The sequence below is a fragment of the Homalodisca vitripennis genome, chromosome 6, assembly GCF_021130785.1.
Source record: "Homalodisca vitripennis isolate AUS2020 chromosome 6, UT_GWSS_2.1, whole genome shotgun sequence".
Classification (NCBI taxonomy): Eukaryota; Metazoa; Arthropoda; class Insecta; order Hemiptera; family Cicadellidae; genus Homalodisca; species Homalodisca vitripennis.
Window position 1 is genome coordinate 39,184,742 of NC_060212.1, and position 288,358 is coordinate 39,473,099.

At 32.6% G+C, this 288,358-nt stretch overlaps 1 protein-coding gene across 1 annotated transcript; it reads left to right on the forward strand.

The window, feature by feature from the left end:
- The first annotated feature begins 54,667 nt into the window (after window positions 1-54,667).
- LOC124365353 lies at window positions 54,668-223,969 on the forward strand. Its single transcript, XM_046821329.1, has 13 exons — window positions 54,668-54,924; window positions 109,945-109,978; window positions 150,174-150,203; window positions 194,557-194,639; window positions 199,876-199,942; window positions 204,252-205,196; window positions 207,101-207,290; window positions 207,347-207,422; window positions 207,861-208,025; window positions 208,476-208,661; window positions 212,517-212,627; window positions 213,601-213,801; window positions 218,778-223,969. The coding sequence occupies exons 4-13, from the start codon at window positions 194,613-194,615 to the stop codon at window positions 218,994-218,996; spliced, it is 2,187 nt and encodes a 728-aa protein (XP_046677285.1). The 5' UTR covers window positions 54,668-54,924; window positions 109,945-109,978; window positions 150,174-150,203; window positions 194,557-194,612; the 3' UTR covers window positions 218,997-223,969.
- The last annotated feature ends 64,389 nt before the right edge of the window (window positions 223,970-288,358 follow it).

The window sequence follows — 288,358 nt, forward strand, 5'->3', positions numbered from 1 at the left end:
CGCTGGACTGGAAAAATTTGAGCAAGACGGCTCGATTACCCCACTCTTAAGTAAATCATCAATCATATTTCTCAGAATTTCCATCTTGGGCGGAGCAAGCTTATATGGATGGGAACGTACAGGACGGGTGTCTGTAAGACGAATCTCGTATTCCAAGAGATTGGTCGTGCCCAGTTTGTCAGTTCAGGAAAACTGGAACAAATCTGCCTTATGTCCTCAGCCTCTTTCGGCGTAAGATGTCCTAGTTGGTCAGGAGGAGTCAAGCTCTTATCTTCCATCTCTAAGGCAGCAGTCCCACGAGACTCGACATCTGAAAAGGGAACGAGCACCCGCCTGGCGAAAGCAAAGAAAACATGACTGGAGGCCAAATCCAAAATCATGCCAGTTTTTCCGATAAAATCTGCTCCCAAGATGAAAGGAAAAGTCAGGTCCTTAGCCACCAAAAAGCTCCAATCCCAAGAGAAATAATTAATTTTGATGTGAATCTGGGCACTACAGATAATAGGTAAAGGTGTGCGTGAAGCAGTCCAGCAGATAAGTGAACTAGGCTCAACCTGCCGGACAACTCAGGAGGAGTCAAGCTCTTATCTTCCATCTCTAAGGCAGCAGTCCCACGAGACTCGACATCTGAAAAGGGAACGAGCACCCGCCTGGCGAAAGCAAAGAAAACATGACTGGAGGCCAAATCCAAAATCATGCCAGTTTTTTCCGATAAAATCTGCTCCCAAGATGAAAGGAAAAGTCAGGTCCTTAGCCACCAAAAAGCTCCAATCCCAAGAGAAATAATTAATTTTGATGTGAATCTGGGCACTACAGATAATAGGTAAAGGTGTGCGTGAAGCAGTCCAGCAGATAAGTGAACTAGGCTCAACCTGCCGTATTAGCCCAGAGGATTTTAGATCTTCAAAAAACGACAAAGAAATCAGGCTGCGTGCTGACCCAGAATCAACCAGGGCCTTCTGCACCACATTCCCCACAAGTACATCCAGTTGTGGGCAGATTGAGCGGGCAGCCCTTACTCCCTGCGCAGCCAGAGCAGCAACCTCCCCTCTCGGCCAACGATGATAACTGTCCCCAAGTCTATTTCTTTCTGTTTTGTTTCTGTTCTGCATTAAACCAGCTACCCTTTTACCATCAAAATCAGGTTCATATTTGCCCTCAAAATTACCTTTACGGCACGAGTCGGGCTTACTCGTCCGCAAGCTTACTAGTTTTTTTTATTAAGTGGACAAAACGGTCTAATATGTCCCACTTGCTTGCAGCCATAACAGGTAGGAGGCTGCCTACGGGAAGGAGCAGCTGCTGGCTCAGACTGCACCGGAGCATGGACCGGCCCCGGAGGCAAGTGAGGAAGATGCCTCGACATGGCCTCCCTTTCATCATCCGCATCCTGAACCCCTCTAGAGATGATGGAGAGGCGGTCCAAATCCGCAAAAGATGCGGGACGGCTACAAAAAATCAAACGGGAGCGTTCTTCAGGTTTAATGCCCTCCAAAATAAGGCTCACCAACTCCGTTTCGCTCAAGCTCAAGCGCAACACCCGGGCTACATCCCGTATCTCACCGACAAAATGGCTCAACGTCTCGTCTGGTGCCTGAGGACGATAAACGCGTTCCACCCGCAAGCGCTCCCTAACCCGAGCAGGTACAAAGAACTCCAAGATCTCGGCGTGGAACTGGTCAAAGGTGGCACCTCTCTTAAGGCAGTCTAGAAGGCGATCAAAAAGCGGCCTTAAGGAAAACTGCGCTAAAATCTGCATAAGCATGGCATCTGTCATACCAGGAAATTCTCTTAGCTTAAAAACTTCCAGAAGGAAATGGATAAGTAAATTAGTGTCAAGCCCATCAACTCTGGGGAAGTGTTTGTAAAACACTCCCCAAAGGATGGGGCAGTTTGCCAAAGCTAGAAAAGGAAGGCACAACTATAGATGATGCCTCACCAGCCGCTTCAGGAGGGCCACTACCCATCGGAGACATAGTAACTCTGGGAGGCTCGAAAGAAAGAGCCGGAGGATGGTTAGCAAAAGTAATGGTAGTGGGAACCTCCGTTGGAGTGACAGCGGTAAATAGTACCCCCTTCTCTTTCACCGAGCGCACCTCACTCAAACCATCTAAGGCTTGTTTTAATTTGTTACTGGCCGAAAAAGCCCAACTTTTAATATCAGAGTCTAAACTAGGAGCTGACATAAGTAAAACTATTCTGTCACGCCAATGTAAAAGCTGAGATGCCAATCTAGCCTTTGCTGACCCGGACATGGGAAGTGACTCAAAATTAATATCGTCTTCTAATTCCTCCATTCGGGTTTTACAAAACTCAAATTCTGTGTTAATTTGGAACTCTGCATTCCAGCTGCGGTCCAACGCTATACAAGCCCGTAATTGAGCCCTTAATGCCCTCACATCTCCCTCGGGCTTCTGTCCTCTCGCCAGGACCTCAAAAACCAACTCGGGCTTGCGTAGATGTTCAGGCACCAGGGAAAACGCCATACCAAACAATTAAGACAAATAAATACAACAATAAACAACAAAGCGTACGCAACAATTACTTAGTAACCTAAGTGGACTCAACTCACAAAAGGCTTACACTGACGAGGTCCAAGTGAAGAACTTAATACCTGCTACCTAATAGAAGGATACCGTGCAAATATACACTAACCACAACCTACAAACACAGAAGCAATAAATATAACAAAACAACACATTGATAGGGGAGAAGTAGAGTACAGTTAGATAAATTTAGCGGTTAAGCAATTTAGAGTCCCTTGCTCCCTGCAAAGGGTAAGTCTGCAGGAAGCAAGACACTAAACCAATTCCACCCGGTATCCTGTGCTAGGGCGAGCTCCTAATGAAAAAAAAAATTGTGTACTCTAACCTCCCCCTACCTAACACTAACCTACACCAACAAACAAAACCAGAACTGAGAGACAGCTGAGAGAGCAGCTAACCACGCTCTGCTACCATTGAAACCGTACATCGCCGCTCGCACACCCACAGCAAACCATCAGGGAAGCGCGCGCCCATGGTGGCGAACGGGATGCCGGATCAAAACTAAACTAGGTAAAAAAAAAGAACACCGTGGTCAGCATACTCAGGTTCATTTACTAAGACACAATATAGGCCTATCTAGTCAATATAAAATATATAAGTATATATACTATAAATAAAAAAAAATAAAAAAAATAAAAAGTGCCTGCAGTAGTATATACCTCAAACAATCCTTATCAGGTGCACCTGCATACAAAAATTAGAAACGCCATAATTTGAAACAAGAAATGCCAATTCCACCCGGTATCCTTCGGCTAAGGGCGGGCTCCTAATGAAATCCAAGAAATAACTAAATAATATCTAAAACTAACTTAAAATTAAATAACAAAATATAAACTATATAAATGGCAACAATAACAATAACAAATAAATAAAGAATATGAGCAGGGTATCACAGATGTTGACTAGTAGCAATGTCCATCATGGTGGCCGTCTTTCAGCAGAGCGCAAAAGCGAAGGTTCTCTGCGACCACGTATGATGGAGAGATGACAGCAGAAAATCAACTCATCTCCTGGACCTCATCAGTGAGGGGCCGTAAACTTAGCCGCACATGTTAGAAGGAGAACAGCTCAGCAAAACTAAATAAAACACTTAGTTAAACAAAAATATAAAACTGGAGCTACTCCTAACTTGTACACCACGGCTCGGAGTCTCTACCACTCTACCGGAAAGGCCAAACGCCTTCAAAAGGTCAGTGGGCTCTGCAGCCAATAAACCACACACACATACACTATATAAAACACACATGAGCCGGGGAGATATAGGTATTAAACCGGCTCAATAGGCTAACTATCTGCACATTATCTCAAGAAAAATCTCAAGAAAAATGTCATTCGTAGACGACATTTTTTTTAATCCTTTATGTCTCCATAGAAAAGAATGAGCTATATGATGACTCGTTTACATATATGTTGTTTTATGAATTGAACTAGAGAGTGAAATTGTTTTGCAAAAATTTAACTTTTGAAAGGGAAAATCGAGTTAAATAGTTGTCCATCTTCTTGGATAATAAATTAATTATAAATTTGTGTAGAATAACAAAGTTTGAAACGAGGTTATGTAAGTATCCTAAAACGACAGAACTCAAACGACTAACTTAATCTGAAGGAAAAGCCAAATCAAACAAAATTGAAAACAACGTTCCAATGTTAATAGTTCAAGAACATCTAGATCACAAGAAAATTAATTACAACTCTAGAATAAGATTATTTAATGTTACAAAAAATCTATTTAAATAAATTATATTTTCAAAATAACAGAAAGAGTTATGTTCAAAAACCGTAGTTTTAAAATTTGTATTGGTCAAACCCAAATATTACTAATTACAAAAATTGAAGACAACTATTACTAAAAAATTACCACATACATGTAACGAACATACGGTTTGGGAAATGTTACCCAGTTAATATGAATACATATGTGCCGAAAAAAGACGTTTTCTGTCACTGTCACTCTGTATACTTCTACAAAGTGTACTTATATACAAATATTAATTATTATAAATTTTAAAATTCGTTTATGTTGTGCTTGTGCGGAAGAGTTGTGCCATTTCAACGGCTCATACACAACTTTTGATTATTATTTTGTTCCTATAATAACTTTTTAATAACTATTTATTTGTTATTGGTTATGTAATTTTTATTCTAAAAAGGCATACCCCGGTGGGATATAAAGGCGCAGGCTGTCGGCCAATATCGAATGTACTGTGACAGGATCTCTGCGATCCTTGAAACACAAAAATCCCACTTTATCCTCCAATTTAAAGTCAGCTGTAAGTCTTGTCTTTACTACCCGTATCGAATCACAGCGGAGATGATGATATATTTCACTATTTTGTCTAAGATTTAAAAACAAAGATTTTACAAACAAAAGCTGGAACAAGAAAATTATTTTATTCGACTTGAATATTCAAAATTTACCAAAAGAAATTACTAATTATAACTAAGTAGAAGTAATATTTTATAAAATAGAAGTAAAATGTATTTAAAAAAATTGAATTTCTTTCAGTAAGATATACTACCGGGGTAGAACAATAGAATATATGTACAGTCAGTATTCAAATTTTAATCGGTTGGTTATTTACAGAAAATTACCTTAATTTCCAATTTTGTTGGATGTTCCCTGATCGTTATATACTTTCCGAAACTTTTGGAAACAATAAAAAGGTCCCAAAAGATTGAGACTTGATACTAAAGTTCATGTTATGAATACCATGGTTAAATTTGATGGTTATTTTAGTACGCCATCTTGTTGAATTTCGGCGGCAGTTACAATTAAAATTATACTCTCAACTCAGTTATCAATGGTTGTAGACAAAATAAAGAAATTAATTTTGGAATTTTGACAATTTACTAAACTGTTTTGTTATGAACGGTTTCCTGTATTTGAGTACATTTTAATCCATTAAGAAATTAGCTAAATCATTTCAGTTGTCACATATTCACCTATTTCTTATGAGCCGGACGGAGTATTAACTTTTATAATTTACCAACGTGATCTCAGACGACATTTTTAACATCTGTTTCAACATAAACTCTGTAGAAGCACGTAACATTATCCATAATTGCTCACGTCCATCTCATAAATTCGAAAGAGCTGATCTTAACTTTTTTAATTTAATAAAGTGACCAAAACCTCGATTCTTACGTTATTATTCCTTTTTAAATTAATAAGGTCAAATTTTTTTTCTTTAAAGTCGCATTTGATTTAATGCATTATACAGCTTTAATGTAGACTAGAAAAGCTGTGTTAGAAATACACAGTAATTAACATATACATATAATTAAGTATTATTAAATTCAAATATATTAGTTACGGTCTCCACACTAAATATACGCTACATAAATGCACATATAAGGACTATCACTAAAATATCAATGTCGTTATTCACCATATACAGCATAAAAGACAAGCTTAAAGAATGCTGCAGTCGTGACTCACATGGCATTGTGGACTGGGGAAGCAGCCTAGATAACGCAATGTTATATTTGCCGGTGAGTGTGTGCTGACCTTCCAAAGTCAGCAGATAATAGTCTGCCTGAAAAATCTCGCGGTCGTGAATCGCCAGTAGATCTTTTTCATTTATAATTACTGTCGTAAATTTTCCGTCAGAGGCTATAAATGATGTTAAATTTCTAGTTAGAGGTTAAAGATCTTTTCCAATTAAGTATGGAAACAAGTGCCTTTCCTTGGCTGCAAAAAAGAGGGCAAGATAAACATCCTATGCAAGTGGATTCCTGAGGACACCAAGCAGTGAATAACATGGAGCCTTATTTTAATACGAGCTGAACTGTGTAACGGGAGAAGGTGAAAATACGAAAATAAAGAGAATAGAAGCTGTTGATACGAAAATTAACTTACTGCCTTGATTCTTGAGTAAACGTGTTACATTACACCACGTGTCGCGCAACACGCCTCACTGAGGTTGTGGGCAAAAATTCATGTATTTTATTATTTCATTCTCGATGTGTAATGCTGAAAGGAAATTATTGAAAATACAGAAAATATATTTTTGCATCCGCTGGCAGACAAAAGGAAATCGTACCAGACTGCATAGTGATAGGATTAAATTAAGTTTAGCTAAATTAAACGGTTTAGTATGGACATCATAAAACCCACTCTTGCCCGTATTGAAATGAATGAATATTTATACAAAGTTTAACGCCAACAGTTGAAATCTTTCTGGGATATCTTGCCACGTAATTTTTTCATTAAATAAGGTTCTCCATTCAGTTTTTAATTAATAAACGTCAGCGCTCATATCTAACTACTCTATGTTCCACACACCAAGTAACCAAACCCTTATGTTGTATGTGTTCGGGGTAGTTTGGCATTATGTGTATATACCTCATATGTTAAAATCTTATATGCTTGTATTTAGTTTGCTTTAAAAATGATTTATCCTGCAATTTTCTCGCTGTCATCATGGTTATATCTAAGACAAATGTTAAAATATTCTTTAACACTCAGCTAAATCTCATGGAGTGATACGTACCATTAACGAACTCAGGTTTTCTCATATGTAAATGAAGCTTCATTAAATATGTAATTGTATGGAAAGGGAAGCAAACCGACACACTCAAATTTTTCTTACCCCTCCAGTGGAAGGCTTTGCTAGCCCATTCTTGTTATTCGTCAGTCATAACCCAAGTAACCTGTCAATCAAATGACTTGTTGTGATTCGTTAATACCGAATTGAGACTGTTCCTTGTAAGACATAGAGTCTATATTTCACACGCAGATCTTCTATAACCAAGAAAATACGCACAGTCGTGATTTCCTAGTTAGATTATTGACTCTAGCCAAATAAACCTAACAACTCACCATCTATAACTCATCTTCTTGATTGACCGTTTAATTCCTAATTACCAGTCAAATTAAGCCAATTGCCAAGATGTACCAAATAGGTGTTAGGTGACTGTCTCCTAAACAATTTTGGTTTTTTAAAATTAAAGTATGACGGTCCAATAAAATTCACTGACGTGATTCATCAGAGTCTACAGTTATCCAATAAAAGCTGTCATCGTTTCATTGAAGACAGGATTATTTACTTATTGGGTTAGCAATGCATGCACCATGTTTATAGAAGGGAATTGATTTTTTGATATTTTAAGTTTTTACACTAGACACGGATTTTTTAAATGCTTATCAAAATACTGAGTCTTCTCTGAAGTAACGCTATTGCACTTAAACTGTTGCTCTCTGGCTCTGCGTATTGTTACATTAATTTTAATCTCCTAATTTTTCAAAATCACATAAATATGTATCTTTTGCTTATTAATCAATAAGGAATAGGGAAGTAATATTTTTTTAAGTAAAACAATTTGATTAGTTTTATTAACTACCTTTACACCAAATTGGTTATTTTATTAATCTTTCAGCAGTTCTAAAATAACCTCTATACAACATTGCTTTATAAGCTATTAATTTGCTTCAGTTATTTGTAATAATACATTATCATAAACCAGAATGATTTTAGTATTATTTAAATAAGCTACTATATAAGATGCGACAGGTTTCAGTGGTAAGAGTTTAGTGTTCTTAGCGTTAGACTCGGGTCCATCAATTCAAAATAATAGAGTTGTTTTAGTTGGCGATAACACGGTCCTGCGGCAGCGGCACTGGACAAAAAGCAGCATTAGCTACTGTTGTTATACATGTATTATCGGATTTACTGAAGCACATTAGCGAACAGTGGCTGAATACATTATTCACCGTCAGCTTATATCAACACGTATCGTTCAGACCAGAGATAACTAGAACTGGCTGGTCTTGTGGCAACAACGATCCCTTATTGTTGAGCTCACATCGTATTGTTTGCTATAACAGAACAGAATATTCAATACAATTAGTTATAACTACTAAATAATTTGATTTTTTCAGGTAACTATTTATTTCATTAATAATTACCACAGCAAATCCCAAAATAGCTGTTGTGAAAACCTAATTTAATTACATAAAGTAATAAATCGATACGTCGGAGTATCGAAGTTCCCGACAGAACGTGAGGAGAAAGAATAGCGTCCGCACGGGCGGTTTGCCCTTTCATTTTTTTACCCCAAAGTAATTCTATCTTGGACCCTATATGCCTTAAAAGTTTTAAGTCTCCGGGAACTTTCTGTCTAGCATTACCGCTCAGAGTACTGACAGATAGACAGACATTCAGACTGCTCTCTGGCATATTAATCGAAAAATCAATAGGGTTCTTCCTTGGATAAACAGGAAACTATGTACCAAGTTCAAGGCTCTAGGAGCATTTATCAAGATTTATCACACATATGGGCTGACGGACAGACGAGGATATGATTTCAAGAAGGCACTGTGAGGCCCTTAATGAGATAACAGGAAAATAACTTACTAAAAAATTAGCTTAGTATTTATTGCATATATTTTAAAAATATTTAATTTATGGTAAATGTATTCATTATTTTGCAATTGTTTTTTGTCAGATATTAGAAAGAATTAAAGAACACAACAATAATACTACTGAATTTTATCTTATATAAAAAAACGTAAAATGAAGTATCAAATGATGCTGTAAGTATTCAAAAGTTATTATAATTTCTACCAGGATATTTTGGTTTTAATTAATGATCACAACAACTCTTGAGCACTCAAATCAAAGCATTCAGGACTCTTTCCAAGTTAAATGGGGTCCTTTTATATTTAAACTGTTGAACATACTTTTACCTATTACAAAGAATCTTTGATTGGGTATAAATTTGATGTCAAGCTGAATAAAATAGACGCTATTACTGTGCAAGTATCCACTATAAAATAACTTCACGCAGCAGAGTTTTATATCAGCGGAGTTGTGGGACAAATAAGCGTAGTACTCTCCTGGGGGAAGGGGTGAGCACCGCAGCATATGGTAATGGGCTATATCTGCATAGCTCCGTATATTTTAGTTACATAATTTTGTGCAATAATTTAAATAAGTTAAGTTTTTAGTATGAAGTATCATATAGATCAATAATTGTATATACATAGATATATTACCCCATATGTACATATTTTTATGTACAATAGAGCGTTACAAACAATATCACTTGTATTAATTGTTAGGTAGATAGTATGTTTATAGGATCCCAATCTACATAAAAATGTAATTTTGTAGTACAATTAGTTATCATAACTGTATATGTCATATACGAATACGATATTAGGTATAATACATGAAAAATACTTTTCTGGGAACATATTGTATATCTAGCTTTATATATTGTCTGTACACTCGAAAACTAGTTGAATTAAATTAATACTACTATACATGATAAAATAATATTGATGATTGAATGTCCCACCAGTTTTTAGGGATACCCAATTTCTATCAGTATGTTTTATATCAAATAAAACATTGTAAAAAAAGATTATCAGATAACTTTTTACAGTGCAGTACGTTTAGTATCTCATGTTTTATGGAAGATAAATAAATTAGAAAATGTTCTTAAAATACTCAGTGTATGTTTATAAATAGTCAATAACCTAATGAAATTTGTCATATTGTCATATACACTATACTAGAAGAGAGAGCAATTCGATACAAGTGCTCAATTAATTAGTCAACATATAATAACGCAAATAACAAATAATTGTTTCAGTTATTACAAGAAACATGTTTTGTTCTACGAGATGATTATTTTAGTCTGGCTTGGGCGAGAAGAGATAAATTATTTATTGCCTGCCGCAAATTGCAGCCCCTTGAGTTATGTATTGAGAAATACTTGAATATGAAACTTCTCTTTTTACTGCTTTGAGGCTTATTGCAATGCCTTTAAAATTCATGCCAGTTTCTTAAACACATTAAAATAGTATAAACAAATACCAAACATATCAGAATTCATATCTACTAAAGGGAAAATGTTGAATGCATGGAAATGTATGAATCTAAACTTCAGGACATTGAATGAAACGAATAATACACAGGCTTTATATTGTATTACACAGAATGTTACATAACTCTCTAACTACTTTGGAGACGATATAACTGGACCAAGGGCAAATAAAAATTGTCTATAACCACCCAAGTAGCTGCCATGTGTCTTTTAAATTTTTGTTTTGAGAATGAAATTAAGAATTGAAATTTGGTACACAGTATTTTCACTCTAAAGACCTCTATTAATTTCCTTGTCGCTTAAATTAAACTATATTTTTATATATTGCAGTGAAGCTGTCTCTGATGTCAAAACGAAGTAAAGAAATCGTTTTTAGTTCTTTGACGCCGATTTTACAAAATGTTATAGTCTAATTGTCTCTAATATTAAATAATAGATGTAAAAGACTTATTTTTGAGTTTTATCGTTCCCGACTTTCTTATCTCTTGTAACAAACGTGACTCCAAATTCAAGGAGTCAAGTCCGAAGCAGCGTCAGATTCCAGTGCTGCACTAAGGGGTAGGTGAACTGGAGTTAAACTCAACCTACACAATTATACCTGTGTTAAATCTATTATAAGTCGTGCATTTCTATTTAATGTGTCTAAATCAAATATTATAACTGTAGTATTTAATTATATGCATTTTAAGATACTTACATTTGAAGTTTTTAAATAGTCAACATTTTGAAAGTAAAACAGTTTAAAATTATTTTTTTTATTACGTATATTCAAATTTGCAACTATTTATAACAAGCCGATCTCGTATTAAAACGATTAAGAAAAAAAATTAAAAAGATAAGGCATTTGATTGGACTAAAACAGTTGCCATGGCATGGTTCGATTTGTTACATACATAGTTTATATATGATAAAGTTTTGATCAGTTGCAGCTTTACAGTTAGCAGTAATGTTAAAAATCAATATATTAAACAAAGATGAACAAGCGTGAACCTAAACACACATAATAAACAACCCCTGGCTAGACGACACTATGAAGTGTGAACATCACCAGGAAATACCACACGTTTCAGCGTTAACTGTCAAATATGTCTCTAATTGGATATCTGGTTTTATAATTTTGGCATTCAGATATATGCACAAATCCCATTTTTGTGCTAATGGGTGTTGACTCCCGTTGTATACAGGGAATGATAAGAAAGTGTGAAGCAACTTCACAATTATTGCTTACTAATTTTGGTAAATTTTACACTCTAATAGATACTTTTAACAGTAATGTATCTAATATAGTTTTCACTCTAACATTGGTATGTGTGCTCATGTTAAAATTTAGTTTTTATTCAACTGAAATTAGTTACACTAAGTAAACAATTGGGACAGTGAAAAGTCCCAGAAATAGCGGCTACATGAATATTGGTTCAATGGAAGAAGTAAAAAAATTGAGTTTGATAGAACTAGAATGTTATGTATTAAAAAGCACTCCAAAAAAGTATTTCAAATGCTATGGCTGGAAAAGGGGAAATAATTCATAGTTAAACGTGAAATTAAAAAAAAAATCTACCAGGAACAAAAATTCGTATTTAAACATGAAATTTTAAGAACACTTTACCACAGTTATAATTTTTAGTTATAACTTATTGTTTGTGTCATTTTTATACTATATTTTGGACTTTACGACTGTTTAGTATTCAGTGCTTGTAAAGCGAGATTCCATCTCTGTGCAGAGAACGTCATCTCGGAAGGGTTTACAAATGTAACTAAAACACAGATTAATCAACTGGGAGCATTGAATATAAAAATTACTTTTTGTATAAATGTATTAAAATAACTTTAATTAACATTAAATTAGCAAGCTAAAGTTAATACAAAAACAGCATTTATACTTAAATCGACTTTTTTTATAAAGTATTTTAAACGTATGGTCATTTTAAAATACTTTCGTCTCGTACGCTGGTATCCTATTATTTTTTAATTCACCGCAAATGCAATTTAAATAAACTTTTATAATTTTCATGAAAGAGTTTAAATGAAAAAGAGTATACACACTTGAGAATATGAGAAATACCAAGGTATCCACTTGTCTATGAGAATGTAATATGGCATGTTTAATCACGCTGGCGTTGTTTATGTTGCTCTTACCGTCAGACTGCCAATGTCGGTTGCTTTGTTGTTCGCAATACAGCATCTGGCGTTGTAAACCATAAATTAGTTTTCTAAGAGAGAAATGCTTTTCAGAAAAGGTTGATATATAAACCTTAACTTAATTATATTGCTGCGTATTTAGGCAAGTAATATCACAAGTGTAAAAACTCCTTCGATTTTTAAATAAACTTTTTGAAAAGTCTAATTTATCACTTATAAATCACGTAAAGTATATATTTAAGTTATAAAATCGTAATTTGCTAACAACAACAACAACATATTTATTTAGTAATTTGAAAGGTTTTATCAATACCACTTCCTACGATTGAAGGAAACTATCTGCTGAAAAAAGTTATGTAGAGGGGTTTCACGGTTATTTTATTCGTATCCCTCCAAGTGATCCCATGTATGTCCCATCAGAATTTGCCCTATATCTAACTCAAATAAAAAGACCGAAATTCTTAGACCGGTCGGCCATTGGCACTCCCATGATGTCTCTCGATGAATATTACGGAGGCAATGGCTCTGGACATGGAAACAACAGAGTCTTGTCTCTTTCGCCGTGTAAGTTTATGTTGAAGTCCACCTTGCCGCAAACGGCCTTGAGATGCTCCGATTTATCTTCAACAAAAGTTTCAGCTGCAAAAGAGTTGCTAAACGGTTTGTTGGAGATAGGAACATTCCTTCTTTAATAGTGATCTTAAAACATTGTAGGCCAATTTTTTCCTATCAATACCATGCTGGGAGTTGAAAAAAATAAGAGTGTCATTATGTTTTGATACTGATACCCTCATTATAATGTTGTATATAATCTATAGTTATTGCTGATACAGAAGAAGTATTAAACCTCGTCAAAAATTAATTTAACTTGGTTTAAAGATTCTAACAATACCGGAGAGGTTGATTATTCAATTCTGATGCGTTGTTTGGTGAATGAAGCCTACTGTTTTCCTAAGGCGGGGATATTGTGATGGGTTTTTAATCCAGATTCCCGCATTAACGCCAGTAGTTAGTAACTCAGAGGCTTAGAGTTATACAATGTTGTTTCAGCTTTTAATGAAGCCTCTTTGCAGTACAGACACGACAAAAATTTATCGCGTTTGTTGAGCAGTCTCAACATGAAGTAATACAGTGTGAAATACATGATATCTGATATTGCCATCAGAAGAGGAGACGAAGAAAATTACAAATTACGCTCTGTTACACAATTTTAACGCTAAAAAATAAATCTAAATACAAAATTGAATGAAATGTGAATGATATGTCAGAATAAAGAGACGCTTATTACTGACTTTAAGAATTTAAGTTACTTTATTAATTACTGGGAGATTACTGGATTTTTATTTGAATACCGAACCAAGAATATTATGGTCTTGCTCTCAAGGTAACTTGCTAAAATTCAGTTCCCAATACCATATTTCCTTGCTTCATAAGAAAAAAGACCGAACTGGATATCTTTAAATGGCTATAAGTCATTCAAAGTTTTCAAGTATACGCTGATACAGGAGTTCCTTCTTCGTTGTCTTATGGAAAAAGCTAATACATTGCACCTAGTCATATAAGGAAATTTGCGCTACTTACGGAGTGACCTTATTCTGGATGGTTAAGGTTGCGACCAGCTCTGAACCAGCCTTTCCAATCAAAGCAGGCGTGAGTTAGCACACCCTTATGTTGAGACTAGCAAGAACGGAGTTAGGGAATGAACCCTAACAACTCCAACAGCCATCTCCCGAATCAAATCATCTGACGTTGCACCTTAGAATCTCGACATTTGCAGATAGTGATGTGCCGCTCCTTGACATAAATGAGGTTTTTCATATTTAATTAACACAAAGTAACACAAAACCACTTTGATTTTGCTATGCTCAGTGGTAGGTTAAACTGGAAGGTATAAACCAGCCTTTGTTCGATGATTACAAGACATTGCTTCCACTTCTGGGCAAAATGTAAACCCTATTTTACACTGGTACATTCAATGTCTAAATGTAATTCTCATTAACATTATTTAATATTCATTATTATTACTTTAATATTCAGTTTAATACATTGCAATTAATTGCAAATCATCGAAATTCGTGCTTTATAAATTAAAATGTAATAACTGGAAACCCGTAAACTAGTCCATCCGTTTATTATACGCTTCGAATTTACAACTTGCAGTAATACGCAAATTATACATTCCGTACACAATTAAATTCCATCATAATTTGATAATATCCTGTAAGCGGTGCTGAGTAATTGCATGATGTACCGGGTCAAATTAATTACAACGATTCTACTTTCCCTCATTTAATGTACTGTCACGTTACAAGCATGAATATTATTCATGTGAATAAACCTTTATAATATGTAGATATCTTTATAATGACGTTAGTATATTGTGAAATGAGAAAAAGTAGTTATTATTCGTTTTCCATAAGAATGTAAATTCAGCTCAGGTTCCGGTTGTTTATATCAGCAAAGTTTCAGCCGCTTAAGTAGTTGGAACATTCCCTTACGCCGGCAAGTTCAATATGGTAGGTTTAAGTTACTACAAATATGTTTTCGTTCTAGCATAATGTCCACCTGTGTGTGCGTCATTAAGCCGCATGCACAGTGAAACAATGTAATTAATTAATTACAGTTTACCTCTAACTGTATCCGTGCCACATAGAATATTACACATAACAATCATTACACAATTATGCAGCGGTATATTTTTGTTTTAGTTCAATGAACTTTCCACTCGCACATATAAGTGGAACATGAATCGCACAGTAGAATGGCAAGGCTGTATCTCCCTCAGCGAGAGGTCGCGGGTTCGAATCCTGTTTGGTGTGAACAAATTTGTATTTTAGGTGGAAACATTTTCCCCATTTACATTTGCATATTACTAATAATAACATGCCTTAATAATGTATCGATAATAATGCGATTCAAATAGGAAAATATAATATAGCTATTTCAGGAAGGGTTGATACAAGGTGAATGTTTAGTGTAGCTCCGCTTTCACAGACTTGGGTCCTGGAATCATGTTTGTCTGAAGATATCCAACAAATCGGAGAATAAGAAGTTTAAAATTAACTCTTTAAATCGTTTCGACATCAGATACTCATGACTACAACATATGGTGTAATCTAGGTGAAGAGGTATTGCCATTGTCTCAAGAGGTGAACATTTTAGTGCATTATGATATTTTAGACACGATATATAAGCACGGTGGAGCAACGGAGGTTTCTATACATATCTCAGCTATGGTGGGAGTGTAAGGAGTCAAGTCTGTGACAGAGTCAGATACCAAACGCTGGACTAAGAGGTGAACTAGATAGTCATGGTTATACATTTTTTCCTTTGTTATGTAATTCAAAACCTAACGTTTATATAACCGAGATCTGGTACCTTCTTCAGTTAATCGCTTCGTCGTAGGAAATGGCGTAGTGTAGCGGGTACAACGTTAACCGATCTTTCGATAACCGAATCAAACAACGTCCTTGAGCGATCCTGTCCTTGCAAGCAGTCCGCCTGCCCGGCCGTTGGTGGTGGTACGGAAGCCGTCGATCCCCAGGTTAAGCGTTAGAGAGGGCTTCTTATTGGTAAAATAATATATTTTTACTTAATTTTTCCATTTGGATAAATTGACTCGTTCATTAGAGTTATAAACTTATAAATTTTATTAGTTGCTTTTTACTGTTATCTGTAGTATAATTTTCCTTTAAACTTTTATGTTTGTTATCAGTTACCAAATTATTAATCCATTTTAACAAACTTTGTACCAATCCAATTTTACATGTTGAGGATGATTTGAATTATAATTAAGATACTGTCCACTGAAATTCTTCTTGAAGAATAATGTTGTTTTAATAGAGTTTTCTTTTTTTTGCTATCAAAATATCAAGAAATGGAATTTCATTTTTAACTTAATTTTCAATGGTAAATTTTATCGATGGTCTAATTGTATTGATGTGTTTTAAAAATTCATTTTGAATGTTCATTTTATTTTCCCATACGCAAAAGACATCATCAACATACCGTAACCAAATTTTGGGTTTAATACTCCAATTTCCAAAAGGAATGTCTAACAAAGTGGTCCATAAATATGTTGCTAATTATTGGGCTGAGAACAAAACTCATAGGTAAACAGGATACTTGATTATAAAATCTATCTTTTAACTGAAAATAGTGTTTTGCCTGACACATACAGTAAGAAGTTTCATTTCACAGTTAATAGACAATGTTGTTCTCCTACCGAAGTTGTTATCATTATTAAGTCGTTGTCTAATCAAACACAAAGCTTCAGGAACAGGCAAATTTGTAAACAGACTATTTACGGCCTAGCTGACCATAGTATAATAAATCTGAGCAGTCCTTTTTGCTTTCAAGATAACGTACGGAGATATCTTCATGAACAACGTAGAATAATTAATTTTAGATCATAAAGTAAATGCAATTAGAAGGGTCATATGGCAACAGAGAACCGGAATGTTAAACCACTTGTGTATATGGTTCAGAAATAAAAGTTCATACATAATCTAGATTAAAACAGAAACGGACGAGTACAGCAAATCAACGTTTGCAACGTTTTGCTGTAATTTGGTCCGTAAATAATAGGGACTGTTTGTTGTTACAAAAGCGTTACAATCAGGATTGACAACCATTTACTTATTGATGTTCAACAATCAGGAGGAACTGGCTCAACAAGCAATCAAAAATCAGGTCACGCTGCTCTACCATGGTGAGCCCTGCTCGATATTCACTCGTGTGTTTATTCTCTTTTGTCTGTCGCTATACAAAAGTGACATTATTGGTGACTTTCACCAGGATATAAAAACAACTGAACATGATATTTGTGAAAACCTATATTATGGTACACCGTTTACAATGATAGATAAGAAGCAATGTTCAGACAGATAGTAGTTATTTGGTACTCTGGGGGAAGTCCCCCTCACCCACCCCCAGTGGCGTCCAGATTTGTAGCCAACAAATAATATTTTTAAGTGTTGAAGTTTTTCTTCATACGAGACCAGAGATAATATCACCCAAAACATAATTAAAAATACATTAAATAGCACACTAACTTATCTTACATTACGGTTTTAACATTTCCATGCATAAGATATCAGAATTAATTACTGACAACTGGACAATTGATGGAAACTGCTCCAGGTCCAAAGTGTATCGTAATTTGTACAAAGGGTAGAATAAAACTAGAATTTTTAGTTTTAAGAATTCAAGTTGGTTTGTATATATTTTAAATATAGTGACGGAGTAAGATGAAGCCATAGAACAAAGCGGACATTATTGGTGAAGCTTTTTAATGAAATAACGCCACGACAATAAAGCATTATTCAAATCAGCCATTGTTCACCAAGTTATACAATGAATAAAAGTAGTATGCAGTCAGTTGAAAGGACGTCATGACACGTACTCCTTGTGATCTGAAGTTAAGTTGTTAAGTGGTAGGTGACTGCCTGAGCGTTAGCGAAGCCTATCACTCGAATGGATGAAAAATGTTTAGTGTAGCTCCGCTTTTACAGACTTGACTCCTGGAATCTGGGATCATGTTTGTCTGAAGAGATCCAACCAATCGGTGAATAAGAAGTTTAAAATTAACTGTTTGCATCGTTTCGACATCAGATCCTCTAGACTACAACATATGGTGTAATCTAGGTGAAGAGGTATTGTAATTGTCTCAAGAGGTGCACAATCTAGTGCATTATGATATTTTAGACACGATATATAAGCACGCTGGAGCAACGGAGGTTTTATCTAAGACTATGGTGGGAGTTTAAGGAGTTAAGTCTGTGACAGAGTCCAGATTCCAGACGCTGGACTAAGAGGTAGCCCAGGTGAACTGGAGCTAAACTAAATAGTCATGGTTATAATTATTTCCCTTTGTTATTTAGTGAAAAACCTAACGTTTTGAGAACCGAGATCTGGTACCTTCTTGAGTTAATCGCTTTGTCGTAGGATTAATGGTTATAAAGATAAAAATCATTATGTTAGTACAGATTTTATTGGATTAAGTTTATTTAATTTGTATAAATTTTATCATAATTTTCTTAAATATTTGTAAATATAGATAACTATTAAAATGAAAAATTAGATTTTGAAAATAATGGAGTTATAAATAATCAAGTCTTATTGAACACCTTAACACCATTTGGAAATGGCGTAATGTAGCGAGTTCAACGGTTATCGAAAGATAACTGAATCGATCAACGTCCTTGAGCGATCGATCCTGTCCTAGCAAGCTGTCCGCCTGCCCGGCCGTTGGTGGTGGTTCGGAAGTCGTTGATACCCAGGTGAAGCGTTAGAGAGGGCTTCTTAGCCCTAACTTCGCCTGGTAAAATAATACATCTTTACTTCACTATTCCATTTGGATGAACTGACTCGTTCATTAGAGTTATAAACTTATAAATTTTTTAGTTGCCCTTTACCATATCACCAGTTTCTAAAGCACTTAAAGCTACAGAATTGCAATTAAAAATATGAAATACTAAAACTCCATTACCGGCCGTAATGTAGTTATTATTAGTATCACTTAATTTAAACATTTTGAACTAGAGGGAGAGAAATGATACAGTAAATTAGGGCTATCACATTTTCCTTCTTACGTCCACTAACGCATAATTCGTAAGTCAGGAATCATAACGAGCACGTTGAGTGTCAATAGATTGGTACTCACGTTGGATATCCTGAAACGTAGTTTAGAAATGTTTGTACTAAAAAAAATACTATAGGAAAACCCTTTGCAATCATCCCATTGCCATAAACAAACTTTATACAGGGTGTATATTATGTCTGGAAACACCCAAATATATCCTTTAATAATTTAAATATATATTTGAAACCTCTTACAATCGTGATAGAGATTGGGCATCTACTTTTTGGAACAATGTTTTGTTATGTCACACCAACGGGGGACGTCCTGCCGAGGGTATCGTGAATATTCTTAATGGAAGCCTATACCTTGTGATACATAATTTTAAAGGTAATAGCTTACTGAATTGAATGCCACAAACCGCATCTCAAGGGAATTATTCTATCAGAAAATAGAGCATTTTTAGTATTGAAAATTTACTGATGTTCAACAATGTAATTTTAACATGGTTCTTGCCACAAAATGTGTTACACTAATTTTTTAGCATTCTTAACTTATTAATTAACTTAATTATTTTCTATTCTTAACCATAGCGTAATGGAAGATATATAATTTGAAATGTATTATTAATACACATCCAAACCCTTTTTTTGTAAAGATTATAATTTTAAATATTTAAACGATGTACTAATTTAGATTCAGATTTTTTTATGGAAAATATTTAAAGTCGTTTTAATGATATCTTTTAAATGAAACAACTTACATAACTAAGACGAAGAATAAGTTCGCTAAAGTGCACGAGGTTTAACATTGTTCTTAGGAGTTAAAATCAAGATGAACTCCATTACAGCCAGTAATTAAATAAAAAATCTCCAACTGTCAACACATTAACACTAGCTTACAACCTAACTGTAACCTCAACATGCACTCTTTCTAATAATACCTCCTTTTATATCTGCAATAGGTTTTGAGAAATTATAATAATGTTTCATGGTTTATATACTCCCCTACCAAACAGTCTTACTTTGAGGAAGAATCATGCCAATATCTCATGGGGCCAAAGATCATCAAATAATATAAGTCTGGGTCGAGGACGGAGATAACGAAAGTCTGGAGGGTCTCCTCACCGCGATCGGATCGCGCCCAGTCGACAATAATTTGCCTGATGCAGCACAGCTTCATTATAAAGGCTACACTAGACTACTTCAGATAACTAAATTACACTCTAACCTTTATATATGAACTTTTTAAAAGTTCAAACCCCTACGTTATAAGTTATAAAATTATATTACATTGCATAGCGTTAGGTGTTACATAAGTTGTTTTACATTCAGGTTCTTTGTTGCCATACAATCCTTCTCATTGCATTTACTTTACAATCTGGAATTGTACTACATTGTTCGCGAAGTGTCTCTGTATGTTACCTTAAAAGCAAAAAGCATTTCCCTAAATAGAAACCAGATTTTTGATCTGGATTTATTGAAAAATGTTTGAAATAATTCAAGAATAGAGGCTTCTTTACATAAAGGATCACTCTTAGTTATAATAAAACACAAATAGTGAGGGCCCTTGAATAGGATCTTAACATATAAAGTATATTGATGTATTGAAATATAAACATTGCATTTTGTAAAACTTCTTAATCTATATGAATACCTTATTTTTATAATATGCGAGGATAAATGTGCTGTAAAATGTGTGTACAATAACTTCAGTCGGCAGAGTTTTGTTTCAGCGGAGTTGTGGGACAAATAAGCGTAGTACTCTCCTGGGGGAAGGGGTGAACACTGCAACATATGGTAATGGGCGGTATCTCCATAGCTCCGTATATCTTAGTTTAAATAATTTTGTGTAATAATTTAAATAAAGTTAAGTTATTGAAAATATTATCTACTGTTTGTAATGTTAGCCAACAACAGTACGAAAACCGGTATGTAGTATGCAAAGTCCGACCCAATATCCCTTCCTCATTTCGTTTCAAACTTTTGTAACGGAAATGTAAAAATTTGTCAAATTGTTATTTCCAGTAACAATGCTAATTCCTAAAGTACTGATAATTCGCTAATCTTGATAATTGATAATTTTATAACTAATAGCTGATATATTAAACGAATATATCAGAATTGTCATTTAAAAAGATCATTCGTATTTGAAGTAATGACGTTCTTTCTTCAGGGCACTTTAAAAAACAATCAAATAACATGCTGGTAAGATTCATATTTCGCATCATCGTTAGTACGTGCCCTAATGACAGATATTCCTTTTACGAAACAAGTGATGTATTATAATTTATTTTATATAATAATGTAAGAATTTTACTAAATACAGTACAAAAAATATTGGTAAGTTTAATAAAATTTCAGATTTACATTTAAATAATATTTATTTAATTTTTTTTCAAAATCTTTTGCATATAAAAATTGCTCATGTAATAATGAAGAGTCTTTTAATAAAATAGAATAAGATAAAAACAATATAAAAGAGATCCGTCTTATTATACCAATAGTTACGCTTGAGAAAAGAAAGCAAATCGGACACTAAGAGAAATCAGCAGTATACAAAATCTACTAAAGATAAAATGGTTACATTTAGCTGCAAATGGCACTTAAGCCAAGTCTTACCCCTTAGTGTCCTATTTCGCCCCTCTTGATTTTCTCTAATTTAAGTAGTTTTGTTAAACAGTTCAGTTTATTGTGACATAATCTAGATAAGGGTTCTGGAGATTGCACACAATTTGTGACAAATCTACGTCCACTACACATACGAGAAAGGGATATTTCGGGATATTAGGTAATTTTTTTAAAACTCAAATACTCTTTAATTTTGCATCTTGTGCATCCATGTTGTTACTGAAGTTAATAATTGAAATATAAACTGATTAAAAAAAATATATATAAATATATTTTCGCACGTTAAAACAATTAGACACTCATGTTCAGTGTTTACAAAATAATTGAATACTTGTATCAAATAGCATTCTCTTATAATATAGTGTATGTGAAAATGCGATTATATTAGGTTCATGACTATATATAGTATATATTATATACTATATATCTTAAGAATATTTTCTAATTTATTTATCTTCAAAAACACATGAGATACCAAACTGCTGTGTAAAAGATATTTGATAATCGTCCTTTATAATTTTTTATTTGATATAAAACATACGGATAGAAATTAGATATCTATTTAACTGGTGGAAGATTTAATCATCAATATTTATCATTCAGAGTAGTAATAATTTAATTAGTTTTAGAATGTACACACACTTAAATAAACCTACATATAAAATATGTTCCCAGGTTTTTTGGATGGATTATGCCCAATATTATATTCGTATATAACATATACAGTATAATAACTAATTCTACTACAAAATTATATTTTTATGTAGATTGGGATCCTATAAACATAGTATCTACCTAAAAATTAATACAAGTGATTTAAACCGCTCTGTTGTACATAAAGATATGTACATATAGGGTAATATATCTATGTATATACAATTATTGTTCTATATGATACTTCATGTTAAATACAACGCAAATAACAAATAATTGTTTCAGTTATTACAAGAAACATGTTTTGTTCTACGAGATGATTATTTTAGTCTCACTTGGGCGAGAAGAGATAAATTATTCATTGCCTGCCGCCAATTGCAGCCCCTTGAGTTATGTATTGAGAAATACTCTAATATGAAACTACTCATTTGAATGCTCTGAGGCTTATTGCAATGCCTTTAAAATACATGCTGGTTAAAACACACTGAAATAGTATAAAAAATACCAAACCTATAAGAATTCATATTTATATAATGGCAAATGTTGTATGCATGGAAGTGTATAAATCTAAACTCCAGGCCATCGAATGAAAACAAATAATACTCAGGCTTTATATTGAATTATACAGAATGTTACATAACTCTCTCTCTACTTTGGAGACGTTATAACTGGACAAATAAAAATAGACAATAACCAGCGAAGCAGCTGCCATTTGTATTTTAAATTTTAATATTTTTTTTATGAAATTAAGAATAATTGCAATTTGGTACGCAGTCTTAAAACATAGAAATGATAAGTAAATTTAAAACTACTTAAAAATTATTTATTACTAATTTTGATCAATTGTACACTCTAATATAAACATACAGTACTGACTTTTAACAGTAACAGTACTCACGCTAACATTAGTATGTGTATTCATGTAAACATGTAGTTTTTATTTACCTGCAATTAGTTTACACTAACTGAACAATTGGAACTGTGAAAAACTCCCATAAATAGCGGCTACATCAATATTGGTTCAAAGGAAGAACTAAAAAATGGCTTTAATAGAACCCATGAATTAATCTTTTTATGTTTCTAGAATTTATTAAAAACGACTTCAAAAAAAAGTATTTGAAAACCTATGGCTGAAAAAATAGAAATAATTCAGAGTTAAACATGAAATTTTAAGAAAAACCTATCAGGAACAATAATTTGGATTTAAACATGAAATTTTAAGAAAACTTCAACAAAGATATCATTTTAGTTATAAATTTTTCTTTGTGTCATTTTTGATACTTTATTTTGGAGTTTGAAACTGTTAATTATTCAGTGCTTGTAAAGCAAGATTCCATCTCTGTGTAGAGAACGTCGTCTCGGAAGGGTTTATATCTGTAACTAAAACACAGTTTAATCAACTGGGAGCTTCGAATACAAACATTACTATTTGTATAAATGTATTAAAATAACTTTAGTTAGCAATAACTTAGCAAGCCAAATTTAATAAAAAAATGCATTTATTTTTAAATCGACTTTTTTAAGTATTTTAAACGTATAGTCACTGTAAAATACTTACGTCACGTACGCTGGTATCTTATCATTTTATAATTTACTCCAAATTCAATTTAAATAAACTTTTATAATTTTCATAACAGAGTTTAAATGAAAGAGAGTATACACACTTTACAATATGAGAAATACCAAGGTATCCACTTGTCTATGAGAATGTAATATGGCATGTTTCATCATGCCGGCGTTGTTTATGTTGCTCTTACCGTCAGACTGCCAATGTCGGTTGCTTTGTTGTTCGCAATACAGCATCTGGCGTAGTAAACCATAAATTAGTTTTCTAAGAGAGAAATGCTTTTCAGAAAAGGTTGATATATAAACGTTAACTTTAATTATATTGCTGCGTATTTAGGCAAGTAATATGACAAATGTAAAAATTTATCACTTATACGTCACGTAAAGTAGATATTTCAGATATCAAATTGTAATTTACTAACAATAACTACATGTTGATTTAGTAATTTGAAAGGTTTTATCAATACCACTTCGTATTATTGAAGGAAACTATCTCCTAAAAAATTGATGTGGAGGGGGTTCCACGGTTATTTTCTTTGTATCTCTCCAAGTCATCCCATTTATGTCCCATCAGAATTTGCCTTATATCTAACTCAAGTTCAAAGTCCAAAGATCTGAGACCGGTCGGCCATCGGCACTCCCATGATGTCTCTCGATGAATATTACGGAGGCAATGGCTCAGGACATGGAAACAACAGAGTCTTGTCGCTTTCTCCGTGTAAGTTTATGTTGGAGTCCACCTTGCCGCAAACGGCCTTGAGATGCTTCGATTTATCTTCAACAACGGAGGACTTGATGCAAGATTCCTAATTCTGCTAACGGTTGTTTGATACTGGTACTTTAAGCTTGTGAGGCTTGGAGACTGGATTTAGCGGATTCTTTCACCGCACTGTTTTTATTGGCGTAGGGTTTTACTAATCCTTTAAATAAGATGATTGTAATATAAGTACCAGAAGTAATTTACCCTAAACCATTCACAATGGTTTATATTTTCAACTGAAAAAAAGTTGCTAGATGGTGTGTTGGAGATAGGAACATTCCTTATTTAATAGTGATCTTAAAACATTGTAGGCCAATTGCCCCACCCCGTTTGCAGCTGTGTCTGTTGATTCCTTGTAGTGTTTACATTTCTCTTTCCCATTCATCTGTAACTCTAGGTAGCACAAATTCAGTGATGTTTGGAGAGGGTAAGTATAGGTCAATAGTTTACCCATTGTCGTCAATTGTCTCCTGCATTCTTGTAAATGGTTGTGATGACTTTGCGCCGTGATGTAGACTTTGAGATATCAAATCGGTGGGTTAGTTCTTTAACTTCTGCTGACAAAAATGATTTCGTGAAATCGAAGTCGAGCAACTCTAAAGTTAGTTCAGGCAATTGATGGAAGCATGGAAGCTTATATTTAATTCGGCAAAGTACAGTGTTTTATTATACCCTTTCTCACTTGGATAATTTCAGGTCAATTGTAATTTAAATTATGTTCACTCATATCTCGACCGGTTTAGAATGGTTCCTTTGAACCTTCACCAGAGATTGGAAATATTGTCCTCAGTTATAATTTGTCAATTTACTATATGTAAGAAGGGTTCATAGGATATCTACTCTGTACTTTGGATTTGAGATGTTGCTTCTGTACAAAGATGTAGCAAAAGTCGTAGCTTTCACCGGTTTGGATTAAACCTTAGCATGTTGCATACCTTTTATTCGTAATGATTCTGTACTACAGAAAAACTAATGGGATCGTAATGCCGTCACACTGAACGGTGGAGAGCAACAGTTGAAGAAGTGTTGGAACAATACACTCTAATCTGATGGGGTGTTTTAAACTTAGGAAGTGCTAAAGTATTATCGTCTCGATGGTTTGGAAGCTTGGATGGATTCTTATTTAGAACCTTTGGTATTGTTATGTCCAAATAGGCCACGTTAGATCCGCTTTCTCCACGAAGCGGATAGTTGGGTTCTTATGTTTCAACTGTCATTAGAATTTTAGTTGTGGTAATTTTTGGTAAAATTAGACAAGGTTTTTAAATCGGGAACCTTTTCTATTAAGACCATGATGGGAGTTGAAAAAATAAAAGTGTCATTATGTTTTGATACTGATACCCCCTTTATAATGTTGTTTATCGTCTCTAATTATTGCTGGTACTTAATATAAAGAAGTATGAAACCTCGTCAAAACTTTAATTAACTTCGTTTAAAAATTTCAACAATACCGGAGTGGTTGATTATTCAATTCCGATGCGTTGTTTGGTAAAAGAAGCCAACTGTTTTCCTTAGGCGGGGATTTTGTGATGGCCTTTTAATCCAGATTCCCGCATCAACGCCAGTAGTTAGTAACTCAGAGTTATACAATGTTGTTTCAGCTTTTAATGAAGCCTCTTTGCAGTACAGTCACGACAAAAAGTTATCGCTTTTGTTAAGCAGTCTCAACATAAAGTGGTATAGTGTGAAATACATGCTATCTGATTTTGCCATCAGAAGAGTAAACGATGAAAATTACCAATGACGTACTGTCACACAATTTTAACGCTGAGAAAATAAATCTCAATACAAAATTGGATGAAGTATGAATGTTGTGTCAGAATAAAGATATGCTTTTTACTGATTATAAGAATTTTCGTCATGATAACGGCCATTAATTATTAGCCCAATATTACTGAGAGGTAACTGGATTTTTATGTGAATACCGAACCAAGAATAATAATATTATGGTCTTGCTCTTAAGGTAACCTGCTGAAATTCAGTTCCCAATACCACAGTTCCTAGCCTCATAAAAAAACGACCGAACCGGGTATCTTTAAATAGCAGTAAGTCATTTAAATTATTCGAGGATACGCTGATAAAGGTGTTCCTTCTTTGTTGTCTTATGGAAAAAGCTAATACATTGCACCTAGTCATATAAGGAACTTTTCGGTGCTTACGAAGTGACATATTCTGGATGGTTAAGGTTGGGACCAGCTCTGAACCAGCCTCTCCTGTCAAAGCAGGCGTGGGTTAGCACACCCTTATGTTGAGACTAGGAAAAACAGGGTTAGGGAATGAATCCTAACAACTCCAACAGCCATCTCCCGCAGTAGACTGAACCAAATCATCTGACATTGCACCTTAGAATCTCGAAATTTGCGGATAGTGATGTGCCGCTCCTTGACATAAATGAGGTTTTTCATATTTAAGTAACACAACCGTTTTTGCTATGCTCAGTGGTAGGTTAAACTGGAAGGTATAAACCAGCCTTTGTTTGATGATTACAAGACATTGCTTCCACTTCTGGGCAAAATGTAAACCCTATTTTACACTGGTACATTAAATGTCTAAATGTATTACATTACACCCATTACATCAACAATAAAGGGAGAGCATAGTTCAGTTATCAGCGAGTGAGTAAGACCGCATCACGGAGGCAGGGATGCGCACAAATAAGTAACGAGACGTTATGTGTCAGAGACATAGCTACTGTCTCACTCCCGGCTGTTGTTATTAACCTCAACTGTCTCAGACTCCGATAGTGATGGAAGTGTAGCCTCAGGTGACGTGATCAGTGAACAATAATTACCAATTTAGCGATATCTCTGGAGTCTAAAGCAAACTGGAGATTTATTTTAGTTATACGAAACATTGTTGTGTGATATATTTACCTTGAAGGTACATTTCACTTTCTGAGAAGTGATAAAGCGTTAACAAACATATTTACATCCGCCTTGTGTGAGAGCAACAATAAAATAACAAGTAAATACATTTGTAAACAAAGTTATTACAATCACGTGATATATTAGCATATAAAATAATAATACATAGGCTAACTATCTGAACATTATCTCAAAAAAAATCTCATTTGTATTTATCTGAAGAAAAATGTCATTCGTAGACGAAATTTTTCTTAATCCTTTATGTCTCCATAGAAAAGAATGAGCTATATGATGACTCATGTACATATATGGTGTTTTCTGAATTGAACTAGAGAGTGAAATTTTTTTGCACAAAATTTAATTTTTGAAAAGGAAAAATCGAGTTAAATAGTTGTCCGTCTTCTTGGATAATAAATTAATTATAAATTTGTGTAAAATAACAAAGTGTAAAACGAGGTTATGTAATTATCCGAAAACGACAGAACTCAAACGACTAACTTAATCTGAAGAAAAAGCCAAATCTTCCAAAATTGAAAACAACGTTCCAAAGTTAATAGTTAATAACATCTAGGTCACAAGAAAATTAATTACAACTCTAGAATAAGATTATTTAATGTTACAAAAATCTATTTAAATTAATTATATTTTCAAAACATCACAAAGAGTTATGTTCAAAAACCGTAGTTTTAAAATTTGTATTGGTCAAACCCAAATATTACTAATTAAAAATTGGAAGACAACTATTACTAAAAATTACCACATAAATGTAACGAACATACGGTTCGGGAAATGTTACCCAGTTAATATGAATACCTATGTGCCCCAAAAAGACATTTTCTATCACTGTCACTCTGTATTCTTCTACAATGTGTACTTATATACAAATATTAATGATTGTAAATTTCAAAATTCGTTTATGTTGTGCTTGTGCGGAATAGTTGTGCCTTTTCAACGTCTCATACACAACTGATGTTTATTATTTTGTTCCTCTAATAAGTTTTTATAACTATTTATTTAATATTGGTTATGCAATTTTTATTCTAAAAAGGCATACCCCGGTGGGATATAAAAGCGTAGGCTGTCGACCAATAACGAATGCACTGTGACAGGATCTCTGCAATCCTTGAAACACAAAAATCCCACTTTATCCTCCAATTTAAAGTCAGCTGTAAGTCTTGTCTTTTGGGCTACTACCCGTATCGAATCACAGCGGAGATGATGCTATCTTTCACTATTTTGTCTAAGATATAAAAACAAAGATTTTACAAACAAAAGCTGGAAAGAAAATTAGTTTATTCGACTCGAATATTCAAAATTTACCAAAATAAATTACTAATTATAACTAAGTAGAAGTAATATTTTATAAAATAGAAGTAAAATGTATTAAAAAAATCGAATTTCTTTCAGTAAGATATACTACCGGGTAGAAAAATAGAATAAATGTACAGTCAGTATTTTAATTTTAATCGGTTAGTTATTTCCAGAAAATTACCTTAATTTCAAAGTTTGTTGGATGTTCCCCGATCATTATATACTTTCCAAAACTTTTGGAAACAATAAAAAGGTCCCAAAAGATTGAGACTTGATACTAAAGTTCATGTTATGAATAGCATGGTTAAATTTGATGGCCAGTTTAGTACGCCATCTTGTTGGATTTCTGCGGCTGGTACAATTAAAATTGTACTCTCAACTCAGTTATTAATGGTTGTAGACAAAATAAAGAAATTAATTTTGGAATTTTGACAAATTACTAAACTGTTTTGTTATGAAGGGTTTCCTGTATTTGAGTACATTTTAATCCATTAAAAATTAGCTAAATCATTTCAGTTGTCACATATTCACCTATTTCTTATGAGCCGGACGTAGTATTAACTTTTATAATTTACCAACGTGATCTCAGACTCGACATTATTAACATCTGTTTCAACATAAACTCTGTAGTAGCACGTAACATTATCCATAATTGCTCACGTCCATCTCATAAATTCGAAAGAGCTGATGTTAACTTTTCTAATTTAACAAAGTGACCTTAACCTCAATTCTGACGTCATTATTAAATTTAAATGAACAAGAAAAACTCTGCTTTCTTTAAAGGCAGATTTTTTAAAATAATTTAAAGCTTTAAAGTATACTATTTAATTAAGCAGAAGCAGCATTTGAAATATGAATAAATGGAGGCCGTAAAATGTATTAAATACTTTTGGCATACATTGTAAATCCATAAAAGTGAATTAATAACATAAAATTGAAACTACTATTAACACTCGTGTCTTAATACTTAAAAGTAAGTAACATATGTATAAAGTATTCTTAGATATAAATATTATATTAGTTACGGTCTCCACTGAACGTACACTATAGAAATCCTAGTTTTAGGACTATCATCAAAATATAATTGTCGTTATTCACCATATATAGCATAAAATACAAGCTTAAAGAATGCTGCAGTAGTGACTTGCAAGGAATTGTTGACTGGGAAGTAGCCTAAGTAACGCAATGTTATATTTGCCAGAGATTGTCGAGTGACCTTTCAAAGTCAAGAGGTAATTGTATTCTCGAAAAACCTCACTGTCGTAAACAGCTCCACTTACTGTCATAATTGCCAGTCAGAGTTAGAGATATGTTCCAATTAAATAAAGTAAAAAGTGCCTTTCATTGGATGAAAAAAGAGTGTAAGAGAAAACCCGCAAATAAGTGGATTCCTGAGGACACTAACCAATGAGTATCATGGCACCTCATTATAATACAAGTTGAACTGTGAAACGGGAGTAGGCGAGAATAAAAAAAAAGAGAAGATGAGAATCTATTGATAAAAAATTAGACTTATTGCCTTTTTATTCATTATAAAACGTTTTTCTGCTTCTCAAATATCAAATATCCCTTTATCGTCACTTAAAATCAGAAGTTATGAGGTATAACCTGTACAAGGTAGAAGTACGTCACTCCACGTGTCGCGTAACACGCCTCGCTGAGGTTGCATGAAAAATGTCAAGTCTATTCTTATATTATTCTCGATGTGTAATGAGACACAATACGACTGTAATGAGCCAGTCAGGATCTGGCCCTACTAAATAAAGCTTACAACAGTGTTTTTCCAAATAAACCTAGATCATCTGCCCAATGAAATTTGTTCTTGTTATCCATCAGTCATGTAGTGAACTTACTAAAAGGAATCTGTAAAACACATGAGATTACATACTGAAACCAAATTTAGTAGCTAATTATCTTAAGACATATTTAGTAATATACACTCATTTTAATTCTAACGTTCCACAATCACTTACTTACGTATCTTTTTCATATTAAGCAATGATTTATAATGATGCAGTATTTTCTTCTGGTTAGTATTGATCTACTTCTAAAAGTTGACATCCAAATTGTTTATTTTATTAACTTTCAAACGTTTTTATTTAAACACTACCCACTATTTTTTATAATCTATACTTTTGTTAAGCTTTTCGACACCATACATCGTCGTAATCAGAATTACTTATAATTTAGTAAGTTATTAAATCATAGAAGACATGGTTCAGTGATACGAGTTCAGTGTTATCAGTGTTGGACTGGGGTCCATCAATCCACGATAATAAGTTTAGTGCACGCTTCAAGTTTCAAACCCATCTGTGCAGTAAAATACGAGCAGTTTTAGTTGTCGATAACACGGTCCTGCGACAGCGGCACTGGACAAAAAGCAGCATTAGCTACTGTTGTTATACATGTATTATCGGATTTACTGAAGCACATTAGCGAACAGTGGCTGAATACATTATTCACCGTAGCTAATATTAACACGTATCTTTCAGACCGGAGATAACTAAAACTGGCTGGCCTTGTGGCAGCAAAGATCCTTTCTTGTTGAGCTCAGATCGTATTGTTTGCAATAACATAATATAATGTTCAATATTATTAGTTATAAATAGTAATTAATTTGATTTATTTAGGTAACTATTTATTTAAAGAATAATTACCAGAGGAAATCCCCCAAATAGCTGTTGTGAAAAACCCATTTGATTACATAAAGTAATAAACCGATACGACAGAGTATCGAAGCTCCTGGCAGAAGTTGAATAAAAAGAATAGCGTCCGGACGGACGGTTTGCACTTTCACTTTTTTACCCCAAAGTAGATCTATTTTAGACCCCCATATGCCTTATAAATTTTAAGTCTCCGGGAACTTTCTGTCTAGCATTACCGCTCAGAGTACCGAGGGATGGAAATACAGACATTCAGACTGATCTTTGACATTATAGGTAAAAAATCAATAGGTTTCTTCCTTGGATAAACAGGAACCTATGTACCAAGTTCAAGGCTCTAGGAGCATTTATTAAGATTTATCACACATATGGGCTAACGGACAGACGAGGATATGATTTCTAGAAGGCACTTTGAGGTTAATGAGATTACAGGAAAACAACTCACTAAATTATGAGCTTAGTATTTATTGTAAAACTATTTAATATATTGTACATACGTTAATTATGTTGAAATTTTTTTGTCAGATATTGGAAAGAACCAATAGGACATAGAAATATTAATACTGAATTTTATCCTAAGTAACAAAAACTTAAATGAAGTATCAAATGATCCTGTAAGTAATCAGGAGTGATTATAATTTTTACCAGGATATTTTGGTTGTAAGTAGTGAATGCGGATTACAACTCTTGAGCAATTAATTCAAAGGATACATGACTCTTTCCAAGTTACATGAGCTCCTTTTAAACGTATATTGTTTTAAATACTTTTACCTATTACATTAGGTATAAATTTAATATCAAGCTGAATAAAATAAACGGTATTACTGTACAAGTATCCACTGTCCAATAACTTTAATCGGTAGAGTTTTATTTCAGCGTAGTTGCGGGACAAATAAGCGTAGTACTCTCCCGGGGGAAGGGTTAGTTAACACTGCCGCATATGGTAATGGGCTGTATCTGCATAGCTCCGTATATTTTAGTTACATCAATTCAGTGAAATAATTTACATAAAGTTAAGTTATTGGAAATATTATCTACTGTTTGTAATGTGAACCAACAACAGTACGAAAACAGGTATGTAGTATACAATGTCCGACCCAATCTTCCTTGTCCATTTCGTTTCAAACGTTTTTAACGGAAATGTAAAAATTTGTCAAATTGTTATTTCCAGTAACAATAGTAATTCCTAAAATACTGATAGTTCACTAATCTTGATAATTCATAAATTTTTAACTAATAACTGATATATTAAACGAATATATCAGAATTGTCATTTAAAAAGATCATTCGTATTTGAAGTAATGACGTTCTTTCTTCAGGGCACTTTAAAAAACAATCAAATAACATACTGGTATGATTCATATTTCACATCATTGATAGTAAGTACCTAATGACAGATATTCCTTTTACGACACGAGTGATGTATTATAATTTGTTTTATATAATAACAAAAGAATTTCACGAAATACAGGAAAAAAAATATTGGTATGTTTAATAAAATTTCAGATTTATATTTAAATAATATTTATTTAATTGTATTCAAAATCTTTTGCACATAACAATTGCTCATGTAATAATGAAGAGTCTTTTAATAAAATAGAATAAGAGATCCGTCTTATTATACCAATAGTTACGCTTGAGAATAGAAAGCAAATCGGACACTAAGAGAAATCAGCAGTATAAAAAATCTACTCAAGATAAAATGGTTACATTAGCTGCAAATGGCACTTAAGTCAAGTCTTACCCCTTAGTGTCCTATTTCGCCCCTCTTGATTTTCTCATATTTAAGTAGTTTTGTTATCAGGTCAGTTCATTCTGACATGATATAGCTGAAGTTTCTGGAGATTGCACACAATTTCCACTACACATACGAGAAAGGGATATTTCGGGATAGTAGGTAATTTACCCAAACTCAAATACTCTTTAATTTTGCATCTTGTGCATTCCTGTTGTTACTGAAGTTAATAATTGAAATATAATCTGAATACAAAATATATATGTTCGCACGTTGAGACAATTAAAAACTCGTGTTCAGTGTTGAAAAAATAATTGAGTTCTTGTATAGAATTGCACTCTCTTATAATATAGTTTATATGACAATATCATTTCATTAGGCTTATCACTATGTATAAATATACACTCTATATCTTAACAACATTTTTTTTATTAAGTTTAATAGTTAACAACACATGAGATACCAAACGTATTGCAGTGTAAAAATTATCTGATAATCGTTCTTTATAATTTTTTCTTTAATATAAAAACGTACTGATAGAAGTTAGATATCACTTCAACAAGTAGGAGATTTAATCATACATATTTATCATTCAGAGTAGCAATAGTTTAATTCAACTAGTTTTGGAGTGTGCAGACTCTATATAAAGCTAGATATAAAATATGTTTCCAGGAAAGTATTTTGCATGTATTATGCCCAATATCATATTCATATATATAACATATACAGTATAATAACTAATTCTACTACAAATTATAATTGTATGTAGATTGGAATCCTAGGAACATACTGTCCAACTAACAATTAACACAAGTGATATAAACCGTTCTATTGTACATAGAAATATGTACATATGGGGTAATATATGTATGTATATACAATTATTTTCTATATGATACTTCATGTTAAATATAACGTAAATAACAAATAAATGTTTCAGTTATTACAAGAAACATGTTTTGTTCTACGAGATGATTGTTTTAGTCTGGCTTGGGCGAGAAGAGATAAATTATTCATTGCCTGCCGCCAATTGCAGCCCCTTGAGTTATGTATTGAGAAATACTTGAATATGAAACTACTCTTTTTACTGCTTTGAGGCATATTGCAATGCCTTTAAAATGCATGCCAGTTTCTTAAACACATTCAAATAGTATAAACAAATACCAAACTTATTAGAATTCATATTCATTAAAGGGTAAATGGTAAATGCATATAAATTTATAAATCTAAACTTCAGACCATCGAATAAAAACAATTAATAATCAGGCTTTATATTGTATTATAAAGAATGTTACATAACTCTCTATCTACTTTGGAGACGTTATAACTATACCAAGGACAAATAAAAAAGTCAATAACCACCTCAGCAGCTGCCATTTGTCTGTTAAATTTTAATATTTTTGTTTTGAGAAATTAGGAATTGAAATTTGGTACGCAGTCTTATAACTCAGATACTTCTATTAATTGCCTTTTCATTTAATTTTAACTGTATTTTTATATATTGCAGTCAAGCTGTCTTTTATGTCAAAACGATGTAAAGAACTCGTTTTGAGTTATTTGATGCCGATTTTTTGTTTATTTTAGAGTTTATTCGTTCCTGAATTTCTTATCTCTTGAAACACACATGACTCCAAATTCAAGGAGTCAAGTCTGAAGCATCGTCAGATTCCATTGCTGCACTTAGGGGTAGGTGAACTGGAGCTAAACTCAACATACACATTAATACCTGTGTTATATTTATTAGAAATTATATATAAGTATACTATCTTGTATGCTGTATGGAGAGTAGTTTTGGAGCGATTGGATTGGATAAAATAAAATTAAAAAAATTCAAACACGAATAATTAAAGGCATGTTTCAGCCAGGCCCTAGACAGTATTGTAGGTACATTTTATTCAATCAGAATTCTAACCCTCCCAGGTTATTTATATTTTTGCAATTATTTGTTACTATAAGGCTAATATAGATAAATCAAATTTAAACCAAGTAGAATATCGGTACATGATGAGACATGAAATCTCCCGACTTAGTCTTTACGTTAGATGAGCTCGTTATGCAGGTATAAGACTTTATAATAGGTTACATAATAAATTAAACGCTAATTGAAAGTTAAAACGATTCCGATTATTCCTAAGAATCACCTCGTAGACTAGGCATACTATTTTGTTGAGGAATATTTAAATCGTGAGAATATTAGAACTTATTCAGTTAACTGGTTTCGATTTATATTGTATTTTATGTAGTCATTAATATCATTGTTTTTAATTTTTTCACACATTTAGAATTGAGCTAATATTAGCCATTTTAGAATCTAACTTTAAGAACTTTCTTTTAATTTATTTGACAAGCCATATATTTGCTAAGCTAAGCATTAAATGTCAATATTGAAACGAATAAATAAATAAGTAAATAAAATTAGTAAATTTTTGTGTGTATAGTTTTTATTTCAATATGTTTTATCCAAAAACATATTGATAACGATTTTCTGATCATATCAAATGTAACGTTATAATAAACTTATTAGAGTAGCTAAAATTAAAATGTCTATATTTTCTTTATTTATTAACAGAATTTCTTAAACTAAATATGTCGTTGGATTTCTATTTAAAGGGATTAAATCAAATATTTAACTGCAGTATTTAATCATATGCATTTCATGATACTTACATTTGAAGTTTTAAAATAGTCACCATTTTGAAAATTAAACTGTTTAAAATTATTATTTTTTTTTGTATAAGGTATATTCCAATTTCAACTAATTATTACATGCCGATCTCGTACTAAAAACAATTAAGTGAACAAAACTAAAAAGATGGCAGTGCCTGGGGTGGGTCAAGGCATTTGATTGGACCAAAACAATCGTTGCAATGGCATGGTTCGATTTGTTACATACATAGTTTATATGTGATAAAGTTTTGATCAGTTGCAGCTGTACAGTATGCAGTAATGTTAGAAATCATTATAATAAACAAACATGAATAGCGTGAACCTAAACCACACATAATAAACAACCCCTGGCTAGACGACACTATGACGTGTGAACATCAACACCCTGAAATGCCACACGTTTCAGCGTCAACTGTAAAATATGTCTCTAATAATTGGATATCTGGATTTACAATTATGCATTCAGATTTTATTATTATTGTGGTAACGGAACGACTCTTGTTGTTTACAGAGAATGACAAGAAAGTGTGAAACAACTTCAAAATTATTGCTTACTAATTTTGATGAATTTTACTTTCTAATAGATACAGTACTTTTTAACAGTACTTTATCTAATATAGTTTGCACTATACATTGGTATATACTCATGTTAACATGTGGTTTTTATTCAACTGCAATTAGTTACACTAACTGAACAATTGGTACTGTGAGAACTCCCAGAAATAGCGGCTACATCAATATTGGTTCAAAGGAAGAAATAAAAACATTGCGTTTAATAGAACTAGAATGTTACATATTAAAAGGATTCCAAAAAGTATTTGAAAAGCTTTGGCTGAAAAAGGGGAAATAATTCGGATTTAAAAATGAAATTTTAAGAAAACTTCACCAAAGATATAATTTTTTAGTTATAACTTTTTCTTTGTGTAATTTTTGATACTTTATTGTGGTCTTTACGACTGTTTAGCATTCGACTGTCCATAGGCAATGGGTCAGGACATGGAAACAACAGAGTCTTGTCTCTTTCGCCGTGTAAGTTTATGTTGGAGCCCACCTTGCCGCAACCGGCCTTGTGACTCGGCCTAGTGATCTTAAACCATTGTAGGCCAATTGCCACACCCCGTTGCTGCTGTCTCTGTTGAGTCCTTGTAAGAGTGTTTACATTTCTCTTTCCAGTTCATCTGTACCTCTAGGTAGCAGAAATTTAGTGATGTTTGGAGAGACAGAGTATAGTTCAATAGTTTACCCCTTGTCGTCAATTGTCTCCTGCATTCTTGTAAATGGTTATGATACTTTGCGCCATGATGTAGCCTTTGAGATAAAAAATCGGCGAGTCAGTTCTTTAACTTCTGCCGGCAAAAATGTTTTCGTGAAATCGAAGTGAAACAACTCTAAAGTCAGGTCGGGCAATTGATGGCAGCATGGACGCTTATATTTTATTTGGCAAAGTACAGTGTTTTATTATACCCTTTTACACTTGGATAATTTCAGGTCAATTGTAATTTAAATTAGGTTCACTCATATCTCGAATGTATTAGAATGTTTCCTTTGAAGCTTCAGCAGAGATTGTAAATATTTTTCTCAGTTATACTTTGTCAAGTCACTATATGTAAGAAGAGTTCATAGGATATCTCCTACTGTACTTTGGATTTGAGATGATCGCGTCTGTTTAAAGATGTAGCAAAAGTCGTAGCTTTCACCGTCCTTGGATTAAACCTTGGCATGTTGCAAACCATTTATTCGTAATGATATTGTTCAGCTAATTGGATAAGATCGGAATGCCGTCGCACTGAACGGTGGAGAGCAACAGTTGAAGAAGTGGTGGGACAATACACTATAATTTGATGGGCTGTTTTAAACTTAGGAAGTGCTAAAGTATTATCGCCTCTATGGTTTGGAAGCTTTCTTATTTAGAACCTTTGGTGCTTTCATGTCCAAATAGGCCACGTTAGAATCCGCTTTCTCCACAAAGTGTATCGTTGGGTTCGTACGCTTCAACTGTCATTAGAATTTTAGTTGTGGTAATTTTTGGTAAAATTAGACAAAGATTTCCACATCGGGATTTTTTTCTATCAAGATCATGATGGGATTTGAGAAAATAAAAGTGTCATTATGTTTTGATACTGATACCTCCTTTATAATGTTGTTTATAATCTCTAATTATTGCTGATACAGTAATATAAAGAAGTACAAAACCTCGTCAAAAATTAAATTAACTTGGTTTAAAGATTTCAGCAATCCCGGAGTGGTTGATTATTCAACTCTGATGCGTTTTTTGGTAAATGAAGCCTACTGTTTTTCTTAGGCGGGGATTTTGTGATGGGTTTTTAATCCAGATTCCCGCATCAACGCCAGTAGTTAGTAACTCAGAGGCTTAGAGTTATACAATGTTGTTTCAGCTTTTAATGAAGCCTCTTTGCAGTACAGTCACGACAAACATTTATCGCGTTTGTAGAGCAGTCTCAACATTAAGTGATATAGTGTGAAATACATGATGCTATCTGAATTTTACCATCAGAAGAGGAAACGAAGAAAATTACCAATTACGTACTGTTAAACAAATTTAACGCTAAAAAAATAAATCTCAATACAAAATTGGATGAAATATGAATGTTATGTCAGAATAAAGAGACGCTTATTACTGATTATAATAATTTTCGTTAATTACTTAATATTCCCAATTACTGAGAGATTACTAGATTTTTATGTGAATATCGAACCAAGAATATTATGGTCTTGCTCTTAAGGTAACTTGCTGAAATTCAGTTCCCAATACCACATTTCCTTGCTTCATAAGAAAAAAGACCGAACTGGATATCTGTAAATGGCTGTAAGTCATTTAAAGTATTCAAGGATACGCTGATACAGGAGTTCCTTCTTTGTTGTCTTAGGAGAAGAAGCTAATACATTGCACCTAGTCATATAAGGAACTTTGCGCTGCTTACGGAGTGACAGGATATTCTGGATGGTTAAGGTTGGGACAAGCTCGGAACCAGCCTCTCCAATCAAAGCAGGCGTGGGTTAGCACACCCTTATGTTGAGACTAGCAAGAACAGAGTTAGGGAATGAACCCTAACAACTCCAACAGCCATCTCCGGCAGTAGACTGGACCAAATCATCTACCCTTGCACTCCAGAATCTCGACATTTGCGGTTAGTGATGTGCCGCTCCTGGACATAAATAAGGTTTTTCAGATTTAAGTAACACAACTGTTTTTGCTGTGCTCAGTGGTAGGTTAAACTGGAAGGTATAAACCAGTCTTTGTTTCATGATTACAAGCTATTGCTTCCAATTCTGTGAAAAATTTAAACCCTATTTTACACTGGTACATTCAGTGTCTAAATGTAATCCCCATTAACATTATTTAGTATTCATTATTATTACTTTAATATTCAGTTCAATACATTGCAATGAATTGCAAATCATCGATATTCGTGCTTTCTAAATTAAAATGTAATAATTGGAAACCCGTAAACTAGTCCATCCGTTTATCATACGCTTTGAATTTACAACTTGCAGTAATACGCAAATTATACATTCCGTACACCATTAAATTCACACTTAATTTGATAATACCCAGTAAGCAGTGCTGAGTAATTGCATGATGTACTGGGTCAAATCAATTACAACGATTCTACTTTCCCTCATTTAATGTACTGTCACGTAACAAGCATGAATATTATTCATGTGAATTAAACTTTATAATATGTAGATATCTTTATAATGATGTTAGTATATTGTGAAATGAGGAGAAATATTTATTACTCGTTTCCATACAGAATGTAAATTCAGCTCAGGTTCCGGTTGTTTATATCAGGCAAAATTTCAGCCGCTTAAGTAGTTGGAACATTCCCAAACGCTGGCAAGTTCAATATGGAAGGTTTGAGTTACTAAAAATATGTTTTCGTTCTAGCATGATATGAATATCCATCTGGTGTGTGCGTCATTAAGCCACATGCACAGTGAAACAATGTAATTAATTAATTACTGTTTACCTCTAACTGTATCCGTGTCACATAGAATATTACACTCATTACACAATTATGCAGCGGTATATTTTTGTTTTAGTTCAATGAACTTTCCACTCGCACACAATTATAAGAAGTGGAACATGAATCGCACAGTAGAATGACAAGGCTGTATCTCCCTCAGCGAGAGATCGCGGGTTCGAATCCTATTTTGTGTGCTCAAATTTGTATTTTAGGTTGAAAAATTTTCCCCATTTACAATTGCATATTACTAATAATAACATGTATCGATAATAATGCGATTCAAACAGGAAAATATAATATAGCTATTTCAGGAAGGGTTGATACAAGGTGAATGTTTAGTGTAGCTCCGCTTTCACAGACTTGCCTCCTGGAATTATGTATGCTTGAAGAGATCCAACAAATCAGTGAATAATAAGTTTAAAATTAACTCTTTACATCGTTTCGACATCAGATCAGATACTGTAGACTACAACATATAGTGTAATCTGAGTAAGGGGTATTGTCATTGTCTCTAGAGGTGCACAATTTAGTGCATTATGATATTTTAGACACGATATATAAGCACGGTGTACAAAGGGTAGAATAAAACTAGAATTTTTAATTTTAAGAATTCAAGTTGGTTTGTATATATTGTAATTATAGTGTCGGAGTAAGAAGGAGCCATAGAACAAAGCGGACATTATTGGTGAAGCTTTTTAATGAAATAACACCACGACAATAAAGCATTATTCAAATCAGCCATTGTTCACCAAGTTATACAATGAATAAAAGTAGTATGCAGTCAGTTGAAAGGTCGTCATGACACGTACTCCTTGTGATCTGAAGTTAAGTTGTTAATAGGTAGGTGACTGACTGAGCGTTAGCGAAGCCTATCACTCGAAAGGATGAAAAATGTTTAATGTAGCTCCGCTTTCACAGACTTGCCTCCTGGAACCATGTTTGTCTGAAGAGATCCAACAAATCGGTGAATAAGAAGTTTAAAATTAACTCTTTACATCGTTTCGACATCAGATACTCTAGACTACAACATATGGTGTAATCTAGGTGAAGAGGTATTGCCATTGTCTCAAGAGGTGCACATTTTAGTGCATTATGATATTTTAGACACGATATATAAGCACGCTGGAGCAACGGAGGTTTCTAAACATATCTCAGACTATGCTGGGAGTTTAAGGAGTCAAGTCTGTGACAGAGTCAGATACCAAACGCTGGACTAAGAGGTAGACCAGGTGAACTGGAGCTAAACTAAATAGTCATGGTTATAATTATTTTCCTTTGTTATATAATTCAAAACCTAACGTTTATATAACCGAGATCTGGTACCTTCTTCAGTTAATCGCTTCGTCGTAGGAAATGGCGTAGTGTAGCGGGTACAACGTTAACCGATCTTTCGATAACCGAATCAATCAACGTCCTTGAGCGATCCTGTCCTTGCAAGCAGTCCGCCTGCCCGGCCGTTGGTGGTGGTACCATTTGGTACCAGTTTTTCCATTTGGATAAATTGACTCGTTCATTAGAGTTATAAACTTATAAATTTTATTAGTTGCTTTTTACTGTTATCTGTAGTATAATTTTCCTTTAAAATTTTATGTTTGTTATCAGTTACCAAATTATTAATCCACTTTAACAAACTTTGTACCAATCCAATTTTTACATGTTGAGGATGATTTGAATTATAATTAAGATACTGTCCACTGAAATTCTTCTTGTAAAATAATGTTGTTTTAATAGAGTTTTCTTTTTTTTCTATCAAAATATCAAGAAATGGAATTTCATTTTTAACTTAATTTTCAATAGTAAATTTTATCGATGGTCTAATTGTATTGATGTGTTTTTAAAAATTCATTTTTAATGTTCATTTTATTTTCCCATATGCAAAAGACATCATCAACATACCGTAACCAAATTTTGGGTTTAATACTCCAATTTTCAAAAGCAATGTCTAACAAAGTGGTCCATAAATATGTTGCTAATTATTGGGATGAGAACAACTCTCATAGATAAAAAGGATACTTGATTATAAAATCTATCTTTTAACTGAAAATAGTGTTGTGCCTGACACATACAGTAAGGAAGTTTCATTACACAGTTAATAGATAATGTTGTTCTCATACTGAAGTTGTTATCATTATTAAGTCGTTGTCTAATCAAACACAGAGCTTCAGGAACAGGCACATTTGTAAACAGACTATTTACGGCCTAGCTGACCATAGTATAATAAATCTGAGCAGTCCTTTTTGCTTTCAAGATAACGTACGGAGATATGTTCATGAACAACGTAGAATAATTAATTTTAGATTATAAAGTAAATGCAATTAGAAGCGTCATATGGCAACAGAGAACCGGAATGTAAAACCACTTGTGTATATGGTTCAGAAATAAAAGTTCATACATAATCTGGATTAAAACAGAAACGGACGAGTACAGCAAATCAACGTTTGCAACGTTTTGCTGTAATTTGGTCCGTAAATAATAGGGACTGTTTGTTGTTACAAAAGCGTTACAATCAGCATTGACAACCATTTACTTTTTGATGTTCAACAATCAGGAGGAACTGGCTCAACAAGCAATCAACAATCAGGACACGCTGCCTTGCCGTGCTGAGCCCTGCTCGATATTCAGTCGTGTGTTCATTCTCTTTTGTCTGTCGCTATACAAGAGTGACATTATTGGTGACTTCCACCAGGATCTAAAAACAACTGAACATGATATTTGTGAAAACCTACATTACGGTACACCGTTTACAATCTATATATATAAAAATGAATGTTTGTATGTTTGTCCTTTATGGAATCGTGAACTATTGGACCGATCATGATGAAAATTTGTACGTATATGTATTTTTCCACGGAGAAGGTTTATAAGCTATGCCCATCCCTTTCCCGATTCAGGATTCCGCCCCACTGGTTACAGAAATACCCATAAGAAATGCATTGCAGCAAACATATGTTAACGTCTTTTCAAATTTTTAATCAGCTGTTCTTTGTAAACATATATTACACTTATAGTTTTAAAGCATAGAGTAAGCTTAAGAGAAACGACAAATTTTGTTTAAACTGTTTTTGCAATCACTGTTAAACATAGACTTTACTATCCAGATAATACAATTCAAATTTGACGTAAAAATTCACCTTTAACTGCAATATTTATTTAATATAAACCATGCTCATGCTTGATCAGAAGAGTAATGCAGATATCATAATTACTATCTTACGTTGGCTACAAATATAAAGAATGTTATAAAATCAACCTTAGTTGTTTTTTTTTGACAGAAGTATGGTTCTCAAAACTCCGTGTGTACATATTCTCTCGATCGAGACAACAAAGCAAGCTCAATCGTGGCATCGGAGATATAACTAATTTAATCTAAAATTTATTATAGTAAAAAAAAAAATTTACTAAGTAATATAAGGACTTCGGTTCTTAAGATTTGCGTGCGAAGCCGTGGGTAACAGCTAGATAGAGGCAGGAATATGGTACATACCTTCATAATACGCCCAAGAGGCTCACGATGGAACGACTATCAATTATCTCAGCAATGTTTAGAATGTGATAGAAAAAGAATAAGTGAATATAGTGTACTGTTTTCAACGGGAAATTGCGTGCGAAGCCGCGGGCAAACTTTTGCAAAAAATTATTGAAATGCGCAGCAAAGCGCGCCGGGCCCGCTAGTGATAGATAAGAAGCAATGTTCAGACAGACTAGTTATTATATACTCTGGGGGAAATCCCCCTCACCCACTCCCAGTGGCGTCCAGATTTGTAGCCAACAAATAATATTTTTAAGTGTTGAAGTTTTTCTTCATACGAGACCAGAGATAATATCACCCAAAACATAATTAAAAATACATTAAATAGCACACCAACTTATCTTACATTACGGTTAAACATTTATATGTATAAGATATCAGAATTAATTACTGACAACTGGACAATTGATGGAAACTGCTCCAGCTCCGAAGTGTATCATAATTTGTACAAAGGGTAGAATAAAACTAGAATTTTTAATTTTAAGAATTCAAGTTGGTTTGTATATATTGTAAATATAGTGTCGGAGTAAGAAGGAGCCATAGAACAAAGCGGACATTATTGGTGAAGCTTTTTAATGAAATAACACCACGACAATAAAGCATTATTCAAATCAGCCATTGTTCACCAAGTTATACAATGAATAAAAGTAGTGTGCAGTCAGTTGAAAGGTCGTCATGACACGTACTCCTTGTGATCTGAAGTTAAGTTGTTAATAGGTAGGTGACTGACTGAGCGTTAGCGAAGCCTATCACTCGAAAGGATGAAAAATGTTTAATGTAGCTCCGCTTTCACAGACTTGCCTCCTGGAACCATGTTTGTCTGAAGAGATCCAACAAATCGGTGAATAAGAAGTTTAAAATTAACTGTTTGCATCGTTTCGACATCAGATCCTCTAGACTACAACATATGGTGTAATCTAGGTGAAGAGGTATTGTAATTGTCTCAAGAGGTGCACAATCTAGTGCATTATGATATTTTAGACACGATATACAAGCACGCTGGAGCAACGGAGGTTTTATCTAAGACTATGGTGGGAGTTTAAGGAGTCAAGTCTGTGACAGATTCAGATTCCAGACGCTGGACTAAGAGGTAGACCAGGTGAACTGGAGCTAAACTAAATAGTCATGGTTATAATTATTTTCCTTTGTTATTTAGTGAAAAACCTAACGTTTTGAGAACCGAGATCTGGTACCTTCTTGAGTTAATCGCTTTGTCGTAGGATTAATGGTTATAAAGATAAAAATCATTATGTTAGTACAGATTTTATTGGATTAAGTTTATTTAATTTGTATAACTTTTATCATAATTTTCTTAAATATTTGTAAATATAGATAACTATTAAAATGAAAAATTTGATTTTGAAAATAATGGAGTTATAAATAATCAAGTCTTATTGACACCTTAACACCATTTGGAAATGGCGTAGTGTAGCGGGTACAACGGTTATCGAAAGATAACTGAATCAATCAACGTCCTTGAGCGATCGATCCTGTCCTAGCAAGCTGTCCGCCTGCCCGGCCGTTGGTGGTGGTTCGGAAGTCGTTGATCCCCAGGTGAAGCGTTAGAGAGGGCTTCTTAGCCCTAACTTCGCCTGCTAAAATAATACATCTTTACTTCACTATTCCATTTGGATGAACTGACTCGTTCATTAGAGTTATAAACTTATAAATTTTTTTAGTTGCCCTTTACCATATCACCAGTTTCTAAAGCACTTATAGGTACAGAATTGCAATTAAAAATACGAAGCACTAAAACTCCATTACCGGCCGTAATGTAGTTATTATTAGTATCACTTAATTTAAACATTTTGAACTAGAGGGAGAGAAATGATAGAGTAAATTAGGGCTATCACATTTTCCTTTTTACGTCCACTAACGCATAATTCATAAGTCAGGAATCCTAACGAACATGTTGAGTGACAATAGATTGGTGATGAGGTTGCATATCCTGAAACTTAGTTTAGAAATGTTTGTACTAAAAATAAAAAAAATAAAAATTGAAAAATCCTTTGCAATCGTCCCATTACCATAAACAAACATTATATAAATAGTTTTAAAGACAGCAATTTGGTGGAAAGAAGCGTATATTATATTCGCCTTATAGTAAGAAATAACGTGCAGTAAAATTAAAGTATTACAGTTAACCATTTTAAGCTTGGTGAACAATGGCTGATTTGAATAAATCTTTATTGTCGTGGTGTTATTTCATTATAAAAGCTTCACCAACAATGTCCGCTTTGTTCTACGGCTTCATCTTGGCTTCATTTCACTATATTGCAACTTATACAAACCCACTTGCATTCTTAAAATTAAAAATTTTACATTTATTCCGCCCTCAGTAAAAATGACACGGATCTACCGCAGTTTCCCTCTATTGTCTAACTGTCGGTAATGAATTTGGTAATTAGGTTTTAGAATGAAACTAACATTGGATCTGTATAATTAAAATGTATGTTTTTAAAACTTTCTTTGGTTTGGCTATATTCTTCTGAATTTACCAACAACGACAAGTATCATTCTATTTTTAAGATCAGGTGCCAAGTCCGTAGCTTTGTGTCGTAGGCTGAAGCTTATATAGCTACAAATTTTCATGGTGCTACTTTATGCGACAGTGCGTCTGTTATTTTATGCTTCACGACACCTATGACATTGACACTGCGCCTGTTATTTTATGCTTCACGGCACCTGTTGTTTTATGCTGCACGGCGCCTGTTACTTTATGTAACACTGCGCATGTTACTTTATGCTTCACGACACCTATGAGTGTATGCTACACTGCGCTTGCGACCTTTCCGATGTTGATTAAATCTGGTCCCAATAACAATATTATTTGTTACTAACGGCGGTCGTCAGTAGTCCAATTCAGTACGAAAAGATATATTGATATATTAATCACTGAAAACGAAGTGCTCATGTTATTATACATTTTCCTTGCTGTAAAGCCAACAAAGCTGCAATATCCAGTTATGAAATCGGTTACTAATGTAATGTTTAAAATTTTCTAACAAAAATGATGAATTTACCTTAACCTAATAGTAGCTGAAGGTGAATTCCCTAAATTTGAAATGTACATTGTTAAAAAATTAAGAAAAAAGTGTTAAAATGGTTTATTATGTGTGTATATATATATATATATATATATATATATATATACATATATGTATATATATATATATAAGTGTTTCATATATATATATATCATATATATATATATATATATATATATATATATATTTATGAAACACTTTTCTAGGCTACATCTATAATACATCTCCAATAAGAATTTGTTATATTTGTATTAAAAATTTAATGTTTCTTGTATAAAAAATTTAATAATTTATGATTGCATACAACTTACTTAAATAGATTACACACTTGAATTAATTTTAAATATAATTTATAACAATTATTTAAGATTTTAATCTTTATTCAACTATAAATTAAATTCAAGTATACTAATATTACAGTATTCGGTATAAACAGACATGAACACAGTATTAATGAAGCACACTCTCGATACCTATGTAATAATACACAATGAGCACGTTAGAGAAGCCCGTGCACACACACAACACATATCACAGCGACAAGGGACGTACCCTCTAGGCACCGGTCTGGCTCGCTTATCTCCAACCCATACCTTTACATTCGGTGATCTGCCTTCCATAGCCTTAATAATGCTATATTTCAGTGTTCCTAATATTAGGAATAATTTGCATTCGAATTTCGACCTATTTAAAAAATCCTTAGTCATAACGACTACTGCACAAATATTTCAGATCACTAGTTCTAGTTCACTTGTTGGTTATATAATATACAGGGTATGTTAATTGTGTAGAAATTTCGTAATATTTTAAACCGAAAGCAGATAAAATCTAAAAAATATTCACTATATTGTGTCATAAAAATTTCCCATGCATGGCTAGAGTAATGGCCATATAGTTTTAAAAAGGTCTCTATTATTAAAACATAGTTCCTCAAATTATACTCCATTACTCATTTTTTATTATAAAAGGATGTTGTTGTAATTAAGATTGATACTGAAACTTTAAACGAGCTGGCCTTGTCGTTTATTAATAGTAGGTGTCTTGCCTCGTTTCTGGATGTATTTGTAGTTTTTACTTGTCTGTACGTTTTTCCTTTTTTTCGATTATTCTGGGATGGAGTTTTCTCGCTCTTTTGAGTCGGGCTTCGATAAAGTGAACAACATTCTATACACCCGTGCTAGTGCCCTATTATACAGTTTTGTTAACGATCTATCACACATTACACCCACTACTAACCATATATACACCTAGTGATCTAAATCGATGTGGCAAATAGAAATTAATCGCAACTCCATGGGTTACGATAAATTCAAGACCTCGAGCCATAATGGAGTTAATAATGCTTTACATGAATCTGGGCCAGGTACAAAAACAAATGTGATTGTCTTAAAAGTTTTCCTGTTTGAACAGCCTACAACAAAATTTAAAACTTCAGATTTATCATTATCGCTGAGAAACTGTCACGTTATAATATGTACGGCTCATCACGGTGTAACGAAAATATGTCAAGGGTGTAAATTATTTTAGCATTGTTTTTGATGTGTGGTGTGAATCGTAATATTAGGACAGTAATGATATCGATCGCGTCAATTGAAAAGCTAAAATTACTATTTCAGTTTGACCCTTTACCAATTTACATTTTTACTGACTGAAGGCCTCCTCCTTAGAGAGGTAACAATATCTCGAAATTCTAAATGTTTTTTTCCATGCCTCAATTTATATAATTGAATCTCTTCTGTACATCATGCAATCGAAGCATGCTCCGTCACCTAGCTCTGTGTAGCCTATACAGAAATGAACCTTCTAGCAAAATGTCTAGTAAGTAGAAATGTCAGTTTTAAAGGTAGTGTGCTGTAAAACAAACAAATAGACATAGAGAAAACAATTTTTAGCACCTCGTGTTATAGGCATTATTTTTGTTGGGAAAAAAGCTCTTTAAAGTTATCATTGCCCAATGATAGGCTTCGCTGACGCTCAGCCAATATCTTACCCTTATTCCTAACATTTTGATTCGCGGACATTCTGAAAATTATTTTCCCTAAAAACTATGCGTTTTTTTCAATTGAATAAAAAAAAGTAAAGAATGTCTTATTTTAACAGGCTAAGTTAGGGCTAAGAAGCTCTCTCTAACACTTAACCTAGGGACCAACGGCTTAAAGGTGACTTCCGAACCACCACCAATGGCCGGGCAGGCGGGCCGCTTGCAAGGACAGGATCGCTCAGCGGTCACCTATCCAAGCAGCAGCCACGCTCGACGTTGCTTGATCTGGTTATCTCGCGATAACCGCCGTACCCGCTACACGACACCATTGGCAACATAATAACATAATAATAACACTAAAAAGAATAACATGGATCACTTCTATTTAACTGACAGTCTCGTAGTACATTAGTAACATAAAAATCCAGAGAAACAAAATTTTCTTGATTGTTAACTTCTAATAGATGAGTACAGCTTTAGACTGATAGAGCCATCAATAGCGTTACCTTAGGGTAACATAAAATTGTTATGTTTATGATAAAAGCCCTGCGAAGCTCGTATAATCAGTGAACCTTGCAGATTGCTCGCACTAGCATCTATAACATCATATTGTTGATCTCACGTGAAGTGTAATTGTTAACATCTAATGTATGAGTACAGCTATAGACTGATAGAGACATCAATAGCGTTACCTCAGGGTAAAATCAAATTGTTATGTTTATGATAAAAGCCTTGCGAAGCTCGTATAATCAGTGAACCTTGCAGATTGCTCGCCCTAGCTTCTATAACATCATATTGTTGATCTCACGTGAAGTGTAATTGTTAACATCTAATGTATGAGTACAGCTATAGACTGATAGAGCCATCAATAGCGTTACCTTAGGGTAACATCAAATTGTTATATTTATGATAAAAGCCTGCGAAGCTCGTATAATCAGTGAACCTTGCAGATTGCTCGCCCTAGCTTCTATAACATCATATTGCTGATCTCATGTGAAGTGTAATTTTTTAACTTCTAATGTATGAGTACAGCTATAGACTGATAGAGCCATCAATAGCGTTACCTCGGGGTAACATCAAATTGTTATGTTTATGATAAAAGCCCTGCGAAGCTCGTATAATCAGTGAACCTTGCAGATTGCTCGCCCTAGCTTCTATAACATCATATTGTTGATCTCATGTGAAGTGTAATTGTTAACATCTAATGTATAAGTACAGCTATAGACTGATAGAGCCATCAATAGCGTTACCTCAGGGTAACATAAAATTGTTATGTTTATGATAAAAGCCCTGCTAAGCTCGTATAATCAGTGAACCTTGCAGATTGCTCGCCCTAGCTTCTATAACATCATATTGTTGATCTCACGTGAAGTGTAATTGTTAACATCTAATATATGAGTACAGCTATAGACTGATAGAGACATCAATAGCGTTACCTCAGGGTAACATCAAATTGTTATGTTAATGATAACAGCCCTGCGAAGCTCGTATAATCACTGAACATTGCAGATTTCTCGCCCTAGCTTCTATAACATCATATTATTGATCTCACGAGATGTGTAATTGTTAACATCTAATATATAAAGCTATAGACTGATAGAGACATCAATAGCGTTACCTCAGGGTAACATCTGTTATGTTTATGATAAAAGCCCTGCTAAGCTCGTATAATCAGTGAACCTTGCAGATTGCTCGCCCTAGCTTCTATAACATCATATTGTTGATCTCACGAGATGTGTAATTGTTAACATCTAATATATGAGTAAAGCTATAGACTGATAGAGACATCAATAGCGTTACCTCAGGGTAACATCAATTTGTTATGTTTATGATAGCCCTGCTAAGCTCGTATAATCAGTGAACCTTGCAGATTGCTCGCCCTAGCTTCTATAACATCATATTGTTGATCTCACGAGATGTGTAATTGTTAACATCTAATATATGAGTAAAGCTATAGACTGATAGAGACATCAATAGCGTTACCTCAGGGTAACATCAATTTGTTATGTTTATGATAAAAGCCCTGCTAAGCTCGTATAATCAGTGAACCTTGCAGATTGCTCGCCCTAGTAACATCATATTGTTGATCTCACGTGAAGTGTAATTGTTAAAATCTAATGTATGAGTACAGCTATAGACTGATAGAGATATCAATAGCGTTACCTCAGGGTAACATCGTAAAAGCCCTGCTAAGCTCGTATAATCAGTGAACCTTGCAGATTGCTCGCCCTAGCTTCTATAACATCATATTGTTGATCTCACGTGAAGTGTAATTGTTAACATCTAATGTATGAGTACAGCTATAGACTGATAGAGCCATCAATAGCGTTACCTCAGGGTAACATCAAATTGTTATGTTTATGATAAAAGCCCTGCTAAGCTCGTATAATCAGTGAACCTTGCAGATTGCTCGCCCTAGCTTCTATAACATCATATTGTTGATCTCACGTGAAGTGTAATTGTTAACATCTAATGTATGAGTACAGCTATAGACTGATAGAGACATCAATAGCGTTACCTCAGGGTAACATCAAATTGTTATGTTTATGATAAAAGCCCTGCGAAGCTCGTATAATCAGTGAACCTTGCAGATTGCTCGCCCTAGCTTCTATAACATCATATTGTTGATCTCACGTGAAGTGTAATTGTTAACATCTAATGTATGAGTACAGCTATAGACTGATAGAGCCATCAATAGCGTTACCTCAGGGTAACATCAAATTGTTATGTTTATGATAAAAGCCCTGCGAAGCTCGTATAATCAGTGAACCTTGCAGATTGCTCGCCCTAGCTTCTATAACATCATATTGTTGATCTCACGTGAAGTGTAATTGTTTAACATCTAATGTATGAGTACAGCTATAGACTGATAGAGCCATCAATAGCGTTACCTCAGGGTAACATCAAATTGTTATGTTTATGATAAAAGCCCTGCGAAGCTCGTATAATCAGTGAACCTTGCAGATTGCTCGCCCTAGCTTCTATAACATCATATTGTTGATCTCACGTGAAGTGTAATTGTTAACATCTAATGTATGAGTACAGCTATAGACTGATAGAGCCATCAATAGCGTTACCTCAGGGTAACATCAAATTGTTATGTTTATGATAAAAGCCCTGCGAAGCTCGTATAATCAGTGAACCTTGCAGATTGCTCGCCCTAGCTTCTATAACATCATATTGCTGATCTCACGAGGTGTGTAATTGTTAACTCGGCAGCATCAGACGATATCTTTATCCATTGAAATCAAACGATTCAACCAATACTTTTCCGACAAGTATTATTTATATAGTATTAATAGTAGTCCATTTAAATTTCTCAGTTTTTCAGATATTAAAAAATACTTCACTAAAATTTGACGAAAAATAAGTTCAGATGGGATACCATTGAATTAGTGCTGAGAGATGGTGAGATGTAGACGCTTTCCAATGGTATGTTTTATAATTTTTAAAATCTTTGAATGAATACTTTATTTTTGGGTCACCATTTATTTTGAAGCAGCTGTTTGATTTGAGGATCAGACTTGGCCTATCTTTATCTGATTAGTAAACCCACTTCAATTTTGGAAAAAAATAATATTGTTGATTCATTGTTCTACCAAAGCGAATCTTTTCCTTGACAGTTTTAATTGTAAAAGAGGCAGGAAATCAGGTAGTTAATTCTAAAGTTAAAATAAAATGGGCGGTGTAGTTCTGAAACCATAGTTAGTTTCCTAATATTTAGTAATTTTTTAGTATAGCTCGTATTTCATTGTGCTATAAAAATGCTGCAAATCGTTACTATATTGACAGTGATTTTATAATTATATTATATATTTGCTTAAAAAATATGTCACTATTAATAAACATGCTCCTAATATACATTATTTCCCTTATTCCATGATTAAATTATGGATTAGTCATAGTTAAGGATGAAATTATATAAAAGTATTCAAGCATTTGTTTAATATATATTTATTACTGTTATAATCAAATTAATTTGTTTAATTTTCATCTATATTAATTAATTCATTGATTGCATTAAACAAATTAGGTAGATAATATTTTCAAAAAATTATTAAAACATGTATTTGTTTCAATATTTCGAATGGAAATTGTTAACTGGAAATGCATTCGAACGATTCTTATAATCGACAAAAACGGTTCTGAAAAACTTGCATACCTGCATTGCATATTGCCATAAACTTGTTACAATGCAGCTATAATATACTTTCTGTGGTATAACGCCGCTATTACTTTTTGTGGCTCGTAAACCATTCTAGGTTATTAATTTACTTAATCAACAACTAAACTGAACACCTTTCGAAAACATTCAACAGGCTATCATTTATTCGCCATTAATTACTCTGATTCATCAATTACTCGTCCTTCCGCATCACGTGTTCCAGACCTTATACCTCCATTATCCTCTTTATTTCCCCCAGTGATATCCTGGCTTGTTTTTAGCATGTAAACACTGGGCAGAATGAAAAATTTTAAACAATACTTGTAGCGCTATTATAATTATTCAGAGTAATAATAGTTACTCTCTGTCGTGGCTCCTCTACTTTTTTTCGTGGAGAAATCCAGGAAGTTTACCAAGGAAGGTTAACAGATTATTTCCAAGAACATCGGTTATGTGGACGAATACATTTTTCTGCTAATATATTGAAATTCTATATTTCATATAACAATTTTCCCCTCTGCTCAGGAGTTTAACAGTTGTGACTGATTATCATATCTGATATTTCATACTTTTTTTAATAGCTTTTGCGATATTTTACAAGTCATCATGTGAGTAGTTCAGTTTTTGAGGATCCCAAACCTTATCTAAGATCTCAGTTTAGTTGTGATACACTGTACACATTAAGTGTCTGACTAGAGTAATGCCAAACAACACTTCAATATAAGATCATGGCCTAATAATCACATTGTAAGGTAAGGCGTACCTTAGGGATCTATCTTGAAACCTTTGATTTTTATGTACATGAGAATACTAATAAAAAATAAGTACTTAAGGAATGGGAACATAACAGTGTATTCGTATGTCAAAATTAAAAGGATTAACAATTAATTTATAATCATCATAGGAACCAAATTAACAATTTTTAATAATTATAAACATAAGAGTTAAAAGTAACTCTCAATTACATCTGAGTAATAATCGAGTGATACAATTTTGAATTTCAGACTAAGCTAAATTCTTCAGAAGACAGCAAAGGGCTATGGAGCAGTGAGTGACTGCTGTTATTTAGGTAGATTTTGAAGAAAGGTGTTTTGTATTCTTGGTTACCCACTATGGAGAGACTGCACTCAAATTTCTCACGGCACCTTTTCTAAAAGAGAAAACAGGGTTAAAACAAAAAAAAATCAGTTGCACATATTCATTTCATGAATAGAAGGTACTACTTTGACAATACTTATGTTTTACCTTAGAAAATAGAATACATACGTAAAGCAGTATACATGTTGTCAGGCATTTTACTCACCTTTTGAACATATTTCAACAATGAATAAAAACTAGACGTGTCATTTATTGCACTATTCGCAACGGAAGCTTTTGTTACAAAACAATCCGGTGTGGATTTAATCAAACCAAAAACAGAATAATTTTCGCGGCAACGTTGTAATTGAATATCGCCGTACTAGGTTACAATACAGCAATAACAATCGAAGTTTCAATTTGCGATTGAATCAAATAGCGGCTTTGTTGGGCGAGCTATGTGTCGTGTCAGGCTGCAGCATCATCCATCGGGAATTCAATTTCACAGTTTGTACAAAGCGGCGCGGCGCGGCGGGGTCATGCAGAGTGGTGATGAACAACAGTGTCAAGCGTCGGTGGTAGATCAATAATACAACCCGTGAACGTTGATCTTTCCGTCCGCGGTTTAGCTGTCAAGTGGAGTCCGCGAAATTACTCGTATTTAAACGAAAGCGATTTGTAAAATAATAGCTCCTCCCTTGCGGACCTTACTGGGAGGGGGAGTGAGGGGGAGTTTGTACTTGATTTATTCCACAGATGTAAACAATCAATGGGTGGAGGTGGGAGGGGATTAATTCGAAGATGATAACAATTTGTAGATGACAGTGGGCGTCTGTTGAGATACAAAGATTGAATTAGAGAGCCGGACAGGAGATGTGAGACCGGGTGGTGTGAGGGTGGTGGCGGCGTGCGCAGGTGCCGCGGAGGCTGGGGTGGTGCTGGTATAGCTAGTGCCACCGGAACCGTGGGAGAGACCTCCTCTGCCGGCCTCGGAGAGTTCGCCCTACAGAGTCACACCCTGTGCACGCCTCGACACGCCACGTCAGGCCGCATCACGTACACGGTGGTCACGTCGGGACGAGTCTGTGCACGTCGTGACACGTCCACGCTCGCAGGGCTGGGCGCAGCTCCTCTGCCCGGGTCTACGTAAACTTTAATGATCCCACGCACCCTCACGCCGCACTAACGGTAAGTACTTTCTCCCAAATTGGATTCGTTTAGAGGACATCCCCTTTGATTTACCCGACTTCCTTAAGGTCTCTGGAGTAAAGTGCATCAGCGATCAAAATGTGTGATCACTTATTGTCAATGTCATTCCAGTTTTCTCTAGACTCAAAAAAATAATTTTTAAGCCACACCCTATACACTTTTTCAATTTAGAGATTTCTCAAAGAAAGCCTGTTAATACTTAACACCCATATTAGTAATAAAAAAGTCTGTAAGTTAATTTACAGGAACCAACAACCATGTCGTTTATTGTAAACAAACAACCGATACCGACTGTACTTACTAATACGGCTAGAAAAAATTGTTTATTTATCTTAAACTGTAACTGAAACCTTTTACATTTAAATTACACATAAAATTATTGTAATGGAGTTGAACAAACTTTTAGTAGTTAAGTACATAGATGGAGTACGGAGTCATGAATATAATTTTCGATTCGATAAATTTATTGAAATTAATGCATTAAAAGTGGTATGAATTTGTCTGCAAATTAAAATAGTGGCATAATTAAACTTTTTAATTCATAAGTGGTTCATTGGGTAATCAACGGCTTATAAACATAGTATCGTAATGTTTACTGTTCTGCGCTAACCAGTATTTGACAGCCTTTGATATTCACGTTTAATAATATACATGCCAGGTCTCAGGTATCTCACAAAACAGAAGCTGACCGTTTGTGGTGTTATGTAACAAAAGAAAACAGAACCACACACCTTGAAGAATTTTAATTTATTCAGAAAAAATAATGGTATTTCGTTGCATATATTGTCAAGGATTATTGGCGCCAACACAATTTATTATAAATTACATTTTTAACAACCCAATCTTTAGTAAAAGATCTTGATTCCTAATGAAAGTTTCAATATCGAATATACTATAAAAAACTAAACTATGTGATTAAAAGGTAAAAGGATATACAGCATTTAATGAAAACTTTCAGCTTTTATAGAGAAAATTACTTTTGTATACATAAAGTTTTGAGTGTGATGCCGTTAAATGGATAACCACATAATAATAATATTTATGTGAAATATATATATATATATATATATATATATATATATATGTATATATATATATATATATATATATGTAAATATATAGAATTTTTATTTCACGAGTATTTTAAAAATTACTATAGTCTAAGCTTTTTCTGATTTTTTAATATTTTTGAACTCAACACTTTAAGAAATTTAAAATCCAAACGTTCGTGTATAATACACAACGTAATGATTAAACCCGAGCTTGATACGTAATATTTAGCAAATACCTAAGCAACTGTTTACAAAATAAGTGGAGGTAAATTTTGGTGATTAAAAATATTTTTCCATTACTAGTTGTTAACACTAAGCGAATCGGAAAATAAGGCACCTAGAGGATTCATAAATTTTGTCTTTAGAATATAACGCGCCATTAGACCTCGTAGAATTATTTTGACAGGCCTCCAGACCACACTGTGAAATATGCAATATGATGCAATCGCCAAACTTTTACTAAAGCTGCATTACCACAAACAATATTCTATTGCGGAAGACATATCTTGTAACAACAAAAATACGGTTTGTAAATTATTATGTACACATCCGTAAAGACTACATGGAGAAACATCAACATCACTTAGGATGAGGATGAACAATGAACTTAGATCCATGTCTGCACATGCTGCGCAGCATAATACAACTTTTGAGAGTTGTTTTTCTCTAATTAGCACAAAGAAGTTTCAACATTATGAAATTAAAGAATGAACAAAACTGTTGTTAGAAAGATATGAACAAACCAACATATAGGGTCTTAAAAAAAATTACCAGTTGCATTAAATGTGAGGCATTTAATAAAAATCTTTTAAATTCTTTCCATATTTGTTTCTGTTTAGGAAAAGTTATATATTTGATTAACCTAAAGATACCATATAGCATTGTTGTTTATCATGTTGTTAACCTTCATTCTTATATTTTTTAAATTTGTAATAAACATGATTTTGTTAATGTCCCTGAAAAGTTACATAATATTGACGTAAGCGGTCAAAGTGAAGAAACCTTAAGAGATATTATATGTATATATATATATATATATATATATATATTATATATACATATATTTATATATATATATATATATATATATATATATATTATAGCGATCTTGTCATTTACCTCGTTGACAGAGTTTGTGTTAGAGTTACATCGGATATTTGTACCTTGCTTAACCAAGCTAAATTAAGTTCCCGAGAGGTTTAAAAAATTACCTTCTTTGGCTTTATACTCATTTTTTATGGTTCAAGACTCTGGGAGGGATGTGCTAAATATAAAATGAAAAGGGTATTTAAACCCCAAAAGGAAGGAGTTCAGATTCAGAGAGTAATGTAGGAACACATATAATAATTACGTTTGAATTGCTGACTACTACTCTGTCCATGAGGTGATCATAATTTGTTGGTCAACGTGTGCTTTGGTCTAAGGTCGGGACGTCCATCATATAAGACTATAGGCAAAGCTAACTTTCGATTCCAACAAAATCTGCGAGTCTTTCTTCTCAAGTTGATGACAGACCGAGTAATACCCTTTACAAATGTACTAACCCACATTGTCCTTCTGGTTCCTATACAGGGCATCATGATATGGTGGATTTATTGTCTTTAGTACTAATGGTCGTATTAATCTAAGGAAGACGTGACTTAAGCAAAATTGAAAAAGTTTTAGAGTTAAATTAAACCGTCTTCCAGCAATGAAAGCGTTTTATCTATTCACAACTTCAAGAAAAGTCAAATCTTTCCTGCTTTGGTTCTAAAACAGCCAGTTTTGGATATCAAGTCGAGTATGAGTGGTTGGTTGTATGTTTCTATGGGCGTGACCTACGGTGGATGGTTCTTACGAGTGGACATTGTTATAGCTATAGCTTTGGCCATTGGAGCCTGCCAAAGAGTTAGTCTCTTTTTACAAGATGCCATGGCTGATATATCTCCCTTTTAATTAGTTTAATTTAATCTCGGCAGATGACAGTGTCCTTTACTGAATATCCTGTAACTCTGTAAGAAGCGAGGAACACGTTGTAGCATAACTTTAGTAAAGGTTTGTTTCCTTAGAAGGAGTACCAAAGGTTGACTAGTATATGAGACGTTAAACTTTCAATCTAGAGTTAGAGCTCAGGATGAAATCCTGTCTGTGATTTTAATACTTGTTATCAATATCATAGATTGTAATGTATCGACAACCCTCTTATTCTGTTTGATGAGATATTCGCACAGACCAGTGGCCGATAAGGACGGACATAATAAGGCTTAAAAGGCGATCGGCCTCTTCTAGTTCTAGTAAACGAAAAAGGATATGCAATACTTTGATTACCTACAATATCTCAAGCTAAAATAATTTAAGACTACAAGGAGGACAAGTTAGGATAGGTGATTAACATATTAATTGTGCCATTGTTACTAAAATTCATTAATAAATTCGTGCCTGATTTAAACGTAGGGACAAATACCAGTTATAATATTTCATTGCGATAAATTCCATGCATTTATCAATCAGCATTGCCAACTGGTGTGACTAAATGATAATGAAAGACGCATGTGCTCTCTATCTGGTATTGCTAAAGGCAATAACATTTGTAACTGTTTTTGACATTTAAATATCCAGTTTGACCTAGCACATACCGTAGGCTGAATTCACACTCTAAGTGGTTTACGTATGACAACCGTAAGGATGTACAGGTTTTCAGTTAGACAATATGAATAAATCAATAACTAATAAAGCTAATTTATACAGACCAACCCATTTTAGCGTGATAAATATAAGAAGTACCTTACACGCATCTCGAATTTCAGGGTAGTAGGCAACGTAAAAAATATATTTGTCAAATGTATTTGGTAAATATTATTTATAAGATTCTTTGTAATCTAATTAAAATCACAAACTATGAAAAGTTCCTTTATGTGTGAAAGTACCACTTGACACAAAGAATCTACAGCTCCAGCGGTAATTGAAGTTCCATTTCGTTACAAGTCACAGACTTATTGTAAAAGAAATAGAGCACTGAGTGGGTATGTGACCTAGTTACGTTACCTGTTGTTGCATAAACCTCTTTACCAATAAGTTCAGTTGAGGTAGTGTTGTTAGATTTAACGAACACGACCCCTTTTCAGGACTCAATGTAGTGTAGAGTACTTAGGGTGACAAAGAGAACCCGATTGCAAGAAAATCTAGCCTCAAAGCTTCCAAGAAATCTGACTTAAAAGTAGCTGGAACCAGACAATACATCCACACCCAGCGTAGATGGAAAGTCGGTTTTTAATTTCAACATCAGGCCGATTAATGTATGAGAGAATTTTATTTCCATTCAGTATACGTTACTTAGAATTCGAAATGTTTTATTTTGTAACTGACAGCCATTGTTTGAGAAAGGTTAGTACTCTGCCTCGCACTTTTAGTTAGCTCACGCTTTTCAGAAGGGTTATGATATCCAAACATGCCATGAGAACTAGCTGCAGAAATGTGGCACGTTTTAATATAGACTGTTAACGTCGGACCTCAACGTATTAAGGTGATCCTAGTTATAGTACAAAAAGGATGTATTTTTAGAGCTTTGTCGTTTTATTATTTAAAACATACTAAACTAATCTTGTTGAAATTCTGTATGTACCTAACTAAAAAAGAGGACTATCATATATGTGTATTTGAACGCTGGGCGATTAATAAGAGCTCCTCACTATTGGGTTTTACATATCGTTGGAATGCAGACGAATGTTGAAATTGGTTGATAAAAGCTCAGATGTGTCATAAAGGTAATAGCACTTCTTATTTTAAATAATTCTGTATTGTTATGCACGGAGTTCAGCCTAATAAAAAGTTAGAGGAGATACTTTAAAATATTAATATTTATTTCAATAGTAATTGCTCCCCAAATATAAATGGTAACACAGTATCATCGAACTTTTATTATCAATGATGCTATTTACGAATCCAAGAGAAATTTACTTTGAGATATTATTTAAAAATTCTATAAGACCTAACTAATTAAGGAACTGTGAATATGTGCATATTAGTTACTTGAGATGAATTTTTTATATGGTAACTATGCATATTTACAACGGCTGAAGAAGCTCAGAGGAATCGGAACTAACATAGAATAATGAATGTTACTATGGTTGAAAGAGTTGATTTAATGTGAATGTTGAGTTTGCTTCAGCGAACATTCCTCTTAGTGCAGTGTCTGAAATCTTCAATTTTGCACATGATAAGACAATGAGAATGTCCCTTCACCTAGATTACACCTATGTTTTGAAGTTTAAATGCCGTTAATGCCAAAACAATTCAGAGTTAGTCTTAAACTTCTTCTTCACCCTTTTTTTGATCCTTAGACTCCAGAAATCAAGTCTATGACAGCATCAGATTTCATAGGCCGCACTAAGAGGAATGTGAACTAGCGCAAACTTTACATTCACATGGAATAACGAGTCATATTCTCCAACAATATGCAACAACAAGCACATAAAAGTAGTGTCAATTGCTAATTAATGATCCAGGAATGAAGTGACATTTATTAAGTTTAAAACCAGAGGGTTAAACGAGTTAATGTTGCAATGATAAAATAACCCATAGTGATCAGGTTTAAATTGATTTAATTCGTAGACTGTAGTACAGGAAATTATGAGAATACAGTAAAAAAAATGAAAATGAAAAATGACTTTATTAGAGGCGAAGTCAGGACTATACAGTCCGCTCTACCACTTAACCTAAAAAATAACAGTGTAACAGTAAAATAACAGTAAACAGTGTATGGGAGCAAGGACATAAATATAAAGACCATAGATACCTCTATATAAACCTCTATTAAATCAGGTTTAAAAAGGACTTATGGAATTTTCAAGTCCTTTATGAAAATTATCCCAATCCTAATTTTTATAAACGTGAACTTTTGATTGGAAATTGTAGCTTCTGTTGAAAGGTATTTCAAGAATGTATTAATATATTTTATGAACACATTGTTATATGTAAGTTTTACTCTGTTCAGAAACTCGTAGCCACTGTAAAATTATAGAACATTTACCACTACACACACTAAGAAATATGGCCACCCCAAACCGAATATTTGGTAGCTAGGATCATGGTGTACATATTGGCAAGTTAAGAGGATTTTGATATAGCTTTATGCGTTTAATGTCGGCTCTACTACTCATAAGTACATTGTATCTGGACTTATTATCTTCATTTTGGTGGGAAGATTACGAATGTAATAAGATAAATAAAATTTTATAACGATTAATCAAACTTGTGAAAGTCATGCAAGAGCGTCTGACCGTCTGAGCAGCGAGGGTCCGTTATCCTTCAGGATAATGCTTCTCCGTGCTCAGTACAAATATGCGTGATAAGACTTGAACATTGCTTATATAATATTACATCAAGGACCTCATTAAGAAAGCTTATAGAGTAAGACTTCAAGATCCATCTCAAAGGCATTGAAAAATTAATGAAAAATACTGAATTCTTTTTAAGATATCTGACCTTCTCGTGGAATTTTCAGGTAGTTTCGATCTTTCACAATTGCGCTCGTAGAAATTTGTTATTTATCTATTATAGATATAATATCATGATTCCAATACACTGCTTTTTAATCTTAAATATTTATTACAAGTAGAGGCAAGTTTTATCTAATTACACTATTTGTTTTGCTTTTTAAAAGGACGTGTCCGTGATCCTGATTCCGGTGTTATACAGCACAGTCCATATTCTGTGTTCCTTGGGATTCCTCTGTTCCCTGATTTCCTTGCGAAGCCGCTTGTAACAAATCAATTTTTTTTTTCAGCTCGACACAATATTATAAGGCACAAGGTATGTTTTAGGTGCAGAAATACCTTTACGCATGACATTGTGCATTGTGCTATGAGATTAATAAATAACATTGTTAGTAAGAATTTTACATCACACAACCAAATTAAACGTTCTATTGTTTGTGTGAGAGGATCAATACCACAACGATATTCCCCATATTCACCGTTAAAATACGAGTGAGCACGCTTCAACAACTATAACTCTCCGGGCAAGCAGATTGCGGTAATTTAAGCCTAGGCTACTGTGGCGGCAAATTAGATTCGGTTGTTACTATCCGCTCGTTCTTCCTCGACCTTCAAACAGAATGTTGTAATTACTTTTCGTCAATTGGTGCGGTTATTAGTTCGAGTGAGAAGATTATATTACTATTGAGAGAATATGTTTAAAGATATTTAAGTTAATTACTTGACAATAAGGTGTAGTATAGTAAATAGCGCAAAACCTTTTACAACAGTTGCAATGTAATATATTCTCCGTTTCTGTATGAATTACGTACTATGAAAAATAAACTAGCAATATTTTTCAACACGCAATATTTATAAATAATTTGAATGTAAATATAAGAATATATTGTTAAAATTATCCATTTGTGAACGCTTTTATTTTAAAAATTTAAAGTAATTTAAAAATTATCACTTGAGAATATTAATTTAAAATAGCAAAAAGAGAAATTTCAGTACAAACGCAAAGTGCAAATTCACTTTATCCTATAGCAGGAAAATACAGGTAAAGTCTTATATTTGATTTCATATAATTGATTATCAAGCAATCTGAAATTTCATTCTAATTATATTTATGAATTAGCGAAATTCTGATTTATCTATTTGTAGTTAGCTGTGTATTACATTAAAAGAACTTTTAGACCCTGTTACTCATTCTGAGGTAAATATATTTATCAAACTATTAATAATCTATACTTTAGATGGCTTGAATTTTAAACATATTATAGTAAAACTGAACGTACCGTCGTAGTCAGATATTAATTTGATGTTTTAGTATTTCTGTTATATTTTTAAAACTATGTGTCAAACGTAGTCGTATTACGATTTTGATAAAGGTCACCTTGAATATACTGAAAAATAATATAAACCGGCATACTAACATTACTGTTATTTTGTTTGTTTGAAAACGTGCTTGAATATAGAGTATTTTAAGAGCAGTACTAGACAATCAATAGCATTCATTATTATTGTATTGCATTTTCTTTTCTTTCTAATTTACAGAGTAATCTAAAAACTTTTAACTGATAATAATATTATTCTTGCCAATGTCGTACAATATATTAAATTAAGGGTTTTATGGGAGCAATGAATGTAATTAAAATATGAATCAATTTTCATAAAAATATGAATGAACTAGTTTTTAATAGGAGGTGATTGTAATTAAAATGTAATCGTAATTAAAAGGTAATTGGAGTAGTTAAAAATGATTCATATCTTGAAAGGTGGCTGTAATACCATTATGCCTAAAAGAAAAATATTATCTAGTATTTAATATAATCTTACAGGATATTCAGAAAAGAATTTAAAACATATTGAGCTCCATCATAAAATATTTCAAAAGTATAACTATAACAAAACACCTGAAAGGCGCATATATGAGTATTATTTGAGGCGTTCAGAGGTCAATATGACTAACTCCATTAAAACAGAAATTTTCGTAACTAACAGTTAAAGTTACTTTAAGAATAAAAAACTCTGCTATGGTTTTAGCACATTTTAAGTAAACTCATTCACTTTTTACTGTAAAGGGAAGCCTTTTAACACTTAATTAAAAAAAAGAAAAATATATATCTTTAAAAAAATTAAAAAATACCATTTGATATGGAGTTAATCACATTGCCAACTGAAAGGTGGTGACAAAAATTCTGAGTGGTTTGTATACAAGTTACTTTATTAAACAAATACAAAACAAACAAATATCTGTTAAATAAAAAAAGGAATCAGTGTTACTATAGATAACAAAAAATAGTAGGCTGAGTTTGGAAACTAGGAAAAAATAAGTCCTAAGCCTAAATACAGATAACATTTAGGTTCTTTATCATTAGTCTGAGTAGGTAATGCAGTCATCATCACTTCAAGGTTCATTTTCCAGGACACCTCTTTCAGTTTTTAAGTTTTTTTATAATAGTTGTGATCAACTGGAGGTATAAACTTCAATAGGTCCATCATGTCCTTCTTTTTTGCCATGGTGATCGGTCTTGATGTGTTATAAACAAGATCTTGTAGCACATTGGCTAGGTTTTTCCAAGGGACGTCCATGTTCTTTCTTTCGGATGTTTATTTTTTCCAAATGGTATGTCTGGTGAGAAAGTAACTTTATACTTTACAGCAAATGGTTTCGGTCTTCTCAATTCTGATCCATCTAATTTTCAGCCAGTTCACTGGTTTACCTTCAACATTTTTTTTCCTGTTCGTGAAAGATTTTTCTAAAGTCTTCTGTTGAATAGAAGTCTTCATGGTTCATTTCAGTGAGCAAATATTTGTTCGTTTTCCTGCAACTAAGAATAATATCATACCAATCTCTCGGCGAATAGATGTTGCTACTAGTTTTTGCTCTCTTTTCAATAAATAAAAATCTGAGTCGTTTGGGAGGTAACTATGACCTGGTACAAGGAACTTCAAGTCAATAGTTTCAGTGTTGCCACGCTGATTTTGCAGGTATTTCATAAGAGATCAAACAACTTTGATTTTGCGATTTCTGACCGCCACATGAGTCTGAGTACATGACAATATGTTTTGCATTATTGCCATGGATAGTCAGGTGTTTTGTAAGGCAAGAACTTATTTCCTGAGAACCCCTAGAACCTTCTGTTTCAGGCCATACATACATGTAGGCTTTCTTATTATTAAAAACGTGAACACCAAAGTCATAAACATACAGATTTCTTTTTACAGTATGCTACAGATTGTAGACAGTTTTTGGGAAAGCCAAAGCTTTCTAGAGATCGAAAAGTTAACACGTAATAGTCATTCGAACATTTACCCTGGTCTTCCTTTAAAAACTGTCTCTTGCCTGTTCTGCTTTTCTTAGATGTAGCTCCTTCTCAATTTCTATTAATTTCCTTTCATCTTCATTTGCTAGTGTGTCTATTTTTTTAAAACAATCACACACTTGACAAGTGTCTTTAAGTGGTGGTTTAAAATGCAGATTGAAACTAGTTGAAAATACATGATAATATTTTTTTTCTTTAACCGGAGCTTTTTTGGTTTTCATCACACCACAAGACATACAAGTCATACATTTTTTAATTGTTAAGTGAGGGTGTAAATATTTTCTATTGGGGTTGTGTGACCTTGTATAGTGGCTGCAGTAAGCAGGGAATGAATTTATATGGTTAACAACATCAGAAATGTCAACTTTATTTCCTGGAGTTGAATTTCCTCTTCCATCTACAACACAGTTTATTTCATTCTTAACACAACAAATTATGAATTCGGCCATCAGACACTTAAAAGGTTTGTCTAAAAGTTTTACAAAACCCGAATGTCGACGTTCTTGACTCTGACAAAAACGAAAAAACTATGGCTTCTTGGTGGCTTAGACTGATTGGTAGGTCGACGTCTGATAATACTATTTGATTTCACACAACCGTGGATAAATATGTTTTGTTGGGTCTGATTACCTAAAACTGTTAAAATGACTTGAAAAGAGTTTCCCTGTCCTCTGGTGATATTTTGTCATTGCATTTTCTTGCACACTTACACTGTTTGTCATTAAAGACTTTTTCAGCGATTGTATGCCCTGATCTAGTTTTATACTCTTTACCAGAAAGTCTCTTTTTATTGTGTTTTGTCCTCTTCCAACTATCAGGGTTTCTTTTACGTTTACGCCCTCTAACAGCTACAGGGCTAGGCCTAACCTCAAAATTTAAAAATACAGATTCACTGATTTCCTCGCCTAACCCATCATTTGACTGGTGAACCTCATTAGAGTCTGTACTTGAAATGAAGTATTATTAAGTTTAGTACTGTCTAAATCTAAACCTGGTATAAAGTCTGGATCAGAGTCCGTGTTGTCCCCCAAAAATGTCACTTTCACTACTGAGCTCACTCATTGTAGGCTTTTTCCTTATTGAAATAAGCTCATAATATAATCATACAACATAAACAAACATTGTAAAGGTGTTAAAACACCGTCATATTGCACAAACATAACCTTTTACACAAGCAGTTCAACAATAAACAACAACTGTCATGAAAACATGGAGTTAATCACTTTGGCTACTGAAAAACCAGTAAAATATTCAGTTGGCAGAGTAGATAGCGCATTCTAGCGGCAAACCATTAAACTGTGGAGTTAGTCATTTTGCCCACTGAAAATTATTCAATTGACAATTCCAACCCTGTTAAAACCCGAAAATAAAAAAAAAGTGGAGTTAGTCAGATTGGCCTCTGAACGCCTCATTTCATGTGTTCAAAGTAAGACTTTCTTACCGTTACAAAAATAAACTATATCATATAAGTACATGAGATCTTCTCATAGAGAAAAACTCAAGGTGGTTTCATTACAGCCAGTTCTTAACATAACTTAATAAAAGAGTTAAATATTTGTTACATGTACACTAATTTTAGCTCAATCGGGCAAAGTAGTTCCATAATATGCCGGCTATAGTGAGATAGTCTTGAGTTTTTCTCCATAAGAACAATAACGACTTTTTTATCATAACGTTATATCTCATTCAAAAATAAAATTAATACGAAACTATATTCATCTACATTTCTTACGTTATTTATTTAAATTACAATTTTTAATTTGATATCTTTCATCTTCTACACCTTATTGACTATAAGTATAGATTTATTCCATGCTCTAGAATTGTATCTTTACTTTTATTGCTTAAATGTTTTGTTAATAATGGATATTAATTCCCTTGTTGTAAATTAAAATTTTTTATCGTAATTTGTTTAGTGCAGACTGATGAATTCTTATCTCCACACACAGAATGATATCCATGTGGGAATAATTTCATAGAAAAACATTTTCGATTTATTATTGTTATTTTGCGTGTAAATAATGGAATAAACGCAATAAATCAATCTAAAATATCTGCAGAATGAGATAACTCTGATAATTCTATGGATGCAAATGGGGTCGTAAAATCCATAAAGTTTAATATAGTCCCTTGGGAATACAATCAAGATGGCCGTCCGTCCAGGTGGATCGTAAATATAAAATTAACCTTTAATACTTACCCAAGGGAGCGCTTTTTATTGAGGATATAGTTGTCATTCAGCGGTTGGGGAAATCACGTGAGTGGACAAAGTGTAAATGTCTGTAGAACAATCATAAATGTAACGACTGTGGTTGGACCACCATTTGCCTCATCCTTCTCTCTTCCTTGTTCATTGATTACTTATTCTTGCTTATTCCTTCTTAATTACTATTATAATGGATAACCATTCATGCATAACCAAAATTTACTTTTTCAATAATAGTAGCCTAATTGTTTATCTTTATCAAATACTTTTTTATTTGAGGTGGATTAGAAGAGCAATAATAAATTAAATTAAAATACAGATCCTGCATGGATGGGTAGTAAACTTCATAATAGTGGTTGAGAAGCTTAAGTAAAATTTATATACCTCAAATGAAACCTAACTGTGCTAAAAATATCCATAAGTTTAGTACTGCGATTTACAATAATTATTTAAAATTGTTATTTAAAAATAGTTTTATTCAAATTTCAGTTTTGACTGAGAGCTAAATTAATATTTAAAACGCTGAAACCTAAATATCAATTTAGACCTGTCCCGAAACCATTCTAAAAATTATTATTTTATATTATGCGTTTTGAAATTAATTCTCATAGTTAAGTAAATTCATATTCACACCCACGTTCGGATTGGTGATGATATGGAGCTTAACTTAACATTTCAATTACTGTAAATTGGTATTAGTGTTTTTAATGAGTTGTAAACATAAAAACATATTTGTGTATTTGAAAAAAGAAAATTGTTTAATCATTCCAGTACCACGTAAAATTATTTTATTATTTAATTTCAATGAATATTGAATCACAAAAAGTACTTGCTCCGCCGAGTCTCGAACCCGGATCTCTCACTTGCCCTGACATTATGATTAAATTGTATATTATTGTATTATGTATTTACTGTAATAATTTTTTTAGTGTATTTATTTCAATTAGTAAAATGTTAGATTTTTAACAATATATGCGTCTTAGACTTAATTTTCCTTTTCATATTCGTTTGTTTAACAAAATACTGGCCATCTTTAACTGTTATCAAATTAAATACAATCCCGAATAAGATCATTTATAAGAAATATTCTATAGATGCTTTTTATTAAATAGAGCTTAAATAATGTTTGTTTATTCACAATATTTTGGACCTAATAAAAAAACTCGGCTTCACTCACAGTTTCATAGGTTTCACATGTTTATGAACACTTCTGATTCAAGTAGATTAGATTTCCGACGCCAATGTTGAGTTTGCATTGTTACCAAAAGACCAAGAAAATCTAATATTTTGGCCATTGTAAATTACCCAGTCTTAGTATTTTTTTGTTCCGGAAGTGATTTTGTCCGACAAAGAATATAAATATACATATACAAGTTTGAGAAGCCTATTACTGTCAAAAGACAACATAGGTGGGTTTTATAAGAACCTTTAATTTATAGTTAATTTTACATATAAAATTATTTTTTGTTATCTGTATTACAATACTGACCAAGCACTGCATACTTAATATTTGCTTAAATGTACAGTTTAAAGAATTTTTTACTAAAACTATTAATTTTATTTTATGGATATTTTCTTAATCTGCGATCAACAGAGGTTGCCGATCATATTGAAATCAAAACAATTTTTTCCATATTAAGACTATAAATAGAACAAAATTGAAAATACTGGTTAAATTAATTTAAAATTCGATTGTGCTGTCTTAAAATACTGTTTACACAGTACAGTCGATTAAATTTAACAGCTTCATTTCAGTGGGTCTTAGTTCGGAGGGATTTTCGAAATATGAATTATCTTTTTTTCTAACCATGGACCCTACAAGTTTTCATATAAAAATTTAGTATAATCGATCCATTAGTGGATAGTGTATGCTATTGAATGGCAAACACACGAGCACATAGTAAGGCACCATTACATTTTTATACAATAGTACACATTAAAAATATGCATAATTGGTAAAAATTTAAAATAGTTATATTATTAATCTATGTTCTTTCGTCTTTAAAACTATGTTATTCTTTATAATGATGTTTATCTTTTAATTAATTTCTGGTTACAGGTTTTCACTAAAATTTGGTAAATTCTGTTTTACGTTTCATAATTGTTTGACAAAATAATAAAAACGTTAAAATTGGACACATTTAAGACACATTAAAAATGAAACTAGTCTTTGTCACAGTTACTGCTTTGTGTTTTCAAGTGGTAGTACTAAGATTGTCCTTGAGATATATACGTTTAATAGTTCTACGACAGTAATGTCAGACATAAAGTCAGTTTCCGTTCCGCTTGTGTAGTTTAATAGTAGTTTGATATCTTTATATTTCTTGGGCAATAAGGTTGGATATGAGCGTAGTATATGTTACAGAACCCGACTGTACTTTTACACAATCGCTTTGTCTATTTCTAAGGTAGCAAAGTAGGATACACGGGTAGTTTCAGTTACACGTATCCTACTGTACTTGGCCGTAATAGTAAATGCTCGACATTTCTATGTAGTGTTTCTGAGGTAGAAGATAAAATATGAGGGTAGTATGGCCACAGTTGTTATTTTCATCCTCATATTTATTTAGTGGTTAGTCAGATACCAGGTAAGCATCATACGTCTTCTGTGAGTTCTAACGGAAAACAACAATTTATATAAACTTTCTAGCCGGTACTGAGGGAAAATTCAATACTGAAATCATATTCGAAATTATAAAATACTTACAAATATTAGAGTAAGAATGAAATATAAGTTAGTCATTTTTATCAGTAAGTGAGGCTAAGTATAAAATTAAAATAAACTAAAAAAATCTAGAAATAAGAATCAATACAAACTCGCTATCTGTGGCATCTGACAACTAATATACGAAATTCAGTTGCAGTGTACAAAACTTTTAAATCAGTAAAACATAAAATAAAGTAATATGCATTAAAAATAAAGGAAACCACCGTACTTAATCTTAAACTATGGAAGACTAACACTTTTTTATCTTTAAGAAATAATCACAATATAATTAATATAACAATAAATGTTATAAAAATGTGTAGGAGGGGTGATAGATTTAATAAAGGAATGTGTTTAGAAAGTTAAGGTCCCCTCTTTAAATGTCCGCAATTCAGTAAAAAATTTAGGCTTATAAATCAGACTTTAACTAAATTTTATATTATGTGGTAGTTGGAATGTTTATTAATTTAATCTATTTCGTAAATTTAAATGAAATTAAAAACGTATGATAGGATTTCGTACATGTGACATCTTGTATGTCAAAAAATAGAACACTGCGTTTCAAAGATTGGAATCTACCCTCTTCATCAGGTCCCAAAACATTAACGTAAAATATATTAAATATGATCAGTTTTAAGGAAAATGAGGTTAAGTTTAAGGACTACTGGAAGGTTGTACGTCAAGAGCCAAAAGTGGCTAGAGAAAGCACAAAATAGAAGCGCATTGAGTACCATAAATGTACCCACCAGCATGGGCGTATATAAGGGGGGCTTAGGGAACTTTAGACTTCCTAAATTTTGAAATACAAACTTTAAAATTGCACCTAGTAATTAGTTTTAAACTAGAAGACATGCAAGAGATCTTATAGCCCAACAATTTCTCTGGGGAATATTCCGGGGTCCCTATTTTTGGAGGTTATTGTATACCTCCTTAACCATTCAGTGAGTTATCGCCCCTCTCGACATATTTGCGCCACATTGGCCACCAGCGACAGTGAAAGACTGAGTTCGTCGGTAAAATTATTCATCGCCAATAACAAACTTGAAACAAATAATAAAAATATGTACCGTATCAACTAAAAACAGTGTTACTAAAACACTAATATAATATAACTATATATTTACACTGAACATTGTACAAGTATATAATTATCTACAACTATCTAACCTGATGGAGTTCGATTGTATGGGAAGATGTGGTCGGATAAGGAGATCTGTGAAGTGGTTTTGACTCGAGGCTAAGGGATTTCAGTCTGTGTCCTGTATCAAAGACTCGTTTCCAATAGGATTTCGTGTCTGAGAAGACAACAGTACACTTCTCTCTGGCGTATAATACTTTTCGTTAAACCTTTCTAAGGATTTCGATGAGTAATGGGGTGTGGTAGATTTAAGCCGTATAATTTACAACTTTGTTTCATAACCTCTTCTCACGAATTGTACCGTAAAATAACATTTAAATTGTGAGAAATAAAGATGTAACTGTTATAAATTTTGAGTGCGCCTCCGAAATTAAGTACTATTGGCTTATTGCATATCGGAAACTTATTTTTTTTATTCTTCTTCTTACAATCATTTCAGACGTTGTGATTGTATTTCGAATTATTCTACGTGAAAGTAGGAAACAAAAATAAATAAAAATAAACACATAGAAGAACAAGTTTCATATAACTATGAGATTTAATAATCTGTAAGGCCTTTTAACTCATTTTTTTATCACGGAATTAAGAAAATACAAAATTGATAAGTTCAAAAATTTAAATTGTCCCATCTAAAAACTACCAAATGACCAATTGTGATACATGTCTAAAAAATATACAGATCCTGGGCCTTTATTTTATATAGAAAACACATATTTAGAATTACATCTTATGTATTACCGAATATTTTAATAAATGTATTTAATTATTTGAATACTTGACAAATAAAGCAATAAAAGAAGTACAGTTTAGCAATCAGGATGTACATCACATTTATCATCAATTTTGTTTTAAGGTAATAAAATCCTAATGGTTGTAATGTTCTGCTATTTTAATATTTCCGTGTATTATTAATGTTACTTAAAATATGCAACGTTTTTAATGTTGATGGTCATTTTGTACTTTAGCAAATAAGGTAACATTTAGGAACAAGAGGAATACATTTGATTTGTTTTTATAAAATTTTAATGGCATAAGACAAGTGAAAAAGGGCACTGGTCAGTTAGGTTAACTTCAAACATCAATCTAAAGGATTGATTGTAAAACTCGGTATTCATCAGGGCTACGTTTTGGGTCTAATATTTTTCTAAATTTTTAGAATTACATATAAAGCAACGTTGATGCTGGCAACACCACCCTGGGCAGTCTAGCTGAGCAGGCGCGTGCCTGTGTAAACAAAGCACAATTAAATTAGTGAGAGAAATTAAATACTTAAAGTAGAGGTTTGTCAAATTAAACGCCAAAGCAATGGCTTTTAAAGCTTCTTACGTGACTAATACATATATTTTGGATCACACACTCAAGGATAAAAGTGATACATTAAAAACTGTTTCATATAGTTATAAAATTTACTCTAAACGGTACGTTTGTGACTATTGCTTTTGTCTTAATCGATTTGCAAACTTGAAGCACGGCCTTAAAACGCCCAAAATCAATTCCCTTTTCGTTGGTATCGACATAAAATCTAGATTTATTGTTTGCAGCTAATTTTATTTATATGTGTGAACATTCATAAACATAAACAAGCTACATTTAAATGTAACTCCCGTAATTGAATATATAATTGATTGGTTTCCTGTTAACTTTCCAATTCGGGTTTAAACCTTTAGATCCGAGGCTAGTTGTAGAAGTACATGGATTGGTATTTTTCTTATGTAAATATCTATGTACTATAGATGGTGAAGCAATAACATAGATGAAAACAGATACCGGCTATACAAATAAGCCGTGGTAGGAATTTTCTAAGAAAATAAAGAAATTGAGTACTTAAGAAATAGAACTGATATTTAAATTACATATAACATTTTGCCTCGTTTAAATACGCCCGGACAATCAGTAACTAACCCATTTATAAGAATATATATATATATATATATATATATATATATATATATATATATATTTATATATATTTACAAAATTACACACACACGAACGATAGACTTGTTTTCAGATCTGCTTTTAATAAGGTAACAAAAAATTTGTGTTACAGCAAAAATCGTTTTTCCAAATGTCCGATACCAGACCAGATTGCTTAGTTTGCTAAACCATGAAATACTAATGTACAATTTTGAAGCCGAACTAATGTTTTCACATTAACATTGTAGCCTAATATGTTTAACTATACATAGCCTTTATATGAAACTTTACAACAATAACTTGAAATGTTCAAAATGCTTTGCTAAATTATGAATGAGGAAGCTTGTTTCACCATTCAATTAAGTAGCTGACAATTAACGAAGCATGTTTTTTTACCTTTTATTCATAGTTTAAAGTGTAATAAAGCTCAAGTGTACAAAATGAGTTGATAACGTACTTTGTAATTTATAACTTAGAATCTTGGTTATTGGAAAATTAGAACTCAGGACCCTCAATTCTCAGGAACCACATTATATCCTCATTCCTACCTAACGGCAATGTGTAGCAATATTTATTCTCTATGAAGTGAATAAATATTTTTTTAAAAGGTCAGTTTCATTTGTTCCTTAGACATAAAAATCTTAGTTTTTGCTTTTTATATCAAGCCTCACTTCTAGGAACAGCCTGAAAGTATATCTTGAACTAATTATTGGAAGTATAGAGATACAATATGAAGCATTAACCTTAGATCTAAGTATCCATCCCTCTCAAAACAATTGATTCGGATAAAGCAAAATGTCATGGGTCATCCGAATACACAATGAGAAACTATATCTAGTCTGCACTCAACCGAGCAGTGTGTTGTGAACGGTGTCGCAGTATTGTGAGATGATGTGGTCAGTAGGCGATCGTTAAGGAAAGGCTGCAGGCAGTCCACCATTCTCCTATCGAGAACAGCCTCTCCGTGACTATCGTTTTTCGTTTACGGCTTATCGTTTAATGTGAAGAACTGGATAGTAGCCAGCCTTGTCAGGATAATATTAAATCGTTAAACGTTGACCATGCTAGTCATCAATGTTCGCGATACTTTTCCTGCTGTTAAGTCTTGATAGATTGAAACACGTATGAAGAAAAGAATGGTGTTGAATAGTTATAAATTTATAAAGAATCTAAGCCAATTTCCCACTCAAGTGATGGTAAATATTTGACGAACTCAGTCGTAGAAAAAACCCAAAAATAGGAGGGAAAGCCGGCGAGGGTACATACTTACGCATTGGATTAACCTGGACACTTCCTCTTTACCCTCTGTTTGAATTTTGTTCTTGGCAATAGAATGTTGGGGTAAAAGGATGATACTTTTTTTTAAAAGGAAATTATAATAAATGATGCTTCATAGGTTTCGAGGAACCATTCCGAGGTTGGTTTGATTTGATGTTGAATAAGTGAAGAAGCCAATTTCCCAACCGTCAGTTGAAATTATAGTGGTTTAATTGTCAGTACTGAAAAACTAACTAAATAGGAAATATGAAGAATGAAAAAGAGCAAATATTGCAAATAGATTAATTCGGATAAGCAGTATGGTCTCAAAAGTTTCATATAGGATGGATTATTATTAAAAGAATACACCCATGTTTCATGAAATGCTGCATTTGTTTTTGTATCGCCATTTAAAAGTCAAAGTCAAAAGTCAAAGAATGTCTTATTTTACCAGGCGAAGTTAGGAATTAGAAGCCCTCTAACATTTAGATCAAAACACAGTACAATGGGCCAAAACTGTAAAAAGAATAAACTTAAATTGACCGTACAAATTCGTACTTTTATTATTTATTGTTAGTGTATTTAAACGGCAACTAACCAATACATATGCAGAGCAAGTTTAAAAATAACTTATATACAAACAAATTTTATTTCAAGAGTTTATACAACCATTAAAATATATTATTAAAGTGTACGATGTTACTTTATTAGGATTCGCGGATTTAACAAATTATTTGAATTGTGGATGAACACAATTAAATTGAAAAACGCTGCAGTGCTAATTGTAATTTTAAACCGTAATCTTTAATGTGAAAAAATTAAACGACAACACAGTCAACGGTAATGGTTGAATCATTTACGAAACTTTATATAAACTTGGAAAAGATGTTTATTATTATCGTATGTAGTATTCAAGTGAATAATGGGTGTGTTTAACCGTAGACACTTAAAATGTTTTTATTGGGACAAATTCATTAGTAAATTTAGTTTTTTTCAATCAAATTTAACTTTGTTGGAATGTTAGAGAACCGTAAAAGTCCAATTGAAGTTTTTGCTAAATCGAGAAACATAGCGTATATTATTATATCCAGTTAAGAGATTTAATCGGATATTGGGTATCTCAGCACTAGACCCTGGAGTTGTATTTATGAAACCCAATTTCGTTGCAACAAATATTTATCTTCTTTTCTGTCAACACATGTCATCTATTCTGTTCTCTTTTCAGTTAAAAGTAATTTCGTTGAACAACTTCATCTTCCAGAAAAATTTTATTATTTACGTTTTCCATGTATCATCGCCTACGTTTTCAGATATCCACTGCATTGAACGCTTGGTAGGACAGTTTAAATTTGAACATATTTCGCTGTTTAGGGCCAACCTCAATCAACAACTTTTAAACAAAAACTGGCAGAACCAGGTATGCACATAATGGAATTAATAGGATTGATTTGTAATTTATTGAGATGAGCATGACGTTGGTCGCAAGATTCTATGAATTTAGATTATATGCTCAAATAATTATTGTTTCATTATAGCTTCGATTTTTTAACGTGCCTCTATTTATAGCATTGTATAGGATGAGTAATTTCTTGAGTAATTAGCACAATGCAAGATTATAACCTCAAATATTATAATATTATGTAAGTAGAATCTTGACAATTTTTGCAACTGGAGAATATCCAAGTCCTATATAAAAATTTCTGCGCGGTGTTAGAGGCCGCTGGCCCATGCAAGGGTCTTATCAACCAGAATTCGGGTGAGAGTCAATACAGTAGAAAATACTGCTAGAAAGGGCAACGGTTACAGATAAGATTTGAACCTGCGCTCTCTAACTCAGAACCAAAGTCCGACGACTAGACCGCTTGGCCATCGGCTATTATAAATGCGGATTCCTTCCTGGATATAGCATTTTTACTAATCGATACATTTTTTCATATATTTTGATTATGTTTATTTATTTTAAAATACTACATAACACATTAGTATATGACCGATTTCATATTTATCAGAGAAAATATTTAATTACAAAATAATTTACTTACAACAATATATTTTTAATCAGAACTTTTTGGTTGCTATTAAAAATTATTTTCATTGCACAAAGCAATCTGTTATTGTAATTATCGTTTCGTATTTAATTCACCAAAAACATCCTTTTACTGACAATTGAAATATGAATTAAAGAAAACCACAACCATGTTCTTCAAGAATCATGCCTAAACGCGATATAGTTGAACGTAAAATATCGAAAGTTTATAAAACTGACTAATTATATTTTTATGATTAGTTTATTAATCATAAAGTACTATTCTCAATATATTATGCTCAGTTTGGAAATTGTTAGCTGATAACAAGGACGTCGGAAGTTACGTTCGAAAAAGTTGCAGTAAAACAAATATGCTCATAGTGCTTTTAACTAGCCTATTCCAATAGGCTGACAATTGTGATGGAGCATTTATATCTTCTAGTTATGGTATAACTACTTTAGTAATAGTTTGAAAATAAATCCATGATTATTACTAGAAGGACATATGTTGAATTCCAAAAAGATTTGTTCATTAAATTAAATAATGCTAAATTGTTAGAGACTTCTCCAGGAAATAATAAAATTGATCACCAGTAGAGATAAAAAAGTAAGCGAACGTAAAGACGTGAAGTATTGCTCGGTATTGTTTCGTTTGTGGGCACAACTTCAGTAAACAACCGTTCAGAAGCAATCATAATCACAAATGGCAGAGCGCAGTATTCCTTTGATGTGGCGACTACTTCAGAAAACAACAATGCTTCAACAATATGATTCTTGCTGCTCTCGTGGAGATGAGCAATTATTGCCGAGGCAGCTTAGTTATAATTGTTTTATTGCGGTTAGGTGGGGAAATTTTAGTAAATATTCATCCTAATATAATATTATAAATGCCAATGTGCCTTTGTTTGTTTCTTTTACTTTTCCGCGTATACTACTCATCTTATTGTATTGAAATTTTACATGAACATTCTTAAGGTCCCTGGGATGAATAATATGCCTATTCTTCTTTCGATAATCCTGCTGGACTACCCCTCACTGTTAAAAAATCACTCAACAGTTTCATCCTGGTCTCTATAGTTTTTTAAATATTAATTGAAAGAGCATTTAAAAGGTAATCAACCGTTTTGGGACAGCACAAGTATGTGTTTAATTAATTTAACAACTAGCACTAACTAACTTTTAATAGCAAATAAATTCCCTAAGGAGTAAACATTAATTTTCATGCAGTTTTTAAATTTCAGTGATTAGGTAAGTAATAATCTTCATAAAGAATTCCCTAAATCATGAGATAAAACCCTTCTCCCTTTGAAGCAATCGGCATAAACGGTGTTAGGTGAAAGTTCGTGGACTGTGCTTTTTTGAACTAAAGTAAAAATTACAGCTCTAAGTGTTCTGAAATATCAAAAAATTAAGTTTTTTAAGAAACAAAGACGTAAATAGTGTTATTGTTAAAGTAACCTTAACCGTACAATTTTTGCAAATATGAAAAATATTAGATATAAAAGACAAAGGTAATATCTGACTTTTAATAAACATTTAAGGACTGTTGTAAAGCCATCTTAAATGTCTTTTGATAGAAGTAGGCTTCTCTGGTCTGTGTATGCATATAATCTTTTATCGGGATACATGGCAAAATCGACTGCAATAAAAAATACTAAGGACAAATTAAATGAAAATATCTATAAATATACAGTTTTTGAGGTATTTTCTTGATTGTAAAAGGTAAACTTAACATTCGCATCACAGATATAATTTACTCGAACCGGAAGTGCTCATAAAGGTGCAAAACCAACTAGATTGCGGGTGACTCTGTGGATAACTGATAGTCATTAATAAATGATTATTGTTTTAGTAATAACGTTTTAATTAAATCTCAATCTTTACACTTAATAGTTTTCTAGATATTAGATTTTTATTTTGAATAGGTCACACCACCAAATGTATCTATTAGTTATCCGCCTGATTGCAGACCTCGAAGAGTAGTGTTGGTGATTTCTTGTATCACTAAAAGATAAAAAATTTAAAAAATAAGTCTTTTTATTTAAAAAAATTCCTACATCGTCTAAAACAAGCATGTAAGCATTTTAGGTTTTATATTTTATAAAACCGACTAATTTCAAAAGCGGATATTTGTTATTAAGTGGATACTGTCAAAATTAAAAGTCAATAATTAAAAAATCCTCAAGATCATCCAAAAACAAATTATATTCAATTTAATTGTAATGCTTTGTCTTCGTTGTAACACCAACACACGTGACGAAACTCCATGCCGGAAATGTTTGGTAATTTGCAAATTTCTCTTTGTCCTTTCAGAATTCCCTATGTAATTGTTTTTCATTATGACCACAAACGTACAATTAATGTAAGTGGTATAGGTTTGGACAAAATATAGATACACACAAAACCTAAGAAAAATATGATGAACAGAAATGCTACCATATGGGAAAAAACCAACTACCATGATACACTTGCTTTTGAAACTGATATCCATATCTTTAATGTACACGTGAGTTATACAAGAGATAACTCATCAATGCTGCATGTCAAGGCATGGCAAAAGTGAGCTACTGGCATATTTTAAGCGAGAGGTAAGTAGCATTGTAACAACCAACGCTACGTAGCGCAGCCCTTGTGTTGGACCTCAGAACTAAGTGATATAATCCCCGGACCTCAGCACACCTTGTCTGTGTCATTGATTTATTGCTAGTGTAACTAATAAAATCAAAGTCCATACTCATCTAGCCACTAAAATACAGAGGGTAGGAGTTTCACTGAAGATTACTGCTCACAGCGCAAACCGTTGGTCAGACCTAGGACTACCATTGGCCGGGATATGGTTCGTTACTAGCGAATTATATCAACTGACCTTTAGTTATCATTCGCAGTGGCACGTCTGGGTTTGCATTTTCTAATGTAGGATTAAAATAAACAATTATTTTGTCACCAACTGGCGGGAAAGGCGTAACGCGTAGTATATCAGCTATCAAATTGTAGATTTACTCCACAAACACCAAAACAAAATTATTTGAAAATAAACTAATACCATCCAACTGGTTTTTTATCTCGTCGACTTAATGTGTGACTACGTATCAACTGTTATTAAGCTTAGGTGCCATCACAGCTTTCCTGTTCAAACCGCGAAAAAATGGTTGCAGAATTTAAATTCTGGAATATTCCAGCATCATTCAGGAGTCATATTCGATCTTGAAATGTTGGACCTAAACAGTGAGGCCGAATTATTTCAAGATTTGAAACATTCTATTAGCAACTTTAGTAAAATAAACCTTGATGATATGTATTTAGTTATGTAGAATTGAGTTCTCACTAAACTATAAAAGATTCTTTGGTCTTTATCAATAAGTGCTTAATTAAAATGTAACATACCAACACTATAAATGGCACCATTCATTAGAAATTCAGTGTTATCGCAGTCGAGGTATCATTTGAGCAATTATTCGCAGTAGAACTACACGTAAGTACAAGTAATGGTGTTTGACGTTATCCCACTCTCCAACTCTACGGCACTCGCAGTTAATGAGTACAACTACATGAGTCAAGTTGTCACTTGAGTGAACACGATTTATAAAGTAGTTTTGTCTTTTGTTTGAGAAATTAACTTGGTTTCCTGCATCAAAGAGCTGTTTCCAATAGTGGCATGTCGCGTGTAAAGAGAAAACTAGGGTAAATCATGGCCTTTGTGAGCCACGTGCTTTGTGCTTGACTTTACCATTGGAACCATATGGGCTGTACTTGACAGTGTGAGGGCTGAAGCGTACGTACGTGTAAGTCAACGTGATTACTAATTAACTAGTAACAAAGTTCACGATAACAGATTGTACAATTAAGCATCTGAACTTCCTTGATTAACTCTATAATAGTACATCTGTGTTCGTTTCATGTGAAATTAACCCAGCCACCGTCTCTTGCTCCTTTAGAATTCTAAAATACATTATATACTTAACTGATATAATTCTGTTGTTCCCTACAGAACGACTATTGTTAATATGGACTGATGTCAATATGGAATACAAAGAGCACAACCATGCTTAACACATCTAAACCTGGGTAATACAGAATAAGTGGCCGAAGGCTATTTTGTATATATTCCTTAATTATTAAAATATAAGGACATAACTGAATGTTTTGAATAGTCTATACAACGGATGGCCACTGGTCTATAGTGTGCATGTGTTAATTAGTATTGTTAATTGGTCGTGGCAGTATCACATTTGCTATGCAACTGAAAATAAATTGTACTATTATTAGCTAGCTACAAACTAGCAAGATATATCTGCTTTTCAAGAGGATAACCATTCTTATCTGGACTCAGAAAAGATAAAACAGAATCCTCGCGGAAATACTTTTCACAGTGCGATGTAAATATTTTATGGAATCCTTGCAAGGAATCATTCATCAAGTTGAAACTGTTAAATCTACCGTGCCTCTATATCTCGGAAATAACATTGTTTCGTATGTCTAAGTGTGCTTTGGGACGTCATCAAGACATACATACGTATGTGACTAAAGAAAGAGACAACAAACGAACTGGGAGGCACAGAGCGGTAGTGCATGAACATTGTCCCTCGAATTCCTTCTATAAAAAACGTCCTATGCACTAAAAATGTGTTTAAAACACTTTTAGCGTTGCAAACGTTTTATAATTATAACGAGTTTCTGGGATACGTCTAGGAGACCACCTAATAAGGCTACCACCGATGCTATAGGTAGGAGGATTAACAAATGAATGGACGTATGAATGAGGAAATTTTATGATTGATTGAGATGCCTTGTGGTATGTATGTAAAAATTTTATCAATAGATATATGTATTTTCCTATACATAGTAAGATGTCATGGCAATAAAAGACAAATTTGATTTGATTTGCTATACCAAATTTTGTTTTAGAGGTGGTATATTATCCAATGTTAGGCAGGGGACGAAGTAATTGGGACTATCAGGTAGTCCTGGGTTGTGCTAGAGAATTTGCACGAATTCCTTGACAGTCCAGGATGACTGGAAAGCCGTGACTGGAATGGTCAGAGTTGAGGTTATGTGTCGAGAAGAGAAAAGAGCCTCACTTGAAACGGCTACTTCAGAGTTCGTGAACCACACAGTTATATTGTGAACCACAAACGCTGTGTGGCTAGTTGCCACAGTCATAACACTGAGTTGCCGAGGCCAAATGAGTTCATGGAGAACTTTCCATTGAAAGGGGGGGTGGGCAGAAAAACACTCAGCGAATTTCCCAACTATTTCACGATTTAGATGACCAATTAGCAATTATTGTTAAAGATTCATTGAATATAAAATATAGTCCACTTTGAAAGTCAGTAAAGAAATTTGACTATCCACGCTCTAACGTAGCGACCCCCCCCCTCTAGCTATTCGAAAACGTGTCTTAAAAATGTTTTACATTATCTACCACACGGTGCAAATTTAAAACTCATAAAACAGTTAATTTTTTAGATAGCTACAAAATCACATTAAAGATATTTGCCAATTAAAAATTTATATTAGTTTTTACACAGTAAATGTCTATCATACATACTTACTTAGATGTTTACTTAAAATTAGTAATACAAAATTAAAAAACTCATTCATAGATGGCCACAAACCCAAAATTATTAAGTGAAAATGTTCAAGTAAGTAGTGGCAACCCTGCAACAAATTTTATAAACGTTTTTATAGCCATATAATATAAATCTATCATTAAGAAAGTAGGGATGAGACAAGCAACTTATGTCAAATAAACACGTGGGTATGAGTTGGAGAAGCAATAGTAATATGAATAAATCGAACAAACAGCAATTATGTATTGAAAACTTTATGCAACGTACATTATAATTCATCATATTAGTTTACTTACCTCAGCTGATACCTTGATAGAGTGAAACACCTTCAGCCTATAAAAAGGAGGTACCGTGATTAGTGCTTCTTTCTGTGCAGGACCCAATTAGTGCTTATAAGCGAAGGAGCAGGAATTAATGATGGTCCGGTCACCACGTGTGAGTTAACCGGCCCGGTACTGTTTACCTGGGGGTTAATTAGTTTAACAGACACTTAGAGGTTTGGCTTCATAAAGTAATGAAAAAAACATATTAGCTTAATCTAAAACCCTACTATAAAGCAAATAAATTATGTATAAATATATAACTAATTATTAGTTGAAATACAGGTTGGTTATAAATACGTTGTCAAACTTCAGGAAATATGAAGGAAACAGGATTTTTCAGACATGTGCCACTGTTCAGGGTAACAGTACGTTTCGAGTTATGCAATCTGATCTCTTCTTCAGGTTTCCTTTAAAATCCTTCCATTGTCAAATCAAACTTTAAACAAAGGATTCGGGAACAGTTGAACACAAAAATAAAGAAAAACATAAAAATAGTTTTTGTCCATCTTTTCATATGTGCTTTTTTAATCATAGTAGTATTTAAGTAACCATTAAAGCTATAAAATTTGAACCGAATGAATAACTTGAATCTATGGTATATACTTATAAAAACCCATCTCACAAAGTTTATCTTATGTGCTATTTAAATTTAACGTTTTAACAGGCTCAGCTTCAGGCTTTGTCGAGAAAATACATAGTATTTCCGAATTTAACATTTATATGGCGATGGAAATAACATCAGTTTCACTCATGGCTCTTAGGTATAATCCTAAGAAGCGCCTTTCACTTAGTAAAACATTTAAATATAGCTAATTCTTTAAATAAATATGACATATTTGTTAGTTTCTTTAACTTTGAGTACAAGGTATGTGTGATTAATAACACGTCTATGCGTTTTTACTTGTCACTGAAAATTGTATGGCCAAAATGAACAGTTAAATCTATAATAAGTATATTTCTTGAACAGTTTTTAAACTAGAATGCGCTCAAGAGTTTAAAATAAAAAAAAAAAAACATTATGGTTGCCTGTAAAGTCGGTTTTACGGGCGAAGATTTTACGTGACAACGTCTTTTTCTCGGTAGAATATTTATTGATATGAATATTATTAAATTGCACAATAGGAACAAGGAATTGAATGAAAATAAGAATTGCACAAATTTTAACTATAGAAATATATTTTGTTTACTAAAACATTGTACATAATTTGAAATTAATTAAAATTTGTTATTGTAAATGGTAAAGTTGAATAAAACATTTACTAAAATTGGAATTTGAAATTCTTGCTAAACACAGTTAAATTCTAACTCCGCGCGTGGTGATTGGTCGGTTTAGTTCGTTTGTTTGGTCGCACTGTTATGACAGGTTAGAGGTTATAATTTGTTATTTTAAATGTTTGACTAGCAATACGCGCTGTTTCTTCTCAATCGACTGAATTACGATTGATTGCAGAGTGATTTAAACTAATAATTTACTTAACACTATCAACATTTGTCAATAGTATGACATAACCTATAAACTCAGTTTCTCAACTTTTGTGTCAATCTAACAATTAATCAATCAATCAATCATAGTTTACGATAATGAAATATCAGTGTACAATTATTTACCTTTATTGTTGTAGTTGTTGTAAATGACGAATCTAAGCACTCCACATTTTCACGAATAAACATAGTTATCTGCTTTATCCCGTGCGGCGGACCCACAGTTATCTGCTTTATCCCGTGCGGATCCCGTGCGGCGGACCCACTGGACGGGCATCGTAACGTTACCGGGCGTTACACTTTTTCATGAGTGACTCCGAGCCGCAACCTAATTTAAGACGTTGTCACGTCAAAACGAACAGTCAATATAAGTAGTTACGAAACAAATTTTTCCAAAACCAAATTTTGTTAATAAATATCTTCAAAACCATTTTCCCTTAACGTTTTCGTTGAAGATAAAAAACTTAGAAGTAATCATCTTCTTACTTCAGATTTTACCAGACTTTGGATGAAACTACTTTTAAGAAGTTGCATGCAATGAGACTTTAAATTACTTATTTAAATTCAATTTTAAATATACTTGGTAAATAAATAATCATTTCCGTTTATTACGTATTACTGTCAACATGATACAGTTACAGTTCTATGACATATTTACATATAAGATAAACAAGAACTGATTGCATGGAATGAATGTTCCTCACTGTTGGAATAAAGCAGTTAGAACGACGAATACCATGATATAGAGCGTATACAGTTCTAAGCTTTTGTAAACACGTGTAAAAACGTTACAATGTTGTGCCGACAAACCGCATTTTCGATTCACTTTTCATTCAAAGCCATTAATGCGCTCTTCACATATAAATGTTACAATTTGTTGTATTTTAACGCTTTAAAAATGAGACAATAAATTCTATTATTTCTTTCAGTTGAATTTATTTTATTTAGAAACATCAACGATACCTTCTAAGATGTATCTAGACAATTTATTTACGTAATTATTGTTTATGAATGTTATATTCCTCCTGGGAAACCTAAATAATTGATTTTTTTATAACATAGACGTGTTGAAAAGGTAACAAAGAACCATATAATACGGGTCAGAGATAACGAAGCAGACAAGATCACAATACGTAACTGCATGTAAAGTTACAGTGGCATGTATAGAAAGTTTTCCTAGAGGGCTATGTAACTTGTTATATCATATTATAATAAAATGGAGGCGGGTGGGTAGGTCTAAATTTTCTATTTTAATTAATGCAATAAAGGTAGAAAATGTATGTGATAATGGTCAATGAATTAGGTCAATACAATTGTTCTGTCATCTCATATTTCTGGTGTATTTCATTGTCGTATTATGTTTCAAAAACATGCAACCAAAATATAATTCAAACTACACCTTCGTGATTAGAACCCCTCTTCTCACTCAGAATAAAAACCCAACTATGGGTTATTCCTAAAAAATACAACTATTTTTGAGGTACTATCACAATAAGCATACATAAAAAAAACATTAAAATCTCTTGAAATAAACTCATAAAATACATTTAAACCTATATGTCGATAACATCTTTATCCTACGTTCGTTAAAACAAATTTAGCAGAATCATTGATAAATATCCGCTTATAAAGATGAGTGGAGGGAGCAGAACTGTATTATGATACGGATATTCAACCAATCAGCAATCAGCGTCAATATGACATACAGGCTATGGCCATTTATAGTTTGTGGCTGTACGTCGTTTGATAATATTACCCCATCTCATTCTTTTAAACTATTTCCTTCTTGAAGTTTTCTTCCTCATCTTTTGTTATTAGTATGGAATATTAAAGTATGCATGTTTTACTAACCTCTACTGCATGTTTGGTTTTTCCCTTTTGTTAACCACCTACGTCTCGTTTTTCGTATTTTGATGTTTAATGAGGCTAATGTGTTCTAGAACACTTTATAGAGAACCAATAAAGATACCGTATGGAGCAAGCAAATAGCTTCGAGGCATTGTTTATATATGTATAATCTATAATATATATAGAGCCATTGTATTGAATTTCATCATATCATAGTATTATTGTAACAAAGGGTTTTTTTTGCCTTGTTTCCCGGTCAAGCAAATTTGTATACAGACATAGTTCTGAGAAACCTACTTCTGTCCTAAGTAAACTAACATGGGTTTTATAGCAGTCTTTAAATTATTTATGGTAAATGTTAGATAGTAGCTTTGTCTTTGATATCTGAAGTACAGTACTGACTAAGCACTGCATAATTTATACTTGTTAAGATGTAGGGATACATGTATATTTTAACTAAAACTTAGAATTGTCTTACTCTGAGCTCAATAGCGCTGCAGAAAAGGTTGAATTAAAAGGTGTTGTTATTAAGCTTACTCTATTATTTCAAGAGTATAAACGTAAACAAATAGAAAATAGTAGGTAAGTAAATTTAAAGATTGGTGGTGCTGTTATAAAAACATCGTTTAATCTAATATTGTATTCTTGAATTCAAGTTTATACACCATGCCGGGATTTTTCGCGAATTCAGAGACTATTGAGATTAATCCCGAAGCGATTTTCGAAATAGGAATAAACCTGTATGTTAACCAAGGACATGACAGCGTGCGCAGCAAACTCATTTACGTATTTATAATATTAACTAGGATAGTTTTTATTGTTAAATAATAATAGGTTTGAATAAAAACGTGGTAACCGGATAGCTTTAATGTTCGGATATGAATTTGGATCGAACATGTTCTGGCTCATACCATGCTGTGTCTCTCTGTCCTGACATTGTCATCAAAGCACTGGCAATGTGTGTGTGTGTGTGTGTGTGTGTGTGTTTTAAAGCGCACACTTCCCTGGTACTCTACCGCGTTTGCTCTTGGCGAGGGGTTGAAATGCAGGATGACAGTGGGGATCAAAGGCTTTGTGATTCGCTACTGACCTGCTTCACTTTCCCTCATCAAAACGGTGAATATAGCATACCATCAGCTGAAATTTACATGGGATCATGCTACTGTATGTGGGTATAATAATAAATAACCGCTAAACACATATGTACTCATTTTGTAAATCTTTTATTACATGTAAAAAATATTACAATTTATATTCATATAGGGTTAATATCAAGAGTTTGGAAGATATATTGTTTAGAATTGACTAATATAAGTTTACAATCCTAATATTAGTATTTATTATTAATAATTGTATCTTTTAACTATTACGTACTTAAATATTTTAGTTAAAAAGAACGTTAGTGTGATTACACTGTTCTTTTCTAAACGGAATGTATATATTTATATATAATGGTTTCAGTGATGGTGCATAGTGATAATATTATTATAATTCGTATAATTATAATATGCGCCAATAATAATAATAATGTTTTTTTGAGCTTGTACTTAGCATTCCATTTCTTATTATTTTGTTGTAGCAGCATTTATACATGCTTTTATCTGAATAAATAAGGCAATGTTGAGCTAGTTACACCTTTTATAACACAAAAGTAGTTGCACCATTTATAATGATCTCTGATTTATTGGATTCTTTAATACGTTCATATAAAAATTAAAATTTATAGAAAAAAGTAATGATTTGTTATATACTACTATGAGTTGAAAGAAACTGTTAATTGTAATATATTGTTTGATGACAGCACAACTATTCTTTAATTAATTTAACCACTGCTATTAATGCGTTTATATTGATAGTCTTGAAAGCATACTGTAAGCTTGATTGAGGTAACACATCTTATTTCAACCTCAAAATCGGTATTTGATATATAATTTGCTTGATTATATTATACACATGTAAAGGCTACAACATTGCATGCGATGCCGCGGGTAACTGCTAGATCTTAATATTTTAATTTTGTAAAAAGAAAACATTCGAGTGTACTTGCGTAGCCGTCTTCACAAATTATGGAAACAAGAAAGTAGAAATAACACTTCTTCAAGTCGATAAGATCCAAGAACTAATTAATTAGTTTTCTAAATTCCTTTCTAATCTGTAATTACTAGTTTTGTATCTTTATTTAACTAGATTTAAAATAAAATTCCGTTACATTTAATAAAGTTATAAACTCGGTCGCTTAAGCTTAAACAGAGTTTATAATTGTTGGCTCTGTTTTGATAAGATTTTTGATAGGAGCAGATCTTTATTGGTTCGAAATTAAACAATTTAATAATACTTTGTGATATTTTTTCCATGAACTATTTATGTCTATGAACTAGACATAACTTTATGTCCATGTTTTAGTTGAGTACTTATTTAAAAAATATTACGTATCTCATAAACATTCAGTTAGCATTTTATAAAGGACAGGATCAGAATTTGTTTTAATAGTAGGAATGTATGAAATTGCCACAAACGGGTTCCAGAGAGTAAACTCTCAAGGATGGACGAGCGTCTTGCGAGTCACAGAAAAATGTAAAACAGCATAATTACTCAGTTAATTATTCAAGCGATTCTTGATGATCTATTGTTAGCCTGGATACTTTCATGAAACATTAATAAATTTATATTTAAAGCTAGATAAAATTATTGAGACTTAAAATCTTTACGGTGAATCACTCGTAAAGCCTTTTACACTTTAATATATTTGTTCAATGTATTACATAACATTTCTTAACTTACTGATAGTATTTTTGTAACTTATATGGTATCCTGCATTTATTATCTGAACATTTTTAATACGCTATATTCATCTGTAGACTTGATGCCAATTATAAACAGCAAACAATTTTCCAAGTGTTATAAAATGTTAATTTAAATTTAGATATGGAAATATAATTTAAATAGAGAGTCGCAAACCTAAATTGATTTTTAGTTCGACACGATCGTTTTAATGATTACGGCGTGTAGGTCATACGAATATAATTCTGTAGTATTTTATATAGTGACAATATATAAACAGTTTGAAATCCAATGTGTTTTAAGCTGAAGAAAGAGTATTTCAATTTAAAACGTTGATTGTAATAGCCACCCAGTGCTTCGGTTTTTAATTACTTAAAAGTTCTTAGTACTGAACCACAGGGAAGATGTTATCTGTTGGTCAATGGGAGGGACCGATCGCCAGGAGAACTTACTGTCTAACATTTCCCTGCTTTTAAGACAAACCGATGTAGAATATATAATGTAAAACTACCACACCTATAAAAGCTCCCACTTAAAGAAAATCCTAGCATTTGAAATATCAGCTCTCTGGATGAACTATGTGTCCAGGCTCTGAAACTATTAGGCACAACTATTTCTGAGAATCCTCTATAAGTCCTTTATCTATATATACATTGGGGAACTCCAGGTATCTGAAAGCCTCTTACATACCTAAAGAGGCATCCATGACCCTAAGGACTAGTCACTAAACCCTCTCAGCCTCTAGGAGCCTCCTTACAAAAACAACGTCAAGCATGGCTAATGCTTGGATGGGTGGCCGCATTTCCGACCTTTGGTAGTGTTTCGGATGTCATCTTTCGCCAGTTGATCCCCAGTTAAGTGTTTGAGAGGGCTTGTTATCCCTAACTTCATCTGCTTAAAGACATTCTTTACTTCACTTTTTTACCTTTATACTACAGGTATGTCAATTTACCATACCTGTACATCCTCTAGGAACCTTATTAAGAGACATTCAGCCACTTCACCTTTGAACCTTCTGTGAGTCTCCTTACTATGGATACCTCAAGTCACTAAACCCGTTCAACCTTTATGTGATTCCTTTCGATTTATTCCTCCAGTCCCTAAATCGTTCATCATCTATTCCTTGCAATGGATACCTCCAGTTACCAAATCTGTTCAGTCTTCATAAGCCACCTTACTAGAAATACCTAGAGTCACTAAACATGTTTATCCTCTTATGCTTCCTTCCAATGAATACCTCCACCTACTGCACTTGTTCGTTCTTCTTTTTACGGATACCTTCAGTCATATAATCTGCTTATATCAGTAATATATTATCAGTAAACCTGTTTAGCCATTATGAGATTCCTTACTATGTATCCTTCAATTCAATAAACTTGATCACCCTTTAGGAAGCCGCTTACTATTGATATCTCCGACAAATAAACTAATAAGATCCTTCTTTCTGAGGAATCACTGAACCTCGTCAGCTTGTGAAACCAAGATCAAGAGCCTGAGAGGCCTTCGTCTTTGAGCATTTCTCACCACTGTATCCACCAGGAGTAGGATTAAAAATAGTCCCTGAGCAATATTCGATCCATTAAAAATATATTACAAATTAACGAGATGCTGAGAAGATATACAGCCATCATTTTGTATGCTTATAAATCAAAACCTACCTCAGATACTCAATAGATACTTGAGTTATAGATAATGCTATGCATATTTTGTTCAAATCCATTGCATTTTATGAAGCAACCTCCAGATGTAACGTACGTTTTATAAATTAAACCTAATCTTTTAGAACTACAATCATGACTATATGAATGTAGTATTAGTTATTTATATAAATCAGTATAAAGGCTTTCATAGTTTTTGTTAAATTATTAAATAATCTGATATATAAGAATCCATTATTGGCATTGTCTTTGTTAACTCAACTTGGAGAGTCTAAAAATTAACTGTAATCTATTACTCATGTTTTTTTCTACATCCTTACAACATACATTATATACCGAACAATTCTCGATGAAGTTAAAATAAGCTAAGTTATATAAATATGAGTACATATACCTATATTTTAGTAATAATGAACGGAATGTGACTACCGTTAGTTTTAAATACAACCAAAGTGTTGTTGACATTGACTTTGCTACGTTCTCCATGCGTTGCATTGTTCATATTTTGCATGCTTGAACTTATGTTTCAATGTTTGAAATCTGATCAATGTTTGAAGGAAAAAGACATCATTTTTTGAAACGTTTTGGTTTTTAACACTTAGCAATGGCGAATGGCAATACTATTGGTATCCCTGTAACGATAAACATATGTAAAACACTATAAAATAAATAAAATATTAGTTAAATGTATTTTATACATTTCATTAGATTTTAAAAATAAAAATGGTTTAAAACAATATTAAATATCTTTTTTAATAGTTCATAAAGGAGTGGTTTAGTTTCAAAATGCAGTCTTTACGATGAAGTTTAAAATCCCAGCTTAACAACTTTTAAAATATGTACATCCACACATAACTTGGAACTCCAAGTTACTCGTTAAATATGCAGGTTTTTTCTCAATCTTCACTGGTTAAGTTTTCTCTAGAACACTCGTATTTGCATAATGTTGAGTAGAAGTAAATCGATAAGCAAAAGTTCTGTGTAACTCATTACTCATGAAATCGCAGGACGCTGACTCGTGAGCGAAGGTGATATTTATAGGTAGATTGAGTGTTTATGACCTGTCTAGTATTTTACTATATAAAGTACACAGATGGCATAGAAAAAGCCATCCGGTATTGGCCCAGAGAACAGGAAAACTAGGAGTCTTTCAATAATGTGCGATCATAACCATTTAGGCATTGCTCTGATTGTACTGGCAGATTGTAAATAACTCTTAATTCATATGGTATACGAAATGCAATTAACGTCCTCTGCCCAAACTGGACTTACCAAACTAGTCTAGTAGTTTTATTGACGACTGGGAACGTTACATAGACCAGCTGTACAATTAGCTAGAATTGTTCAATTGAAATTAATCCTGAAACTTCACTAGTAGATGGTTAACTTGCCAGCTTATCACCCAAGTGTCTTGAATTGAATCCCGGTTCGGGCATTGAAATTTTGATTAACAAATAATCATCTGAGCCTAGATATAAGTAACGTGATAACGTTTCCAGGCTTGTGTTATCATTTATAAAATTCCCTCTTAGAGGCTTATAGTGTTAAGTACGCGAATAGTGACCATGGGTTACACGACCTGAGTATGTTTTACTTCCACTAACCGGTGATATGGTCATTCGATGAAGATCTTATTTAATTTATTTTTGAAATAGTATCAACACCTTTTCACTGTAATCTTGTATTTGCGACACACGTAATTCCAGAAATATTTTATCTTTTTTCGGAATATTTCTTCCTGCACACAAGAATTTCTTCAATATTTAGGGGTACTTGAATGCCTACTACGTAATACATTTTCTGTGTCCACCATTATTTTCAATTTGGACCATCTGTGGCCATAAAGGCCGCGAAAGATGCCTGACTACATATCACAAAGAACGGTTCTTGATCAACCCCTTTTCAATTTATACACAAAGAGTCGGTTCACCATAAAAAATATCTCATATTGTGAGACCCATGCCCATTTTTTTCAAGCAGGAATAGCCCTCTATCTTCTGCTTCGTTGTTCTAATTTGTAATAATAATCTCATTAAAAAGAATTGTATACCCAGGTATTAAAGTATTTATGTTGTTCTGCTTAGTATCAAATCACCAGAAAGCCTTGAATGATTTAAAAATACAATTTGACAATGGCTTTTGATAAAGATTTTATTCCAGTGAAGAAGCGTCAATATCCTCTATGGTCATGAAATATTCTAGAGCTTTACTGGATTTTAACGTTATGACCGTAATAATTATAGATAACATATTCTTTGTTTAAAATTTGTTATCGACGAGGGGCAATTTGAAAAGAATAGTAAAATTTGAAAATTTGTTATATGTTACAATTCACTGTAACACTGCGTTTCGAGGATTGAAATTTAGCCCCTTCTTTAGTTGTAAAAATCCCTAAGTCAGTCAATAAAACTAAAAAATGTGACAATGGACTGCCACTCAAAGATATACAAATGATTATGTCATACCTGACGAAAGGGTTGAAGTCCAGACTGGAGAGAATAAACCCAAGCTATTTCACTGCACAGGAGCCAAGATCGCAAACAACTCGTCACACACGAATTAACAAAAGTGGAACACTGACGAGGAACTCGGAGTTGGCATTTCCTGCTGTATCGTTGTGCGTCATCTGAAACAAAGGCAACAGAAGGTGATGATCGAGACGGAGAGGTAAAGGGCAGCCAGTTCCGGACGTATACTTTTGTCCTAGACTAAATATATGGTGTGTGTACGAATTGCATTGGTTATGATTTGTTTTATTGTTAAAATATTAAAAAAGGTTAAAATACTCATTATGTATAACATTTACTAATTAAATGGCTTTTATGGATATTCGGCAAAATTAATAAACGTTAAAATATATAATTATAAAGCTTAACTATTTGCATTTTGATATAACATGGAGAGAACATTTCAAAAAGAGACGATAATATGAAATTAAAATGTACACAGGTATTCATTTATTATTTACTGTCGGCCTAATCAATTCAGTGTAATTCTATTTGTATTAAGATTCCAGTTCCCATAGTTGTACCATTTTGAAGTAATAAATGGAAAAATATTGTTTTTTTTTTCATCCGACGAATAAAACATAAACTATTAATGTTTATCATATCGCTTTCTTAAAAAAAAACCAACTGGTTTTATTAATATTTAAGAACTAACATAAATTTTATCATTTAAAAATAAAAGATTGTTACTTTTTAAGGAAGCTGTAAACTTATTCACTTAAGTGATATGTTTAATGCATACTTTGCGTATGAACAGAAACATATAAAGGTACAATGAGAACAACATGTCTACGTGAGTTAAATTTGAATGTATAAGGATTTATATCATAAATTATACGGACTCAAAGGTATCATATTTATGGATAAACTATTATGGATAATCTTTTACAAACTGTCGACTATTGAAACGAAAGTAGCTTTCGTGCAAATATATGATGAGTTTTATTCCCTCGGAGATAGCAAGCTTCACAGCACATTGCTTACGTAAATGGCACATTAAGGGTCAATTGTACATTTATATCTCAAGATAGCGCCCATCGCTTGGACAGATTTTTGCAAAAATGGCCCAATAAACTTTATGGCCTTATAGTCTATCAACGTAATGCTGAGACACGTAACATCTTTTTAAAGCAGGATTTCGTATTCCAGTATGTGTCTTCTATAGTGATAAGAGTTGAAATTTCTTTAGCCTTTAGTAAAATAAATGGTTATAAATACAACCAATACATCTCACATCTCACTACAATTAAGTAAAGAATAACAATAATGTGAGATTCAGAATTCTCCATCAAAGGGTTTGGCTCTTAAGTAGTGTTTTGAGAATATTATGTTACTTTTTCATCAAATTCATGTTTTAATTGAAAAATAATTATTGAGTGTTATTTAACAACTCAATTAGCTCTCAAATATGTTGCGAGTTTGTAATATTAAAGTAAAATTTACAAACCATAGTTTGGCATAACTTATATAACGTAGTGTATCATTCTATGCAATTGTATCCTTGTTTATTGCTAGTTGAGTTTTTAAAACTTTTTATGCATACTATTTGTATATGTTGTTTAAATAGTTTTTGTTATGGATACTTTTTACTTGCTTACAAATGGTAGTTTTTGTATTTTTTTAAAACTATTTTGTTGTAATTAGGTTTTTTTATCTGTAACAGCGCAAGTAAATAAATAAAAATGTATAAAGCCAGGTCGTAAAATATACTTTGTATAGATATCGGTAAAATTATATAACTATTATTTTGTCAACAAAATTACAAAAACAATATCGACAAATTTAAGGTTAACGTATTGTTTCATACTTTTTGACTGATGTTGTTGCTTTAATTTTTCGAGCTTAACTGTATTAACCTGTTTAGCTTGTAAATCCAAAATCCAGAAGTTGTATTCAAGTTTTAGTAACATTGCAATGACATGAAATTTAAAACATGTGTGTAAAGTGCAGCTTATATTGTGGAGTTATTCTCGAAAACGGAAGGAAATGAGGTTTTACACTGAGGGTAGGTAGATACTCCACAACTCGAGAAGGGTCTGGCCTGGGCTGATCATTTCATTAATTATACAGCCGAGAGCCTAGCTCTGCCTTCCCGCACCTGCCCTATACTTTACCTCTAATCCTGCACTTGCAATAATTATTTTTATTTACAAAGTACATCATTTTTGTTTTCCTTCCACTACGAATTGTTGCTGATATGATGAAATTAATCTGAGTTGAATTTAAAAGTTTTGTAATATACTATCTATAGTTAACAAAAATTGAAATGAAATGAAATATTGCTTTATTTGAAGCGAAATTAGGGCCTCATGGCCCTTTCTTATACTAAAACTCACATATAAGTTCGAAAAAAATATTTTTATTTTAAATTATAACATAACTAAATATTTTACTGTAAACATTTTCAATATGAACAACAAAACTTACAACTTTATTGAAGAATATAAAGTAAAAAAAATGTATAACGATTAAAAAGGTATATAAAAATATTTATAAAAAAATAATCAGACGCAAAATAATAACATATACTGTACTTGTATATAATGAATATTAGAAACACACTCTCCTTATGCCAGTGCAACCGCAGCGAAGAGATCTATGCCGACCCCGCCCCAACCATCCGCCCCAGATAGTACTTTCTCAGCTTCTCTACGAACTGAGGACGACTCTCTAAGGATGTTATGTTACGAGGAAGGGAATTCCACAGACGACATGCCGTTACTACAAAAGGCTTGTCATATACAGCAGTTGCTGAATAGTGTCAATTTGTGGATATTACGAGACACTATCTTCTAACCTTAATAGCGATTTAATATTTATTAAGGACCAGAATTATTCTTTTAAGTCCAAAGGAGAACCCTATTGGTCAAAGTGTGGTCTGCCTGTCTGTGTGGTAACACTTGAGAAAGGTCCTGGAGTCCTGGTACACAAGTTGCAATTTGTTCAGTGAAGAATTAATTCATATGGGAGTAAAAGGGTCAAAGAGCATTCAATTCTTCCCACTACGTGACTGATAACTCTTGATAGAAAGTACATAGAGACTTGAAACTTGGAAAATAATTTTCTCTTGGTAAAAAGAAGGACTTTATTGATTTTGTGACGAATAGTTCCAAGGTATGTCCATTCATCTGTCTGTGCTTCTGTGCTTAATCATTCGTACGTTCTGTCAGGTTCTTAGATACTCAGTTATATCATTTTATTTATATTAGTAGGAAGTATTATCATTTAGTTTCTATATACACTGATGATTCATATATACGAACACAATTAACTGACTTATAAATATCTCTGAAACATATTTTCGTCATACTACTTAATCTAAGGAAATAATATCATATAAAAATAATGTAATGTTATATTGTAACCTTAGCTGATTTTTACTTTGGGAAAAAAAGGAAAAAACTTGATTGAATACGTCTGACCATACCTTCCTCCTGACAAATCTGTTACTATATGAATCTTTGTTATAAGGTAACGAAAATTAATCACTTTATGAACCTAATTAAATTAACCATAAAAATTAATGTGTTTAGTCTGTTTAGATATTGAAGTTTCACTAGGTGGTCTCAAAGGAATTTCCTGCTCTTCTCACCTTCAATGTATTTCTGGTGCCTATCAACAACCACACACATATCATTCATACGTACACGATATTCTCAACATATTGCTCTGTTGAAAATTTTCTTTGTTGTGTTGCTTCTGTTTTTGACTTTCTAAACTTCCTCTTGTCAATATGAATTTGGTCAATCATAATGTTTAACTTGCGAGCATAACATTCTGTTTTTTTAATTTTTCACAATTGAGGCGTTTTGCATAAATTTCCAGTAAATTGCATGTCGTATTTTTCCAGTGTAATGCATGCTTTCATAATAATAGACTATGATAAGGTCTGTTAGTAGTACATACATTAATACCGTGAGCGTTTTTGATTTAAAGTGCAATTAATGAAGTTTTTGCTTTAAAGCCCTATTCTGTCTATCCTCATAAAATCATTGGTTTTTGAGAGGACATTCTAAAAACAGAATAAGAAGAATAGCCGATACAGTACAAGGTCAATGGTACCAATGAAATTATATGGCAACAGACTGGTTTCATCGGTAAGTTAGATCGTAAGACAACCTACTTTCCAAAGTCACTGACATCTAAATGTACCTTCTTCGTGGTGGAAAGCTAAATTCCATACCAACATATCTTTATTGTGAATGAATGTTTGTTTCCTTTCTTCATGGATAAATATACTGTAGTGTATTTAGTGTGTGTTAAAAGATAGCAGGGCTCTCCTGATAAGGAAATATCTAAGCGTGGCAAAGAAATGAATGGAAGACCTACATATTTGCATGAAGGATGTAAACGATATTTTAGTAAATTACGTTATTACGAGAACATAATATACTTGATCAAATTGTAGAATCGTAATACGCATTCATTCGGATTTACAATGGTTGAAAGGATAGCTCACCTTATATACGTTATCCATTCATAGTAACCGTTGGGAATTATTGCAGTAACATAGATCCTATACAGAGAGTCCTCTCTTAAACCTACGAAAAATTGCTTTCAAAAGTGAGGAAGAAGTAAAATATAAAGGTCAGAAATACGATTAAGGGTTTTAATCAACTTTAGATCATGTGGTGAACAACAGTTGATATAATACGGAAAACTAAATTAAAACTGACACGTGTTATTTAATTTTTGTTCCATAATAACTCAGCATAGTAATAATGTCAGGTTTACATATTAAAAATGTGATATCTATATGGCTTATAAAAATGCTTTAACGGAACTAGATAATTTATCCTTTAAAACTGGAGTGGTTCTCTCCCCCCTGAAAATTGCAAAAGTAAAAAATTTCCTTAATAAGAATGCTTCAGGTTTTAAATAAACAACCAGCTCTTCAAAGGACCAATATGGTTTTAGAAAGGGCAATTCGACGATAGAAGCAATCGTGAGTCTAGTCGACATGGTTGTGGAAGGGATAAAAGATCGAAATTCCACAACTGGTGTGTTTCTTGTCCTAACTAAAATATTCGATTGCGTAGACCACACCAAACTGCTTGAAAAATTGGCATTAGAGGCGTGCTCTTATCGTGGCTTAGTTCATTTCCAAGCCATTGATCACAAGTTGTGCAGATTGGAAATCTAGTTTATAAACCCAATCAAAATGAGCTATGGGGTCCCTCAAGGCTCCATTCTGAGTCTATCCTTTTCATAATCTATGTCTCAGATAGGATCATTATTTCTGCAGAAAACACTCGTGTAGTAAGCTAATGACACAACTCTCTGCTTCGATGGAAAGTAAAACACAGCTGTTGACCACATCTGTGTTCAATACTTTCAAAGCCTCAATCTGACAACAAATTCTTAAAAATTGAAGTTTTAATTTTTCATTAGGCTTTGTAGAATCGAAAAAAGCCCGGACATCATGCCAGCAGTTTATATCCTAGAAGAAGTCTATCCATTAATTTTTCTTGCAATACACTTAGATCGAGGGATGATATGGAATATACACATCGATTTAGTTTCCATTATTTTTCTTCAGGCATTTATGTTTAGAGGTCCCTAACTAAATACTGCCTTAATGAAGTACTGATAACGGCGTATAAAGGCTGATTTATCAACACCTATCCCATAGATTGGCTTTGTGGGGGACTTGCACAAACAGTCAATTTTTAAGAGCGATAAAATTGCGATTCGAATAAATGCAAATAATCAATTTTAAAGAATCATGCAAAGAATCTTTCAAACAACGGAAACTGTAGACTTGGCCGAGTCTCTAAATTTTGTAAAAATTCTGTTCTGTAAGTCGAAATGTGCCCTGACAAGGGGCCGAAACATACATGGGTGTGAGACAAGAGGCAGAGACAATTACCGAACTGAAAGACACAGAACGATGACTTACGAGCACTTGCCTTAACAGGCTGGTGTTCATTTAATCAAAAAATTGCCAGATTCCATAAAAATTGCTCCTACTCCCAAAACGTTGAAAATTCGCCTGAGACACTGTTAACGTGAAAAACATTTTTTAATTTCAGCGAATTTATTGCACAAAATTGGGAGTCCAATCATATACAAGACTGACTCCGAAGTTAAAAGTGGGTACTATTGGCGTATGAATGAGTCTAAATGAGTATTGTCGTGTAGTTGACAAAATTATTTTATGTTAAATTTCTAGACGTTTGTTATACATGTAAACATATGCTTTGTAATAAACAATTTGGTTTTGACTTCGACATAAAAACAGCAGTGTTTGAATTTAGCACACTATACAAGTTTTAAAGGGGCGTTAGCTGATTTTCAATACAACACGTTGTATAGCTTTTGCATGTACATGTTTGATCATAAAAAATAAGAAATTTCTCTCTCGAAAACTATTTCATAATCAGATTTTTATATTCTTGAAAAATACAATTGTAAGTTTTTAAAATATTTCATAAAACTATTGTATTAAATCAAAGTATTATACTAAACCCAAAATTTAAATTTTTAGAGGGGTATAAACGCTTTAAAGATTGCCAAAATAATTCTGTAAAGTTAAAAGGAATGTAGGCCATGTAGTTAAAAAAAATGGGTAAATACATCCGGCACGTTTGCTGTAAAGCCTTACGGTTATGAGAGCACGTAGAGCTAAAATTGTCCAATTAACTTTCATAAACTTTGACAATATTTCCGCGAGGCCTCAAGTGGCCTATCTTCTGGAAGTTTTTCAATTACTCTCTGTGACTTTAAGTTTAGGAATTATTTATGTAATTGATGAATAAAAGAACACTCGATCCACCCGGACGCGAACTGGGATCTCTCATTTGCACTGCGAGAATGCTAAGCATTAGACACACATCCCGTGTTTTAGGCCTTCAATTATTTTCTATCTGAATGTTCCTTTCTCACATGTGTTTATGTAATCACATTTTATTGTTATTGGAAAATGAAAAACCTGTAAATACTTATTAAATTTGCTAAAGACGATAGCCTAATAAAAATTACAAGACTGATAATTTTCTCTTACGTCACATGCAAACATATGAACTGTAACACACCACTGATTTATGTAAATACTAAGTTTATAATAGATAAAAGAATTTAGTTTGTGTATGTTTATGTATGAACAAAGAAAATTATTTAGAACTGTTTCTGTAGTGGTCGTTTATTTTGTTGACCTATATTCAACGCAAAACCCATAAATCAGATCACTATCTGCACTGTCCGCTAACCGAGATAAGTTAGTATTACCTTTTGCACTCTAGACAAAAGGTTAAGAAAGTTATTTTCCACATCCTTCGAGCAAGGAATATACCATTCTCAACAGCTATTATTCTTTAGAACAGTCCAAGAATGTAATTCTTTATATGAATGATGTTATTAACGACGGAAGGTTGTGAATGAAACAGGATTTTTTCAGGACATTTTTAATCAGTCAGAGATACACTGAAATCAGTATGTGTAACTGAATGAGTTGTATGGCTGAGCTGAGGCAAAATTCCAGAAACTCCCGTTTCCTTCAATAGTGTAATACTTCTTGGTGTTAAACTTGATAAATACTGTACTTGTGGAATATAAAATCTGTGAAAGTAGAAGGCCAAACGACCTTATTGAGCAGTAAAAGATAAAATGAGCACAAAAAAGATTTGAAATAACTATCGGCGTTCGAATAATACAACTTAATAGTAAAACTTAATTAAAGTCAAGTGACCACTGGGCAATAGAATATAACGATGAATGGCGTATGGAGGAGGTTCTCGGTTTGTCACAATGCTCTCTCTCTGTCTCTCTCTCTCTCTGTCTGTCTCTCTCTCTGTCTCTCTCTCTCTCTCTGTCTCTGTCTCTGTCTCTGTCTCTGTCTCTCTCTCTCTCTCTCTCTCTCTCTTCTCTCTCTCTCTCTCTCTCTCCTCTCTCTCTCTCTCCTCTCTCTCTCTCTCTCTCTCTCTCCTCTCTCTCTCTCTCTCTCTCTCTCTCTCCTCTCTCTCTCTCTCTCTCTCTCTCTCTCTCTCTCTCTCCCTCTCTCTCTCTCTCTCAGCCCATGAAGAAAAACGTAAGGGAATGTAAACGACCGGTACAAAAAGAACTATTCAATAAAGATATTCTAAAACAATCTGGCTGTATAATTAAAACATCTAAATTATGTTTATAAATTTTATAAATTATAAATTTATATAAATTTAGCAAAAGTGCATTAATTTTGATACTATACGAGTATAATAATTTATCAAGAAGTGTTTGCCTTCATGTTAATTGTGCTGTTTACAATAAGGTAAGTAACAGTGTACACGGGGATTTCCTTATTTTTATTTTTGATTACTTCAGGATTATAATGTAATAGCAAGTATTTTAAAGGAAATAGCAATCATCAGAATTTTTTTACAAGCGCAAAAATTTGCATAAATATCACAAACAAAGCTATGAAATTATATACTGGAAATGAAGATCATAGCATCCATGGTGGAAAAACGCACAAAATCTTAATGAGATAAACCAAAGTACTTAAAAAAGGTAAAAAAATGTATTGTAATGTTATAATTAAGTTCAACCAGGATTTTTTTAACTGGTGGTAAAATATTTGAGCTGAAGTATCATCAGCCATGATACTTGATTTCTAAAGAAGTACAGAAAGAAAGAAGAGCTCTCAGCTATGAATACATCATCAGGCTACACGGAGGGATAATTAGTTAATTAAGACCAATTTGAGAAACTTCCTGCCAGCTCTCAAGTGGCCAATACTCAGAATATGCTTTGCACTCGACCGTGGTTTGCAACCCTTTTTAAAAAAAGGATTCACCAAGAGACATTCAAAGGATTCTCACAGATTCCATTTTGTTCAATTTGAGATGATAAACCATACAAGAATACTTTAAATACGTAAGAATATTTTGGTTTTTATACATGTTATTTCATATTAAACAGCATAAAATAGATAAAAAAATACTAGTGAAAAGAGAGGAATGGGATTATAGGAAGATATCTGGTATCCGCATTGTTTATCAATTCTTGTTCATCAGTATATTCCTACATGTAGGAAGCGTGGACGGATTATTTGACCTTACGTAGCTTAGAAATGCTTAAAACATATGTCTTAATTTAACCAGGTGAACTTAGGGCCAAGAACCCTTCTCTAACAACTAACCTGGGGCGAACGGCTTAAATGTGATGTTGGGGCGAACCACCACCAACGGTCGGTCAGGCGAGCTGCTAGCAAGGACAGGATCGCTCAGCGGTCACCCATCCAAGCAGCAGCAGTACTCGACTTTGCTTGTTTCGGTTATATATTGCAATAACTGTACTCGCTTCACTGTTCCATTGGTAGTGGTCATATATTTTGTGTTCATCTTGTTCCCAAAAGAAAAATCATATAGCTGCCTTAGATTCCTTTGTAATGATTTCCTTAAGCACCAGAAACGTGAAATGAAATCATATTAATAGCTCTGTGACACTCAAATTACATTCCAAGTTATTGTTCACGGCTAAATCACAGTGAATTAGTGACAATACGTCACATAGTTGGTATAGTCATACAATGGTTATCCCAATATTTGAACACATTTGTGGCCGTGAAACCTGCACTAAATACTTCTAAGCGCCAATAAAAACAGGTCATGTTGTGAGAAGGTCTGGGTTATGAATGACCTAAGCAGTGTAGAATGACTGCTAGTACAATGAAGATAGCATTTGATAAAGCCACCGTTATCATAATTCAACCTCAACTTACCATCTATAATTCGTAACCACATTCTGTGCTGATTTAACTTTCACAGCCTTAGACAATTTTATCTGGAACAAATCGAAAGCAATGTTAAGCATATTGCTTCGAATCGTCTTAACTGTGTAACTTTCAATGTTAATTTTACATTGAAATTCAATAATAAGCGAGCCATGTGTACTTTTTGTGAGAAGAATTTCCCCCAACCCCCCGTAATTGACTGCAAAAGTTCCCTTGTTGTCACCTGTACTTCGCTTAGCAATCGTACTCGTTTTTTTTATATTATATGTTACTTACCTTTTATTTCAAAGCATTATACAGTTTATTTTCCTTGATTCTATCAAATACTTCATCAGTTGTGTAACTAGAACTTGTCTGGAGGGGGGGAGTCGTTGAAATGGCGAATCATATTGAAGTAACAACTACAAGCGGAGGATTTATTCTGATACCTACATTTATGGCATGAATCCGAATAAAAATAAATTACGTAGCCCTAATTTACAGTAAATCATTTAACTGTTGTATTACGAACAAAATGGATTGCTGTTATTCCTTCATTTTAAAACCTTTTAGGACTATTGGGAGAGATCTGTCCTATTGGGGTTTCTATCTTCATCACTCCCCCCCTCATTTACGTCACTGTGTTATATAATAGTGTATTGGTTCATTTGGGTGAGTAATTATTTCGTGATTAATTCGCTCACGCTCATCCATTAAAGTACTGTAATTAAAAATTAAAGTTAATTATTGTCCATGTAGTATTAGAATATTTTTTCATCTGGTATGGTTTCAAGATGGTTGGTGTTCAAAACGTTTTTAAAAGAATACGATTTAATTGGAGCAATAAGAGAGAATACGATGAAATACCACAATTTCGAATTAATATTTCACACAACTGGCACAGTTGTAATTGATACTTCCTGAACGAATTTGTAATCTATATTCATTCAATTAAAAGTTTCATTGCCGCTGCCAATTTCTGTGAATGGTTTATTGTATCGCAATATCGATACATTGAAAGGTTACGTCAACAACTTTGTTCGGAATTGACCGACAAAACTAGTAATACACCTCCAGTATGATATTTCCTTTAATGACAGCTAAGTAATATTTTGTTCTATTTGTACATTTCTAGTAAGGTTACCGGAAATTGCATTTTTATCTGAATTGCTCATTTTTATCGTTTTATACACCGTTGTGGCAGGATGAAAGAACATTGAAGTATTCATTTCAATGCCTTTGATTGTATTAGCTACACAATGGTAACAACCATTTCAACGGTAAAAGTCAAGGTTCGTGGCGCAGCTCTAGCGTCAGACCACAGAACTAACTGATATAATTTCCAGACATTAGAGCACAACGTCCTTATGAATGATTTATCTCCTGTGTAAAAATCAAAGGTAGTCTTTCTGGAGCAAAAAATACAGTGATCCGTATAGTACCTTATGGAAATTACTGTGCTCAGAACTCCCATTCAAGTAAACAGGTCCATACAATTTTAAATAGTTCATTTATCATACTTGTATAAAATGGGATTTCTTATAGGTTTTATGTAAATTATTTATTTTTCTGCATCGTAGTAAATATGACTGTTACGATTGTACACGCAACATCTGTAATTCTTTATAAGATTTATACTTGCACAATATTTATTAGCGTAGCTCCTAAGAAGAGTAAAAAAGTGCTCTAAATTCTGCACTATATGAGACAATGATAATACTTATTTATGTACATTACACTATAATTTGTGGACTAGGTGTCTGAGAAATCAAAAAGATGTAAGGAGCTAACTTTGAGCTTTTTCATCACCAACTTTTTTATTTAGACGAACATGACTCCAGATTCCTAGGAGTCACATATGTTACTTCATATTTTAGACACTGCACTGAGAGAAAGATCAACCGGGAGTTTTAACTAGTGTTTTACAAGAATGGCTAACTGATATCTGAACATAATCTTACTGTATAGAATACAACCATAGGGGGGTATATTAAAGTGTAGTGAGTTATACAGTATATCACCTCATAATCTTCTTCCCTAAATTCTGCTATGCATTGCCAGGATAGTTAGTTACAGCCTTCTTTCAATATTAATGTGAAAAACTTGCTGTAACTATTGAATGTAGTATCTCCAGCAGGATGTTTTCCAGGAAGTTTTGCGTAACCTTGCAAAATTCTGTTCTATTGATGTATTAAAAAAGGCCTACTTTGGCCTGATACATCCATATTTGTCTCACGGTTTTAGACTGTAGGGCAGCTGTTCTAAATACAAATTCTAAAGAGTATTTAGAGCTCAAAAGAAAGCTGTCAGAAGTATTTACAAATTGAATTTCAGAGAGTCGTGCAAAGATGCCTTCAGAGAGCTTGGGTTCTTAACTTTACCCTGTCTCTATATTCTCGACGTCGTTCTATACTGTCAAATGCGAGTTGGTCCAAGGCAGTGACGTCCACCAATACGAGACAAGAGGGAGGGACAACTTTCGGATTGTACAACGTAGAACGAGTGCATTTGAACACTTGCCGTCCCAAGTTGGTGTGAAACTGATAAACAAGCTGCCTGAGGGAATAAAACATCCCATTGATTCTAAAATATTCAAATCTCGAATAAAACACCTGGTTCCGAAGGCGTTTTACTCCGTTGAAGAGTTCATGTTGAGTAACTGGAATGAAAATTATTGAAAACTATTGAAAACAAGAATAAAATTAAACCCCCAGTTCTGTTATACAATTAAATAGCAATACCTGCAATGGAATTGTATATTATTATGAATGTACTTGACGCATGCATGCAATCTAATAATTGCTGACGCAATAACAATTATTATTATCTCAATTGGTTTTACGTCTGAATTCTGTATGTACTCACCGAAAATATTATGTACATGGTCTATACTAATAATATACACAAATAACAGACAGTTCACACCAACTGCAGTACAATAAGTTTGATGACAATGCAGCCAGTTCAATTGTGTCAGGGTATAATTTATCGAGTACGTCTAATTTTATTATACGACAAACTTGGTACTCCGCCAAGTTCTAGTCATCTAACTTCTGCGGGATGTGAAATCCTTACTGGTATCCTTTAATTATCTGTTCGGGTGATCTGTGCTCATCCTTAAAAATTAAAACTTTTTTGACTATTCTATTGACGCTTTTAAGCCAGGTTACCTAACAGGATCAATACGGAAGAAGCTGTAGCTAACGAGGGTGGCGGTTGTATTGTAAAAACTGCATTGTGAAAGGATAACAGGAATCCGGACATTTGCCATCGTTATAGGTTACAAAAGGCATTGCACAACGTTTAAAGGATTGGAATATATCCTCTGCGTCAGGTTGGTGGTTATTCTAAATAGAAAAATAAGTAACATAAAGAAAAAGAAGGGAAAGACAAGGGTTCAAACATATTCGAAAGCTACTTGCAGCCCTGTCCAGGTGTTGTTACTGCGAAGTCCCGAAGACAAGTCACGAGTACGAGAATCACAATCAGACGTTATACTATCACAGGCGAAAAGTGGGAAAATGGAAATAGATTCCAAGCCTAAAAACGTTGCGTTATCCTTTAGGAACATATAACGATGGCAAATATCCGGAATCCTTATAAAACACTTTAAACAATGTGTTGCAAAATTACCTTAAAATCCGAAGTTTCATTTAAGTTTTATATATATATATATATATATATATTATATATATATATATATATATATATATATATATATATATATATATATATATATATATATATATAATATTTTAAGGAATTTGGAGGTGTAATTCACGTTACTTGTGATTACCAATATAGTCAATGCATTGCGCCACCACTCTGAGTCTTGTTACTGAGAATAAGGAAAACATAGGAATAACACTAAGCATGATATTTTAAGGGTAAAATCTCTGGTGTAAAAGACGATGATAGTATTGTATTAATATAGGATTAAAATGGCTGAATTTGTTTATTTTCACAACAACAAAAATTACGTCATCGTTACCAACCATATCGTCCCCCATTGTTACCTAATTTAATAAGTATTATCATAATCGCTAAATTTAGTTATTGTATTATGTAGGTTTTTCTATAATAAAATACCGTGGATGCATCACTATAAACTGTGTAGTCACGATTTATAACGAACTAACCTTGACGTAACGCGGTAAATACCATCATGGAAGTAATTACACACATTCTATTCCAGACGAAATATAAATCTTAACCACGTTTAGACGAGATAGCTTTACTGTTCTGCACTATTAGGATAAATAATATTCAAGCTTAATTTCACGCGTCATAACTGAAATCAAACCCTCGTAACTTAAATGTAATAGTTGCATAGAAGCACGTGTCAAGCGTAATCATCTGTTACAGATTCAGTAATATGCCACTAAATAATTATCTAACAAGTGAAAACGTGGCGGGAATCTGAGCCAGCTGATAACAAGATTTCTAACTGTTTAAAATCTAAATAAATTTATCAAGCCAAAGTCACTTTGTAATACACCAACAAACAATAAAACAAACACGCTCTTACGTGTAAATTAACATTTTCCGGACTGTACGATGTAATATTAAAAGAGCTTCAACATTGAGAAACGAACATGACGCCACCTTCGTGCCAATGCACCTATACGTGTTTAAGTTATTAGTTTTCATGTTGGGAAGCAAACGTGAAGTTGCCACAATCCGCTCTTTAGAAGAGAGCCACTAACGAGAAGCGTTTGGATAAACGAGTTGCCTATAACGGCCGACAGCTGCAGTGCAGAGTCCATCTATCACACGTTGCCTCGCCCTTTCCATGGAATATGACGCCTGCAGAGGCTAGTACAACACACTTTACGTCACTCTATACACTCCTATCGCGTCAATAATGTAGATGAAATGTAATAACATAACCGTAAGCAGATTCCATGCAGAGGAAATGCGTGAATTATGGTTTATACTAAATGAATTCTGTTTGGCCAGTGACAAGTTTCTATAATTCATAGTTACAAAAGGCCCAGTTCCAGACAGCTATCGGTATTACTATGTATCCTTTAGCCAAGGATGACGTATAGCCAAGGACAGCGTTACACCAAAAGCGGTGTGCAAGCAAGGACAGTGGTACACCAAGAACTATGTGCACGCAAGGACAGTGGTACACCAAGAACGATGTGCACGCAAGGACGGTGGTACACAAAAGATGGTGTGCAAACGAGGACAGTGCTACACAAAGGACGGTGTGCAAGCAAAGACAGTGGTACACTGAGGACGGCTTGCCCAAGGAGTAACTTGCAGCCGAGGGAAAGGTCAGGCAAAGGCAGCAGAGCTTGGTTTTTCAACTTCCGGATCTTGTACTGGAAATGAACCTGCAAATCATATCGGAATGAATGCCATCGCTTTTACTGCTTTTCAGATAAAATAAACAGATAAAGAATTACAGTAATTCGGCTAATTTTTGCTAATTATTTTGAGACTACTCCCCAAATTATCTTACAGAAAAAGAACCGTCACTGTACAGGCCTTTTCATTATTATGTGGGAAAAGATTGTTATAAAGGTGACACATGTAAAATTAATCCATAAATCACAAAATATATTTAATTTACTCCTTTATCGTGTTATAAGTACACTTATTTTCCGTTTTTATGCTTCTTATACAATTTTTTTATTACTTTGTTTATTTAGAAATTGTTATTTTATAAATTTGTTAAAAACGATGAATATAAAAAAATTACTTATTTATAAAAACACTTAGAGAGTGTGATTTAAAAATAAACATGTAAAAATATTGTAAAAATCTTTTGATACAGACATATCTATATTTATTATACGTTACAGATAGAGTGGAAAATTGTCAGTCGATTATCTGTTATATTAAATCTCGTATGTTATTAAGATTATATGTTGGAAACAGGGTCAAAGTTGATAAAATATAAACTTATTATATAATTGTGCAGCATTGTAAGTGTCCCCTTTCTGGTATGTTTTCTTTTGTCAGTTCAGGTTGTCTTTTCTGTTTTATGAACTGAAGGTATGTTATTATTTTTCTTGCTATGTGTGTTCATACAAAAGTACAATAAACCAACAAAGTACGAATTAAACATATACATTTTTAATGTGAAGCCCTGCTGAAGTTCACTTGAAATTTGATATAAAACTTTAGTAATACATATTATATCAAAGCAAAAGATAATATATTTCAAGTTCGAGTTGTTTTATTAACTTAACAGCCAAAAGGCAGGAATATTTTATAATACACAAATATTAGGAAATAATTATTACTTAATTATTATTTGTTCATATATTTATTAAATTTTCATAAATATGCAACGAGTGGTTGATTAAATATTGGCGAACAGCTGCAGTGCAGATTCCATCTATCGCAAGTTACCCCCCCCTCCCACCGATCTATGGAACATAAAGCGTACAGGCGCCTATTTATACATCGTACTTGACTTCCCGCCAACCACTACTACTCATACTATCGGCTGATGTAAAGAGATTTATATCGCATTCAACCATTCCTTTTCCTGGGTTGCTCTCAAACGTTCAGTTAACGAATAGTAAAAATACTCTAGAGTATTAATTCTTTTTATTTTTTTAGGACATTTCCAATCTTGTGTAAAATAATCGATGAAGAAAATCCACATCTTGAAATATAACTCTTCTCTTAAACTTGAAGACACTAAAATATCACTCGATTTTTTAGAGTTGAGCCACTTTAGCCTCTATAACTCAGTAAAACATTGACATTGGCCTCATAATTGCTTACAATAGAAGTCTGGCCTCCAGTACATGGATTTGGGTATAAAGTAATAAGATTGGCTTAAATTCATGGCCGCCTCTTTGTGATTTTGATCATTATATAATCAAATTTAACGTAACTCAATCATAATCATAATAAAATATTGATCTATAGTTACTGAAGATTTGTTTTCTATAAACTACGATTCTAGAGACTTTTAATCATAAATAGGAAGATTAACACATAGCCTATATAAAAATCGTACCTATATTACAGTTTTTATTTGAATATCGTAGTTTTTTTATACCTAAAGGCGAGTATTTAACATTTAAGAAATCATTTATATCATTTACAAAATGTGTTAAATTTATAAAAATTGATTGATATAATTTCAAGGTTAGTTCTTAATACTGTTGACGTCTTAGACTTAAATGTTTCTTTCATATCATATTCTTTGTATAATTTCGCGTTACTGGTTAGCGAATAGAAAATAATCTATAACTTCAGTGTTCAAAAATTAACTTAGGGTGGATGAGGTGGCTCATCTTCTCGATGAAATCAAAATTGTTTATACGTTCACTCCGAGAATCTTAAAAAAGCAAATGATTTGCCGCTTTGTTTATATAAATGTTAAAATGTAAATAAAAACTTACTTTAGCGCGTTTTATACACCCTATATAACTTTAAAAACTTGTCGTACCATGATAATTTCGTATTTGTGGTAATATATAGTACTACATATAAAAGATTGTTTTTTTTAGGGGAATGTTGTCTTTTGTATGTTTGATAGAGTCAAAACAAATTTATATGCATTGTAATACATAATGAAACTTTCCAGATTTCACTTTTAATTTCAATATTCTTTACTACTTATCCTATGTCAATCGCAATTACATTGATTTAAAATGGAACTTAGCAAATATCACTTTGTAAAGATCAGTTGTTTTAAAATATTAGTTTATTTTATATGAACAGTATTTGCCTGTAACTGGGTCTACTGCAGTGATATATCTTTCTAAGGGATTAACATTTCTCTCTATTACTTAAATACTGTCAGTTCGATAAAATACGATAAATTAGTTCTCACATATGGTTCTATATGGTTTTAATTTATAGGTGACTTTTTTAATTGCCCTCTCAGAACAATAATTAATTTTATTTCATTAACAAAATAGATAATTTAAAGCTAAATTTTGATCACCACATATTTCAACTCTAAACAGTAGTAAATTTCTTCTATTTGAAACAAACAACAATAGCTTATTAAATCAATTTGGTTACTTCTTGTAAAAGAAGGTCGTATTTTATTGATACATGTTTTCTGTATTTTTCAGGATCACCAAGGAAACCTATTATATTAGACAACTGGTAAGTTTACAACATACATTTGTGGTAAAGTTATTTTACATTACAGAGTAAATGTATAATGAATATATAAATTGAATACTAGAATTACTCTGTAGGTATACTGTATTTTGGTTAAAATAGCACATTAAACAAAAGAAATAAACAATATTGGTTTTCAAAACAGAATTAGATTACTTCGAACAATTGTACTTTGAGAAACAATATTAGCTCAGTACAGTATACACATGGTGGTAGTGGTGTGTGTGTGTGTGTGTGTGTGTGTGTGTGTGTGTGTGTGTGTGTGTGTGTTTGTATGTGTGTGTGTGTGTGTGTGTTTGATTAGTTCTCTAGTCAATGAGATCTGCGGGTCAGCAGTGCTGTAGGCTGTTTATTGTTTACTGTTACACCAGACAAGACAATAATGAACCGTACAGATTACATAGTTGATTAAATACAAATTTACAACTAAGTACACAATGTAATTATTGCGTGTTATAGAAAAGGGTAATATCACCATATTTTAAATAAAAGAGTGTATGATTGGCTTACCAGACAATGGGATCTGCAGATATGCAGTGCCGTTGGCTGTTTATTGTTTACTGTTACACCAGACAAGACAATAATGAACGGTACAGAATACATAGTTTATTATCTACAAATTGAAAGCAATGTACACAATGGCAATCATTTCGTGCCATAGAAAATGATAATATCGGCACAGAGCAAAGGCGAGGTGTGTGATTAGTTCACCAGACAATAGGTCAGCAGTGCCGTTGGCTGTTGACTGTCACATCAGACAAGTCAATAATGAACTGTACAGATTACATAGTTGATTAGGTACAAATTTACAACAATGTACACAATGTAATTATTGCATGCTATATAAAAGGACAATATCAGCACAGAGCGATGATAGGGTGTGTGATTAGTTTACCTAACAATACGGATCTGCAGGTCAGCAGTGCCGTTGGCTCTTTAGTGTTTACTGTTACACCAGACAAGACAATAATGAACCGTACAGATTGCATAGTTGATTATGTACAAATTTACAACAATGTAATTATTGCATGCTATAGAAAAGGATAATATCAGCACAGAGCAATGATAGGGTATGTGATTAGTTCACCAGACAATGGGATCTGCAGGTCAGCAGTGCCGTTGGCTCTTTAGTGTTTACTGTTACACCAGACAAGACAATAATGAACCGTACAGATTGCATAGTTGATTATGTACAAATTTACAACAATGTAATTATTGCATGATAAAGAAAAGGATAATATCAGCACAGAGCAATAATAGGGTGTGTGATTAGTTCACCTGACAATAGGGATTTACAGGTCAGCAGTGCCGTTGGCTGTTTAGTGTTTACTGTTACAGCAGACAAGACAACAATGAACCGTACAGACTACATAGTTGGTTATATAAAAATTACAACAAATTACAATATAATTATTGCGTGTTATATAAAAGGACAATATCAGCACAGAGCGATGATAGGGTGTGTGATTAGTTTACCTAACAATACGGATCTGCAGGTCAGCAGTGCCGTTGGCTCTTTAGTGTTTACTGTTACACCAGACAAGACAATAATGAACCGTACAGATTGCATAGTTGATTATGTACAAATTTACAACAATGTAATTATTGCATGCTATAGAAAAGGATAATATCAGCACAGAGCAATGATAGGGTATGTGATTAGTTCACCAGACAATGGGATCTGCAGGTCAGCAGTGCCGTTGGCTCTTTATTGTTTACTGTTACACCAGACAAGACAATAATGAACTGTACAGATTGCATAGTTGATTAAATACAAATTTACAACTAAGTCCACAATGTAATAATCGCAACCTACGGAAAATGATAATATCTGCACAGAGCAATAATAGGGTGTGTGATTAGTTCACCTGACAATAGGGATTTACAGGTCAGCAGTGCCGTTGGCTGTTTAGTGTTTACTGTTACAGCAGACAAGACAACAATGAACCGTACAGACTACATAGTTGGTTATATAAAAATTACAACAAATTACAATATAATTATTGCGTGTTATAGAAAAGGATAATATCACCATATAGTATATAATAGAGTACATGATTAGTTCAACAGACAATGGGATCTGCAGGTCAACAGTGTCGTTCAGTACAGATAAGTATAAAAATAATATTTGATTTAATTACGTAACTGTTAAATAAACACAATTAAAAAAATCAAATACAGTTATGTCGTCAAAAATACAGTAGAAAATAGAAACTTGATCAAGGAATTTTTTAGAGGTAAAAATATTTACCACTAAGATTTATCCTAACGGTGTGGCTCCTGTTTTGTAACGTTCTCGCAAAAGTTTGGTGGGAAATACCGCAAACTTTTAATTCTGCACTTTGGAAGAGTAGAAGAGTTTCGTAAGGTAAAGTTGTGAATTGTGGAACACATCATATGAAATAGAACGTTGAAAGGAACATCGATTTATTGTACATGCAATCGCAATCTCCACTATAAGAATGTGAGGATTTAGTTTTTGTTTTATTACGTTTTAATCCTACAGAAACCTTAAAGGAATCTAAGATACCTTACGGGTCAAAAATATGTATGTTTTTTGTTCTCTTAGGAGAAGAAGCTTATAAACTGAACTTAGTCCTGAAAGAACCTTTGCGCGACAGGATTTCAGGATGGGTAAGGTTAGGGAGTAGAGGCCGCCTCCTGTCGAGATCCATGAGGAAGAATTAGGACACTACATCTCAAAGTCACGTCTCCCCAGAAGAAGGGGAGGCCAGCTCTGAACTAGCCTCTCCAGGCAAAGCAGGCAGGGTGGCACACCCTTGTTGAGGCTAGCATGAACCTCTGAGGTTAGGGAACAAACCCCACCAACTCCAACAGTCATCTCACACAGTAGTCTAGACCTATCGAATTGCCCATGAACCCCAGAATCTCGACATTTGCGGTTAGTGATGGGCTGCTCCTGGACATCCATAAGGTTGCCAAGATTTAAGTGACATAACGGTTTTTGCTGTGCCCAGTGGTGGGTTCAACAGGAAGGTGTAAACCAGCCAGAATTGAACCCTGCTGGGTAAATAGTTATGTTAGTTTCTTGTAAACAAAACTACTAGCTCTTACCAGCAGCTTCTCCCTCAATTCCTCTGCATTGCATTGCATCTTAAAAACCATGTATTGCATTGAATACTTCTAAAGATTTTAGTAACACTGGAACTATTTTAGACTAATGTGATGAATCCTAATCCCCCGCTCAACTTCTTAGCCTCTTTAGTGAAAGTATTATAATACAACCATAGTATCGAATTTAGTGTTATTTTAGTTATCAGCGGCTTCGCACACACTTTCGTACGCGTTTCAAATGTATGAGCACTTCTGTTTAGAATAAACTATACTTGTTTATACGACCAAGAAAATCTTTCTAGACATCAAGAAAAGTCCATCTACGTCTATTAAGTCTATTACTTAGGTCTTATACCTGTATTTTGTTGGTGGTTATGCATTGTTTCCTGATCAAGAAAGTATATAAATACACAGGTCTGAGAAGCATATTTCTGTAAAAAGGAAGACTCCGACGAGATGTAAAAGTCTTTACATTAAAAAATTAGTTTACATTTAAAGTAAGAAATAAGTTAAAGTTTCTAAATACGAAGTTAATTAGTCTTTTATATCTTATACTTTACATTTTCTAAAAATTTTTAGTTAAAAGTATATGGTAAGAAGTTTTATTGCAATAAATCTCATTCTAATCTTACACAATACAAATATAAAGAAATTTAAAATATTGGCTAGGATATTTAAACATGCATACGCTGTTATCAAATAATGTTTACTCAAAAGAAATGATTAAATATAAGATACTCTTTCAATTTTAATTTGTTGAAACGTTGATTGAAACTGTTGAGACGAATATGTGGTGTTTAGTTAATTTAGAGAACATGTAAATTATAAAATATTTTTGTCCATGTAAAATTTAAGCACCATCGGTTGAGTCGGTCACGCTTGAAACGAAAACAAACAAATTAGCTTTCGAATTTGTAATACTATTATGATAAAAATGAAGAAACTGTGAATATTATAGAATTGTATCTAAATAGGTATTATCTTAAACTAGATTGAAAACAGAATATTTTACCACTTTTCTAAAAAAATATAATCAGAAAGTAAATAAACTAAGTGGTTTGGAGCCCACGATGACCCTTGTCATATCTATCTTAACAGGAGTAATAGGTAGCCTATAGTAGTAATTATAATTGATCATAATTAATTAATGATCAATTATAACCAAAACTTGTTCATATCTACATTTTAATTTTACATTTAACTTAAAAATATAATATCTTTGTGTTAAATATAATGAAAAATCAGGAAATAAAAGCAAATTGCCAGTAATGCACATTGACTATTTGTAACATCAGTATAAATTTAGTAAACAACATATAATGAGCGCAGTTAATGATAACTAAAATAATTTGTGAACTGTGATCACAAAAAAGATACAAATATCAAATGGAAAAAATTTAAATGGTTGACAAAATCATAAAGTAATGAAATTCAGTCACTAAGTTATTGTAGCAAATTAATTTTACAAGCTTTGAAACTTTTGTTCAGTTTCTTTGTAATTCGCTACCCAATGAAAGTGGAAACATCAAAGAAACAGCTCTCCAGTGTTTACCAATTCAATGAGAGGTTTACCCGGAAAGAAATTATTTGGTAGCAAACACGGTGTTGTATTTCGTACTTCCGTTACGGGTTGGGTGTATAACGGAAGTAAAAACTTTTAATTGCGAACTTCTGTACTGAACAAAAAAGTACCTCCTAATCTTCTATAAGGAACTTCATTACCTTACTGTTTGGTTTTATATCCAACACTTTAAATGCAGAGAATTTATTTATTACCAATACATTATTATTTATTAAATACGAATAGAACTAAATAGAATAAAGAACCAATCAAGTTTACCATTTCAATAATCAAAGTAGAACTGTTTAGATTGTCTTTAATTGAAATTACTTTCCAACCAGATGATACCTTCTATCATAGTTTCAGTTTCTTTTTCCCAGTGATTTTTAAATACACCTAAGTTCTATTACTTCCTAAACCTCTCAACGCTTTTAGCACAGAAGACCTTTAGGCTTTTACCTAAAATTTAACGAGATTTGATTTATATTTAATAAATTAAATAGAACCTACATATTTTTCTTTTCAATGCGAATTTTCTTATCAGATGTCAGTAGTTAACAAGGGTACAAGACGTAGCTATGGTAGGAAGGGTTGATTCAATTGAATTTTGAGTTTAGCTCCAGTTCACCTTCCTTTTTATTGCAGCGTCTGGAAACTGACGCTGTCTCAGACTTGACTCCTGGAATCTGGATTTATATTCGTGTGAAGAGAGAGATCCATAGAAATTCGATGACTAAAAAGCTCAAAACGAAAGATTAACATAATTTCGACATTAGAGACACCTATAAATAGGTGAAGTGGTAGTCCCCTTGTCTCACCCATCAATACCAACCTGTCTTAATGAGATTACCACTTCACCCATTTATAGGCGTCTCTAATGTCGAAATGATGTTAATGTCTTGTTTTGAGTTTCGTCGTCATCGAGTTTCTTTAGATCTCTTCAGATGAACATGACTACAGATTCTAGGAGTCAAGTCTAAGACAGCGTCAGATACCAGAATCTGCAATAAAAGGGAATGTGTACTGGTTCTAAACTCAAAATTTAAAGGACACAAGAGTTTTTCAGTTTACAAGGATTCAGAACCACGGAATTTCTAGTCTTATTCTGAATATACTGAATATATTCTGAATGAAAAGAGAGATAATTTATGTTCATGTTATAATCATCTATATGCAGAAATGTTTGATATAGTTATGAGTGAGTAGCAAGTACAACTTTAGGATGGGGTATGTATTTAAACGGCAAAAAAGGGTCATAAAAATAAAACAAAAAATGGCATGCAGAATTCTAAACACTGTTAGCAGTATAAAACGATGTAACGAGTAATACATTAGTGATAAAAAAGGCAATCCAAAGTTAGAATAAAAGAACGAAAAGGTACAAAATAAAGGTAGTAACATAAAATAAAGAATTGCTCATCATTTGGTTGGGTTTAAATTGGCATAGTACCAATGCCATACACTAAGAATCTCATTTCCTTAAATGGAAATGAATGAAGAATTTATCTATTAAGTCGACTGTCTGTTGAGATTAAGATGCTCTCGTTGCCGATACTAAAATGAAAATCTAAAACTAATATAATATAGAATTTTAGTAAATAAATTAGATATAAATTTAACCATAACGCAACTAATTTAAATAATGAATCAATGAATCAATTTAAAAAGTAGATTAAGAACACTTCATGTGTAACTGAACCATTTACTGTGAGTTATTATATGTATGTGCAATATTTTACCCCCAATTATTGTAGAACGAATTAAGTCAATTTAGTGATATTTATTATGAAATCTGCAATCGTTTCACGTTTAAACTTAAACAGAATGTGAATAATTTACACACATTTGTTCAATTTCCGTCTACTTGTATTTTATAAATTACTAAAATTCCATGCAAATTTAATTTGAAATTAATTTCCACACTTAATTACAGGTGTATAATAGTATTGCAAGATTGTGCCAGGGTACTACATGTCGCAAATGAACTACCCTACTGCAGCGAGATCTACTCTCCTCGGATAATTAAATTGTCCCTTTCCCATTGATAAACATGTAATCTTCCAACAAGGTTGCTTCAAATTCTTTAAGCACTCAACCCCCAGTTGAATGTTGATGCAAACACCCCAGTTGGCCAGGTACGATATATTTTAATGTGTACCCAAACACCCGCTCCCCAGTTATATGGTGTTTTCTCCGACATAGTAACCTTGGATGTGTATGCAAACAACCCCTCCGCAGTACTAAGCTACCAGCACGGCAAGCTTAAATGTGTATGCTAACACCTCCCTTCCCATTTCGTTATTTACGCTTCCAACATGGTAGGCTTGAATGTGAACGCAAACGACTCCTCCTAGTTATTCATGTATGCACGCAACATGACAGGCTTAAATGTGTACATAAACAACCCCCAGTTGGTCACGTACACTCCCAATACGGTATAATTAAATGTGTACATAAACAACCCCCAGTTGATCACGTACACTCCCAATACGGTATAATTAAATGTGTACATAAACAATCCCCAGTTGATCACGTACACTCACAGCACCGTATACTTAAATGTGTACATAAACAACCCCCAGTTGGTCACGTACAATCCCAACACGGTATACTTAAATGTGTACATAAGCAACCCCCAGTTGGTCACGTACACTCCCAATACGGTATAATTAAATGTGTACATAAACAATCCCCATTTGATCACGTACACTCCCAACACGGTATAAATCAATGTATACATAAGCAACCCCGAGTTGATCACGTACACTCACAACACCGTATACTTACATGTGTACATAAACAACCCCCAGTTGGTCACGTACACTCCCATTACAGTATAATTAAATGTATACATAAACAACCCCCAGTTGAATACGTACACTCACAACACCGTATACTTAAATGTATACATAAACAACCCCCAGTTGGTCACGTACACTCCCAACACCGTATACTTAAATGTGTACATAAACAACCCCCAGTTGGTCACGTACACTCCCATTACAGTATAATTAAATGTATACATAAACAACCCCCAGTTGAATACGTACACTCACAACACCGTATACTTAAATGTATACATAAACAACCCCCAGTTGGTCACGTACACTCCCAACACGGTATAAATCAATGTATACATAAGCAACCCCGAGTTGATCACGTACACTCACAACACCGTATACTTAAATGTGTACATAAACAACCCCCAGTTGGTCACGTACACTCCCATTACAGTATAATTAAATGGATACATAAACAACCCCCAGTTGAATACGTACACTCACAACACCGTATACTTAAATGTATACATAAACAACCCCCAGTTGGTCACGTACACTCCCAACACGGTATAAATCAATGTATACATAAACAACCCCCAGTTGAATACGTACACTCACAACACCGTATACTTAAATGTATACATAAACAACCCCCAGTTGGTCACGTACACTCCCAACACGGTATAAATCAATGTATACATAAACAACCCCCAGTTGAATACGTACACTCACAACAACACCGTATACTTAAATGTGTACATAAGCAACACCCAGTTGGTTACCGTGGCCTCCAAAAAATACCAAAGAACCAAAATTTTATTACGTTTAGGAATCCCAAAAGTGACAAAAAGTTTGTCAATGTTTAATTGTAATTAATCCGATCAGTATTGATAAAAATATATGCAAATAAAAATAATTGAATGTCTGTGCACCTATTATATCGAGTAACTGTTGATATAGGAGCCAATCGTAGGCTTCAATTTCGTAATACCGAGGAACAAATAAAGTTAATTAATTACGTCAATATGTACATGGGAGTAAAAAAACATTTAGGGATTCTATTACTTTAATCATTAGGCAATATTAACTTACTTGGGTTCCACGTTCTCATTTATTTAGAATTACTTACAACTATGAGTCAAGAGTGCACCATTCACTTTGTTGTGTACGTTCTTTGCCTATAAAAAGTTAGAAATTTAACTTAAATGGCTGTAGATCGTAATGTTGTGATATTTACACGTGATCGCTGTGAAATATGATTATTATTTTACCATTTAGAAGAATTAAATATTAATTTGTTTTACCTTTTTTAAGATTAATGGTTATTGAGGAAACTTCTTCCGTACATTCATTGAAAGCATACTTTGTAGCTTCATCTAAGTGTAATTCACAAATATTTTATTTATTTAAAATGTTTTTTAAGAGTGTTACTTTTCTTACCCTCTTTCTTCTTATATTTCAAACAATTTAGATTGCTTGTTAAAAGCTCTCCTGCTCTCTTTTTAGCTCCCCATATGATTTCTATTGGTACCTCAACTACCATTGTCTTTATTCATTTCTACACTTCACTCAAGCAATCATATTTTGCACTCTTCCTTCCATCTCACTCTTATAATATTCTTCGATAAGCAATTATTCTATTTATTCATCATTTCCACAGTCTGAACCACCCTGGCCGTAACAACTCAATTTCCTTTTACACTGATTCTTCCTTGTCCTTCCCTCTAGTCCTTCCCAGTCAATATAATAAGTATTACAAATAAAGAATGTCACCTGTTTTTCTATGAAAGAAGTATTGCTCTTTTTACAACCACAGAAGTATCCTCTGTGTATGGAGAAAGTGGAATAATATTTTTTATTTTATGTATACTCTAATGTAAGATGATATTTATTTATTTACAAGCACTGTCACAGGTAAAACCCCTACTTACAACAGAGCAATACTAAAAGCTAAACAAAAACAACCACTTGTAAGGAAGTAAAAGGTATTCATAACAAAAACTACTAAACTCAAACAAAATATAGAAATAGCATACATAAAAGTTAATAAAAAATCAAGTAGCAATATGAGGGACACAGTCACGTAGTAAATAGAATGAAAAACTACGGTATCAAGCACAGTTAAACATACCTTTCTGAAATCACTTAAACTGTATTGTTAAAAGCAACTAAATATTGAGCCCTTGAATTGTAAAGCCGCATTATTGAGACAATAGGAGAGTTGTCTAATTATGCCCACCTATTCATCACGAAATATACATGCAGTCCCCATTTATATTGTGGAAAAGGTAGGGTTTTCTCTAATTAGTTATAATTTACTGGAAGTTGAATATAGCTCTAATTTAAGATTCTATGTCTTGAATACAAAACTTTCGTATCAATTTAAGTTCAAATTTAAGGTATTTCAATAATATTGTGAGATTGTGGGCTTATTTATAATAGAATGGTGTACGTCAAATGATCTTGGCTGAACATGCTGCAAAAATATTAATTATATACCATAACACCCAAATTACAGTCGGTTTTAGAAATAGAGTTTAACCCTAGCTTATCTCGTTTCCACCCCCGAACCCCACCCCAGCACGGTGTAGCGCATATACACAACATAACATCTCGAAGCGAGGTTGGCTGATCATTGCATTAATTATACAGCTGCCCCGCCGGTATTTACCTACCCTCACCAATGCTGCTTCATTACAAATTTAAAATGTTATCTCCTACACAGAACTGTTTTACAGTACTTGTAACAATATGTTAAAATTATATTAGCCTCACAATAATTCATCATCTTGTTACAATATATGTAGTGTAAATATTAGATTTATAGTAAGTTATTAGATTTATAAAGTTTATTACGACAAACGCTTGCTATTGAAGCAATTTTAATACAGTAAAATAAATATGTATTTCGGTTCGAGTTCTTAAAAGATTTTTGAAGTCGAAATTATTTTTTTCTCCTTTTTTTAGCGATACCAATATTTCAATGCTGTCGTTTTCATAGCATGTAGTTGACATCTGCTCAATGCGGTGTTTATGGATAGGATTTTTGACATAAGTGACATTTCTATTAATTACTAATGATGAAGAAATTAATGTGAGAAGTGGAAGGTAACTATGAGTATATATAGAACAAATGCTTTAACGTTAATGAGAACATGTCAGGTAAAACTGTTACAATTAATGTACAAATTACTGTCTTAATTTTACAGAGCGTGAAGAATCACTTCAATATTCTATTATTTTACATTTAAACAGCGTCAAGGTAAATTATACTTACTGTAAACACTCTCAAACTTTTTAAAACTTTCTCACTTCATTAAAATTAGTTTATATTTTAAGTTAAATATAGATTTCATCGTTATTTATTTGTGATTTATTGAGAAAACATTTATTTTAAAAGCAATTGTAAATTTTAAATATGCTAGTTAAATTAAGCCATTTTATATTTTATGTATTATTCATCCTCCATTAAAAATGGGCCTATAGCAACATACTTACGCAAAACACCCTAACTCTTTTTGACACGATCAAACGACATGGTATGCAATGGTAATATTTCAAAAGCGTAGTATTCCACTACGACCTTTCACGAGTACATAATAGTCTTGTGATAGAAATGTAATATTGTTATTGTGATATAATTAAAAATAATAACATATTTAACTGATACATTTTAAAAGCATGACGTACAGTTCGAGGACTTTAGCTATGCGCGTGACCTTGATGTGTGTGTGATGATTGGCAGGAGGGGTGGCGGGGTAGCATCATGCTTTGCGTCCCGAAAACATTTCCTGTGGCTCACGGGTAAAACCCTCCTTTCAGAAATCGTATTTGCCGAAATAACTCATCACACTCGCTACAATCAGTCTGTTTTGTGACATTGCTGATTGAGGTTGAATTAAATAATTAGAGAATACCAAATAATAGCAATAATAGGACTTATCCTTATTTCTCAGTTGTTATAGTGTTGTTTAACGTGATTTTGAAAATAACGCATTTTTCAATTACTAATCTGCAAAATTTGAAGTCTTTAAAGAGATTGTTGCGTCTTCATATCAGCGGCTAGCACATAAACGCAAACCGCCACACAGATAGCGTTTATTCATTGAAAGGGTAGTATTTGGGCCCTACGAGCACAGCTAAATTCCTCCAATTGTACTAATGGGGTGCATTTAAATATTACCCTTTACTGTTGTGATACACTTATTATTACATTGAAACATTTTTGGACAATACAGTAATACAGTTTAACAGCATAATGTATTACGTTGATATATAGTAATTAATATTATACATTTCTATATCATTAAATTATACTATTTTATAACTAATCAGCATAAGGGTACACATGTGATGTAGTTCAATTGTGGTAATTACTTTGATACAATTCAATATCATTAAATGATATCGTGATATTGTTTAAAATTGTGTGGTATAGTTGTAATTAAGTTAAATTTAATTGAGTACTGCCATACATTTCACCATTATTAGATAATTCATTCATATGGTTTAATAGTGTGAGGTACAACTGTAATAACGTTCAATAGTAGTAAATACTGAGATAAATTTCAACGTCATTAGGCAATACCGTTATATAGTTTAATAGAGTGAGTTTTAACTATTATTCATCGGCATCAGTCGCTGTGGCTAACCATACTACACCAATATTATACTTCACGTAACAGTCATTTAAGCTTGGCTATTTTTGATGATTATGCTTCCTTGCAAAGTTACAAAGAAACTGTTATTGCAATGGAATCCTAATGTTTTATCATGAAATAAAATTAAAAGGAAATATTGTTTCAATGTAAACTTTGCGCTCATTCAAGTGGTTTTTCCTTTGATTACGTACTGCTACGGCATTCATGGTACGAAATAAAAGAAAATTACATTTTGAAACTCATAAAGGAATATATTAACTCTTTTCTTTAAAGCTTTTAAAACTTCCTTCCAAGTGCTTTTTAGATTAAGCTCTAAGAAATACGTTTCTTCAAAAAGTGTAATATTTAAAGTTAACGTTTAGTCTGCTGTTGATTCAATCTGATTATGTTTCTTTGAACATGTTTTGTTTTATTTATGGTCTTTCCAATGTTCCATCTTATTTCATAATTATAAATCTTAGGTTATAAGCTGCATTCGCAGTATATACTTCACGTTTAAGAAGGATTTTATATTAACAAATTCGTAGTCAAACAATACAAATATTGTGATAATTATGGGAGATCTCGCTACTGTTATTTATATGTAAATTCTGATCAAACATTCAATAAAACCTTATATATGGGATAAAAGCAATTGCGCGTATTTCCGAAATAAACTCGTTTTCGAGACTACACTAACTACATTGCAACCTTTAAAATTGTTTTGTATTACCTAAACATAACGAATTACTAGTTCCATTTATTATTTATCGGAATGCAGAATTAAGTTGTAAATGAATTAGTGTATGCGCCACCAAGAATTATTCAATACAGATTTCTTGCATATATAAATAAAAGATAAAATTAAAACCAAAGTTAGATTTTCCATTAACTAAACCCTTAAACAAATAAGCAAACGGCTACACAATATAATTTTAACAGTCTATTTAGCACCTGTAATATAATTCACTCTACAATCTATGACAAAGTTTTTAACAAAGTTCCTCTTGAGTTAAAATAAAAATCATTCACACTACACTAAATGAATTTAGGTTTAGTCCAAAACTCTTAACACTAATTTTTAAATATATAGAAACCAAATAGGCTATGTTCCATTAAAAAAACGATAAATAAAAACTTAAACTAGAAAGAAATAGACTAAAACTTGTATATATTCTTTAAAAATCAATAAAATAAATTAAAAATATTATTTTTCCATTAAACAGTGTTTGATAAAGATTCCTTTTTATAAAATCCTATTCACTTTTCTTCCTCTCGCCTATCGTATTCTCAAAAAAGCTTTGTTTTTGCTGCTATAATGGTTAAATAAATTAAAAAACCGGTACAATAATATCACGGAATATACCATTACTCTCCTAATATCGTAATTTGAAATCATAACAATAGTTGTATAAACCGGTGTCAGATAATATATCGAAATTTAAAATATTTAACTTTACAAATTGGGTTTAAAAATGTTTAAGACATGAAATTAATTAAATATTTTACAACTCATATAGAAATCCGACAAGAAGTGCTTTGAATTTCATAATAGCAGACTAAATTTTATGAGTATGTTATTTCACTAGAAGATATTTCCTTTTTATGAAATCCAATTAACTTATCTTAGCGGTGCATAAGCTGTTATCGGCTACTTTACATATTCTTGTACACTTTCTTTGCATTATCATGAAATGAAAATTTACATAACGTAGCACAATAACACTTTCAATGATTTTCAGTGTTTCTGAAACTAATACATTAGTGAACAGACTTTCAACGTCAAAGCTGACTAGATAGTCTGTTTCGGCGCTTCAAAGTTTTCAAGTTATCAAAGAAGTCTTTGGAATCGTAATAAAAAATTTGCTCTATTTTTCTAGCGGATATTAATGGCAAATGTCATAAATCCCATAACAGTACAATTTCAAATAATCCATCGTTAGTAACAAACTCAAAGACGCTGCTTAGTATTGCAGATGTTTAATAACTTTTTTACTGGGACCTGAAGATCAGCTGTTGTCACTTAGATTAATAAACATATGAATGATGGTCACTCACGCTATGAAGGGCAAGACTGTGAGGGGGTGAGAACTGGTCTCCACATCATGTTTTGAGTTTTCATTAGGTTTTTGTTCAATTTAAAGTTTTTCACCAACATTCCTTTCTGAATTACCTCAGAAAAGTGAGTAATTTTAGAAACTTTAATCTAAATTAAAGGGTTTGTGGGAGATTCAATAAAAAAAAAAAAAAAAAAAAAAAAAAAAAAAAAAAAAAAAAAAAAAAAAATTAAATTTGGGAGTTTATTTTTGTCCTAGGAAATTGGTCTTTAATCCAGTTAAATTATAACACGTTGAACAATTCTGGGTTAAATAAACATTTTACAGTATGGTGAGAAATTGTAGGGTTATGATATGATAATTATAGGAAATAATGCCAAATGAGAGCAAAAGCTATTATTATTGAGGGATCAATTATATTATATATTTGCCCCCTTAAGTGAAATCCGGCAAGCATTGATACTGCATAGACTAATACGTTTTGTGTTAGCTTGGGTTATCTAAATATCACTTTACCTGTACATTTTAGGATTTTATTTTAAATTAATTTAGTGCTTATAACATCAACAAGATTTTTATAGTGTGGTTAATTATTAAGGCCTACTTACAAATAGTCACAAATGGCCAGTCTCAACTAAATATTGGTACCTTAAATTGTGTATGCAGTACCTTAACCACATCTGTTTTAATACATTGGCGCAATCAAATGGTTCTCATGTCTTTTAAATGTTATTTGTTTGAAATTTGTTTTGATGACCGAAACATTGTGAAGGAAACGTAATGTTTCAGCCATTTTCTATCGTTTACTGATACTAATGTGGAGTCACAGTATGGTATTGAGGATATCATCTAAAGTGAAACAATAATACCAATTATAAAGGTCCAATGTTATTTCCTGATTTCCCTCAATATCGGTCTGTCGTGACGATCGCAATTTACTATTCAGCTTTCAGTCATTGGTCGGCCAGTGCAGAATCATTGTGACCTGTATTATTTAATTCGGTTATATTAATTAATTAGCATTGTTGTACTAGTTGCATATTTTAGTGACAATGTGAACGGGGGTTTATAAAAAACTTGATGCGATTACGTTAGTTATGTGTTAGGTTATTTATCCACCTGAGGAAGAGATCAGATAGCAGATCTCGAAACGGCATGGTGCTGATTTTTTGTATAGCTATATGATGGAAAATTTTCGAAAAATCCTGTTTCCTTCTTAAATATTGTCTGTTATTATTTTCTCAGTAATTAATCCTATTACGTCTTACGCTTTAGAATCATTATATTTCTTGTGTCATGTTAAAAGTGGAAATTAAAATTCTAAGGCTTCTTAAAATATTGAGTTTATATTTCGTATATTTCAAAATCAATTAAGCACAAACCAGTATTTATTGGCTGAGATATAGCGAACCCTATCATTCGATAGGCTGGAAAAATTTAATTTGCGTTTTTCTATCCGTTCGATATCTTGGATCGAACTGACCTATAAAATTTTAACTGTGCATGAAGCTTAATTTTTATACAAGGCACACTGAGTTCTAGTGTGGTGCATGTCACTCCGTGACAGTTGGCTGAGCGTTAGTGAATATTTTTATATTGGTCTTAAGGGTAACCATTATGGACTTGAGGAAATAGAAGAATAAATACATTTGAAAACCGATTACAATAGTATGAGATGTGAAAATCTGACAGTTTTATTCATAGAGTAAATTAATACAGGGAGAAGTCAATGTTACAATGTGGTTACAATATTTTATTTCAGCGTTTTAGAACCCTATCTAGGTCACCGGAACCTTTATTACTTGAAAAATGTTATGAAACGCAAGTTTATGTAAAAAAACTGAATATATAATGTGGCTAGATGTCCCGAGAAAACTTCAATTAATAAAAAGTTAAATTTTCTATGAAACATAATTTATACATAAACAACTATGTAGAATATCGTGGTGCATAGCCTTTGTCCAACTAGGGAATTTGGCTGAGCGTAACCTTTCGGTCAATTTCATTTCTAAATGATTTTATATCAGTATATTACCTGCAGGATATTTAAAGAATAATATGAGTAGTATATATGGCACTTTGTATGCAACCCCAACAAATCCTGTTACAAGACATTTGGTGTGGCACATTAGCGTAGTGTAGGAGCCTGTAGTTTAAAAGATAAGAAAGAGAAAAATTAATTTACTAATCGCAAAAAATGTCCAATTAGATTGTAAAAAGCGAGTATTGTTTGAATGTAATGCTCTAAAATCGTGAAACTCTGTAGGTATCGAGTATTATTCTCTAATCTAGTCTATTTTATTCAAATCTACCTGGTCTCATCCATCCTACTTTACCTTCGTATGCCTATCAATGAGGCCTAAGTAAACATCCCTTCCAGCACGGTCGAAATAATAGGTAGTTCTTAGTAGAGCTTGTCTCCTTCAGGTTGAATTTACAATAACAGCTTTTAATGTAAGTTCATTTCAAATTACTACTACATTGGTGTCTGACTCGCTTTCAGACCTAAAACAATTTGAGTAGAAATAAGTAAAGATTGGTTTAAATAAATATAGGAATTGTAAACAACTATTCTACTTCTGGTCTACACTAGATTAACATATAAAATGTGCTAAAAGTGTAACAGTTTTAAACTGTAATAAAATGAAGGGAAAAATATTTCTTGCAAATCGTCACCACATTTAAAGTTAAATTCTTATGAATTTTTAAATAACAAAACTTTAACCATTTGATAATTCCAGCAGTAATTAAAATGAAATTTTTTAAATTTGATTACTACGAAAAAATCCACGTTTAAATTCTAGCCGTAGTTGAGCTATAGTTTCCTGATAAATTTTAAAGTATTTTTTCAACCCTGTCATCTCCTGATGAAATGATTCTTGAAATCATTTATACACAATTTAAAAACATAATGGTTTTCAAAAGGTAAATAATAAAATAAACGGACCTATGAAAATAACGAGATTTATAAAAGCAATCGGAAACTGGATGATTTAATATGATATTTATTCTGAGCAAAATAGTACAATGGCCAAAGTAAATAAAAACATAACTTTGTTGTGATAAATTAATAATTGCTACTTGGCGCTGAAAATCTATAGTTACATGGTGCTGGAAAATCTTTGGTTCTTAATTACTTAGATTATTTGTGGACTGTTCCTTGTGCAGCCTTCATACAATAGAGATCAATTCTAGGAAAATGTTAGCATCTTCCAATGATCCATCCCTTTGTTAACTTAGCTCTCATTTGGCGCTCCAACAACGTTTGAAGTAGTTCCGGAGTTCCGAAGATGGTTACCTCTATTTGTTATAATACAAGGTGTTTCAAAACAATGGAGCTACGAATTTCAAAGTTTTAGTGGTGCAAGGAAATCTTGCAAAAGCGTGAAAGCTTATCCTGTGCTCTTTACAATAAAGAAAATTTCTAACTGCAAGTAAGTACCATTCTTTTTCCAAGAAAACCCTGCAATGTGGACAAGAAGTAATGTATTTTAAAGCTAACGAATTGTTCAGCGTTCAAAGGTCTTTAAAATGATGCGTCACTTGACCTATCTTGATATTTGAAAACTCTTATATTAGACCCTGTGGCCCTAATTTTAGGGAACATCCTGATTTTTCACTAAGAACCAATAACCTAGGAGCCTAGTGAAAATCTTTCTTTTATAAACAAAACATGGGGTGTCTTGAAATCGATGGGAGAAATTTTCATAAGCAAGAAATAGAACGTTACTCACGCTAGTTTCGGTGTAGTTCGAAATGAGAGGTTATAAAACGGTTATATGAGACAGTATTACTTCCCAGATTATATATTTCTTAGCTTAAGAAAATGTTCTTCAACTACCAGACACATAATAAATGTTAATTAAGTCTTTTTTATCATATAAAGACTATATATTAGTTTTAAAATAACAACTTTCCGTCTTCTTATCTATTTGCCGGCTTAAATGTGTCAAGGTAAAAAATAAGACCAGAGAAAATATTTTTTAAATCTTTTAAACCCTTTTAAAAACAATAACTACCCCACAAATTAAAAAAAGAACTGTTTACGCTCTTGCAAATTGATTCTCGCTTCATACGTGACAATGGGTATACATTGGAGTCTCCTACCTTGGTGATAAAAATGACCTATTTATTAGGTTACACTTACATTATAAAAATATAGTTTACATTCTTGGGAACTCAAAGAATTATTGTTGTACTCAGATGGAAATATTTATAAATTAGAAGGTTTAATTGGTTCATTCTTATGCAACAAATATAATTCAGTTTTGTATCTATTTTTTATCTTCATCCTCCATAAAATTTAAATAATTGAAGTCAATTAAAATTAACAGTTACAATTAAAGAAATAATTTAATCTTGAAATAAATATATCAAACGATTTCGTGGAAAAAAAATACCAACTCACAAATTGACATTTTATAATCAGTACTGAAATCAAAATATGTCCGGAAAGCAATAGACTAATAGCAGTCGATATATTCCAGAATCTAAAACCATCGCAGAGAATGTATACACACATAGCTGGTTGACCCGCTATGACCGACCGACACAGCAACACTAGAGACCACAACCGCCGTGGTTTGGCCCACAGGGCATTCCTGTCGTAAAAGTGAACATTCAGTCGTAAATAATTCCATCGCACATCCTCCTGGGTAATTTATGTTCGTTTGCTCCATACCCCATCGTAGTTAGGAGTTTTTTACTATTTTACCGGCATCGTTAATAATGTCCATTACTTTTTATATGAGCCAGAACCAATCTGCACTGCATAAGCGCATGATCTTGATTTTATTTCATTCGATAGAAAATGTTTTCAAGACACTAATCAATTGTTACCTATAATAGTTTTCCTTGAGGTCGAAATGGGAGGATGTTGAAAGGGTTAAAAGTATGAAACGATAATCTTTCCTCATATTATATTTGTTCTAATTAATTTCATTGTATGAAGTTTGCTATCGACATAGAACGCTTTGAAAGGATAATAGGATTTCGGACATTTGCCATCATTATGACTTACAATTACAACTGCATCGATATTACTTTTTGGTAGCATATAACCGATGGAAAATTCCCGAAATCCTTTCCTAGCTTGATAACTTAAAATAGATTTTGAGACCACTAGATGGCACTGTAAGTCACAATTTCATGGGTCTTTATATGGCTTTCAGTGTATCAAGGTAAATAAATACGATGTAAGAAATTACCATTTCATAATTTTATTCTTTCGGTACTTGTATTTCTATCTCCACCAAAACTAGTCCGAATGGCGATAAAAAGTTTTTCTTAGGAAAACTTCTCAAGTGATTTCAAGAAGACCAGGTTGTGTGCTTATTCAATGCTGATAGACTATTCATATTTATTTGAGTATTCAATATAAAATACGTTTTTATGTGTAATTTAAATGTTGTATCATGTAGAATGTATGCTCTGTTTTGTATATCTGCAGTTATATACTTGAACATGTACGTGTCTATAAGCGCTGAAACAATGTAATTGCAACTATAATTTGGAAGTTTTATTTTACTTTGGTAGCTGTATAGCTACGTTTATTTATATAAATATTAAGTACCAATCGACACGCGATTTGTCACCACGAACTCTTTGACACCAAAAAACCACCTAGAAACAACGACGGACTAATTAGCTTTGAGCCGATATATTGTGTAGTATTAAATAAAATAAAAAAAGTATGTCCACAAGGAAGTGGAAATAGAAAATTCGTAGTAGCAAGCTAAGAACTTACTATGTACATCTTCACTGAAATATTAAATTCACAGTTTTAATTAATTATCAGCTTAGTAAATATTTACAGAAAAATTACACGTAAAATTAAATGTTTTTGATCAGGGATCGATCGATTTCGCGGCTTATGGAATTAATCACACTATACCAAAAAGGTATAGGTGTCCTACATGTAACTTAAAACATATAAGAATCGTTCAATATGATCTTTTTATCGCACTATCAAAAATTATACTTTATATACACAGTGTAGGTAGAGAAATATGTTTAATTGAAAAAGCATTGATCTTAAACTGATTATTAATAATATGTATAGAAAAAATACATTAATATTACCTAAGTAAAGCAATGGAAGAGTAACGGTTGACTTTTGCTTTACAGCTGTTAACATGTGTGTTGCAGGTGACTGTTTAATTAACTGACTCCACCGCAAGAAGCTCCCTCTCATATATTAGGCATCTATCAGACACAAGCTAATGTGGTTACTTCCTCGACAAAGAGCCTCTTTGGATAAACAAGATATTTACGAGGAGCAAATATTATTAAGGAAGTGGTACAAAGTTTAGCTCCACTGCTGTTAACATGTGTGTTGCAGGAGACTGTTTAATTAACTGACTCCACCGCAGGAAGCTCCTTCTCATCCATTAGGCATCTATCAGACACAAGCTAATGTGGTTACTTCCTCGACAAAGAGCCTCTTTGGATAAACAAGATATTTACGAGGAACAAATATTATTAAGGTTGTGGTACAAAGTTTAGCTCCACTGCTGTTAACATGTGTGTTGCAGGAGACTGTTTAATTAACTGACTCCACCGCAGGAAGCTCCCTCTCATCCATTAGGCATCTATCAGACACAAGCTAATGTGGTTACTTCCTCGACAAAGAGCCTCTTTGGATAAACAAGATATTTACGAGGAACAAATATTATTAAGGTTGTGGTACAAAGTTTAGCTCCACTGCTTTTAACATGTGTGTTGCAGGAGACTGTTTAATTAACTGACTGAACGGCAGGATGCTCCTTCTCCCCCATCAGGGCATATATCAGGCACAAGCTAACATAGTTACTCCTTCGACAAAGTACCTCTTTGAATACACAAGATATTCCCAAGGAACAGATATTGTTAAGGAATTAACATCTGTGTTCTAGGTGATTGATTAATTAATTGACTCATCATCAGGAAGCCCCCTCTCATCCACAGGCATCTATCTCTTTAGCTGTATGGGGTATTTCCAAGGAATAAATATTATTAAGGAAGTATTTTAACGTATTAAAAATTGTTAAGATTTTTTTGATATTACATGAATTAAGATCGTTACATTGCCTTTTCAATTTTTTAATAATAGATCTCGATGGGGATTTCTGAGAATCGATCGAAATTCTGAAACTGATATCTTTAAATAATAGTCCTTTAGATCTCCTGATGCTTAGTCTGGTAGTAAATTAAATAGTTCTCTTGCTTAATTTAATTAAAACAACAACAATAACAGTAATAACTATAATGCTACTATATTTTATAATAATAACTCGCTTATTCGTTACTGATCTTATTAAAGGACAATTTTTCTACAGTTCAGCTAAGATTCCTTTCCCTTTAAAAAGTTAATTTTTGATTTTATTCATATGATTCCATCGCAAATAGGTTAATGTAGCTTTTGCTATGATAAAGGTTACTCATGTAATCAGTGGCGTAGGTAGAGATTATGTTTGGGAGGATCAACCGAAGGGCCCGAGGGTGTGGAATACTCTTTAGTAGTAAGGATGATATGGGGGCACTCTCTCCCTCCTAATTGTTTAAATAGTAGAGTAAATAGCCATTTTAGTTATTTAAAAAGCTGAAAAAGTTCTATAGAATCAGCTACAATTACCATTCAATATTTAATGGTCTGATCATTTATATTCGGTTTAAAACTATTTGTTGCCCTGTGTTACGATTTGCAGTTCAGTGCTATAGCTTTATTCATCAATTAATTTATTCAATATAATGAAATATAATGAATGAAAACTTTCTACCCCTTATCAATATTCTTTTACATAAATAAACCATTTTACCTAATGAATATACGAGATTTTAGCAGTGTTTGGGAACATGTCGACAATAACGCAAATATTCCTGTCAGTCCTACAGTTGGATCTGCAATGGGTGAATCTGTAATGGAATGTTTTTTTTATATACGTGTATTTTTTATTACAAGCGTTAATATTGTAGTTAATATTACATTTGGAATAGGAAACTTATATGTTTGCCTTTTCCATGTATCAATTTTAAACTTTATTCCTCTGAAATTCGTTATCAGATGGAATTCTACCACACGGTTGAAAATTGTTTTTTTGGGAGTAACTTTTTAATATCTTACTAAACACTTAGTCTACATGAACTAATTGGACCGATTCTTTCCTTTGTGGGAATATTACCAAATTGACGTTTTATATAGTTTTAATCATGAAATAATTTAGTGTTATATATAATTATATATAATTTTTTGTATAGACAGTTATGAATCCAATATTGGCAAATGGTTTGTACATGGGCTGGCTTCCTGCAACGATGACTAATTCGGGGCTTAAAGACAGCGTGACGTCATGCATAATTTGTAATTTTTATAACGATCAATACCGTAAATTGTTCTGGTTTTGATAACTTTGAGATCACCGTCATTCTCTTACCTATTATTATTTCCAATACAGAAGTAACTTTAATCATAAATTACATTGGGTGGGTGCTGAGAAACCAGGCAGAGCTCTTTTGTGGTTCAGGTGTCTCTGATGTCGAAACGATGTAAAGAGATCGTCGTGAACGTCTTAGTCATCAATATTGTTAGACCTCTTCAGTTAGACGTGTACTCCAGATTTTAGGAGTCAAGCCTGTGACAGTATCAGATTTCAGAAACTGCACTAAGCGAAAGGTGAAATAGAACTAAACTGAAAGTTCACATTGAATATATTCTTTGTCTGCAGAATTTACAAATAAAAACAACTCAAGATAGCTATCGGCCACTCTCTTCAATCGGTCGTCTAGAAAATGGTCTCTGATTTCCAGGACTGGACCTGTATCTCTCTACTTAAAGAGGGTGCTGAAATAAAGACAGTGGAAAGAAAAGAAATGCAACGCCCGTGCTGTGCAGGACGATTGCACAATTTGCAGTAGTGGCCTTTCTAGACTCAGTGGGCTCCCTCTTGAATTAATACCGGAAGCAGTCCTGAGAGTGTGCGATGCCTTGGTCGGTAGGATTTCAAGTGACAGAGTCACCCACTCACCATCGCTTCACTTTAGAGCTGCATTAGTAGACAACGTCACTTAAGACCCCTTGATAATTTCTGTATTTTAACTTGTTTCCACGGTAATACCCCAATTCAGGTTATTATGCACAAGTACATTATGATTTTGAAGTTAATGATCGATATGATATGAATTATTTTTTTTGTAATAGTTAATTACTCATTAAAGTTTACTATAGTAAAAACTATTATTATTGACTTCATTGAATAAATTTCCAATATTTTTAAACGCATTTTTCATAACATAATTATCATACTTGCACTATATTTTTTATTATACTATAAAACACCGCCTTTTAACGACAATTACTTTTTGGTCATAACTAGGGGTGAAAGAATGATATGACTTAATAGAGTGAGAGCACTAAAGTGACTTTATGTTATAAATGGTTAACAGTCTGCTTAAGAAAAATTACAAATATTAAAAATGGAAAAAGAGCATTTAAAATTTTAATAGAACTGTCTTTCATTTCACTGACATCCTTTTGCAAATACAAGGAACATGTGTATTTTACGAAACATAACTTTATTCGTTAAATACGTAATTATGATACAATTTTTGTGAAATGGAGACAAGCTAATGTATATCAAATCTATAAAAATAAGTAAGTTTAGTCTTTTTCTATTTGAATATTAGAATAGCATAATATTGCAACAAAAACTGTAGTTGATACCTACATTTTTATTTTCATTAGTTTTATTTCACAGCTCCTTAGGCAATTACGACAACTAATTTATGGGTTATGAATGCTGCATTATGGTTATTAATAATAAAAAAATAAAAAATTGCAGTTTCAGATAAAAACGTTAAATTTGTTAAGCTATTAGTTGCCCGCATGGCTTCACATAAATGTTCGAACTAATTCCACACAGTGTGTTACTTTGTTCACACTTTATTTGATTCACTTATAAAAATTAACATTTTACAAATAGATCCTTACGTTATCTGCAAGTCGGCAGACTGTTTTTCATCAACAACCTACAAATATAAAAGTTGTTTGACAAGTGGTGGTTAGAATGGTGGAAAGTTGGGAAGTTTATAAAGTATGTAACGAGTCTGGGGAAGTTTATAGTGTATACGAGGGAAACGACTCCAAAACACTAACAAGTGTAACTTGGCAGAACGACGGCGTAAATGTCAAACACAGAGTTCTGTTATAAGAAAGAACTTGCGTCTCTAGTCATATTCCTAATACAATAATAACAATTTATTAGCTTTCAAACATGTTTTATATAAGATTACTATTTTCAAATTTATTAAATAATTCTGCAAAATACTCATTACCGTAATTGTATGTAATTCATAATGTACCAAATAATCATATCCTGCGCAATGTACACATGTAAGGAAACAATTGATGGTTTTAAATGAGTTATTTTATCTATGTACGGTATTCTGAGACTTTAATAATTCATTTAAAGCGTTTTAAATGACGATAGATTGTTTGAAAGGATAATAGGAATTCGGACATTTGATATCGGTATATGATTACAATATGTATAACACAACGTTTCGACAAATGAAATCTATCCTCTTCGTCACGTGTGCATTTAGTTGTTTCGTGAAGATAACGAGATAAGAATGAGAAAATGAATATTATAAAAGATTCTGAGTCCAGACAGAAGTAAACGAACCCAGGAGTTGTCACTGCACATGATGCAGGTCACGAACTCATCACGTGGACAAGAAGTCAAGAGCTTTATATACCAGCACAGGCGTACGTGAAACACAGTATGGAAATATTTAGTTACACATTTTGTGACATATGATAATGTCACATTTCCAAAATAATATTATCCTTTGAAATTTTATTTTTTTTTACTTTGATAAAGTTAAAATAATTAAAATAAGAATTGTTTTAAGATAGTAAAAATCTTAAATCATCGGTGTAAGAACATGATAATAAAGTATTATTAAATTTATGTTCGTTGTTTTGGGAAGAAGAATATAATTTGATAATTACAAAAAATACTACTCTATAATGTTATTATTTATTTTGTGAAAATATTACTCTGCATTTTGTGTGTATTTCCGGACGCAATTATGAGTGTAGAATTTCCGGCCATGTCTGGTGATTACTTTATTTGTTATTTATGTGATGCAGTTGTTAAAATGTGGTTATGACATTATAGGAACATAACATTTTTGAATACGATTAATATACATCCATCAAACAATATGAGAGGTTTTATGAAAAGCAGTTAAGGTTCTGATAGTTTATGATTTCAACCCTTGCTAGAATAACATAATGCAGTTTAGGACAGTTCTTGATGTAATCAGCAAGGAAATTAATATTTTTAGTCTAGATATGGTACTGATATTTGGAATAGCATTGATCCATGGTTACAAAACTATCAAATGCCTTATTTATTATTATTTGTTGTAAAGTGAATTTTGAAAATATGTATTGATTCTTGAAACTTAACTGAAATGGATCTAGCAGGTAATGAATGAAATTTGAAAAAAGCTGCTCGCTAGAAATAGACACTAAATACAACTTATGAACTTTCTAGTATTGACAAATTTCACATTGCAGTTTGGCTCTTACGAAATGTCGTAAACAAAAGTCTTATTTTTTACATTACCCAAATAACTAAAGTTATGAATTGAAGTCGAGGACGTTACTCCCACCAACAGTTTTCTGAATAGGGGATTGACGAAAGAGAATTTTCATTTCACTGCACAAAAAAGGAACCTGATCCTATTTGATGATTGATTATATTTTGAAAATTAGGCTGTTAGATTAATATTTAACTATGTGGAAATTCTGATTTAAGATTCTGCGATGATAGCGAATCTGAATCCTTGAAATTTAAGTTTAAATGCCTTTTATTCCTCAAGTAGAAAAAGACATTTCCTTCAACGAATTATTTGTTATTAAAATAGTTTGCTCAATTAATTAGAAAATGAAATGTGAACCACTTCTAATGAAGAAGCGCTTCATTAATCCGGAATTGATGCTGCAAACTGCAGTTTAATGGACGCTCAGCTCACGTGTAATATTTAACTACGATTTGATGGGTCGTCCTGTTCCATTTACAGTTAAACATTATTTTTATTACCTAACTGGAATAAAGAATACGCTTTTCCTACCTTTTATAATTTGAAAGTAGGAAGCAGAAGAGTTTTTCAAACGCTAATCCAGCCAACACTTTTAAATCAAAGTCGATGATTTCATTATGTAGAAAAATATGAGTATGTTTATCCATAGGGTGAGAGGTTAAAATTTCTACCTGGTTCCTTCTTGTAGGACGTATATAACAATGATGTAGTTTGCCCCTTTATTAAAATATGTTTGGAGTCTATATAAGTCTCCCTTCCCCAGAGGGTTCATTTCTGGCTGGTTTATAAGTTCCAGGCGAACCCACACTGGGTACAAAAAAAACCGACGTTTCACTTAAATCTAAGCAACCTTATCGATCTCCAGGAACTGCACATCACTTACCGCAGTCGATATTCTCGGGCACAAAGGGTAATTCGATAGGTGTGGTCTAGCGCGGGAGATGATTGTTGGAGTTGGTGGGATATGTTCCCTAAGACTCAAAGGTTCTTGCCATCATAGACATAAGGGTGTACGACCCCCTGCCTGCTTTGACTAGAGAGGCTGATTCAGAACTGGCTTTCCCTTCTTCCGTGGAGACATGACTTGAGTGAAGCGTCAGAAAAGTTTTTGAATAAATGTATAGATTGGCAACGATGTTAGAACCTTGGGAAATCCAAGTTAGTGTACTAACTGTTCTGCTGAGGACAGTCATTCTCAGGATATAAACCCGCACAAACTATATCAACATGTTTGGGAAAATATCTATAAACAAAGATTTTATACAGTGTTTTGGATGAGTAAACTATGAACGAACTACTTCAAGGACAATAAACTCCATGCATAATAGCGTAAAATCTTATTGTACAGCATCCAGCAAGACAATAGAAAATAGATAGAATTCCGTTAAATGCCCCTAAGCCTTAAGGAGACAGGGACGTCAAAAAAATATTATTTTTTTCACTTGTTCACATTTTTATTTAGTAAAATACTCCGTTTAATTCTGAACATTTTGATACCACACACAAGCATATTAACTTTATATATATATAATTTAAAAAAAATAATAAATGAAACGTTACACTAATTTTTCGTCGAACTATTATCAACTAATGTAGTCAACGATCCAGTAAAACAAGTTTTGTATCGTGTATATATATGTGATGTTTTATAACATATTATATTTTGAACATCTATTATCTAGTTACTTTAGGTTTCTATGGTTTTGTTTCCTAGCAGAAGTCAGCTGTGTTTCATTGTAGATTGTTTATTATTTTGGCTATTCCTTTCGTTCTGACACTAAGTTTGGTTAGTGACTGTGAAGTTTGTTTTGTGTTGTTATTTATTTTGTGTATAGATAATACTAAAGTACAATGCCTAGGATAAAAAAAGTTTAATAAAAGGAAGTTTCACGGTAATATTCATACCAGAAAGCTAGAAAATGATGTACAAGATCAAACAAATAGGCCTCGCTACGCCCAGAAGATGTTAGAGTGAGTCCTAGGCGTAAGATCACTACTCCAAGTTCTAGTAAAAGCTAAAATATGTTAAAATGTGTGGTGAGAAACATGACTATGTGTGGACAATATGACTGAAGGTAATGTTATGATTGATATTTCTATTTTGCAAAGTCAGCTTTTATCGCAAGTAAAATGCAAATCCTGTCCGCAGATAACTCTTTGGTCCCCAGACAAGAGAAAAGGAATAGTTTGTAGTTTTAGTTATGAAATGTAATATATGCAATTTTCAAACATCATTTATGACATCTCCTAAAACTAATAAGGGATATTATGAGCATAATTTGAGGTTAGTTTATGCATTTAGGAGTATTGGCAAGGGACAAAAGTCTGCCAATGTATTCACATCCATCATGGACATGCCTCCGCCACCTAAAAAGTTTCATCGCTACACTGAAACAATTTTTGGAATTTGTAGAAAAAGTAGCCAATGAGTCAATGATGAATGCAGTAATAGACACAATTGTTTTGTGATAATGGTAATAGTGACATCGGTGCAATGTTCGACGGAACTTGGCAAAAGCGGGAGTACTCTTCACTGAATGGTGTGTTGACAGCTTAGCAGTATCGATACAGGGAAAATTTTAGATGTTCAATGCCTTACTAAATATTGTTTCATTTGTAAAGGAAAGAATTGATGTCCCATGAAGGTTGTCAAGCCAACTACTCAGGATCTATGGAAGTCGATGGAGCAAAAACCTTGTTTTTTTTTCCGATCTACTACTCGTCAAAAGCCGGTAAGATATGTGCATTATTTAGGAGATGGGGACAGCAAAGCTTTCCAGTCAGTTGTTGCAAGGTAAACCTTATGGCCCCTGATACAGAAATAAGCAAATTAGAATGTGTAGGGCACGTGCAGAAGAGGATGGGCACGAGGCTTCGTAGCCTAAAGAAGACATATAAAGGGAAACTTTGTTCTGATGAAAAACCGTTATCAGGTAAAGGCAGACTTACTGAAAGCATTATAGATCAGCTTCAAACTTACTATGGTAATGCCATTAGAGCTAATGTAAATGACCTTACAAAATATGCAGAAAGCTGTATGGGCCACATTTTTAACCATAAAATTTCATCAGATGAAAATCCTTCACATGGTCTATGCCCCAAAAGGCATTGATTCGTGGTGCAAGCAAAATCGGGCTGAAGCACAGAAACTACCCATACCATCCCATGAAAATTCAATACCTCAAGCTGTGATGGAAGTCATCAAACCCATTTACAAAGACTTAGGTAACTTAAATTTACTCAAGAAATGTCTTCATGGGCAGAACACAAAATCAAACGGAATCGTTCAATAATGTCGTTTGGACCCGAATTCCTAAAAATGTTTTTGTTGGGATAAATACACTGAAACTTGGAGTTCTAGATGCTGTTATATGTTTTAATGAAGGAAGTCTAGCTAAAGTACAAGTACTAGAACAGTTATGTGGGAAGGCTGGGTTAAATACAGTAGTGGGACTGAAAAATGAAGATTTGGGAAGAATATATGACGCGGACACGTGCGGTTAAGAACATTGAAAAAATGGCAAGGCAAAATAGAAGAAATAATAAAAGGAAGTTAGAAGATGATGAAGAAGCAGATAACCCCATCCTATGCCCCTGGAGCATTTTAATGTAAGTCTACATTGTAAATTTAACATATTATAAGGTATAGTCGTGACGTTTTGTTTCGTTTTCCGAAAACCTATTTTTATAGGGGTTAGGTACACTTTTATCAGCCAAATATAAATGGATTCATCTGAATTTTTTACAGCTTGTTAAGAATACTTCAGGCAACAAAATGATGAAGTAAAACTCCAATATCTTGTTTGGTATTTTTTTTATTAAATTTAATCAAACCAAAAAATATGTAAAAAATATTAACATTAAAACAATTATAATATTTATTTTATTTTTTGAAAAAATTAAAATAATACTTCATCAAAATTACTAAGAACAATGTGTATTTATATTACAAAAAGTTTCAAAGTCATAGCACTTTTAGTTTTCTTTTTAAATGTACCTAAATATTACCAAATTAACATGGGCGAGATAGGGACGTCCCTGTCCCCTTAACCTTTACAATAGACAATTAATAACAATAAAATGAAAAATTTCATACATCGTTCTAAATTGTAATTGGCTTAAAAGATTCGGCGCTTAGCGTTATGAGTGAAACTATCCGAAAGTCTTGTAGCTATAGGTAGCTACAACTAGACTTATAACTGGTCAGACTGGTTCAGTGTTCTAATGCTACAGATTACATGGTGAAAATTCAAGCAAAATTTTACTTGTTGAAAAACCCTAAAACAAAATGATTCATTACATGATATAACCAAATATTCGAGGTTTAATTCTTTTTACTTTGCATAAACCATACTTAATTATGGTTTAATGGTTGTGGAACTATTTATTCGGGCAAAATAATTTTTAATATATTTTTATCTAAGTTACTAAATTTGGTAACATATAACGATGGCAAATGGCCGAAATCCTATTTTCCTTACAAAGAGGGGAACAGTATAAAAAGAAGGGTCTGGTAGGGCATGATCGTCTAGTATGTCATTATAAATTCGCTTACATATTGTTTTATGTTCATGTTCAGGCAGTTTTACAAATTCCAAGTTTTTATATCTAAACAGTTTTTAAAACGTTTACACTGAAAATAAAGAGCAAAAAAATCATTCGTAATTCGCCAATGAAATTATCTGTTTCGAAATGTCACCCATTTGTATTCCAAACAGGAAAAAAGGCTCGCATTGGGCAGGGCCATTCGATTTGAATAAGTAGAGCACAAAGAAAGGTTGGAAAAGACAAATGTACCTCATTATGTGACCGATTCTCAATGCATAACCTGGGAGAAAGGAGAGAAAATAGCATGAATAATTTATAAGGCAGTGATCGAGATCGGAATGGATCTCTGTATAAAAGGCCGTCATATAATAACAGGTTAGGTTGGCACTAGTGGGAGTCTCCTGACGTCATAGTGTTCTTATAAAAATGTTTTGAATTATCACAATTGTATTGTATGTATACTTTTGTTGATTAGCCTTTAAAGTCATAGTGTGATAATTCTCAGCTCACGATGTGTTTAAACTGTGTTGTTGAGTAGGTTGAAATAAAATGGCCTCAGGTTTTTCCCCATAAGAACAATATTAAACCTCTCGCAGGTTTACACCCATTTCTTTAGATCGTTGCGTTATGGGAAGTGTCTCATTTTAATGATATAATTATTACGCATTCAAATGCTCTTTTTTTATAATGATTTGAATAATTATCTATGGAATAAAACTAACATTGAGGTTTATTTTCTGGAAAAATATAAAATTATCAGAAAAGTAAAAACGGTTTGGATGCATATTACTTATATCCTTAAAATGAGTCATCTCCCATAATTTTACGACCAAAAAGGTCGTAAAAGTGGATGAGATTTATCATTGTTCTTATGGAGCGACAATAAAGATGACCAGCAGTAAATCTGGCTCTTAACAGTATTTATTTTGGATATTAACGAAGAAGCATGGCAATATAGCCTAGTATCCTACAAAACCCTGAGATCACACTTCAAAATTTGCATCATATACAAACCATACAATCCTTTATTCTTTAACTGCTTAAAACGTTCTGGACCCCTCTGTAATAAAACTTATCATCAAGTCAAATTTAACATCGACCTTCGATGTTTGCCTTTTCTTCTAAACTGCATCGCTTCTCTACAACTAGTTTTCCCCAGAAGCTTTCTCAATTTGACTTACTTCTGTCTCGCTCTCCCTCCCCCAAGTGCAAACTCCATAGCTTGAAAGTTTCTTTAAAGAAGAAAAAAAAATTAAGAAATTTTCTATGTGCGTCTTAGTTTAAAAAAGTTAAGTGTTCAATATTGACTCTTACACCATTATATGTACACAATAATTATATGTGATCTTATTTTGGGGACTAATTTATATATTTTTACAGTATATACAGGGTTAGACAGACCGTCCGCTATCTAAAGCGGCTGATTCTAGAAACTTAACTCCTTTGTTTGAATGATAACCCTCATAATTTGATCCCTAATTATTTTGTCACAATGATTTTTAACACCCAAAATTCAAAAAAGCTACTTCATTGGAGGAGGAATCGTTAATTTAAAAAGTTTAATGAAGGTCGAGCCGTACTTCATTTTTAAAGTTTCTAATAAAGTACGGTTCGACATACATTTTAAAATTCTATTAAAGTACTATTACTTTAGGGAGTAGTTTGTTACTGCTGTAAAGGTTCACCTTTGGTGTAGCAATGGTGGAGGGGGTAGGTTCCAGCGAATTCGTTATAGTACCCATTCCAAAAATATGCCATTATACTCTCCCCACCTTTCAGTGCCTGCCTACTCCAGTGTAAACCCGTTGCACACACTGTGTCATTGTTAATAGTATACTTAATCCTATGCATTATTTAATTAGTACTCGCAAGTTAGTAATTAACGAAATTTATGTTTAATTATCGTACGTTTGGCATATGTAAAGTAGCCTATTTAAATATATACTTATTATTTAACTAAATTTCCTAATTTATGGTAACATTAAAAGGTAACATTAAAGGTGTCCCTATACTAACAGCAGATTGGCTAACTCTATATATTCTCCCATTAATGCAGTGAAAACGAAGTGAAAAAAATCACTCACAGTTTGGTGATCACTCAAAGTTCCTTTATTTTTATTTTTACAAACACGGAAATGGCGATGTTTGTAGCTGACGGCAACAAAGCAAATTAATGATGAAAAAGGAGTGCGTGCGCATCAATATCCCTTCCTCTGTTTTGTGAGGAACAAGCTGGTGTGCGTGGATTGCCTACCACTCTCATAGTTCGGCGCTACAACGCACCAAAGTTATCAGTTTTTCATTTCCGAAAAAAATAAAAATAAAGGAACTTTGGGCGACGATCACCAAACTGTGAGTTATTTTTTTTCTAGTTGCCACAATAGCATTTATTTACTCCATACCTTATGTTAAAACAACGTACCAATTGTTAAGATGATTGGACATTTATTTCAGAAGTTATAAATTTTAATGTTTTTAAAAAAAAAACAGGTTTTTCCTCCAAAATTTTAAAATCACAAAAAAGATCATATTTGAAATATTTTATACATAAAGTAATGAAAGTCACCACAAAATACTTCGTTTTACACTGCGTTAATGGGGAAATATATAGAGTTAGCCAATCTGCTGTTAGTATAGGGACACAAAGTAGTATATCACTTTATGTGGGGTGTCCCTAAACTTTCTGGCAACACGTATTGTAATGCAAGTAGTTTAAACGTATGTAATTAATTGATCACTACAACAGTAACAATACACATAATAATACTAAACAATTTTGCAAACATAATAAAATAATTACCAAATTAGAATTACGAACCAATTAAAATAATCTAATAGACCATAATAAAACAAGATAAGCTACTGAAACAAAATAATGTAAATATAAGATTTTTCTAATTTAAGAATATATATATATATATATATATATATATATATATATAGTCAAATCATAATTTGTTGTACTAAGATATGAAAATGCAAAATGCTAACTTATTAAAAAACGTAAGTAAATTAAAAATCTAGAATGCACGATGTTTTTAGAAATACATGAAAAGTGATTGACAGGATCGCGCTAATCCACTCTTGAGCTACATACAGTATATTTCACACTTAAAAATTAATACTTTTAGGGCGATATGCTTACTCAGCATTCATCTAGCTGTGCTCTTAGTGACTCAAGTGAATTAAAAATATTGCTTGTGCTGCAGATTAAATTTGTTTGTTATTTCTGTCACTCATATTTATTTACATTTTGTTTTATTTTTACATTGGATAAAAATAATATTCTCTCAAATCGTGTTAAAAAAACATTATTAACACAGTTAAAGTAACCATTAGTGGTATGCCATAATGTGTAACGCGTGTAATCACAGTACAAAAATTAAGGGATAACAACAATTATTTTTTAATTTTAAGTATATAATAAATATGCACAGTACTGTGTCAAATGCATCGTCTATTGTTTGTAAGGATCTCATTATAAGCATGTTCTACTCTTTCTCATGGGCCACTGGCCTTTGCGAGGTTATTATCAAACGGGATAAGGGGGAGAGTCGATAAAGTACCAGGTCGATGATACTGATGAGAAGAGTAATGGTCACAGACAGAATTAAACCTCTACTATCGCTTCTCTGATCACAAGTCTGACTTCTTAGACCATTAAGCCATATATATATAGTTCAGTTGCTTCTAAATAAATACTGTCACTGGCGATGAGTCAAACACAATATTGTCGTTACTATCATATTATTGAAACAAAAAGGTTACAGAGATTACTGAAACAGAATGACGTTTGATCCTGACTTATTAAAGAAGTAATGTACTTCTGTCACGGTTTAAGGAATAAATTAATTTCCCCCAGTGAAGCGTTGTTGAAAATAACGCAAAAAGTTCCAATGCCACAAAAAGTGTACAAGCACCAACTGTTACTAAAAGTTTTACTTCTGATGGCTTGAAGTGCTCTGGTAACTTATACATTTCTGGAGAACGACCGCCTCAACGAATTTCTATTTCTGTTTAACTTTTAAACTTTCCTTTTAATGATTCATTTAGGAAAGTTTAATTGAATTTTTCACACAAAAATAATTGTTGTTTTCAGCTCCCGACTCCTTAAAGTACAGAACTTTCTGCCATTAAGAAATTTAACCCGTAATTTGGCCGAGTACAAGAATACATAAAAGGGTTTCGTTTTACTAGTAATAGTAAGTATGGTACTTAAATGATGTTACTGCAGATGTGTCTTCTTTTTAAGATAAGGCATTCGACTCTTAAATAATATTATTTCACATATCGAATAATTTTAATCAGCTGGAATAAATAGGGAAATAAATTAATATAATAAGTTTATTTAAAAAAAAAAAAACATTTATAAAATTAATAGAAAATATTAATATTAATGAAATTTAATACTTATTAGACCAATATCTTCATACACTACAGTCCGAGTAATAAAAGATAAGGCCATATTGCAGAGACCAGGAGTTCAGGAGTCGCGTCTTCTAGAGTAGCGTTTTTACAACTGATGCCACTAAGTACCAGGAGCCCAGAGTTAGTTTGCACTGTATAAGTCTGGTTTTTTCTTGAAATTGATAGAGAAAACTCCCACACGAAAGAAATTCATCATCATCAACCACGCTAGTGTTGAAGGAGGTCGGAATAGGATTTTATCAGAAGTGTTAATTATATAAAAACGAAAACTTTTTCTCAATTTGTATTTTTCTTAGCATGAAGCACTCACAAACAACTGGTAAAGACGGAAATAAAATGTTAAATCATCATCAGCTAATAATATACAGACCCTTAAAGTGGTGACTATCAGCTTTTTTATCTCGCTGTCTGACGGTGATACAATTGTTATGTGGGTGACAATCAGTTCTAAGTGTATCACGCACTAAAAAAATATAGTTCAAAATGTATCGTTTCCATATCTTATAACCCTTTTTATAATTCCCTATTTTAACTTCCACCAAAATTAGCGTACCTGACGATCAATTTCTACAAAAGAAAATTCCTGTATTAATTTGAAGAAAAATTTAGTTGGGTGCTCATACAATCCTGATTGGAACTAGGTTCCAAGAATACTACGATGTTGGAGTAAAACGATGAAAATGGCAAGTGATATTAAGAAAGTTATTAAATAAAAATAATTCGAGTCAACATTTATGTAATGTATTTACTAATAACATTAGAAGAAACAACACTAATATTTCGGATGAAACTTTTATACAATCGTTCAAACGTTGGCACTACCTAAACCACTACATTAATTAGAGCTGAAAAATGTTTGGCCCACTGTTGATCATTCCAGTTTTCGATCTTTAGGGTAATCCTTTGTGGCAAGCATTTGTTGATTAAACCAATGTTTAAGTAACCCAAAAAAAATTGACAAGGAGTGATGGGAAGAACAGGATGCTAGTTCTTCCAACTTACAAATCGCTGAGGCACAGCTCGAGATAATCCCAAGCTACAATGGAGCTGAACAATCTTGCTGGACAATAAAGTCACATGAGAGAGTTTGCTTTGCATCTGCGGGTAGTGTTAAATTAGTAGCGCGTTTTATTACCAATGTGAATCAATCCAATTATTTCAAATATAGTACTAAATATCTTTGCATTACAGAGCATTAAAATAGTTGAAATTGCAAATATAGTTGATCATATTATGATGAAATAAATTATTTGAGTTTTTATTGAGATCTGACCTTCCACAACTAATTTAATATTTATCAGTATATAATGTTTGTGAAATAAGATTAACATTTTAAAAGTAAATTTTTTAACGTATATTTCAAATTCTTTTTAAATAATTTATTTCATACATTTTCACAGTTTTACTATTATGAGTAGGATAATAAAAACCTCAAATACTAGAAAAAATATTTAACTTTAATTCACTTTGAAGGAAATATTCGTGTGAGCCTACATTTTTCTCCCGTAATTATTCGCAGTAGCTATAGTAAAGGAGTTATATGTTTGCAAACACTTCCAATCCCAGCTTAACATTTATATTCCACTATATTTTAAAATCTGTATGGCCATTTCTATAACACTTAAAACGTTATTTAAATGCTCTGCTTTTAATGTAGTATCTTGCATAGGAGATACTAAATCACTCATACAGACTTGGTGTGCTGATGTCGTGATTTTTACAGTTAGTTCCGAGTACTGAAGCTAGGGCTGCGCCACGTAAGTTGCAGTTTTATTTTTCCGACATTTGCTGCCTGACCTCTCAACTCCACACAGAGTAGTCTAGGCGCTCACCTTTGCGTGTTTAAATAAATATCATTGGATGGTTTGTCTTATGTAAGTAATACAGTCAAACGTACAATTACTTTTTTATTGTAGGTTAAATGTTGATTCAATATTCTACCAATATTATAATGGTAATATATACGTTGATTACAGTGGACAAACAACATTTCATTTGCATAGTTAAATGTCTTTTAATGAAAACATGGAAGAATATAAAATGTCATTTAGAGTTAAACCTAATGACTTCCATCAAGAATACAAATAAAAAAATAGTTAAACATTACAAAAAAGAATAACACTACGTTTCGAACACTGAACCCTCTTCTTAAGGTAAAAATATACCTAAAAGATTAGACAACTAAAAAAGTGTAGCAAGAGACTTCCTCTCAAAGTTAAAATAATTAAGCGATATCTGACAGAGAATGAACCCAAGCGATTACATCGCACAGGAGTCAAGAGCAAAAACACGTTACATAAGAACTAACGAAGATGAAGCATTGCGGAGGAACTCAATGTCGGTATTTCCTGTGAGATCGCGGCGCAGGAAATACAAAGCGAACAGGAAAGCGATTGTGGTGGCAGGGAGAGGTAAAGGGCATCCGTCTCCGGTATTGCATTGTCTTATATTGTCCTTGACCTTAATGTTACGTTTACGAATTTTATTATACGAAAATGAACCAATTATTATTATTACATTCTAGAACTTACAGTTTTGTAACAGGGTCAACCGTCAACCAACAACTAACTTGTTGTTGCAGTAACAGATGTCTCCTCCAAATACAACAGTAGTAATACAACACCGATACACAGCTTTATACAGGCGACAATTCTGTGCCTGTGTTACCAACAACTAACTTGTTGTTGCAGTAACAGATGTCTCCTCCAAATACAACAGTAGTAATACAACACCGATACACAGCTTTATACAGGCGACAATTCTGTGCCTGTGTTACCAACAACTAACTTGTTGTTGCAGTAACAGATGTCTCCTCCAAATACAACAGTAGTAATACAACACCGATACACAGCTTTATACAGGCGACAATTCTGTGCCTGTGTTACCAACAACTAACTTGTTGTTGCAGTAACAGATGTCTCCTACAAATACAACAGTAGTAATACAACACCGATACACAGCTTTATACAGGCGACAATTCTGTGCCTGTGTTACCAACAACTAACTTGTTGTTGCAGTAACAGATGTCTCCTACAAATACAACAGTAGTAATACAACACCGATACACAGCTTTATACAGGCGACAATTCTGTGCCTGTGTTACCAACAACTAACTTGTTGTTGCAGTAACAGATGTCTCCTACAAATACAACAGTAGTAATACAACACCGATACACAGCTTTATACAGGCGACAATTCTGTGCCTGTGTTACCAACAACTAACTTGTTGTTGCAGTAACAGATGTCTCCTACAAATACAACAGTAGTAATACAACACCGATACACAGCTTTATACAGGCGACAATTCTGTGCCTGTGTTACCAACAACTAACTTGTTGTTGCAGTAACAGATTTCTCCTACAAATACAACAGAAGTAATACAACACCGATACACAGCTTTATACAGGCGACAATTCTGTGCCTGTGTTACCAACAACTAACTTGTTGTTGCAGTAACAGATGTCTCCTCCAAATACAACAGAAGTAATACAACACCGATACACAGCTTTATACAGGCGACAATTCTGTGCCTGTGTTACCAACAACTAACTTGTTGTTGCAGTAACAGATGTCTCCTACAAATACAACAGTAGTAATACAACACCGATACACAGCTTTATACAGGCGACAATTCTGTGCCTGTGTTACCAACAACTAACTTGTTGTTGCAGTAACAGATGTCTCCTACAAATACAACAGTAGTAATACAACACCGATACACAGCTTTATACAGGCGACAATTCTGTGCCTGTGTTACCAACAACTAACTTGTTGTTGCAGTAACAGATTTCTCCTACAAATACAACAGAAGTAATACAACACCGATACACAGCTTTATACAGGCGACAATTCTGTGCCTGTGTTACCAACAACTAACTTGTTGTTGCAGTAACAGATGTCTCCTCCAAATACAACAGAAGTAATACAACACCGATACACAGCTTTATACAGGCGACAATTCAGTGCCTGTGTTACCAACAACTAACTTGTTGTTGCAGTAACAGATGTCTCCTACAAATACAACAGTAGTAATACAACACCGATACACAGCTTTATACAGGCGACAATTCTGTGCCTGTGTTACCAACAACTAACTTGTTGTTGCAGTAACAGATGTCTCCTACAAATACAACAGTAGTAATACAACACCGATACACAGCTTTATACAGGCGACAATTCTGTGCCTGTGTTACCAACAACTAACTTGTTGTTGCAGTAACAGATTTCTCCTACAAATACAACAGAAGTAATACAACACCGATACACAGCTTTATACAGGCGACAATTCTGTGCCTGTGTTACCAACAACTAACTTGTTGTTGCAGTAACAGATGTCTCCTACAAATACAACAGTAGTAATACAACACCGATACACAACTTTATACAGGCGACAATTCTGTGCCTGTGTTACTGGTTGTTCCGTATTACATCATGTGTTGGCAAACTGTGTAGGATGCAAACTTTGACAGCCAAACTTAGAGTGGGACCGACCCGCATATATTTGGAGCTACTCACGCAAAGTTGACAGTATCTATGAATATCTAAGCGGTTATAAGAACCAGGAGGGGCTTTCCCACTACATCTTCACTTAATATAAAACTTATTAACCCCATTCGCTTCATTCTTCCCTTAAAAATGTTAAAAACAAACCGAACTTTTGAAACTAATAACACTTTGAAATCATTGTGGTTTTACAGTTGTTTTTACAATCTAATATAAATTTATTTGATATAAATTTTGGTGCTATAAAATTCAAGAGTATTAGACTACCTAAAAATTAAATTCTGATGAAATTAATGAAATAAAATAAAAAATACCAATTTTGTTTTTAAAATTTCGGATATAACTTTATTTGAAAGAACCTTTTATTATTATTTGACTATGAGTAACTTCACAATATTATATCAAATAAAATTGATCTATAAGTGAAATGCCTGATCATGGCCAATGATATAAAAATTAGGTACTGTTGGCCCTGATGTTACATATTTTATTCTTTAGCGTATTTATTTGCTGGATTGTTTCAAATAGGAGCCAAACCTGTAACAAAAACAAACCGTCTCTGAACAAATAGAGACAAAAATAAATGTCCGTAGATCTAATCAATGAATCAATAACCATAATCTTGTTGACTCTAATTTCGTCTTACAGAAGGAGTATTGATACTGCTGGAGGGTCATTAGGTGATGCCGTATTTAAGATTACATAATGTTTCACCTTTTATTCTATAAGGCAATATTTTGTGGATTTTTTAACAATGGATAATAAGTAAGTTATAAAAAACAATGTGGACAGATAAAGAATACCAAAGTTTACTGTAGATGGACAGGAAGAATATATTGTTAACGTACAAAAACAGCTCACACTGACATATGTTAGAAGGCCTAATATGTTGTATATAGCTAATTAATTATAGTCCAATTTTATAATTTTTAATACATTTTTTACAAGAATAACAAGGGTAACGAGAGATTTTAAAATTATCTAATTAATTTGTTTCAGATTTAACCAGAACGAAATATCCTTTCATAGGTAGGTATATTATTGTAATTATTACTATTCTTACTAATCAGTTTTACATGTAATTAAGTCTATATATATATAAAACATGTGATTTATATAAAATAAAAAAAATTACATTTATTTTTATATAACAAAATTTTACTCATATTGAGTTGTTAGTAGATAGTATTTTGTACATTTAGTGCAGGGTAATGTATAACTGGATATTACACTTTCGTCTTAGTTATAATGTTTGGTAAACAAACTAAAGCCTTGAATATTGAAAAAATATATTTCTCGAATACCTTGTAATAGGCTTTTTGAACTTTGTACTACATATTACGTTCTGGTTGCTGCACACTATGTGCCAAGACGTAACTTACGTAATTTATATTTAAAATATAAAATAAAGTACTATAAAAAGATTTGGGCACATCTATAACATGAGGTAAAACAAATTTATACATAAAACATGGTTACTTGTTTTCCAAACCTTAGAGAAATGTAGTATTCAGCCATATTAATGATATAAACAATTTACATTATGAACATTGTAAGTAAAATTTCGAGTGTAATTATGCATTATTATGTTTCAAAAATTGGCAAACCCTCATTTCCATGCGATAATTTCGTTTTCCTTATTTTACCTTACATAAAAGTAGTATATAAAATACACATTTAAAAAGTAATTACCGCAGTAGCCTATGTGATATTAGGTAACATATATTGCATATATATATAATCATAAAAAGATTTATATTTTCTATAATACTATATATTACTATATAAAATAATAGGTCCACTATCTTCTCTGTCTTTAAAACCCATGATTTTAAGTAATGTGGTAAAAAATATTACGGTAGTTGCGCTGTAAATATTGTTTAGTTACTTTTTATTATATCGTATTGTTGGGAAAGTTAAATGCATGGTTATGACCTATATGTACTACTCGTGGGAGTATTTAAGGATTCTAGTTGAATAAATAATGGTTAGTTTATGTTCTTAAATTATGATGCCTTTCTCTAGAATGTGCGGATTTAAGTCAATAAAATTAAAAAGCCATTATATATTTTAACATTGTGTTTAGACAAATAGTTTTTAAACTTAGTCAGAAAAAGTTACTTAAAACTTGGGTGCTTTAAGTAGCAACCTATAAATAATGAATAACTTAATAACTTTTTACATACTTTAAACAACTATATATATACTGTATACTTTATATACTACTTTTTAATAACTTAAACTAAAGTACTGTATTGATCAGCTGAATGGAATAAAATATTACTAGATACATCAATACTACAAAAACGGTTGGTTACTCCTCCAGCCCTGTACCTTGAGTTCGTATGGTCATAACATTTACTGTATATGTTGGAATTTGGTCAATGTTATGTTCAAATTCCCTTACACAAACATCTGTGGAAATAATTATTTAAGCAAATTGCTTATTGAATGGTGAACCCAAAATGCATAAAAATGAGCTGTTACAATAAATATATTTTAATGGACCTAAATCAATGGTTTTACTAATAAAATATACGTCTTTCTGAACCTCAAACTGTTTTTTCAAATCGTGATATATATATATATATATATATATATATATATATATATATATATATAATTTTTAATTTAACCTAAAACCATGATAATCTGAACTTAACCTAACACCATCATAAAATTAAAATATCCCTGAAAATACATGTATTTGTATCCTAGACACATTCTGGACTTTATAATCTATAGAGTTACAATAGACAATTACTGTTACTATCCTACAGGATGTCTAGATCTACTTGACACTTTACGGTCGTAGCTGGTTCATTTTCTTAGAAAATGTTTCGAGGTGATACAAAAATTCAGTTCCGTTTTTATATCTGTCCTTCGTACGATACCTCGAAAACAAATAGACCTATTGACTTACAATTTTTGAAAAAGCTTCATTTCTATGATTGAGTTTGATGATAGTACATTTCACTCAGCGTTAACGAATTATTTTCATTGATCTTATGGATGCAACGTTTTTATACGTTGACTGAAAATAAAAAAAAAGTATAAAGTAACTGTTAAAAGTAAATGACAAGAGTTGATTGTATCCCACTCTTGTGTTTTATTACCTCCATAGGCTATTATTTGAGCGTTACTATAAAATATTACTTAATAAACCAAAATTTTCATTTATAATGTGGCAAGGTATATCAACAAGGATTTCAACCGTAGATTTAAATTTTGCTTGCACCTTCATTTCTTTCTACATAGACAATAACTTTTTCCTATAATGGTGTATGTTGAATCATGGAATTTGGCTTTGCATTGATTTCGTATCTCTACTTACTTTTATATTACTATTACTTTTCTTGTATATCTGCCCATAGGACAGATCTTGAGAATTAATTTATGTATAGATTAAAATTTTTGCATTGAACCTCACCGAATTATTTTATGTGACACATGGTGAGGCGTACTTATGTATTATGTAGATAAGTATAAACATTTGTTAATTGTATTTTTAAAATAATATATGGTCTGTTTAAAAATTTAGTTAGCAGTTAAATTTAAAAAATCAAGGATTATCATATTATTAAAACACCCTGTGCATTACATCCATCATGTAAAAGATTAAATCTTAAAATAATGATGTATTAAAGTACATATGTTTCTAAAGCAATCTTGCTTCAATAAACTTTGTTTTTCCAATCTTGTTTTTGTACATAACCAGGCAAAAAACTGACTTCAGATAGGGAACTTTCAAATTTACATCAGTAAGTTCGCTAGGAAATAAACAATGGATTCAGAAGTTGAATGAAACCAACTTGCCAAGTTTCACGTTGAACGGCAAACATCTGCTTCCTCGCGGAAGTGACATTCCAATATCCTCGGTAACAGATAGGAACTGACTGCTGATTTCTGTCGCATTTCTGACTGTAACTGAACACTGAATGTTCTGCGAAACTTGTGCAAAATAAGTCAGCTTTATGTTGTAACTCCTCAACATTGAATTTGTTATTGGTTAAATTTGTGTTTGTTATATATTGGCTGAGCGTTAGTAAAGCCTATCACTTGAGGGACTGAAAAATTTTAATTTGTCTGTCTGCCTGTCTTTTTGTGCGCACGATATTTTGAGAACAACTGACTTATGGATTTGTAATTTCGCATGCAGCATCATTTCTATATAGGCAACATCTATATAGGATACGCCTATATCGTATGCTTAAACTTTTTTAATGGAGAATTATAGAATTTATGTAACTCCAAGAGGAAAAACGTCAGGCATTTTATCTGTGTCTTAGACTTATTTCAAAACTTTCATATAGTCAAAAGTAAGTTCTATGATTTCCATCCATGGGATTTGGTTGAGCGTCATTTCTCAGTAGTCTAATGGGGTATATTAAATTTTATATTTCTTTAGGGTTGTCTGTCTGTCTGTCTGTCTACCTATTCATAGGAATTTTCAATGATGAATTTTAGGAAATTTATCATGAAGCTTAATTTGTATATAACCCAAACTGAGTTCGATTATGGTGCGTGCCATTCAATGGGATTTGGCTATTTATTAATTATTTATTTATCCAAGCCTTCTGCTTATTTAGTTGAGTGTGTTTTTCTAGTTCTATTTATTACGTGAAACGACTTACTGCACAGCTATGAACCGGAGATATTGGATTAAACTTTGACATAAATTTCTTTAGAATAAATTTAACACAGATATGATCACTAGTTTTAAAATGCTAAGCCTCATACACATTTTTCATCCAAAAAGTTATTTTATATTATTAATACGTGTAAGTTTGAGCGTTAATGTTGTTACACGTGTATACATGTTAGAAGTATAGTACACCAAGTGTCGCATAACAGGATTCGCTGAGATTGCTTGCAAAATATGAAACCATTATGTTTTGAGATTTCTTGTGGAAAGATAGACATACAGACAATCATCCACACTAAAATTTTTATTTCCCGGTAGACAAAGTACATATTTTGTCAGCCCTCTTATTGATAGGCTTCAATAACAAAAAGCCAAATTTCATGGCTGGACATGCACCATCATTGAACTCATCCAAAATTTAAGGTTCATGAAATCTTTCTCGAGGTATCTTGACACATAATATATTCATATTTTTCATAGTAGAGTTGAAATAATAAGTTTCAGGTGAGTTTGTAACACTGACTTTCCAAAATACTATTTTTTAACTCCATAATTGAAATTTTCACATGTAGAAACCTCATTTGATTGTACTCAAGTTTACAAGTTTTCTTTCTCTGGTTTTTCTAGTGGCGATTATTGTTACTCGTATTTCCAATGTAAAGTTATTCACTAACGTTCAGTCAAATGCTGGGTTACAAAAAACTTCAGGCAAACTTTGAAGTAAACCGGGGATCTATATCTAGATATGATCTATATTCTTATCTATATTCAGATAATTTTCGAGATATAATGTAGAGAGAAGGGCAGACAGACATACAATTTAAGAAATTAAAATTTCGAGCCTCTAGAGCGATAGTCATCGCTAATGTTCGGCTAGTTATAGCTGTAATGTAGATGGAGTAATTATTCAAATATGGGAGAGTGGAAGCGACTTTGCAGAAGCACCACTTGGCCAATTTAATGGATCTTGTACCAGACAGCACTGATAAAGCTCCGGATATTTACAGCCCGATTTCACTGCCTCCTACAGTTGCAGAACTCTAATTGTTCATTGGGAAAACAGAGTTACGTATGCGTTACCCGTAATCTAGATGGAGTAATTATTCAAATATGGGAGAGTGGAAGCGGCTTTGCAGAAGCACCACTTGGCCAATTTAATGGATCTTGTACCAGACAGCACTGATAAAGGTCCGGATATTTACAGCCCCATTTCACTGCCTCCTACAGTTGCAGAACTCTAATTGTTCATTGGGAAACAGAGTTACGTATGCCATATACCTGTAATCTAGATGGAGTACTTATCCAACTATGGGAGAGTGGAAGCGGCTTTGCAGAAGCACCACTTGGCCAATTTAATGTTTTTGGTACCCGTCAGCACTGATAAAGCTCCGGATATTTACAGCCCGATTTCACTGCCTCCTACAGTTGCAGAACTCTAATTGTTCATTGGGAAAACAGTGTTACGTATGCGTTACCCGTAATCTAGATGGAGTAATTATTCAAATATGGGAGAGTGGAAGCGACTTTGCAGAAGCACCACTTGGCCAATTTAATGGATCTTGTACCAGGCAGCACTGATAAAGCTCCGGATATTTACAGCCCGATTTCACTGCCTCCTACAGTTACAGAACTCTAATTGTTCATTGGGAAAACAGAGTTACGTATACGTTACCCGTAATCTAGATGGAGTAATTATTCAAATATGGGAGAGTGGAAGAGGCTTTGCAGAAGCACCACTTGGCCAATTTAATGGATCTTGTACCAGGCAGCACTGATAAAGGTCCGGATATTTACAGCCCGATTTCACTGCCTCCTACAGTTGCAGAACTCTAATTGTTCATTGGGAAAACAGAGTTACGTATGCGTTACCCGTAATCTAGATGGAGTAATTATTCAAATATGGGAGAGTGGAAGAGGCTTTGCAGAAGCACCACTTGGCCAATTTAATGGATCTTGTACCAGACAGCACTGATAAAGGTCCGGATATTTACAGCCCGATTTCACTGCCTCCTACAGTTGCAGAACTCTAATTTTTCATTGGGAAAACAGAGTTACGTATGCCATATACCTGTAATCTAGATGGAGTACTTATCCAACTATGGGAGAGTGGAAGCGGCTTTGCAGAAGCACCACTTGGCCAATTTAATGTATCTTGTACCAGACAGCACTGATAAAGCTCCGGATATTTACAGCCCCATTTCACTGCCTCCTGCAGTTTCAGAACTTCTCTAATTGTTAATTGGAAAAACCGAGTTACGTATCCAAATACCTGTAATGTAGATGGAGTACTTATCCAACCATGGGAGAGAGGAAGCGGCTTTGCAGAAGCATCACTTGGCCAATTTAATGGATGCATAAAAGCTGTATATATGCTCTGCACATTTAAAATTTAATCCTATTTCCTCCTGCAGTTGCAGATTTGTTCTAATTCTCTTTTGAAAAAAAAAAAAAAAAAACGGTTACGTATAAATTATAGCTGTAATCTAGATGGAGTAATTATTCAACAATAGGAGAGTGGAAGCAGCTTTGTAGAAGCACCACTTTGGCCAGTTAAATGTTTTGCCAGACAGAACTGATAAAGCTCTACAAATTTACAGCCTCATTGCTGTTGGTACTGTAGTTCTAGAAATGCTTTAATTATTCATTAGCAAAGTAATTTACATCATATTTATATCCACCTGGGTGCATTAATAAGTTATTTTGTAACTTGATGGGTCGGATTTTTAAAGCAATAAATCATTTACAAGTTGATAATTGGGATGAAATATTAAATTTAATGGCATTAAATTAAGTACCGGTACTAAATTAAGTACTACCAATTTCACACATTTTTTGTTTCAGTTTAGATCTGATTTATTTTGTTCGGTTTTGTGTATACAATGTTCGAGTGTCTTGAATCATAGTGGTTTAATAGAATAATTTTCACAAAATAAATTATCATAGGAAGAGCAATTTCCTCTATTGCAGGAATAACATTTATATTTTTGTATTTCTATTGAGTATTTTTGGCACATTCGCAATCAGACTCAGGAAACGTGCATGGAAATAAGCGTACATTCATGTATCCTCATAATATTTCATTCACCTTTTTTATTTATAAAAAGATTTCGTCTTTGTCCACCGTTTGAAAGAGTTCTTGATTTTAATATGTGGCCTATTCCCATTTAAGTGTCTCCCTTCCCTCATGGAGTGGTCTAACCGATTTTATTTTTACGTTAAAAAATGGCCAGAGCTATGAGTAAAGAAGTTTTTTAAATTGAAAAATACTATATATTCTTAAACGGATCAAAATTTAATATTTATTGAAAATGTTATGATAAAAAAATAATGATTTTTTTGAAGTAATTTAGATACTTTGAAATGAATCTTAACAAATAAATAAATGATTAGATTACAATTTTGAGTAAAAAAGAACTGGAGTCAATTTAAATTACTGTCCTTTATTCCAAGGGAGTGGGCTAAGTTTTACCAAAATAAGAATTTCAAACCTTTGCACTCATTTCATTGCTCAGCGTTAGCGAAGGAGTAGGCCTAATGAGCTGTAGTTTATCATTAGGTCTTAAATTAAGTAATATACTATAGAAATACTATTGTTTCGTACGTTATTTTAAAGTGATAACGCTACACCGTTTTGCTAACACAACGGAAACAGTACTGTAACCAGGGGGTAGGTAGTGTACTACAATGTATAGCAACAACAATCAGGTCTCTGATGATATTAGCCTCGTTAGCTTACAGTAAATGGTTGCTTAATGGAGACGTGGGTGAAGCGTTGGCTTACGTGCCACTGTCTCCCTCAGGGAATTGAATACATGAAACTAGAACTCCATACTGTGTATTATATTGATTAATATAACTTACATTATATAACATTGTTTTCACCTGGTAAGGTTTACTTTAAAGTCTGTTTCAAATCTGAACGCGTCTCAATTTTTTTAAAACTATTGCAAGAAAACTGTTCAAAATGTTATACGCATAGCGATCTTAAATGTAAGCATATGTTAAGTTATAACTTATTTCAAAGGTCTGAATAAGTAGAGTTAGATGCCACAAACCGTACTTCAAAAGTGTGATTCAATCAGAACTAGCGGGTATATAGGAAATGAAATATCAATAAAAATTTGTGGAAAACATCCGTTACACATACAATGACTACGTATAATAGCCATTATAAAGGATAACACACTTAAGTGCAATAAGTGTTCAATGTGTAGTCCTTCAATTCGTGTCTCTCTCTGTGGTAAAATACTTGAACGACATTATTTAGTACACTTTAAACATGTATCGCGGCGTTCCCAGACATTTTTAATACACTTTATAAGTTTAAGCGAGCTACTTAATAAATGATTTAGATATTCAAAAAAGTAGATTGGTTGAATTCATAAATAACTAATGAAACTAACAACGTACTGATGGATTATTAAATTCAGCGCATTTATATAAAGCATATACTTTTTATAAGTAAGATATTAAAATTTTTTTTAAGAATCATACTAATCATCTTACATTTTTATTATGAACCGTAAAGGTATTAGGTACATCTAAGGATATTTTTAGTATGAATCATGAAGTACCACTGACCATACATTTTTAGTATGAATCATAAAGTACCACTCGCGTTACAATTAGGTATTTCAATTTTTTCTATGAATCATAAAGTACCACTCGCCTTACAAATAAGGTATTTCAATTTTTTATTATGAATCATAATGTACCACTCGCCTTACTACTAAGGTATTTAAATATTTTGTATAAATCATGAAGTACCATTCCCCCTACAACTAAGGTATTTACATATTTTGTATGAATCATAAAGTACCATTCCCCCTACATCTTAGGTATTTAAATTTTTTGAATGAATCATAAAGTACCATTCCCCCTACAACTAAGCTATTTAATTTTTTTTTTATCATAAAGTACCACTAGCCTTTCAATTAAGGTTTTAAAATTTTTTTGAGAATCATAAAGTACCACTAGCCTTACAACTAAGGTATTTAAATGTTTTTGTATGAATCATAAAGTAACTTTGGCTTTATAATTGGTGAAAGGTAAATTTCAAGTGTAGCTCTCATCTAAAAACTAGGCAGGAGTGTGCGACACCACTCGCTGCTCAGCCTAATCCCATTGAGTGACATAGGCTATCATGGATCTTGATGTTGCTTATTTAAAGTAAAGCGGCATAAAGTCCATAGGTCAGTCGTGCTCGATATATCGTGCAGGCATACAGACAGAAATGAATGTTTTTTTCTACAATTGGCTAACACTTAGCCTATGTGAATGTTTTATGAGTTAGTGAAGTTCAAAAACAACACAATTAAGGTGGTTGTGATTCCTGACTTAGGCGTGCCACAATGCTTTGGTAAGATTTGTTTATTTTAACATAGTTTTTAATTATGTATTAGGTTAGTTATTACCTGAAGAAGAGATGAGATTGCAGATCTCGAAACGTAGTGTTACTGATTTCGTGTTTCAATGAACGATGGCAAATGTCGGGAAAAATCATATTTCTTTCACTTAGCCCATAATATTAAAAGAGGACGCAGCAATAGTTGCAAAGTGATATTATACAGACTTGTTACTGAGGCAACTTTTTCGGTTGAGGTATTATTTTAAAAATTAGAGACCCACCGTGTTCATATAATAAGACATACAAGAAAAATACTGTTTTAAAATGTGATGTTATTAAAACTTTTTATCGGATATGAGATCTAAAACCCAAGTAAATTGGTGTACGAATTTAAAATCACGCCAATTTTATTTATTACCTAGGAGAAGTATGTATAGTGAAATAGCAAGTGTTCCTTAAAATGATATATATGTGAGTGGGGAAATATTAAAAAGTTTAATTGCTTAAATTGCTTACTGGTCGGGACCTAAGAGATACCTATAGAAGAGCCTTTATAGATCGTTAAAACGTAATATCGATGAGATCTCAGGTAAAATCATATTATATATTGAAAGAATATGCCACGAATAGCCAACCATCATGATAACAATATTCTAACTACTTAGAATATTCAGATCTTACAGAATTCTGTACAAAAAGAAACAACATTTGGATACAAGAAGCTGTACATGTACAATCTAATACTGTCAGATATGAATATTCTCAGCGGACAATAGTTGAAGACATTGTTGAGTGACTGTCTCACTGCAAGACTCTTTTACGCGCTATAAGAATACCTGCACTGGCGAAATATTTTAAAATGAAACTTTATATTTTATTATGTGAATGTAACTGTCACTATTCCTTTATGGAAAAATTTATTATTATTAACACTATACATGTCTTTGTTTGAAGTTTGTTTCGAGTGCAGGCTTGCTTGTGAACTCATAAAAAACGTCCGACAAGCTTTTACCGTACTACGTTTGGTTTCAATCCAGGGCATGGTGTTTACCATAGCTATTTAAAATTTTATGACATCAAAAGAGAATGGTCTCTAAAAAGTAGGTAGAGTGCCTAGTTTACGTTTCCATTTAAATTTGTTGTGATGCATAACTTGTACATTGAGATTTAATTTACTTGATTTGGATGTTTCCTTCTCACATTTTCAACGCAAGCAAATTTAAATGTAGATCAAATATCTTTTAAATTACAAAATTAATTAAAAGTATGATATTGTATAAATATAAATATCCTAATTTAACTTGCGTAAACATCTCTGTATATAAAATGCAAAACTTTTATTCACTCACTTACTTATTAATCCGTAATTTACTAACTTCAGAATTTCCCGATCCCTAATTTCCCCGATATCTCATGAAATTTGGCACACATGGGTTATAAATTTATTATATAACTAAATCATCATTTTCGTAAATATCACATGCCAATAGAGGGTGAAAAAGGTTTGCAATTTCTGGAAGACCTATATTTTGTTTTTCACCTTCATGATGTTCTACGATTAGAATGGTGAAGTTTTACATACGCGTGTTTTGTGCTCTCTATAGACACCTTTAATGAGGAAAGCACTACTCATAAGGTTGAAATAAGATCTCAAAGCCTAGAAGAAGAACTATTTATGTGTGTTTTAACACCCCCTTGTGTAGTAAAACATAAAACGTAACACCCACGAATCATAAGCTCTAAACAGATATCGTTATTTTTTTAAATCAACCTGCTAATAGAAAGTAAAATAGAAATGTTAAGCTAATTAAGAAAAATTCAATTCAATGCATTTTGATGAAGATCAACCATTTGTAGGGGATAAAATATGCTTAAAACCCCCAAGAAAACTATATTTGTATGTTTATACTTACCACTGTTCTCAAAAGATAAAATATGTGGCAACACATATTTGATCGCAAATGGATTGCAATTGCCGGAAATAGATTATGTATATTTTTTAGACATTCTGTTTTAGATTAAGAAAACAATAAAGATTTATTACGAAGTAATGGAAAAACATTAAACCTGAAGTAGATTACAATTGCTATAAAAAGACTTTTCAGACCGTTACATTTATGCAGTATTCTTTTTCGAGGCAACAAAGTAATCAATAGGATACCAGGAATAACTTGGACTGGAAGAAGATTACATAGGCCAAAAATAGGCACTTTGTGACTATGGTAGGTTTCTCAGACTGATTATGTATATATTTTATTCTTGATAACAAGGCAAGCTCTACTATGGCGCGTGAAGTATAATTGATTCGAACCAGAAATGCTTTGCGCGCTAAACCTGAAATAATAGCTAGAGAAAATGTTATGTAACTTATGAAGCTCTTAGCAATCAATAATAATTTTAACCCTAATATTGCCTACTTACGATTTTTAATTAACACGCTCTTGCAGTATTAATATGTTTTCATTTATAACTGATTATTATACACAATGGTTTCTTATTTGTAAAGCCACAAAACGCCTAACTGATCCAAAATAAAGTTTAGTTCTTTCTAGACTAAATGTAATAGTCATAAAACCCTGATTTTAAGTAGCAACAATGAAAAAGATCTCATTATGCAAAAGACGTTTAAAGCCATATCACGGACAGGCAATGTCTAACTTGTCTCGCCACAAAATCCCTAACTAAACTACAATAAAGTTCTGTTCTCCTTAGAATAGTCATAAAAGTTAGAATTTAACTAGTAAAAATTTAAAAGTTTTCAATGGGTAAAAGATGTTTAAAGCCATATCACGGACAAGCAATGTTTTCTAACTTGTCTCGCCACAAAATCCCTAACTAAGCAAGCATAAAGTTTGTTCTCTTTAGACTAAATATATAAGTCATAAAACTCACAATTTAAGGAGTAACGCTGGAAAAGTTTTCATTTTGTAATAGACGTTTAAAGCCATATCACGGACACAACAATTTATTATTTGTCTAGCCACAACATCATGCAAAAAACTAGCCACACTGATCCACCGTACAGTTTTGTTCTTTCAAGACTAAACATAGTACGAAGGCAAATGTTTCTTATTTGTCTAGTCACAAAATCTGTAACTGATCCATCATAAAGTCTTGTTCTTTCTAGACTAAACATATTAGCAATAAACCCTCGCATTTCAATAGTATAAATGGTATGAGTTCTCATGTTATACAAGATATTAAAAGCCATTCACGAAGAAAATTTTTTCTTATTTGTCTAGTCACAAAATCTGTAACTGATCCATCATAAAGTCTTGTTCTTTCTAGACTAAACATATTAGCAATAAACCCTCGCATTTCAATAGTATAAATGGTATGAGTTCTCATGTTATACAAGATATTAAAAGCCATTCACGAAGAAAATTTTTTCTTATTTGTCTAGTCACAAAATCTGTAACTGATCCATTATAAAGTGTTGTTCTTTCTAGACTAATAGCTATGGTAGCCATAAACCCTCGCATTTAAGTAGTTTGAATGATTTAAGTTCTAACTCTGTAAACGATGTTTAAAGCCATGTCACGGGCACACAGTGTCTTATTACTGCCACAAAACCCTTAACCGATCCAACAGAACTCTTTTATCTTGAACAGACGCAAACAAATGAATTCATCTGAACATATTTGAATTTAAAGCGATTCTCTCTTTTGAAGAATTAGAGTAATTGTGGCAGTGCGGGAGGAAGAGCGATGGGGCTGTAAATGTGAGGAACTTTATCAGAGCTGTCTGGCGGAACATTCCTTAACTTGGCCAAGTGGTGCTTCTGTAAGACTGCTACTTTCAATTACTTCTCTCTCATGAAATATTTTATAGCGGTAGGCTATAATCAAAGCACATGTTTAAGTGCAATAACATGACATAAACCATAAATGTGCTGTTTGCATAAAGCTCAAGTATAGAGTCAATAATTTTGTTTAAGAATTACAAAATTGCAATTAATTAATAATAAATATTAGTAAATATAATAAATTTTTTTCATCGTGTTGCTTTATATCATTTTTGTAATCTTTTTTTGTAGGTTTTATTGGCGATGGTTGATAAGATTTACTTTGGGAATCCGGCTTGTTACATACATACGTTTAAAAATGTTTCGAGAATTGTAGTCAATCGTCTTCTTTTCAAGTGTCAAATACTGTAAAACGTCAGGTTACAAAGCACAGCAACTATTTCCCCCCGTCTGTCACCTTCTCTGGTGCATGTAACACGTGTCGTGAAGTGTGTCTGAATTGCGATGTGACATGGTCTGTGCTTCTTCTTACCTCTAGCAATTTTGCTATTCATATAGGATTCCTCTAGGAGGCACGATATACCAGTCCTACTTATTCAAAGTGTTATAGAATGAGGAGTAAATACTAAATTAATAGAGCTTACTGGTCAGGTAAGACTTGCTGTGACGTTTATTTTCGATGCTTTAATTTTTCTCCGGGGTAGTGATACGAGAGTTGGAGTATCATTCAATTGTTGTCTCTAATTTCGGCTACGATCGAATCAATCATACCCCTAAGTAAGGCTTCCTACCGTGCACCGTGCTAGAGGGTTAATGCATAAGGGGCTGATACACGCAGATGTTATGGGGGTGGAGAGATGGAACCTTTATGGATCTTGGAGATGCTTTGGAGTTAATTTGCTACCCAGATAGTAGGATTTTTAATGAATTTTCATTTGAAGCTGGGACATATAGGCTGCAAAGTTAAGGATTTTTTTTAATAACTAACATAGACTTTAGGAATGGATGAAATCAGTTTAGTTCTATTTACAAGTTTGAAGATAGCGAATATTAGCATCAAGATGTTCCAAGTTATTGGACCTAAAAGGATGGAGCGTGGGACTTGACATTTTAAATTTAAAATCGGTCACTTAAATTAAACTTGGGTAATTTTAAAATCTGTGAAATAGTTCGAAATGATGCCACTGCTCGAGTTTCCAAGGTAATTCTAATGTTACACTGCAATGAATAAGACATAATTACTTATTCCACAATTCTAAATCACCTTTTTTAGGGAGACTATTGTTAAGGACTTAGGCCTTTAAATCCCGTTTTGCTCTCCGAAATTACCCAGTGGGGCCCAACAGTAAATTTACTTTTGTAGGTCTATATGAGGAAATTTAACAACTTATCCAAAGTGAAATATGTTGCTACATATAGTAATATGCTACATATGTAGCAGTAAAACATCGATCGCAATTTAATTTTGAACTGAGTAGACTAAATATTGCAGCTATAGAGGGGAAGGGTAGATTCAATGAGAATGTTGAGTTTAGCCTCAATTCACTTTCCTCTTAGTGCAGCGTCTGGAATCTGACGTTTTCATAGACTTTGAATCCTGGAATCTGGAGTCATATTCGTCTAAAGGGATATGAAGAAGCTCAAAACTAACTCTATACATTGCTCCACATCACATCAGAAACACCCAGAGTACAATATAAAACAATATAGTGCAATCTAGGTAAAGAGGTATTCCCATTGTCTCATCATATTGATGACGGAAGTTTTGAAAGTATAATAGGTTCTTGGAGATTTGCAATTGTTAAGTTGGAGCCGCTTTGGCAAGTGTGTACCGTGTGTTTGTGTTCGTAAATTGTATCTTGTGCGTTGACAATGTATGGGTTCATTTTCTCCTGTCTGGACCCCCAGCATTGTTCGGATAAATCCATTTTCTTCATTCTTTTACTTTTTAGTAGCAATATATTTCTGCACGATCTATTTTTATATACCAATTATCTCCTCGCCTGAGGAAAAGGATAGATTTCAATCTTGTAACATACAAAGATGGCAAATTTCCAAAATCCTATTTAATCGACTGTAATGAATAAAATTTACTTAGTAAAGTTGGAGAAATCCTATTCAAATTTACTACTTTGAATCTAAATAGTTTATTTAATCATTGAAAACTAAATTAAATAATAGTAATACAAAAGTAAATTTTCTCAATGGACGTGGAGAACCAATAAAATGTAATTGCTTTATGTATACAATATATCTTTAAATTAATCAAAACACAGAGCTCCAACATCCTTATTATCGCCGTGGCAGTAGATGAACTGAAAATTCAATGGAAAGTAGCAGGATAATTATAAGACAATTATTGTAGGAGAAGGATGGATGGCAGAGAGTTAGTGCATTAGCGCCGTCTAGTGGAACATTCCTCAACTTCGCCAAGTGGCTCCCTTGTTACTCTGAAATTAACTCAAGATACTCATTTTCAAGAGTTGTTCACCCCAATACTTGACCCCTTCAGCAGTTGACAGTTGTGAAGCCTATAACTGTATTATCATAAATATTTTCTGTTCACTCATAAATGTGCGGATTGTCACTAGGTTTTACAGTGTTTTCTTTGAAGATCCAGACATTCGTTGAGAAAAAAAATTTTGTCTCAACAGTATCAACTCCAAATGAAATTATATTTCAGAGCTGTTTCTTATGAGTTGCTCACTGTATATTCGCTGAGGTAAATAATTTGTCTCAGAAGCTGGCTTTATTGAAGCGAATTCCTGAATGTTTATGACTTTAAAGACGGTCGATTTAAACTGCCTATATATTACTTGTGGAAAGATGTGTCTAGACGACTGAAAGTTCCAAAAAAATGTATGTTTAATCCAATAGTTAAAAAATGTAATGAAAAGGTGTTTCAGTTAGTATCAAGAATATAGCGGCCTATTTTACAGTATGTAAATATTTTTACTATAACAAGTTTTCATTTTGGCCAAGTTACATCTCAGCGCCATAAAAACCCAATTGATAGTTAAGTAGGCTCCGTTAAAAACTTATTTTACCTAAATAAGTTTATTCAAAATTTTCTATTTCAATAGAACTGTACAAGAATCTGCATGAAGTGATGTGTACATGGCAATCATTTTTCGAAAAGGGACACGATTACACCCAATCAAGCAAAATGTTTAAATATTTTTATTCTTATTTTATGTCAGTACGGGCCACTTATACGACTTTGCCAAAGGATAAAAAAGTCTATAATATTATACTTTTAATAGAAAAAGTTAGGTGTAGCGTAACAGGCTTCATTAAAATTGTATGCAAAACGTCAAGTCTATAGTTACTATGTCACATGATAACCTCATATGATTGTAATCAGTATGATCATAAATATAATAGCTGTGTGGTTTTCTAGTTGCCATCATAATTAAATACCCAAAGGGTCAATGTACAAATTTCCCTATTGGTCAGTTAAGTCCCATACAGTGACATGCTCCATTGTTGAACTCGTTGTTTTCAATATAAAAATGAAATTTCAAGAAAAATTTTTAAGTCTTTAAGTTAGTAAGTTCCCGCCATATCGTATGGGCAGGAAGGCAGATAGGCAGAAATGAATTTTCGTCCAACCACTCGAATGATAGGCTGTGCTAATGCTCAGCCAATAAATATAGTGTTTAATAAACTATAATGCGATTTTACCTTGCCTGCTTGTAAACTGTGTTTGTGCTGTAAACCATAAACTTAAATAAAATACTGATTTTATGTTTACACTAGATATCAAATAGTAACTGAAAAGGTATTTATGCTAAATTCTGATATAGTAGTCAGTAAAGTAGTAAGCGAGCAGAAATGTGCTGAAACAATTTATAAAACTTTGCTTTTACTTTTGTGAATTAGTTAACGGACAAATAATAAAATTGTTAAAAATTAATATTTACTATAAATTGTTATTTTTACTACTTTTGGAATTGAAATAAAATTATTAATTAATAATTATTTGTTTCCTTTTAAAATCTATCGCAAATAAAAAAAAATGTAAATATTAAAACATACAACAATTAAATGGTGTTTAGAATTATATTATATTGTTTTATATGTTGTTTGTGTTATATTTTAAACTGCGTATCTGTAATTTTTTTATACATATTTTTCTAATACATTTATAAAACCACATTTCACCCAAATGTAAAACTTTAATGAAACGTTAATACCTTGCAAGTATTTCCAGAATAGGAAAGGGAAATGAACCCCTGTGTGCTCTAGGTGAGGACATTTTCCACATGCCACAAGTCCTCTTAACCCCCAGCCGCTTGTAACGTCGACGACTCTAGATTTAATTAGTCATCTCTCTAAAAGTAGCGCTGTTCTTTTTGTACACTTTTCACGACCTTACTGTTTTTAATTACACTTCCCTAATAAAGAAAACTCATTAGATTGTGTTTGCTGAATCATTATAAATTCAATTTAAGTTATTAATGCGGTAGGATGCTACAAGATGGGAACTCTTTGTTTTACGATCTTCATTTATGATGAATTATTTATCTGAAGGGATTAAAATTTATCATCGAATTGAACGCATTGCTGTGAAAGTGACACGTCTTTTCAAAAAACTGGATCGTCTTTTCAAAAACTGGATCTGCCGTTTTTTACGTTTAACATCTAAAAGAGTAATGTAAAGCATGCTGCAAACTAAACAATTTTTAAATAAAAACAATTATTGAAAATAAAATGATTAAATATATAGGCCAGTCTGTTATGACAAGATAATTGTAATTATTTTATAGCCAACATTTGGTGAGGATGTTATGACAATATTTGACAGGTATCTCAATAGATCTTATACAATAAAATAAAAATTCCAATTGCCATTGTCGCGATGTATCGGGTATGGTCGTTATCGCAAGTTAATGCAAACAAGCAATGCCGAACTTGGCTGCAGCTTGGATGGGTGACCGATCAGAGATCATTTCTTTGCAAGCCTGGCTATTGGTGGTGGTTCGGAAGTCACCATCAAGCCGTTGATCCCCAGGTCAAATTTTGGAGAGTGATCCTTATCATTAACTTCGCGTGGTAAAATAATGCATTCTTTGAGTTTGTTTTTAAAATATGTTCTATACCTGGCTAATCAAACAGTTCTATATTCACCACAAATTAGAAAATAAATTTGTCCTTTAAGTTTTAAATTGTATGAACGTCGTATTAATACTGTTTTTTTATCCAATACTTTCCTTGTTTTAATTGAAGCTTTTCTGGTTACTGTAAAAATTCCATAATAAATCAATTTTATTGGTACCGGTACTTATGAATTCAACACTGAATTAGTCTTAGAAATCATTGAAGCTTATCACTTAGGTTGATATAATTCTTTTTTTATCTACTAAGAGGGTGTAAAATTGTCTTATATTTAATTTTTGAGCTACTGAGTGCCGGACATCTCGTGCGTGAAATGACCTGTAGGCTTAAAATTGTGCATGCAGATTTAACGAAGCCTGTTACGTATCATGTGGATAGTGTTACGGAATAATGTTACAAACAATATTTGCTCTCTACTGGGAACTCAGGCAACCGAGGTGCCATTCACATAGCCAGTGTATTCTTTTGTATTCGCAAAATTTAGGAATATATTGTATTATACTATTCAATTTTTTATAACTCAAAGCAATTTTAACTTTCATCTTTTAAATATTTGTCAATGAAAGCATTTTGAAAAGGATATTTTTGAAAACAAAGATTTTAGGGATAAGCGTCTATTAGTAGTTAGGAAAACAACGTCCTTTTAATATTATTTTATTTTTAGAATGTGGCTTTTTGAAACCAAAGGTTTCTTCACAAATAAATATTTACATTACTTTCATTACTAATAATATAAAAATATAATATTTTGGAAATGAAAACATTTTAGCAATGAAACAAAAGGGAACTTTATTTCAGTTTTTTTAATAAGTTTAGAAAAATGTAGAATGGATTTTTCAATAGGGCCTTGTTCATTATTGGTAAGCTTTTCTTTATTACTTATGTACATTGATTACTAGTCTTTCTAACTTCTTTTATTGATTTGAGATTTTTATTTGAATAGTCTTTATATTTGTGTTTAAATTTTTAAATGCGTTTATAGTTAATAAGAATACTTTTATTCCCGAGGTGGATATTATTAAAATTACAGACTTAGTTGCGCTTAAAAACTAAAACCCTTAAGAAGAGAATTTTAATGAATAATAAACCAGTAGAAAAATGCCATACAATACACCTGAATCAGTCTGTTCTTTATGCCTCAACAAACCATATTACTTCGCGGTCTCTATTTTCAGATTACAAAGAAGCTAAAAATAGATGAGGGTTCTGAGAAATTCAACTTTGAAAACTTTGCAACAAAGGGTAGTATACTTACTTACCGCCTCTTGCGGGTGCCCGTACTTATATTCTAACCCTCCCCTCTCTCTAGACCTCATAAACACTTTTAAAATACAATAGTCAAACTGTGATTCGATAAATTTTTATTCAAACCAAAGTACTACAAAGGGAACAGAATATTTTCCTCATTTTCTTAGTTGACAAAGAAGATAAAAGTAATACTACGCAGTATAATTCAAGAGCTCAAGGAACATTAAGACTAGGCGTTAACCCTGATTTAGTACGAGTATCAATTTATGGGTTTCTCCAGTAAAATCCTTTTATAGTTTACGCCGACTTCGAATTGCTCTCTTTATTGTCGTAGAAGAATGTTGCAAGCAGGATAAACGGAAAAATCGTATACACTTTAAGCCTTATTCCTTTTAATTTGTTCAAAAGCCGAATAACATTCATTAAAAAGTCGACGTCAGCTTGAAAATTACTACTTTCACTCATACAGCTTGCTGGCTAAATTTACTATCGGTTTGGGAAAGTTGACGATGTCGGTGCTCTCAGATTTGTCCTATATGTGGCTCTCAGAAGTGAAGGATTTAGAGGAAAGGGCTAAAGGTTTTAAAACTATTATATCCTAATAAAATCGTAATTAATGAAACATAAAACTACAAGGTAGGAGTACGCCACACCATGAGTCGCTTAACAGTTCACAATTAGTTTGTATGAAATCTCAAATGTATAGCTATATCTATATTTCATCCTCGAGATGTTCTTCAGGCAGAAAGACAGATAGACAATCATACAGAAAAGACGTTTGTAATCCCGCCGGCAGACGAAAGTGAAATTATGTCAGCCTACTGAGTGTTAACCTTCGATAACGCTCAGCCAAATTCCATGGCTGGACATACACTATCGTAGATATCATTGTTGCCTATGTAGACTTAAAGTTCCAAGCAAAATTTAATGCCTACAATGTAAATCTTTCACTAAATATCCCACCACGTAATACAGTCACATTTATGTCTATTATGTTAGTCATAAAAGCGGTTAATTATAGAAATGACCGTGAGCTAGGGAGGGTAATACAATGCATGAGTGCGGTGAAATCGAATATTGTTACCGAATTTTAACGTTGAATTTCCACTTCTATTATTTTTTTTTACTCTAGAGATACAATTGCCCCATAAGACCAATGTAAATTTGTTCGCTCAGCCAACACCGACAGAGTGACAAACACCAGTATCGACTTCGTGTTGCTTATATAGTATGAAGTTTCGTGAAAAATGTCAAGCCTATAAGTCAGTTCGTTTTTGAAATATGATATGGTGTGGATAGACAGACCGACAGACATAAGTGATGTACATCAGATGTATACGTTAACAACAGCATTGTCTTCTTTTTCTGCCAAACTGGAATGAAATTATATTAAAAATGTGTGATTTACTGTAATTTGTAGTGTACCATTGGTAAGTAAAATAAAATATATAATTATTTACATTAAAGCTTGTTTTTGATAACTTTTCTATTCTTATTTAAACACCAAACTCTGACAGCTCAATTTAGGTCTTTGTACAACGACACAGAATCCACTCGTTGACGGCATTATATTTTATAGAATTAATTAACATTTTACCCCCTATGTGTATGACAGTAAATATTACTTATTATGATTTCAGCAGTCAACAGTTATTAAATGACGTTTAATTAAGAGGTGATAATTAATGTTAACAGAGATTAACTAGGAATTTTGTCTTATAAACATACTTTAACACAAATAAATATAACAATGAGTTTAAAATCAATACGAAGCATCCAACTAGTTTATAAATTATTAAATTTCTTTTCTTCCAATTAAATTTCAGATGAATATTATTAGCCTACATGCAGTTTCACGAATGATTGATTTATTAATCTTTTACCAATTATACCTTTTTGTAGAATTACATTTAAATGCATAATTCTACGTTCACAGAAAAATAATAATAATGTACGAATATTAGTTCCCAAGCGTTCTTCGAAGTATACACTCTGGTTTACAAGAAGATTTTGTTAATTTATATACAAACTTTCAAGAAATGATAAAATTTATTTAGATTCATGTAGTTCGTTACACGTTTTATATTTCTCCTTAATGTTTTGTGGCCACTTTCTTTAAGACCGGACGGCAAGAAACTGCATCCAAATGGTGCAAAGTAGGAAAAAGCCTTCCTTTCTAACTCAATCCTCACTCGTGGCAATTGAAGAAAAGTATCCTGACATGTACTGCGCTTACTTACGTGACTTATATGTATTAGCTTACGATTTAAATAATGAGCCATCTGTTTAAAACGGACATTATATAAAATCGAGATATATTGATTAAGGAAAAATCTTTTTAATGGAGAGGATTTGAGTAATTGTGTGGTATTCACTAAAACATAAAGGAAGAAATGTCTACAATCATAAGCTGCGTACATGATTACATCTGCAGTCTGTTTGCCAAATATTTTATTCTGTTTATAGGATAATACTGGAGAATTTTATAAGATGTCAGCACACTAATGCGGTTCAAAGTTGTAAGATGTACGTTCACTCGTGCAATGAAAAGTTTAAGATATAAACACACTATTGCGGTGGAAAGTTGTAAGATGTAAGCACTCTAGTCCCGTCCAAAGTTGTAAGGTGTAAACACTCTAGTGCAGTGCAAAGTTGTAAGATGTAAGTACTCTAGTGCAGTACAAATCTGTAAGGTGTAATCAATCTGGTACAGTAAAAGTTGTAAGATGTAAGCGCTCTAGAGAAGTAAAAGTTGTAAGATGTAAACACTCTAGTGCAGTGCAAAGTTGTAAGATGTAAGTACTCTAGTGCAGTGCAAAGTTGTAAGATGTAAGTACTCTAGTGCAGTAGAAAGCTGTAAGGTGTAATCAATCTGGTACAGTAAAAGTTGTAATATGTAAGCGCTCTATAGAAGTAACAGTTGTAAGATGTAAGCACTGTAGTGCAGTGCAAAAGTTGTAAGATGTAAGCACTCTAGTGCAGTGCGAAGCTGTAAGGTGTAAGCAATCTGGTGCAGTAAAAGTTTTAGGATGTAAGCACTCAAGTGCAGTGCAAATCTTTAAGACGTAATCGCTCTAGTACAGTGCAAATGTATACGCTGTAGTACAATATTGAAATGAGAAGTTGTAAGATGTACGCATCTTAGTGCAGTGTAAATTTATAAGGTGTACGCAAAATAGTGCAATGAAAAGTTGTAAGATACAAGCACATTAGTGTGGTGCAAAGTTGTAAGATGTAAATATAATAGTGCGGTGTAAAGTTACAGCAGAGTTGAAAGCGTCACGCGTTAATTACAAGAATCTCGGTTTATGCTTAGCTAACCATAAGAATATTGTTCCCCAGTTGAAAATCTTAACAAGTGTTTAAGTTGTTCGCGCTGGATCAAGTAGTAAACAGCCACTGAGACAGTGACGTAAGGTGAACCGTGGTTCAAACCATCATAGATGACCGTGGTTCTAATTATATACTCTTCGTATACATCGATAGACACTTAACAGAGTTTTCCAAAATATTATGTAATAAACACTTATTATGATTGGAGAAATGAAATAGTTATTATATATCACAATTAAAACTAGGTAGCAGTACATTATTCCACGTGTTGCTTAACAGGCTTCGTTGAGGTAACAAGCAACATTTCATGTCAATAGCTCTTTCCAGTGGGCTATATATGCTACTGCGTCAAAAGTTAAAATTTCATATGAGTGTACTCACTTTTCTTAAGACTAATGTTAATATGTTCACTAACTCTCAGCTAAATGCTAAGGATTGACATGCACCGTTATCGAACTCAATGTTACCAAAATAGAAATTAGTAAGTATAAAGGTCAATTCAGAAATTTATATTTTCCAGCCTCAGGAGTGATGGGCTTCGCTAACTCTCAGCTAATAAGGACGAGTATGTTTATTTACTTTTTGTGTCTAACATCCGGTACCACCTATGTAAGGAACTAATTTTGCGTAATTAGGCAATTCATAGCAGTTTTGGAACTATTTTAAGAATGTTGAATAAAGATTCAACGTATTTTAAACGATATTATATTTTATTTAACATGGAGTATGTAATAAATGTTAGTAACACTTCTCATCCCGAAACGGGTTCACTGTTAGTCACTTAGTTTAAGTGCTGTGAAGAAACGGCGGAAGTAGTTCTGTTATGGAGTGCATACTGAGCGTACTGAAGTTGCAAAGCAAGGACACAAATTGTATTGTATGGGTTAACAAATATGCATACCATTTTGGAGAATTGAAACCCAAGAGGGAAAAGAATTGGGATCCATCGAGCTGGATGGATCGAAAAATTAGGAGTGATTTATTTTTTGTTAATAAGCATACGCCTAGTGCTAGTTATTTAGCAATAAGTTGTGTACAGCCCCACTGGTAGTACGTACAAAATATATGATTTAAATTTCTTAAAGTTCATTTCATACAGCAAGAAATGTTAAATTGTTTCTTGTGTCAGCAAAAGTTCTTAAGGAGACTTATGATTTGTATAAAGAACCCTATTCACCCCTCACACATTTATCAATTCGTCTAAAGAATAGTGTGAATTATATTTGGATATCTTACGCGAATAAATTGGAAAATAGTAAATAACCAAATATTAATTGAGGAGGGAATTTGTATAACTGATATATTGTTATAAGTCGTTTAATGCGAAAAAAGGTCAACTCAAACACTGGCAAAGAAAAAGGAGTTACTGTGTGCTGGAAGGCAGGCGGCACTAATTAAACTGAGCGCACCTTTGATTTAAACCCTAGCTGGCTCAGGACTTGGAAAACTTCCAACTATTTAGGCCCACTGAAGCATGCCTGAATCTGAAACACTTCCCTTAATCTTTTTACGCTGAGCCTATTCGGCATTTATACCCGTTTTATTTTTTGGTCATTTAATCTCCTAAGTACGTTCGCCTATTGCAATTTTTATAATTGCTTTACTTATTCTTATTATGTTCATTTAAACATTTTATAAGTAACAAGTAAGAAAACAAAATGTTGCAGATCTATAAATTTATTTACGGTGAAATCGTTTTTATAAATAAAATTCAGAATAGTGATAACAGTAGGCTACTAAAAATACAAGCAAAAACAAGTAACAGTACTTATGAGTACAATCAGACTCAATATACTATAGCTAACGACATATGTGACAAACATGGGAAACAATTAAATATATTAACAATATAGAAATATTACATATCCTTTATCATTTAAACCAAAAAAATAGGAAATAACTGAAAATAAGTCTGAAAATTGTACTTAAAACATTTAAAATTTTGAGATTATCAATGTAGCTGTCTATACATTTATCAGTACATAATGTATAACCAAAATAGACGGAGATAGTAATACCATCTGCTTATAACAGTGAGTGGAGGGGCTATACCGTTTCTTGATTGGCTAAAACTGAACCAATCAGCAATCAGCATGACTTCTTCCAAATTCATATAAAGGTAAGTGAAGAGGGGTGACTGTTTCTTGATTGGATGACAATGAACTAATCAGCAATCAGTATGACTTCTTTCTCACAGACTTTCAGCTTTTGGTATGACGCTGTCTTCTTCGCGGACTTTATTTTGCGTCTTGATTATGTCTAAGATTTCCCTTATTATCTTTGATTACAAAAATTTAACTGTTGTGTGTATTTTTGTCCTGTCCAATAGTATTTGGTGATTAACCGTAATCTTCTACTCCTATTTAATTGTTTTACATATAGTTTGTGTCTAAGTGTTTACGAACCTGTGAAGACCTTGAAATTTCAATTGGTTAAGTCTCATATTAGCTTCGGTCGAATACAATGACGCTCTGTCCTGTTAATTCAAGACTTAAATGTCTCGAGAAGTGAAACGAAATCTTAGATAACAATGATGAAACTATCAGAAGTGAAACGGAATACTTAGATAACAATCATGACACTATCAGAAGTGAAACGGAATACTTAGATAACAATCATGTCACTATCAGAAGTGAAACGAAATACTTAGACAACAATCATGTCACTATCAGAAGTGAAACGGAATACTTAGATAACAATCATGTCACTATCAGAAGTGAAACGGAATACTTAGATAACAATCATGTCACTATCAGAAGTGAAACGAAATACTTAGACAACAATCATGACACTATCAGAAGAGAAACGAAATACTTAGATGACAATCATAACACTATAAGAATATAAACGATATACTTAGATGACAATTATGTCACTATCAGAAGTGAAACGGAATACTTAGATAACAATCATGATACTATCAACATAAGCATAAATAAAATAATCGCACAAACATAACCGTAAGAAAAAGCAAAGAATAAGATTTCGTGATTAAATTTCAAAGAAATTGAAACTACAGTATGTTATAGATAACCTTAATTAACTAAGACCTTAATGCAGTGAATAACGAGAACCAATTCGTACTTTATAAGAATTCAACCTAATTCTTCGTGCAATTAATATAAGAATTCCCCCTAAGATAGAAGTCAATTATCACCCACGCTAGTTTTAGTTAGGATTAAGTTGGCAAGGTGGTACAACTAGAACATAAGGGGTTAAAACATGGTGGTTTTCCAGTGAAACTGTTTATAGGGGTTAGATTTAAGGTGGTAAAGTCAATTTTGAGGTTGAAGATTGTCTCAATGTAAAATAAATTAATTTAGATTTGACAAGTGATATATTTTAATATTATGGTAGAATATAAATATGTTAAAATACATTTATCTTATTTAAATTAAATGTTTTGGAAATAAAAAACACATGTCACTCCGTCAAACTAAAGGTCATGTGCATACTTCATAGTTTTGTCTTTAGTTTTTTTTTTTATTTTAGCCTGATTAAAAAAGTTAACTAAAGTTTCTACTCCATTTCATTGGAAGTGTTAAAAAACATTTTTATAAATTTTCGGTATTTAGACCAGTTATTTTAAAGGTGAATGAAATTAAAATCAAAGAATACTTACCAAACCAAAAGCCAAAAAATTTTTAGCTACCTTATATAGAGCATTAATGGGTTTTACTTTTACGCAAGAAAATTATACCTCGTAAACTTTTTTTGTTGGTAATACCTATACAATGTTGGTTATTTTAACCTATAGAACATTAATTTTATGCTACTTGTGAGCATTTGTTTATAAATAGTTGCAAAATGTATGTAATTTATATTATTTTAATTGGAGGATTAACGTTCATGAGTTACAATTTACTCAATTCTATAAAAAATGCAAATATTCACATGTGCTGTAATTGAGCTAACGTAGCTATGGTTGAAGTGTGAAAAATTTGATAGCATATAGGTCTGAATAGTGGCTACTGAAATTTCCCATTGAACCGGCAAGTGGTACTTGACTTATATGGGAAAAGATTAAGACGCCGCTAGGAACAGCGATATTAGTGCTGCCACGTAATTCCATTACCGACGAAGAAAGCTCGGTGTGGTATCTACGACGATGATACTATTGTGAAGCAAGCTCCACTCTAACTTTCCCAGTCAAAGTTTTTATCTTGGAAAGTTTCCTGTATGAAAATCCGTCTTTATCATCTGTTTAACACCACGTCGGGCCAAGCTCATCAAGGGTTGGTGTACGGAAACTCTTATCATAACTTTGCCAAACTTGCCTCTGCTTTCTTCTCCGGTTCAAGAAAGAACGTGTAAAAGGAGTTTTTATGACAAAAGGTAATCATTTAAATCTTCGTAACAATTCTTAATTTTGGTTTTAAATGTAAAAAAATTAAAAGTTTAAAAAATATTTAAATCGTATATAATTTTTAAACTTTTATATGAAAATTAAATTAAGATTCTATATTAGCTTTAATTAAATTTAACATAGTTTAAGTTAATATTCATAAAATTTAGGATTCAAAAACAATTTATTACATTATAAGTACAACTGTAATAATTTAACTTTTAAATAATTGTAGAATATTAAAAACTCTAAGAGTCATAATATTTTGGGGTATTACATAGGAAGATCTACTAAGTGGTTTTGTAAATTGTAACATCCAACTGAAGTACTTTTCTAAATGCTGTGGTTTTATTTGTGATGTTTATTTTTAATAAAGCAGTTAAGACACAATATTGGCTTGCCGTGGTTTCATGAAAATATTTCGTCATTTTATTTTTCTACTTAAAAAGATGATTTTTTAATAGAATGTTTAATTCTAGATATGCAGAGACTTTGAAAAAAAGGAATCATAAATTTGCATGCTAAATTTTGGGGAAATCTTTGCGTCCACAAAACTTTCAACAAATAAAGATTCCATTGACTCCAAGACATTGTTTTTAAAGAAAGTCAACAAATATTCTTGTTTATGATTTTAATAAAACCTTAATAACGTCTAGTTTTCTGGTACATATATTAAAAATTATTTATATATCAAAGCAGATGTAACTTCAAAATCAGTTTGGTTTGAATTCATTGTGTTAACCGAATATTCATTTTGAGGCAGAAATATTTCAAGAATTCAATTGGAGTGTCTAAGGAGTGTTTTGACGTGGTTTGTACAGGGTAACTTAGAAGTGAATCATGAGACTGGCTACATAAATCTACGAACTATCTAAAGTACCTTGATGGGCAAAGATGAAAGTACCAGTCTGGCTAAAATGCAGAGATTCATTGTATGTTCATAGAGAGATGACTTGTTACCAAATTATAGTGTTTCTGGTAGTTATACTAAATTTTCGTTATATGTTGGTAAAAATTATGAATATATTTGAAACAGCATCTAACAGTAGATAACATATTTAGCTATTACGTATACTGTTAGGTTTGAAGTATCCTGTATATAAAAAATAACATGTAATTCTAAATACAGATTATTAGCTTTGATTTTAATACTTACAATACAATCAAAGGCAAATTTATTCTTATTATTTGTTTGCCTTTATATGTAACACTATATATAATAAAAGTGTAGTAATAATATAAAATTGTTATCAGTATATCAGTACATTTTATGGATTTCAAAATGTGTATAGCTTTCAAGTTTTTCAGAAAACGGAAATGAATATATTTAACTCATATTTATGTAAAACAGACTCTAATTTGGTAATTATTTATTCTTTTACCCAAAAGAGTAAATTAAGTAAACTTTTCAATGTGTATTTTGAACCCTATGTTTTCTAAGAGCGACGGAAATACAGATCTCACCCAGCAATGTGAGTTCACGGCGGAGCGCCATCAGCGCATAAATCGCTCGCGGACTCAACAAAGGAGTGGATTGATTAAGGGTGTGTTTTACAATCGAGTACAGAGCCGTGCATCAGTGGATCACTCTCAGTCGGCCTATTGTGTGAGGCTGGCATCGATCGCTGTTCAGTCGATCTTTCACAGGCCGCTCTGTGTCGATGCACTCTTTCATTCTATCTAGACCTACCTGAACCCATATGACAAACATCCCTTAAATCATCGCCCGTGGACTCAACAAAGGAGTGGATTGATTAAGGGTGTGTTTTACAATCGAGTACAGAGCCGTGCATCAGTGGATCACTCTCAGTCGGCCTATTGTGTGAGGCTGGCATCGATCGCTGCACAGTCGATCTTTCACAGGCCGCTCTGTGTCGATGCTCTCTTTCATTCTATCTAGACCTACCTGAACCCATATGGCAAACATCCCTTAAATCATCGCCCGTGGACTCAACAAAGGAGTGGATTGATTAAGGGTGTGTTTTACAATCGAGTACAGAGCCGTGCATCAGTGGATCACTCTCAGTCGGCCTATTGTGTGAGGCTGGCATCGATCGCTGCACAGTCGATCTTTCACAGGCCGCTCTGTGTCGATGCTCTCTTTCATTCTATCTAGACCTACCTGAACCCATATGACAAAACATCCCTTAAATCATCGCCCGTGGACTCAACAAAGGAGTGGATTGATTAAGGGTGTGTTTTTACAATCGAGTACAGAGCCGTGCATCAGTGGATCACTCTCAGTCGGCCTATTGTGTGAGGCTGGCATCGATCGCTGCACAGTCGATCTTTCACAGGCCGCTCTGTGTCGATGCTCTCTTTCATTCTATCTAGACCTACCTGAACCCATATGGCAAACATCCCTTAAATCATCGCCCGTGGACTCAACAAAGGAGTGGATTGATTAAGGGTGTGTTTTACAATCGAGTACAGAGCCGTGCATCAGTGGATCACTCTCAGTCGGCCTATTGTGTGAGGCTGGCATCGATCGCTGCACAGTCGATCTTTCACAGGCCGCTCTGTGTCGATGCTCTCTTTCATTCTATCTAGACCTACCTGAACCCATATGGCAAACATCCCTTAAATCATCGCCCGTGGACTCAACAAAGGAGTGGATTGATTAAGGGTGTGTTTTACAATCGAGTACAGAGCCGTGCATCAGTGGATCACTCTCAGTCGGCCTATTGTGTGAGGCTGGCATCGATCGCTGCACAGTCGATCTTTCACAGGCCGCTCTGTGTCGATGCTCTCTTTCATTCTATCTAGACCTACCTGAACCCATATGACAAACATCCCTTAAATCATCGCCCGTGGACTCAACAAAGGAGTGGATTGATTAAGGGTGTGTTTTACAATCGAGTACAGAGCCGTGCATCAGTGGATCACTCTCAGTCGGCCTATTGTGTGAGGCTGGCATCGATCGCTGCACAGTCGATCTTTCACAGGCCGCTCTGTGCCGATGCTCTCTTTCATTCTGTCTAGACTTACCTGAAATTATATGACAAGCTTACATTACATTTACATACACACGGCCAAAGACAATCTAAACTTCTCTCGGCTAGTAACTACGACCGTCTATAGAATTCGTTAGTGGTTGTACTAGGCCTAGCCAACGGATTGCCTTGTGACCAGCTTTCTAAGTGAGAGTTCTATGTTTTATAAAAATATTCCCAAAACGTTCCTTTATGAAGCTGAAGCTATTGAATGCATTAACACAAAGTGTGTTTCAATAGTAGCCCGCAATTTAAAAAAAGGCGTTGATGAAATAAAGGTTCTAGATTTTTGGTAGTGAGGATTTTATTTCTAAGTTAATCAATGAATTGATTTAATTTTTTAAGGAAATAAGTCTTAAAAATATATTTTAATAATCCGTGTACATCGACCTCTATATACCAACATATGTACATAGTCCCATAATTATAAAACTTGTTAACAATACCGATATTCAGAACCACGTAGATGGGCAAGTTTATACAAAATGTGGTATAGAGGATTCAAAGATTTTTAAGCACTGTTTAACGAAATATAACCAGTAAAATAGGTTATTGGTCTGCTTCATAAAATCCTGACACAGGCCAGTGATCAAAGAGGACGAACAGAATATGACTTAAAAGAGAAACGTCCATCCTTTAAAAAAATTCAGTCAAAAAAATTAATAAGTAAATTTATTTTAATATATTTTATATACTTTAAATGAATTCCTAAATTTTGTTCAACCAAATTACGAAAAGATATATCTACTATAATAATAACAACCTTCGATATTAGGACATAAATTTCCCGAATTTCATAAATTTTTCCTTGCTACAGACATGCTCATCACAGTGAAAGGCAATTTTAACGCACCGTAAAGAAAAACTATTTTTATAAAGAAAGGAATTTCCTTAAATTATATTTTTTATGATAGTATGTATTTAATATGATTTTATATTATATCATAGTCACAGATGTAATATAGAACATTCATGTCCTTGAAGGAAACATAATTTTTCCGGACATTTGCCATCGTTCAGTTTTACAAGAAATCGGTAACACTACGTTTCGAGATCTGCAATTCATGTCCTTATCTTCTGGCATTTTTTTGATCATAATAATAACAGTTTCCGAACGACTATTGGTTATTGTCTGGTCATAAAATGACCATAAATGTCTTTAACTCTCGTAAAACTATAAAAAAATATTTTTTTTTTATTAAAAGTAATAGGGTACTACCCCGAACGAAAAATTAATCGCAACAATATAATTAAAATGAAAAGTTTATTAGTTTTTATTAATATTACACGAATTTATACAGAACTAAAATGGCAATTTATTAAAATTATGCCCATTATATTGTTTTACTATTGTAATTTTTTATTGCAGTAATATATTAATATTTAAAGCAGTTAAGATTTTCCAATGAAAAAAGTTACTGCAATACTTCATATCTCCCCTAAAACAAAGAAGCTACTGTATAAATATAAAAGTGAAACAGTCAAGTTAATTGGTTACTGTTACAATGTAACAGTGAGTAATGAGCAAATTTAAAGGCATTTTTCACATGCCAGAAGCTGCTCAGTATCAAGTCATCAACGAATCTCGGTACTCCAGGCGTAATTAGTCAGTTCAAATACAGACGCCTCGGCGCTCTCTTTGTCTCATTTGTTGCGGTTTCATTGCCCTTAGTTGCACATTTTTAAAGAGAAAATAATTTTCACTGAATCGTAATAGAAGAGATATTGTGCATTTCATACATGGTATTATGTATTGAAGAGTACTCGGGATTGTCGGGTTTCACGGTTATGTATTATTATTTAGAAATATTTTTTATTATTAAAGCATCCCCTTCATTTCTCTCTTCGGCTATTTCATTTAATAGTGACTCTCAACCTCAAATATCACATTTAATCCTCTACAATATGAAGCACTGTGATCAGGAGAGATCAATTCTTGCTGGTTTCCCGATGAACCTATTCTGAGTATAACAAAAACAGATGATTCGCTTAAATCTGGTAACTCTATTGATGTCCAGGAGCGTCACGTCGCTAACCGCAAATGTCAAAATATTGGATGAAAGGGTAAATGGATAGGTGTAGTCTGTTACGGGGGATGTTTGTTGAAATTGTTGGAGCTCCCTTAGTGTTAAAGGAAGTTGCTAGCCTAGACACAAGGGCGTGACAACCTTCGCTCGCTTTGACTCGAAAGGCTGGTACAGAGCTGGCTTACTCTTCTTCAAAGGTGACACGACTAAGATTAATGCCTAAAATATTTCCTCATATATTATATCGAAATGTAGCGGACCCTAACCAAAACTTACTCACCCAGAATATCCTGTCACACCGCAAGCAGCGCAAAGGTCCTTTTAGGACTAAGAGCAGATTTTGAGCTTCTTATCTTAAGAGAACAAAAAAAGCGATGATAAACGTATTTTAGTCATCTGATGGTAAAATGATCCTCCCCCAATCCATTAAGGCGGGAGTTAATAATTAACGAATGTTGTATTAACGATAAATTTTAAAACACAAGTTTATTTATCCATTCAAAGAATTAAATTTCTCTAAGATTTTTATGTACCTAAGATCCATCCACATATACACCATTTTATATAGATTTTTATACAAGTATTCTTATATGAATAATACTTTTAAAATACGGAGCTAAGATTCTGCGGAGTTTTTCTGCAAAAACAAAGATCATTTTTGATTGTAATCTTAGTAATTCTGTGGTCAAATGGCAGTAGCATGATTTATGGAGTCAATAATTAATATAGACGTTGCTATGCTTGTCCAGGTGGGCTTTATGGAGTAGAGTCAATTAGCACAACTATCAATCACGTCAAGAATATGATAGTCTATTAGGCACCATTCCTACGGATACTATTCATGTAAGTTATGTAATGGATCCTGACCGCCTACATGTACAATATAATAGGGTCAATTTGCAAGAAATTACCCTTGTCACCGCAACCCTGTGGATCCATTGTGAAACCTACACAAGTCTTCTTATTGTGATCGCCTACAGAGAGGTAACGCAAATTGGAACATATGTTCCCCAAGATTTCCTGACATTCAAACCACCGTGCTAATGCTCTTCAGCCAAGGATCTTCAACAAAATCCTTACAACCTTTTAATCGTTATTTCGCAAGACAGAAAAGGTTACGGTTCTTCCTTACCTCCTTAGTTGTACTTAATGATACGTAAAGGAATCCTGCGATTTTTATGAGGATGCCATTGCTGGAGATGCGGGATTTTAAGGGCTGGTGTAGATGACTGCATAGGGTTCAGGAAAGGATTCCTGAAGTTACTGTTACTCATATTAAATTTTGTAACATTTCCGTCAAAGGCAAGCGGAATAATATGTAGCTTGAATTCTCCCAGGACTTTTTATAACACATAGGTTTTTGGGCTATTTTCATGATCCCAGCAGCTTACAATATGAAGCACTAAACAATATTTTCTATTTAAATATTGACTTTTTAGAGCGAATTCATTTAATGTACAACTATTTTAAACATGTCTGTAGAGAAGAAGCAATTCTAGTATTATTGTCTATACAGTTATTTCTGTAAGCGTATTTGTATTTTCACGATGTACACATAGGCATGCACTGAGAGTGCCGATGTTCGTGTGGTCTACGCCTTTGGATGTTGGATTTGATAATGCAAATTAAATTCTTTTCTTTGAATGTTGCACTTTTATCAATACTGTAACAGGACGTCCATGAGGACGGGCAGCATATAATGCTTAAAAGGGGATCGGCCTCTCCTGTTTTTAATAAAGTAAATGCATAATACAAATCAAACTACTGTCGCACCATAGTAACTATTTCAACTACAGAATCGCATTGCAAAAACATGTGATTATATATAAACAAGAAAGTGCAAAGTTGTATTTCTCGTTGCTATTAATTGAAAGATAGTCGTTGGAATTCCTCGGAGGATTGTTTGCCGAGAATATAGCCAGGCGCATTGGCGGCATACCCTACATTCTCTCTGGCCCCACATGCCATACTTTCTCAGCCTTTCCACACAAGATGCTTTCTCTCCACTGGATCTAGTTTTCATCTACCCTGTTTATGTAATAATTGCTTCTGACTATAGTAAGTGAGCAAAACGTTTCACCTGATTCAGTCAATAGGTTTAATTAAGTATTTACATTACAACTCTTTAAAGAACAACGAGGGAAATAAATGGAAATGATACCTCAACTTTCAGAATAAACGGACTATGCTTAGTAAATATAACTTACATCAGCAATTAAAACAAACGGTAGTCCCCTCAGCACTACCTACCACCTTCCTTTTCCAGCTCTATGCGAAATTGTTCAACCGAACAAATTTATAGAAAAGTTTAAATTGAAAAACATTTTTCAATTGTGTGCTATGTATATATCAATTTATAGTTTAAACTATTCCAATAGGGTACCCACTTAAAGGCTGCAGCTCACTATACTTTGAAAGACTGCTACGTTGTCTTTATCCTTAAGAACAATTTAAAGTTGAGTTACGTAATTTTTAATTTAATAGAAAATATAATGACGTCATTGGTAAGCCAACTGTTAGTATTGTACATATTTATTTATTAAATAACAATAACAAATCAACAAATAATATTAATTAAAGTATAAATTATGAATAAGATTAAGTATAAGCTGTAACCGGTAAATGAACTAAATAAAAATTGTCAAGATCGACGGTGTTGTATATCTACAAAACTGCAAAAAATTACCATAGTAAATATTTATTGCCAAATGTTGAAACACCAGTCATATTAATGGTATGTATGTAAAGGTTGCTGTAGTGGATTATCCATCATTCAAAGTGTCCCGTTTATTTAATTGTTTTGAGGTACAATGCATATGTTAGGTAGGCTACTTTTATGATAACATTTTTAATATTGTTCATTGAAATATTATAGTATTCCAACGATGGTAATGCTAGGTTGTAAATCTGCATACCCATTCTGTCTCAAGAGCGAAGGGTAACCACCCTCAACAAATTGCAACACCGCGTACTCAGATTGAGTGGTTTCGTTCGCTTGGCTCATAGGCACCATCTCTTGGCGCTGTGACTTGGTAAATCTCTCTAACTCAAATGGGAAATAAATAAATTGAAAGGGGAATATTCTTACTCTGTCGCCTTATTTAAATTAAAGTTTAAAGTGTGTAACCACAACATAAATAGTATAGGACTAGATGATATAATCTTACATTAATCACAGACATTTCCCCATTCTTAGCAGTAATTCTACCCAACTCGTTCGCGTCTATTATATCAGTTGACGTCATTGATATAGTCTCTAAGCAGTCTCTCTTGTTTTAGGGAAGCTTTGAATTTGTCTGGGAATTTTGAGATTTGGGAGGAAGCCTGTTATAGTGTTTCCAAGGTAAATAGTCAACTCCAGCTTTGTTTAGGGTTAACGGTGGACGGGGTACTGAAGGTCTCTGTGTTTCAACTGATAGTTACGATCATGTTGATGTTTATTGAATTTTATAGGATATTTTATGTACAGGCAGATAATTTCATAAACATATATGGAAGCCTAAGTTAGGATAATAAAATGGATGAAAAGGGTTAGCAGAACAGCCTGTATTTCGGCTTAAACACTATCCGAATAATTCTATTTGGATTCTGAAAATCTCATTATAGTCCCTTGACTTGTTCTATCTTCCTAGTAACCAATAGCTTTTGTTTTCGCATTGCCAGGTAATGAAAATATGCCAATTAGAATCACGGTTTATGTATTGAGAGGTTTTAAAACTCAAGTAGATTCAAAATCACGTAAGTTGCCTCAAGGACTTTTAGAGTTTTAGAAAGCTAGCTTCCCCCATAATCCCTCTGATTAATTTTCAGTGAATGGTTTTTTTTATACCTCACTATCACAGCTGTCTATCCCAGGAGGGTTCACTTCTGACTAATTCATACCTTCCAGTTGAACGATCATTTAGGTGTACGATCCCACCAACCCTATGAATGTCCAGAGGCGGCATATCACACACCGAAAATGTCGTGATATTGTGGTGCAAGGATGGATCGATAGGTCTAGTCTACTGCGGGGGATAACTGTTGGAGTTTGTGGGGCTCCCTAAGTATTAAAGGAAGTTGATAGCCTAAACATTCGATTGTACCACCACCTGCCTGCTTTGACTGGAGTGGTTGGTACATATTTGGTCTCTCCTTCTTCCATGGAAGAAAGACTTAGATTAATGTTTAAAGTCCTTACTCATGGATCTTGACAGGAGGCAACCCCTACCTCTACTATTTCCCATCCAGAATATTCTGTCACTAAGGAAGCAGCAGCGCAAAGGTCCTTTAAGGACTAAGTGCAATTTCATAGCCCTCTGATTTTAAAACTTTAAATGGTTTAATAATCACAATTAGCAGCGCATTCCCTTTTAAATTTGAGAAGTTCACAGTAAAAATGTGCATTGCAAAACTTATACAAAGTAAGGAAAGGTAGCTCTAGTTTTTGGATAAATCCTTTTCATATTTTACAACTCTGGTCAAAAAGTTTCCGTCTCTACCAACAAACGAGAGATCAGATGAGGACGTGTCCATCCGGAATGATTTGTTTCCTGTCTCAATTCCTCTAAATCCTCTCCACCCCCTCCCATCAGCACTACCTCTTCTGCCACTTTACGACGTACTCTCTTTACAGGGAAGTTTTATGTATAAGTTATATGGCGTTGTTTGTTAAGAAAAAGCTGACGCATCTTACTAAGAATACTAAAACTAGTCAACCTTTTATGTGGTTAGTTTTTATCATTAAAATGCTCCATTATGCTATAAATAAAAAAAATAAAAATATCCTGTTAAAGAAAAAAAATAGTAAAAATTTTAGTAAGCTACAACGCTCGCTGATTTTCAAATCCATGAATGCTCCTAATTTGTGTAACTTGTACCGTATGACGATAACACATGGGGGTGGTGACTTCTGAGGTCGTAGCAATAAATACTAGAAATACAAAATTTACTTATAAGTTCAGTTTAATTACGAAAACTTAAAAGCACCACTTTTAGATGGTAAAGGAAAAGTTATGTAATGCCACGTTGCTGCCAATTAGAATATAATAACTAAAAAGTATATCTTCTAGGTGGGCCTAAAATATCCAATGTTCTATTGAATTATGCGTACGACGTTTTATTTTACAAAACAATAATATTTCACTTCCCTTCACAATAGGTAGACTCACAACCCGGGTGTCGGCGTCTTGGCACGAGACATTGAAGCTGTAGTCTAAGAACGGTTATTTCTAAAAGAGGAGTAGAAGTTGGGAACTGGTAGCCATCTATTCAAACAACACGTGAGATACATCAGCTACGTAAACTCGCCTAAAACAAATTCGCGACGGTATCAGCCATTTAATGATACAAATTACTATTTATAACAACGTGCTCGTCGCCATAAGGACGACGCCACAACCTTTATCTATCTCAATCAAGCAAATAAAAGATCTTCAAGGGTAAGTTACTTTACTATTCACATCTTTACTTTATGTTACATTCATTTTATACGTTTGGCATCAAAGGGCTAATTTAATAATACGAAAAGATAAATTTTACTTACGGACAAAGCGCGCGAGGTCTGATCGGTTACGTAGTTGGGCTGCTACAAAGGGTTAGAAGAAAAAATTCATACGCGTGCCAATTAGGTAGTTACTCCGCCCAATAATTTAGTTCCGAAATATTGGATGTAAAATAATATTATATTATACTGGCTGATTAGGTTGCGAAATTTACATTGTATGAAATTTAATTAACTAATTTACGGTACAAACTGCACCAACAGTTATTCAAATATTAGGGTTAAAATTAAAAACAAATATCTGTCACAGTCAAACAATCCCTGCCAGTCAAAATGTTAGAAAAAGAATTGGAGTAGGCTAATGTGAATTTTCATAGCATCTTATTACAATAAAACCCTCCCATGGTCTATAGGATAGTATGTCTATAGGTTTATGAAAATACGCAAATGTTTTTGGATAGTTTTTCTCAAAAGCAGAGTATTATAATTAATTTAAAATGCTACTAGTGTTGAAAGAACCCTCGTTCTTAAAGGGTGAATTTTGACATAACCTAATTTGAATAATACTTTACGACTTGAAAGTATTAAATACATATTTTAAGTCGTATGCATTTGTTCATGTTGATCCTTGGCATTTTGCTATAAAAACCTCGTATTTTAAAACCTGAAAATGTAATAAACGTAATTTTAGACAATTTGAAAATATTATTGTGCGTTAGCTTAAGTTAATATATTACTCCCACACTGTGCATTATCATGGTCTTCATTGATAGTCATGTTTCGTTCCATTGATTACAATTTCTCGTAAGGTCTAGAAAATATAGTAATTTGCATCAGTGATTCAAACAGTTCGACATTCTTCCATCGGAAACCTAATCCTATAAGTTCTTTTCACTATCCATGTCCGTGCCATCATCACACAAACGAAGCCAATGGTCTATTTGTGGGTCGGATATTTCCATTCTGGAATAAACACTAGTAATGAAAATACAACACTCCAGGACGGGTGACTTGCAACATTAAGAAGAGGCAACTGTCTGCACTGTGTGAATATACAACTCAACAAGGTACAAAAGTCAAGACAGTACCAAGAAAGTGCTGACATCTATCAGAAAACAGCAGAACTACATGCACGAGGCGCGGTTTCATAGAAATGCTTCTTGTGCAATATTACGCCAGACAACACAGTAAAAAGCGTATGTGATATTAGTTCTTTTGCACACTTTTACGCAATTAACTTATCTCTATGAACGAAATATAATATAATCCATTATTGTTTATTGACATATTACAATATTCCAAATCTACTTTACAGGATACATAAACGTAAACGGTTACCACTGTGAAACGGTTTATCGAATTGTGCTACATTACACAACTGTCAATAACATTTATAACTGCCGTCATGTTACAGCTGGCTTAGATTAATTATTAATTACGATACCGATAACTCGTAAAGCTTTGATCGGATAACAGGATTACTTACAGACATTTGCCTTTGTTATGTGTTAGAATTACAAATATATGACGCAGTGTTCAGATGATCTGTATCTACCCTCCTCTTTAGCTGTCAAATATTAAAACACAACAGATCAGGATTCAAGGGTCAAAATACAGTAAATAAAGACACAACCTGGTTTTTCTTGAAATTGATACAATTTTTTCATGAAAAAGATTGATCGTCATCCATGCTAATTTTGGTGGTGTTCAGTATGTGAGAGTATCAAAATGTAACAAAATGCTACGACAGGCTTTTATTAAATCGCATTTTTTCTTGCTTGGTAGGCTTAAAACCGACTATCAGATACTCAAATAATTGTTGTAAAGGGGGTTCGGCTCGTCCTATCCTTTCCATGTTAAAAAGCACAAACTTAGGAACACACAACTCCAAAACCATTAGAGGTAATAAGCTAATTTTTTTTATATTTTGATCCTTATCCTTATACCTAACATTTAAGTGATGGGTTTTTGAATTAAATGAAAATAACACATTTTTAATTTAAAACAAAAAAATGTTGAAAAAACATTAAAAAATTAAAATTTATTTTTAATAAAAAAATATATTCTAGTATAAATAATGAATATCCCATCATTCATATTGTTCATTGTAGTGTAAATAACAAAACAAAACCAAAATCAATGCAATAACTCAAGTAGTCCAGGAGAAAATTGTTCCTAAGTGTAAAAAATCTGTTTTTTTTGGAAAACCGCTAGTAAACATCATTTAACCACAGTGACATAAGTAATCCTACCTTAGTGTATGCCTGGCCCATGTGAAGGGTTTTCTGGATCTTTCTGCTCTTCATACATGTCCTCTTAGTCTTTTCTTAGCAATCTCTCGCTGTTTCCGGCACTTTTTCTCGATTTCCAACATATCTTTCTCAGCGTTTTTAATCCGGGTCAAGTAAAAGTTCTTCATTGGTTCATGCAGATTGGGCCAGGGGAAATACCAAATTTACTCAGGATTTTACACTTTGTGATATTGCCATCATTGAAGGTAGCAATGGCTTCATAAATTCCCAAGTCAAGTGTGTTCTTCATCACAAAGGTCGATTTCGGTAACCGGTTCCAAATTATGCTGTTCAGGCTCTCGCAAGGATTTTGTGTTCCACCATGGAGGCACTTCCGCAACAAATGTTCTTGAGATAAATCTCTAAAAATGGGCTTTATCTCTGCCATAACTGTAGGAGGAAGGTTACAACAAACAATATAACCTAAAATAGTAGGTGTGTATTATATAAAGTGTGTTCAAGAGCACAATCAAGGTTGCTAACCAACGGTACCAGTAAAAAATGCATGTGCTTTCACAAACTAAAATATCAATAAAACCACTAATACTCATCTTATTTAAATGAAATTTGTGTTAAATTAAAGGTAAAGAGTTGTAGAAAACAACTCACAACAATTAATTTTTTTGCTAAATTTGAGCCGAACCCCCTCGTTATAAAACTGGATACAAAGGCTTAAGGGTCTGCATAGTTATGTGATGCTGATTTAAAACGTATACGCGTGTCTGTTTTAGTGTGTGTCAATATAAGAAGAATAAGACCATTTATTTTTTAACCCTTTTTATACCCTTCCATTTCGACTTCCTTCAAAACTATTGCTGTCGATAAATTTCTTTCTTAGAATATTTCTTCATCGGCTTCAAGAAAAGCCAGGGTTGCATGCTACTACACTGCGAATTGACTCTCGGATCGTGGATTAAATAATAAGCATGAAGAAAGTATTCATGGATCTTTCACATCTTTAAAGCATCTTAGATACCTTACTCATCGTAAAGGGAATGACAAAGAAAAAAAACAATTCAAATGAAAACCCATTAAATTACCTTAAAAGCCTATGGAATGGATTATTGAGCTTTGAGAGCGTTTAAGACAAAGGCATGTTTTAGTAAACAACTATTAATACATTATTTCAATGCATTTAGGTCAGCACATAATTAGGTTTTATTCGAGCATATAATTAGGTTTTAGTTAAGCACATACTTAGGTTTTAGTTTAGCAACTAAAATTTTAGCTATTCAAAAAGGCGATACAATGGGGTTCGACGTACCTGACAGAACCTATTGGAAATCTTGCCAACAAATTCAAATAAGCATCTGCACCATGTGTGTTGGTAAGTTACTGAAAATCTCGTAAGATTGGCCTTTACAATTTACTCTGTGTTACTAATTACTTTACCCTGTGTTTTTCTTGTTCCCATCACATTTACCCATGACCTATGTAAAAATGTACACATTTATTTTTTGGCTTAAATTTTCATCTCTGGACCCTAAAATCAATATAGTTCTTACTTGTGTTAAGAAGAAAGTATGTATGCCAAATATTGCAGAGTAAATTCGCAACCAAACTGAGCACATATGCCATTCTACAATGACGTAGTAACACACATAGTCTAATTACCCCAACACACATCATCATCAAGTACAGACTTGGTGCATAGTCTCTAACTAGTTTAATACTACTATGAAACTCAATTTCTACTTGAAGGCTACCAATCTCTAGGCCAGCACAACAATATCTCTTTTGCCAGAGGGGGCGGCGGGGTGTAAAAATCTATTTCCAATTTGATACTTTATTTGTCCACAGGACCCTTAAAAATGAAACGAGGAAATTTTTATGCACAACAATGAAATGGAATATGCACATGCTGTTCAACGTCCTTATGGACATTTATTAGTGGAGTAAGCGTGGTGGTATTTTATATCACTTAGTATTCTAATTTGTGATTGAATGGTTGACTACAATGTGCAACATAATAGCGTCAAGAACTGCCTTACTTATTTATACTAATTTGACAAAGTTTGACTGAAAATTGATTCTTGACAATATTGCATCTTTATAAAATATGCTGCACTGGCAAACTTTTTGTTTGTCACAAAAGTGACATCTCTTTCAATACACATAGAACTGAGGCGCGAGTTGTCGCTAAACACCCCTCTCCACCCCCTCACCCACCATCACTGACAAGTCAATGTAGTCGACAGGACAAAGGTGTAATCACCGTGGCACCTCTTGTCCTCATCCCCTGAAAACTCGACTGTAGAATAGCTTTTGTTTCAAGTCGAACCCGTTTCTGCATAAACAAAGGCCTATTGTTGGCTGTACTTCCCCTTCTTTAAGCCTGTAGAGAAATATTCACTTCTGGTTATTAGTTTTTGCGTCACATTTATAAGCAAGTAAACAAATATGACGATATTGGTACGGAGGATAGCAAAACACTGACTGAAGGCAACACACGTACATTGCGTTTATGAATAAGTGGCAGTCAGTTTTCATGTTCATGTTGAACTATTTATGTTTTAAACATATAAAGGTTGCATACTAATTTCTGTAGTTGAACTTCTAATGCAGCATAACTTCGTAAGTATAATATTATTCTGAGTGTTATCTAGTTTCAACCGTATGCTTTGACATAACATGGAACTTGTTTAATTTTTTAAAGTGTCTGACGGCACTTTTGCTAGATAAAGGCCTCACTGAATAAACAGTTTTAAATGTCCAAATTTTTTACATGGTGATTTCTACGGAACATCTTGTTTCCTTGAATCTTCAGCTTATTAAACGATACAAATTTTATAAGAATCTACAGAAAAATTAACATTATACCCGTAAATTTCTCTTTCGTTCAATCAATACAATGAAATTTCAACATTGGCAACAAGCTAAAAACTTGGCTAAATCATGTTAAAATTCAAATAGACTTTGGTTTAAATTTTAGGTTTTTCGATAAGCTACGAACCCAAGAGATGAAATTATGTTATGGAACAAATTTTGGTTTTATGATGAAGTTGATAGTTTTAAATCGAAGTATCAAACACTTAAGGAAGAAGAAAACATAGAGTGATCACCATATAATACAAATACAGTATTTTGCGTTAAAGTAAGGAATGTTGGACCTCATTCCTCAAATAAGTGACTAATACTTATCTATGGAAAGCTCATATTTTATTTTAAACTTCTTTCCTAGCATATGGTGGTTAATCTAGCTCTAGTGTAATAGAACGAATACTTTTTTTTAAGATCTCGTTTTATAACTGTTCAGAAAAAATCAATTAGATTCAAGAATGTGAATCGTGCAGTTTCAATGAAAGAAATTGGTAGAGTGTAATACAGTATAAAATAAAATGCTTTTATGTTAATAAGTAAAAACATATTTTCATTAGACTACATTTGTTTAAGTGAATAGCTTAAATTTAAGTGCTGAGGGAAGTTTTAGCTATTATATTTAAGATAGTACGCTATTTTCCAATGTTCAAAAAGTTAGGATATTCCGTCTTTATATTTACTTAATATTTAATTAAATTTGGCAACAAATTTCAATATAACCTTGTAAAATACCTTTATGCCAATTTCTTACTAATCAATGGAAAACAATGTATTCAAAACGAATATTTAAATTTATATCTGTTAAAAATGTAATATTAACATAAAAAAGTCTATACGCTAATTAATTATAAACAAAAGTAATTACTTTCTACAAAATACTTACTTATGATTAGCTGATCTAATCAGATACACAAGAACGTCAGATAACATAAAAAACGAAATTTAAACCACCATAATAAGTGCGTTTTTTTGTTAAGCGCAGGTCGATGTGGCAACAGCGGCAAAACTGCGCCACTATTGGCGGGACCCCAACAGTCTTCTTTACTGCACTCGGGGGTTATTTGGTAGTTAACCGCCGTCCGCGCATCTGAGGCTTCGCTTTTAATATATGGCTAAAGTTCGAACTGTGTTATAAACAAGACTCGCCTCAAATTCATAAATGTTCAACTATACAAATTTAGATTTTAGTATTTTAATGCTAATGAATTGTAAAAAAATACGATTATGTTTAATATAGAGTTCCTTATGAGAAAGTGTACGCTGAATATAAATTATAAACAATATATTTTAAACTATATTACACAGTATTTTTGAAATTTGTTGCTAAATTTAATTAAATACTGCCTGGCTTCACATTTTTGACACTCTAGTAAATATAAACACGGAATATCCTAACTTTTTATCATTGTAAAATAGCGTGCGATCTTAAATATAACAGCGAAAACATCCCGCAAACCATCAAATAAGATATTTATTTAAATATATGTAGTCTAATGAAAATAATTTTCACTTAACAACTGAAAAGCATTTTCTTTTATGAAACATTCTATCCATTTCTTTCATTGAATCTTTACAATTTACCTGCTGAATTTAATTGAATTGTTCTTTTACTAGGTCTTAAAACTGTATTTTTAAATACTTCACTACATTACAAGTTTTTTTTAAATAGTTAGCATTGGGACAAAAAAGTCGAATTTTATTTAGTAAAAATTTTAAATTTGTAAATTTGCGACGATTTCCTGTTTATAACAGAGTTTTAAAAGTAAGTATAATGATAAACTAGTTTCAAATACAATTGGTTTATCGTTTGCAATCGATTTAGTTAATCGATATTAATACTCGATTGTAGTTACTAAATTGTAAATTGGGTACTGTATGTACGATGTTACCAATATGCACTCAACTAGATGCCATTAAGCGTGTTATACACCGAGATATACACAATGTTGTATAACAGCTCTGGACTCAATTCACACGTATTGTTGCAGGTAATGGCAGCAGGAGGGGACAGAACTGACACTTCCACACGTCACGGGTCACATCAATGATGGCGAATTGTGTCAGCAACAAGGTAAATGTCAATTTGCTGTTTGAAATATTGACACTTTTGTCAAACCTCTCGATAAATCAGTTATTTACGTACTCTTATTCATTTTATATTTACGACTAGCTGTTTCCCGCGGCTTCGCACGCTTTTCATATGCTTTACCCGTGTATGAGCCTTTCTCGTTCAAGTGAATTATATTCCCAATGCTGATGTAAAATTTACCTTGTTGCCACGATCAAGAAAGACTTTTAAAAATGTATGTTTATAGCCATTGTACACGTATATGTACTTTATTATAACGTGGTCTAACACTCAAGTTTTAAATTCAACTAGAAATTAATTTTATTTTATTTTATCTAGCAAAAGTGCCGTCAGACACTTTAAAAATAAATATAAATAAAACATTAGCGCCTTCAAATAGTGTTTGGCTATTTAATATACATAACTGTCTCACGATTGCAGTTAATAATATGCAGGCGCTGTGATAACTTCTATAATTTGCAGCGCCATCTGGTGGTGAGTTCAATAGGCATAGCATATAAACCTTCTACGTGGAAAAATACATAGAGATACTAATTTTCATAATTATGGGTGAAATAGTTTCTGGAGCTATAATGGACATACAGACAAACATTCACATATACAACTGTAATACATGTAAGTTTTTTATGAAAATACCGTCTTTAAAATACGTGTTACAATATGTTTCTTGCACATATTCTGGTTAAAACGTATACAAAACTTAGGTAGAAAACAATTTATTTGCTTTTTATTATTACCACTAAATAATCAACATTGTATGGTTGATGATAAAATCATTTGCTACAATTTAAAAAAAAAATAAATAATTTTTAAACCATAAAATTCAAAAAGTTTGCAGAATGTTTCACGGCTATCTTAACTACTTTTTTATGCAACAGCCATCACACGCCTACACTGGGTGGACGGCCCGTGGGGCGCGTCATGAAAATTTTAAATGCAAGCCTAGGTCAATATGCATATCATCCCATCCCTCCAAAAATACAGTATTAAGGATTTCTCAGGCATTTTACATACCCTTTACCATTCATAGTTAAAAAATCATCTGCAAATTGTAGCAGTATTGATTTTATCACCATTGCATTGAAAAATATTTAGTCTCTAATCTTAATGTAAGATTCAGGAAAGTAATTACATAATTTTTTCTGTTTAGTTCACGATGAAATCTTAAACTCGTTTGTAGTTTATCTTTTGAATATTAAATTAGATACAGCTTACAATAATAAACAAGGTGTATTTGGATGTGCATGAATAATAAGTTAAATATAATATACCTATTATCATTATATGACAAAAACTAAGGGGATGAGAGTGTGTGGGGTTTAACTTTTTAGGGCCAACCGTGCGATTTATCGCCCGCAAACTTTTATCATTGTTTGTAATATGTTTTCATTATTTACAAGTCAAACGATTCTATTTTTTATTCTATATGGATCCATTTAATTGTTTATTTTATCTGAAATGCATTTTCATGTTCATAAAGGTATGTTTTAGCCTTGTTTTCTAGGCCTAAGGTTTTGTCTGTAATCCTGTTAAAATTTTCTTTTAGCAAATACACCTAATTGTATTATGCATTAAAAGATTATTTACTTCAAATACTAGAGCTATAACAATTTATAAAAATTACATGCAAAGTAAAAACATTTCCCTTCTATACAATATTTTTAAATTCGATGTTTTTTAATGCTGAAAACCAATTTTCAAACACGAATTGTATTTAAAAATACGTATGCATATAATATACAATTTTTATACGCCTCATTATATATTTTTAAGTAAAATAAAGTAAAAGTTACGTCTAAACCAGAGCTTTTGTGTATATAACTGTATAAGTATGATTCTTTTCCCAATAGCATACAAAATTGCACATTTTCGTGTACCAGTTTTTGCATATGGAAAAAATATGAAAACGCTTTTACATGTAAAATTAAGACTTGGCCCAAAAAGGGCATTGTTTTTAAGAGTAAAACTCAAGGTCATTTTACTACAACCGGTTTCTTAAAGAATTCAAATTTATTAAACGGTAAATGAGAAAATTCTAAAAAAATCTTAGAACAGTAAAAGGAGGGTAGTTATAACAAAAATGTAAAAAAATTCTGACAAAAAAAACATAACTGTTCAACTGTTTACTACATAATTATAAAACTAAGCACAATCGTTTTGGCGTAAACCCTTAATATTTATGGCATTATAATCTGTTTACTAGTCCCCCTTTCTTTTTCCTTCGAACCTGTACAACAAATAACCTACAGTTGAAAAACAGCCAAGAGCTAACTTTCATTGAATAAAGACACAACCTAGGTTCACTGAAAGAAATCTATCATCAGCTGCACTAGTATTGTGGGGTGGGGTGGGGGTCAAAAAGAAAGGAATCAAAACAGTAAAATAAATACCTTACAAATTTTCTGAACACGTGGTTTTGCTTGTCAAATTTTTTTTCTCTTGGGCCTAAAAATTAAAATATTGAACTTAGTCCTAAAAGGACCTATGCCTTGCTTCTGGAGGGACAGGATACTTTGGATGGGTAAAATTGTGGGTAGGAGCCGCCTTCTGTCGAGATCCATAAGGAAAGGTTAGGGGCATTAATATCAATCATGTGTCCTTAGAAGGAGAGGCCAGCTCCGTACCAGCCTCACCAGTCAAAGCATGCCTTCTCCAGAAGTGGCACGCCCTTATGTCTAGGATAGCAACTGCCTTTAGTACTTAGGGTCCTAGAAACGTCAACAGCCATCTCCCGCAATAAAAAAGACCTACAGATCTATAATTGCACCCGAGCATCTCGAAATTTAGTGTTAGTGATGTCCCGTTCCTGGAAATATGTAAGGATGCCCAGATTTTAGCGACACATACAATTTTGCTTAATCTTGTTTTAGGTTCAACTGGAAGGTATAAACCATTTAACAGTGAAACCTCCTTGGGCATAACACTGTAAGAAATGAAAATAATAGTTGTACCACAGTTGACTAACATGATCGATTGCAAGCCCCACTAACAGTTAAATATTTGATCTTTATACAATTGTCTAACAATGAATAAACATTTATTTACATGTTTGTAGATTGGTTTTAAGTGAATGAGGGTAAAACTAATGAGCTCAAATTAGAATTATAGTTTTATATTTGTAACCCTTTTGGAAATATATTTGTGGCAACAGTTTACTCTATGGATGTCCCTTAGATGGATGATAACCGTCTTATAACAGGTTTCACATGCGTGAATATCGAAATTGATGAAATAAAATATTAATGTTATTGTAGTATAATTATCGGTTGGTAAAACAGTCCATTGCCAAATTTCGTGGCTACCGAAAAATTTTCCCTATAATATAACATTGTTTTATATTATTAGTTAAAAAAATTGAATAAATTTATCAAGTAAGAATATTTATAGCTTACTTAATACAAATTAAGCAAAGTGTTGAGTATCAAGTTGTAATACCCACTTCGTATTGCTTACTGTACTGTAAGTTCCCCTTACGTCTTGTACAGTGAGAATGTATGGTCCACTCTCTTATGAGGGTACATTTTAGCATACAAAACAGTTCTGTATCAAGTATGTAGATACAGAGCAGAGCAATGCCAGCAGTTCTAACTCAACAAACGCTGGGTCGCAGAAACTCTCTGTGACCTAGTTTTACAAAGATTCGTAACGCTCTTTTGCAGTCAAATCTGTAGTGTTCGCTTTAGTGTGAAGAACTAGAGGTCAACGTACGATAAAAGAGTTAGATGCTATAATAACTCGTGAAATGTAACTCAGTTCACTGTGTTTATCACTTTGATTATATCTCTCATAATCATACGATAGCTTATAAAATAGAGTTGTAATTTTAAAATTAAATTATTTTATTGGTTTTATGATACATACAAAATTCTCAAGTACGTGAATTAACCATCATATGATGGTATTAAAATAATAGTTTACAAGATAAATCTTTAAAATCTTATTTTGAACAGAGTAAAATAACAAAGCCTTAGGAGTAATGTTCTTTAATAACAAAGCCTGTTTTATAGCCAATTCCTATTTTTGCCTTAGCTGCGTGTAATTCTTTAATATCAAACAAGGCGTTAAAGTTAGATAGCCTTGAGTTTATCAGTCTCAAATTTATCAGTGTTGTGAATAATCTTAGTATCTTCTATAACAATATGTCTGGATAAATTGTTGCTTTACAACTCTGGTGATAATGTACTTTGCTTTTAAGGTGACAGAGCTTCGGTTTTCACTTTAAATTTTTGCATATATCATTACACATTGAAATGCACCAGGAACTTAATGGTTGCATTACTGCGTCCTTCATGTAAATCAACCAAACCTAGGTTTTAGTGTTCATTCACTAGTGTTCATTTTAGTTTTGTCAATTTTTTTATATACTTTTTGTACAATGAAATATGTTTAATTATGAATGGAATTTCCAAAAATAGTTTCGTAAAAAATCATAAATAGCCTTCAGAGAAGCAATTTTATTATTTTATACCTGGTGGTTTTTGCAAAACTTCAGGAAATCTTTTTACACTGTTACCCAGAAATAGTTGCGTTTTTAACGGATATTTAATCTTTAAATCTTAATCAAAAACCGGTTTCAGATTCCTCACTTGTCGTGGATTTAGATTCTTTGACAAATACGGATAATTAGTTATATGAAAGATAATATGAAATATAAATAATCTAAACCACCTATGCATTGTATAAGTTGGTAAAAAAATATATATAATAAAACCTTCAATGAAAATTTAGTTACAACTCATAACAGAGTTATACGCCTCTAAGTAGACAATAAGAACATAGCCTTAAAAACTAAAATGTTGTAAAATGAACTTAGTTGATAGAACATACCTTTATCATATTAGTAAAATATTAAGGTCTAAGAAAAAGATTATTCTTATTGAAAAGCGTGCTCATCCCACAACCTCATGCTCTGGAGAATGTGCTCTTACTCATAACCATAGCACCTAAAGTGGAAACAACTAATTTTTATGACTCACAAGTAGTAACGCCACATAATGACAGTTTGTATTATGTTCTTAGCTTTAAAAATATTATTATACCTCCTAGGTAGCAACCAAATTTCTAAAACTTGATATGGTTGAATTCTGAAGTCACTTTTAAGCTGTTCGCACCGAGGTCGAGTGTTACAGATGGCTTATTAGTACCACCTGGTATAAAAAAAAAAAACGTTCTTTGACTTTTGACTTTTACTTGATTATTTTTATTTTTGAATGTCCAGATGTCGCAGCGTATACTGTTCACCTGCTATTGGCTACTTGCTGTAGGAAGGGGCTCCGGTCTTTCAGGTTAGTTTTTGAAATAATAACTACTACCTACTACATTACACACACACTACTAGTACACTACGCTAGTGTTGTAGTGTATACACTAGTACTGTAATAAAATTTTGTTTATTGCTACATACATGTATATACAATATATAACTAGCTAAATAAATGGTGTAAATTTTCCAACTTACATACCAGTAGGCTACATCTGGAGTGGGGTGTCTAATTTGCAAATGTACCTTTCACTGCGTATACAAGTTCATGGGATAACACTGGGAGATCGCATTCATGTACCATGAACCATTCTTATGTGCAGTGAAATGTAAATTTGGAAAAATGACCGCGTGCTAAAGTTAAACAATTTGAATGATAAGGAGTGCATAATACAGGAATTTCATTTAAAGAAAGTATTTAAATAGAAGGAAAATTATAAATTTGAAAATATTGTGACGATTGCCATGCCATGAACGAACTTTCACTGCTATAAAACACATATACTCATATTAGCTGCCTTTAATCAAAGTTTAATCTTAAGTAAATTTTTTGTTTATAAACATTTACGCAATCTTAAAGTAGCGATGATAGAATGAGTTGATCAAATGTGAATGTTGAGTTTAGGTCCAGTTCCGAGAGTAAAGTCTGTGGGAGCGTTAGATCCCCGACGCTGTATTAGGCCTAAGAGGAAGGTGAATGGATCTAAAATTAACATTCACAATCTCACAGTATATATTTTATTTTTTCACTGACTTCAATAATTTTAATTAGAAATACTTTTGTATGGATTCTAAATTTTAAACACTAAACCGCCATAGAACAACGTATTAATCGTTCTAAACAAGATTTTGGGGAGTCGATTATGCAGATTGCTGGCTGGATGTTTTTACTATATGAATGTTTATCTGTGGTTATTATTAGACATTGTTCTTTAAAATTACTTTGTTATAACATAATGAAACATTATCAATTGCTACTTTTATATTAATTAGAAATTAAGTGGCACGAATAGACCTAAATTTGTGTCAAAATATGTATGTACATAATTACTGTTTCATTATAATTCTGTAAATTCATGAGTCAAGTCTGAAGGAAACTATCACATTTGGATAACTACATTAAAATAGGTAAATATTTCCGTTAATTTGATTTTTCTTACACATCCCCATACCAATCATTTGATTCACATTTTAGAGCATATAATGGAACTAGTGGTACAGGGAGATTGCAGAAAAATTCTACGATAATATTTTATTGACAATAATTTATTTCCTACAGAAGAAATACTTTATGAAGAAAACGCTTATCATATCAATTCGAATGAATAAATATAGTCTGTACAATTGTGTTTATTTCAACATTAAATAAACAGTTTTATCATTATTACTGTAATTATAGTTTATAGATGTATCTTTACACAATACAGAGTAATTAACATACAACAAAGTGCCATGCATAATGCAGTATATATTTTATTCTGAGCGTAACGCCAATTACAAATTGTAATGGGTGATGTTTCACGCAATATATTGCCACACTTTCAAGACCATGAAGTTTCTATATCGACCAAATTAATGGTTAATTACACCGTGTACAACGTCACTTCTACATTGTGTTGTGGTTGGCTGTGGTTGGCTATTGTGTTGGACTTCGTCAGTGATTGATTAACTGACTAACGTTTCAGGACAGAGAGGTATGAACCAAGTGCTTTAAAATGCTGTTTTATATGGTGTCTTTAATAGAGAATAAAAGCACTATAACTTTCAGGTATGCTGATGTGGCATTTATCATACGAAATAAGGGACAAAAGTGTAATTATTTTATTAATGAAAATTAAAAATTTATGAACTAGCTGTTATGAAAATTTCTAGTCATAATATTTTTTTAAATAAGGATAAAAAGTAAACTGAACCAAAGGATATTCAAGCTCTCTGAGACTAAATACTTTAAATGGTATACCAAAATAAAGAGCCTAGTCCAAACAAAAAAGTATAAAATGTACGTGTAATACATCGATTTGAACTTAATAGTTTGTTTAAATGTCACCTAACTGAAAATGCTAATGTAAGCTTTATGTTGATTGAATCACATATTTCTGTTTAAAGGCATCAAATAGTGGGAGTTATAAGTATTTATACGAATTAAACCTGAAACTTAACAATTACACTCTGAATAAAAGAGCTTGAACAATCGGATTTAATTATAGTCCTTGATTGATTTTAGTTTTATAAGTTATATAAGTACACTTTTGTACTTGACACCAAACATATTAACAATACTACATCACATCTCGTTGAAACATTTTCTAGTCGATAAAAACTGGTAATATTTCGGCCTCTTTTTGGACAGCAATATTCAGTTAAGAATTATTAATCCGAAACTGCCAACCATACACAACCATATGTACAGGTAAGGTCTATCGTGATTGACTGAATCTTAACTAACCAACAATCAATATGACTAATCGATGATCAATATCACTACGTTAATATAGGCTGCCAGTTGTGTTACAAACTTATAATGCATTTTTGTTGTAATAACAGTCACGATTATTTATAATATTTATTACTTTACCGTTGGAAATTGTTATGTTATTTTTGGAAGAACGTTTTTTTGTACTCCATTTTATGTTATAATATAAATATGAAATAGTGCTCTGTAATGTTTCAATATTTTAATTGAGTATCAATGTTTCGAAACAGAGAGTTAGTTACTAAACCACCACCAGTTTCGTAGGTAAAAGACCTATCATTACTATAAAACATGATTTTAATTAACATTCTCCTACACTCTCCATAAACTGTAGGCTATGCATTATTTTCCATGCCAAAAGTAAAAATGAATTTAAAATTAATCACAATTACCTGTGGTTGTCTGTTGCAAATAAACAATTTTGTTACAGCTTCAAAAAAGTTTATAGAAAAAGATGTTCACTTCTATAATAAACAAGGGATGTTTGTCATAAGGGTTCAGGTAGGTCTAGACAGAATGAAAGAGTGCATCGACACAGAGCGGCCTGTGAAAGATCGACTGAACAGCGATCGATGCCAGCCTCACACAATAGGCCGACTGAGGGTGATCCACTGATGCACGGCTCTGTACTCGATTGTAAAACACACCCTTAATCAATCCACTCCTTTGTTGAGTCCGCGGGCGTTGATTTATGCGTTGATGGCGCTCCGCCATGAACTCACATCGTTGTTTGACATCTGTAATTCCGTTGCTCTTGGATAATATAGGGTTAAAAGTAAATATTGAAAAGGGTAGATCTGTTTTTCACATTTTTGTTACTTTGATGATCGATTATAACAAGGGTTATTCTAGTAACGTGCCTTATGAATTACCTGTATGTATATAATATAGGGTTAAAAGTAAATATTAAAAAGGGTAGATCTGTTTTTCACATTTTTGTTACTTTGATGATCGATTATATTAAGGGTTATTCTAGTAACGTGCCTTATGAATAACCTGCATGTACAGAACCTGTATGAATAACCTTCGTATATCCATAGAAATATGAAGTCAAAATGCTGTTGACATATTTAAACTAAGAATATATAAAAAATTTAAATACCCGCGTTTGTAAGTTAATGTTATACTAATAAGAGTTATAAAATTTATTTATTAAAGTTATATTTATTTTTTGGTATAGCCGTGATAAGCTAACTATTCACAAATAGTAACTTCCCGATTTCACGTCGTTAACGATGAAAATGGTACACATTTTTGGTGCTTTTTAACCAAACTACCAATTTAAATTCTATAACTTAGAAACTTGTGATCCGATTAAAACTAAATTTGCAAATATTTTCTTATTGAGTAACTATTTTTACTTTATACTTGGTCGTAATTTATTTTGTAAAATAATGGTGCTCGTTTCGTTATGGAGCTCCTAAAGTCACTATCTTGACCATGTAATTTTGTAAGCTACTATTTAAATTTTAGCAGCGATTTCATAGAGCGGAATTTGTTAATTTACCGCGGTCAGCTCAAGCCTGCTCGTCTAGACGCCCAAACTAACACACTGTCCAGGGTTGTGTTGGCTTGTCACAGTGGCAGTTTGCGCGGTTTTCAAAGTTGCAGTTTGGTTAAAACCAGAAGCTAAATTTTTCATTGTTATCAATATAAACACTAGAAATTATTTGATGTAAACGATTTTGTTTATACATTTTGATTCGGAAATTATTAAGGTAATTAGATCTAATTCCCGTGGATGCGTTATTGGTTACTCTGTGTGGTTACTTTAACTTTCAAATTCGGGTATATACACTTTTTAATCTTAAAGTAGCCTTAGTCGTATTTTCTAAATGCTAAAGACAATTTCTTTCTTCAGGCTTGACGTCTAAAGACCGAGACACGAGTACTATGATGACTCACCCTGAAAGAACTCCCCCTCACTCGACAACACCATCTCCTATCGTAGAGCCAGCTGGAGGTCAAGTCCACCCTCTGGTGAACATCTCGCTCTCGTTGCATACAGTACAGAGAAACATAAGCAGGCTGCAGTCTGGAGGTGTGCATCTTAGAGAGGTTCTATCAACTCCAAGGTCTATCACCACCACTTCATATTCCACAAGACCACCATCTACCTCCACCACTCCCGTCACACCGATCACTTCTACTATGCCCTTGCAGTCCACCGCACAAGTTGTACTCACCCCTATGGGTAAACCGAGCACGGAGAAACCTCCAAACGCCACAGAGCAGCCGGAAAGCACAACACATGCTACGAAAGCTACAAGGTTACTCACCAAAGAACAGGTTCACAATGTACCCCCGACTTCACAAAGAGAGTGGTTCATCAGGAGAAAGCATAAGGGGCCCTATTACGCCAACAGGGTGAAAAAACTGTCTGCAGCTCTGAGATCAACGGACCCTCCCGAAGTTGATGACCACCTCACGGAAAACCACAGTGGACTGAATTCTTCAGAAATCATCACGCCGCACAAGAACCTTACAAAGTTGCACGGGACAACAAAAGCTTCAACGAAATCAATCAAAAACAGACTCAACAAGTTTACTAGAAAGCCACTACCCACTCATTACACGCTCTCGGTTGACAAACAGAATGCAACAAGGAAATACAAGTCCATGGAACGCCCACGGAAAAGGCCAATTAATATTGGGATTCCGGCTTCATCTACGGTTCTTCAAGTCCATAGAGCGACCACCACACCCCCGCCCGTCGTGGAGACGTACAACCCTCCAGACTCCGATGAGTACTACTCCTCGTATGGCGAGTACCCGGATCTTCCTGTCCTGGGATATAACGCTTCAGGTATGTCTCCTCATCTCTTTACATCGTATTCACTCTGTATCTATTCTATAATTCTGAAGTTAAATTTATAAATAGCTATTTATCTCACATCTCTTAAGATCACGTCAGTTTTTGTAGGTTTACCACCTAACCTAATACACAAAAACTTTTCAAATATTTTTCAAATTTTCAGCGATGAAAGAAAGGATATCAGAGTTGTATGTACATGCCAAAAATTATTGTCCAAGGAAGTAATTAAAGATTGTAAACATGTTTCTAGGATTTTACAGGTGGTGCACGGTCAATATCTTTGTTCGCTTCGTTTAACAGTAGTACTGTTCACTGGCTGACCTTTATCTGAACGAAAATCCGTTCTCTACATTAATCAATTGATTGCTGCAGCACCAGCAGGAATCCTTCAATGGTGATTGATCCATGCCAGGGATATCATCAGTTCGATCGCATCATTTTCCTATAATTATAATTTATTTATATTCATTTAATTATATATATATATATATATATATATATATATATATATTATTAATTATATATTATATATATTTTGTGTATATGAGGTCTAAATCATCTAGACAAACCTAAATAAAATACTCTTACGTTAGTCCAGCACGAAGAATAATATCGTAAATGTTGTTAGTTCATTAGTTAAATACGAGAATAGCAAAATAAACTGAACATAAAGCTCATAATCGTAGTTTATCTTTCTCTTAGATCCAATATTAGTCATTTATCCAACACATATTTTATTTCTCTGTTCGTTCTTTTACGTCTTATAAACCAGTTACTTTAGTATTGAACGGTTCCTTTCAACTAATCGCAAGGGAACGACTGAAATAGATTAATCAGGTCATACATCAACGTACGACGTCATCACATCATTACCAAAATGTTCTAAATATTGATCAGGCAGGAATAAGGAAAGAATATGATTGTGGAACGGATACTGGAAAAAGATAGGATGGCATGATTAGGAAAAGGGATGGATGGCCATTGCCGCCCTTTTCTTGTGACACCTGCGTTCTTGCCTCAACTCAGTTACAGTACCTTGGTGAATTAAGCTTTTCATTGTTTTGTGTAGTGTCATTATAATTTAGTTATTTTTGTGTAGGTATCATTTCCACAGTGTTGGATTCTAGTGGTGTTATGGTAAATAACTTTATTTATTTGACCTTAGGCATCGGGTCATTAAGAAACATATTCTTGTTTTGTTTTTTTTTTGTTTAGATGAATACTCGGTTAACTTTAACTGTGGAGACAACAAAAAGAAACAAGAATGTATTTTATATTACGTATAGTCCAGATAACTCATTATTATCACTATTTCCCTGACTGATTTCAACCAAGCAAGTTATCGATGGATGTAAAACAACACTGAGGATAAAAAAAATTAACAACTGTCAACAATACCCTGAAGCTGGAATCAAAACCTACTTAGTTTTGATTCAATTGAACTTTTAATTCAATTGATACAATAATGTTTCAAAGTTTCAAAAAATAAAAAATTAATTTTTCCTTGATTGAACTTTTTTAGCTTGATATATTTAAAACCGACCGCCAGGTACATACATAATAGTTACATTTTCGTCAGACAACGAGGTAAAGAGAGAAAGGGGCCACTGTAAGAGCAAAAATTGTTGTGAATAAAGAACACTAACAATTATACATGTCTCATGAATGGTTAAGTATTTGAAGCTAAAAATACAAGTTTAGAAAATAATTAATTTGATATTTAACCAGTTTTAGGTAAACATTTGATATGAATTTCCAGAAAACATAGCTGTGTGCCTTCAAAACGCAAATAGTTGGCTCTCGTCTCCTGTACTATAAGCTCAGAAGGATGTATTGTAGCATTAACTCCAACTATTGCGTAAGACGTATGACGTAAAATATTCTTCTCTCCACAGGATACATGGAAGCCGCTGTGTTGCCGGATCCTGACAATTCTCCCGTGGACGAGGTCGCGGAGGCCGAGGTGGTGCTGCCTGACGACAGTTTGGCCGACACCGACCTGCATGACCATGATCTTATTGACAGCGTCATGTACATCTACTTCGGCTCATCGGAGAGAGACGAGAGAGGGGGGCTGGAAAACAGGTGAGTGGAATCGTCACACAAGTTTACTGCCGCAATCTACTATTTATTGTACATAGTACACCTGGAGATAAGGTCGTGCAGGCTAAGAACGTGTTGTCTGGAAAAAAAACCATCAACCAAACAGTGTTTTCAGTAAAATTAAGTAATACTCATCTATTGAATGGGTGCAGATAAAATACCTAATCGCATTTATAGAGAAGTTTATTTGGACCATAAAACAGAAAAAAGAAGTGTAGTGAGCAACTTTTCTACCTTTTACGAAGTGTATGCTAATCTGATTTGTATTAAAGAGTAACAGGTAGTAATACCTGAAAAAGAGGATAGATACAAATCCCCGAAACGGAGTGTTTTATTTTTGTAATACTTAAATATGAAACATTTCGGAAATCTTGTTATCATTTCAAATAACCCAAAAACGCTAATACAGTTTAAACAAAGAAATACTATGTCTATTTTATACTGTAGTGGTAAATGGTTGTTATTGACTCAAACCGTTATAAGGCACACAAAATCAATTTAGGATAGATTGGGAGTAGAATATACAAAGTTACACTCTCTGTCGTTGTGTAGGTGCTGATAGTAGGAGCGGTAATCTCGCTTGTGGCTCAGTTCCTCACATTGGTCAGCGTGCTGAGGCGGTTGCGCACTCGTCCTGATGAGTCGGCAAGTCTCATCCTGCTGAACGCTGAGCTCGCCCTCACGGCAGGCAACCTTGTGTTCATGCTGGGTGTGCAGGTGAGGACCTTTCCCTAACAATCCTCTTAGACCCTCTCAATATCCTCTTAGCATCCTCTCAGCACTCTCTCAATATCCTCTCAGTATCCTCTTAGCATGCTCTCAGTAACATCTCAGCACCCTCTCAATATCCTCTCAGCATCCTCTTAGCACCCTCTCAATATTCTCTCAGCATACTATTAGCAACCTCTCAATATCCTCTCAACAGCCCTCTCAATACCTCTCAGCGTCCTCTCAATATCCTCTCAGTATACTCTCAACACCCTCTCAATATCCTCTCAGTATACTCTTAGCACCCTCTCAATATCCTCTCAGTATACTCACAGCATCCTCTCAGCATTCTCTAAGTAACATCTCAGCACCCTCTCAGCATCCCCTTTTTCCTATCTTGACTCGATAACTCAAACATTCCTACCTGAGCCACCGAGTGATGTAATAATGATCTGGTAGGCGACAAGCAGCCAAAGACGTTGCGAGCTCGTGGCGGTGTCCCTCCACTATCTACACCTGGTCACGTGTTGTTGGTTCCTGGTCAACTCTATGTTCTCCTACAGCGGGCTGCATCAGACAGAGACGCGCAGGAGGCTTAGGCCGTGGTGGGTGTCGGCCTGGTGTGGACCTGCAGCTGTTGTTCTGGTAAGTGATCATTCCCAAGAATCTCACCGAAATAGATAAGTAAAATGTTGATAATAGGTCTACTTTAATATAGTATGTAGTGTACGAATACTGTTTAAGTAAAGATTGGATATAGGCGAAATAGTTCTATATGGATGAAGCAATATTGCTCATGGTCTCCTCGCAATCTTAGTACTTTATTTGGATGCCTTCGCACGACAGCGTATCTGTAAAACGTATCACCAATAAATACTTTAATCCTCAATAAATTTTTGTCTAATTTGTTTATTATTTAAAATGGATAATAACACCTAATACCTTACCTGATGCTGCTTTCATAGCATTGAAGCTCCATTTAAAATTTAAAATCTATAATTTAGATCGTGCTCGAGATATGGTTTGAACCGACAGACGAAATAAATCTGTTTCAACCCTTAGTGATAGACTTCGCCAACGCTCAGCCAATAATATTGTTATAACATAAAGAGACAATATTTCAAAATTTTTTATTAACATATTTTTTGTGTCATAAAAGTACTGAAATATACAAACAAACAACTTGACATAGGTACAATTCATACTCTAGGTATTTTGATGAATAATGAGCAAAAAGATGTTGAAAAGGTGAGTAAAATAATGAACACCTATCGTCTAACCTGTGTCTCTCGGAATAACAGTAACAATTAGTCCCTAGACGTGCCCTGGGCACCAATTACATTGTCTTCCCCTTTTGTTTCCTAAACATATTACTGAATGTTTAGTTAAATGTTTTCAACTAAAATTCGTACTAAAATAATCCATATAATGATTTTATGAATATTATATTAACACATTATTAGGTTACATTAAAAATATGCCTCAGAATTCAAATAATATCTTCTACTTTTGATACAAAAACTATCCCTCCCTAGAACATTGTTTATGCAGGAGTCCTACATATTGTATGTTGCATATAAATTATGCAGGAGTTCTAGAGAGAGAAACAGTTTTTTATGGCAACTGAAAATGTTCAATTTGAGATCGCTACCTACTCAAATTTACTGTAAGATAAAGATTATATTAAGACAGTACGCTGCTTCGACTTATTGTTCCTCATATTTCTATTATGAGAACAGTTTAACTCAGAACTATATATTTTAGTAGCGAACTGATAAACAGGTTTAGTTCATTAATGAAATTCCTCTTCCACACGACATTGATAAGTCTCTTTACTATAAGCAACCTTTTTACTGTAAAATTTCCCAATATCAACTGGGTCCAAATAATTTTTTTCGGAGTACTCAGATCCGTGTGTTATATTAGTTTTTAGAATTAGTTGATCTTACTGTCTCACACTTTGGAATACAAAATTAAAACTACTTTTCTGGTATATACATTTTTAGTATACCTATAACTTTTTTAAACAGCTCGATAAAAATACGGAATGTATTTCCTTTGGTATACACTTCCTTGGAATGAATCTGTACCAGAAGCCGTTTTGGGAGGACATTCATTTAATAAAAATGCATAAAATCATTAAGATAAAATTGTTTAGAGGCCGAAATAATTATATAACTTATAAAATGTTATCACTTATACTACTCTGGAAAATACGTAAAGGATTATCTATGTTAATTTACTATGGAAATATTACACATATATATATTAAATATCGATGATTGAACCTTTCGTGTTCAATTTCAAGAATAAATTAGCATTATAGTTTTAAAATAGAAGCACATTATCCATAAAAATAACATTCTAATAATCTTTTCAGCAAAAAGCACCGGTGCGCTTGAATTAAAGAACAAAATGAAGATTCGCAGTAACCGGCGCTTGCTGAATAAAACATGCACAATTCAGTTGCAACGGAAGCAGTAAAGTGGAGAGAGGCCCTCTCAATATGTATGGTAATATCGGTAGCGAGTGTGTATTGTGTATTGTGCATATCTGGTGCAACAGCCTTCACCTGCCGGGCGTTCTTGTTTCTTGCAAATGTATTAGCATCTTTCCATAAAGTTGCATACACTTCACTAATTGAATCGGGTGCTTCGAACCAAAGTTTATATGTTGCTATTTCATCATAAAGGTCTTGAATGAATCCGATTGTACTGTTTTTCTCGATAATGTATTCTTCTGGTTCAGTAATATTACAAGTTCAATCAAAACAATTTATGTTTCCACCTCAATGGGTGAATTCAGATTAATTTACACAATAATCCGATCATTGGAAAATATATAAATGTAGGCTCATTTTTAATGCCTGAATGATCTGTACAACACTTGTGTGAATTGTACCACTGTGTTACAAGTTTTGGAGGACCTATATTTCATTCATCATATAACTTATAGCAATCTCTACATATTGGTTTTTGTAAAGCATATTAACAAACCACAGGTTTACTGCACGACCATATTGTTCATTATAGTAGACTATATCTGCTTGAATAATCATAAAGAAGCACTGTGAAACTCGTAGGTCCGTTAGAAGTAATACGAGTTTATGTATAGCTGGTGGTAACTGGTGGGTGGTTTTGACAATAAACAGATATATCGAGGTATTGAGGAACTTGGCAGTACGTAACGAAAGACATGTCGCCCACATGGGCACACATACGGAGGGTCTGCCCTTCCGCCTTATATCCAAAAATCAAGAGATTTATCTTGAACTAAGCGTACCGTATGTCCTAGGTTTCAAGGACCTTTATGTCAAAAGCTATTTTACAGACGGACAGAAAGACAGACAATAAAGAAAGAAGGACTACCCTTTAGCTTTTTAACCTTAAAGTCAGGAGAGCTCTTCCTTGGTCTAATAGAAAACTAGTGCACCACTTTTTCAAATTGTAAAAGGCTTTTCTATCAAGAATTAGGCAAATATGAGTAGACGGATGGATTGATGTAAGGACTTTACTGTGTGACCTAGTGATCTTAAAGAAATAGGATGCTTCCATGGACTGAGAAGAACATGTGTACCGAGTCTCTAGGATTTTTTTCAAGGCATATCATACAAAGAAACTGCCCTTTGATCTTTTTACCCCAAAATCCATTCAAGTTTCTTAGTCGTACCTATTAAGAGGTATCGCTCAGATGGACGAACTGAGAACGAACGATACGACTTCAATAAGGCTATATCGGGTTCTTAATAATGTTACCTCTGAAGTAGCAAACTGACAGCTGGTATCTGTAAAACAAATATATTTACTAACAAACACAATTACCTTGGCCTAACATAAAATCCTAAATTCGTCATTATATTGGTGAAAGTGGGGCTACGTTGGTTGAATTTTTTTGTTTGAAGACATTTTAATCACAGCTCATTCAAATACTTTTCCTGGAAATAATAAAAATTTAAAACAATGTCAATTCCTCGTGGAAAGCATTAAAATGCTATTTGGAGTTATCTTGTGATCGCTTCCATGAACAATGGTGCAAGAATAGGATATGAAATTACTATAAATTGTACATGAATAATATCCAAAAGTAGTAATATTTTTTTAGTTTTTATAACTGTACAATTTCTATAAGTAATACTTTATGAAAAATCCATGTAAATATTTTAGACTATAGGTAAAATGATAAATTTTTACTAAATTAAACTTCATTAAAATATTTTGTCATAAATTGTAAAACATGCCATTCCCTGAAGTCATAAACTCTAGGAAATATTAAAAAAAACCACTATCTTAACGTGACACGTATGTTTTGGGCTCTATTCTATTTCTCTAAATTTATTTATCTTCAATGACCGGCACGACAATGGGATAAGGCTCTAAAATTGGAAAATCAACACAACTGTAACTGGATCGCACTATCTTAATAAGAGGAGGTAAATATTAAACACTTCTAAGTAAATGGATCACCAATGTATGATTTAATAAATAGTTGTAATTGTCACAGGCCTGCGTGGTTTTCAACAGAAGAGGCTACGAAACGCGGGCCTTCTGTTGGATGTCTGTAGCCAGAGGGATGCTCTACTCCTTCATGGTGCCTGTCGCCGTCCTTATACTGGTAAGTACCCCCACAGACCGCTGGCGCCCGAGCGCAAAACCTTAGTTAGTGTTGACACCACCAGAGCGCACTAGTGTCGCTAGGCCTAACTCGCTACCCTGTGTCCAATAACAGCAGACAGCAGCACGCGCTGATGATCCTCTGCCTTCCCCTGTTACTTTCGTTTCAACGTCTGCTTTGTAGTCTTAATGCTTGAGAACCTCACCATAACTCTAGCAATATAATCTTACAAAATTTGGTGATGAAAATCTCACGTCATCGGGGTAAAATCTACTCATAATTTATACCCTGGAATCTCCTGTTTTGATTGGTTAAAAAAACAATATATTGGGAATAATTCTGTTTTAGATTAACCTAGTACAAATTAGTCTCTAAATTAATTAGGTAGTAAAAAAATCACCAAAATATTAAATAATTTTTTCACATTCAGAAAAATGCTAAGTTAGATGGGTGGCTTACCGATAGAGCATGATGAAGGCAGTGAATAACTGCTTGTCAGTAAGAGCGGGGATTTCCGAGCCGCGCTGCGCCATCGAAATGGCAACACTGAGGCCAGACAACTCGTGGCGGGAACCAACACACTCATAAATCGTACACCTAGCTTCAATACGGCGCTCTACGGCCGTATATATATATATATATATATATATATATATATATATATATATATATATATATATATATATATATACGTATAATAGTATATAAAAACTTAAATACGTTAAAATTTAATATATAAAAATGGGTATTTAATTTTTTATCATAGTCAGTTTTCTTTCTAGGAACAATAAATAGTTTTTGAGACAACTTATTTAAAACTCTCTATAATTTCATCGGAAACTAATTATATTTAAGTGCAAGCAGTTTATACGAGTGGATTACTACAAGTAGATTACTATAAGATAGTCCTGAAATTAATAGAGTATTTTATAATTTAAATACCAATTTTAAATGTACAAAATAATTATTACAGCTCAACACCTGCCTGGCTGTTCTTGGGATGCGCCAGCTCTCACTCTCACCAAAAACGGAAGACAGCGACCGGAAGTCAATGAGAGTGTCGGCCACACTACTTCCGGTCTTCGCTGTCGTCTGGTTTCTGGGCGTCGTCGCTCTGGAGAATTCTGCTTCTCTTGTCTTCCCATTGCTCTTTGTGGCCAGCAGTGGCTTCCTTGTGAGTTCCATAGAGAAATTATAAGTTTAATATATTCATAAAATCTGATAAAATAAAAAAAAAACGTATGAATCAATCTATAAAATTGATTTTACAAATTTTTCAGCCTCTTTTTACATAGTCATCATCACTGAATATTATTTTAAACTGAAACTGCCAATAATAAATACCCGCTTATACGGGTGAAATGAGGAAAGCGATCTTGCATTGTGACTGAGACTTACCCAACCAATGGCTGGTATAATAAAACAGCAAGTAATACCTATTCCATATCACTGCCAGCCTTTATGTTATTATTTTAGTTTATTTCTTGGTTTGTTTTTACAGGTATCGTAGTAAAAAGTGTTTTATATATACAAATAGAGTAAAACAAAGAAAATAACAGAGTGGAACGACAATGTAGAACGTTGCTTGCTTTCAGGGCGTTCATTTGATTGCTGTACCTACCCTAGATTATCAGCAATAATTGGAGGCCTCCCTTTCTGGCAACTTACACGTTGCACCAATTTGAAATGTGTCAATACTTTAATTAAAAACTAGTAACTAAGTACAGTAGTTAAACTAATAAATAATTACTTCCACTTTTTTATGTAAATATTTCAGTCCAACTGTTAAACCGTTTAACACATAGCTACATATTAAAAACATTTAGCACCAACTGCCATACAACATAATATATTTTAGTAAGTTGAAAGAACTAGTAAAACTAAGTCTGTGAGTATCACGAAACGGTTTTTAATTAATTGGACTAAATATCAATAAATATTGCAAGGTTGATAAATCTTCTGTTGTTACTCAAAAAAGAAGAACTGTAAAAATCATAAATTATAAAGAACCACATAAATTTATTTTGACAACGGATATTTCGATGTTTTTCTTTCTTTAAGGATAAGAAGCTGACAAATTACAGTTGGTCCAAAACGAACTTTTGCCCTGCATTCGGAGTGACAGGATATTCTGGATGGGTAAGGCTGGGGGTAGATTCCTCCTGTCGCGATCAATGAGGAAGGATTCTGGGCAATAATCTCAGCCATGTCTTCAAGAAAAAGGGGAAAGCCAGCTCAGTACCACCTTCTCCGGTCAAAGCAGGCAGGAGATGGCACACCCTTTTGTCTAAGCTAGCAATAGCCCTTAAAACTTAGGGAGCCCCGCCATGTAATTCTGTGCACCTCAATATCATGAAATATTCGGTTTATGTTGGACATAAAAGGGTAGCCCAGATTTAAGTGCCACATGTGCTGTGTCCGGTGTAGGTTCAACTGGAAGGTCTGAACCAGCCACAAGTGAACCCTCCTGGAGAGGAGGGGCCGTGATAGTGAGATATAAATACCCAAAGCATTCACCAAAGACGAGTTGAAGGGATAACGGGAACAGCCAACTCTAACAAAATCTAAAAATTTCTCAGCCTAGTAATTTCAAATCTACGTGAGTTTTGATATTTTTCGTGATTATGATTGCACTATTTTCGTTAACTGGCAGTGAGAGATCAAATGCCATTGGTCGCTAGTAAGCTAAAACAAGGTATTTACAAGTCAAGAGACTATAATAAGATTTTCAGGATCCAAAAAGGATTTTTCGGATTGTATTTCAGCTGTAAAACAGGCAGTCCTGCAAACAACTGTTTTTTACATATTAGTATTTTGACTTAGGCTCTCCTATATTTATGAAATTATCTACCTGTACATAATATATCCAACAAACGTGATGTTCCACTGTTGGACATCCAAAAGGTTGCCAAAATTTAAGTGACAGATTGGTTTTTGCTTACCCTGAGGAGGTTCAACTGAAAGGCATAAACCAGCCAGAAGGAAACTTTCCTTGGGAGTGTACATGGTTAAACCCGTAATAAAAGTAGATAATAGCTATATCTCAGTTGACTAGTAAGATCGATCGCAAGTTCCATTCACAGTTGAATAGTTGGTCTTTATACGGTCAGCTAAAGCTAAATTAAAATTTATTTACATATTTCTACATTGGTTTTAAGTGAATCGATATTAATACTGCAGTATAAGCCCTCAGAATATAAAAAATGGGGGAAATTCACCAGCACCCTTTCGGTGTGGTACTTATACCAAGAGGTTTAGATGTAATATCTGTAAACTGAAGGAGACTCTCCAAAAAGAGGCCGTAGTATTTCGAGGTTTTAACTGTGGTTTTAAATAAGCTGTATGTATCAGATGTGAGTAGATAGTCATTTTACCAGCCAAGTAAGCCTAAAAAGTAAGATAAGTTTAACTGAAAAAGATATGGTTTGATAGCAATATATGCTTTATTTTTAAAATGTGTTGTCTAATATTTATACAAAACTCCTTTGTTTTGATTTTCTGGTAATAAATGTTGAACTTACGAATGCCAAAAATTTGAAAGGATTTTGATATACTTGAAGTTGTTTTCTGTGCGCAGCTTTCGAAAGCTATCTAAAAGATTGTTCCAATTATCTAAGTGTACTCTCTATAATGACAAACCGCTAAGGTACAACAATGGTCACCTCCACGTGTATCGCAACTGTCACTTCACACACTCCTATCAAGTGATAAACTTAAGGTACTCTAAATCGAAAGTCATATTTTAGTTCTTTAATAGGACTATGATTATTTGTTTTGCAATAAATATATTTTTAAAGCAATTAGAAAGTTCTTGAATAGTTGCAAAGTTTTAAATACGTTCCATTTTATTTTTTCCCGCACTTTAGTAACCTACTTTAATAATTGATTTAAAATCTTGGAAAAGTCTTAGCCTTAGTAACGCAATAATGTGCACAAATTCTAAAATGTAGGTACGTTAACATTCCTTTAGAAAGTAATCTCTGGGATTTAAATTGCTTCTAGCAACTTTTTTATTCACTCTAGTTTATTTCTTTTAAGAATTAAATACACAGGTGATATTTTCATGTTAGAAGTATGAATTTAGTTTACGTATGTTTATTATTTTATCTTTATCAAAAGAAGTCATTATTAATTTTATATCTAACTGTCCTTAGTTTTATACGCCTTTGACCCATAGATGAATGTTAAAGATTATATCAAGTACACAACAGTACATAAAGGGCATAACACTAGATTAATACCAGTGTAGAAATAAAAACTATTCTTTATATTATATGATTGAGTCATTTCAGATTAAAACGAGTTTTATAATAAAGTGTACATAAATTGTCCATTAAAAAAGCATTGACAGTTTACTTACACCTGCTTTATTTATTTGCTCCTATTATATTTATGAACATTATAATTATTAGCCAAATATACATTGAACCATTGATATTTAAGTATTTAAGTATACGTAGTAGTCATCCTTTTGGTTGTTAATGGTTAAACCATAAAAAATAACAGTATAATATATAATTTGTTGCAAGTTAGAATATCGAACTGTAGAGCTTAGAAAAATTAACCTAAATAATTGCTTTGTTTATAGTTTTGGTTCCTTGTTTGAGTTAAATTTCTCTTTTTGTTCCTTATATTTAATTTTTAATAGGTGATATTTTTATAGCAACATTTAAATCACTATTCCCTAAGTAATTGAGCTAAAATAGCACAAGGTTATCATATATAAACTGATAGTTATATAACTGCATTACACGAGTTAATCGGTGAACATGCATTATATTTTATGAGTCATTATAAAAATAAATGTATTATAATTTGAGTAAGTGAAATAAAGCACTTCGTGAAAAACAATAATGATTCCGTTATGTTAAATACAAAAATATGCATAAAAATCCCTCTTAAGGTATCTTTTTGTCAAATGTACATATCGGGACAGATACATTTCATAATTAATACAAATAATTAATTTTGTATATCGTTTATAACAAACAAACAACATTCGAAATTTGAAAATAAAACGGTACGTGGAACTTTTACATCGTCTGATTAATTGAGGACGATAAGACTATTGAAGGAGAACAGAATTAACGGAGTCGTCTGGAAATTAAAACCTCATCTAGTTTCTCTCGGTGGTTTTCTTTGTATCGACCCCTCTAATGGAAAACCTGGGTGTGACAGGGGGAACCGTTCTTGATAAATGATGATGAAAACTTGATTTGCAAAAAACAGGAAAATTAAGGTTTTGACTGATGTTTCTGCTATCACGCCACTAACAATATCTCAAACTTATTTATCCGTTATGAATCTTTTTACTTTAGTTAATTTCAATAATTACAATAATAATAATAATAATGCAATATGTCATATTTTATGAATAATAACTAATAAGTAAAACCTTTACTACGGTATTTTGATTTATAGTAAATTAAAGTTTTCATAGTTGCTAAGATTATGTATTATTTAATTTTAAACAGCGTTAAGAGTTTTAAGTTTAATAGGGGTTTAATATTTACATACAGTATTTATTTAATAGTGCAACTAATGCGTAACAAATATAATTTATAATTGTTTTAATTAATTCACAAAGATTCCTTTTAAAGACAGCTTAGCTTTAATTCCCAGTCATATAAGTTTCGCACAGATCATGCCAGCTATCGTGAAGCGTGGTGAGGGGTGATGACACGGTCCCCCATTCCCGCAAATAACCTACCCTTCTAGCGGCTCGACCGTGTATAGCGCCTTCAATAGACTACGTTCCACTGCACTGATAATACTAGTTACTCCCATCAGAAACTGATTGTGGTAGCACTATATTTAGATTAGTCTAAACCACGTGTATTTATTGAGACAAGCAGAGTAGTGCGCATGCGCTGACCGTACTTCGTGCTAGATGGCACGAGCTGTAAACCTCTGTTTTTTCTGGATTATCAACCGAATTTGCTTGAACCTATTTAAAATCTTGGTTGAATTTTGTATTACTCTTGGTGCTTACAATGGAAAGAGGAGTATTACAATACATAATTCTTTGTGTGTTTTAGAACGTAATAATGGAATAGTACGTTTTCTTTAATTTGTGGAATATTTATATCTTTAAATAAGTGTTATAGTTCAAACCCAATGGTAAATTGTATGATGACATGTTTTCCGCAGAACTGGTTCGTGCTGGCATGCTGGCTGCCCGCGGACATGTCACTATGGAGGGAGACAGATGACGATTTTGACGACGACGACGAAGACCTGTACGAGGAAGTCCTTAAGACACAAGTCCAGGATTCCCAGCCACTCCTGGAGGACCCTCCCATCTACGTGTGTGGCCGCCGGGACATGTGTGAGCTGCAGATGGATCCGATCTGTACCATCAGCTCATGAAACTCTCCCACCTACTCATTGTTCAACAACGTGTATACATCACTTGGTTAAGATTCATACATTTGACAAATCTTCAGCTGCCGGTTATTTTTTTGCTATTTGGGAAACAAATAATTAGTACTTTCATTTCAGGAACACAATAATCTATTGAGCTAGAGGTAGGATCGAGACAATGTACGATGAAGCTCACAACTATTATCTTGTAAAAAGTGTGAAGAGATTGGTTGGATGGCAAATGGATGTCAGAGAATACAGATTTTACCTTTAAAATCCCTACAAATGAATCAATGTTAACGCATACTACAATGAATAAATGTGGCGTTGTTATAATGTTTCAGTTTGACGAATTGGAGAATATTAGTTTTTCAAATTTACAGTGCTAAAGCCCGCGCAGTACAACTTACTCTCAACGTAAATATATCAAATGAGAATAAAATATATCAAAATATGCTGAATATAACGGACAAGATAAACTTTAAATGTGTCACTATACCATGGTTATATACATACACTAAGAAGGTTCATTACATTTCTTAATGTTACACATTTCGTATAGTAAAATTACATAATTAATAATAAAATAAAACCAGTTTGTTTTATTTGAGGTGAGAAGGCTATATTAAAATCAAGAATTGAGGATGGTAAAAAGTAATTTATAATCTATAGAAAACTAACAGATATAAAAATTAATTATTTTTCCACAATTCACTTCGATACGTGATATGAATGTTTAATAATCATACAATTTTAGCAAAAGTTAGATTTGGATTAAGGAATACTTGAATACTTGATGGAAGGGAATTTAACATACAGGTATTTTTAAGTGCATACAAAATAGGAAAACGTCAAACAACGTCGTTAAATGTGAATTCCTCAAATGGATGATGATCACCTGAAACCACGAAAAACTAACTGTAAGCAAGTACTGAATGTAAAAAATTGGGAAATGAATAACAAAATGACTAACATTCCAAAATTCCATACAAACTTAGTGTAATTTTTGTTATTCGTTTGACAAGATTACATTAAAAAACGTAGTAATATTACAACTGGATAATAGTTCTATAATGCAGAGATTTGTGTGGAAACGGTAAGTTAATTAAACTAGTTTGGTTATTAATAGATCCCCAATAAGCTCTACCTTGATTTTAAAGTTTTTCCACGTGAAAGGAAGAGACGTGTAGAGTTCGGCATGTCTGGCTTCCGCGCATGATTTTATCTATTTGAAAAGGGAGCGTTATCAAAATATAAGGTCGAGGGGGACGCGGAAAACAGGTTTGTACCTACAAGATATGTCGTTTATTACTGGATAGGACTTATCGTAAACATGAACTCAATTGAATAATCTGTCTGTTCTTGCAAGTAGTATACTACCTGCCCAAACATATATGTGTCAGAACTCCGGTAACTGATACTCATTCATTTTATAGAAACCGTTACTAAACATTCACAGTTTCCGTTTCAGTTACGAGTACTTAGTCTCCTTCGCATTTGACATTACAGTTTCAGATACTTCAAGTACCGGAAACTTTTACATTGCACGTTTTAAAATTTAACCGATGATCACCTCGTAACGAAGTTAAGTGTGGTTACTGAGAAGGTATTCTTACAGTCCCCACCAACATAACAACACTTGGTCCCTGCAGCTTACAAAATACCAATGCAGCTTACAATTTAATGATATTCCTCAACAACAAAGTGAAATATTTTATTTTAGTTTTTACTATGTTGTGTTGCTCTTAGTAAGCTTCTATATAGGTAGACAAGCTCTTTACTATTATTGGTATTCGTTAATAACAATAAAATAGTCTTCTTTAATAGATTTTTAAAGTACATAATTTTGTTAATTTGAGTTACACTCTAAATATTGTACTAACAACATGTTTAGCATAATATTGTAACTGATGAGTACTTTGTAATTGATAAATGTATAATTTATACAAAAGTCATTGTATAAATAGTTTGTAACCGTTACTTGAAAGTACCTGTAACGGTTATAACGGTTACTGCGGAGTATATATTTTAGCATATCTCAAATTGTTTTGGGTTTGTAAGTCAACCGTTGGTCTCCAGGTTAAGTGTTGGTAGTTTAGGGTATCTCAGCCCTAACTTCGTCTAGCGAACAAAACGTTACCTATCTGTTGTACATTTCCCTTTCTATACAAACAGGAAAATTTTATGTGAGCAGAAGCTATTTCAAACAATCTAACGGTACATTGCAAGATATCTATCCTGGATTCAAGTAGGTGGGTTTCATTACCAAGCCAAAAACAACAGTTCCAAATTCACATTCTCTGATGTACATGCCAACCAACATCTCATTAAATATCGGAAATTACTTTTATTGTTATCCCTTCTTTTGCAACCCTAGCGCTGTTTAAATCTCATATGTTCGTGGTAGAGTACCATTGAATTGCTCAAAGTTATTCTTAATCAAAACCGAATAAGTATTTTTAACCAAACCGTCGCCAGCGCCACTGATATTTTAAAGATGAAAACACGTAACACCCAATCTGAATACTATATCGTGATTAATACGCCATCTTCTAACACCATTTTAGTAATTACTACAGTCTTAGTATTTTGAAACTAAAATAAATTAGTAGAATTCAATCAATCGATGTTTCAATTGGTGTTGAATTTTCCTTTGATTATTGTTACGGTGTCTTTATTCTGTAATTTTACATATACTAGTGCCAGGTTTCTAGAGTTATATTTATGTACGTTGTAAAGAGCAAATTTTATCATACACGCATTACAGAGTTGATAAAAGGCTTATATTTCTAACATTCATAGCGAACTAAATAATTGCCTTATAAATAGATTGTACATTATGCATACTTCTTGGATGGATAAGACATCACCGTATGAATCTGAATATACACGTGGACAATAATATTGTGTGTTTACCACCTTGTTGTAACGGTTATGTACTTTGTCCTCAGATATTTGGATTTATAGGATTACTAGAGTATTTTATAATACAAAACTACTACTTGTATATTCTATAAGCTATTGTACAGTACAAATTGCAACTTAGTTGTCAAGACTTGTTGATTTGGTGTATGTTTTAGTTTAGTCAGACCTAGACTTACACTGGTTCGTGTTTCCATATTCCTTCAGCCGAAATGAGATTTTTTAGTCTGAAAGCAGTGCACGTTAGTTTGGGGGTTTTTAAGCACACAAACTTATATAAACACAAAGTTGTAAGTAGAACAGAGTCTACAAGGAAAATGCTCTCAAGAAAACTACATTTAACAATTTAAGTCCGAGTGATTTCTAAACCTATTTTGTGTGTTACTGTCCTAAGCATTATGCGCACAAAATTTATACACGTCATTGATCCGTTTATTTGTTCTATTAAATTAATATCTGTTACTTTTACATAAAATTAAATAATTACATATTGTGTAGTTAGTGCGTTTCATATTTAAGGATATGTTCAGAACATTTGATACTAAAAATAATAGGACATAACTAATAAAAAAGACGGGCCTGAATTATGAAAGTTAAAACAAAATTGGCATTGTCTTGTTAAAATGATGAATCTCGATGTTCAATTTAATGGAATAGGGTCTAAATACGAAGAAGCCATTAAGCGAGGAGAATCAGTAATAATTGATATGTTTTCAGTTCAAACCATTACTGTATAATTTACCAGAGCCATTGGAATGATTCACAGGAATGGTTTACAATAAGAGAAATTTAGTTTGGGATGTTTTTCATCGTAATTAAACCCATACAGTGGGATATTTCTACATAACAGCAACATAAAACCGTGCAAGTAATCGTCATTGGTGAACAGTCTTGTTAAGAAAATAAAAAAAGGATTTTGGTACACATTTGAGATTATTTTTTTTTCATAGTCGAGATATTTACTACATAGTTCATCTTTAGGAGCCTTAAAAAAGTATGAGTTATAATTTACGAGAAATTGAAATATGCGCGCATAGTGCTCAGTGTGTGATAGTTTTAACTATTTGAGAGTTAATTAAAAAGAATTAAATGCTCTGCTGTTTTCTTAACTTAAAAAACTAAAATTTCAATAAAACTAGGCCGAATAAAACGTTCTTGTCAATATGTTTTAAATTCCGGTATGGTGCACTGAGAATGCATCATTAGAATGTAAAATATAAAACATGGGAATTGTTAAAAGGAAAAAAATTTAAAGAGGAATTTTACGTTTTACCTTGAATATCCAGAAAGGGAATAATGAAAAAATATTGTTTGCCCAATTCACGTTTTTATGCCAATTCGAATGATATTTTAAACAGGTAAGATACTTAAACATTGAGCTGAGGAAAATCAAACCTTGAGGAAATACACTATGGGACATCCGCCCCTAGGGATCCTCCCTTAGACATCCACCCTTAATTTTACTTAGCTAGGGTGGCTATGCAAACTTAGGGTGGAAACTAAAAGTTTATGAATAAGCCATAAATTAAACATTCTTAATCTAGAACCATTCTACATGTTAGGTTTTTGTGATCATTAGCTAGATCGCAATTCTGTTCGACCATGCTGTGTAGAAGATTTAAAAATGAAAATATTACAATATATTACTTACATTCATGCGAAAATCTAAACTGAAGTTTTGTAGAATACTATTTATTTTAGAGTGCCAAATAGATATAATATTAAATTTGACATTGAATTTTAAATGCTATATTGTTTACACCAGTTGGTATACATATAAAGTTTACCGTACGTTGAATATTTACAAATAATATAACGTTTCTAGCTGCTACGTATGCCAGGAGTAGCGCTGTGTTAGGTTTCTTAGTAAATTGATAACGCGTCTTTCACAAATAAATCTACGCTGAAGCTAATTTTAAATGACTGAATATTTTTCACTGTTCATATTGTGATTCTAAATTAATGTACTGTAGATATTCCCTTGTTTTAAAATAACATATTTTATTGTAAATACAGTTTTGTTTTATTGTATTGCAAATAAAAGAATCTATTATGAATGTATGTCACTCATTTTCCCTAATCATGTTAGTAAGGATGGAAAACTAATGAAAACATATAATCGTGTTATTGTTCTGTTTTTAGCCACAATACACTTAAACTCTATGAATAAAATATTTTCTCAAAGTTATTAAGTTGCTTCAACTGTAACTCTAGTGGAATACTGTTTTATCTGGCCTCTGTAATTCATACAAAATAAGATATGTCAATACAGAACGTTTCGATATCACACAAAATGGTGAATTTAGGGCTTCTCAGTAAAAAATTTTTTCGATCTCTTAAGGAAAACATCCAGATTACAGAAGTCTCTCTCTCTCTCCCTCCCTCACCTCACTCTCTCTCACATCCTCTCCCTCTCTCTCTCCACTCACTCACCCTCTTTCTCTCTCACCCTCTCACTTTTACTCTGTCTCTCTGTCTGCATGTCTCTCTCACTTTCTCTCTCCCTCACCTCGCTCTCTCTCACATCTCTCTCTCTCTCTCTCTCTCTCTCTCTCTCTCTCTCTCTCTCTCTCTCTCTCTCTCTCTCTCTCTCTCTCTCTCTCTCCTCTCTCTCTCTCTCTCTTTCTCTCTCTCCCTCTTTCTCTCCATTTTTACGCTTTAACTAACTTCACTAGGTTTCTTTACAATTTGCTGCAATAATAGTGTTGGTAAACAATGAGGTGTCTGTCATTACAGCCGGCTTTTAATCAGAGAATAAAATATGTTCGGTGGTCAAATATCAAGCGGAATAAACACAATAACTAATAATTATGAAAATAAAATTAAAAATGACAGCCAACTCTTGCTTCTACTCACATCTCAAAGCTACTTTATAATTTTATTATTAATGTTAATTTTGCCCAGACATCAGTGGGTAACAAATTTTTTGAAATTAAGGAAGGGATTATCCCGAGACAGGCGTACTAAACTGCAGTATTAAAATTACAAAGATGGTCTGCTAGACACACTGTCGGTATTCCACTTCTAAACTCCTCTAGCCGCTCGTCAAGACCATTCAATCTCATATTTATCACCATTTTAATATTCTACAAAACATTTACCTCTTGATGTATATTGTTTAGATTAAATATTATTTTATTTTTAATTATGATGATGTAATATTTTAAATATAATAAATTGCAATATTGAACTATTTATTTGAGAAAAACAATTGATATGTTCCATATAAAATCGGTTATCGAGTGTCTGCAGCTTATTAATGTCAACAGAATAATGCAAAATTATGTCAATCGGGATATAAAAAAAGATTCTAGTAATTATCTCGCATGCTTCTCATGCTGTAACTCTAAGGCAATGACATAAATTGTTATATGAAAACTTATTGAACCTTAGAAACAATTTTGCACTCGGCATTTATTAGTATTGATAAATATCTTGCTGGAATATAAAGTAGAATAAGTTACACAGAAGGTTATTTAAAGTAGTAGACGATCAGAAAAAACAGGGGTTGCCAAAGTTCAGCAAAGTAGTTCTCATTAAAGCAAGGAACAATGTAAATAGTGTTTGTGTTTTAAGTTACCTGCTCAAGAAACTCTTCTTTGGCACCATTCAAAACTTTTGTAAGCGAAGTTTTACAGCTTGGGAACTTTCTTAACGGAAAGGTCTTTGTCAGCTGTTCTAAACACGTTGGAGTGACCTGAACATTTATTTTCAGGTGAGGTAGATATCAAATTAAAAGAAGATTTCTTACAGTTTAAAACAAAAAGTTTTAGTTTATTTTTACAAGATCCAGTAGAACTTCTCAGTTGATGTAATACTTGGCATAATTTTAATCAGTAAGGCTACATTATTAAGTGCAATCGTTGATGTTATTGGTGCGTATATAGTGCGCTTGAACTGCAATATATAGAATGAAAGATCAATTAGCAAATATTTGAACGGTAACAATCAAAGATAGTTGGGAGTGCCGATGGCCGAGCGGTCTAAGTCGTTGGACTGTGAGTATAGGTTAGAGATAGCGCAGGTTCAAATCCTGTCTGTGACCGTTGCACTTTTTATCAGTACCATCAACCTCGTACTGTATCGACTCTCCCCCTTATTCTGTTGAATTAGACAGAATAAGGCTTAAAAGGGGATCGGTCTCTCCTTAAAAAAAAGTGTCGCAGCCCTAACGTAGAACCTCAGAACTAAGTGAAATCCATATGAATGATTTATATCCTGTGCAACTAACACGATCCATGGTGAAACCATCTTTGTTATTGAGTTCACGAATATTGACTTAAGAAGTACACGTATTTTTACAATCGTCTGTCTCAATAGGATCCCGCACTTCCTTGTACATCTTCTAATGTAGCTGTTGGTGACCGACTTTTAATAACCCTAAAATCCAAATTTTTAATAAATTTTGTATCAAAGGCATAAGACCTTAAACACTTATGTCTGTTAAATATATTTTCCAAAGATATTAAAGTATCGAAAATGTTTGAAAAGCATCTACATCTGCACTCAATACGGTAAGCCAAGGGCCCTGAAGGTATACACAATTTTACCACTACACATACCGCTAATGCTGGCCACCTCAACCCTACTCTTGGGTCAAAAAGAATACGTATCCGTGTTTAAAAATTAACCACAACAGGTACAATAACGGGTGTTACGTTAAGATTTTGACATAACGAAGCTATGGTGAGAATGTTTTGTTATGTGTACTTTTAATTGGAATCAAGTTCATCTAAAGAGATAAAAAAAGCCGTTGACGAAGAAGGTCAAACTTTTCATGATGGAAATGGTATATTAATGTAAGGATTGTAGCTACGTTTTGTGTTGAAAAGTTTGTTGCTTCACCGTACTTAGAGATCGTCTCTAAAACAACGTAAGTTCACTCAATTGTGTACATGATAAAGACAATGAGAATACCACAAAAGAGTTCATTCTCAGCTTCTTCGCCACTGACATTTTTGGCTATCTTCAACCAGACATGATTTCAGGAGTCAAGTCTAAGACAGCTTCTTCAAGAGGAAGGTGAACTAGATCTAAAATAAAAATTGACATTTAATTTTTGCCTGCCTATTTCTGCGTTTAGACATACGAATAAAGCAAATTATTTACAAATATAAAATTTTAGTATTTTGGTATTTGATGCTTTTCAACCAAATTATAATTTGGAAACTTCATAACTCAGAACTTGACCATATAAATATGCCATAGTCTGAAAAAACTACTAAGTACAAATGTTACAGCTTGACTTTAAAGACTTTAGGGGAGGGATTTTTAGGGCCCTGATCCCCCATATGTATGCCCAGTGGAGAAGACGTTAGCTGCATTAAACCGTTGATTTTAACACCCGGACTGCATATGTCAATTAATAGGATGCTCTACTACTCTTCTGTCGGCTCATATTTATAAATACAAATCATAAATTTTGCAATGTTGGCAACGCTAATATTAACAAATTAACGTTATCAGACATTTCATTAAGCTATATTAACATTGTATCTACTCTCCCCCTCATTCTGTTTCGTGCAGAATTAGGATAAAGTGGATAGACCTCTCCTTTTAAACATGTTATAACTGTATATCATAAATATTAGAATTTTTCAATTAAAATGGCACCTACTCTTACCGTTTGTCCATTATTACTGTATTTAAAATGTATTTAGATATTACAAATATTTTTGTGTAAATGTTGCCAACTGTGAGGAAACATGAAATTAGATTGTAACCTAACAAATTAGTATTTAAGGACTAGTAAATTCAACAGAGTCATGAATGAACCATGGATAATAACGGGTTTTAATTATTGCATTATATTTATAAATATTAAATATATTAAATTTTATTTTGTCGGTAAATAAGATCCTAGATGTGCGTCGTGGCCTATTATGAGACAACTATTTTACCTTGTCGCCGCGCACAAGGGAGAATCTACACAGCTCGGCAGTGACATCGAGTACACAGTGACATCAACATTTTACACTTCCATGAATGCCGAAGTGTTCTTCTCCCTTCCCCCAGGTCTAACCAAATAGTTCTGAATAACTACATCTGATAATTAACTAAATCCATGCCCATTTCTCTACTCTGGAAAAATACTTATACAGAAGTATTATTAACTTTAACGAATAATTATGAATAGATAACATCTAATAGTTAACTAACAAACTCCATGACCATCTCTATACTTTTGAAACATTCTTGTAACTAAGTATTATTAACTTCAACGAATACTTATAAATAACTACATCTGATAATTAAATAACTAACTATGCCATTTATCTTCTCTGGAAAATTATATCTAAATAATTATTATTAACTTGAACAAAAGATGCCACAGAATAGCTTGAATGGTTTGTAAATAAAATTAATATACATGTGACAGTAAAAATTACGAAATTTCAAACATGAATTTAGACATAACTTGAATAAAACAAAATTAACTGGTTATCTTTTCAATCTTATGAAATATAAAATACTTGTTTACACCTGGAAATAATTAAGTTGGCATTCGTTTTATGGGCCTTTTCACTTAGTACGGTTAGAAAACAATTATATTTTGAAATATACATTGAACAAATAGAAATCCGTGCATATCTGTAGAAATTTTCCATTTCTAATTATAATTCACAATTTTAAAATATTTCAGCATTCAGTCATCAAAGTTACCATTTGTTCAATATTTATCAGCATTAAAATTAAATAAATGAAATGAGTAGGACAAAGTAGTAGGTAGGTACAATAACGTAGTCAGTGCATTATACGAGTATTAGTATCAGCTTACTTAATAAAAGCATGAACAAATTACTGCACTATAAAACAAAATATGTCATAATTTTCGGTTACATATACAAACCTGATTTATGAGGTCGATCCATATGTAGCGCTGAATGAAGAATAGATATCTGTAAGATGACTGGGAGAGTTCCAGTATTGTACTGAGGTAAGTGAATGCAAAAATACAGAATCGATCAAATTCTATTAGTCACAGTTCAAATTAGATAGACTGAACATACTTCAGTTACTTGAAAACAAATATTTATATCCATCATATTTGGAGTTGTTATCTTCGCGGGCTCACAAGTTATCTAAAAGTCGTTCCGTGATGAAACATATCAAAATATTAACGGTACGTACATAATATATATGTTACAAAGTAGAAAAATTATCAAGGTAGTTTGGATACATATGTGAATTAAAATTATTATTGAAATTGTTAAGTAGGCAAAGATTATGTTTTTAAATATATATTTTGACGGGTTTTGACCAAACAATTTGTTTATCGATGCTAGAAGTTTAAAAGTGAATGTATATTTTCTAGTTTATAAGGTTTTATTTCTAAAAAACAAAGTGATATTTTGGGTTGATATGAAATTCTAAATTTTCCTGTATATATGTACAAATGAGAGAAATAAATAAAAAAAGTACTTTCAGCATCTTATGTATTACATGTAACGTATCGTCTCAGGTATAACCATTACATATACAAATGATATCATGATATGGTATCAAACGATATTCCTTGTGAATAACAATTCTATACCCTGAACTATCTATTTCTGACACTGGGTTTGTTGCAACATTAGCAAAAAAGCATTACATACATTGGTAGCTAATGTAATAGTATCCGTAGTAACTCGATAGTTTTCTTTCACTTTCACTGATTAGAAAAGTATTCATTATAGGGTATAAACGTGGTAGTCGGATAACTGAAGAGAAAACACTTTTTACAATGTATATAGTTCATATAAATCACGAAAAACATTCAGTCATTCAACAGAGCATATATTATTCTCGGTTTAAAGTTATTGGCGACGGAAGGTTTGAAAGAATAACAGGATGTTGGACATTTGCCATTTTAATTGGTTACAAAAAGGATAAGGCTACAGTGGGATACTATGCTTCTCCCCCACCTGACACACACACACACACACACACACACACACACACACACACACACATGTTTATTTTATTCTTACTGTTACCTTTAATTTTAACCTTGAATCAGTAGAGTTTTTCCATCGACTAAGCGGAACGTATGTAACAATATTCAAGAGATTTCTGCCAAGAGTTACTGGCACAGAGACATACAGGTAGAGAGACAGACACAATTTAAGAAGGCTTTGTTCTGAAATTCCAATTATATAATATGATAACCATGTCCATTTATGTGGGTTGACATGTATATGTTAATCAGTTTCTCTGCTGCAGTAACAGCTATATTCAACAATAAACAATAACGTATTAAAATAATAATATTAAAATTTACTACACAGTAACAAAAGTGTTGTGACCACACATTATAGAAGTACGTGGGATAATTGCTCAATTGTGTATGAACAAAATATACAATATTAATGTCACACCTTTGATGAGTGTCGCGAGTGTTAATTAACTTACAGATGTAATGAATAATGCATGATGTGACGTAGTTAATGACGCAACCTTTTATAATACTGTTGTAAATGTTTTTCATTGTAAATTCCATTAGATTTTAATGATTAAAAAAAAAACAACAAAGAAACGTCACAGATTATAATTGTGTCTAAAGTCATTATAAATTATGTTATAATTATTAACGTATTCACTATGAATAAAACTAATTACCTAGAGATTAAATAAGTGAAAAAATTAAGTTATCAATTTTACAACAAACATAATAAGAGAAATCTTTGAAATGACTAAGAAACGTTGCTTCCGATAATTAGATAACGACAAACTGGAACAAAACTGGTAGCCTGTGATATAAAATCAGGTTTACCATTTTTTTGGTCACATTGAATATTGGTTAGGTGAGATTTATTAATCCCGATATTTATGAATCCATAATAATACATAAATGTTATCCATCCTAATATTACTGTTAAAACCTAATATTTTGTTATATTAAAAATGCAATATTTATAGATTTCCATCTTTTTGAAACTAAAAAACATACTTGTGCAGTAAGTTCCTTTATGACACCGGCTGAATAAGGACATGTGTGCAAGAGGTTTAAGCATAATTGCGAGATCATGTGAGATCACAAAATGTTAAAAAACCACCTTCCGAGAACGCTGTTCTATTAGAACCAATGGCGTGTAAAGATGGACACTTGGATCTTTAACCCTATGTACCCCAGGCGACGACCTTTTGATACAGACTCACATTCGATACACAGTTAAATCTTTACCTGGAGGTTGAAGACCAAGTCGCGAACGACAACGCCAATGATATTGATATTGCATCGTAACACAAAAATATTTGTGGGTTAAATGTTGTTATATTTCTCGAAATGAATGATTTTTAAGTTTTAAAAAACATATAATATGTAATAAAGACTAAATTATAAACATATCGAAGTTATCCGAGGCTTGGCAAATAGTTTCATAGGCTTTGCATGTGCATGAACACTTCTGGTTTGAGTAAATTATATTTTCGATGCAAATGTTCAGTTAGCTTTGTTTCCGCGGTCAAGAAAACATGTGAAAACGTGTATAGTTATGGTCGTAGTAAATTACTCCGGCCCTAATACTTTTTAGGTCATAGTTGATTTTTTATTCTTTTCCTATTATAATAAATTATACAGAGTAATCAGCTCATGGGGGCCACTTGTGGTAATACCTACATTTGTTTACGCACTTTAGTTTAAAATGAAGTCATAAAACTTATGTATTTTTGTTGTTTTGATTGACTTAACCAATATGCCACTAGGAACGCTAAAAGTGTCAAACAATCTGTCTTCTGTTAAAAGAGGCACGTTTTACCATTTACAAATAAAAAAACTTTCACTCTAATTGAAATTTGTTTAATAGAATGTTATAAAGTTGTTACAATTTATCAAATACTAGCTGTTTCCCGCGGCTTCCCTTTTCGCTAGCGTTACCCGTGTATGTGCACTTCTGGTTCAAGTAAATTATATTTCCAATGCCGATGTAGAGTTTGCTTTGTTGCCACGATCAAGAAAATCTGTATATGTTTATAGCCATTGTACACGTACATGTGTTTTATTATAAAGTGGTCTAACACTCAAGCTTTAAGTTCTACCAGAAATGTATCTTCAAGACAAATATACATCATAACTTAGCGCCTTGAAATAGTGTTAGGCTTTTAAATATTCGTAACTGTGTCGTAATTGCAGTTTATAATGTGCAGGCGCTTTCAAAACTATTATCTTTGGCAACGCCACCTGGAGGCGAGTTACATGAATAGACATAGACATAGCATAGAAACCTTCTTCGTGGAAAAATACATATACATACGAATTTTCTTCGTGATCGGTCAAATAGTTTACGATTCCATAAGGGACAAACACACAAACATTCATTTATATATATATATATATATATATATATATATATATATTATATATATATATATAAGGGTTTTATTTTATACAAAATAGTACTTACTTAGATTACTGATAAGACTAATTATTTTTATGACGTAATTATACATAAAGGAGATTTTAGAATTAGCCTCCATATTCATAAATACGTGCTTGGACATTACTGTGCAAGTCAATAGGCTGGAGTTAATGTTTTGTGAATGATTTGCAAATGTATATACTGGATAACGAAAACCCTACGGTTGTAAGAAAGCGTGAACTCACAGTTAGATTATTCATACCATGCTACTACTCCTTATTGGATAATCGTGTCTTGAATGTTCAGTTTTACCATGGGAGACTTACAGGAGCTTTATACTTCGCTAAATAAAGGATGTTTTGTTGCCTGCTATTGCTGATTTCCTGCTTAATATGGGAATACAACTTATGTTCTAACAAGACGGAGTTCTTCCACAAAACGCACACACAGCTGTTGACTTTCTAGACGTCACTTCCCATATAGATTAATAGTCCAAACACTAAACTTATGGGTTAGTATTCAATAAAATACCTACACTTAACAATAATTTAAGTACTTTTTTATTAAATAAAGTATTTGAGAAATTACTGTGTTGTTTTCAGAACTGACAAAGCACTGCATGCTTAATATTTACTAAAGCAAACACTGCTATGAAGCCTATCTTAACCCATAAGAGGTCCCGTCCTATCCACATATGTAGCAGGTCTTCTGTATAGAGGCTATGTAACATTGTGTTTTTGTATGTTACCTTTGTTTTTATGCCTCTAAATACTATTTTACACTTATTTTATCTGTTTCTGGATAAGTTTATACTTATTTTAGTGTAAGGAAATAACGGCATTATTTTATTAAATTAACGCATTTTTTAAATTTATAAATATATTCGTCATATAAATAACACATTTTAGCTCATTAAAGTGTAATAAGCAATAAATACAGTTAGTTTCTTTATAAAGCAAGCGTTGTTTTTTAAATATTATAAATTAAATATCAAATATATGAAAACACATAACAACAAAGACAAATGCTGAATTACTAGTTATTATTTTTCTTGTGTTGCAAAAATTATAGCACCAGTGTATGTTTTTCGCAATACTTTCCATGCAAGAATACCTTGAAAAAGCTGAACATTTGAACAGAGTAGATCTGTTTTTCCTGACGGCAGTAAAACAGCTGGGTTGTAGGATTGGAGCAAAACTGTTTTGATCCCCATCACTGTCACCAGAATGTTCAGTGTTCGTGTGTCTCATGCTCTGAAGAAGCATCAGACTCTAAAACAGATTTCTACAACTATAAATTGGGAACAATCTTTTCCGACCTCTTCAATTCAACTAAGAATAATGCTATCCGAATTATTGGCCATTTGAATTGTAAACACTAATAAAGTAAGTCAAATCAAGAGTCAACGATAATGTTTGTTGCAAAAACACACACTAAAATAAAGATATTGTACTAAACATTGCATTGATGCATTAACAATAACACGCTTCCACTAACACAATACACTAATGGGATTGGTCACATGCTTAGATACCGTCTACAATCTGCACTAACGCCGTCGGTTCCGTGTCGAGATGGCAACTAAAAAAGCGCGCAGGGTGGGATTCCCCAATCCATTACAGACACAGCTATGGATTAAGCATACCATGTTTGACGGAAAAGGATGTGTCATATAGTAAGTAAAGCACTTGTGAAGTATCTGAAGAATGTATCATTTAATAAAAACATTTTCATCAGACCAACTGTTTGTTAGGTGCTACTATCTAACAAGGAGACCTGTCACGGGTTAACGAAACAAAGATGTAAATGAATATCGTGTCTTTATATCTCCATAAAAATCTGGAGACTTTAAACTTTGCATGAAATTTATTTTTACATAAATAAAAGTGAGTTCTATGATGGTGCATGTCCAATAATGGAATTTTACTGTACGTCATTGAACTAAGCCAGTTTGCAGGATTTCTGTTTTTACTGCAAGGGGAATGTAAAATATTCTTTCTGTGTAATACTTTGCAGAGTGAATAAAAACTAAGTTTGAAATTTTGTATGTTATCTTCAGTGAAGAATGTTACTTCGCACGTGATATAGCATACTCCTGCCTTGTATACTTTTTTCATTAAAATAGATGCGGTGTTTTCTGGAAAGGAAATTAAAGAGATAACAAAAACAAGGTAAAGTATTAATATATTTATGGAATAAATACAAATGTATTACATAACGGTTTATACACCTGTTTTGTGGGTCAGTGTGTCACAATAAGCTGACTAAAATTATTGCAAGAACTGCCAGGGGAAAAGGTGTCTCTTTTTCAGATGATCGTGTTTATTAAGTGTTCATTGGACCCAAAGTATATAAAATTTTTAATTAAACATTCTAATCTCATCAAAGTGTCTGTTAAAATAATGACTACAGTAATAAAATATTTTTTTCTTTGTTTGAAGCACATAGTCTACCACGATTGTCACATTCTATACCAAACAATCAACATCACCAAAACAATGGTGTAATTACTATGACAACCTATTGCCTCTCCTCGAGAACATTGATGTTGAACAGCTTTTGTTTACAAGTCCTCGTCTCTCAATTGACACGAGATATTGTTACACGGTCTTTGGGTGACTCCGGTAAACAAAACGTATTGTCGAGTGAGCGTAATGCATTCTGCACTAATTGATGTGGTTACCTGTACTTCAGCACTACATCGCTAATTGTTTGGGTCTACAAGTACGTGGCGAGAAAACTCGTGGCCTACACACTCATTTAGGCTTTGTATCACCCTTCCCACCATAACTACGTTATGGTTAGAAACCTCTAGTGCTTCACCGTGCTTAGAGATAGTATCTAAAACGTCGCAGTGCACCTAATTGTGCACTTGATGAGACAATGAGAATAGCTCTTCACCTATATAACTTTACATTTTGTAGTCCCCAAACAAATTTGAGTTCCCAAAACTTTACACCTGATGAATTTAGTCATCATTTTGGTGTTAAGGCAGGTAACTCATTTAAGGACCACATCAATACACGATATTCAAGTTAAGAGTGTTATATCCACCATTAAATCGTAGTAACCACCTGTAAGATAATAAATAGTATATAACTTCTTACACACTCGAGAACGCCAGTTATATTAGTTCTGGTAAGGTTCAAAAGTTTTTATGTTTTAAAATTAAATAAAATTTTATAAATCCAGTTTAAAACCATCAAAGTTTAAAGTATCGGAAATATATCTAAATCCATTTTAATTAGAAGCTATTCAGGTGAGATAACTCACCACATTCGTGTATGTATTTTAAAACGTATTTTACTATTAAAATAAATTATGAAATGATGGAATTCTAGTGACAAAAATGAATGGAGATTCTACGAGTTAAATCAAATATGACATTTAGAGAAATATATAATTAAAAATGGAAAATAGGTTATAAAACAACAAGGATTTCAATACTAGCACCTTTGAGGAGAGAATTGGTTTTAATATTTACTCTGGAAACTGCGGAAGATTAAAATAGATCATCTGGAAATCCGTCTTGATTAAAGCAATTTCACAAACAAAAGTTGAGCCGCGTGGGTCTCCATGTTAATAAAACTAACATTACCTTAATTGAAAATAATTAGGATCTAATTGAATGCAATTATTACTTTAACCTGTCAATAAAGTCTCCTTTTAGACACCGTATAAGGATATCATTCCACTCTAACTGCTGATTTTGTTTCGATTAAACGAAAATAAATAATGCGTTGAATTTCAAAGAATACTTACCAATTTTGTTATATGGTCCTTAGCTGTCTTAGAACTCACTTTTCAAATGTAAACCTGAAAGTTATATAGACATGTTCTTAATTGAGTAAATGAATCCATTAATGTAGAAGAAATAAATGTTCCAAAATAACAACATTTATACAATACAAGAATACAACTTTCTTAAATAAATTGCAGGAAAAGCTTCTAAATCTTGTATTTTGTTGATTAATGGTTTCATCCCACAGAATTAAAAACATAATGTTTGTGAATTTGGAGTAATTCAACTTGTAATTCATTTGGATATAATCACACTGACACAAACAGTTGAACACATTTACACAGAGAAGCCATTGGTTTTATCATGAATGTATAAACTCATGCCTGGAATTTACCTGACGAGACAATGAGAGTACCTCTTCTACTAAATTACACATATTTTGTAGTCTGTGTGTCTCTGATGATGAAATGATGTAAAGAGTTTATTTGGAGCTTCATCTTGACAACGTGTTTGTATATCTTCAGACGAATATTACCACAGATTACTCGAGTTAAGTCTGGGATAGTGTTAGATTTCAGACGCTGCACTAACTAAGAGGAAGGGAAACTGGGGCTAAACTCCACAAAACTATTGGACAGCACATCCCAGGTTAACCTTAACCTCATGTACTTGGTTTTTGACACCCATTGAAATCCTGGAAGTGTAGTGTACAAACAGGAATAAGGCTCATTTATTTTTTCGTTTGAAGCTCCTTTGCTTATGAATTGCTTAATTTTGTTGTTGCATAATATTATGGTCTTAATTAAAATTGGTTAGATCTTTATAATTATATTATTAAATTATTCTTTCTATTTACATTTACTTTTTATTAAGCTATTGCATATCAAACATCATTAAACTGTTATGAACTAGGGATATTCACATTTTGTTATTTTTAAATCAGTATACGAGTATAAAGTATTGATTGGCTGTTTACTGTTGGAAAGTAATGAAATAAAATAAATACGAATAAATAAATATATATCACCGAAATTCTGTTATATATTTAAATCATCAATTTTCAAAATTAAAAAGTTTTTTTGTAGGATTAGTTAGCATTTTACGGTTTGCTGTTAGTATAAAATATCTGAAAATCATGTCTCAAAAGTATCCCAAAACTATTTTCTCTGTGAAAATAATACTAATAAAACATTATATAGTATTCATTAGTATTGTATTTCTCCTTCTAAAACTAATATACGATGTGATAAAACGTGTATTATCAGGAGAACAGTACAACTAAGCGAACAGAGGATGACAATAGTGTTGTCTAGAGAAACTATTTCACAGACAGTGAAGTAAGCTGGCTCTCTGCGGCCAACGCTCTGACCTATCAACATTTCACGGGTCCATGAATGCAAGAGCGTTCTTCCCTTCTTCTCTCTGAGGGAAATTTACGTTCTCGCTCCTCTAATAGTGTTGAAGCGTTTGATTTATATAGCCGTCAGTTCCTACACCTTGGGAATTTTCCACCCGTTATAAAACTGACACGATTTTCTTATTTCTCAGTGCAGCCAAGAAGCAGCATTTACAAAACGGACATTTACTACCAGGCATGTTGAACTACGGTTCAATCTAAATAGTTAATTATTAAATAATTCAGAAATTAATTGATTTTTCAATATTTTCTGTACCTCACGTCACTTAATCTTAAATATATTTGACAAGAAATTCCAATTATTGAGTCATAATTAAAATTAAACTATCTCTCAAGTGGCTTGAACAATTTTATTTATGTCTGTTTGATGCCCCATCTGTCCATCTGTCTGCTAGATATCTCGAAAACGAACTGACATATAGAGTACGGTAAGTGGCTTCATTTATATATAAGAATCTCTAAACTCGATGATGGTGAATGTCACCCCATGAGCTTTGGCTGAGGGTTAGCATACATTTAACATTGTCTATGAAACCCAATTTAATTAACGAAAATCTGATAGTATCATGTTACAATATATCTCGAGTAGGTTTCGAGATGTTTAGTACCGTCATATGAGACTTAAACTAGAAAAATATAACACATATAGCATGTTATCCTCTTATTACATTTTTTAGGAATAAAAAAAACGAAAGCATCCTTAATATTTTCACTGCGATATAGGTCATGCACTGACTTTATCACATCCGGAATGATCGTACCTAAATTGGGTACACCACATTCAATACGTTATTTTTTAAGTTTAAAAGCAAAATTCCAACAAATTAACAGACCTCTGCATAGTACTGTGGGTGCGGACTACAATAGTTTATAAAAGCTCTGTATATTTATATCAATGTGATAAATAATGTACTATATCATAAAAAATAATATCTTAGGTGAAACTTTATGGTAAAAAGCACGTTCTTAGTTAAAAGAAATTTAGTTGAAAATAATTCTGTAGTGATGTATGTAAATACAAAAGTTATAGAATTCTTTGTTCCGAGTTTATTATTGACGATGTAAGGTTTGAGAGGATGATATGAATTAGAATAGTTGCCACTTTTATATCTTTCTAAACGTATAAAACAACGTTTTAAGGATTGAAATCTACCCTCGTCATCAGATAATAAGATTACTTGATACTTAGGGAGCCTCCCCAACACCAACGGTCATCTTCCGCAGTAGATATACCGTTCGATTTACCCTTGTACTTGACAAAAGATATACTTCAGGAAGAATTGTGTCTGTGAGATTTAGTCAAATGGTCTCTTCCTAAGTACAGAAATTACCAAACAAAGTAAGGAGATATTTTTTTCATTTTTTCATTTCTTCGTTGCCGAATGTTTACTCTAGATTCCAGGATTAAAGTGTGTGACTGCGTCAGATTTCAGACACTGCATTAATGGGAAGGTGAACCGGAGCTAAACTTAAAATTGAAATTGAACCAACCCTTCCCCTTGTATCTATGTTCGAGATTAAAATGTTTTCTTTGGTGTCTATATTTTAAATACAATAGACTAATATAAAATTAGTCAGGTAGAACCTTTATCAGCAAGTAGTGACTGGCTAGGTGTATGTAAATATCTAAATGTGTACTACCAGTATGGATATGTATGAATTGAAAGGCTGACCAAGAGCTAGGCCGTTAGGGATAACATGAATGTACAGTTGTTTTTAATTTAAATCTATTTACAGAAATAATAACACTCAAGATATATAATTGGGTGGCATCCCAAAAATACGGCAAAGGAGCGGCAAATTTATTTAAGCCTTATAAACACAACGTTAAATATCATGTTCTTTCATGGCCTAATTTTATCGTAGAATTATGGGAGATTTAATCCATTTTAAAGGTATACTTCCAAAACACACATCCAAACGCCTTTTAATTTTCTACCTATCTCCATGTAAAATGTAGTACAAACTGTACATTACGTGATTGAGTAACATACACAAGAAAATAAAGACAATAGTAGATATATAATAGTATAAATTATAATACCTTCTAAATTCTTATTAATGGACGTTTCTCTTCGGTTCCACAATGCTGGTTAATCGTATTGATTTCATTCTTACACTTTATTGCAATATGATAGAAACCAATCTTTTTAAAGCAGTGAATGCATTTTATTTGGGGCTTCTTCTACCTGAATGTCATTTTGATTTAGTATAACGAATATTTGTTGGTAAAAGGTCCAAAATTCTTTGCATAGTTTTATTGACTTCCCCAGATATTGAACCCGAAACCTCTTAGTTAAAGAGATATTTTAGTCTTCACCCCTGGCTATGGTCTGTTTAACTGAAAGTGTTACAGTCAACATACTATATTTTACCTAGTATTTTATTTAATTTCATCAGTTTTAAGAGACCATAATGAACTAACATATCATCTCATTAAGTCCTATTTTCTCATGAATCGACCAAAACATGTATAAAATTGTAACAGTAATAATTTCTGGAGATTAACTTTGAACTGATTTAATAAGAAAATAATTTCTATTCCAACATACTCGTAATTTGGTCTCTTCAACAAGAGGGAAAATCTTCTAATAGTTTTATATTAAAATTAGTAATCGGGGTAAATGGTGAAGTGTAAGCAACTCACTAGAATATTCTAAGACATCACATTATTATTATTGAAAGGTCGGCGTGATATTTGCAAATGTTAAAAAAGCATTTCAGCGTGAAAGTTCACGTGATAACCTAGGTTTGGCAATGTTTATGAAAACTATTGCTTTGAAAAAGCATTATAAGTAAATAATAAGAACAGTAGTAAATTTTATCAACGAATAAAGTTAAAGTGACATTCTTGACTCCATATTACAAAATATAGAGCATAAAATATGGGTATTACACGACTCAGGAGATTTTAAATTTTTCTGGATCAAACATAATATGGAATGATATTAATTAGAGATAAATGAATTGGGACTGAGAGTGACTGGCAATTTGATAAAAATAAAGTTAATTTGACTCTCACTAGAAGAAAAGTCAACACAGGGTGTAACAAAATCTAGAGTTGTGACGATAGCATTTGTGATCTTGTGTGGGTTGGCCTCTCCGAGGTTGTAAATTTTCCTGGATGATCTGTCCTGTTATTAGTGTATTCCCCGAGGGATGAGGCTGTTACGATCACTCTCATTATAACACCTAGTACTAGAAATTGTACCGCTGTACATCGTTTTTGCAAAACCGTAGTTCTTACTCACTTGTATTTACATTGTATATGTCTAACATTAAAAAAAAGTAAGTAGACGATCGATGACTTGAAAGTATAATAGCATTAAATGCATATGCATTCTTTTTGCAAAAATAGCACTCTACCTTCTAGGATTGTCTACCATCTGACATAAGATCAAATATTCACAAAAAACAACATAAAGACTAGACTAGTAAGAATGAACTCAAGGGATGTCACTTCACAGAATCAATAGCACTACACCAATGCACCAAAGGACCTAGCATGCACCAAGGAAGACAGAGGACTGGGGAGGAAATCAATATTGGCACTAGTAGTATGCTGACTCGTCATAGTCATAGGGTATCCTCTCAAAGTGGCGCCCTAAACACAAATGTGAGGGTAACTTTACTAATTGTGTATGAACAACAACAACATTGTTTTGTGTATTGTGTTATGTGACAATAGTTATGACGGAAATTAAAACTGGCTTTTAGTGCAAACTACACGTTTATTCGTAAGCTTGTGAAGATGTTCCAGATCATTATTTAAATGGGAATAATATACAAAAATGTATGTCTATTTTGACCGTCTTCAAAGTCATACATTCTGTGCTAAATTCTCAGAGTTAAAATCAAATTTACTTTTAAAACATCCAATGTTAACTAATTACTTTTCAAGAGAAAAATTAAAAATATAATTAAAGACGTATTAAAAGTTGCAGATTAATATATTTAAAGTGAAACTTTTTCAATATTATTTCAATATTAATATATATATATATATATATATATATAATATATATATATATATATATATATATATATATATATATATATATATATATATATATACAATTCATAAAATTTGTATAAATGGCAATAGCCGAATTTAATTTATTTCAATAAACATTGAATCGCAAAAAGTACTTTGTTTTAATTATATATATATTTATATATATATATATATATATATATATATATATATATACATAATAACTTATAATTGACAAGAATAATATCTCAATCAAGAGAACGTTTGAGAAAGTTTTTTAGCGCTGAGTGACGCATGGTTATTATTTTGCAGAAAACTGTTAAACATGTTAGTATATGTTAAACATGGCAGGTTTGTGAAAGAAGACTCGCCAGAGTTTGCTCAAAGTTTGCTGTCGAGTGTAAAAAGTTACGACGTATATCTTGTGTTCCGGCGTAGACACGGACAAACACGATTCGGTGGATTCAAACTTCAAAGTAAACAACTTTTATTCGCGACTAAAACAACAGGGGTTTCTTTAACTCAGCGCTTTTTATTTTATTTAAATAATGTTAAAGGGGACACGTTCAATATCTATTGCGCACCGCTTAGTTCCATCCACTTCCAAACATTATTCCAAATTTATTATGTGTTAAGGAGCAAAATAATGTTAAATTTTTGTCTACATAGTTTACAAAGTTTGTACCTCATGCAAAATTTAACCTAAAGTGACTTTAAAGTATAGGTAGTCACAATAATAAACGGTCAATAAATATTTAGCGGATTTTATGTTCTTGAATTATATGTAGTTGTAATTATCTGACTTATATTATACATACACCCGCAAACAGAAATTGCTCCTATGTACCTAAGTTTTGGAAATGATGGCCTTGAGGGAGACGAGCCTTACCACAAAAAATGTAAGAACGGTAAAGCATGTACTATTTCAACAGGCTAAGTGTAAATTAATTTAGCGATTAATTTTGGTTTTGGAAAATACTTTTATTTTAAATTCATTCCTTTATTTCGTTTCGAACATACAGAAAAGTTGTATGTTTTGATCACTCAACGTGAAATTTTAAGATTGAAAATAGATAATTAGTCGTTTTTGTATCAAACCCAAATAAAAAAAGGCTTGGACATAAATGTAAAGTTTTTAAAATATATACATGAATATATAGGGAGTAACATCTAATTTGTTTTAATTTAGAATAGTGTTACTTTGTGAGGAAAATATCATCCTAAACATGCTATTAACTTCAGTTAAATTTAATGTATTAAAATATAAATAGATATATTAATTTTCCTACATTCATAAGTTAATAAAAAAAACACGTCATTCCTTGAAGCTCTAACTCATGTACATATTGCAAATGTTATCTAAATATCCTACTTAACTTAAATGCCTGAAGATCTACAAGAAGGGAATAAAAAAAACATTTCAAAAAGTTTCTTTGTATTTATGGATGTTTCTTAAATCGCTATAAATGTAAATTTAAAAACAAATTTCATAATCTAACATTGATTACACAAACTTTAATCAAAATGCTGCAGGACGTGCATCTGAGACTCTATTTTCAACATGGGCATAAACATATAACTACGTTATGAACAGGAACTCAAATTATAAATTTCTCAAGTCAGAAATTAGATTTGTAGCGTCTTAATGCTAATGGGTAGTAAAAAATACGAATAACTGTAAAAACAGATTACTTTCAATTTATATTCAGGATAGAATGTCTTACGAGATATTCTATACTAAATGGTTGGTAAGAACTTTTTAAATAAAGCAAAAGGTTAAGGATCTTGTTTTAACCTTAAGGACCAATTTTATAGGTGTTGCCATTTTTAGGGAAGGCCGATTCCGTTTTTAACCCTATTCTACCCATCCTTACGGACCACTGGATTGTGCTAGTATCTCGCAGAGTGATTGTGGTAGATGTATGTCTACGCAAATCCAATGGTAGCCAGCTATGGCTTTTCAAGGGTTTCAAAATAAACTGAATCTTAAAACCAAAGTATGTATGGTTTAATATTTTTTAATTTTAAGAAATTTGAAAAATTTATTATTTGCGGTCTTTTCTAGTATTTTTAACAGTTATTTCAGGTACGTTACTGCAGATTTAAAAATCTTGAAATCTACATTAACTATGACATCTTATGTAAATGTATGTAAATATAACAAATATAAAAGGTTTGTCAGCCTTATAAGTTTTTCCCGCTCTTAAAATTTTAATTCTGTAGGTGCCTCAAATTAATACCTAGCTAATTTTTAAGAGATTTTGTTCCCATTTTTTCCCATAAAGGAATTTTCCAATTATTGTTTTAATGAAATCAGTTTTTGTGATAATTGCAAAATGCTATCAACACCGAACCATCGATTACTTGACCATTTATATGACGATCTTGACCACAAATTTGTAAGTGATTGAATACATATTCTTTAGATTTATCACAGTATATTATTCATAATGCCTATAGATAATTCGAAAGAATATTTAGTCGAACAGTGTGCAGGTGAGTTGTTAACAGTGTAGAAAAGGTATGAAAATTGAAAGCACTACAAATAGTTTTACAGCTGTGAAGAAGCCAAGTTATCTTATCGATCTAATAGATTACATAAGCGTGCAATCTTGACAGATAACAGCTGTACCGTGGAGTATCTAAAAATTTTTAATTTCTCATGAGCTTACGTAACAAAGAATCGATTATCGTGTAATGAAATATTTTCATACTGTTTTAGTATTGATCATATTTTACTATTTCCACAAAATTTTAATTCAACATTTTATAGCAAAAGCTTTTAGGGCATCAGCAGTTAATATAAACACAAAACATGTAAGACAACATAAAGAAAAACATAATGGTAAAGCAGTTTAAATAAAATTAGTAGTGTAGATCAACAATTAATAAACTTTTAAGGAAAATATGGTTTATAATGTATAACTTTTGACAAGATTTGTTCTTTTCTAAAAGTAGGATCAATGACATTTTCGAAATTTAAAAAATTACATTCTTCTATTTAAATTGTCATACATGCACTTTCATTATTGTTACTTTTACATTATTTAAAAACTACACTCGATGATTAAAAATGCATATGATGCCTTTCCTCTATAGCATGTTGCAATAAAACTGTACCATTTCCATCAATAATATACAACGCAGAAAGTGGTTTTACTGTCTACTACTTTTTTAATAGCAGACATAAATGTACCATTTTATATAATCTTACTAGTATATTTTTTACTTACAAATTAGTTATTCCATGATCTATAGGTAAGTGTCGATATTAAAATACTAGATAGTTTATTACTTGTTTTATTTCTTTTACTTTCAAATGTTATTTGTATTGATAACACTCATATAGTTATTGCATGTTTATAACGGTTTCGTTGTTTAAATGTTATCTTTCTTGTAATTATATTTTAAGTGTTCTGAGTTGCACTCCTCGCTACATGGCTTAGTTCTTGAATTGTAATTGCCTTACAGATTCTGGAATTGTTTTGATACTATCCAATGTTGTTTGGGTACTCACTGGAGCTTTCAACTTTTCTTTGCTGAATTAAAAATATGATGATATAACATAAACATCTAACATTTTATTATTAGTGTATATTTTTATTCACAAGTATTGTGTTTTATTATATTTTTATTGTTCTGTAATATTATTTGTTTGTCATACCATCTTTTTGATGATACTGTACAATTTTCGTGCGGTGTTAAAATAATATTTCAAAAATTATTATATAAATTTGTCAGAGAGACTATGAAATTGATGAAAAAACACGCACAAATTAAATATAATGTACTTTTAAAAACTCTAATGTCTTCACCGAGGCATTAGTGTTACCAAATATATGCGTTTTAAAAATTATATATTGTAATCTAAAAATATTAGTGAATGAATGGAAATGTTGAAATCCTAAAGTGAATGAAATGACAAGTGAATTTTTTCTACAAATTTAACATAGAAACCACTTCGGGTAATCTGTAACATCATCTTTATAGTAGAACGAGCTTTATTAATATTCTCTCACAAAAGCCTAAGGTAACTTCAGGAAAAATCGGTATTTTATGAATCATTACCTTAAAATGAGGCTGGTGGCCCGAGTATTACGCTGTCGCCAGGTAAATGATGTAATATTTCTGAACTACGTTATACATCAACCTGCACAACGATGCCAAGGATTTAGTACCCCATTTTTCACAATCCTTGATCTAGTGCATATTTAAAGTTCCACTTTACTTGCCGAAAGATGCAACCTGTGGTAGAAGACAGTTTACCAAACAATGGCTGCTCAGCTTGCTAAAATATTCTTGTAAAAGGGTTCTTTATAAATATGCAAGTAGCATTTGAATTTAATACCCTAAAATAAGAGCATATGGTCCACACACACACTTAAAAACTTTTCATCATCTTATTGGGAAAAAAACTTGTGATTACTGGGTTAGAGAACCGTAACCTTGGCTTTGAACTATGCCGAGTCAATTGACTACGGCGAGAGTCAATTACTTCCGAAAAGTTTCACCAGTTAGTACAATTTTATTGTATTAGTTACTCAAGAGATGATTCTCCCAATTCTAGAAATTTAGGTACAGAAAAATGATCGACCGGACCAACTCCTGTGGAGTAAGGGGATCAAGTAGCTTAGTTTTTAAATATTTATTTGGCAACAGTTAAAACTACGTGGAGCAACCATAGCGTTGTACCTCAGAACTAACTGAAATAATCACCGGACCCTGTGTCAAGCAACATCGAGCATTTTTGCTGCTTGGATTGGTAACTGCTGAGCCATCCTGTCCTTGCCCAAATTTGTGGAAAAGAGGGATTCTTAGCCGTAAATTTGCTTGTTAAAGTAACACATTCTTTACTTTCCTCTTTTACTTTTTATTATATGGTGGTCGTCTTGATATATGTAAAGATGATAATATGACAACTTCAGAGAGCTCTGATGGTTATTCCCCCCAGCAGTCGATGTTTGCCAAGTCTGAAGTCGCCAAGAAGTCCGCGTCTTAAACTGACAATAATGTGACCCAAACAACGTGCACAATGTAATTACGTTACTGCTTAAGCGAGGTTGACATGATGACATTTTTTTCAAAATATCAGGTAAATTTGGTTGTGTTACTAATAAATGTAAATTTTAACAATATGTTTCCTGTTCTGTGAATATATAATGTGTATTATCATTAAAAATTATGAGCAGACGTCACAAAAATAAAAACCACTATCCTTTCTTTCAAGTATAAAAAATTTTTAGACGTAAGGTTAATCATGTGTAAAAACAAAACACGAAAACGAGATGTAGAATATTGAAAACCGATTATTTTTTTAAACCATTCATTGTTAATAACAAACTTGAATTAAGGATTGATGAAACAGTGTACAATCCCAAAATGGTTATCACATATTAAACAGGAATTACCAATTAATAAGTTTTGCTGACAGAATTGAAGTACCGGCAAAATTTCATCCGCATTGTGGAGAGCTATGTTCGGCAAACATATCGCCACTGCTAATAACGCACAGACACATGTACATGAGAGGACGGATCTAGTTCGTGAATGTAACAAAAAGTGATAATATGGATTCTTTATCACAGGCAGCCAATGATTTGATAATTTAATGCTATCTTGGATGTTAAAGTAAATTTCTTTCTTGATTTTCTAAATATTCTCTCATCCTTCATTGTTATATTGTATAACTTTTGTTATATTTTATTTTATTATATATTTGCCTTTGTAACTGTGTTTAGTGCTGATCTTTCCGTATTCAAATGTATTGTGTTTACAAATGAAGACAGCCACAACATTCGTAGGATTACTTAGATTAAAAGTATATACAATGAAGTATTCTCCTTCACCAGTCACTAAAAGTTCTTCAGTTGCATGCAAATAAAGATATTAAGGAAACACTAAGGTTCATAAATTACCGATTTCAGTTATTGTGAATAGTCAACGAAAATCAAATGGTAAGGTGAGATCATGCCCTCAACATTGATATTCAAACCTGATATATCGGGTGCTCTATGTCCGTTATGGTACTTACTGTAACTTACACGTAATGAACTCTTCTAAATACTACAACACTTTACACAATACAATATACATACTTTACAATATATTTACTTTCCATTAAACATATGCAAAAGAATTTAAAGTTTTAGAAAGGCATTTGCTGCATCTATTATTTCATTTTAGTAGATAATTTACTGTAAACAACTGGAATAATTTATAAAGATTTCTTTGAAAAAATTAGTTAGTTATAATTAATGAACTATTTCTTTTTATTTTGGATAAATAAATAATAACGGTTTAAAATTAAAAATATGGAAAAACATAGCTTTTCACAATACATTCATTGATTTTAATCTTTCAAACAAAATTATCATCGGACTGTAGTCTTTCTTGAACTAAAATGTACAAAAAGCAGCCTGTTAGGAACGCTGATAATGGTTTATCATAGGAATGACAATTTTTAATCATAGGATGGAATCTGATTACATTAATTTCTGGCTTTTATTAAGATGAGATATTCTAGGTAGATATTCCATAAGAACTTTATTTAGTTTTTAACCATTTGATTTGATCTTAAAAATGTTTTTCAGAAGAAAGTAAACAACTCTGAAGAAGGCAGAAAAATTATAAACATTACGTGCAATTAAGCTAATTTTGTAACAACACTGTTACTCGGGTTTTAAATTGTTTTTGAGTGTTTGGTACTGTTAATGATAGAGAAACTTATGGTATGTTGTTTGACAACATTCTGGTTTATATTTCACTGTAGCGGCTCCCCCTACATGAGAAACAGAAGACGTGACGAGCTCGTATGTAACCGTACCACGGCTCCCGACAGACCTATCTAGTTTTACCTGTGGACGTGCACCGTGCAGTGTTAAGCACCGTCTTTACCTCTACAGGAACAATTTTTGTATAGTCTATAATAAACCGATAAAACGGGGTATTCATTAACCCTAAAGAAAGTAACTACATGAAATAATGGTATTTTCATGTTGCTTAATTTAGTTTAAATAATCTTTTTCTATATCGGTAAGCCCAGTTTATTGGCCTTACAAGCCATATGGGATAATATATACATTTTTATTAATTGTAATAATACAGTTTAAATTTTAATTATTTATGGAATAAAATATCGGTAAATATAACTGTAATTTAGTTATAAGTACTAAAAATTAATACGTAAGTCTAAGTTTGTTATAATACTTTATCTACATTCCATACCTTATGGATACACCGTATACATTTTTTGCTTGCTCCATATTGATAAACCATTGGTAAGAATTATTATAGTTTGTTACGACAATTAATATTTTACATGTTTCATACTGCACTGATTATAAACAAAAACAAAAAATAATTATTGAGTATTTTTCTCAAAACAATAGAGAAAATTAGAGACGACTTTCCCCAAACCAACGAAGAGTATAGACATCATTGTGAAGCTCCCTTTAACGAGTAGATCGCCTGTGATATATGCTGCCTTCCACGACGATAAATCTGGCTGTCAGATAACACAGCAACCCTTCAAACAGAGTATGTCATTCTGTTCTGAATTTTTCTCTTATCTAACAAATTTCCCGAGCTGTATAAATGTGGAGTAATTTTGTGAGATATATTACATTTAGAATAGTAAAACACTAACAAATGTGTGTATACGTGCGGGTGATAAATTTATCAAACAACCCAATTATTTGTAAACAATGCTCACTTTTTCTTATTGGCTGAGCATTATAGAAGATTCCTGTGTCTGTTTATATGGTATTTGGCTGAGTGACAGAAAATAATTTTAAATTGATCTTACAGTTATGCAACCATGACGAGAAAGATACAAAAATTAAAATAAATAAATTTGTAAAGAAACCGGGTATAATCATATGATAATTTAACATATTGTGGTACTTTCATTCTTAGGTTAACATGAAAATACTATTGAAGAAAATATTTCAATGTTAAAAGTAACTGACAAGATAATTTGATTTCAGCGAACACTTGCGTTGCAGTACCCTTTCTAGCCAACCGGAACTTTTTTATTTAAGCAGTACCATGAAACGAAAGTTATTAAATAAACATTTGAATGTATGTAGCAAGAAATCCCGAGAAATATTTATCCGACTTTGAACTTTTCATGAATCTTAACTGATATAAAGACAAAAATGAGTACTACGATGGTGCATGATTAATTATGTAATGTGGCTGAGAGTCAATTTTGTTCAATCTATTTTCTATAGGATTGAACGCCTGTCTATCTATATGCAGGACACATCGAAAATGATTATAACATTTTCAAGCCACTTTAGCGAAACCTGTTAGTTATGTGACATGTGCTGTAGGTTACTTCTACCTTTTTTAGGTTAGTCTTGAATACTCGCTATTACATTAAAAGCCTGTGTATATATTTTTGAAATAGTGTATTAGACCATCCATGAAGATTTCTTTAGCACGTACTGTCGCGTTTCTTTTAATATTAATGTGGTAACACTGGGTTCTATGTAGGATGGAGCATGTAGGATTTAGCTGAGAGATAGTGAAATTTTTTATAGTGAGTTATTGGTAACCAGGACGGAAACGATAATCGCAGAATAAATTAATTTCCAAATAATCTGATTTCAATGATATAACATTTTAATATGTGATATAGAAACTCATGTAGGAACATACTTAATATTTTTAAAAGATCAATATCAGCCGAAATGCAGGTTGTATATAAATTATGACCCTAAAATCAAATATTAAAAATTATTTTTCTACATTTTCCTAAAAATGTCTTCCAATATTAAGCAACTAAACTAATTTATACCCACCATTTGTTATGACAAAAATGCTATTAAAACTCTTGATGCTTATACAATTATTTCAATGTTTAACTTATTCATTACCTTACTTATCAAGCAAACTGATTTGTTCTACATTCCATTTAAAACTTGTGTCCAGGCAAAAGGAAAATAGTTTTATTAACAAAAGAAGCAAATACAGATTATTTAATTATATAAACATGGGAAGGCGGTTACGCGACTCGTGGAATGTCATACTCCTGCCTTGCTCTTAATATATCTAAAAATAAAAGGCTTTAATGTGCTTTAAATCACTGCAATGTAATACATTCAAATTCCTTACCCAATAATTATACTTGGATTTTTAACCATAAAACTATAAAATGATGATGTTACCTCAATGAGTACGAATCGACATGTTATCATGGATATTGTACTCGGCTTCCAACACTGCCCGGAACTCCCGGGAGTTTGACGTCACGACGTGTACTGTGAATGTTTAAAACTCCCGACACTAACAAGGAAATATGTCCGGTGGAGGCTATGTAATAGGATATGTAGTACGCGGGGGATTCTAACCTCATAGCAAAGGTGTAAATTTTGTATCAGTATTCGCGAACTTGTATTTCTTGTTACCTCTGTCCGAGTTATTATTTACCTTTTTAAAATTTTGTTTTCACTAATAATACAATAATCAATTCTAGGATTTGGTAACTTGGATTGGTCTGATTGGATTATGTTATCCTTTTGTTGCATGGATACAGACGTTAGCACAACCATTCATTGAATACAAGGATGAAACAGAGAAGGTATCCAAATTAATTTGGGTGTACAGTTGAGTAAAATATTTAGCGGTTTTTTGGCCTTTTCTTGGAGTCAGGCAAACAAAAGGACATCATGTCTTGTGTCTGTCTGCAGGCCGTTTTCTGGGTCAGAACCACGCCGATCTTAGCGAACGAAATCTGCTTGTTTGTTTTAGCGGTTCATCAGTTGAACCGGACCATCTCAATTACCCTCCCTAACCCCCAACAAGCACCTAACATGCGCGTCATGCCTAAACTGATGAACTGCATCAATGTGCATTAGACTAGTGAAAGGTTTAGTAAATATCATTTGAAAGAGTACCCGACTCTTTCGGATGGAAACCCAACTGTCAGTTTCAGGGGACTGTCAAAGTAATTTTTATGTTTAAAAATGTTGGGATTTTTTGTTCATTTTTATATTTGTTGCAAATTTTACTAGTATTTTATTTTTATATTCAATATTTCTTGAATTACAGTTAAGTAGTAATTATAGACTTTGATAAAGATTTGTAATAAGATTTGGCAGTATTATTTTTATTACAAGAAAAAAATTAACATTTTAAAATGATCATTTATTTAAAATTATTTAGTTTTTTGTGTGTGAATAAAATCTATTGTCATAACATGAAGAGTTGTAAAAAGTTGCTGAGCTATCTTTAGTTTTGTAAAAAGTCGGGGCATTGAATAAATCCACGTGTTTTCAAGTGAGTTTATTACTTAATTGTATTTCACCTACAACATTACAATTAAATGAATTTAAAATGTTTGTGTATCGTAATTAATTAATAATAAGATACATGGCCACGGGAGAACACTGGGAGAAAATTTGTATTCTTCAGTCAGTGCCTAATTAGTCTACATGCATCACAATTTCCATAAATGATATACAATAAATATACAGCAATAAAGGGGATTAATACTGCAATACACTAAATTTGATAATACATGGATACAACGATGTAATGAAAACAATGATGGTTTAAGAGACGGTCGTAATGAAATCACTTCGAGGTTCCCCAATCAGAACAAAATATGTCATGCACTTTTATGTCTTTTTTTATCATAGATTTATGGAAAATGATTCGTTTTATTTAAATAAGAATAGGCATCAAAACGAATTTTCTTTTCTTTATTAAGTGTATAGTTTTTATATATTTCAGCTTTGAAATACAAAAAAACCTTCTAAATTGCTCAAAACAATATGTAAAAACTAAAATATGATTTAATGCATTTAGTTATGTTTTCAAAGCATACATATCCCACTATTCTACTACTTAAGTTATGATTGTTAAATTACGTGGTTTATTATTGATCAGATGCGGCTTCAATCAATATGACTGTTAAGAACAGGATCTTAAAAATTACTCTTAACGGACTAACAGACAGACATATTGTTGTCACATGTATTCTGCATGTGTGACATTTCAACTCTCAAAATATTCTCTTGTTTTGATATAAATGGTTTTTAATAGCCACTGTATTTACGATTCTAACTAGCTAGTTTTGAAATGTTTAAGCCAAACACCATCATCCTAATAGAAAAATAGAACAGATCTTACACCTAAGACTCACGTACAGGCCATTGGTTCATGAGAACGGGCCGAGTAAGATTTAAAAAATCAGTCTTCCCTTAAAAAAACTAACATTTAATAGCATCTTAAAAAGGAAATAAGATTAACTATGTATTTCCAAACTGAGTATCTCTTTCATCGCTTTTAAATAATGTAGATTTTCAAATATGAAGAATATTTAATATTTTTACTACAACATTTATTTGCTGTGGCATTGTGATTTCAAGCCACAATAAAACGGTTCAACTCCCTAAAGTACAGTTGCCAGTTAACTACAGTTAAGAATTAGTTTGTGGCATAAAACTCCGAGGTAATACGATTTAAAAATTGGAAGGACTTAAGTGTATCTGTTCTGTGAAAATGGGGTAAAACTGCAATATTTAGAACTGAATAACGCATTTTTCAATATCACCATAACAATCTTCATTTTTCAAATCGAAATATACTTTCATCGGTAAATTTTTTAATGCTAACATATTGTTCTAGTTTATGTTTTTTATACAATTATATACGAATGTTTGTTTACATCTATTTTATCTTCAGCTTAGACCTAACATCACATCAGTTTTGCACCTCTATATCTAGATTACACAGCATATCTTCTGAGGAAACCAGACAGAGCTCTTTTGTAATTTATATGTCTCCGATGTCCAAACGAGTCGAAGAATTCGTTTTAAACGACTTCGTCGTCGGTTATTTACATCTTTCCAGGCAGATGTGTGGGGGAAAGTGTCACTTTCAGACATTACAGTAAGAAGAAGGTGTAATGTCAACATTTGCATTGAGTTAACTCTTCCCACCATAGCTATGTTACGTGTTAAAAATTAGAGCTATAAATAAACATTTAGTATATTATTCCATGTAAAACAATTTTTGTAAAATTCTATTTCACTGATACACCTTGCAGAGTTTTCTACTTCAATGCGGAATAATGGTTTATTCTACTAATTATTCATAACCGTAGAACTAATTGTCAGTCAGGAGGATATAAACATATATTTATAATGATTTATTTTAGTAAATAAGCTTTTATTAATATAATAATTTAAGCAACAAGCATGTAACAGCTAATGAATTACCTCCAATATCATAGTGTATAAACATCCATAATAATATTGCTACTATTTCGGTAATAAAAAAATTTAAAATAAGGAAAGCATATACGAGTATCATGCTTGTATTTGACTTCGTATTTATATGCGTTTTACGTCACTTTATTGATTTATTTATGTAAAATAAACTACAAATATAATTTTTTGATCATCCAATTTCCAAAAAGTTTTTGTATGGAATGTTTTTCGTATCACTTTTCAAACTGCAACAAGAAAAACAATTCATTTACTTGTAATACAAATAATTTGATATCAAGTGTTACACCAGCACTTGTTATCTTCAAGAACGAATGTGACAAATCAAATCAAATCAAATCAAATTTATTTCAAAATTTGCAAACAAGCATTGTACACATAATATGCATGAAATTAGTCCCACATGGGCCATAAAGGCTTGTGCGTGGTGACGAGTCTATTTATAGTTGCTGTGCACAGCGGTATTATAATAGTTATCATTAATAATAATAATAAACTATTTTATATATATTTTTAAAACAATTATTATATATAAAATCTAAAATAATGTGTGTAATTTGTAGGCCACAGACAAAATTAATTATGGCACAATACCCAACAGTCTAATGATTTGATATAAAAAGGTCATAAAAAATAAGGTATGTTATTTGCTATAGTATAAATCATTAAATTGAACAAGATTAATTACTAACGATACTTAGGTTCAATTTGGGTTATTAGAGGTGTTTAAAACCATCGGAGAGGCGAAACGGTGCAAGACGGCCATCGCAACAATAGTAGAAAAAGTCTGATACGTGTAATAAAGTAAGTTAGTCCAGTAAATAAACGTGGTCATATATTCTAGTCTAGTATATAGATGAGAGCAGCGACTCAGCGTGTTCAGCGCCGACTTCCAACAGCCAGACAGAGACACGATTTTTGTATGCGGACAACCATTTAACATTGACTGTGGACATTTTAAAAGATGGAGAGTAATTCAATGACAAGTTTGCTCAGTCTAATCTTCGCAGTGCCGACATAATCAAGTTACCATTACCAGGTAACTGAATTGTCGTTGACAGACTGTTATTGTTATTATCCTTCAGTCGGCGCTTTTTACCACCTGGTTGTCACCTTGTTACCGGACATCACTCTGAGTTGGTGGTCTTTTTGTAGCTTGGACCGATAAATTCAATGCAATTTACAACATTCATTTTTTAAAGGTTAAGAGACGATATACGAATGTGATTTGGTTCATATTTGGTTCAAGTTCACGGTTAAGATACCGAGCTGTATGTATTTAAAAATAATTTGTCCTTTTTTGCTCATTTATATTACTTTATATTTAAAGATGAAACCAATAATAGTACTAAGGGTTAATATGTTTTAGGCAAAACATTAGTTTTAAGTGCTTATTTATGTCTTTAAGTAATTCTTCACCGCTTCCAGCCAAAAAGTAACCAAGAAATTGAAGTAACAACATTTAAAATCATCTATAATTAAAATGTTACAAAGGGTAAAATATAAATTCGGATTCAAATTATATAAAAACCTCCCATATATTATTGTAAGAAAATTTCAGATGTGCTTTTCAGTTTGGACGGTTAGTTGGTTAATATTCAGGAAATAATGATTTTTTATATGTTATTAATTCTAATATTTCTGTTCAAACCTAATATTTTAATACGTTTCAAATGGAATATATATATATATATATATATATATATATATATATATATATATATATATCATCTTGAAACTGAAAAAACATATTTGTGCAGATCCTTTATGATACCGGCAGAGTAAGGACATGTGTGCAAGAGGTTTAAGCATAATTAGGAGATCACAAACTACTAACGTATCACATCCCGAGAACGCTGTTCTATTAGAACCAATGGCGTGTAAAGAAGGACGCTTTAACCCTATGTATCCTAGGCGATGACCTTTTGATACACTGACATTCGATATACAGTAAAATCTTTGCTTGGAGGTTGAAGACCAAGTCGCGAACAAGAACAAGGAACGCAACACCAAAAAATGTGTAGATTGAATGTAGTTATATTTCTCAAAATCAATGTTATTTGGTAAAAAACACGTGGTATGGGAATAAAACAAAATCTAAATAACTAGAAGTTATCCCAGTAAATTATATTTCAGACGCTAATGTTGAGTTTGTCTTGTTTACACGGTCAATAAAATATGTAAAACTTGTATATTTATGGCTATATTAAATTACTCTAATCTTAGATTTTTTTGAGTCATAGTTAATGTTTTGATTTTGCAATGATTCTCCGATCAAGACAATATACAATGTAATCACCTCATAGCGGCCACTTGTAGAAATAACCACATTTTTTACGCATTTTAGTTTAACATGCAGTTCTAAAGGCTTCAATGATTGGTGTTGATTTCATTTACTTAACCGTTTAATATTAGGAACGCTAAGATTGTCAAACACTCTTTCTTCTCTTATTAAAAGTAATACGTTTTATCATTTACAAGTAAAAAAGCTTTCAGTCTTATAGAAATATGATTAAAAAAATGTTAGAAGTAGTGAAAATTTCAGAAATATTTTATTTTATATAAAGACGTACTTAGATTACTGATAAAACTCATTATGTTTGATGACATAGTGATGACTTAAAAGAAATTTTTAAACTGACATTTATCTTCAAATACAAGATTGAATCTTCTATGAAATCGTTTTTGGCTTGCTTAAATGTTTGGTGAATGATTCGCAAACGTAGTATATCCTGGCCAACAGAACCCTCCGGTTGTAAGGGAAAATATCATGCTAGTATGCCTAATTGGCTAATCGTGTCTTTGATATCCAGTTTTACCATGGAAGGCTTAAGAAGCCCACTACTTCAGTTAATAGAGGGAGTTTTTCTCCCGTTATTTGAGGATTTTCTGAATATGAGAATCCAACTTACGTTCCAACAAGTTGGATCTCTCTACAAAAAAACGCGCAAGGGGCGCCGAAAAATGAGTTTTACAACTCTGCATGTCCAGCAATGGAATTTGGATCAACTCATTAGACTAAGTGGGTTGACACGATTTCTTTTTTTCTGCCAAAGGAATGTAACATATATTTTTTCTATATGATGATTTCAAAATGAAATAAATTATAGGTTTCAAATTTTGGATGGTACTTCAACGAAGCCTCTTACAAGGCACGTGATGGGGAGTAAACCTACCTTGTAATACTTGTTGTTTTCATGAAAATAAATACAGTGTGTTCTGGAAAAAGAAAATGAAATAGAAAACAAAAAAAGATAATGTCCTAATATGTTTATGAACTAAATAAGAATTAATTGCATCACGGTTTATAAACGTGTTAGTTAGTGTCAGCATGTCACAATAAGCTAACTGAATTTATTGCAAGAACTATCAAGGCAATAAGCATGTCTCTTTTTCAAATGAGTATGTTTATTAGGTAATTGGACCGATGGTATACACGATTTTTACTAAAATAATAAGTCGACAGTAAATAAATAAATGTTTCTTTGTTTTAAACACATAGTCTTCCACGATTCTCAAATTCTATACCAAACAAACAATATAACCAAGACAATGGTGTATTCACCATGACAACCTATTGCCTCTCCTGATGACAGTGATGTTGAACAGCTTTTGTTTACAAGTCCTCATCTCTCAGTTGACACGAGATATTTTTACACGGTCATTGGGTGACTTCAGTAAACAAAACGTACTGTCGAGTGAGCGTAATGCATTCTACACTAATTGATGTAGTTGCCTGTACTTCAGCAATGCATCGCTAAGTGTTTAGGTCTAGAAGTATGTGGCGAATATACTCGTAGCCTACACACGCATTTAGGCTTTGTATCACTCTTCCCACAATAGCTACGTTATGTATAGAAAACTCTGTTGTTCTACTGTGCTCAAAGATAGTGACTAAAACATTGTAGTGCACTCAATTGTGCACTCGATGAGACAATGACAATAGCTCTTCACCTATATTACGTTACATTTTGTAGCCCCCAAACAAATTTGAGTTCCCGGATATTTACACGTGATGAATTTAGTACATATTTTGGCGTTAGGCAAGTAACTTATTTAAATGTTTTTGCGAATAAAATTTGTTGAAGAGGACAACATTTATACGTGATTTTGAAGTTAAGAGTTTTATATGCAACATTGGAATTGTAGCGTCCACCTGTAAGATAATAAACTGTATAAAACTTCTCACGCAGTCGATATGGCCAGTTCTATTAGTTCTGATATGATTCAAAAGTTTTTCTTAATTAAATGTTAAAATTAAATATAATTTAATAATCCAATTAAAACCAACAAAGTTCAAAGTGTCGGAAATATATCTAAATCTATTTTAATTAGAAGCTATTCAGGTGAGATAATTCACCACATTCGTGTACGTATCTTAAACTTATTTTATTATTAAAATAAATTATGAACACCAACACAAACAGGTAAACACATTTACACAAAAAAGGCATTAGTTTTATCATGAATGCATAAACTCATGACTGTAATTTCCTGACGAGACAATCTTTTTGACTCCTAAAGAAGGGAGTATATTGTCAGCCTCGAATTTATTAATTTGTTATCAAATAGATAAATTTTAACTTTAAACCTAATACACGATCGGCTGTTTTTGTTGAAAAGTAACAAAAGGGAATAATTTTATGGCCAATAACAGAAATTATTTTATCTCTTCAAATAAAAAATTGTAAATATTAAAGTGTTCTTGATGTTACAATCGGTTAGAATTGTACGGTTTGCTGTTAGTATCATTGCTTAATACATAGTAAAATCATGTTTAAAAAGAATCCCAAAACTATTTGTTTTGTAGAAACTCACCCATTATAATACGAAGATAATAAGACGTGATACAAATATGTAGTATCAGGAGAACATTATAACTAGGAGAACAGAGGAAAACAACAGTGTTGTCTAGAGAAACTATTTCACAGACAATGAAGTAAGCTGGCTCTCTGCGGCCAACGCTCTGACCTATCAACATTTCACGGGTCCATGAATGCAAGAGCGTTCTTCCCTTCTTCTCTCTGGGGGAAATTTACATTCTCGCTCGTCTAATAGTGTTGAAGCGTTTGATTTATTAGCCGTCGGTTCCTACAACTTGGGGATTTTCTACCCGTAATACAACTGAAACGATTTTCTTACTTCTCAGTGCTGCTAAGAAGCAAGATTGCTTAGTAATGTGTCACTTAAATATAGGAAATTCACCACCAGCTATGTTGAAATATGGTTCAACCTACGTGGTTACTTTTTAAATATTTAATAAATTCATTGACATTCCAATGGTTTTCTAACTCACAATATTACATATTAAATATCTATGACAACAAATTCGTATTATTGAGTCATAATTAAAATTAAACTATCACTCGAGATGCTGACAAAATTTCATTTATGTTTGTCTTTCCGCCCATTTTTTACCAAATATCTTAACTCTGTTTTGATGGGTAAGCATGACAAAAACGATAAGGTGACAGAACGATTAAATGTGTAAACAAACTGATTACAACCAAATGGGATTTAGTTTGTACATTCATTAGAGAATTAAACATGTTGCATATTAACACGTGTACCTAATAACCCAACACATATGAGATCATGTTCTGGCGACTTGATGTTTAGACATTTATTGTTTAAACAGTTATGAAACCTAATTTAATGAACGAACATGTGATAGTATCATGTGACAATATATCTCGAGTAAGTCAACTAGATGCTTAGTACAGTCGCATAGGATTTATACATGATCCATGTAACACATATAGCTTGTTCATACCGTAAAATGCAAAAGAATTATTACAGTCGAAAGTTAAGGTTAGATAATGTCAAGGTGTGATTTCAGCGCACTCTGAAATGTTGGAGTACCCTCCTTATTGAAATGGAACTTTTATTATTGTACCACTGCTATGAAACGTAACTTAATAATAAATAGTGAATGAATAACGTGGGAGTATCTCTTGAGAAAGTCTGTATCTGTAGACTTCAAAATATACATAGATCTTCATTTACAAATAGATAAAAATCAGTTTTATAATAGTTCATGTCCGATCATTGAATTTGGCTGGGTGTCAATGATGATCAGTAAGCTGACTCGAGTTTTACTTTTTCTGCCAAGGTGGTAGGAATGTTCTTTTCGGTGTTATTGTTTGTATGTCTGACATAGGATATATAGGAAACTGAATGAGCTTCAGATTTGAGATTTTGCAAGCAGTTTCAGCGAAACCTGACTTCCCCAGGAATCGATCCGAGACCTCTTGGTTGGAGGTCTTAATTTCTCATTAGCTACGGTCAGTTTTATTTTAAGTGTAAAATGTCAAAATACTGAATTTTCAATATGTTTTTTCATTAATTTTATTAGTTTTAAGTGAAAATTATTAACTAACGTAATAGCTCTAACTTTAGTAGAATTAATTCATATTTTCACAAGACATACCTAACGTAGGTTAAAAATAATCAACAGTAAATAATAATATAGATAAAATGTGAACTAATGTAATAAAAAACAATACTCTATGATACTTGTAATTTGGTCTCTTTGACAAGAGGGAAAATATTCATATATTTTTGTAGTAAATTCAGGAATAAGGGTAACTGGAGAAGTGTAGGAAACTCATTAGGATATTCTGAGGCATAACATCATTATTTTGAAATTTCGGTCTGACATTTGCAAGTGTTAAAGAAGCATTTACATCGTTTCAGCTTGAAAGTTCACGTAATGACCTAGTTTAGCCAATGTTTATGAAAAATATTGCTTTTAAACAGCATTATGAGTTGATAAAAAGAGCAGTAGAAGAGTTTATCAACGTATAAAGTTAAAGTGTCATTCTTGACGATATATTACAAAATATACAGTTTAAATTTGGGGATACCTCGAATAAAAGATATTTAATTATTCTGAATCAAACTTAATACGGAGTGATATTAACTCCAGATAAAATAATTGGGACTGAGAGGAACTGGCAATTTGATAAAAATACATTTTATTTGATTCTCACTAGTAAATTCAACATAGGTTGTAGTAAAATTTAGAGTTGTGTCGATTGCATTTGTCTTGTAGTGTTTTTTTGGCCTCCTTGTAGTAGTAAATCTTCCTGGATGATTAGTCCTGTTATTAGTGCGTTTCCACAGGGATGAGGCTGTTACGATCACTCTCATGATAGAACCCAGTCCTAGAAATTGTACCGCTGTTTGGCTATAAACATCGTTTTTTCAAACCCATAATTTCTACTCACTTTTATTTACACTGATGATGACAATCATTAAAACTTTCCTGTTTGGACGCTATATATAATATATATTTTATATATAATACATATATATATATAATAATATATATATAATATATATATATATAATTATATATATATATTTTATATTTATTTAATTTTCAACAGTAATACCCCATTTTACAGATATTGATATTAAGATGGCATTAAAATGTTGGTTAATACTACGAAAATGTAGAATTATGTCAGGTATGCTTTGAATCAGTCAACGAAGATGTAACGCTTATGTTGTATTACAAGGAGCTCAGTTCTACATCCGTTGACTGAAAATGACTGTCCATAGAGAGGCTGAAATGTATGCCACGTAACCCTGAGAGGTAAAAAACAATTTTACTGTATATAAAAAGAGACGTAAAAGGCACAAACATTTACGAAATTTACATGCTTTAAGGAATTTTCTTGCTCTGACGAGACATAAGGGAACTTTATATTACGAGTAGTTCGTAAAATCTGGTTTAATAGAATAATGCAGTATAAAATAAAATAGTATTACACACAATACAGTCCAAAAAAATATTTTGTACAACTGCTAGATAAGCCTAGATTAGGAATAATTTGTATAGTATGGATAAGGATAAAAAGGGAATTTGAGGATTAATAAGGCAAATATATTCTTAACTTCTTAACACATTAAGGGATCCTGAAAAATCAAATTGATGGGTAATTCGTTTTAAAACAATTATTTATTTGCTGAAATCCAAGATTTAGCATTAAAAATACTCGGTTTACAATTATCAGTTAGTAATTTATTGGTAAATGAAACAACTGAGGCTTTTAAAACCTCTCTGAATAGATAAGGAGTGAATAAGACCACATTACTGACAGGATGGATATTCGAACTAGGTAAAATGTTATTAGAACAATGAGCCCAAGATGGTTATTTCTTTAGCTTACTTGACATTAAACCTTGGAATGGACTGAGAATTTGAATCGTACTGCACTGGTTTTTTATCGTATTTCCACCAACTGCAGTTGATCATGGATTCTCTTTACAACCATAATTGAAATTCTTTAAAGCGGCCGAAAACTACTAACCACTTCGAGACAGCCAAGTGCTTGGACAGGGTCTATGTCAGTGACTAGCGATGATTTGAAAGATAATTACATTGAATGCATATGCATCTGTTGTTACAAAAATAAGTCACTACGTTTAAGGATTGTCTACAGTCTGACATAAGATCAAATATTCACAAAAAACCTGTACCTATAAGGTGCGTTTGAAATTGGTAAGCACTAGACAAAATTTGAAACTAGGTTTTGTTGTTTATCAACAGACAAGCAGATACATGACTGGTAAAAAAATAGCATAAAGACTAGACTACTGAGAACGAACTCAAGCGACTTCACTTCACAGAACCAACAGCACTACACAACATTATTAGCATGCACCAAGGAAGACAGAAGACTAGGGAGGAAATCAGTTTTGGCACTTGTAGTAACCTGACGCGTCATAGTTTGGAAATAAAGCCATAAGTATTTTTAAGTGTATATAAAAATGTATATATATATATATATATATATATATATATATATATATATATATATATATATATATATATATATATATATATTGTGTCTCATAACTAAATTAGTGTAGCTTATAGAAAAATAAAAATCTGAAAAATTTCAGAAAAATAAATCTTGAGGAAGCATTCTTGCCAATAGTACATAATTTGAGGCAAATACATACTATTGGGCGTATATATTAAGATGGCGTCCCAAAATTCAAATGTGAGGGTTAACATTACTGATTGTATGTTATCATGTGACAATGTTTTTAATTTTAATTTTTAATGTTTTTATGTGGTAATTAAAACTGCCCTTTATTGCAAACTACATGCATATATCTGTAAGATTGTGAAGATGTCCCAGATCACGACTAAAATAGTATGAAACTTAAATAATAATACAAAAATGTATGTCTAATTTGACCGTCTTCAAAGTAAAACATTCTGTGCTAAATGCTCAAGGTCGATATCAAATTTACTTTAAAAAAATATAATTTAATGGAGTCTTCTGCTAGCAGACATATTGAGTGGAGACTAAGAAAAGATTTTATCGCGTCTACGTGTTTTGTTTTAAACATGCCAGGTCGTTTTACAGCCAATGTTAAATAAATACTTCTGAATTGAAACATTTAAAATATTATTTCAAAGCCGTATTGAAAGTTACAGATTAATATATTCAAGAGGAAATTTTTCAATATTATTTTTATACTAATATAGGTTAACTTATAATGAACAAGAAAAATATCTCACACAAAGGAACGTTTGCGAAAGTTTGTTAGCGCTAAGTGACGTACCGTTATTATTTTGCAGAAAACTACAAAAAAGCTCTGCTGCATGTAAAACAAGGCAGGTGAAAATTGAAAGACGACCCGCCACACTTTGCTCAAAGTTTGCTGTCGAGTGTAAAAAGTTACGACGTATATCTTGTGTTCCGGCGTAGACACGGACAAACACGAGTCGGTGGATTCAAACTTCAAAGTAAAGAACTTGTATTCGCGACTAAAACAACAAAGGATTCTTCAACCCGGTGATTTTTATTTTATCTAAGTAATGTTAAAAGGGAAACATCAATAACTACGGCACAATGCTTTGTTCCCTTCACTTCAAAGAATTATTCTAACTGTATTATGTGTTAAGGAACAAAATAAAGTTACTTTTCGTAATTTATGACTCATACAAATTTTAACCTAATATGATTATAGGCTAAGTCTAAGTGATAGATACTGAGAGGTAGGTATTCACAATAATACAAAGGTCAAAAATTGTTACCACACATTTTATGTTCTTGAAATATATAAAGTTGTAATTAATTAACACAATATGCCAGATGTTGGCCTTAGTAAAGACTAGCCATTAATTTTTCGATTAATTTTGGGATTGGAAAATATTTTTATTCTTATATAGAAATGTTGATATCTTTTTATCACTCCAATTGAAGTTTGAAGCATTTAAAATAAATAATTTCGGATTTTTCAATCGAATAAAAATAAAAACGGCTCGGATATAAATGCAAAGTTTTACAAAATATACACAAGTTATAGTTTTGGGGGGTGGCATTTTTTTATTTTTTTTATTGATATCAGTTTGGGTTTGTGAAAATATATCATCCAAAAGATGCCATTTACTTAACTTAAATAATGTAATGTATTCAAATAAACATGAAGATATTAAATTTCACAGTTAGTGATCATTTCAAGTATTTTCAACTGTTATTCAGGTCAGTTCCTTCAAATTTAGAACCTCAAAATCTTCATTAAATATCAAATTTTTTTAATAATAATAACTTAAAATTTTTTTGTATTTGTTAAGTTTATAAATTATTCCCGCTCTTGAAATTTTAAATCTTATGGTGACCCAAATTTATATCCAGCTACTTATCCAAGAGATAAAATTGTTACTTTCTTGAGAAGAGATTTTTTCAAATCGTAGTTAACTCTCAGCCTAGTGTCCAGTTTATTTAATAATTAGGTCAGTTTTGGTGCTAATAGCACAATGATATCAACACCAAACAATCAATTACTTGACCAAGTTTCCAACGATCTTGAGCACAAATTTGTAATTTTATCACCATTTATTACAATATATTGTTCATGATGCCTGTAGATAGTTTTAAACAATATTCAGTCGATAAATTGTGCAAGTCAGTTATGAACAAAAACGTCAGTTATGGGTAAAACGTTTGAAACATGAAAGCAATACAAATAGTTTTCCAGGTGTGAAGAAGCCAAGTTATCTTATCGGTCTAACTGCACAAGCGTGCCCTTGACTGATAAGAATTATCCCGTAGAGTACCTGACAATTTTCAATTGCTCACGAGCTTACGTTACAAATGAAATGAAGGGATTTTCGTGTAATGAAATGCTTTTGTACTGTTTCAGTATTAAAGACATTTCAACCATTTCCATAAAATTTTAATTCAAAATTTTTATAAGCGAAAGCTTTTAGGGCATCAACAGTTAATACGAACAGAAAAGATGTATAACAATATAAATTAAAACATATGATAAATCAGTTGAAATAAAATTACTAGTAAAGACAAACAATTAATAAATTATTAAAGTAGTAAGGGAAAGTATGGTTTAAAACTTTTGGCTAGACTTCTTCTTCTTATATCACTGAAATTTTCGAGATGTTAAAAGTTATATTCCTATTTTTAAATTGTCATACATGCACTTTCATTTTTGTTACTTTTATATTCTTTAAAAACTACACTCGGTCATTATAAATGTACATGCCGACTTTCTTTTGTGGTATGTTTCACTAAAACCGTACCATTTCCATCAAGTACACAACGCAGGAAATGTTTTTACTGTCTACTACTTTTTTTACTAGAAGAATTTTTTATCCACAATATATAAACTTATTTTTTATATTGTTTTTACTTACTATTTTTGTATTCCATGCTTTATAATTAATTGTTGATATTTACGATATTTACATACAAGATAGATTAATGTTTATTTCATTTGCTTTTCTTAGGATTGTTATTTATGTTTCTAACATTCAATACAGGTTATTGCTGTTTTTAACTGTTTCGTTGTTTAAATTTTCCCTTTTTTGTAGGTATATTGTACATGTTCAGTGTTCCTCCTCGTACTCCTCGGTACGTAGCTTAGTTCATGAATTGTACCGGCCTCACATATTCTGGATTTGTCTTGATACTATCCAGTGTTTTTGGCTACTCACTAGGGCTTTCAACTTTTATATGCTAATTTAAAAATATGATGATATGACGTAAACATCCTAAATTTTATTACTCGTAGTATTTGTATTGTGCATGTTCTGTAATATTACTTACTCACAATGTCATTTTTTTAAGTGATGATGCTGTAAAACGGGCGTTTGTTATGAAAATAATTAAGTAAATAAATCAAAGAAGCTTAACTAATCAAAAACGTGTTATATTAATATGTCAGAGAGACTAATAAATTATCAAACACGAACAAATTAAATGTAATGAACTGTTAAAATTTTTGCTTCATTCACATTAGGGTTACCAGTCTATGCGTTAAAACATATTTTAATAGAAATATATTAGTGAATGAATTGAACTGTTTAAATCCTAAAATGGCTGGAACGACGAGTGTATTTTTACCACAAAGTTAACGGGGAAAATCTCTTCAGTTAATCTATAACACCGTTTGTCTAGAAGCATGAGATTTATTAATATTCTCTCACTAAAAGCCTAACGTAACTTCAAGAAAAATGGATATTTTATGAATCATTACCTTAAAGTGAGGTGGGTGGCCCGAGTATTATGCTGTCGCCAGGTAAATGATGTAATATTTCTGAACTACGTTATACATCAACCTGCACGACGGTGCCAAGGATTTAGTATCACATTTTTCACAAACCTTGATCTAGTACATATTTAAAGTTCAACTTTACTTGCAGAAAGATGCAACTTGTGGTAGAAGATAGTTTACCAAATAAGATAGCTCAGCTTACTAAAGTAATATAAAGAGGTTCTTTATACGCAAGTAACATTTCAATTTAATAAACTTACATTAGACAAAATAATCCAAACCCATTTGCAAATTTTTCATGATCATCTTGGGAATAGAACTGGTGATTCCTTGGTTAGAGAACACAAGCTTACCCTTGCACTATGGCCACAATTAAGTACTTCCGAGATTCCGAGTTTAAAGTAGTAAGGGAAAGTATGGTTTAAAACTTTTAGCTAGACTTCTTCTTCTTATATCACTGAAATTTTCGAGATGTTAAAAGTTATATTCCTATTTTTAAGTTGTCATACATGCACTTTCATTTTTGTTACTTTTATATTCTTTAAAAACTACACTCGGTCATTATAAATGTACATGCCGACTTTCTTTTGTGGTATGTTTCACTAAAACCGTACCATTTCCATCAAGTACACAACGCAGGAAGTGTTTTTACTGTCTACTACTTTTTTTACTAGAAGGATTTTTTATCCACAATATATAAACTTATTTTTTATATTGTTTTTACTTACTATTTGGGTATTCCATGCTTTATAATTAATTGTTGATATTTACATACAAGATAGTTTAATGTTTATTTCATTTGCTTTTCTTAGGATTGTTATTTATGTTTCTAACAATCAATACACGTTATTGCTGTTTTTAACTGTTTCGTTGTTTAAATTTTCCCTTAGTTGTAGGTATATTGTACATGTTCAGTGTTCCTCCTTGTACTCCTCGGTACGTAGCTTATAGTTCATGAATTGTACCGGCCTCACATATTCTGGATTTGTCTTGATACTATCCAGTGTTTTTGGCTACTCACTAGGGCTTTCAACTTTTATATGCTAATTTAAAAATATGATGAAATGACGTAAACATCCTAAACATCCTAAATTTTATTACTCGTAGTACTTGTATTGTGCATGTTCTGTAATATTACTTACTCACAATGTCATTTTTTTTAAGTGATGATGCTGTAAAACGGGCGTTTGGTATGGAAATAATTAAGTAAATAAATCAAAGAAGCTTAACTAATCAAAAACGTGTTATGTTAATATGTCAGAGAGACTAATAAATTATCAAACACGAACAAATTAAATGTAATGAACTGTTAAAATTTTTCCTTCATTCACATTAGGGTTACCAGTCTATGCGTTAAAACATATTTTAATAGAAATATATTAGTGAATAAATTGAACTGTTTAAATCCTAAAATGGCTGGAACGACGAGTGAATTTTTACCACAAAGTTAACGGGGAAAATCTCTTCAGTTAATCTATAACACCGTTTGTCTAGAAGCATGAGATTTATTAATATTCTCTCACTAGAAGCCTAACGTAACTTCAAGAAAAATGGATATTTTATGAATCATTACCTTAAAGTGAGGTGGGTGGCCCGAGTATTATGCTGTCGCCAGGTAAATGATGTAATATTTCTGAACTACGTTATACATCAACCTGCACGACGGTGCCAAGGATTTAGTATCCCATTTTTCACAATCCTTGATCTAGTGCATATTTAAAGTTCAACTTTACTTGCAGAAAGATGCAACTTGTGGTAGAAGATAGTTTACCAAATAAGGTTGCTCAGCTTACTAAAGTAATATAAAGAGGTTCTTTATACGCAAGTAGCATTTCAATTTAATAAACTTACATTAGACAAAATAATCCAAACCCATTTGCAAATTTTTTATGATCATCTTGCGAATAGAACTGGTGATTCCTTGGTTAGAGAAACACAAGCTTACCCTTGCACTATGGCCACAATTAAGTACTTCCGAGATGTTTTACCAGTTAGTACGAGTTTCATTGCATAGTTACTCAAGAGATGACTCACCCAATACTTGGGATTAAGGTATGTAAAAGTGACTTTCCAGACTGACCCCTGTGGATTGGGAGTATTAGGTAGCGTAGGTTTTTAATATCAAATCGACAACAGTCAAACTTATTTGGTGCAGCCCTAGCGTTGGACCTGAAACTAACTCAAAACTCATTTATACAGTCACGACGTGCTGGTTAATAGTTCACTGTTGCGGCTCTCCACACATAAACAGACGACGTAACCAGCTCGTATGTAACCGTAGCACAGCTCCCGACAGACCTTTCTACAGTAATTTGACCTATGGACGTGCGTCCACTATTAAACACAATATTTATCTCGACATAGAGTTGGTATTTTGATTCTTAAATTTATTTTTCAATTTTAACAGCACTAAAATGGCAAAACTTAGATTTGAAGTGCTTATTTATTAACTTTTCCAGATTTTTGATCGAAGTTTGATCACAGCTTTTGATAAAGGAGAGATGGGTCATACGATTTACAGTATTTACAAACACTAAAGAAGGCAATAATAGCGATAAATATCCAACCAAGAGACAAATCCATGTTGTCACCTCATTGAATGGAATTGAGTTGAGCTTTCTAGTAACTAGCTCGATAACGCCTTTTTAATAAAGGTGATATCTTTAGGATAAGTATAATAGTATCGGATATATGAGTTAAAAAGAACCATACAATTATACAATTCAAAATCCGTATTTTTTATCGAATAATTATATTCTGCCTTGTTTATCAAAATTATATAGTCAGTATTCTAAACTGTCTTTTAAGATGACTATACTCGTCTTAACTCTATAAGAAAAATTTACACTAAGGTTATACTTAAGTGGACTTATTTGAGAATCTAACTTACCATTATGAATTGGAGACGGTTAGAATATGTTCTACATAAAATAAGCCAAGCACATTTTGTTTTTTTTTCAAAGGCCTTCTCTTAAACCAATTAAATAATTGAGTCTACGTAATTTTCATCTCCGTTGATGTAAAGCTACAGTTAATAAAGATAAGCGATCACGTTTGTTTTAAGAAAAATTTAATTTGTGACCTTATATTTGTGACTAGCCTAAAACACCACTTCTAGCAAAATATACACTTAGGAAATTGACTGAACTTTCAAAATGAACTACATTTAAAAAGTTATAAAGGATTAAATATAAATTTTGGAATTAAATTGGACAAAAACCTTATATGCTTTGATTTAAGATTCAAAAATTAGAAATTTCCGATGGGCCTTTCTATTTTAACTAATTTAATACAATATTTTATTAGTTATTAAGAGGCCAGAAACGGTATGACGTTGTGCCACCGCCAGGTAGAAATTATATTTCTCAATTTTCAATGAGGCTCGTGGAATATTGTTATGTGAAGTGTACGTCCTTCCTCATTAAGGTGGACAAATGAAGGTTGACAGAGAAGCCAATATTTCTGGTTGTCGGAGACCTCCAAAAGGCCTGCGTATTCTTAATTTTACAGTAATGCTGTTTAGATCATGTTGCAGGTCATGACAGTACTCTCCTATCCCACCCTGACACTAACAGGTACACGTACCCAGTTACAATGCTATCTAAACCAGATTAGTCAAGATCTGATAAAGCCGTTCATCTTATACTGTATATTTGTAGGCCTGCAGAAAAGTTCCAACAGATGGCAGCAGCTCTGATGTATTCTACAGTTACATGGTGGAGACCAGATAGCCTATGAAGATATATTTTAAATTTTTAGCTGATGGTTGTTGTTATTAGTAACCAAGATAAGATTATGAGCAGGCTCGAGTACATCACCTCTTGGTGCTGGTTCTGGAGGCTGTTTTGGTGCTGGACCAGATTTAAAACAAAATTCATTAACTATACTGCACAATAAAATATTGAAAGAAGCTTGTACAGCTTATATAGATTGTAAGAAAAGGTAGGAAAGGTAATATAACATACAAAAATAAAGAACAAAAAGATGAGAAGAAGGGAAAGAAAATTGTTAAAACATACCCAAAAGCCGCTTGGAGACCAGTCCATGTTTTTTCTCTGAACAGGATGCAAGTCCCAAGCAGAAATCATAAGTACGAGAAACACAATCACACATCACACTAGCACAACCTACATTGGGATACCTTGCTTCGTCCCCACCTGACGAAGATTATAGATTCCAATACTCAAGACGTTGTGTACCTTTTGTAACCTATAACGATAGTAAATGTTCTAAATCCTGTTATACAGTATTATTTAAATGATTTTTTCCTAAAACGAAAATACGTACCGTAATGTATATAAAGTAATCAACGAAAATTCCGGACGTTTGACGTACGTTATCGTTTGATACCGGAAACAAGCAGACAACCGGACTGTAGAAGGAGAGGGAGGAATCGGTTACGCCATAATCGGATATGATGGCTTCCAGTATAATAAATTTTCTCACAAACTTTATTTATTAGTTTTCAAAGAATGCATTGAGTCACTATCACAAGGTTTTCGTTTATTTCAGTCTTTATTGTACGAAGGACGTAGAAAAACATTGGTTAAACTGTTGAATGAACACTTTAATTTCTGAGTCTTTTGCACTATCTTATTATTTATGATAGTTTTTAGGTCTTTAGTGTTTGCAATTTAATTTTATACAGGTTATTTTTTTTAAATATTTTGTAACTTACAATCTCATACTAATTGCATAATATTTGGATTATAGAAATAAATTGTATGCCTTTTACCATGTCTGAGTTTAATATAACAGTTAACTAAATGTTTGTTTTTCAATAACTGTGCAAGTCTGATGACGTACGATCTTGAGTGAAGATCTCCTGTAGACAATAATGCAATTGTGAATGACACCGATCCTTACCTTACCATAGTAATTGTAGTTTACAAATACATGGTAAATGCAGTCCCTGTTATCTTCCTTCACAGGTTTGCTTACAAACCATTCAACCTCATGTAGTCGCGTCCGGAAGAGGGCACCTTTCCCGAGGACTATTTATCCATCATGGATCCGCCACTAGATTTTGTCTACCCAAACCCAACCAGCTTTGAAGAGAATAATCTGAATACGATTCGAAACGTTCCCTAACTATAAACTAGGGCCTAGCGATCTACATTCACTGGCACTCAGTCTACTCTACACGATAGCCGCACAACGACTCTGACAAAACATCTGCTCTCAGCTTGCCTATCGTTAGCAGGAATATGCTTATCAGCACATGTCCTGGAGTATTCCTGGTAGAAAAATTACGACTACTTGATCGGCGCAGCTGACTATCGTGTTTGCGGCTACTGATTGCTCACGCGCTGATTTCAAACCTATTGTGGCATTCGCCACATCCTTCCATCCTTCTCCAAGGACTTTAGTATTACGAGTGGCACAACGGGTATGAGGAATATAACCTGGATATGGGTAAATTAGTTATAGTTAAAATGTAAAAACTGAAGTACCACTTGGTGTAAAACGCCTTATGATAACGAGTTCAAAATGAGCCGTTGGGCAATTTTAAAGATTAGAAATTAAAATTTGGCGTGGAAGCTGGAACTGTTTTCATGAATGAATGAACGTGTAAAAATATGCACTATTCTGTTTGCTATTGCATATTACCAATTTAATACAATTTGATACAATGTCACTCAAGTAAATACATTTTTTATTCTGGGGTTTTATCGTCGCCGTCATGGTTTCCCACAGTTAAATATATATACAGAAACTGTTCAACATTTAAATGTCAGCCAACGTAAATGGTCTCGGTTATCATATTATATATTTGGAATGTCGGAACAAAGCCTTATTAAATTGTGTCTATATGTCTGCCTGTTTGTCATGTGTGCCCGTAACTATTGGTAGAAGTGTCCTGAAGGCTTGAAACTTGTCACATTGGTTACACACATACACGCACACACGCACACACTCAATTATATTATATGGTAACCATGACTATTTTTTGACTATTTTTGTGGGCTGTCGTTTATATGTTGATCAGTTTGCTGGAGTAACAGCTATATTCAAAAACAAACAATACCGTATTAAAACATTAATATAAAAATTTATCATAATGTAATTAAAACTTTATGACCACACATTGTAAAAGTACGTGGGATAATTGCTGTATTGTGTACGAATAAAAAAACAAGTAGAGATACAATTATTACTATCGCACCTTTAATGAGTGTCGCGAGTGTTAATAACCTTACAGATGTAATAAGTAATGCATGGTATGACGTAATTAGTGACGCAACAGTTTTTAATATTGTTTTGAATGTTTTTTTTCATGGTAAGTTAATAAATTAGAAGAGTTTAATGATTACAAAAACAACAAATATTATAATAATTTATAAAATAATGGCAAATTCTGCTTTAATTCTTAAATCACAAAAATTATGTAATGAATATTACAACAAACATAATTATAGACATCTTAAAAATAGTCATGAAATATTTTTTCAAAACATTTGATAATGAAAAACTGGAATGAAACTTGTAGCCTGTGATATAGAATCATGTTGATCACGTTCGGTCATATTGAATAATGGTTGGGCAAGATTCAGGCAATAATGATATTTTCATATCCATAATAAAACGTAAACTTTATTCATCCTAATGTTTATGATGAAACCTAACCTTTTATTATATAAAAAATTTTATATTTATAGATTTCCATCATCTTAAAACTAAAAACCATGTTTGTACAGTTCCTTTATGACACCACGCAAGCAAGAAGTTTAAGCACAATTGGGAGATCATGGAAGATCATAAACTTTTAACGTACCTCTTGCCCAGAAAGCTGTTCTATTATAACCGATTGCGTGTAAAGGAGGACGCTTGGAGCTTTAACCCTACGTACCTTAGGCGACGCCCTGATAATGATACAGACTCAATATATAGAAAAAGTTTTTTCCTGGAGGTTTAAGACCAAGTCGCGAACAACGTCAATGCCATTATTATTGCGTTGTAGCACAGAGAATTTTGTAGGCTGACTGTTGTCATATTTCTCATAATATAGCTTTTTAAGTAATAAAAACACATGATATAGAATAAAGACTAAATTATAAACCACTAGAACTTATTTCAGGCTTCACAGTTTCGTAGGGTTTGAACGTATATGAGAATTTCTGGGTGAAGTAATTTATATTTTTAACTCCATTGGCGATTTTGCCTTACTGCTAAGATGAATAAAATATGTAAAACGTCTATATTTATGGCCATAATGAATTAGTCTGGTATTAGAATCTTTTTAGTTGAAGCTAATTTTTTTTTATTTTGTATTGATTCCCCGATCAAGAAAATATAATCAACTCAAGAGGGCCACTTGTTGAAATGCATGCATTTTAGTTTGACATGCAATGCTAAGACATTTTTTAGATTTCTTTGATTTACATAAACTTTTAGTCACTAGGAACGCTAAAATTGTCAAAAAAAATCTTGGATTATTGAAAATGGCACGTTTTATCATTCACAAATAAAACAACTTTCACTCTGATTGAAACGTACTCAGATTACTGATAAAATTATTATTTTTGATGACATAATTGAACTGAAAGGAGGTTTTATAATTAGCCTCCATCTTCATAAATACGGACTTGCATATTCCTGAACAAGTAATTAGGCTCGTGGTAATGTTATGTGAATCATTTGTAAATGTGTGTTCTGGACAACGAAAACCATCTGGTTGTAAGAGAGCGTGAACACAAAGTTAGATTTGCCATTCCCATACAATAGTATTTAATTAATCATTCTAATCCCATCAAAGTGTCTGCTAAAATAATGAGTCTATCTTTGTTTGAAAGATACATTCTTCCACGATTCTCACATTTTATACAATACAGACATCACCAAGACAATGGTGTAATTACTATGACAACCTATTGCCTCCCCTCGAGATGGATGTTGAACAGCTTTTGTTTACAAGTCCTCGTCTCTCAGTCGACATGAGATATTGTTACACGGTCTTTGGGTGACTCCGGTAAACAAAACTTATTGTCGAGTGAACGTAATGCATTCTGCACTAATTGATATAGTTGCCTGAACTTTCAGCACTACATCGCTAAGTGTTTAGGTCTACAAGTATATGGCGAAAAAACTCGTGGCCTACACACTCATTTAGGTTTTGTATCACCTTTTACACCAGAGCTACGTTATGTTTAGAACAGTCTGTTGCTCCACCGTGCTCATAGATCGTACCTAAAACATTGTACTGCACTAAATTGTGCACTTGATGAGACAACGAGAATAGCTCTTTACCTATAATACTTTACTTTTTTAAGTCCCCAAACTAGTTCTCAGAAGCGTGATGAATATAATAAATATTTTGGCTTTAGGCAGGTAAATTATTGAAATGTTTCTGCGAAGAACATGGTTAAGCACCATATCAATGCACGATATTGAAGTTAAGGGTGTTATAACCAACATTGAAATCGTAGTGTCCACATGTAAGATAATTAATATTATATAACTTCTTACACTTCTAGATATGGCCAGTTCTATTAGTTCTGTTATGATTCTAAAGATTGTATGTTTTAAAATTAAATATAATTTTATAAATCAAGTTAAAATCAACGAAGTTGAAAGTGCTCGAAATATATTATCTAAATCCATTTTAATTAGAAGCTATTCAGGTTAGATAACTCACCACATTCGTGTATGTATTTTAAACGTATTTAACTATTAAAACAAATTACGAAACGATGGAATCCTAGTGATAAATAGATGGAGATTCTGAGAGTTATATGACATTTAGAGAACATATAATTAACAATGTAAAATTGGTTATAAAACACCATGGATTTCAATGCTAGTAACTTTGAGGAGAAAATTGGTTTTAATATTTATTCTGGAAACTGCGGAAGATTAAAATAGATCATCTGGAAATCCATCTTAATTAAAGCAATTTCAAAACAAATGTTGAGCCGCGTGGGACTCCATGTTAATAAAACTAACATTACCTTAATTAAAAACTATTAGGATCTAATAGGATGCAATTATTACCTTAACCTGTCAGGACATTCTCCTTTTACACTGCGTATATCATTCCACTCTAACCACTGATTTTGTTTCGATTAAACGAAAATAAATAATGCGTTGAATTTCAAAGAATACTTACCAATTTTGTTATATGTTCCTTAGCCGTCTTAGAACTCACTTTTTCAATGTAAACCTGAAAGTTTACAACACATAGATATGTTGTTAATTGAGTAAATGAATCCATTAATGTAGAAGAAATAAATGTTCTAAAATAAAAACATTTATACACTATAACAATACAATTAACGATAAAATTTTCTTATAAAAATTGCATGAAAAGCTTCTAATGCTCGTATTTTGTTGGTTAATGGTTTCATCTCTCAGAATTAAAAACAGTGTTTGTGAATTTGGAGTAATTCAACTTGTAAATCATTTGGATATAATCACACCGACACAAATAGTTTAACACATTTACACAGAGAAGCCATTGGTTTTACTCATGCCTGGAATTTACCTGAAGAGACAATGAGAGTACCTCTTCGACTAAATTACAAATATTTTTTAGTCTGTGTCTCTGTCGAAATGATGTAAAAAGTTTATTTGGACCTTCTTCTTGACCACGTGTTTGTATATCTTCAGACGAATATTACCACAGGTTACTCGAGTTAAATCTGGGATAGTGTTAGATTCCAGACGCTTCACCAAGAGGAAGGGAAACTGTAGCTAAACTCAACATCAAAACTATTGGACAGCACAACACAGGCGTAGTACAGAAATCATGGTGAAACAGAAACGGTAAAGAGATGAGGAAAACTTATATCAGTATATGGGAACATTTATTATCGTGTGGGAAATCCGAAAGAACAGTATAACAGGTGGCACTTTTGTGAAAACAAATTGTTCTCGAGACTACTTTTTACTGTTTGGCGTGTTTATTGTCAAATATTGATCTTAGCTTCTTAACCTTATGTATTAGGTTTTTAACACTTATTGAAATCCTGGAACAGCAGTGTACAAACAAAATAAGGCTCATTTCTTTTTTCGGTTGAAGCTCCTTTGCTTATGAATTGCTTAATTTTGTTGTTGCATAATATTATAGTCTTAATTAAAATTGGCTAGATCTTTATAATTATTTTATTAAATTATTCTTTCTATTTACTTGTACTTTTTATTAAGATATTGCATATCAAACATCATTAAATTGTTATCAACTAGGGATATCCACATTTTGTTATTTTTAAATCCGTGTACGAGTATAATGTATTGATTGGCTGTTTACTGTAGGAAAGTAATGAAACTAAATAAATACAAATATATAAATATATATATCACCAAAATTCTGTTATCTATTTAAATAATCAATTTTTACAATTAAAAAGTTTTTATGTAGGATTAGTTAGCATTTTACGGTTTGCTGTTAGTATAAAATATCTGAAAATCATGTTTCAAAATTACCCAAAAACTATTTTCTCTGTATAAACTGATATTAATAAAACATTATATAGTATTATATTAGTATTGTATTTCTCCTTCTAATAATAATATATTACGATGTGATAAAAATGTGTAGTATCAGGAGAACAGTACAGCTAGGCGAACAGAGGATGACAGTAGTGTTGTCTAGAGAAACTATTTCACAGACAGTGAAGTAAGCTGGCTCTCTGCGGCCAACGCTCTGACCTATCAACATTTCACGGGTCCATGAATGCAAGAGCGTTCTTCCCTTCTTCTCTCTGGGGAGAAATTTACGTTCTCGCTCCTCTAATAGTGTTGAAGCGTTTGATTTATATAGCCGTCGGTTCCAACACCTTGGGGACTTTCCACCCATTATAAAACTGACACGATTTCCTTGTTTCTCAGTGCTGGAAGCAGTATTTACAAAACGGAAATTTACTACCAGGCATGTTTAACTACGGTTCAAACTAAGTAGTTAATTATTAAATAATTTAGAATTTAATTGATTTTCCAATATGTTATGTACCTCACGTCACTAAATCTTTTATATAGTTGACAAAAAATTCCAATTATTGAGTCATATATAAAATTAAACTATCTCTCAAAGGGCTTGAACAATTTTATTTATGTCTGTTTGATGCCCCATCTGTCCAGGATTGTTAAGGATTGAAATCTACCCTCCTCATCATATGATAAGATAACTTGAAACTTAGGGAGCCTCCCCAACGCCAACGGTCATCTCCCGCAGTAGATATATCGATTGATCTACACTTGTACCTTACAGTAGACATACTTCAGGAAGAATAGTGTCTATAAGATTGAGTCAAGTGGTCTCTTCCTAAGTATAGAGATTACCAAACAAAGTAAGGAGTTTTTTTTTCATTTTTTCGTTGCCGAATGTTTACTCCAGATTCCAGGATTCAAGTGTGTGACTGCGTCAGATTTCAGACGCTGCACTAATAGGAAGGTGGACCAGAGTTAAACTTAAAATTCACATTTAAACAAACATTCCCAACGTATCTACTTTATACCTTTAAATATAGGATATGACTTTCAATATAATATGTATGCAATTTAATACTCTTAATTAACTACTTACTTTAATTAACTCTGAACTATGTTTTATAAGAATGATATGCATAATTGAATAAGCTAATAATGAAGAGAATTTTAGATTAAAATGTTTGCTTGTCTCTAACAGCTATTAATTTGTGGAACCAGTAAGGAAATATTAGAGTTGAAAAGCCGACCAAGAGCTAGGCCTGTAGGGAAAACATATACCTGGTGGTCTACTGTTCGTTTTGCAGAAATAATAATACTCAAGCTATATACGAGCTATATCAATTGGGTGTACTCCCAAAAAATTGACGGTAGAAGGTGCCAAATTGGTTTCAGCCTCATAAGAACAATGTTAAATCTCACGTTCTTTCATGGTGTAATTTTTATAGTAGAATTATGGGAGATTTAATCAATTTTAAAGATATACTTAACACATATCCTAACACATTTTATTTTTCTATGCATATGCATGTAAAATTTCAGTATAAATGGTCCTTTAGTTTTTACTTCATTGAGTAACATACACACGAACACAAAGACAGATACTAGTATATTACAGATTACAACACCTGGAAGCATCTTATTGTAAAAATCTTTCTCTTTTGTTTCACCATATTTATTAATCATATTGACGTTATTCTTACACTTTATTGTAGTGTAAGAGAAGACAATTATTTTTTCAAACGGTACATATATTTTTATTTGGGACTTCTTCTACGTCATTTTGTCATTTTGATTTATGATAACGAATATTTGAGGCTAAATGGTCCAAAAGCTTTTGCAGATTTTTTTTACTTCCTCAGATATCGAACCCGAGACCTCTTGGTTAGAGAGCTTTAGTCTTAACACCTAGCTCAGTTTAATTGATATTGCAAAAGTCATCATTTTGTATTTGAAACTAATTTTGTCTTTAATTTCATCAGTTCTAAGTCGCCATAAATAACTAACATAATAGCTCTGAAGTCCTATTTTCTCATGAAAACTATCAAGGCAGCCCAAATACATATAAAATAGTAACAATTAATATTTAAAACCGTAAATAGTAAAATTTTAACTTATTTAATAAGAAAAATAATACAAATTTAAATACTCGTAATTTGGTCTCTTTAAAAAGATGAAAAATATTCTTGTAGATTTGTAGTAAATCAGGAATAGGGGTAAATGAAGAAGTGTAAGAAACTCATTAGGATATTTTAAGGCATCACATCATTATTATGAAAGGTCTCCCTGACATTTGAAAATGTTAAAGAAACATTACAGCGTTTCAGCGTGAAAGTTCACGTGATAATAAAATCAGGAAGCAGATTTTCCGGACATTTACCATCTTGAAGTAATACAATGCAACCAGTACCACTACTTTGCGAGATCTTCAATCTTATCTCTTCTTCAGGTAAATGACTAAACTAATGCATAACTAACTAGGTTAAAGTAAACCAAACATACCAGAGAGTTGTGACACACATTAGTCATAGTTTAAGTACATTACATTTCTAATAGTTATAAAAAATAATTTGATTAATAAATGATTATAATATTAATATTGAAATAATAATACTAAAAAATATATATTGACTTTATACCTTTTTTAATTACGAAAATCTGTTTTAATATAATAATGTAGCACAAATTAAAACTAAACAGTATTACACACATTAAAGTCTAAGATTATATTTTGTAAAAGTCTTAGATAAGCCTAGATTATGAATATTTTGTATTGTATACATAAAATTGAACAGGGAGTTTGAGGATTAAAAAGGCAAATATATTTAACTACTAAACAAATCAAGTGTTCCAGAAAAATCAACTTGATGTGTAATTCGTTTAAAAAAGTATATATTAAGTAGAAAATTTAGCATGAAGAATAGACAGAATACGTTTATCAGTTTGTAGTTATTAGTAAACATAAGAACCTGTCTCAATAGCTTAGCAATATGTATTTATTAAGACCATATAAGTGACAGGCTAGAGATTCGAACTAGGTAAATAGTTACTAGGCCATTGAGCCCAAGATAGTTACTTATTTAGCATACTTGACATAAACACTTGAAATAGATTAAAAATTTCACTCGTACTACAAGGAATTTTTAATTGTCTTTTCACCTACTACAGTTGATTGTGGATTTTCTCTAAAACCATATTTGAAATTCTTTTAAGTGACTGAAAATTACTAGGCAATTTGATTAAATCTTCCATAATTCTACTATAAAAATTACACCATGAAAGAATATGAGATTTAACATTGTTCTTATGAGGCTGAAACCGATTTGGCACCTTCTACCGTCAATTTTTTGGGAGTACACCCAATTGATATAGCTCGTATATAGCTTGAGTATTATTATTTCTGCAAAACAAACAGTAGACCACCAGGTATATGTTTTCCCTACAGGCCTAGCTCTTGGTCGGCTTTCAACTCTAATATTTCCTTACTGGTTCCACAAATTAATATCTGTTAGAGGCAGGCAAGTTCTTGTGCAATGTAATAGCACTTACATGTTGTTGAACAGACAGAATCTACGTCAGTGACTAGCGTCTCGATAATAATCAGTCTTCGTGACAGGAAAAACAGATCGTAGTTCACACCCTATCTCTGAAAAACATTTGTTGATTTGTGTAATGTAAGTAGGCGATGAATGGTTTGAAAGTTTGATAGCGCGGAGTGACTTATTTTGCAGAAAAGTACCAAAAAGCTCAGCTGCATGTAAAACATGGCAGGTGAAAAGTGACAGAAGACTCGCCAGAGTTTGCTCAAAGTTTGCTGTCGAGTGTGAAAAGTTACGACGTATATCTTGTGTTCCGGCGTAGACACGGACAAACACGATTCGGTGGATTCAAACTTCAAAGTAAACAACGTTTATTCCCGATTAATACAACAAGGGTTTCTTCAACCCAGCGATTTTTATTTTATCTAAGTAGTGTTAAAAGGGGAAGGGGATCGTCAATAAATACTGCACACCGCTTTGTCTTTTTCACTTTAAATAATTAATCTAAATGTAGTAAGAGTTAAGGAGCAAAGTAAAGTTTGATTTTGTAATTTGTACCTCATTTATAATTTAAATTAAACGGATTATTGGCTGTAAGATAGGTAGTTCAACAATAAAGGGTCAATTATTGTTGGCGCAGATTTTATGTTTTTAAAATTATATATAGTTGTAATTATTTTACTTGACATATACATACACCCACATACACAAATGCGACCATAGATACCCAAAATGGGAGATATTGGCCTTGAAGTAGACCAGCCTTGTCACATGAAAGGTAAGAACGGTCTAACATGTCTTAATTGACCATGTCAAGTGTAAACTAGTTTTGCGATTAATTTTGGGTTTGAAAAACATTTTTATTTTTAACTCATACCTTTATGCACTTTTCGACATGAAAAATTTTAATTCTTTTGATCATTCCACGTAAATAAAAAAAAAATTAAATAGTTAATTTAGGCGTTTTGAATCAAGCCCGCATAAAAACGGCTTAGGATATATAAATGTGAAGTTTTTACAATACATACACGAGTTACAGTTTCATGTAGTGACATTTTTTTTTTTTGAAACAGTTTGAGTCCGTGAAAAAAATATCATCCAAAACATGCTATTTATGTAACTTAATTCAAATGTTTTAATTAGATAACCTTAGTTTAAAATTAATAAAAAAACATGCTTTATTTAAAGCTCTAAATTACACACACACACACACACACACACACACACACACACACACACACACACACACACAAACTTTTATATATATATATATATAAATAAACAGAAAATTTAAATAAAACAATTCTGTATATTTTGTTTAAAAACAAAACATTTTCAAGAGATATAAATAGGATATAATACATATTAACAAAATAAATATATTGTAAATATTGTCTAAATTTCCTATTTAAATCCTCATAGTTTTGCCTAGACTTTTAATATGATTATAAAGTTACAATTACTTTATAAATAGAAACTTAAATCCATACAATTCTGAAGAAAAAAATATTGGTTTTCTGTCTTAATGCTAATTAATAATGAAACAAAATAAGACTACCTGTTAACAATATTATTATTATAGTTTATATTCAAAAGAGGGTGTCTTACGGGATATTCTATAGTAAACGGAAATGACACATTATGTTAACACATTTGTTATTCATTTTCAAACGCATTAAAGTGTTCTCCTCAGGCAGTTCCAAAAATCAAAGGTTGTGCTCTTCTTTGCTTGTTAAGAAATTCCTAAATAAAGTAAAGGTTAAGGATCTTAGTTCAACAAATCTTAAGCGCCATTTTTTTAGAATAGCAATCTTTTTAATAATTCAGTTTTTATGTTAATATATTGCACATAGCTGTGAAAAAAGAAAAATCAATTATTAATTGCTTCACAATGTGTACAACGACATTAGGCAAATGTTTGTGATTTAATCCATATTTCCTAACGATATATCACAGTAGGCAATATAGGCAATATTCATGATGCCTGTGGATTGTTTGAAACAATATTCAGTACATACAGTGTGCAGGTAAGATTAAAACAGTAACGTTTGGAACATAAAAGCAATACAATTAGTTTTACAGCTGTGAAGAAAGCAAGTTGTATTATCGGTCTAATAGATTGCATAAGCCTGCCTTTGACTGATAAGAACTGTCCCGTGTAGTACCTGCTGCTCATGAGCTTACGGAACAAATTAAATAAAACGTTTTTAGTGTAATAAAATATGTTTGTACCGTTTTAGAATAAATATTTTAACTATTTCCTATCAGTTAATTAAAAATTAAAAGAAAATAAAAAATGCAAATAAAGACATATAGTAAGACAGTTAAAATGAATTTATTAGTAGAGGTCAACAATTAATAAATTATAAAAGAATAAAGGACAGATATGGTTACGATGTATGATTTTTGACTATATATATATATGTTTTCTAAAGGTAAGAATATATCACTACAATTCTCAAAATGTGAAAAATATATTCATCTTTTAAAATTGTCATGCATGCATTTAGATTTTTTTTACTCTTAGATTATTTTAGTAATACGCTCGATGATTAAAGATTTACGTAATGATTTTCCTTTATAGAATGTTCCACTGAAACATTTCCATCGAGTATACATTACCGAAAATATCTTCATTGCCTACTACTTTTTTTACTAGCAAACATAAATTTAATATATCCCTTTTATTTAAACTTATTTTTATACTTGTTACATATTAATTAGTTATTCTAAGTATTATAATTAATTGTTAATATTTACGTACTACATAGTTTATTGTTTGTTTCATTTGTTTTTCCTTGCATTTGTAATTGAGAGGCTAACATTCTAAACAGGTAATTGCTTGTTTTTACCTTGTTTAAATTTTCTCTTTCTTATTATTATTATTTCAGTTATATTGTACATATTCTGTGTTGTACTCCTCGCTACTTTGTTTACTTCATGTAACTGCCTTGCGGATTTTGGATTTGACTTAGTTTGGGCTTTGGACTTTTATTTGTTAAATTAAAAATATGATGATACAGGTATAACTTAAATATTCTAAAGTATTATCAATTTTAATGCAATTCAATCAGAGTGTGTTGTATAATACTTTTCACGTTCTGTATTATAACTTATTTATTATTCTATATTTAATAAGTGATGATACATGGAATGGGCATATGACAATAATTAAGTAAACGAACAAAAGAAGATTTACTAATAAAATATCGTTATATAAGTTTTTCAGAACGACTATGAATTTTACGAAACCCGAACAAGTTAAATATAATTAACGTTTACATTTTATGTCTGCTTCACTTTTGGCATTAGGGTTACCAGTCTATGCATTTTATAAATCAAATAATGTGATCGAAAAATAATAGTGAATGGATTGATCTGTTTGAATCCAAAAGTGTATAGAATGACAAGTGGATTTTTACTACACAGTTAACGTACAAAACCTCTTCAGTTAGTCTTTAACAGTACCTTTATAGTAGTATGAGCTTTATTAACATTCTCTCACTAAAGCCTAAGGTAACTTCAGGAAAAATCGGTATTTTCTGAATCATTACCTTAAAATGAGGAGGGTGGCCCCAGTATTACGCTGTCGCCAGGTAAATGATGTAATATTTCTGAACAACGTTATACATCAACCTGCACGACGGTGCCAAGGATTTAGTACCCCATTTTTCACAATCCTTGATCTATAGCATATTTGAAGTTCCACTTTACTTGTAGAATGATGCAACCTGTGGTAGAAGGTAGTTTGCCAATTTAAAAATTCTGAGCTTCATAAATTATTCTAAAGAGGTTCTTTATACGCAAGTAGCATTTAAAGTTATTAGACTAAAATAAGTTATAATAATCTAAACCCATTTGCAAATTTTACATAATCATCCTAGGTATAGTTGAGTTAGAAAAAAGTATGCCCAACGAAGGGTATAGATATCACTGTAGCTCCCTATAACGAGTGGGTCGCCTGTGATATATGCTGCCTTCCACGACCATAAATCTGGCTGTCAGATAACACAGCAACCCTTCAAACAGAGTTTGTCATTCTGTTCTGAAATTTTTTCAAATTTACCACTCTTCTTGAGCTGTATAAATGTGGAGTAATTTTGTGTGAAATATTACAAATAGAATACTAAAACTCAATACCTAAACAAATGTGTGTATACGTGAGGGTGATAAATTTATAGAACCTATTATTTGCAAATAATGCTCACTTTTTCTTATCGGCTGAGCATTAGCGAAGATTTCTGTCCGTCTGTGTATATTAAGCATATTTCTATATAAGGCCACAGTTCATTTATAGAGTATTACAACCAAAACGGGAACGATAAAACTTGTAAAACTTTTCAAACTAAATGAGTACAATCATATGATATTTCATATGATTAAAATGGAAAAACTAATAGTGTTAAATTATTTTTATCTGAAAGGAAAGTGACACGACAATTTTATTTTAGCGCTCTATAGCGTTGTAGCATCCTACCTAGGCAACCAGAACCTTTTTTATTTTAAAACTGCTATGAAACGTAAGTCAATAAACCAAAATGTGAATGCATGTGACAAGAGATGCAGAGGAATAATTCGTCCGAATGTACATTTTTCACGTATCTAATTTTATATAAAGACAAAAATGAGTTGTACGATGGTGGATGTTCAACTATAGGATGTGGCTGAAAGTCAATGTTGTCTAATGTACTTTCTGTAGGATTGTACGCCTGTCTATTTATATCCAGGACAATTCGAGAATGAAATACGCTCTATATTATAAAATGTAGTGTATTAGGCCTGTCTTAAAAGTTAGGGAATAGTGTCTTATTTAAACTCACTTTGCCTCTTATGTTAAATTTTGGAGAAGCCCCCCTTTGCACTATCTTAACCTTGTAAAAGAAGATATCCTTTTTTATAGCAATAAGTAAATGGTTCAATCTTGCCTCCCCTTAAAACAACTAGGATTTGTTTATGTATTAGGCTAAAAAGCTTTATATTTTGGTATACTAGTGTCAAATCAATCTTCCAGTACATTCTTACGTCCCACCCTTTAAGATATGAGTAGTGTCCTGACTATATTTTAGTTATGCTAATACTAATGCTTCTTGGGAATGAGAGATTGATTGAAAGTGAGCCCTAAGAACTGAAGTAGGCTACCTAATTCAGCTATGGAAAATTGAAGTCTTAGCTTCTTAAGGATTAGGAATAACGAGTAATAAACAATGTCGTACGTGAAGAGGTTTCTGTCACGGGGATATTGCATCACGTTTTGTGACGCAACAGCAATAACATCGGCGTAGATAAACCTACTAGACAGTGTTCCACAACGACAGATGTTCAAGTAGTAGTTCCTTCATCAACTAGTCTTAGCATAAAACTTATTCGAGTTACGTATTTAGTAAAATCGTCCTGAACACGTATACTGGAAAAAACATATGCGTGGAATTAAAATAAAATAATCCAATAATGAAATGTAATAATTGAAATGGTCACACTATAATATTATATAATAGAACAACGATATGTAACATGTAATTGGTATAGTTACCATTCGCGTGATAAAAGAAAGTTACGACTAGATTCAAAATTCGATCATACATTAAATTCTTACGTAACTAACAGCTTACCTCAAATATAAACAAGTCCACAATCCAACATGTAAATTACAGTATACGATCATTTAAGTAAAGGATTTTCGAACACAATGAAATATAAAAATGCAAAGTTTGATTAAAGTGTTTTACAATAACTTGTTACGAACAGTTCAATTTTAGTTTCAAATCTTAATTACAAAGTGTGTGGGAACTTTTTTAGAGAAAAAAGAAATAGTTTCTCTTGACAAAGATTTTAGGGTGAAACATGAATGTTCCGTTATATTCAGAGACCGTGACGTGTAGAAAGGACTGTTTGTTCACGCAACGATGACACCCAGACTGGCAGTCAAGCAGAACGCTGTTGTCCACAGGTGCCCTGTCCACATCAGGTTTTCCTCCATCGTCATATATTTGTATTTTTCACTTTAAAACATATCTCACAGAGCCTAAATATAACTTTATATAGCATGTATATAAATGTTCATGTGCCCACAGGTCTTGTTCTAAATCTCCAAGGAGAAATATACTCGAATTTCAATCACTTAGCGTGGTAATTAATTAAAGAAAACAAGTTTATTTGTATTTTAAACTGTATCCCTTTATTTATTTCCGCCGACCATAAGTAAGCCCAGATCTGGGGGATGTGTTACACTTCGTCTGGTAGGGCGCTTATCTCTACATACACAAAGAGATGCCTAATACAATATCCAGAGAGGCCCACTTCTCCGTAGGGTGGTTTGTTCATGAAATCTGGAAATTATACCACAACCCTTTGAACTACTTCCAATTTGCATGTGAAGTTAGTTAACGAGAACAATTTAAAACATTTGGTAATTGTCTATATTTGCAGACCACCTGATGGCAAATGACTTTAGAGTCATCTACCTTTTCAAAGTTATTTTGGATTAATTAAAAATGTTTAAACTTTGAAATCTGTACATAGTAAAGGTAAATATTTATTGAGGTTCTTGGACTAAAGAGATCGCAAATCGTCAATGCTGCAAGATCTCTGAAAAGCGTTTGATTGTGTTGAACACTCACTCCCTCTGGCAAGAATTGAGCTTTATGGTTTAAGAGAGATTGTTAAATATTCTGAAATTGTAATTAACAAACCTGAAGCAACAGTTTCTATATACATATAGTTCATTTTATGTTCAATATTCCTCACAAAAAAAACAATCATCAGGGAGATAAACAAGGCCCTTTATTCGGCCCAATCTTCTTACTTTACTTTTTTATGACACTACCACCACAGTTTAGAAAAATAAAATAGACATTGCTACACATTACTAATTAAATATGGTTAGTTCTTCTTTTTTGTAAACTTATATAAGTAAGTAGGACTTAGTATAGCTAAATAGTTCAAAGAGTTATTTTTTGCAGTTATCCACCAAGTTCTCAGGCTGGTCTCTAATATTAGATTATCAGAGCAGCGCATCTGCAACTATCAAGACACTTGGGCGCAATTATGGCTTGAATTTTGAAATGTGGTATTTTTATAATTGCTTATATAATAATATTTATTCTGGCGATTCGACAGCCATTCTGCAAACTGTTTATACATATATTACATTTATAAATAAAATCAAATAATTAGATTGTTGGAACTATTTCACCTACAAAGATTTGCTGATCACAAAAAAATTGTCCCATTCTGTATCACAGTTAGATTTGAAGTTTATTATAATTATTGTAATATGCTACAATCACGCTACTGTATTTAATGTTTTTGTATTTCTCATATGTTTCTACTGAGGGATGACACCATTACTTTAGCAAATAATATTAATCTGTTAGTTACGATTTCCAGTAAACCACATAACTTCGTTATGATATAATACTTCTATGATTACACACATTGAGAGCCAGTTCAATACAACACAAATGAGCGAGTAATATATTTTGTGACGTCAGCGCTCCAAACGCTACGTTTCCGTTACATATTGCCAGGTCAGCTTACACGATAATTTACTGAAGTTACTTAAATATCGTGGCCAAACGCTGCCATGTTGCATTTGTAAACCTAAATTGTTCACAAATGTATAAATGACCTACCCAATAAGTTTTTTGATTAGTCACAACCGGAAATTTGAAATTATAGCAGTTATAGTCATCGTGAATAAGGTGGTATTAAATCTATCTCCATGGTGACTTTGTATTCATTCTATAATAGCCTACATTTTTGTCTTACAATTAATTATTTAACCACACATTTCTAATGCTTTAATTTATTATTTTTTAAACTGATTATTTTATGCACTGTCGTCTTCTTAATTTGGAAATAGTTGAAATTTTGGTCAAAATATTTCACTTGATAAATATCTTAAATTAGTTTAATTAAATATGTTCTGTGCTATACACCATTGGTAAAGTTTATAATGCTAATACAATTTCTTCGTTTATTTGTATTTAAAAATTTACATACGAACGTTAGTTTAGCTTCATTTTACCTGTTGCTTAGTGCAATATCTCTGATCTGAGTATCATAGACATAACATGGCATCAATTTTGCACCTGATGAACAATAATACTACATCTTCATCTAGATTAAACAGGATAGCTGATGGGTAAACCAGACAGAGCTTTATTGTAGTTTAGATGTCTCCGATGTCGAAACGAGACAAAGAATTCGTTTTAACCGTC

Bases quoted from the DNA above. Each gene is read 5' to 3' on its own strand.
- LOC124365353 (XM_046821329.1), top strand. From the start codon at position 194,613: ATGATGGCGAATTGTGTCAGCAACAAG. The intron at 207,291-207,346 runs GTGAGTGGAATC...TATTGTACATAG, and splicing joins AGAGGGGGGCTGGAAAACAG to TACACCTGGAGATAAGGTCG. The intron at 208,662-212,516 runs GTAAGTGATCAT...TAATTGTCACAG, and splicing joins GACCTGCAGCTGTTGTTCTG to GCCTGCGTGGTTTTCAACAG.